Source organism: Sitophilus oryzae, unplaced genomic scaffold, assembly GCF_002938485.1.
Source record: "Sitophilus oryzae breed Bouriz unplaced genomic scaffold, Soryzae_2.0 scaffold_111_pilon_pilon, whole genome shotgun sequence".
NCBI classification, from domain to species: domain Eukaryota; kingdom Metazoa; phylum Arthropoda; class Insecta; order Coleoptera; family Curculionidae; genus Sitophilus; species Sitophilus oryzae.
In genome coordinates, this window is record NW_022145749.1 from 8,099,459 (window position 1) to 8,387,816 (window position 288,358).

Genomic DNA, 288,358 nt, shown 5'->3' on the forward strand with positions numbered 1-288,358 from the left:
TGGAAGTGCTTTAACGCAAAGAAAGAATGAGAGGAAGGTTTGGTACAACAATAACAAGGGTATCTCAATGGGCTCGAGGCCTCCGAGTGAGGGATCAAACATGATCCCAAACCCCAGCAACCTAAGCTAACCTATCCACTGCGAATGGTTGATTAATGGACCTAACTTCCCTCGAATGGTTGATTTTTCGCCCAACGTTTAATATAATAAAGTAACCAAACCATTATTTTTAACAACAAATCACCCCTTCGCATATATTTTAAAATACCCTGTATGTTTATTTGATGGAGATTAAGATCTGGAAAAAAATATCTAACTTCCTATTGTCAAAATCAGAGATAAAAGACTTATAATGTCAAAATGAAAGTGTCATTATCATATCCATATATTTCATTCGGCCCAAAAATTTAAGTTTGCGCATAAATGCTTGTTGAAACATGTATTTATAGAAGTCGATAATGTGTAATGAACTATAAAGCCAAACATCTGCGAGACATCTCTCTATCCCATCTAAAGTGTGGTAGACCGATTAGAATTCTGGTGTGGAAGAATGAAGATTTTTATGGCGACGGACAGGAAATTACTTTAAATCCATTTTATCTGAAAACCTGGAATGCTGTATTATGTAAAAGTTGTTCTGGTGAAAATTTGAAAACGAACAGTATTTAATATTGCCTCTACCGATGATAGTATGAAAATTTGGCGGAGCACGTCAATTTACATATCAATGGGGACAATTTTTGAGGCATGTGTTGTCGTGTTACTTTCAACCCCTTGACTCCCAGGGCACCTACTCCTAAAATGTTAAATAGCAACTTCTATTTCTTTTACCATTTTTGTGTTTCTTATAGAATTCTACATAAACTGCATTATTTCTTCGAGAATTTTATAAGGAACACAAAAATGGTAAAAGAAATAGGGGTTGTCATTTAAAATTTTAGTGGGTAGGTGCCCTGGGGGTCAAAGGGTTGAAAGTAACACGACAACAAATGCCTCAAAAATTGTCCCCCTTGATATGTAAATTGACGTATTTCGCCAAATTTTCACACTATCATCGGTAGAGGTAATATTAAATACTGTTCGTTTTCAAATTGCCACCCTGTATATTGATCAATAAGAAAAACAAACACCTTAACATTTTCATGTAATTTAAATTTGAGTATATTTTGTTCTAGTGGATCGATTTAGATGAATCGTCAAACAATATGTAGCAAAATTATTTGACTTTATAGCTTCCTTTTTAAATTACAAAATTAAGGCCCCATCTGTCTGTTTTACGAGGAAAAACAAAATGTTGTTATTTGGGCGAACACTTTTTTACTTTTAAAGCTAATATCTCCAATAAAAATAAAGCTATAGAGATAAATCAAAAAACAAATTATTGAGAAAAGATGCACTTGCTGATTTAGTGGTTTTTAACTTCCTTTCTTTGTTAAACAATTCCACAAACTTTTGCAAAAAGTTTCAACCTTTCGGCAAAATATTAACATTTTGCTTTTTCTCGTATAATAAACAGATGGGGACTTTTTGATGGGGATTTATAATTTAAGAAGAGACTAAAAAGTCAAATAATTGAGCTAAATATTATTTAAAAAAACATCTAAAACGGCCCTCTAGAATATAATGTACCATGTGTTTCTCAAAAGTGGCACACCTCTATAACTTTTTTACTTTTTTCAGATAAAAAACGAGATTTGATAATAGGACATAAATCAGGGTAGAGTAACGTTTTCAATTATTTTCGATCACTTCTTGTTTCACCGGAAATGACAACAATTTTTAATTTTTAAATGACACCATCGGTATTTTTTTACTTTATATGACAGAAAATGACATTCTGAATAGAATGACATATCATATGTCAAATTTTGACACTTTGAATTAAAAAAAATAGCATTTTAAATTTCACTCTTGTGTGCCATGGTGATAAATGTAACAACGATTTGACTAGAAATACCAAGTATGTGGTACCAAGCTTTTCTTAAAAAAATGCTTTTTCTAAATATGCTAATGAACCACCCTCGTTCCATTTGAGAAAAACGTTACGATTAAAAATACGATTTGGGCATCTTTTAACCGACCATGCTGGAAGAGGCCCTAAAAACATTAGACGATCAAACATATTTTTCCAAAGGTCCCGATTAAAAATTAATAGTTTTAACACAGCCAAGGCAATCTAGATTGAAATTTAAAATATTATTTTTTAACCAAAAATGTCAAAAGTTGACATGTGATATGTCATTCTATCCAGAATGTCATTTTCTATCAAATAAGTAAAAAATACTAAGGGTGTCATTAAAAAATCAAAACTTGTAGTCATTTTCGGTGAAACAGGAAGCGACTGACAGTATTTGAATACGTTAATCAATCCAAATTTATGTCATACACTAACATACGAAATTTCATTTTATTATATGAAAAAATAAAAAAAAGTTATATAGGGATGAAAATATTAAGGTGTATCTCCGTTTTTCACATTTTTATGGCCGTTGGGAATAAGCAAAAATCTTTATATTTATTATTAAATAAATACTTTTGTTATTAACTTATACTCAATGACGAAATTATTTTAGCAGTTGTAATCACAGCATTGTAATAAAATTTATTCTTGTGATACAGGTTATCTGACTGCTACCATTGAAGGCAATTTAGAGGCAATTAGAAAACTTGTTCATTTGAAAACTAGAAAAGTAATACGTTGCTTGGAACATTTAGAACCGATGGAAAAGTATATTGCTGTAGGTACTAAGCGGTTTAAAACCAGAAAAAAGGCGTAAGTATAATATACAGGGTATCAAAAAAATAGTGTACCAAACTTCATCAGTGGGCGATTCAACGGATAAAAATAAATCAAAAAGTTCCTATAAATACACCAGGGTACGAGGGAATTTTTTCCTAAAAATTCAAAGATTTCAAAAATACCAAATTAATTTTATTTTTTTCCAGTGTTTTCTCATATACATATAACTAAATATACTCAGCCTAATCTCTAACAAGTGAAGCCCAAATCGTGAAATAGAAATATTGAATTCTGCATGAGTCTATTTCACGCGGATATTCATCTAACTGCGCATGCCTTACCTGAAGAAATTTTCATTGGTCGGTGTTTTTAAAGGGAAGTGGTTGACTGTCATTTCACCTAACCTTCAATTTCATTTATATTTTTATTATTTATAACACATTAACATAGGAGTTGGAAAAATATCAAAAAATAGTTGGAAACGATAAACTAAACAAAATCACTCTGTTACGCGCACAAATAAAAAGTAATCCAAACAGAACTAAAACAACAATCAATCGGAGTATGGCACAATCGCAGTTCAATCGATATCCGGGTGAAATATACTTATGCAGCATTAATATGGAGCTGAGTTATGTTGTCTTTTTCTTACGGCACGGAAACAGCACACGGGGTTAAATAGAGAACATTGAGTACCTATATGTAGTTATATGTATATAGGTTTTGCACGTAAATGAGAGATAATGAGACTTTTATAAAAATTAAAATATTAAAATGAAAAACAATAAAAATTAATAAAATCATTCTGATGTATAAGCTATATTATTGTAAAGTTTCATTAATATCAATTTAGTAGTTTTTGCGTAAAAGAGTAACAAGCATACATCTATACACAGGGGTGGATGGGCCATATGGGAAAACGGGAAATTTTCCGGTGGGCCTGTAGGAAGATGGGCCGGTGGGCCGGCCCCTATAAGAGCTCAAAAAAAGATTGATTTAGCAAAAACTAAATAGTAAATCTTCTAACTAAAGTTACGTAAGATTCTTAGTGACTGCCTAACTAACTAATCGATTAGATCAATATAATCGTCAGTTGCTTTTAAACATACACACCAATTTGTAAAATAACTCTTGTTAGATGTCTTTCTGTGAGACACGTATAATTTTAATAAACATCTGTTTGTTGTTCCGTTTGAAATGTTTTATTATACAAGGTGAGTCTATAAGTGCACTTTATTTGTGCTGCTTTGTGCAAATATTTTCAGGGCTGGCAGATATGAATAAAAGAAACATAATATATTCTGACAAGACAATTTCAAAATTTTGGAAAATCGGAGGCAAAAGAGATTTTTTCGCCCGAGCGTACAAAATAACCGAGTTATTTTATTTTGAAAATTTAAACAAAAAATGCTTTTTTGCTTAAATTTTGAGAACCTCTGGATGTTTTCTGGATTTTCTTTCATGTAAATTTAACCTACTACTTATGTTGCCATATTATCAAGAAATGTTTTTTAACTTAAAAATAAAAAAAATTCCAAAATTTTTTTCATAAAAATTCCAAATTTTTGCAAAAAAAACTCAGAGGTTGTTTCTGAGGCCGAAATATACTACCAGTTAAAATACTTGCACTTATTTCTGGGACACCCTGTATATTAGTAAATAAAATATGTTTCTTCGTTATGGTCATTTTGTTTTTGTGGATTCGGGCCGGTTGCCTGTTATTCCCGGGCCGGTTTCCACTTCCCCATCCCCACTGTCTATACATACATTCATCCAAACAAACTTTTGCGTTTATATTAGCGCAGATATTAGTAAGGATTGCCAAACAATTAAAATATACACAAATTATAAAAATTATTATTTAAGTGCCAAACAATTATACACAAATTATACAGTGAAAGTCGGAAATTCAGTGATTGTTAACGTTCACTAGCAATTACGCACTGGACCAGTGAATGTGGTATCTGTAGACTTTTCCTAGTAATTTTTAACATTCACTAGTAAAGGTAACAGTTACTAAAGGTTGCCAGTAAAAGTTATTCCATTGTACAGGGCGAGCGTGGTGAGAAAGAATGTTGGTGGAAGTTAGAAAAAATAAAATTTTTAAGAGTATTGGATCAACTCAATATTCAAGCTAATCCACATATCTTAAAATTACAATTTACTTCTTTAGTTAATTTATTAAAAATTATAAAAAATAACGACATAACCTTCTAAACATATTAAAAGGGAAAACATAGTAAATATTTTGAAGTGTACAAAACAATTTAAAAAAACATTCATAAACATAAGATTGCTTATTAGTACAAAGTTTTTTTAATAAAGGTCTTCATCGTGGATAAAGTAAAGTATGCCCGAAATTTCTTCAACGGGAGTTATTCGTTTTTTGAAACCCGCTACTTCAAGCATATCAAAACGTTTCATAGTCACTAGGTTAACTAATTTATTTTTCTCTTGCTTGCTTAACTTTTCCTATGACTTCATTATATCGCAAAAAATGAAAAACAAGCGCTATTACATTTTTGCGAGTGCCTAGTTTACCTTAAATTTTCACAGAAAATTTCTTCCATAGGGAAAATACCGCACTGTCCTTTTTACAACGATAACAAAACAATTATACACAACCACAAAAAACAAAGCGAATTTACGCCAGATGTTTGTCAACGTTGCCAACGTTTAGCTCAATTTAATGTTATCCTGATATTGCCTATTATTCAACTTATCCTTATTTATCTTTATATTTTACAACATGTGGCAACCGCGCTAACTGAATCTTTCAAACTCAGTGCTATCGTCCAGGGAACGCTAACAGCTAGCATTCACTAGTAAAAGTTGGTTTCAAAAATAGCTGTTGAACTTTTACTGGCGTAGTCTTAGCAAATCAGTGAATGTAAGCTTTTACTAGTAATAAAATTGTTAACAATCACTGATTTCCAACTTTTACTGTAACATATACAATCATCTAACAAAATTAGTTATACGTTTGTCAAACGTTAAGAATAAAATTAATCTTGTTTATTATACGAACCACTCTCTACTAAGAAACGACCTCCTCTAGTAAGGTTCGGGAGACCTCTAGACCCAATAAGCGACAGACGTTGCCGTTTCGTCTACCCGGCCTGGGTCAACCAGGCGGGCTAGACAATCCTCTGAGAGTAGGTCTTAGCGGAGCAGAAGCACGGAGATACCTCCGACTGCTCCACGAAGGACTTGCTCCAGACGAAGCAAAAGCGAAAACACTCCTCCGAAAAGGAGAGAGTAATGAAACCAAGAAACAACCTGACTCACCTCCATTAAAGGACAAGAGAGGGAGCGAGAACCTCTCTCCTCTCCTCCGGCAGGGAGAGAAAAAAGCCAGGATGGAAAGCCGTCCAACACCGGGAGGCAAGCAGGGACTAGCTTTGCCGCTATCATCAGCTTTGCCGCTATTGCTGGACAAGTGAAAATAGCGGTGCTGCCAAAGGATTTCCCAGAGGTTGCTCTGACCACCGACCAGCAAACGTCTCTAGAAGAGGCTATAGTGGACGAAGTACTGACGATAGGATCGCGACACAACGATCTACATAATGTGGGTCAGTTGCGTTTTGCGGGGATAATTTTTCGGGTGGGCATGATCCTCATAGATTGTGTATCTCAAGAATCGGCGAATTGGTTGGTGAAAATCGCACCTAAGCTTAAAAATTGGCAGGGGCCGGAACTGGTTGCAGTGAAGAGAGAAAACAACCCTAAAAGGGCGACCATCACGGTCTTCTTTTTACCGAGGAGCAAGGGGAAAGACACCACCTACCTGCTGAGCCTTTTGCAGGGTCAGAACTTCAATGTAAGGACATCGAGTTGGCGAGTCATCAACTCGAGGGAGGAGGGTCATGGTCAGGTTCTCACAATAGGAATTAACCTCAAATCCAAAGAGGCAATAGAGAAAGAGGGGCATATCTTCTAATACAGACACGGGACAACACCGGTATCAGGTCTAAGAAGAGACCAAGTTAAAGAGGTGGAGAAAATGGAGACCGATCCTGCAGCCTCCACCTCACGGGTACCTCAGCCGGAGGCAAGCTCCTCGACTGTGAAGGGCACGGAGGGCCAAACTCCAACCGTGGAAGGGTGTGTACCCTCGGAGAAAGAACATCTGTTGCCAGAGGAGGATGGGAAATACCCTGCCCCTCTACAACAGAGGTTATTATATTTGACAGTTCTGACAATATGTAATGGTTTTGTCTGTTTATTAATTAATGGCGGTAATCGGTGTGTTACGTCGACGTTCTTGTACAAACCACAAATGCAGGGCCTCTTCCATCTGCTTGTGTTTCCCACTTCTTGTCGTTTGCCTCGATCCTGTCCCAGAATCCGCGATCTTAACAAAAGTTTCTACTTTTTCACGGTTCTTGATTATGGAATAAATGGCGGGCCGAGGAACTTTATACGATTTGGCTATGTCTGTTACTTTTAAGCCGCTGTCTACTATTTACGTAATATTTCCATTTTAATTTTAAGGGTTAACGTTTGATGTTTCCGTTTTGTTGAAGACATAATAAGGCTATAAACAAGCCAAAATTCAAGAAATCACGGAGCAAACGATTTAAATACGTTATATGTACGCAGACGCTAAAAGCCATGTGTTAATTTTACATAAAAATAATCCCAGTAGTCGCAGTAGTATTTCCAATACTAAAAAATTAAAAATTGATCAAATTTATTCTAATAGGTATAGAACACAGGCTGAAAAAAACCATTGGAAAATTAAGAAACAACGCCAGCTATCTGATGATTCTTTAGAGACCAACCTATTTCTTAAAGTTACGAAGAGAAATCGAAGAACTGTCATTTATATGATGGTGTCAGGTCGCACTTGCCAACTTCCTGTGAAAGTTGTGTTGACGGTAATGGACTACTTGAATTGGAACGTGGTTGTGAAGTATTTAGAAAAAATGTTGGATGTGGTCGAAGGGATTAAACAGTAAAGTAAAATTTTAATAATTTGTTAATAATTACTAAGTATATTCAGGGCCGGCGGAAGGGCCGGGCGACCCGGGCGGTAGATGCTAGGGGCGCCACGACAGCAACTAAAATACTTAAAAACAGTAATCTAAACAAATAGTAACGAATAACCAGATCAATAATTAATCGGTGCTATCAATTTTCACATTAAAATATCAGGAGTTACTACACCACATAGGGAAACTATCTGACTATACATTATAAACGCTACTATATCCTTGACCTATCCTATTATAGTTTACTGAAATTATGCTCAAAAATCCTTCGCACGAAAGTTTTGGTATAGTTTTGATTTTTTCTATTTTATATGTTTTTTGGGTGCTCTATCCGAAACTGGGATTTACCAATACATTTTCGTGGAAGAATCATAAACAAAACAAACTAAAAAATATAGCCAGCAAAAAAAGAGCCTGCAAAATTGACAGTTTTAGACTGACTGCTCAAAATCGCACTATTTCTACTACACACACCCTGTATTTGTTAATGGCTAAAATTATATGAGGCAAATATTCATTCGCAAGAAGCTGAAGAGGATTCCGATATCCTTATTATAAAAAAAGCTTATAAGTTTGCCTCATTAATTAAAATAATTTATTAACAGTAAAGAGAAAAAATATCAATCTTTCGGTGGTTTTGATTGTTCCGGATTGAATATGTACTAATACACGGTAAATGGTAGTAGAATCGTAGAATTTTCTCATTGGAGCAAGACAAAGAAATGCATCTCAAACACTGGCTGAACCTCATTTTGAAGCCGACAAAATTGTATCTGATCATATGCTGATTCTGCACGAAATAATTGATTGTGAAAAAGAAAAGAAAATTTTCTTAAATTCTTATAGAAAAATAATAAAAACTGCTTGCAACAAAATTCTAATGTTTTCAAAGATCATTTGTACCAGAACGAGACTGCCGAAGTTGGAATTCTATATCTTATCACTGTATATACCGGGTGCTTCTCAAAAGTGGCGGCACACCCCTATAACTTGTTTATTTTTTTAGATGAAAAAAATCAAAAAATGAGATTTGGTATGTGAGTGTACGACATAAATTAGTATTAATTGACGTATTCAATTGTTTTTGGTCACTTTCTGTTTCACCGGAAATTACTACAACTTTTGATTTTTAAATGGCACCCTCGGTATATTTCTACTTTATGGCATATGTCAATTTTTGACATTTACGCATATGGTTTGTTTGAAATTGTAACATGCGATTTGTAACGACAATTTGACTCGAAATACAAAGTGTGTGGTATCGAATTATTCTTAAAAAAATGCTTTTTCCAAATATGCTGAAGAGCCACCCTTGTTTCATTTGAAAGAATTGAGATACGATTAAAAATACGATTAGGACATCTTTTAACGGGCCAGGACAAGACACGAAAAACATTAGACGATCAAATGTATTTTTCCAAGGCTCCTTATTTAAAAATTGGTGTTTTTAACAGAGTCATTGCACTCTAGTTTGAAATTTAAAATAGATATATTTTTTTTTGACGAAAATGTCAAAAGTTGACAAATGATATGTGGTATGTCATTCTACTCTGAGTGTCATTTTCTATTGAATAAAGTAGAAATATACCGAGGTGCCAGTTAAAAATAAGTTTTAGTTATTTCCGGTGAAACAGGAAGTGACTAAAAACAATTGAATACGTCAATCAATTCTAATTTATCTCATACACTAACATACCAAATCTCGTTTTTTTTTATCTAAAAAAATTAAAAAGTTATAGGGGTGAGTGAGTCACTTTCAAGACGCACCCGTTATAGAAAAAACAACCGCAACTAAAATTGAATGAAGAGAAGAATTTTGAAGTGTGTTTGAAAATTTGGGGGGGGGGGGCGCCAGACAGGGTACTCGCCCGGTCTCAATATTTCCCTTCCGCCGTCCCTGAGTATATTTCATATCAATTAATCTTTATTGCCAACCAAGATAAATGTTTTCATCTGAGAATAATAAATATAACATGTGTATGCATTTAATGGAATCTATTTATGCTGTAAATAATTTTAGTTTAAAAGTAATCTAAATACAATTATTTACTGTCCAGTCGTGCCGATGTTTTTGGTTCAGTGTGACAATAAGGGCCTTGTTGAGTGTACTAGTATTTTTCGACCGTGACTGGGCGAATATCTTAGCTCGCAGAAGGCAACTAAAAACAATAGATATAATATAAAGATATTTCCACCAAACATCCAACTTTAGCTTCGATATCCGAAACCAGGACCTTAGTACCTGCGGGCGGCGACCTGCTAACTAACCAAAATCTCTTCAGTTTTGAATGATATAAATGTGGCATGTTTTGAATGTATGAAACTAAAAACCTTGGTATGAGGACGGTTTCTATATTATTATTATTTCTCTTTTAATACATTTCAGGACAGCATAGTTAGATTCTCTGGAATAGTGATCGGGGTTTTCTCTGTCGTGCTCTGTTACCCGTGAATTCCAGGCAGAGTACGGCACTCCATTCATTTCATTTAATAAAATAAGTAGGGCTATTTACAAATTTAACGTATTATTTACATAACCTATTCTTCTCAAATTTCTTAAAATATTGCTTCTGTGGAGGCGCATCCGAGGTAATCACAAAAAAAATATTTTTAACACAACGTAGGTTCCTTTATTTCATTTAAATTGTTTGTTATATAGTTGGTCAAAATATTATCTCTTCAACTTTGTTGACGAACTTGGGTTGTTACACTACATGTTGTGATTCTTTAAGCTTGAAAATATTTACTAGCAGACCTTGCAGTCGAACATTGTTCTTTTTAAAACCTCCTTTAGTGTGAAGTGTACAAGATAGCTTAATAGCCGTAAAAAACTCATCGCAACTTTATTAGAATATTTTGAACGGGAAAGCGTTAGTAATGGCCCTTTATGTCCCTTAAGTGCTGTTAAGAAAGTGAGTTTTGTTGATGTAAATAATAACAAAAATTATATTTATAATTAAGTTATTTTTGTTTCCTAATATGTTTTGATTAAAGGAAAATATATAAAAGTGTGCAACGCTGTGCCGAGCAAGCTTAACCACGCGACTAAAAGTTTATTTGGTATGAACTGTATGTAATTCTTAAAAAACCCTATCAATCTTTTTGGATCCTCTTGTTCGAGCAAGCTGTCTGGTCGACTTTAACTAGATTTTACGTATTTTTAGTTGTTGGCTTGTGTTATTTATCATTCTTTTTTACAGAAAATCTTGGGAGGCTGGTCTTTTTAACCTATTAAATATGTGATTTGATTGTGTTTTTATTAGTTCTTTGCTGATAAGTAATTAGGATGCAATTTTATTCTTTTGTAATACCGTTTATTCTTTTGTAATACTTCGGACAGCACGGGTAAATTCGGAGAACGGGTCCTTGAAAGAGAAAAATATTGAGGAGGGTAGCGAAATCATCAAAGTGTCCGCGTGTGGACTGGAACGTGTTTAAAACAGTTGTCCTCCGACGTTTCTTAAGTACCAAGTGTTTGGCGGGCCCGGCGTATTTTTTACGTCAATTTTTGTAAGTATGCAATTTTTGTTGTTTTTTTAAAGTGGAAAAAGTAACTGGCGTATAACTAAACCTATTATTCATAACGCGTCGTACTTTTTCCAGTATTCAGTAGGTATATTATCTGAAAATGTTTTATGTAATTTGAAGATTTTTAATAGTTTTGATTTTTTTTCCAGATGGTCGTAAGCAAAAAAATCATATTTTGAAGGATAACTTCGGACATGGTTCGAAGTTACAAAAAAATTATTCACCAGAGAGGTTACAGCAAGCAGTAGCAGATGTCAAAGCCAAGCGAAAAACCTTAAGAGAGGCGGCCGAGTATTATATAGGATTCCCAAATCCACAATTGGGAATAATATTAAGGGGATTCATGATAAGAATCCAGGACGGCAACCAGTGCTGAGTATCGAGGAAGAGGCAAAGTTTTTGACTGATATTTTTTAGAAATAATCAATCTTTTTTAATAAAAATCTCTTAAATAATGTTTGAAGTTATTAATTTTTTGAGTTTTTATTAAAAAATGAACTTGATTTTTTTTTAAAACTTATATTTTTGTCCGAAGTTTCCTTTTAACTGGTATAACATCAAATTTACACATTTTTAAAGGCATGTCCGAAGTTACCCCACCTATGGGGATAACTTCGGACACTTTTCAAATAAAAAATATATACGTTAGAAAAAGAAAGTTTAACATTATTTAGTTAGACATAGGGGAAGGATGTAGTAACCCACACAAAAAATATTGGTTGAATTTGAACACACTTAGGTCAAGAAACTTACAAAAAAACTCAAAAACTGTCCGAAGTAGCCTCGTTTTACGGTACGTCAGCAATGCATTCTTTACTTCTTCCTTAGCATTCTTGATTTTTAGATCATTGTGAAGTTGATTATATTATTTGCCATATAAAATGTGACTCCAGTTATCATGCAAAGAGTTTTGGATTGGAATCGTTGTCAAATTTTTGCTTGAGGTGGATACTGTGGCCCACAATTGCAAGCCGTAGGTTCTGACGGGTTTCAGTATGCATTTATACAACAAGAGTATTTTCTAATGACAGTTGTGATGTTGTGATTTGCATCCAGTAAGCCAGTAAAGTTTTCTTAACTGTTGATCAAGTGCTTCTTCTGTTCCATATATATGCGTTTTCTAAGTCAGTCGTCTGTCCTGTATAATGCTACCTCTGGAAAGGTTTTTCGCCTCAGGGTGAAAGTGGCATGGACTGATTTGATTTCATTGGCCATTTTCCTATAATCTATTAGCAATTTTGATATTTCAGTTAAGTTTATTTGCAACTATGGTGATGGATCAAAGGCGGTTTTATCAAGTGCAAGTACTGCAGTGTCATCGGCAAACGGCAAATTTTCCTGTTATAGTGTGTCTTATGTGTTTCGTAGATCGGAAGTAAATCTAGTAAATCATTAGTAAATATAGCAATAGCAAACATTAGACCAGTGAACCCATAGTGTGTATCCCCTGAACCCATAGTGCTGCAGTTTATTAATTAGGATCTTATGATTTACACTATCGAACGCCTTTCCCGAAAAATCCCAGAAAATTGTTGCTGTAGAATGATGGTTGTTTAGGCTGGAGTAAACTTTATTAAGGAGGGAAAACATAGCGTCATTTGTGGACTTGTTGCTTAGAAATCCAAATTGATATTCAGTAAGTATTTTGTACTTAAAAATAGAAAAGATACCAGCCTTCTTTTAACCAACCTTTCTATGATCTTAGATAGCGTTGGAAGGAGTGCAATTGGGCGATAGTTAGAAGCTTCATCTTTGTCTCCTCCTTTATGCAGAGGAATGATTATTGCCGTCTTAAGACATTTTGGAAAAACACCATTTTGGAACGACATGTTTATTAAAGTTGTTAGGTGACTCAGAGTGCTTCCTGGCAGATTCGAAAACATTTTTAAAGTTAGCCGGTCGCGCGTCGGATTTATTTATTTTTGATGGTATTAATTGTACTGCGAAGCTCTTCTAAAACTACGGACGAAAAAAAGAAACTGTGTAAGTTTCCAATATCATTAGAGAGATAAGAAAGTGGATCATGAAGGGGACATATGGTATTAGTTAAGTTTTTCGCTACATTTACAAAGTAATCGTTAAGGTTCTCAGGTGAGGTAGAGATATTGCTAGACGAAAAAGCTTTGTTTCTCAAATCTCACAATAGACCAAGTTTCTTTAGCAACATCACCAGAATTGACTATTCTCCTATTATAATAAAGGTCCTTACCGGCTCTTATAGTCTTATGATAAATTTTTCTGTATAGTTTTACGTAATTGTGGAAGAAGACATTGTCTGAGAATTTTTTTAAGTGAGATAATGAGCGCATGTTTTTAGAAGATATGCGTAGACCTTTAGTGGTCCAAGGTTTATTATGCTTATCTTTGATAGGCCTAAGAGGAAACGATTTGAACGCTAGACTGGTTAATGTTTTTACGAAAATAGAAAATTCGGTGTCAACATCATAAGAACTAGTATCCCAGTTGGTTGTTTTACATAAGTGGCTGAACTTTTGAGCATTCTTTTCTGAAAAAATACGGCATAATTTACGAGGGGCATTTTTGATTTTGGACTTTATCGAAAATTTAGTTAGAATTGCTTCATGATCAAAGAGATTCGAGCTAAAGATGTTGCAGGCGATGGAATTAGGATCAAAAGATGACACAACATAGTCTATAGTACTAGAACTGGTATTGGATATTCTGATAGGTGAGCCTACATGCATGGCTATTCTAAAAGAATCAAAAATGGACTGAAGAAACTCCTGAGCAGCACATACACTAAGAAAGTCAATATTAAGATCATCACACAAAATTAATTTGTTTATTAAGGGCAGGGACTCAAGCAAGCTTAGTAGATTATGACAGAATAATTGCACGTCAGAGTCAGGTGTTCTATAAATACAAATAATGTAAAGGTCATAAGCATTATGGTGGACAATGAAAAATTCGAATACTTTTTCAGATAACAAATCATTGTACCTAGTTACCTCCGAAAAGTCGTTGTTTAAAGACATTATCATAGTACCTCCATGAGAAAAATTTGTTCTATTAAATCTGGCCACTGTGGTATAATTTTATAATAATATTTAATAACAAACACAGGCTTATCAACAGACGCATCAAAATTTTGTAGTAGTAGTAAAATTTTGTAGTAGTAGAATGTAGAATATTTGGGAAGGAGTTTAATCACCCCGAACTTACAGATTTGTTGTGTGACCCCCTTTATAAAGTTAGTTCTTTGACAAAAGCCAGTATCTTAGACGGCTTCTCAAAGGCTAGTTCTCTATCTCCGATTTATCAGTCGTACCAAACTATACGACACGAATGGTGGTCGCCTCGGCGCACACAGTGATGACGCGTTCTGGTATTTTCCTATTTTTCCTACAGAATCCACATTCGCCGTTGGTTCTTAGCTTCAATCTACTAAGATGTTCGTTGAAGAGTGTGCCCTGGTAAAAAAAACCGTGACAATTCGACGATTGTTCTTAAATCAATTTTTGATTTTTCTCGGTCGTAAGTTGAGAAATTTCTTCGAGTGCCTTAGACCGTTGGAAGATTCCCATTCCAGGTTACCAATGGAGTCTTCCAGGTTCTTAAGTTCTACTTTAAGTAGGTTTCCACTTGGGAAGCAGAACGATTCTGGTCCAGTTAGAGTATTCGCTCCTTTTCTAGCTAGATCGTTTGCTTTTTCATTGACTTCTATCCTTTGGTGAGCTAGCACCGAGCAGGAGGACTTTATTTTCATTGCCTAATTTGTTCAGATTGTCTAGGCATTCTTTGATCAATTTTGAATTGATGATTACTGAGTTGATCACTTTTAGTGCTGCTTGAATATCGGATAAGCTGGATATTTCCTGTTTCTCGTAGTTCCTATCTAAGATAAGTTGGACGCATTTTTCGATAGCATACATTTCTGCCTGAAGGATGCTGGGGTATGTCCATTGGTTGGGAGTGTTTATGGCCGAAATAATGGCGTCTGAAATAAATTATGTATTATTCAGTAATAAAAAAATAATTATGTTTAATGGTAATAACATTTAATCTCTCCAAAAAATCCTCTATGGGTATTTCGCCACTGCAAGAAAATCTACAAAATAAAATAGTTATTTTTTGTAAACACTTCTGCGTTAATCCCAAACGGAAACTACTTATCAGAAGTTAGGTTTACAGTTATACAAATTTGCCTAACAAACAAAAAAATGCTTAACGTTTCGGAAAGTTTATCTCTTTCCGTCGTCGGAAGCAAAAAAATACAAAGAATAAAGAAAAAAACTATTTAAAATATTTAAATTCAACTATTCGAGAACTCTTTAGTTTTTTTAAACAGATACCTACGTCTACAAAAACCGTTGACGTTTCTAAATTTTAATTTTAATTTTAAATTTTTAATTTTTCATTTAATTTTTTTATTTTAACATTTAATGTTTGGAAAACCATATATAAATGTTGCACCCACTTAGTGTAATTGTCCGTTTCATGAAATGGATATCCACTTCGCGAACTGGTTAGGTTAGGTTCGCGAACTAGTTGGTTTCAGTTCGCGAAGTGGATATCCATTCTAAAAACGGACAATTAGTCTAAGTGGGTGCGACATAAATACAAACAGTTATGACTATACCAAGTGCATGCTTTTACACTTAAATTTAAGATTTCTCCAAAAAATGGCGTTAGTTGATTTGGGGACATCATGTCACGGATGTCCAGTAGGGTGTCCGTTATTTCCCAAGTTGATTTTTTTTGCTGCCTCCCCCTGAAATTTTAGTTTTTGCTCTAAAAAAATTATCCAACGTAAACAAGCTTTGAATTTCCGTGCCGGAATCATGATACTTTTCCTATTTAAATAACATGGGGTTTTCTAACCTTTTGCATTTAATTTTTTAGGCTGTACTTAAACTGCCGTTAAACGGTAGCTTACTAAAATGCCGTTAATAGGTATGACGTCGTTGATGTGCTGCACTTGACGGCTTTATGAAATATAGGAATTTTATAAGGACTAACCAACGCTATCGACCCCACCAAATAACCAACTTAACCAAAGCAACTAACCTCGAGACTGATAAAAAAATATAAAAAACAAATATAAATTAGTAAAAACCAACCAACCCCACCAAATAACCAACTAACCAATGAATTAACACCCCCCAAATAACCACGCTAACCAACCCGCCAAATAACTAAACCAATCCAACCAAAAAGAGTGAAACCAATGCAATAAGATCACGCTATAAGCAAAAAAAATATAAAAAAGTTTTGGTCGGCGTGAGATTTGAACCACGGACCATTCGCTCACGAAGCGATAGCCTCAGCCACGGAGCCACAGGTGCTCTTGCAAAATGCTTATAGATAGAGGCATTACTTTCCGCCGACATGAACGACGTCACAATATCTATTAACGGCATTTTAGTAGGCTAGGTACCGTTTAACGGCTGTTTAAGTACATCGATTTTTTTATCTCCAAAACAAATGAATCTACAGCTTCGACAAAGACATATTCTAATAAAAAGAATTTGTGCTCTATCAAAAAGGTCTCTTTGGTTTTTTCCATAAAAACTTTCCTTTAAAAGTTATTCGCGGTCAAAGTTATGCACATAGTTTATAATCTAGATTTTCCACGTCTGCATTCCTTCATCATTCATTGCAAATTTTAATTGCGCCTTTTGATTTTGACTAAAAGGATCTAGAGTCATACTTTTTTCATTAAAACAATATTTCTTTACCTAACCGGCACGGTTTAAATTAAAAATTAAAAGCTTGTTTATGTTGGATAATTTTTTTTAGAGCAAAAACTAAAATTTCAGAGGACGGCAGCAAAAAAAATCAACTTGAGTAATAATGGACACCCGATGATTGTCCAGTGGATATCAATTATTACAAATAAGCTACATATAAGCGCGCGTGACTGGAGCTGTCAATTGCGAAAGACGAAGTTCCAGACCTACTTTATATAAAAATTAACCCTCTGCTTAAACTTTCTTCACGTGATTTTTTCCGATATTTTAATAGTTATTTTGCTATTCGGGGCCGAGTTGAATCCAACAAATCATGCATCTTTCTTTTACTTATTTAGATTATTAATAAATCTCCTGTTTATTTTTTTGTAGCATAACCGATATAAATGGAAACAAAATTGAAGACCCCCATCAATTAAAACATGGAGGCTACTACATAGCAGTTCCATTTGGAGACCGATTCGTGAGAAGGGACTATACGCCGATTTTTGATGATTATACGGGAAAACTGTTAGTTTCCGAATTGCGTATTTACGTTTTCGTGTTCATTTCAACACCGCGCGGTCTTGAAATCAGCACGGAATTGTTGCTCAATATTGCTTTACAAACCGGTGTTGATTTCAACATCGCGTCGGTAGTGAAATCAACACGGAAACGTATCTCAAGCTTGGTTGACAAACCCTTGTTGATTTCAACATACGATCTTCTAATTAAGCATGAAATTCTTAAGTTTGTTTTTCAAAAATCACCAATGATTTTGAGGTTTTGAGTTTGAAGAAATTTAATCAGTTAGTTATACTTCTGAAGTTCAATGTTGGTTGTTCAATTTGTTGCCTGATTACACAAGTTATGATGAGAAATGTGTTGTTACATTATAAACGTCAGAGACAAAAACAAATTGGATAATGAAGAGACGTTTTTCTAAACCACTGCGATACGAATTTCAAAAAGTTTACGTTTTCCAGCGATGAGAGCTTCCAGCAATGAGAAACTTCAATTACGAAGCAAACATAAGCATAACATTTTTAAAAGTGGCGGAACATACTTTAAAACATCATCTTTATTGAAGAGAGGTTTAAATGTCGCTCCTACATATTAATTTTATTCATTCACACAGAGTCAATGTAGCTCAATCTCTAGGACTTTCGCGTTGCTATGAAGATATAAAAGAACAATATATATCCTACTTTGACGCTGGAATGACAGCTGCAGCAGCTAAATCATTTCATGAGTTTGGCATTATGGAAGATTGCGAGGAAGATGTGTATGTGACACTAGCTAATGCCCAAAAAAATTTACTTGATCGTCAAGTAACCCATTTACATATGACTAGTGGCGACTCCAAAACTACGGCAGCAGTGACAGTGACACATTATTGGATATTTAGAACAAAAAAAATAGACCTTCTGGAGTGCGGTGTCAATTTATGTATAGTGAAAAATCTCATAGTTTTAGTTATTATTACCCCAAGCATGCAACAAATTTACGAGGCGGGATTAGCTGATGAAATGTTATTTATCGATACAAGTAGATCGTGCGATCAAACTAATATTTGTGTGACATTTATATTTGTTGGTTTGGTTTGGTAAATGTAAATAAAATCCCTTTCTTTTAATATAGATGTGTAACCTATTTTGTACGAAAATTTGGTTTGGAGATTGAGGCTCTTGAAATCAACACGGGTTTGTCAACCAACATTGGGATACGTTTTCGTGTTGATTTCACTACCTCGCGATGTTGAAATCAACACGGGTTTGTAAAGCCATATTGAACAACAATTCCGTGCTGATTCCATGACCGCGCGGTGTTGAAATGAAACGGAAACGTAAATACGCTTCCGAATTTGATGAATCAATAATCAGCCATACGTTTTTAGGACACAATACGATGAAATCATTCAAGACGACGCAATGTTGGGTAAAAAGGGATCTCTTACAACAAGGAGCGCATCTCAAAGTTTGAAAAGCAGTTTGGCAAGTTTGCCAACTGGAAGAGGTACAATGCAGAGTTTGGGAAGTTTGCGAAGTGGAAAAGGTACAATGCAGAGTTTGGGAAGCTTGCGAAGTGGAAGGGGTACAACGCAAAGTTTCGGAAGTTTGCGAAGTGGGCAAAGTGCGCAGAGTTGCGTTGGTAAAGTATGTGGTATTACATGTGTATGCCCGAATTCTTTATTAGCCCGAAACAAACAAGATAGTAAGTAAACTTTGTTTAGTGTTCGTTTAACGTCACGTCATATATTGCTGAACTCTCACAATCACTTGACAACCTGATGAAAGAGATTGGTAACGTCATTACGGCGTTTCGTAAATTACTGTATATTCTTTTTAGTAATTGTCATGGTCATTTTCAGCCTTAAAAAAAATAAATACAGGAACTGTCTTGAACTATATTAGGTATTTACTTTAAAGGTCTATACTTACTTTGCTATAAACATCGTAATCTTCAATCATACAGGGTGTTCAAAATTCTACGCCAAACTTTCTAAAATATGACATAATTTTTCTTCGTTTTTTTTAAATTGAACACCCTATACATTATTTTTTTATTAGACAGTGTTAGCATCACCAGTCAACACTCGCGCTCCTGGTCGCTCGCATAATAGGGATCGCGAGTATTGGCCGTAGTTCGGCAAGTGACCAGCGACGATCGGTGGGAGGGCGCCACCGTCGACGCACAATGCTCGCTGAAGCCTGTCAGCCGCCGATCATTCACTTGTTCCGCGTGCGCCTGGCCAGTAAATTTTTATCAAAGCCACCCAATGATTTTTCTCTCATATTTTTTACTCGTAAATAATATAGCGAGTGTATGCAAAACCGTTAAAAATTTGAAATACTTTAAATAAAAAAAAAATCATTTTTAATTCTCCATCTACTAAAAAAATAATATACCAGGTGTTCCATTTAAAAAGAGGAAGAACAATTATGTTATATTTTAGAAAGTTTGGCGTCGAATTTTGAACACCCTGTATGATTTAAGATTACGATGTTTATAGCAAAGTAAGTATAGACCTTTAAAGTAAATACCTAATATAGTTCAAGACAGTCCCATTTATAGCAAAATAAGTATGGACCACCAAAAGTAAACAGGTACCTAATGTAATCTTGATTTCAGAAGAGTTCTTGTATTTGTAATATTTTTTTAAAGAAGGCTGAAAATATATATTTTCTATTTATTTATTAAAATCTTTGGAACTATCAAAATATATTTATTCATATCTTAGGATTATGTAAACTGATCTGAAAGGCAGCCATTTAAAGAAAAAAAAGCCTATTAAAAAAATCATTCCGATGCACTCGCACTTTTTTGAGTCACCCTGTAGAACTTAAAATATTTTTCTGAAATACATCCTAGACATAAAAATTCTCAAGTTTTTTTTATTCTAGAAACTAGTGTATACCAACTTTACAGGAGTTATATACAGGGTGGTGCAAACTGTATTCCGAAAACTTCGGCAGCATATTCTGTACATTAAAATAAGAAAAAAAGTTCGTATAAATGTATGTCCTAAAATGCTTAGTTTTGGAGATACAGGGTGTAGAAGTTTCATTTTTATTTCGATTATTTCGAAACAATTTCTGAAGTAACGTCATTATTTGGATGAAAATTTGTGCTTGGGAGTTTTTTGATATGAGAAATTTGATTTTGATGTCAATATGACTCCTACTTGTAGAAGGCGCCACCTACATATTTTTTAATTGTATTAAAGAGTAATAACTTTTTGTCTGTACCTGTATAAAGCTATTGAGAAAAAGAATGTACATTTACGACGTTTTTTACGTCGAAAAGATCTCTTGGTAAAACTCGTTACGAGTAATGGTTCTCGAGATATTTGAAATCGAAATTATCAATACATGTCATCATTGACATAAATTAAATATGTTGACTAAATAGTTATAAGACTGAAATCATAAATTTGAAAAGTATTTCTGTCAAAAGTTCAACAGAAAGTGTTTTATCATGAAAAATTTATGATTAATTTAAAAAAAATCAAATTTTCTCAAATTTATTTTTTCGGTCAAATAGCTATCTACTCAACGTGTTTATTTTTTGTCAATAATGACATGTATTGACTATTATCATTCTAAATATCGTGAGAACGGTTGCTCGTAGCGATTTTTACCAAAATACATTTTTTACGTAAAAAGTCACGGAGATGTATATTTTTTCACTCAGTAGTTTTATACAGGTACGGACGAAAAGTTATTACTCTTCAAAACAGCTAAAACACATGTAGGTGGCGTCCCCTACAAATAGGAGTAGTTTTGACATCAAAATCAGATTTCTCGTGTCAAAAAACCCCCAAATACCAATTTTCATCCAAATATTGACGTTACTTCAGAAATTATTTGGAAAAATCGAAATAAAAATGAAACTTCTACACCCTGTATCTCCGAAACTAAGCATTTTTACGAACTTTTTTAATTATTTTGATCTGTAGAATATGCTGCCGAAGTTTCCGGAATACAGTTCGGACCACCCTGTATATAAATTGTTATTATTTAAATTTCAGTTGCTTCAAAGAGTTCCATTCTACAAGCCGTTGCATCTTCAGACAAAGGAGCTAGAGGTAACTAATAAAGTTGTAAAAATTTGATTATGTTGTAAGTAAAGTCTATCCAAAGTGTAGAGAAAATGTGTGGGATGGGGGGTTAATCACCGACGACCTGAATTATCTATTGTGTCCCCCTTCTCGAGTTATAACTCAACGTACAGTCTATAACTAATATATGGGGATTTTCCTGGGTATTTCTCATCCCTAGTTTATATACAGGAATAATCATAACCGTAATAGATACGAACATGTTTAAATTGGGGCAAAATTGCGCTTTGGGATGTTCACCAAGAGGCCGTCAATAAAGTTTTATGTTAATAAATGAAGTTATATATTAATTTCCAGGATTGCTGAGCTTTTTGGAAAAAACGGTCCTTACTCTTTAGTTATACTTCTCTACCATTTCTAATCCATCTTCCGGGGAAATGATTTGATTGTTTATATTATTTTATTGCATTTGATTTTCCGTATTCAATGTTTTACCCCACGTCATTGTTAAGTTTGAAAGCTTATCTCAATATTGTAACGATGAATAGATTAAATATTAAAAAAAACAGAGCCGGACTTGAAATTACCATAAATAAATTGTGTTCAAATGTCCGCAACAAAAAAAAAATTAAGTGTAACACATCATTGTACTCAGGAAACCCAGTTCTTTCAAAATCTGAAATAAAAAATGCAGGTCCGTATTAAAAAAAATTAAGTTGGCCTCTGTATCTCACAGATTATCAACTAATTTACATATAGTAGATAGTCCTAATAAAGTGGCTATGAGAATGTGCAATTAGTTTTTCGATTTTCTAAAAAGTAACGACAGGAAAAAATAAAATTGATTTTCAAAAAAAATTGTTTTTTCCAAAAAAATCAGCAATCCTTGAAATTTTTAAAACTTTTTTGATGGCATCTTGGTGAACGTCCCAAAGCGCAACTTTGCCCCAATTTAACCATGGTCGTATCTATTACGGTTACCGAGATACCAATGCTCGTACCTCGAATTTGTAGCACCCTGTATACTTACGTGGATAAATCAACGTCATTAGTTTAGCATTAAAAAATATGTCTCCAACATCACGACATGCCATTTCCAAACCTTCTTTATTGCACTTAAGAAACCTTCAATAGGTTTGTCTTTCGAGGACCTTACTTTGCGCCTGCGCATTAAAAGTTGCACGTAGTTCCAAAATAATCACAATTTTATACGGTTAATAAAGTACAAATTATACATTGTTATGGAAACCAACTTTTCATTGTTATTATATTGTCATAATTACAGTTGAGGGTTGGAACCTTTGGTGTTACACAGCAAAATAAAAACACTAAATCACCACAATACACCAAAACACTTCTACTTTTACACTGGACGCGCGTTTCGCTAACCATGTTAGCATCATCAGCAGATGATTATAAACTGATAGAGTTTATAATCATCTGCTGTTCATTGTTATTTTATTGTCATAATCATCACAAAACATCCCCCTTTAGAACTTCGTCTGTCATGTTAAGAAATGAAAATAAATAATAAAGCGCCTCTCGTGTTTGTTCGCACACTAAAAATTTCAATTAATGCCTATATAAATTTTTAGTATATTTTTTAAATTTACATTTTTTTAATTGTAAAGTAATATATTACATTTAAATGGAATATATTACATAACAATTATGTCAATTACAGTATTACAAGCTTGTTTTCTAACATATTTTAAATAAAACGAATTATAAATTTTCCATATACGTATATTTGTCGTAGGTATGAAAAAAGCTTAAACGCTTACTTACATTGCAATAAAAATATTTATATTTATAAATAAAATATATATATATATATATATATATAAATATATATATATATATATATATATATATATATATATATATATATATATATATATATATATATATATATATATATATATATATAACGATATAACACTAAAATCACTGAAACTTCCGCGGCTGACAACGAAAACTGAAAAATATAACGGCACTTTTTGTTTTGGACCTGCATATCAACAGTATGCTGTACTATTATGTGTTTGTTGTTGAAATAATATAAAATATCTAATTATAACTTGTAAATTTTAATATTTTAACATGATTTTAACTACTTTTGATAATAACTAACTTTTTGTTATCCAGATGACATTTTAGACGGCAACTGACATATATGTCATAATATTTGAATCTTAAATATGTATGTAATATAATTTAAATTACTATAATGCAGCTTTATACTAAGAAAACCTTTATACATTCACAAAATACAACAAAGTCTAATAATATAATTTGAAAACAATGAATATTGAATTAAAATTGAAAAAGTTAAGCGCGACCCCTTGTGTCAAAATTAGATGATGAAATTTTCGCAATTTTTACACCATTTGATGACCGGTGGCGCCTCTAGTGTTTGTTCGGGCGGTTGGTCTTTTACTCCCGCTTATGGCCATTAAAGAAAAAGTTCTAAAGGGGGATGTTTTGTGATAATCATATATCATAATCTTATTTCCATTGTGTAACGTCGCTTGTTTTTTGCAATTTTTATTTTAAAAATTGTATTAATTACTCTTTTGTCGACTGCTTTTATATAGCCAAGGATGCAAGTATCTTCAGTGAGAAGTTAATTTTAAGTTTGTGCAATTATATTTCTATTTTTTCCGTTCGACTTTCTAAATACTCGTAAAAATGACTAGAAAGTGTTTGGTGTGTGGAAGTTCTAATATAAAGGTCCCCGAATTATCTTTTCATAAGCAAGTAAAGTATTGAGTTTTATTTATATTAAACCACATGCATACTTTCTGGCTAGATTTCCTAAGAATATTGATATTCGTACGCAGTGGCTAAATGTATTTTTTATATAATTTAATTCTTGTGACAGTAAACAAGCAATTTATTGTTCAAATATATGCATTTTCCAAATTAAATTTTTAAAATTAATGTTCAAATTTGGCGCGTCGATGCTAGGTCCTCGACAAAGATAGACATAGTAGAAGCACCGCGTGTGCAACAAAAAAAGAAGATAAATGGAAGTCGTTGATATGTTTGCGACAGTTTCCATAGTGATTAAATTAGGTATATTAAATATCACCAATCATTTATTTTTTCGTATTAATATACTAATTATAAATAATCTTTAAATAGATGTGGATATTAGCTCCTTAGTACAGAGCTTGCTCGAAGATATGGTTCGTGTTTCTGTGGATGAGGGTGAAGCTGAAGAAAAAAGAGGTAAAGTATTTTGTTTTATAGCTGTTTACTAATAAGATATCTAATAGAGTATTCAGGATAAGATGCGATTAAATGTACCTACGTTTGAAATAAAAATCAGTTTAAAGTTTGCTAAAATACACCAAAACATTTTACTTTTAAAATTAGTAATAATTAATTATGTACTTCTCGCTATCCACGTTATTATCATCATATTTAAACTAAAGTATTATTTACAAATTCAGCTATCCTATCATAGACTTAAAAATACAATATTATTAAGTGTATGTATCATATCCATATACTTTATTTACTAGAGTTAGAGATATATAGTACTGTAGACTAAGATTACATTAGATTTTTGAATTGGCTATCTGGTTGTTCCACTGCGACCTTCTTAGATCTATTGTGGTTGTCTTATGATCCTTAGATTACATTCTCTAGTCCTATCCTTTTCACAAAGTGTAGCAACTTGGAAAAAGGTCTACCAAGTCTACCATGGAAAGATCCAGTGGTTCTCAAAATTTAAGCGAAAAACATGTTTCTTGACTTTTTGCTTTTTTTAATTTTCAAAGTAAAATATTTCGTTTATTTATTTAGTCGACTTATTTGAAAAACAGTAAGTTTATTACCAGCCCTGAAGATATTTGCTGCTATTTAAGACTCACCCTGTCTATATAATTAATACATATAAGTTTTTTTTATAAAAATATCTTAAACTTATTTTCTTCTTTCCAGGTTTCAGAGAAACAGAATCAATATTTAGTAAGAAGAGCGTCTCTTTCCTTCCAGCAAATTTCCAGACGGGAAGCAGTGAGGTAAATCATTATTTGCTTGTGTAAATATTTTATTTATTTTTGATACTGACGTTTGTTTTGTGTAATTCTCTCTCATTTAAAAATAGATTGAGTTTTTCTGGCAATGTTTGAACATTGTCTGTCTAAATCAGAGTTTTTTTTTCTCATAAACAACTTTGAAAATTTTACTAGTTTCGGTGGATCCCCTTGCTGCTACTCTTCTACCATATTCCCAAAACTCGTCAAAAATTTGTGAAGAATAGATCTAACATCTAAAGATGAAAACTTGCGTAGTGCCGGGAAGCATATAAGCACAACGTACATGATTATGGCAAACGCATTGCGATAGAGTTATCTCATTGGCTGATGCCAAATAACAGTACATATTGCTATACAGGCGCCAAAAAAATGTACATTCTGCCACAGAGTTTTTCTTCGCCAAATAACAAGTGAAAGTTTGATATCTGCTGAACAAAAGCACGAAATATTTTAACGAATAATATACGTGTAGTATAAAAGTAAATGACATAATTTGGTTTTGGAATAGAATGTATAAGCACTTGTAAATATTTTGTTTTCGTATGACCTCTGCCTTGCTGAGCAGAAAACGACCTTTAGTTGATAAAAATGTATCGAAACACATACAAAAAATATATATAACCAAAAAATAATTGATGCATTTTTATATCTATTGGAATGCCTACTATTAATTCATCAGTACACATTTTTTGGCTTATTTCTAACAAAACGGTTTTGTCCCACTAGAATTACCGTCCGCCGCACTGTGCGCAAGGTGAAAATATACTATAACCACAGACTTAACTATGGCCACCGTCTAAAAATATTCTAATTAAAAATTTTTAGACGGTGCATTGGCTATAACCACATATAATTCTTCTGGGGGTGTGGTGCTAGCTCTATAAGTTAGGTGCTAGATAGTGCTAGGTGGGTGCAATACAGTGCTAAAGTTTTAATGGAAATAAAAATAAAGCGAAATAATAAATACACTATAACTCTCTTGGGGGTGTGGTGCTAGCTCTGCAAATTGGGTGCTAGGTAGTGCTAGGTGGGTGCAATAGAGTGCTAAAGTTTTAAGGCAAATATTCAACCGGGGGGGGGGGGGCTAGCGTTACATTAGCCCCTCCCGGTAAAAATGTCCTATAACTCGCTAGGGGTTGTGGTGCTAGTAAGTTGGGTGCTAGGTGGGTGTAATACAGTGCTAAAGTTTTAAGGGAACTATTCAACCGGGGGGGAGGGGAGCTAGCGTTACATTAGCCCCTCCCGGTAAAAATGTCCTGTAACTCGCTAGGGGTTGTGGTGCTAGCTCTGTAAGTTGGGTGCTAGGTAGTGCTAGGTGGGTGCAATACAGTGCTAAAGTTTTAAGGGAAAAATTCAACCGGGGGGGGGGGGAGCTAGCGTTACATTAGCCCCCCCCCCGGTAAAAATGTCCTGTAATTCAATAGGTGTCGTGGTGCTAGCTCTGTAACTTGGGTGCTAGGTAGTGCTAGGTGGATGCAATACAGAGCTAAAATATTAAAGAGTGTAGACAACCGGGGGGGAGGCTACTGTAACGGACTCATTAGACAACCCGGTTAAAATGTTCTGTAATTCGCTAGGGGTTGTGGTGCTAGCTCTGTAACTTGGGTGCTAGGTAGTACTAGGTGGGTGCAATACAGTGCTAAAATATTAAAGAGTTTGGACAACTGGGGGGGGGCTACCGTAACGGATCCATTAGACACCCCGGTTAAAAAGTGTTCTGTAATTCGCTAGGGGTTGTGGTGCTAGGTAGTGCTAGGTGGGTGCAATAGATTGCTAAAGTTTTAAGGGAAATATTCAACCGGAGGGGGGGGGGGGCTAGCGTTACATTACCCCCCCCCCCGGTAAAAATGTCCTGTAATTCACTAGGGGTTGTAGTGCTAGCTCTGTAAGTTGGGTGCTAGGTAGTGCTAGGTGGGTGTATTGCTGTATTTCATAAACTAAAAGAAATTTGGCAACACTGTACCTTGAATGGGCATAAAGAGGCAACTTTTCTCTGATTTAACCGACCTTGTAGCACTTACCGTTTCAGAGATAGCAATAGTGGTATCACTTAAGACGGACACACAGTATATTTTATATATTTTACAGAAAGAAATATGTATGCCATAACAGCTCATTTAAAAAGAGAACCAACATTGCACATGCACACGCATATGCACATGCAAAATCACACGGTAGTGGGCACTAGTAACTAAAAAAATATGTTTAATATTTAATATTTAAATATGTTTACTAAAAAAATCTGTTAATAAATGTGCTTAGTTTTTGTAGTATTTGTATTGCATTATACTCTCAGTTAACTTCGCCAATAAAATATTGTATACAGGGTGCGGCAATAGTGAGTCGGGCTTCTGTAGTTCCCTGAATAAAAAACTTAAAGTATAGTATAGTACCTAAAGTATGTACCAGGATGTATTTCAGGAAAATATTTGAACTTCTATAGAGTGGCTCAAAAGAGTGTGAGTGGATCTGGATGATTTTTTTAAATGGAACGCCCTGTATATTTTTGCATTTTTGACTTCCTTTCAGATCACTTTACATAATCTTAAGACATGAGTAAATATATTTCGATAGAATTCAATTCAGAGAAATTAAAAAATAAATTAAAAATATTCATATATTTTTCACCCCTTCTTTAAAAAAATATGAAATATACAAGAACTGTTCTAAAATCACAACTATATTAGGTATTTACTTTAGATGGTCTGTTCTTACTTTGCTGTAAATATGGTAATCGTAAATCATACAGGATGTTCAATATTTTACGCCAAACTTTCTAAAATATAAAATACTTTTTCTTTGTTTTTCTAAATGGAACACCCTGTATATTATTTTTTTTATTAGATGGAGAGTTAAAAAATGAACATTTTTTGTATTTAAAGTACATATTTCAAAATTTTTAATAGTTCTGCAGATACACGCAGTATTATTTCATATGGCGCTTTCAAATACGAGAGAAAAATCATTGGGTGGCTTTGATAAAAATTTACTGTGGAAAATGCCATATGAAATATAAAACCGCGAATATCTGCGAAATCGTTAAAAATTTTGAAATACTCTAAATACAAAAAATGTACATTTTTTAATTCTCCATCTATTGAAAAAAAATAATAGTTCCGTTTAGAAAAACAAAGAAAAAGTATTTTATATTTTAGTAAGTTTGGCGTAGAATATTGAACATCCTGTATGATTTACTATTAATATATTTATAGCAAAGTAAGAATAGTCCATCTAAAGTAAATATCTAATATAGTTTTGATTTTAGGATAGTTCTTGTATTATTAATATTTTTTTAAGAAAGGCTGAAAAATATTTAATTTTTATTTATTTATTAATATCTCTGAAATTAACGAAATATATACTCATACCATAGGATTATTTAAAGTGATCTGAAAGGAAGCCAAAGATGCAATAATATATAGGATGTTCCATTTAAAAAAAATCATCCCGATCCAGTGTGTTAAATATTAGCCTTTTGTGTTAAAAATGGCACCCTAAAAAGCATATTCTACATTACTTTTTATTCGGGCCCTCCCTAAAATAAATTCCTGTATCCGCCCCTGTCCCGATCCACTCACACTTCTTTGAGCCACCTTATAGAAGTTAAAATATTTTCCTGAAATACATCCTAGTACATACTCAGGTTTGCGTTTGCACTTAAACAAAATTCTCAAGTTTTTTATTCTAGGAGCTATAGATGCCCGACGCACTATTGCCTGGACCCTGCATAAAGTTTAAACAGAAATCGTTATAGTCGGGTCGACATTGATTTTGAAAATAAAATTTTCACAATCTTTTACTTAAGGCAATCAAATATACATCTAAATATATAAAATTTAAGGTTACATTGTACTATTAAATATAGTATATAAGGTTAAAAAAGAAGCAGCAAGTTAAAAACTAATAAAGAAATAACTTAATATTTCTTTTTGGATTATATAATTTTTCGGACAATAGATAGTATATAGGGTGGCGCACCTCATTCGCCTCGGTTGATTATACGAAAACGGAAAGATGTAGAAACAAAATATTTTATAGGGATATGTGGGGAGGCAATGTGCACAATTTAAAATTATTTTGAAATATACAGGGTGTCTCAGAACTAAGATCCATATCAAACTTATATTTTTTCTGTTGTAATAGTGGTTTAGTTTTTTTGTTTTGTGAAATATATATTTTTTTAATTTTATAGGTACTTTAGGTTTATATTAGTATTGTTTAAACTTTCTTTTAAGTATGGAAATCACTTGATTTACAAAATAAAACTTTTTTACAAACATAATTAAATTATAAACACTTCTTCGTCTGCACGCATATAATATATTTTTTGTATCCCATTGTTAAATTAGTATCTTGTTATTTTATTTTTTCACGGGGGAACTTGAATTTTTTTATTAAGAAAGGTCTAAACCAACAGCTAGTGATACAAGAAGTGATTTTTAAAGAATTTATAAACTTATGTCTTTCACCTTTCACTTGCTCACCCAATCCAAACATTTCCCAAAACCGATCCCCCAAGTTCACCCTTTAAACAAGGGGGCGTGGGGCTGTTAATGTAAGAAAAACATTGTTTGGAGTTCACCAGAAATCATTACTAAGCAATAACGGTAAATCTACAGGTGTGTACCTCTACCGATATTATTAAATGACACGCTTTACAAAAAATAATTTAGACCGGCCGGCGTTTTGCTAAAATTCAATTAAAATTATAAAAATATATAGATATTGTTCTTTTCACCATAAATAAAGCAGCTGGGCTACAAATTACTTATTAAAGTATTTTTTTCTATTTATGACCGCTATATCCCTATACCTCGATCCACTGTGCGACGGAAAATACTATGAGACTATGATATATATATATATATATATATATATATATATATATATATATATATATATATATATATATATATATATATATATATATATATATATATATATATATATATATATATATATATATATAAAATATGCACTTTTGTATATAGGTAAATTGTGTCAAATGAACTTATTTTGATTCGAAAAATACATAGTAGTTCTATGTCCACGGAATATTGCATTTTGAATATTGACACCCTGTATATCAGACAGATATTGTTTCTTTCTATAAAGTTTCACTTGCAATACATTATTGAAAATACTATTTATTTAACGACTTTCTATGTAGAAAGTACTTTTAGTAAAATCTATTAAAAATATTAAAAAAGTGCAGGACTTGCAAGACTCTTGCAGCAAAACCAAGACCACGACCGGGCCATGCAGGGTCAAGATTAGTTATAGCATTACAAAATTATTGATAAAACAGTATCAAAATAACCGTCATATGATTTCGACAAACAAGAAGTTACAGACACATACAGGGTCCGGCAATAGTGCGTCGGGCATCTGTAGCTCCTAGAATAAAAAATTTGGAAATTTTGTTTAAGTGCAAACCTAAAGTATGTACCAGAATGTATTTCAGGAAAATATTTTAACTTCTATAGGGTGGCTCAAAAAAGTGTGAGTGGATCTGGATGATTTTTTTTAAATGGAACACCCTGTATATTATTGCATTTTTAGATTCCTTTCAGATCACTTTACATAATCCTAAGATATGAGTAAATATATTTCGATAGTTTCAGCGATATTTAAAATAAATCAAAAATATATATTTTTCAACCCTTCTTAAAAAAATTAATAAAAATACAAGAACTCTGTTCTGAAATCAAAACTATATTAGGTATTTACTTTAGATGGTCTGTTCTTACTTTGCTATAAATATGGTAATTGTAAATTATACAGGATGTTCAATATTCTACGCCAAACTTTTTAAAATATAAAATATTTTTTCTTTGTTTTTTAGAACACCATGTATATTATTTTTTTGTTATATGGAGAGTTAAAAAATTAACATTTTTTGTACTTAAAGTATTTCAAAATTTTTAATAGTTCTGCAGATACACGCAGTATTATTTCATATGGCGCATTCAACGGTAAAATACGAGAGAAAAGTCATTGGGTGGGGCTTTGACAAAAATTTACTGTGGAAAATGCCATATGAAATATAAAACCGCGAATATCTGCGAAACCGTTAAAAATTTTGAAATACTCTAAATAGAAAAAATGGTTAATTTTTTAATTCTCCGTCTATTAGAAAAATAATATACAGGGTGTTCCATTTGAAAAAACGAAGAAAAATTATTTTATATTTTAGAAAGTTTGACGTTCAATTTGGAACATCTTGTATGATTTACGATTTCCATAACTATAGCAAAGTAAGTATAGACCATCTAAAGTAAATACCTAATATAGTTTTGGTTTTAGGACAGTTCTTGAATTATTAATAATTTTTTTAAGAAAGGCTGAAAAATGTATAATTTTTATTTATTTATTAATATCTCTGAAACTATCAAAATACATTTACTCATGTCTTAGGACTATGTAAAGTGATCTGAAAGGAAGCCAAAAATGCAATAATATACAGGGTGTTCCATTTAAAAAAACTCATCCCAATCCACTCACACTTTCTTGAGTCACCCTATAGAAGTTAAAATATTTTCCTGAAATACATGCTCGTACATACTTTAGATTTACACTTTAACAAAATTCCTAAGTTTCTTATTCTAGGAGCTACAGATGCCCGACGCACTATTGCCGGATCCTGTATATCAATCTATTTTTAATTAATATGACAAACAATAGTTAGAGTCGTATATTCTTTCGCTGGACAGGCTATATATTTCTTCACTATTACAATACGTTGTTTATTGCAGGCTTCAGAAATTGCAATGAAAAGATCAACATCATCATCTTCAAGTTCTATTCTGAATGAAGATTCAAGGCAGTCAAGGGGGTTAAGAATGACGAGAGATAGTATATTTCTACCAAGATTTCAAAGTCTCAAATTATCTAAAAGCATAGAACCATTCCAGAATCTGGACAGAGACAGTTTAGAAGAATTTATTATCAGGAAATCTAATAGCGAACTACCAACTATAGATGAGGACAATAGTGATGTCCCGAGCAGCAAAGCTAGCATTTATAAAAATTATGAGAGAAGAAGTTTCGGAAGCAGACTAGATAGAGAAGATAGTTCAGCAAGGCATGCCAGTTCCATCTATGAAACACCACCCAAAAAGAAAAGCGCACCAATATTAAAAACAACCTCTCTGGGAGTAAATCCTTCGGTTCCTGATTGTTGTGCACAGAAACAATATATACCAGAACCACCCAAAAAAGTAAGCTTACCAAAATTGCAAGCAAGTTGTTGTGAAGGAATGAATCAAAATAATCTAGAAGATAGTTTAGCAAGGCTTGCCAGTTACATCTATGAAACACCACCCAAAAAGATAAGCGTACCAATATTAAAAACAAGCTCTGTGGCAATAAATCCTTCGGTTCTAGATTGTTGTGCACAAAAACAAGATATACCACAATTACCCAAAAAAGTAAGCTTACCAAAATTACAACAAAGCTGTTGCGAAGGAGTTAATCAAAATACAACAGATTTTAGCCCAGTAACGCGCCCCAGCTACAATGAATATCGTATTAGTGAACCAAAATTAAAAACAAGCTGTTGTGCAGGAGTAAATCAAAATAAAGTAGAAACTAGCTCAGCAACGTATGCCAGTTACAATGAAAATCCTATCGATCAAATAGATGATGAAGATGACATTGATTATTCATTAAGTGGCTCAGTTACTGCAGGTATTATGAAAAAATCTTCTGCTTGTTGTTCGGGAAAACATCAAAATGTAAAAGAATACATTCCCATAATACCACCACAAGCACGTGCGCCATGTTGTGAAGAAAAAACAGCAACTGATACTAGTAATTATGTAAGCCCTATAGTTAAAAACGTAGAAAAAGATGAGGAGGATCTTAGTGAAGAGTTGGAAAGCTCGGAAAGTTCAGAAAAATCAAATAATTCCTACGTGAATAGAGAACGACGCGATTCAAATCAATCTTCTGAGTCCAGTAAAAAGTCGGAAAGTACGAAATCAAGTACGGATAATGCAGAAGAAGATTTAAAACAATCTTCGGAATCCAATAAAAAGTCAGAAAATTCGGAATCGAGAATAGATAGTGCAGAAAAAGATTTAAAACAATCTTCCGAGTCCAGTATATTGTTAGAAAGTAAAAAATTAAATATTGATAATGCAGAAAAGGATTTAAAACGATCTTCTGAGTCCAGTAAAAAGTCAGAATCTACGAAATCAAGTATAGATAGCGTAGAAAAAGGCTCAAAGCGGTCATCTGAGTCCAGTAGAAAGTCAGAAACTTCGAAATTAAGTATCGATAATGGAGAGAAAGGTTCAAACCGGTCATCTGAGTCCAGTAGAAAGTCAGAAACTTCGAAATTAAGTATTAATGCAGAGAGAGGTTCAAACCGGTCATCTGAGTCCAGTAGAAAGTCAAAAACTCCAAAATTAAGTATCGATAATGCAGAGAAAGGTTCAAACCGGTCATCTGTGTCCAGTAGAAAGTCAGAAACTCCAAAATCTAGTATGGATAGTGTAGGAAAAGGTTCAACCCGATCATCTGAGTCGAGTAAAAAGTCTGATGAGGCTGGTATAGATAAGTCGACTAGTAATGATTCTGCTTCTAAAAACAAATCAAAGCATAGCCACACTAATATAGATGATGGAAATAAGAATGGTATTGAAAATGAGGATGATAGAAAACCTAAAAGGTTTTCAAAAATATTTTGCGGGGCTGTTGAAGGCGATGCGGAAACTGACGATCTGTGTAAAGAGGGTTGCAGTTCATACGAACAACTAGAAGGGGGAACATCGAAGACGCCTTGCTGTAGGGAGAACTGTTTATCATTTGCGTGTAGCGAGATTGCGCTTAAGAATCGCAAGATGTAATTTTTGGGCTAATAAAAATATATCTGTAGAACTCTCTTCTGTATATATTATGCTTTCTATACCGGGTGCGTCTCGAAAGTGGCTCACCTCTATAATTTTTTTACGTTTTCAGATAAAAAAACGAGATTTGGTGTGTTAGTATATGACATAAATTAGGATTGATTGACATATTCAATTGTTTTTGGTTACTTCCTGTTTCACCGGAAATGACTGCCTACAATTTTTGATTTTTAAATGGCACCCTCGGTATTTTTTTACTTTATTCGATAGAAAATGACATTCTGAATAGAATGAAATATCATATGTCAACTTTTAACATTCTCGCTTTATAAAAAATCGTATTTTAAATTTCAATCCAGAGTGCCTATGTTAAAAACACTAATTCGTAATCAAGGAGCCTTGGAAAAATATATTTGATCGTCTAATGTTTTTAGTGTCTTGTTCTGGCCAGTTAAAAAATGCCAAAATCATATTTTTAATAATTTCTTAATTTTTTTAAATGGAACGAGAGTGGCTCATTAGCATATTTGGAAAAAGCATTTTTTTACGAATAATTTGATACACACATTGTATTTCGAGTCAAATTGTCGTTATAAACCGCATCTTACAACTTCAAATAAACCATATGCTAAAATGTCAAAAGTTGACATATGATATGTCATTCTATACAGAGTGTTATTTTCTATCGAATAAAGTAGAAAAATACCGAGGGTGCTATTTGAAAATCAAAAGTTGTAGCCATTTCCTGTGAAACAGGAAGTGACCGAAAACAATAATTGAATACGTCAAACAATCCTAATTTATGTCATATACTAACATCCTTCAACTTTGTAGATTATAGATAATATCTTTGTAATTATAGATAAATTAGATCCTAAAAACTATTAGTTCATTAATAGTTTTTAGTTGCATAAAAAACCGTATACTCTCGTATACTCTGGCATATTTTATTTTGTTTATTTTGTTTTGGACCGCCAATTTTTCTGTAGAAAATTGGATTCAGGATGAAATGCATAAACATTTTTATCTAGCTTCCTTTGATATTAAGTGTCAAATCAGACAATTTATTTCTTTCTCTCAGAAACTTGCTGTATCTTAAAAACAGCAAGTGTTGCTGGGATGAAATTTAGAGCAGGATGCAACAGTATACCCCTGTAAGCAAGCAGGAAACAGTTTTAGCGATCTTGCTTCTCATGTGTTGCCAACTGGGAAGTCAGCAACCAAAATAAAAGTATCTATTGCTCAAAATTTGAAGGTGTGGCTGGGTTGGGATTTGAAGCAGGATAAAGCATCAGGATTGTAGCAGCCCAAGCAGGATCGTATTTTATAATTCCTGCTTTCAATGAGTTGCCAACTTCCCCGATCTAAAAATTTTAATTTTTTTTTTCTCAAAAAACGGTTAATGGTGATATAGTGTTTGATATCAAAATTCATAAAATTTCATTGTAACATATGTAAAAAATGGGTATGCCCATTTAAAATAAGAAAGTTGCTGTCAACTTACGGTACTTCCGGAAGTACCGCCATGTTGAAAATAGTTTTATCGATAGATCTCGTTGTGAAACAATGATATACAAAAAATCTCCGGTCTAGATATTGTAGTTTTCTAGAAACTTCTAATGTACGCTCAGACTGAGACCTGGGTGTTGTATACAGGGTGCTACAAATTCGAGGTACGAGCATTGGTATCTCGGTAACCGTAATAGATACGAAGATGGTTAAATTGGGGCAAAGTTGCCCGCCTTGGGATGTTCACCAAAATGCCACCAAAAAAGTTTTAAAAATTTCAAGGATTGCTGAGTTTTTTTGGAAAAAACGGATTTTTTTGAAAATCAATTTAATTTTTTCCTGTCGTTAGTTTTTAAAAAATCAGAAAACTAATTGCGCATTCTCATAGCCACTTTATTAGGGCTATCTGATAATATTTTTAGATTTTTAAATTAGCTGATAATTTGTGAGATACAGAGGCCAACTTAATTTTTTTAAATACGGACCTGCATTTTTATTTCAGATTTTGAAAGAACTCGATCTCCTGAGTACAATGATATGCCACACTTTATACTTTATTTTTGTTTCGGACATTTGAACTCAAAATTTATTTAAACTAATTTCAAGTCCGGCTCTGTTTTATAAATATTTAAATTATTCATCGTTACAATATTGATAAGCCTTAAAACTTAACTATGACGTGGGGTAAAACATTGAATACGAAAAATTAAATTCAATAAAAAAAATAATTGCATTACTTGACGTCATTTGTAAAAGTGAAATCAATGTTTTTCAACATTTACCAAAAAGAGTACAAAATGCATTCGGAAATATAAGAAGAAGATATTATGTTCAAAGAGCTATAAATAAAATTGAAAGAATAATAAATATGTGCAATAGGCAAGGTGGTAACCCTTTCGAACATGTAGAGCGTTAGAAACTTAGTTTGTAGAAGGTGATTTATTTATAATATCTACGATTAATATTATGCATATTGTTAGATCGTACCAAATCGTACACTGAGAAATTCAAATTCACAATAAAAAAAGTTAAAAATAATATCTTTAAATTGCTGAGCTGGATATTATTTATTTGAATCCTTCAGTTGGCTCGATTTTCCTTATTCAATGTTAATTAGCGCTGATCAATATTGTTGCAATGAATATAATCAGATTAAATATTTTAAGAAACCAGGATCGGACTTAAAAATATTTTAAATAATAATTAAATAGTTTTGTTGTTATTAAGGAACCCAAAACAAAAAAAGTATAAAGTGTGGCATATCATTGTACTCAGGAGACCGAGTTCTTTTAAAAACTGAAATAAAAAATGCAGGTCAGTATTTTAAAAAATTAAGTCGGCCTCTGTATCTCTCAAATTATCAGCTAATTTGAAAATCTAAAAATACTATCAGATATCCCTAATAAAGTGGCTATGAGAATGTGTAATTAGTTTTTTGATTTTCTAAAAACTAACGACAGGAAAAAATAAAATTGATTTTCAAAAAAATCCGTTTTTTTTTCAAAAAACTCAGCAATCCTTGAAATTTTAAAAACTTTCTTGATAGCAAATTGGTGAACATCCCAAGGCGCAACTTTGCCCCAATTTAACCATCTTCGTATCTATTACGGTTTCCGAGATACCAATGCTCATACCTCGAATTTGTAGCACCCTGTATAATCTCAGTAGTTGTAGTTTTAGAATTTAGATTAGTTTACACCATAGAGAATGATAGTAAAAAGAGAGTGGCAGATTAAATTAGGACGAATGGCATCGCATTTTGTTTTCCAGTCGCGCAACTCAGATCTCCTAAATTTGTAAATGTGAATGTATGTTGTAAAAATGTTAGTTAATTGATTTTTTCTTAAACTAAAGGCCCTTTAAAACATTTAGCGCTTCCAATGGTACCTACTTCCTTCGGCCTTTTTAGCCTGATGTTCCTTTTGATACAAAATGATTTGTATTTGTGTTAAATTTAACATTTTTTTACAAAACTGTGATTAATAAACTGCCATTCTTCACACCGTCACTGTCATGTGTTCACTGTCATTCATTGACTCTTTGGCATTATTGTTAGTTTTCCCTATAGGAAAAACTATAAATTATAATTTTCGTTTGAAATCTATCAGATGTTCGTTCGAAACTTATGTTGAAGCATTTTAATTAATTTATCTTCGAAAGTTGAATTTGCCAATTATTTACCATTTAAAAATTTTAGTTATCTATAGTCCTTCTAGAAAGTATCCGGAATTTTATATTTTTCCTAATTTTAATGTATTTTTTTTCTGCAACACTCTAAGACAATAGTAATCCATCATGTAGGTTGTGCCGATAGTAGGCTATCATGGTACAAAGAAAACAAGGTATGATCGATAGCGGCTCCAATTTCGTTAAGTTTGCGCATACCACCTGTGACGTCATACGCCATACAAAAAAATATCCATATTGTTCAATTGCCACTTATAAAAAAAGACCTAAAATGGGGAAGAATTAGGACATAACCCCAAAAGTTATGTTTTGACATCGAGCTTGACATTTGAAAAATTATTTTCATATTTTGACACAATCAAATTTCACAGATGACACAATCTGTTTGACAATTTGAAATTGGCGCGCAGAGCTTGCCGACCAATAGTGCCGTTTATCACCTGTGACGTAGTGACCAACCTGCGCAATATCATACCTTGTATTCTTTGTATCATGGTAGGCTATAACATAACCAAAATCGCATGGCAACGCCATCTGTCAAATATTGTTAATTGTAAACCAGCTTAAGATTTGAGAAATAATGTCGCAAGTAAAAAAATGAGAAAGGGTGGAATATTTGTATAGAAAAGGTGTTCGAAAGGTTAAAAAATTAGTGCAATTGACCGAACTCGGAAAAAGTGCAGTATATGAGACAATAAAGAGGATAAAAAATGGCACAGATATGAAGCATGGACCATAGACTTAAAATATTATCTAAAGAAGCGCCTTTCTACAACAACGCCACTGACTCCTAATGGGTAAATTGAGAGTTGCCTACCGGACAAAAGTCGTTTCAAGATAAATGGATTATTTAAGTCAAATTTCTTGCAAATTTGACACTGGCGAACCATATTTTATAGTTCTTGAACAGAAAAAGTCAATAAAATAAACACTTAAGGACTACAAGCTAAGAAAATGCGTTAATCCAGCCGGGGAGATAGCGGCAACAAAGCTTTACCGCACACGTGCGACACGTACTACAAGGTAACAAATGATTGAATAGGCTCCCTTGCCTCTAATCGGTGTTGTCATATTGTAAAGAACTTATCCTTTTTAAACAGTATCCGACTTATAATTTAGTAGTATAAGGACTATTTAATACATCTATGGAATATTAAAACCTACTTTATTAAACTGTAGTATTAATATCTCAATATATGTGTATAACAAGAAAAAAAATATTGATAATATTAAAGACGTGACAACATAGGCTGGATGAGGAAGGCTCGGTCGACTGTATCCAGAAGTAAACATGTATACAAAAAAGATTGTTTGTCCGCGTTGAGATGTAAATAGTGTAGTCTATATTTTATTTTAAGTCTATGGAGCATGGACCAGTTTCAGGAAGACCGCGAAAGAGCCTCGAAAACAATTTAAACGCTTTAGTGGCATTAGGACGACAGAATTCGCGCCTAGGGTTTCGCAAATTGGCTAACAGATTTGAAAGTCAGTAAAAATTAAAAGTGTGTCCAGAAACTGTCCGCATATCATTGAAAAGACAAGGCTACATATCAAGAAACCCCAAAAAAATAATAAACTGCAATAACACCGCTACAAAGGCAGCGAAGAATGGATTTTTGTCAACGTTTTCAAGATGATAATTTTAATAATGTTTTTATTTCTGAAGAAAGTTGTTTCTAGCCTTGGTGGAAACTACCTAAAAATCCTATCAAAAGGAAATGTTACCGTTCAAGTTTCAAAATTTCGCACTAAAATAATGGTTTGGGGAGCAATATCTCAGCGTGGTGCTACACCTTTGTGTATAATTGATAGAACTGTTAATAGTGCAAAATATTATGATATTTTAAATGGTTTTCTTCTTGAAAGGGCTCGTCTTTTATATCCAGAGGGGTGGTTTTCAGCAGGATAATGCAAGATGCCATACGTTTGCCTATACTCAAGCATGGATCCAAGAACACCATCTGGCAAATTCCATGGCCAGCAGCTTCACCAGACCTTAGTCCCATTGAAAACATATGGGGGCTAATGAAGATTGAAGTGGAACGAGCAGCTCTACGAAATAAGCAAGATTTGATTCGCTCAGTTTTACAGGCCTGGACTACCACCACTGAACATTATGGTGTGGACCTAGTTTCGGGTGTACCTGGACGTTTAGTTAAGTGTTTGGAGTTAAATGGAGGTTGTATAAGTAAACAAAATTAATAATTTGTTATAATTTTTTTAACTCAAGTCCTAAAAATATATATCGATAATTGTAATTTTGCTTTCTTTTTTCCGGATACTTCCTAGACGGACTATATTTGATAATAGGTATAATAATAATATGTTTTAAAATATTTAATTATACCCACTTAAATAATAACATATTCAACATTCGTCGATGGATTAGTTGAAAGTTGAAGTTCAATTTTTTTTTTAAATTTGTCTTTTTATCACAGCAGCGCTAGTGAATGCGATTCCAATTTTTACTATGCAATCTGCATCTCTCTTTTTATTACTTTCTCTATGGTTGTTTACACTTGATCACGCTCATTGAAACATTCTATGGATACATCTAATCGAAACGTTAAAATATTATTCAGTTATTATGTTATTATTCGGACTTAATTATAATAATAAAGACCGAAAATCTTCTTTTAGTATCAGTACTGAATCATTATGTATCACCAACGGTATCACATTGAAAGAAATATCTAATATACACTATACACTAAAAATTAAAATAATAAATCAAATAAATCAGATACTGTTATAATGTCTATGTATTCTGGCTAAAAAATAAGTTATTCTTTATTAGGTACATAGATACAGGAAAATGTAGGTATATTATAATATTGTATTATTTCACAACCATCACAAATTAGGTCGATCCTGATTTATTCTTATCGCTGTGTCATGCAGTGACTCTTCATGGCTGAGGTAACGGACAGCAAACACCGGCAAATCTGTAAATACCAGAGAATATATAAAATTATATCTTCTGACAAGTGTTTAAAAAGTAATTCTAAAACCTCATTCAGAAACTCGAACTTAGTGGTTTCAATTATACAAGGTGTCCCAGAAATAAGTGCATGAATTTTAAAAGTCCGAAATTCTTTTAGTTTCAATACTAAATCATTGTAAACGTTGGAAATAAAATATCAGAAATTGACTTTAGAAATCCTATAATGTAAGTTTGAAATGAAATCTAAATATAATAAAGAATTTTTACCCTTTAATTTCACAAAAATGTTGTTTGTATGTTGCAAAATCTGTCAAATAACTTTGGATAACTTTACATTCGTGCAACAACGTGCACTGTCCATTAGTGGTGTTCACAGAATTCGTGCAAGTATCACCAAGTCCAAGTGTTTCATTCTGGCCCAATGGATACGTTGCTGGAATATAAAAAAAATAAATATTGTAATCGCAAAACATTTTCCGATGCACGTCATCAAACGTATCGACATTGACAATAAAGTCTATAAACCTGTTTGAATGAAATTTTGGCAAAAATGTTTAAATTTGTTGTATAATTTAAGATACCGAGCAGCTCCTCATTTGACCTTATAGAGCAAATGATTGTAACAGATATTTTATATAGATTAAAGCTGCAAAAGTTTAAACCGAATTTTATTATCGCTATGTTGGTCACATTGCGCCGTTTTCAGCAAGGTTGTCGTTTACGTTTATTATTTGACAATTAGGTCTGGCGTCAGTCATTATTTTGTATAATATCGTGTTGTTGAATCTTTGTGAGTAACTCTCGTTTTTGCCTATTTTCATAGTCTTTTTTTAAAAATTGTACTTTTAAGCACAAACAGTTTTTTTTTAAAACTAAATTTTCGAGTTTTTGTATTGCATTTCTTGAAATTTGTGTGCTGAAAATATGCCGAAGCATTTAAACAGTCCCGCAAAGATCGTGTAGCTTCCCTGAAAAACTATTTTGAACGAGAACGTGACAATAAAAGTCCTTTATTACCCTTGACTGCAGTCAAAGAAGTAAGTTTGAATGATAAGCATATTACACCACACATCTTACTTGTTATTACCACTTATGATGTTTAAGATATACATCAATAAATAAATAAATAACCCATAATAACGCTTAAAATAATCTTCATAATGGACTAGTTAATAAGTTATAAGTAAAATAAGCAAATAAATCAATTAATTACTAAAATATTAAGTATTAAATTAAAAATAAAACGTAAAAATCTTTAAAAAATTATATAATAAATATATTGTTTGTCACTTTTAAATTAAGATTCATCTTATAAATCTATCACAATCTGGCAGCGCTGTCGCCATTGCTTGTCATTCAAAGTTGATCACGTGCATCGGAAATTGTTTTGTGATTACCATAAGTAGCCGAATTTCTGACTTTACCTAAAGTCACCCCTACACAAAACGTTTTACTATACGTTTTGCTAGTCAGCTGAAATGGTTAAAATTTCGAATTTACCTTCATTAATAGTGATAGTTCCATTTTCATTCAATACATCCTTAAGCCAGGGAAGTGAACTGCTTTCAGCTAGCGTTGTAGTGGGAGAAATATCGGTAATATCAAAATTTTCTTGAACAAAAAATATATGATAAATTATACGTCATATTACAATGCGTCGAGTAATCAAACGAAAATGACGTCACGGTTGAGCGTAAAAACAATAGTTTATTTCCACATGTCTAAGTATATCTATCACCTAAAGTTATTGACAACTGTTTATTGTCTAGTTAATAAACTGCATTAGATAATCTTAATGAAACTTAGCCTGGGTGCTAGGGCACGAGGGTCACAAGGTTAACGAAAACGCAGATGAAATGGCCAAACAAGGCAACAAATCTCTATAGAATGGTGGAGAAATTTACAAGGGCAAGGTTGTTATATTTACCTTCCTCAGTACGAATACCAACTCCAGAATCTAAAACAAACAGTATACATATTATATATTAGATATCAGGTAGGTATTTTTATTTTTGCTATTTAGAATTTATTTTCTTTAAATCCTTCCTTATTCTCTTAAGTTATGAACACTGATAGTGTTAAGCTTCATTCAGAACCTCCCAATTTGTGGAAATCAAATTAGTGGTTTCAATTATACATTATACTTTTTAGTTTACGATTATTCACAATGTTTAAAAGCACAATTAAAATTAATAGTATATCCTAGCAACAGCTTGCGGTAGTCTGTTGTATCCATAGAGAAAGAATAATATTTAGCTTATAAAACAAGAAACTTTCGATTTCTAACCAAAATTTTTCTTGACGGATGATAATCAAAGGCCAAAATGACATTCCTCGCAAATTTTGAAGTATAATCAGTGGAAAAGTCAAAAGTTTGTTAACTTTTTCCGATAATTGAAAATTACTACCACTAATTATGACGTTCTGAATGCTTACATTAAAATTAGGTGAACAAACTTCTACGGCTAATTGAAGCTACTAATTTATTCCACTGATTTCGAGGTTCTCAATGAAGCTTTGCTCATCAAGTGACTATTATTTTTATTATTTTCCTAGAATTTTTTTGTCTTTAGAAGAAATGAGGTGATTATTTTCCTCTAATTTATTAATCTAATTTTAAGATGATAATCAAATGTAAGTCAGATCGATACTAAAGCTTCATTCAGAACCCCGCAATTAGTGGAATAAATTAGTGGTTTCAATTATACATTATACTTTTTAGTTTACGATTATTCACAATGTTTAAAAGCACAATTAAAATTAATAGTATATCCTAGCAACAGCTTGCGGTAGTCTGTTGTATCCATAGAGAAAGCCTAATATTTAGCTTATAAAACAATCAACTTTTGATTGCTAACCAGAATTTCTCTTGGCGGTAGATAATCAAACGCCAAAATGACATTTCTGGCAAATTTTGAAGTATAGTTAGTGGAAAAGTTAAAAGTTTGATAACTTTTTCTAGTAATTGAAAATGTCTACCACTAATTTTAACATTCTGAAATTAAAGGAACAAACTTCTACGCTAACTGAAACCACTAATTTATTCTACTAAATGCGAGGTTCTCAATGAAGCTTAACGTAATACAACGCCGAAAAGCTTTGACGTAAAAATGAAAATACGTCATCGATCAGCGTCATTTAGTCTATGCGGGACAAGGGCTTGACAAACGTTTCTATTACAAATTAAATAAAAATGTGAAATTTAAGCATGCAAAAAACTTTTATACTAGAAAATTAAAATAAAAAAATACAAAAATATAAGAAATTACATACCAATTTGTAAAGTAGGGGAGGGTGTACTGGCGTATTGTGGTGGCGCTATAAATAAATTATCCAGTAAACAATCGAGCAACGATAACAATAATATCTTAATTAAAATACCGTAGTCCGTAAATTGATATACTCAGAATTTGTGCTAATAATGGATATAAAGGCGGATTTTCATGCATCCGTTATCCGTTGATACTATCATCCGAAGGCGCTGTGATTGGTCATAGTATTTTCGCGCCATTTTTGGTCATAATTTTACATTTAAAAAAATGGTAAAAAATTAAGAATGATTGATAAGTAAAACTTAAAGGCTGTAAAAAAAGTATACGGCCCAACCAAGAAGGTAAGCTGCCCAATCATTGCACAAAATGAAACCGCTGGAAACAGCCATATCCTTAACCAAAAAAAACAACCCCAATATGGAAGCACTATACAGAATACCTCAGTATAACAGCCTCGATTTATTAGATACCTCAATAACAGAACAGGAAATAATGGCATCCATAAAACAGCTTAAAAACAACAAATCAGCTGGCTGTGACGCGATCCCGGCGGAAATCTATAGTGTGCAAGTAAAGAACTTATTGGTCACCTTAAGGCTCTCTTCGATGTCATATGGGAAAGCGAAGAGGTACCTCAGGACTTTTGCAACGCGAATATAGTGAATATATTTCAGAACAAAGGAAGTGCATCAGACTGCGGAAATTACCGGGGAATGTCACTATTCCCTATCGGAGGAAAAATTCTTACAAAAATTATGTCAAATCGCCTGCACCCACATATAGAAAAAATCCTTTCAGAATCGCAAACGGGTTTTCGCATCAACCGTAGCACCGTCGATTCCATATTTTCCATCCGCCAACTACAGGAAAAAATAAAAGAGCAGCAGTCTAAACTTTATGTTGCATTCATCGATCTAACAAAAGCCTTAGACTCTGTGAACAGAGATGCACTTTGGGCAATTATGAAAAATTCGGAGTACCCAACAGATTTCTTACAGTGTGTAAAAGCCTCCATAACAACAACCATCAAGAGTGTCACATCATGGACTACTGAGCGATCCCTTCCTGACAAATACAGGAGTTAGGCAGGGATGTGTCTTAGCGCCTCTCCTATTCAACATATTCATGGCAGCGCTCTGCATTATAGTGGACAACAAACTGCAGGAGAGAGGATAGGGCATTAGATACAGATATGACGGCGGTCTGTTCAACATAAAAAGACTCAGGGCAAAAACACGTACAAAATCACAGAACTTCAATACGCTGATGACTGCGCTCTAGTTGCAAACACGTTACAACAATTACAAGAAATGTTGAACACATATCTGGAAATACGAGGCTTTGGGCCTTAAGCTAAACAACCATAAAACCAAAATCATGTGCACTCCCCGGAAGATCATAACAATGCTACAAAAATCGAAGAAGAATGTGAATAATTGTGGTGATTGTCATACATTTTTGAACGCATTGTCCGATGAAAGGAGGCATGATTAGATTAGATTCTTCGAGGGAGCTATCGGCCTGTTCCCCTTGGGCCTGTGCCACTTCGACCTGTTCAGATCTATTGCGGCCTTCTTCTAATCGTTAGTTTACATTCTCCAATCTTATTCTTTTTACAAAGTCGAGCAACTTGGAGACTGAAACCTCCATATATCTCTTTGTCAATGGCTTAACATTGCCTAGTACAAGGAATCGCACATTTGCCAGGCTGTCTCACCGACATAAAATATGTTCTGTCGTTTCTTCTTCAGATTGACAGAACCTACACATGGCGTCGTCTGTCAATACCGCCAGCTCCAGATGCCTATTCGGCTTACACTGCCTTGTTAGTAGACCCCCAAAAGCTTTGACTGTATTTCTGTTTTTTCTTATTAGGTCAATATTCAACCAATAAAATTAATATCGTATCATGGTATCGTCGGATATCGAAGGCATGAAAATTCGTCTTAATATTAAAATAGCAGAAAACTTGTGTAGCATTAACAAATATGTATCATGTGCGTATACCTCATTAAATATAGGACGATAGGTCACATTTTTTAATGCAATTCTCACAACTAGAAAGAAACGTGTAAAATGCCAACATTAAAAAAATGTCAGTCTATGAAGATATTATATTTTAAAATTCACCAGTGAAAAAGCAAAATCTAATGTCTAATAAACAATAATGACAAATAAAAAAAATATCTTAAATTGATTTACAGCTTAGATATTTAACAGCGTTTTTATTAATGAAGCATTTCTATAAAATTCCATTAGAATTATTATTCTAATTAATAATTAATAAACATATTTATTATTTCAATTAAAAAAAAATAACAAATATTTATTTGAATTATTTAAAAAAAAAATAATTAAAACTATTAAATTTATTTAAATTCAATTAAAAAACAGAAATAACCAAGTTTACTTATTATTATTATTATTATTTTTATTTTTTTGTTCTTTGACATTGTAAACATTTATAAATGTTTATTATTTATGTATTATCTTTTGTTTGTTTGTTTGTGTACCTTGTTTTTTACTTTGTTTGTTAGTTTACCTTTGTCTACAAATTGAAAAATTTTTTGACAATAAAGGCATTTATTTATTTATTTATTTAGTTATCTTACTTATTAGTAAGATAAGTAAACTTGGTTATTTTTGTTTTTAATTGGTTTTTTAATTTAGTGAAAAATTTGTTATTTTTTTTTAATTGAAATAATAAATATGTACCTCTAGGATATAAAGGTGTTGTCCTGTAACCTGTAAAATGAAAATACTATGTTAAAGATTCATTCAGAACGTCGAAATTAGTGGAATAAATTAGTGGTTTCAATTAGCACAGAAGTTTGTTCCTCTTATTTGAAGCTAAATATTAGTCTTTCTCTATGGATATACAACTGACTACCCTAAGCTGTTGCTAGGATATTCTATTAATTTTAATTGCGTTTTTTAGATATTATGAATGATCGTAAACTAAAAATATAAAGTGTAATTGAAACCACTAATTTATTCCACTAATTGCGAGGTTCTGAATGAAGATTAAATATTCTGTTCTATAACCCGTGTTAATTTGACTGATTAACACACACACCATTTTGTGTGTTTCAGTATTTGTAACATATACAAGATACCAGAAATTAACATACCTGCCAGACCTGGCAAGCCAGCGGACGATGTACCTGACAAACCATTTATAAAATATTTAGTAAAAAACAATTAACATCAAAAAGTGTACTTACCGCCAAATCCACTAGCATGTATCGATTGTGGAGCTGTAATAACAAAAAAACATTGTACTATACCGGGTGCGTCTCAAATGTGGTTCACCCCCTATAACTTTTTTATTTTTTCAGATAAAAAAAAAACGAGATTTGATATGTCACTATATGACATAAATTAGGATTGATTGAAGTATTCAACATTGTTTTTGGTCACTTCCTGTTTCACCGGAAATGACAACAATTATTGATTTTTAAATGGCACCCCGCTATTTTTTCACTTAATTCGATAGAAAATGACGCTCTGAGTAGAATGACATATCATATGTCAACTTTTGACATTTTCTCATATGGTTTATTTGAAATTATAACATGCGGATCATAACGACAATTTGACTCCAAATACCAAGTGTGTGGTACCGAATGATTCGTAAAAAAATACTTTTTCCAAATATAGTAATGAGCCACCCTCATTCCATTTGAAAAAAAAATGAGATATTATTTAAAATACGATTTGGGCATCTTTTAACTGGACAAGATGAAGAGGACAAGACACGAAAAACACTAGATCAAACTTTTTCCAAGGCTCAGGGTCTATTTTTCATCAGGTCGGGCCCTAAGGCCCAAGCAAAAATTCGGGCCCTCTTTTCGAATAAAATTCAAAACTCAACCCTTCAGACCACCGGGCCCAAGGCCAGGACCTTATGGGTCTTATGGTAAAATCGGCCCTGCCAAGGCTCCATGATTAAAAATTAGTGTTTTTAACCATAGCGAAAGCCATGGCACTCTAGATTGAAATTTCAAATGCATTTTTAAAGCGAAAATGCTAAAAAAAAATGTGATGTCATTTTATTCAGAGTGACATTTTCTATCGAATAAAGTAAAAAATACCGGGGTATCATTTAAAAATCAAAAGTTGTAGTAAGTGACCAAAAACAATTGAATACGTCAATCAATCCTAATTTATGTCGTATACTTACATACGTAACCAAATCTCGTTTTTTATCTGAAAAAATAAAAAAGTTATAGGGGGTGAGCCACTTTTGAGACGCACCCGGTATAAGCAGTCTTAAATTTATCCAAAATTTAGTGTTTCTAAAATTTACAACAATACAGAATATAACATACCTGCAAATTGGTACATGGGCATTCCCGAAAAACCTGTAACAAATAATTCATTAAATCTTTAATAAAATGAAGCAACTACAGCGAGAAACATTATACCAGAAGGTCCCAATGCGGCAAATCGACCTGTAATCCCTGATCGCGCTGTAATAAAAAAATAATACTGTACATTATTCGACGCCAAGATCCACCAGACGCAAACAAATGCATGAGGTATACACGTATAATATACAGGGCGGTCACAATGAAAGTAGTTATGTTTAGTGATTGTTAGGATTAGTGATTGAGACTACGAGACAGACACACATGCACAGTTCATACCAAATAAACTTTCAGTTTTAGTCACGTGAGTAAGCTTGACTGGCACAGCTTTGCCTACTTTTATATATTTTCTTTTAATCAAAATATTTTAGGAAACAAAAATAAATTTATTATAAATACAGGGTGGCGCACTTCATTCGCCTCGGTTGATTATACGAAAACGGAAAGATGTAGAAACAAAATATTTGATGGGTATATGCGGGGAGGCAATGTGCACAATTTAAAATTATTTTGAAATATACAGGGTATCTCAGAACTAAGATTCATACCAAAGTTATATTTTTTCTTATGGAACACCCGGTATTTTATTTCATTTTTGAATTCTTGGGCCTAAAAAAGGCATTTATTATAAGGGTTAAATATGTTTAAAATCATTGGTTTTTGAGATATTTAAAGATATTTAAATATGCATGTTAAAAGAGAATTGAGTATCAACACCCTATACATTACTTTTCAGAATTAATTCTTGTGCTGAGTTTAAAGGTAAAGAAATAAACTTTACTAAAAAATATTAGTGTTTCCTTAAATTTATACAGGGGTACCAAAAATTAGTGATCTGTTTTACGGATTTATTTTACATAAAAACTTTGTCATTTCAAATGCAACACCCTGTATTCTTTTAAATAAATCGAAGCAGATTCAAATGATCTTTTAAACTATATTAGGGTTTCCTATACCCATCTATCTCAGATTTTGAATAAAAAGCTATTTTTAAATAAAATGGCAATCAAGATGGCTGGTATCGCCATGGCAATTTTCTAGTGACAGTTAGTAACTATTTTCAAAATCGACATTAGTGTATGGACATTATTATTTAAACAGTTTACTAAAATTTACTCACAATAGTTTAATAAGTAAGTATTCTTTATTTTATGAAGAAAAAGCCATATCTGCTGGTGGAACGAATGGATATGTTACTAGTAATTTTGTTTTGTGAGGAAAATTATTTCTTGGCATCAAGAGTTAATGCTCAAAGATATCCAAATAGGAAACTTCCTGATAAGCTTTCCTTTGAAAAACTACTTGTCCTATTTCCTATTTCGCAGAATTGGTAGTGTAGTTTATAAAAAAATATTAGGCAGAAACCTGTCGTTGGAAGTGAAGAAATTGAATTTGCAGTAATTGGCTCTTTTATAAAAAAATCATATATCTACAAGTTATCGTAAAATAAAACAAAGAACTACTTCTTCGTTTTTCTTGATAGAATAATAAATACATATTAATAAATATTATTTATTAAACTATTGTAGGTCAATTAAATAAAAGTAAACTGGTATAGATTTAAATAAAGTCTATAAACTAATGTCGATTTTGAAAATAGTTACTAACTGTCACTATAAAATTGCCATGGCGATATCATCCATCTTGATTACAATTTTATTTAAAAATCGCTTTTTATTCAAAATCTGAGATAGATAGGTATAGAAAACCCTATTATAGTTTGAAAGAGATTTTGAATGTGCTTTGATTTATTTAAAAAAATACAGGGTGTTGTATTTGAAATAACAAAGTTTTTATGTAAAATAAATCCTTAAAATAAATAAGTAATTTTTGGTACCCCTGTATAAATTTGAGGAAGCAATAACATTTTTCAGTCTTTGCCTTTAAACTCAGCACAAGAATTAATTCTGAAAAGTAATGTACAGGGTATTGATAATAATCAATTCTCTTGTAGCGTGCATATTTAAATATCTTTAAATATCTCAAAAACCAATGATTTTAAACATATTTAACCCTTGTAATAAATGTTTTTTTTGGACCCAAAAATCCAAAAATTAAATAAAATACCGGGTGTTCCATAAGAAAAAATATAACTTTGGTATGGATTTTAGTTCTGAGACACCCTGTATATTTCAAAATAATTTTAAATTGTGCACAGTGACTCCCCACATATACCCATAAAATATTTTGTTTTTACATCTTTCCGTTTTCGTATAATCAACCGAGGCAAATGAGGTGCGCCACCCAAATATAGGCAGTTATTATTTACATCAACAAAACTCACCTACTTAACAGCACTTAGTGGAGACACAAAGGGCCATTACTACCGCGATGAGTATTTTACGGCTATTAAGCTATCTTGTACACTTCGCACTAAAAGAGGTTCTAAAAAGCACGAATGGCAATGTCAGGAAATAAATAAATAAATACGACAACTTGACATTTTTTTAAAGCAGAGCTACCACCTGAATCCCTAGCGCCAAATTTAACTTCCAGATAGTCAGCCCGGCGCGGAATATATCCATGGTTGGCAACAATGAATTTAAAAATCGCGCCCTCGATTGCGTAACTAAAAGTTTAATTGATATCAAATATATTAATATTATTTTTATGATTAGTTTGCAACTGAAATACCATGACCATGCATTAGATAGAAATGAAAAAATATATAGAGTTATTTTTTAATAAAGGGTTACAATATTGTTAATATAATATTTAAAGTATAATAGTTATTAGAACTAAGCCCAAACAGATTAGAACTGCGTAAAAAGTAAGTATTTACCAGAATATAAAGAAGAAACGGGATATGAATTTGGACTACCAGCTTTCAAAGCTACGCCACTTTTGGGTAAGTTCACTGAAAATATATATAAGTCTGTTTTGTAAGTATTGTATTCTTAAGATTTTATTATGTAGATATAATAAGAATATAAACATAAATTTTCAACAAAGTTTGTTAATTAAATCAACCTAAAACTATTTTTTACCAGTTTAAACAGACTCCTAAAAAGTATGACCTCACTTATGAACATTTACGTGGGATAAGCAACAGAGGGTCACTATAGAATAATATTCTGAGTGATTTTAGAGTAAGAGAGAGTTACAGATCCCACAGTTATCTCGGCAAAATAAAATTGACCGGCTAAATTGATGCCTTCAACATCAAAACTGGACAACTGAGAATTGACAAAATGTTCTTTTTTCGGATGAGACCAGAATTGGCCTAAGATCAGATAACCATCGAATTCGGGTTCTCAGAGCTCCAGGAAGTCGAGCGAGGTCGGAGCTATGTTGATTTGGTACTAGAATCAATCGTTAGTCTTTGGAGAGCTGCAATTGGGGATAATTTTAACTTCTTGTACGATAGTGCACCTCCCCATACCAACAGAGTGACTAGAGAATGTCTTGAAACGGAAGGTGTGTGAAATGGATAGTTTTGGACTGGCCTGCATGTTCACCAGATCTAAACCCTATTGAACACTAGCTCAAAAGAAGGGTTAGAGCTCGTCAAAACAATCCAGGAAATCTTGCATAGCTTATTGATGCAGCATTAGCAGAATGGGAAAAAATACCCCTAGACAACATTGATAATTTAATAAGAAGTATGCCAGCGCGGATAGAAGCTTGCATAAGGGCTAGAGGTGGCAACAAGGAATATTAAAATTATCAATTTTCTTTTTGTTTTTGCTTTTTCGCCATTAAAAATTTAAATCTTAATTTCGTTTTAGAAAACAAAAAAATACCATTTTGTTTCTTTTGGCAACTGATTATTTTTTTATTGCTATATGGATTATTTTTCATTAAAAGTAGGTAGTAATGACTGAGTTTTATTCATAAACACAACATTTTCATACGTCTCAAAAATTAAGAAAATTAATAGATGATTCCGTATAAGTTTGGTTGTGGTATATTGATATATAATTGAAATAAAATAAAAAATATGTAGGTACATAGATATCATATAAGTTCATAAATGGCAAAATAAAATAATTAATAAAAGTAGCAATAAAAATATGCTACAACACCGGATTTTTTAAATAATCACTTTTCAATCAGCATGTAATTATTTAAAATAACCTATAAACTTAAGAAAACCTAGTTGCACAGCTTATTCACTAGCCAGCTGGCCATTTTCGCTAGTTTTTGCAACAACAATACAAGATCAACGAGTATCCAGGTAGGTACATGTAAATGAAAGTCGACTGGCTGTCTAATGAATAGGCTGTGACACAATGAACCAATTTTTATTTTTTTCTATAGCTGTGGAATTTTTAAAGCTTACTTGAATATGGATATCTAGAGGTGTCTTTTGCAGCATCTTCGGTGTTAACTGCAGAAGTTTCGTTGGGTTTAACAACCACTAAAGACGTCACGTCAGTCACGAATGAATATTTTAGAGCTAATCTGCAAAAAAGAAAACTCTTTTATAGAGGTTTTAAAAAGTTATTGTACCAAACTTCGACAAAAAAGTGTTTATGAACTTATGCTTTAAGATGCTTTCTGATAAAGTTGGGATGTCCATTACTTTTGTGAGGGGGGCAGAGGAGCGAGGGGGTCAAGATGCGCCTCCCTAAAGGGTGTCCCAGGCTGAGCGTGCATTAACATTTTCTCGAGAACTACACCATCTAAATCGGAGATTTTTTGCACATCATTGTTGTACAACGAGATCTATTGATTAAAGATATTTTAATGTGGCGGCACTTCCGGAATTATCGGAAGTTGACAACAACTTTCTTAATTTAAATGGGTGCTTCCATTTTTATTACATACTTAAACTCTCTGTAATTTTTTTATGAATTTTGATATTAAACACTCTATACCTAACATTAACAGTTTTTGAGAGAAAAAAAATATTTAAAATTTTTGGACGAAAAAACTGTATATCGAAAAAAATTGTATAGCTTAAACGTCAAATTTTTTGATTGTCACAGCCACTATGACATAAAGAGAAGACATGTGGCTACCTACTTCAAAAATTAAATTGTTCGAATGCCATATAATAATGGCGGTAGCTGTCATGGAATTGAGCGATTAAAAATTATTATAAATATTTTTTTCTCAAACGGAAATCCACTTTTTTATTTCACTAGTGAAAAGGTTTTTAAATTCGTTACTTTTTGCCTATACATATTCCTATACCTAAAATAAATCGTTTTTAAGTTATTTAAGATTTAATTTTAAAACGTATATTTTCCTTAATTTTATCTAGCTTCCTTCGACATTAAGTGTCAAACAATCAGACAATTTATTTCTGTGTTCTTATATCTGTCAGGAAACTAACTATTTAAATTTTCTATATTATAAATACTACCTGCTTAAGAGTTTAAAAAGTGTATTGATAAAAATATATGTCGTGATATCTAATAGTTGATATTATATTATTAATATCCAGTATGATCGAAAAAAAAACGGCGCAAACTTGGCTTGAAAATAGTGATTGATGTGAAAAAATATCACAATATGACATGGCTAGATCTATTGTTTTACACTCTCAGTTTTACATTTTTTTTACTAGTCAAATAAAAAAAGTGGGTTTCAATTTGAAAAAAAAAATTTATGATAATTTTTTAATCGCTCAATTGGCCATGACAGCTACCGATAGCAACAATGATAGCTATACTCTGTTTTTTTTCTCAGGTAAGATTTCGATAGACGATGACAGAAGAAAAGCAGATGACGTCCCATACCAATCTATTTATTTTACTAAAAAAAGTTTCTAATAATTTTTAAGTTATCTATGGATGGGTTTAAATATAAATCCGTCATGCGTCGTGTCTTGTTGTTTTTAACCAGTTTTATTGGTTTATTTAAAAAAGGACAGATCGTATTTCAATTTTATTGGTTTGACGGAACGATGAACGACAAACGGACGCCGATGCGTATGAACTCGCCTTTAGATTTTTGTCATTTTTGACGCTTGTCAAAGTCTTGCCAAATTATAGGTTATAATTTTGTGTCAACTTTTGTTAAATACCCTGCGTTTTTGAAGATGATGCATTTTGATTCGTATTATTACGTGTGTTTTGTGTCTTTTGAAGTCAAGTGGAGGAAAAATCGAGTGAAAATTAACTGTAGACCCAGAGCACAGTTTATGGTTAATACTCGCTGCCCAGGCAGAAAGTCTTATACACCAATGAAGTTGCCATCGATAAAGTTTGTACACCATTTCGTCGTAGATAAGTGCATCTCGTATATGGTAGAAGGATCAAACTAAACACATACTAAAAACTGGAGTAGCTGTAAAATATCGACATCACACGATAGGTAAATAATGGATTTTAGTACTGCAGAAAAATAATGTCAAAAGGTACTGGTTTAAAAAAATTATGATTAAAGTTAATTAATCAACCTTTAAGGTATAAAATTTGGTAGGTGTTATTATTAATAAAATAGTTTGTTTTATTTACCTATGTTGTTTTATTTATTCCTGTGGAATATTACAAATTTGTATTTGTACATAAGTTATATTGATAAATATAATCATAAATGCGGGTAGTTTCATAAAGCTTGAAAGTAATAATAGTTCTTTTTTATATTTTTTTGGTATGTAGTGTCTTGTTCTTGTTTGTTTTGTATTAACACATACCGTTTTTATTAAATAAAATAACTCGATTACATTTTTTCAGTTTTATACAGTTTTTTTCACAATATTTTGAAATAATCACTTGTCATCTTGTCAATCAAATTTTAAATATATCCTGCTATGCGTTCCAGTTGTACCAACTTATTTCTTTGTAAAATAAAATAAGCTACTTTGAAATTAAAATGACAGACACATATATCACTGTCAAGGATCTTCTCGTTGGACAGACTATACCGACATTATTATATCACATTCGAAAAATTTAATTTTGGAAGTAGATAGCTACATGTCTTCTCTTTATGTCATAGTGGCTGTGGTAATCAATAAATTTGACCTTTAGGCTATACAATCTTTTTTGACAGGCAGTTTTTTTCGTCTAAAAATTTTAAATATTTTTTTTCGATAACGGTTAATGTTAGGTATAAAGTCTAATCAAAATTGATACAATTTTTCAGAGAATTTAAGTAGGTATGTAATAAAAAATACCCAAACCAAACCCATTTAAAATAAGAAAGTTGTCATAAGAGCTGTCAACTTCCGGTATTTCCGGAAGTTCCGCCATATTGAAAATATATTTAATCGATAGATCTCGTTGTGAAACAATGATGTGCAAAACATTTCCGATCTAGATATTGTAGTTCTCTAGAAACTTCTAATGCACGCTCAGCCTGGGACACTCTGTATATTAAAATCCATGAATTTAGATGTAAAGTTAGTTAGTATTGATATACCGAAAATTTGGTCCCCGGTTTGTTGGTTGGACTGAATTAGTACTGAATTGGAATGAATGTTCCCTATTAATGTTAGTAGTTCCTATTTAAGTATTATTTACTGCATATCTGGCTGATAACGATCTAAATAATCTCAAATACAAGTCTACTAGTTTTCATAATAATAATAAAGCAAATTGTGTTTTTTTTTAATAAATTCAACGCATTTATACTCAAAATACAAATTTTGAAAGATTAGGGGCGGAGTCAAAACAAATCTCACATCTCACCAGCGGGGGATGGGGGTCAAAAAATCCGAAAAAAACGCTTCATATAATTAACGGAAGCCCCCTCACAGGGTTGATTATATATTCTACGTACTTCAATACAGCTTGGGTGGCTGGTTCCTTATCCTTATCAACTTCGCGTTGCTGTAACAGTTGTCTTACTGTCATGTAAGCCCATAGTCGTTCTAAATTTCCAGTTGCTTGATAGACTTTCGGTTTAAGAATAATTGGCCCATTAATGCCCCAGGCTTCAACGCCAGGTGGTAGAAAATCAGAACCATCTAAAAATAACCATAATAAATAACCTAAGAACCATAATAAATAAACTAAAATGTTTAAATGTAAAAAAACGCAACGGAAAAAAAATCATCAAATTTAAACTAAATATAAATATATCAACATTAATTCATAAACTCAGTTTTTTGTATAAATTTTAGTACTTAACTTATTATGCAGGGTTAATCGAAGGGTTGTTTTTTACCTTAAAGCTTCATTCAGAACCTTGCAATTAGTAGAATAAATTAGGGTTTCAAATAGCATAGAACTGTGTTCCTTTAATTTCAATGTAAGCATTCAGAACGCTAAAATTAGTGGTAGACCGTTTCAATTAGTAGAAAAAGTTATCAAACTTTTGACTTTTCCACTAATTATACTTCAAAATTTGCTAGAAATGTCATTTTGGCCTTCGATTATCTTCCGTCAAGAGAAATCGAAGGGGTGGCTGCAATAACCACAGGCAGCTCCATTTTAATAAATTTGTAGGAAATCGAAAAAAAGCTGCTCGGTTCTTGCTGCAAACCCAGAGCAAGCTCTAACTAACGTCGCCATTTATCGTCATTATTTATATTGGGAGAACTGATTGTTGCAGAAAACGATCGGCCAATTTTTTAAAGGGTAATTCATTAAAAATCTAGTTTTCGAAAAATAGTGGAGCTGCCTGGTTGTGGTTAAAAATCAAAAGTTGCTTGTTTTATAAGCTAAATATTAGATATTAGGCTTTCTCTATGGATACAACTGACCAACGCAAGCTGTTTCTAGGATATTCTATTAATTTTAATTGTGTTTTTTAAATATTATGGAATGATCCTAAACTAAAAAGCTTATTCATTAACTTATTCCACTAATTGCGAGGTTCTGAATGAAGCTTAACTTTAAAACGCCCTGTGCACTAATTTCGTGAGCAAATTTTCATAAAACATTATTTTTCGGTCACAACCCAGGTGTTTCCTGAACATTTTGTTTTTTGAATCATGTCAGTACGTGCCTTGGTTACAAGTTTGTGACACGTTCATTTCGCTCTTAAAAATTAACCAAGGTATGTATTGACATTATCCAAAAAATAAAACGCTCAGGAGACATGGTTTTGACCTTGTTTTGACCGAACAAAAATGTTTTAGAAAAAATTGCTGACGAAATTATTGCACAGGGTGTTTTAAAGTTAGAGTCAAAAACAACAATTCAATAAACCCTGTATAATAAAGCCCAATACTTAAGAGTCCATTTCACTAGTCCGAAAAAATAGCAAAATAAGCGTTCGGCATTTACCGTTTGATGTAAAACTGACTAGGTATTTTTACACAAATGAAGAGGGAAATTAAAGATAAAGGATTATAATATATATCCGTACCTAACTACACATTTTTAGACAATTTCTTTATTTTTAAGATTTTGATGGTCAAACATCAACAAAATATTTTCTTTACATCAACATATACCAGTTTGCCAAAAAAAAATAAAAAATTGGGCTAAAAATAAAAAAATATAATACTTTAAATTTGAGGAAAAAAATTTCCGTTGCATTTTTTTGCATCTGAGTGTATATTGATTTTAAATTAAAGCAATGATAAATAGTTAGTACATACCATAAATTCCAGTGGTATACAATTCACTCCCAGCAAAGAAAATTGGGAATTTCTGTTTAGATATATTATATACGTTATTGTTGTCCACATACTTAAAGGTGACGTTAGTTAATAATGGAGAAGATATTTGTTTGTAAAAGTTTTCCAGCTGCAAGTTGGCATCGGCAGCTTCGTAAATGTGTCTTGCGAAACCTTCATTTTTCAGAGATAGTTTCTGTAAAAATGCCCTGTCTGCTCCGTCTCCAAATGAGAGAGAGAATATTGGAACTTGCCCTGAATTGAGTTCGGTTATCTAAAAAAATACATAATATTGGACAAGTACCACATTTTCGATATTTAGGAAGCTGGCTAAATAGTGAAAATACATGTGACGAAGAAGTAAAGGCAAGAATTGAAATGGCACGTAGAACATTTAAAAAATGGAATACCGCGCTCACTAATAGAAACCTGTCACTGCCAACCCGATTACGAACACTACGTTGTTACATATGGTCAACTCTTCTTTACGGATGCGAGACATGGACGCTAAAGTCGAGAATATAAATAAAATAGAAGCCTTTGAAACGTGGTGCTACTGGAGAATCCTTAAGATTTCTTGGACCGAACATACAAGCAACGAAGAAGTTCTTGAACAGCTAAATAAAGATCGGGAACTCTTAACCACCATCAAGGCCAGAAAGGTTAGCTACTTCGGACACATAATGTGTGGCACCAAATATTATATTCCTCGTTTGAGCATTCAAGAAAAAGTCGAAGGTAGAAGATAGGTAGGTCGAAAGAAACTGTCATGGCTGAGAAATAGACGGAACTGGACCGGTCTGGGTGTGGAGAGGCTGTTTCATGCTGCAGAAGATGGAGAACTCTTCAACGAAATAGTCATGGAGATAGCCAACGCCTGAAGCACCGGCACCGCAAGAAGAGAAAATCTAAAAAAATACATTTTTTTGCATATTTAAAATATTTATTTTGTTTACTTAAAATCATTTTGCACAATCAAAATATTACATATATATCTTTAAATGTTCGAATTAATAATATTAAGAATATTATTTAATTAAAATAAATAATAATTTTTTTAATATGGGCGTTTGTCGCAAATCTAAGATTTGTCAGCATTTATGGAACACAGGGTACAGAGTAGATTTTAAATGCAAAAATGATAAAGAAAGAACTGATAGTCTCTAAACGAAAATTAAAAGAGGCTTTTTAATCCATTCTAATATAAATAAATGTACTACTCAGGCATCTGTAGAATGTATGGCTATCGCTTCTTTAATTTTAATAAACATACCACAAATCAACAGATGGTTTAAGTTTTTTTGGTTTTAACAGAACGCCAACAGTTTATAACAGACGTATCTGCTAAAACTAAAGTGTTTTTGAATACTTGTATTTAGATATTTTAAATAGTTCTTCTTTGGTACCTCTGTGATTTTTGTTTTTTTTTTGCTGACAGTAGTAGGAACAGAAGTAGGAACGACTTTGTACAGGTTCGGCAATAGTGCGTCGGGCATCTGTAGCTTCTATAATAAAAAAAAATATTACACTATTGCCAGACCTGAATGAAATCGTTCCTACTACTGTTTGAAGTAGGCAAAGGACTACGACAGGGAGATGCGATATCCCCAAAGCTGTTTACAGCAACACTATAACAAATCTTCCGTCAACTAGACTGGACCAACAAAGGATTAAAAGTAGATGGAGCCAATATCTAAGCCATCTAAGATTCGCTTATGACATAGTCCTAATTGCCAATAGTTCTGTGTTCTCTGAAGAACTACAAGCACAAATTAACGAACTAAATACAGCCAGCAATGAAGTAAGTAAATTTTGCAAAATCTGAGCAAAACCTAAAGTAATGTACAACGAACTAGCAGACAGAAAAGACATTCTAATAAATAACATTAGAAATATGTAGTAGACAAAAAAAATACATCTATATTTGGGACAACTAATATCTAATATTATCTATCGGGATCTCTACTACCAGAAATCAACAGAAGAATTAAATTAGCCTGGAGTATTTATGGAATCAATAATATTCAAACTTAGAATGCCACTTTATCTAAAAAAGAAAACATTTGACCAATGTGTACTACCAGTCATGACCCATGAATGCAAAATTTGGACACTTAAAACGAACATTATAAGGAAACTGTAGGTCGCACAGGTCAATAGCACGAAATATGCTGAGAATAAACAAGAAAGACCATAAAAGAATAGAATGGATATGATAAAAGATCCAGGTAATAGATGTCATCCATAGAATCAAATCCCGTAAGTGGCACAGGGCAGGAAACCTGGCAAAAGGACGGACAACTGATGGACAACAAAAATTACAGCATGGTACCCACGAGGAATTAAGAGACCTAGAAGGAGACCAAACTTGTGATAGAACCATGATACTATAAAATTAGCAGGCATAATTTGGGCCCGCATAGCCACCAGTAGACAACAATGGGTCCAATTATAAAGAGCATATTTAAATATGTGAGGGAGGCTACACCATAAGTGGAAATAGTTGAATAAGCTGAAAATGATAATGATAATGGTACCTCAAGATCAAATTTAAAAAACTTATTTTTTAGAAGACTTTAGACTTATTTAAAAAAAAACTTATATTTTAATTTAAATATTTTGAAATTCTATCAAATATAAGTACTTACTGTAGAAATAATTTTCTCAGTTGAAACCTCTCCAACTGTCGGTTCACCATCAGTAAGGAACACTATGATTGGATGGTTTTGTTGTGGGTTCTTATTGGTACCCACTACCTTCAAGCCGACTTTCAAAGCTGTCAGAATATCGGTACCACCGAAGGCATCAAGTTTGTTGACTACTTCTGTGGCCTTTTTAATATTTTCAGGAGATGCTACCACTGATTCGGGAAGAATGTCCAGCTAGAAAAAAGTTTTTGTTTTATTAAATATTCAGTTTTTTATTTATAATATAGGTTATATAAATAGGAGTTAAACAGTTGAGTCCCAAAGCTGTTTTTACAGTAACACTAGAAGAAATCTTTCCTCAACTGGACTGGACCAACAATGAATTAAAAATAGATGGGAAATATCTTAACCATCTAAGATTCGCTGGATGACATACCTAGTCCTAATTGCCAATAGTCCTGAAGAACTACAAGCACAAATTAACGAACTAAATACAGCCAGCAATAAAGTAGGACTCAAAATGAATTTAGTAAAAACTAAAGTAATGTACAACAAACTAGTACGAGTAGACAAAAAAGACATTCTAATAAATAACACACCACTGAAAGAGAAGTAAGAAGAATATATTTGTATTTTTTTTTATAAGATATGGTATATTTGGGACAACTAACACACATCTCGGGACCTCTGCTACTAGAAATAAACCGAAGAATTAAGTTAACATGGAGTACTTATGGAAGAAATTCAATTATATTCAAATCTAGAATGCCGCTTGAGATGAACCGCCTATATTTAAAAATAGACATATTTCTTTATATTCAAAACATTCAGTTTTTAAGACACTCTGTATACATAAATAAAATTAAATGAACAAAAATACGAGTAGCGGAAAAAGGGGCCAAAAAACAGAAATGTCTAGCCCTAGCAGTCAACTTTTAAGCTTGACCAATCGGGTTGGTTAGCGTGGTTATTTGAAGGGTGTTAATTCATTTGTGTTTGTCAAAAACTCTAACGTGATTGGTCGGGCTTAATAGTTGCTTGCTAGGGCTAGACACAAGTGAAATAGTGTCTAGCGCCAGCAGGCAACTATTAAGCTTGACCAATGAGGTTGGTTAGCGTGGTTATTTGGAGGGTGTTAATTCATTGGTTTTTGTCAAAAACTCTAACATGATTGGCCGGGCTTAATAGTTGCCTGCTGGGGCTCGACACAAGTGGGAAGTCAGGCGACGAACAGAGATAATAGTTGTTAAATAATAGCTTAGAGACTACGATTCGAGACGCATTGATGTTACTTTTGGTTGTAGTATTTGAGTTTTGTAACAATGTTATTAAAGATAAAGTAAATGTTTTCTCATTATTTAACTAATGTTAACTAGAGCATATATTTCATTTTTTCTGTTGCAATTATTATTTTATTCTGTATTGAAGCTTTTTTTTATTTTATTCTGTATTTAAGCTTTTCCTTATTTATTTCATCTGAGAATATATAAATAAAGCATGTGTATGCATTTAATGGACTCTATTTATGCTGTAAATAATTTCAGTTTAAAAGTAATCTATATACAATCATTTTCTGTCCAGTCGTGCCGATGTTTTTGGTTTAGTGTGACAATAAGGGCCTTGTTGAATGTACTAATATTTTTTGACCGTGACTGGGCGAATATCTTAGCTCGCAGAGGGCAACTAAAAACAATACATGTAATATAAAGATATGTGCACCAAACATCTAACTTTAGCTTCGAGATCTGAAACCAGGGCCTTAGTACCTGCGGGCGGTAACCTGTTAGCTAACCAAAAACTCTTCAGTTTTGAATGATATAAATGTGGCATGTTTTGAATGTATGAAACTACAAACCTTGGTATGAGGACCCAGTTTTTATATTATTATTATTTCTCTTTTATTAAAGTTCAGGACAGCATAGTTAGATTCTCTGGAATAGGTTTTCTCTGCCGTGCTCCATTCATTTCATTTAATAAAATAAGTAAGGCTATTTAAATATTTAGCGTTTCATTTACATGACCTATTCTCCTCCAATTTCCCAAAATATTGCTTCTGTCGAAGCGCATCCGAGGTAATCACAATAGAAAAAATATTTAACACAACGTAGGTTCTTTTCTTTCATTTAAATTTCTTGTTATACAGTTGGTCAAAATATTACCTCTTCAACTTGATTGACAAACTTGGGTTGTTAGGTGTTCTTCAAATCGTAAAAGATAAGAGTGGGTACGACAAAAGACCTAGGTAATCGATGTCATCCACAGAATCAAATCCCACAAGTGGCAATGGGCAGGACACCTGATAAAAAGGACGGACAACAGATGGATCACAAAAATTACAGCATGATTTGGAATGCAGCCATAAGTGGAACACCGTTGCCGTTCGCGAGCCGCTTGGTTCGCCGATTATTTCCGGGCATTGACCAGCGAATACTCGTTTTTTGCTAACATTACAAATCTCGGCTCAAGTCAATATCCTCCTTTAGACTTGATTTAGTGATTTTGAAGATGCAGTAATCTAATTCTACTTACTTTTATCCCTTACCTTTTCGACTGGAGGTTTATTATAACCACCCCAAAAGGGAGATTCGCCTTCCTTGTAGGTCACTCGCTCTGTCTCAATATTCCATACTTTAATTTCTGAACTAAACTCAACAATGCTCAAGGTGTCTTCCGGGTGAAGTTCTCCCAAGATACTTTTCATTGCGTCCTTTAATTGAGATATTCTTGTGCCTATATTATTAAAATGAAAAATAATTGGATTGAAGAAAATTTCTTTATTATATTAATTTTGAGTGTATTATTGTACCTGACATGCTACCGCTGGTGTCCAAAACAAATATGATTTGTTTTTTGATTGGCGTCAACTCTTCAGGAGCGAAAAAGTGCACAAAATATCCTCCATCGACCAAAACCTAATTTTTCATTTAAGATATCAGAAGATTTTAATGTACAGGATGTCCCATTTTTGTGTGTTTTTCATGGTTTCTCGTTTATGAGTAGAACTACAAAGTTGCGGTTGTCATATCTTTCTATCTCTACTCATAAATGAGGAACCCCATAAAACAAAGGAAAATGGGATAAAATGGACACAATTATTGGATGAAATAGTGTAGCAAATACTGTATGATCGAAAAAAACGGCGTTAAAGACGGCTGCGGAATGGCAATCGATAATAATTTTGGCGAAATGCTAAATAATGATGCTAATGCGATTTAGTAAATGACGTCTGGAGATCGCTTGGAAAAATTGACATAAAATTTGTCAAAAATGAACGCTAATTACAGAAAGATTAAAATAAGATTGGAAGTTTCCAGGCACACAAATCAATATCCAAAAAAATATGTTTTCTCGAGTTTTAAACTACACCATTTAAAAATCATTTTTACTCAATATAAAAAAATTACAGCCTTCTTAAGGCCAGCTGGTAGTAAGCCCCATTAGAAAATAAAGAAGAGTATAGGCCAAATAGGGTGCCAAGCCACAGCAATGTGGTGGGCAACCAGGAAGTGGACACACTCGCCATAGATGTGGCCAGGAGAGAAACCATGGCAGACGACCCAACACTTGCGACAATCAACACACTGAAGGAAGCTATAGGAACTATCATCAAGGCTAAGCAGCAAGAGACGTGGCAACACCGTCAGGACTGCGGTACAAAGACTGCGCTCGAAGACTGTGGCTAGTGGTAGATAGCAAAAAGACAAAACAACTACTAGAGCACAAAAAAACCTAGTACGCACAATTGTACTAAACAAACCTAGTACGTCACTGTAAATTGCTCCACGGGAGTAAACCTCGTGAGATGGAAGATTTTCAACAACGGCTCCTGCAGAGAATGCGGAGAGGAAGACGAAACCATACAGCGCCTGCTCTGCTGCTGTGCCACTGTCCGACACTGGAAAACCACGCTTTAAAACTTTAGTTTACGGTTTTTTGGAGGGAAATAGAGGAAGCAACAGAAGCCAACATCAGCGACATCGGGAACTTTGCAAAGAGCTGGAAGTGCTTTAACGCAAATAAAGAATGAGAGGAAGGTTTGGTATACAATAATACAGGAGTATCGCAATGGGTCCAAAGCCTACGAAACCCCATCAACCTCACCTAACCGTGGGCCAAGTAATGATGTCTAGGGCTTGACCTCGCCAAAATTATCACCGATTTTCATTCCCTAGCCGTCTATGACGCCGTTATTTTTCAGTCTTATGATATTTTGTCTTATTTTTATGTTACCTCTCCTCCTTGAGGATCCCTGACCACATCGTACTCCACAACAAACTGACCGCTAAGTCCATTCTTTTCTTCCCCACCCAGACCGCTGGCCAGTAGTTTTTGTTTGGCAATGTCCGGCTTGAAAGTGACCACGGCTGCAGTCTCGTTGACAGTTTTAATGTCAGCTTCCGGATCGATTTTGGAGTCGTTCTTGGAAATCTCGTTCCCGGATCGCAGAGACGGCACTTTTACGAATTTCAGCGGACGGGATTCAGCAATATTGACCTAAAAATATTAAATTTCTATGAATATTTCGAAAAAATACAAATTAAGGTTTCATTCTTCGGGTATAACATCATCCAAGTACACTGTCAACCGGGCTTATATTTCCATTAAACAGTTATGAAAAGAACGTGAATTCAGTTGAAAAGTCGAATTCAAATCGTGCTGATACTTACCACAACATCTAAGTCTTTAACAGGCTGTCCTGGTTGAATGTTAAGAACTAGCTCGTATTTGTTGCTAGTCCTCAGTAGAAGCTCTTCGTAGGTAAGATAAAATGTAGCTTTACTTTGTGGCTCCACATTTACAGATACCGTGAATCTGTTGGAATCTCTCGCGCTTACTGCTACATGAGCGGCACCAAATCCACTAGATACAGCCTAAAAATATTAGAAACTTAGTAAACTCTCGATTATTTTATTTAAAGTAACCAGATTTCAAGTAAACCAATAATGGCCTCTGGCTGAGGGGATTTTAACTTCCTTACCTCGTCGTAAGTCTTCTTGGCTTCCTCTTTCTCTTTTACATAGGCTTCGTATTTCTTTCCATCAATTTCCATGACAAATCCAGAAATAAAGGCTTTATCTGGCGTCACGATTGAGAACGTAGCCTCTTGTGATTTCGGACTTAAGTTCTTCACTTTACTGGTTATAAGTGTTTTAGCATAGCGATTTGATATGTTCGTGTCTACTCTCATCTGGTATATCTTAGGAAGCACAGGACCTTCATCCTTGAAGATATAAAAACATTTTTGAATATTTTAGACAATGATTAAGTATTGAAAATAAAAGAATTTCGGATTTTCATTGGTTTTTACTTTTTTTTCAACTTAAACAACATTTTGTTTAGATTTATCAAGTGTAAACTAATCTAAATTCTGAAACTACTGAGCTTAATGTACTAAGACAAAGCATTCACTCGTAAAAATATTAGGTGCAGTCTCATACTTGAATGCTTTGATGCGTTTTAAAATTTCTTTATAATTTGGAATGAAACCGATAGGACAGATTGGACTCTATTCTCACCACCTCAATTCACAAAACCCCGTCAAAATGGTTTAGGGGACAAAGATGAAGTTGTTGAAACTCTGTTGAGAGCCATAGGCAAGTGGCAGCCGTCACTAAACTCAGCTCGAAGTACCATTGGTCGTTTATAGCAACGTTTAGGGAGACCGGTGAAGTGTGTGAATGACATCTTGCGCATTTCCAACAGTAGTACAACTGAGCTTGTACATGACAGATTCATCCGGATTGAAGCACTTCGGAACTCAAAACTTACAGCTACTCAAATCAGAAATCAGCTGCAAAATTTTCACAAAGTAAATGTCAGTGCCCAAACTATTCGGAACAGATTGCATAAAGATAGACTGCGTGCTCGCCGTCCCGTTAGAGTTTCTGTGTTGACAAGTGGAAATGGCGGAAGATGTTATAATAAGCCAAAGATAATGTTAATTGGGAAGAACAAGGCTGGGCTCGTGTAACCTTCACTGATGAATCCAGGTTTGGTTTGAGACCACATTCCAGAAGAACAAGGGTATGGAGAAGGCCAGAAAACACTGCTCGTCTGAAAAGTATCTATGAGGTGGATCGGTACCAGGGCAAAACAATTATGGTTTGAGCCTGGAGTGGGTATTGGCCGACGGTCTTATTTCTTTTTGACGAGGGGTTTCTAACGGCTGTTGCTAGTTTTGCTAGTTTCTTTTAGTATCACAAAATATAAGTTTTAGTTAATATAATTATGTATGAACCATTTATTTCAAATGTTTGGATATAAAGAGAATTATATTCAAACAGATGATGCAGAAAGTGTTGCATAGGAAAAAAGAACCTTATGACAAATTACTCACATTATGAAGTAATTAAACTGTAAGAACTTCAAAAAATACTCTAATTATACCTTTTCATTTTCACCGCCCACTTCATTTTGAGCAGAGACAGCAGATTCTTGTGTTGATATAACTAAAGATGCCGGTTCTTCAGTGGTTGTTGATCTCGCAGACACGCTGCTTTGAACTGTTAAAAATAATATTAGCCCCAAGAGGGCATACTTCTTCTTCATATTTCTGAAATTAAAATTAAAGAGAAAATATTATAATCCTATTGTTAAATATATGATCACAGAAGACTCAGGTTGGGAAACTATGAGTATAACAGCGCGTTTAGACGAGTCAAGTCAACTGATCAAGTTGCTTGAATTCATTTCGCATGAATGTATTAGGGTACGTCCATAGTGCACTGGTTTCCCGGTTCTCGCTTTACCGCGGAAGACTAACGGTGAAAAATAGAGGAACAACCCTAGATTATATATACTTACGTAATCTAATAAATCTTGCCTTTTCCGAGGACTTTACGCCATGCGCTTTAAAAGTTAGGTTTGGTTTCGTATTCCCAAAATAATCACAATTTTATACGGTTTAAAAATGATTCACAGTACACCGGACCGTGCCTGAGCCGGGCACGTTCCGTGAAGTTGACACCGAGCCACGTCCGATCCTTCTGTATATGCACACCGAGTTGATAACGGGGTTCGTATTAGTTCCGAGTATATTAGAAAACACTAGTAGTGGGAACTATCGAATGAATACTATCGAAACATTCGATAGTTGCAATTCATTCGAATAATCCGATAGCTAGTAAGAAAACATTCGTCGAAAACTATTCGAATAAAAATATCGAATAGATGCGTCATTTGCCTTGAAATATATTAATTCGGCAGCAAAAACCATTCATTTATAAAATTCATTCATTTGTAAAATTTATTTATTCGTCAGGATCGATTATAATAAAATATAAACTGGATTTTAGTTGTCGCCCGGCGACGTAGGTTTCTTTCCTAGAAACGCGACAGCGGTCGGTGGCAATGGTATGAAAAAAGCCGTCATCTTTGATTTTGAGTCAGATAAAGATAAGGACACATTATTTTTTTATTGAGGTGCTAGTATTTACACAGAAAATACATTATGAACGGCGCTGTTGCCGTATATTCGTATTAGTAGGTATTAGCAAAGAATATTCTGTGAACTGTGAACTGCAAAAACCATGCAAAAACCATCGTGGATCATGGTATAACGTCGGTTTCCAATGTTTCATAGGTATTTCATACATGCGTCATTATATAAAATAAAGTTTCTTGTATGCAACACACTGTATTTTATTTATAAAATTAAACGAAAATAATAATAAATTTGAATAAAAAATATTTGGCGATATAATTCCAGAAAAAGCCGAACCGCTCCGAAATATTCAAAAGTTTTGGGTCGCGACCGTTGCAAGAATAGCGCCAAATAGTGTTCACATTGTCCTTATGGGCACTTTCCAATCTAAACTTGTTTCATCTTTGGTTGTAATATAAAGGTCCTCGAATTATCTTTTCATAGGCAAGTAAAGTATTCAGTTCTTTTATTTATATTAAACCACATGCATACTTTCTGGTTAAATATCATGATTGATGATTTGATTGTACGGATTGATTGGTACGGAGTGGCTAACTGTATTTTTTATATAATTTAATTTTTGTGACAATAAACATTCAATTTATTGTTCAAATATATGCATTTTACAAATTAAAAAAAAATTAATACTCAAATTTGGCGCGTGGACGATAGGTCCTCGACAAAGATAGGTAGAGTAGAAGCACCGCGTGAGCAACAAAAGCAAGAAGATAAATGGAAGTCTTTGATATGTTTGCGACAGTTTCCATAGTGATTTACTTATCCACGTAAGTATATATGATCTGGGGGAACAACTGTATGGCGCGTGGCCATTAGCTGATTTTATCCGCTTCTACCGGAATGAATTATTGTTTCTTTTTGTGGCTTGCCCGCTTCATCCGCTCAACAGTTTTATCATCGCCACCCCTTTTGAAACCAATTCAACTCCCTTGCTTTAAGTCCAAACTTAATCTACCCTGCTCAGCTCATATTTAAACTTCCAATAAGGATTATGCTTTGGCATAATTCAAGCTATTAGCGGTTTTAAACTCTTATCAATTTTTTTTTATAAATATACTTCGAAGTTTATTTCTCCATGCGAAAATATTCCGAAAATTTTTGATGGCAAGCCAGCCCCGGATCTAAGGGGGGGGGGGGGGCAAACCGGGGCGACTGTGTCAGGGGGCTTTTGGTGCCCCCTGTATAATATAATATGGTGCCATAATATAATATGGTTAAAAATCAAAAAAATTGCTCCACAAAGCGCCTACTATGCACCTTACGTTCTTTTATCAAGTATTCATTTTTTAAAACGTCCAGTTAGTCTAAACTGTCCCGTTTACGAAAAATGCCTACCTATATTTCATATCAATTAAACTTTTAGTTACGTAATCGAGAGCGCGATTTTTAAATTCATTGTTGCCAACCATGGACATATTCGACGCCGTGCTGACTAACTGGAATTTAAATTTCGCGCTGGGAATTCAGGTGTGAGAGATTTATTTATTTATTTCCTGACATTGTCATTTGTTTTAACACTTTAGTTTTGTATTACGAGTTTTTCGTTTAAATAAATAGTGTTTTGATACTTTAAGCTCGGAAATGCTTACTAGCAGACCTTGCAGTCGTAACATTGTTCTTTTTAGAACCTCTTTTAGTGCGAAGTGTAGAAGTAGCTTAATAGCTGTAACAAACTCATCGCAAATTTATTAGAACATTTTGAATGGGAAAGCAGCTGTAATGGCCCTTTATGTCCCTTAAGTGCTGTTAAGAAGGTGAGTTCTGTTGATGTAAATAATAACCGTTTATATATTTATAATTAATTTATTTTTGTTACGTAAAATATTTTGATTAAAAGAAAATATATAAAAGTGGACAACGCTGTGCCAGTCAAGCTTAATCAGGTGACTAAAAGTTTATTTGATATGAACTGTATATCTAGATTTCTAGATATTTGTAAGTTTTTTAAATTAATTTATTTCAAACGCTGGAGAGAGGGGGGGCTACTATCAATTTTTTGCCCCGGTTCAAAAAAATTGTAGATCCGGAGCTGCTGGCAAGCTGTGCTGTGTGTAGACGTAACTTTATGACGGGAATACTCAGAACTAATTCCAATAAATTCACTTTCATAAATCACTTCATGCATTAAATTTATGCAGCTCCTATTGTTAAATATTATTATTAAGTTGTACTTGTATTTTTGTATTTGCCAAGGTTAATCATAAAAATATAAACGTTATTTTTAGATATAGACAACTATGAATGGAAACAATAATTATTCTTATGTATTAATGTGTTGTTATTTATAAAATCATTGCGTTTTTTAGAGGCTAAAAATAGATTTCCTGAAAAAAACCTGGGTATTTCCATCACTGAATGAATGAAAAATTTAAAAAATAAAATAAGTATTTTTTTAAACACCATTTCATTTTGAAGTCGTCAGAAGCAAAAAAAAAGAGACAAAAAAAGCTATTTAAAATGTTTAAAATAAATTTAACGAGACGTCTGTTAAAAACAGTTGACGTTCTTCTATTCCTTCCCTGTATTTTCTTTTTTACCGCAACTACCGCCGCCACTGCTAGCAAATTGTTTCTCAAATCCATCGTCAAAATGAAAGTGTGTGGAGGTTGCTTGCCCATGGTAAAAATACCAGCACGGTTTTAACTGCACGGTTAAAATCGAGCAAAATAACCGCAGTATATGGGGGTCTTTATACAATTTATGAGTATCTTATCCACTTCAGTAAGAACCTGGCTACAGTTTTAATAATATTAGGAGAAATATTAATGGCAAAGTACAATTGTTTAAATTAAAATTATGAAAAGACTATTACTACAAAATATAATTTTTTTAAATTAAAATATTATAAAATGTATTATTGCAAACAAGTGTTTTTTAAATTACATAGGAAAACTAAGTTAGATATAGGTACATAATGTTACAAAAAATTATAGATATTTACCTAGAACTTAAATATAAGATCAAAAATAGTATGTTATGTTTCAAACAATCTACTTATGTTACATTCCACACACTTTTTGAGTCACTCTGTATAAGTACTAAAAACAATTTTAAATTGTGCAGTTTGATCATTAAGTACATAATATAGAAGTATGAGAAAAAAATTCTTACAATATTCTATTTAACATTTTCATAACTAGTCAGATAATAAAATTTACTCTATCGTTTTGACCATAGTTCTGACCATGTATACAGGGTATTTCAAAACACATGTGCCATCCCTTGTAGGGAGATTCCTCACGTAAAAATAAGATTTTTTTTTATATCAACATTGGCTCGATTCTGCTTTGTTTCTTATTCCAGTGATGACCCATGCCATCTGCACGTCCCTGGTGAATATGTCGACACTTTTTTAGCTTTAAAATATGTCGCATTTATAGTAACTTTTACCCTTAAAATTTCATTCGAAACGCTAAAAGTACTTGGAAGAAAAGTATAATAAATCGAAAGATTATTAAAATTTTAACACCCTGTAGCTACGAACCAAAGCAGGATCGGACCTATGTTGATAGGAAAAATAAATCTTATTTTTACGTGAGGAATCTCCGAGAGATGGCACATGTTTTTTGAAATCACCCTGTATATTTTAACAATCAGCATAGTATCAAATAATCAACTAGGTAATTAGTCACTACTTTGAATAAAATCGAAACAGTGCTTAAAAACTTACCTAAATATATTACTTCTTCCTGTTAAGTTATTTCTGATATAAACTTTATAACATTTATGCTCAACTAAAGTAATTTTAAAATAATGTAGCATTTATATCGCAAAAGTAAGAAGATTAAGAATAATTGTTGAATTGTTTTCGGCGAAAATTATCTACATAACAAAATTACCAAAGGAATTTTCATAAACAAATACTATTAGTTCTCGGTATTTAAAATCAAGTTATTATTTTCTTCACTAGGCAATTCCATTTGGCAATTTTCTCGCATGCGACTCTCATTTTGCTTAGTATTATTACTTATTATTATTATTATATATAATAATTATTACTTAGAGTAATCACAAAACATTTTCCGATGCACGTCATCAATCATATCGACATTAACACTGAAGTCTATAAACTTGACTAAATGAAATTTTAGCAAAAATGTTTAAATTTGTTGTATAATTTAAGATATCGAGCAGCTCTTCATTTTACTTTATAGAGCAAATGATTGTAACAGATATTTTATTTAGATTAAAGCTGCAAAAATTACTTTAAACCGAATTTTATTATCGTAATGTTGGTCACATTGCGCCGCTTTCAGCAAGGTTGTTGTTTATTTTTTGACAATTATCCTAATGTCAGTCATTTATTTTGTATAATATCGTGTTGTTGAATTTTTGTAAGTAATTCTCGTTTTTTTTTTGCCCATTTTCATAGCCTTTTTTTAAAAATTGTACTTCTAATCACAAACGGTTCTTTTAAGAACTAAATCTTCGAGTTTTTGTATTGTATTTCTTGAAATTGTGTGTTGAAAATATGCCGAAGCATTTAAACAGTCGAAGCAAAGAGCTTGTAGCTTCCCTGATAAACTATTTTGAACGAGAACGTGACATTAGAGAACAACGGCATACGGTCGAGTCGGCTGCTGCTGGCACGTATACGTAGACGTAAAGAATCTTTTACGTGTATAAAAAATAAAAAATATAAGAAATGCGCATGCGTACGTAAACGTTTACGTGTTTGTAGGCCGACTCGACCGTATGCCGTTGTTCTCTAATAGCTTTTTTCGTTTTCCTGTTATTACCGATTCTGAACCGTCTTAGAATTGTGATGCGTATGCGCAGAAGGAAATATGAAGACATTATTTCATTTGCGTATGCGCTGGAGAGTTCTAGGACGATTCAGAATCGATAATAACAGGAAAACGAACAGACCTAATAAAGGTCCTTTATTACCCTTGACTACAGTCAGAGAAGTAAGTTTAGTGATTGCTAAACACATTACACCACTTTCAAAGTTATTTCTACGTTAGCTTTTATTAAATTCTGTGATTATTAGTTTGTTCATTAATAGCACTCTCTTACCTCTCCAAAAAAATCCTTTATGGGTATTTCACCACTGCATTGCAAGAAAAATCTACAAAATAAAATAGTTATTTTTTGTAAACACTTCTGCGTTAAACCTAAACGGACGCTGCTTGTCAGAAGTTATGTTTACAGTTATAAAAATTTGCCTAACAAAGAAAAAAATGCTTAACGTTTAGGAAAGTTTTCTCTTACCGTCGTCGGAAGCAAAAAAATATAAAGAGTAAAGAAAAAAACTATTTAAAATATTTAAATTGAACTATTCGAGAACACTTTACTTTTTAAAACAGATACGTCTACAAGAAACCGTTGACGTTCTGTTAAAATGACATTATATTAAGTTAAACTTCAAAATTAACAATTACTACCTGATAACAATTACTTAATAAGGTAAAACCAAAAAGCCCAAACTTTCTGTATGATTATTTTTAAATTTTACGTATGTTATGTTTATGTTATGTTCTTTAAAATCAAAGAAGCGATTGCCATACATTACTAACATCTACAGATGCATGAGCAATACATTTATTTTTATTAGATTGAATTAAGAAAGTCTCTTTTATTTTTCTTTTAGAGGCTATCGCTTCTTTCATTATAATTTTGGCGTTATTAAAATTTATTCTGTGCCCTGTGTCCCATGAATGCTGACAAATCTTAGATTTGTGAAAATCTCCCTTTCTTAAATAATCTTTATGTTCTTTAATTCTAACATTTAAGGGTCTAGATGTTTCACCAATGTAAAATTTATCGCATTCACAGGGTATTTTGTATATTACATTTTTTTGTTTGTTGTTCTGTATTCATTGGTTTAGTATGTGATAAAATGGATCTAAGTGTATTTTCTGTTTTGAAAAATGTTCGTATGTTATATTGTTTTCCTATCCTTCTTATTTTTTCCGAAACGCCTCGTATGTATGGAATTGTAAGTTATATATATTGCGTATTGTTATCATTGTGTCTATGATTTGGGGTTTGTATTTCGTTTAATGTTTTGTCAATAAAATATGGTGGATAGTCGTTTTTTATTAATGTATTTTTTATGTGGTTTATATCTCTGTTTAGTGAAATGTCGTCTCAACATATTATTTTTGCCCTATCATATAAACTTTTCATAACACCTTTTTTTACACTTAATTACTGTCAAAAAATATGGTCAACTAAAAATACCAATCGACTTGATCGAGTATTTTTTCGAACAAGCTCACATTTTATTCCATTTTTCTGGTACACACTGTAGAATAAATCGGTAATTAGGGTTTTTAAGCTTTTTACAGATAAAAAAACTAAATAGAAAAAACCGAATATGCATATTAATATACTGTATATTTAATAGACAAAAAACAACACCGAGAACAACACATTCCACAAAAAAATTCTTCTTATAGTTAGTACTTAGTACTGTAACTGAATATCGATAAGTTCCGATATAATCCCAATGAATTAATTTCAATTTATAATAGCAAGACCAGATAAAATACCAATTATAAACATTGTTTACTAACTCAGTCTTGGTAAGCTATTTGTGATTAGAAGATGAACATAACAAATTTATTATGAAATTGAAGTATCTGGGGTTATAGGAAAGTATAATGTCGAATCTACAAATAAATATCTGCATCAAAACACACCAAATAAAAAGAATAAATATTTTTTCTTCTTAACTTGTTCTTAGATTATTATTAGATTATGATTATATTATAATCTAATATTATATTAGATTATACATATTTGATATCAATAAATAAAAAATAATATATATATATTTTTCAAACGTCACAAAAATATTAATTTTTGCGACGTGATTGACAATATAAAAAAAATATTTTAACGCCTAAGCATAAAAGTGAAGCCCTTTTACGCTTAAGCATAAAAGTACGAAAATACATAGCGAAAATAATACTCGTATTATTAAACTGACAAAAAATGTCAAATTCAACGAATGTAACCATAGTTTCTCGATATATAATTATATAGAAGGTATGACATTTAAATATTTTTTATATTATTTGGAGCGTTTAAAATTGTTTAAAAAATTATTTGTGGCGTTTGAAAAAAATAGCATGTTTTATTCGGAGTAAAAATTAGTTTTTGTGTCACGGTTGTGTGTCAAACGTACAGCTTCGCCCGAAAAGAGTCGCTTTTACTCCTAATCAGGGTTCGGAAATAGTTAATTAAGACGTTATTTACCTGATTAACTACGTGTAGTTTTTCTTCAAAAACTACGTCTTTTCCCGTTCATTAACTACATGAAAACTACGTTAATAAACTATGTATTGATATTATGAATCATTTTCATTTGTATGAGGTATAATAGAGATAATATGATGTAAATATTATATTTAAAGCCATATTTCTTCTGTTTTCTTAAATACATTATGTGTTTTAAAGCTTCAACTTATTATAACCTCACCTCAAACCTTTGATATTTGAAAGTTACATACATAGTTTATATAAACTACACCCTCTACATAAACTACATTAACTACATGTAATGTAGTTTATGTAGTTTTTAAAAGTAACATGGAGTTTTCCGAACCCTGCTCCTAATAAAACTGTTTAATATTCATTCAGTGTTTTATTGTTTTCTGTTTTCCTATTTTTATGTGTAAAGTTGCCTTTGGTTATTGTACAGTCAATGTAGTTTATGTAGTTTTTAAAAGTAACATGGAGTTTTCCGAACCCTGCTCCTAATAAAACTGTTTAATATTCATTCAGTGTTTTATTGTTTTCTGTTTTCCTAAAATAAATACTGTTTAATATTCATTCAGTGTTTTATTGTTTTCTGTTTTCCTATTTTTATGTGTAAAGTTGCCTTTGGTTATTGTACAGTCAATGTAGTTTATGTAGTTTTTAAAAGTGACATGTAGTTTTCCGAACCCTGCTCCTAATAAAACTGTTTAACATTCATTCAGTGTTTTATTGTTTTCTGTTTTCCTATTTTTATGTGTAAAGTTGCCTTTGGTTATTGTACGTGTGGGACGACCTTAAAAGTCTGTCTGTCAAAAAAAAAAAGAGGAAAGAAGATGGCGGAACAATAAAGTTGTCAGTAATACGTCCGCTGTTTTAATACAAGTTTTTAATTGCAATAGTAATACCTCTGAGTAATACTATCAACAACGAAAAAGTTCAACAAAAACAATATACTATTTTTTCAAACGCCACAAAAGTATTAATTTTTGCGATGTGATTGATAATACAGGGTGTCATTGAAATGGTGTAAAAAAATCGGGGGGTGATAGTACTCCTAAAAATAGTAAAAAAAAGTTCCTATAAGTATAGGGCGGAAAATGCATATTGAGGGAGTTAGGGGCACTGAAAGGGTGAATTTAAAAAACGGTTGTTTTGAAATTGTAGACTTAAAAAACGAGATAAAATTTTGAAAAAAAATCCTCTGCCATAAATTTTGACCCTAAATCAAATGGTGATACTGAAAAGTTATTTGGAAAAGCGGAAAGGGTAGATTTTGCAAAGGTAGGGGGTTGTTTCACGAATAACTTTTTTGAGTTCATTTTTATGGGTTCATTTTTTGAAAACTACATACTTTTTCCTACAAAAAAGGTACTCTTGTTGCACAACGCCCAGAATGATGGTTTTCGAGAAAATTGAAGGCAAAGAGTTTGCTCTGATGGGTTGCTAACTGGTTAATCAACATAAACTTATGAAAGTTATGGCAGTTCAAAAGTAACCAATTAGCTATCAAATAATTAATTGAAAAATCAAAATTTCATTATTTTTAAAACATCTTATTGCTTTAAAAAACGAAATAACCCACTAGATTTCTACTTCTGGGACCACTTGAAAGCTTTGGTTTACTCAGTACCGATTAATACTGAAGAGCAACTACGGCAACGCATTATTGACTGTTCCAATCAAATTCGGACAATACCAAGGATATTCCACAAGGTACGCAAATTTTGAAGAAAAGCAGATGTCTGCATTGAAATGAATGGTGGTCACTTTGAACATTTACTATGAATGAATTAAGGAATGCATTATTTTAATAAGGAATTTTGGTAATTAGTTTATTTCGTTTTTAAAGCAAAAAAGATGTTTTAAAAATCATGAAATTTAGATTTTCCAATTAATTATTTAATAACTACTTGGTTACTTTTGAACCGCCATAACTTTCATAAATTTATGTTGATTAACCAGTTAGCAACCTATCAGAGCAAACTCTTTGCCTTCAATTTTCTCGAAAACCATCACTCTGAGCCATGTGCAAGAAGAGTATGTAAAGTTATATTTAAATATTTGGTTATATAAATGTTTGGGTATATTGGTTATAAATAAAAATATCATTTAAATGGATTTTTATTTATAACCACTGAGTGAAAAAATATACATTTCCGTGACTTTATGTAAAAAATGTCTCTTGGTAAAAATCGCTACAAGCAACCATTCTCAACATATTTAGAATAGAAATAGTCAATATATGTTATTATTGACAAAAAAAAGTAAACACGTTGAGTAGATAAGTTATATGACTGAAATAATAAATTTGTGATTTTTTTTAAAATTAATCATAAATTTTTCTGCAAAAAAATGACAAAAGAATTTTTGTTGAACTTTTGGCACAAAAACATTTCAAATTTATGATTTCAGTATGATAACAATTTTGTCAACATGTTTAATTTATTGTATCAATGATGACAGGTATTGATAATTTCGATTCCAAATATCTCGAGAACCATTACTCATAGCGATTTTTACGTAAAAGTTCGTTTCGTTACTCAAGAGTTCTTTTTTACGTAAAAAATGTCGAAAATGTAATGTATTATGTATTTTGTACTCAGTAGTTTTATACAGGTGCGGACGAAAAGTTATTATACCTAACTTAACCTAACCTAACCAGTTAAAGAATATATAGGCCGCGCCCTCTACAAGTAGGAGTCATATTGGCATCAAAATCAAATTTCTTATGTCAAAAAACTCCCAGACACCAATTTTCATCTAAATATTGACGTTACTTCAGAAATTATTTGGAAAAAATCGAAATAAAAATGAAACTTCTACGCCCTGTATCTCTGAAACTAAGTATTTTAAGATATACATTTATATGAACTTTTTTACTTATTTTTATTTGCAGAATATGCTGTTTCTGCAGAAAAGCCGATGTTTCCGGAATACAGTTCGGACCACCCTATATATTTTTTACTTATTTATTTATACAGGGTGGCGCACCTCATTCGCCTCGGTTGATGTTGATTATACGAAAACGGAAAGATGTAGAAACAAAATATTTTATGGGTATATGTGGGGAGATAATGTGCACAATTTAAAATTATTTTGAAATGTACAGGGTGTTTCAGAACTAAGATCCATACCAAAGTTATATTTTTTCTTATGGAACACCCGGTATTTTATTTCATTTTTGCATTCTTGGGCCCAAAAAAGGCATTTATTATAAGGGTTAAATATGTTTAAAATCTTTAGTTTTTGCGATATTTAAAGATATTTAAATTTGCATGCTACAATAGAATAGACTATTAACACCCTGTACATTACTTTTCAGAATTAATTTTTATGCTGAGTTTAAAGGTAGAGGTAAATTTATACAAGGCTATCAAAAGTTGCTGATCTATTTTAAGAATACATTTTATATAAAAACTTCGTTATATCAAATACAACACCCTGTATTTTTTAAAATAAATCGAAGCAGATTCAAATGCTATTTCAAACTATATTAGGGTTACCTGTACCTATCTAGCTCAGATTTTGAATAAAAAGCGATTTTTAAATAAAATTGCAATCAAGATGGCTGGTGTCGCCATGGCAATTTTCTAGTGACAGTTAGTGGCTATTTTCAAACTCGACATTAGTTTATGGACACTATTATTTATAATTTATAACAGTTTACTTAAATTTATCTACAATAGTTTAATAAGTAAGTATTCATTATTTTATCAAGAAAAATAAAGCAGTATCTGCTCGTGGAACGAATAGATATGTTACTATAGTGATATTATTTTGTTAGGAAAATTGCTTCTGGGCCTCAATGGCTTATGTTCAAAGATATCCAAATAGGAATCTTCCTGATAAGCGTTTCTTTGAAAAACTTTTTGTCCTATTTCGCAGAGCTGGTAGTGTGGTTTGCAATATACACATATTTAATAAATATTATTTATTAAACTATTGTAGGTAAATTAAATAAAAGTAAACTGGTATAAATTTAAATAAGTTCATAATCTAATTTCGATTTTGAAAATAGCTACTGTCACTAGAAACTTGCCATGACAACACTAGCCATCTTGATTACAATTTTATTGAAAAATCGCTTTTTATTCAAAATCTGAGCCAGATGGGTATAGAAAACCCTAATATAGTTTGAAAGAGCATTTAAATCTGCTTCGACTTATTTAAAAAAATACATAGTGTTGCATTTGAAATAACGAAGTTATTATGTAAAATAAATATTTAAAATAGACCAGCAATTTAGATACCCCTGTATACATTTAAGGAAGGAATAATATTTTTCTGTAAAGTTTATTTCCCTACCTTTAAACTCAGCAGAAGAACTAATTCTGAAAAGTAATGTACAGGGTGTCAATAAGCTATTCTACTGTAGCATGCAAATTTAAATATCTCGAAAACCAAAGGTTTTAAACATATTTAACCCTTATAATAAATACCTTTTCTTGGGCCCAAGAATCCAAAAATGAAATAAAATACCGGATGTTCCAGAAGAAAAAATATAACTTTGGTATGGATCTTAGGTCGGAAACACCATGTACATTTCAAAATAATTTTAAATTGTGCACATTACCTCCCCACATATACCCATAAAATATTTTGTTTCTACATCTTTCCGTTTTCGTATAATAAACCGAGGCGAATGAGGTGCGCCACCCTGTATAATATCTTAGAACTGTGTTAGGTGAATGATTAAAAAAAAAGGCAATAATATACAGGGTGTTCAATTAAAAAATAATAATCCCGATCCGCTCATGCTTTTTTGAACAGCCCTGTAGAAGTTAAAAAGGAATCCTGCAACATTCTACAGATGCCCGACGCACTGTTGCATGACGCTTTATATAAAAATCCAAAAAAACTTACATTGTCAAGTAGAATTTATTTTCCTAAATAGACACAAACCAGAGGATCAACTAACTAACAGCGTTCGCCGGCCGGTCATCTCGTGCTTAGTGATTCCCCCCCTTCTCGGGATACTTACGGCTGACCTCTGGGTTATCCCAAGCGATCCGATTTAACCAATTTAAATAAGTATCTTTATTTACCAACAAACGCAGTTTCGAAATGATCGTTACGAGGAAACGAAAGCATCTTAAACTCTTCATTTTTATTCACAAAAATTCATAGAATTAATTTTAGTGTAGTTAGAATTTAATAAACGCAAAAGAAAGAATTGTGTGTGCACTATGTGCGCATATTTGAAGTGAAACTTCTTACAGCTATTAAATTGAAGAATTTGAAGGACACGTTTGAAAAGTGTACAGGGTGGGTCAAATTGGACGCTTTTAAAGGGAAACACCCTTTTCTATAGGAGATAGACGAAAACTAATATCGGTGTCTGGTGTTCAATTTTTATCAAAAACATGATGGTGAAAACCGCACATCGATATCTGCTACCGTTTCGGAGTTACGGGGTGTTTTTAAAAAATGTGCATTTTTAACAAATCGTTGTAACTTTTTTGCTATGGAAAATTTTGTATTTTCGGGAAAACATTTCTAAAGTACCTTTTTTATTAGAATTTAATGGTTTAAGTATAATTTTTTTAAAATTAATAATTTAAGAGTTATCAACAGAAAAATTGATTTTTATTTGGGACACCCTATATATTTTTAATTAAGGGAAAAGAACTTAAAATTACATTTCCAAAAATATAACACACTTGATAATTTGTTATAGTCCCCTTCGAAATACAGAATTTTTATAAGTTCGCCACTTTTAACTAGTAGGCTTTGGACCCCTTATTGATGATCTGCCCCTAATGGAACTCAAAAACATATTTTTCCAGCAAGACGAGGCACCGCCACAGAACGCTGAAGTTATCAACAAATTTTTGCTGCCAATTTCGAGAATAATTGAACCAAGATTCCAGCCGTTGGCCAACGACGCAGCCGGACTTAGTGCCTGTTATCCTTAGTGGATTTTTATCTTTGAGAAGGAATAAAGGTTCTTATTTTTAAATTGCCCGTATAATCTAGACAAGAATTACAAGTATTTAGCTGTTATGCGAGGGTATCTGTTTCCCATCTGAGTTAATTAATTCCGCGAGAAATGTTCAAAAACGGTCCCGTCTGTCCATAACGGACGGTCGTCAATTTAAAGTCGTGAAACTTCCTGGGGTATTTAGCATATAGTTAATTAATTAAATAAAGCCTTAATGTTATGTTATAGTTGACTGTGTGTTTTATTTCTTTTCATTTCAACACTCCCTGGTATCTCCACTGTATAAAAGCTACCCGTATTGGCGAAACGTGGTCCTCTTCCACTATAAATAACAGAGGTGGCGCCCGAGAGATTTAAATTTCCTACTGTACGCCAGTAAGGCTATTTATTTTTCACTGAACCAAAGAAAAATAAATTGGGACTCTTACAACATGTCGAACACTTGTAGCAAAATCTCATGTCTTGGTTTGCTATTAATTTTTTATTGTTATTAGATATAGTTTACATGTGTTGATGTTGTTAAATATAGTTTAAATTGATATAAAATTCTGCATACCTCATTGCAAATATTATTTTTGATTAATTGCTGCTCGCACAGCTACAATTTTCTGTACTACAGCCGGCGCCGTTCAAAGCCTACTTATTCAAAGTAGGCGAATTTTTAAGAACTCTATATCTCGAAGAGGAAAATATCAAGTAGGCTACATTTTTGGAAAGGTAAAATTAAATTATTTTCGAAGAATTAATAATATACCAGGTATCCCATATAAAAAAATCAAATTTTCTGTGGATAATTCTTAAATTATTAATTTAAAAAGAATTATACTAAAACCATTAAATTCTACATAAAAAAGTGTTTTGAAAATGTTTTCAAAAAAATACAAAATTTTTCATAGCAAAAAAGTTACAGCGATTTTTTGAAAATGCATATTTTTGAAAAACACCCCCTAACTCCAAAACACCTTGAGCTCCAGACACCGATATTAATTTTCGTCTATCTCCTATAGAAAAGGGTGTTTCCCTTTAAAAGCGTCTAATTTGACTCACCCTGTACTTTGAAATGTTGAAAAAGTAATAAATTAAAAATTAATAAATAATTTGATCACTTTCACAAAATTTCTATTAAAATGACCGTCTGTCTGTCTGAAGATTCCATTCGGGTACCTCTATCCAATGATCACCCTGTACGTGTACCGTGTGTAAAATATTCCAGTTAACAAGAAAGTTATATATGTATATAACACTGTATAATTAAATTATTAAAAAAATTATTATTAAATTAAAATTAAAATTATATTATTTATAATATTATATTAAATTATTATTAAAATAAATTATCACCCAAACAAAATCAATTTGTTACTTAATTGTTCATTTTACTCTTTCAACTCATCTAGTTCATCTTGGGCTAGTCAACCTCTACTACAACAGGTTATATGCTCGTTATATTGTTTCACCAACTTTTTAAATCTAAGCAGTCACACTTATCAACAAAATGTATATAAGCGAGCAGTTTTAAAATAAGTACAACATTTTTGCCGAGAAATGCCTGTTCTGACCCATTGTGGGTCGCGGTGATACTCCCCTCCTAAACATTCTACATTCTACACAGGAGTCCTCTCAAATTTCTATATTCAATAAATCAACACTCCGTATATTACAGTTAGTTACAGTTAGGTACATTTAAGTTAGTTAATAAATAAGTTAAGAAAAATACGTGCCACGGTACTGTTTGGTGGCATGATAACAATTTGCTCTCGGGTGTTACATATTTGTCCTTGGATTCTTTAATCATTGTGTGAATAACCTAGGTCTTTCTTCGTATTCACTCTATATTTTACGGTCTTTCTTTGTTATTCCTTTTTTTATTATGATTTATTAGCAATCAGAATAATTGCAAGGAAATTCTATGGACTAATTTGATGACTTGAAAGCAATGACGCTCCAGTTAACGTGATGAGGTCTTCTCCAGCAAAAAATCCTCCTTAATATTCATTCAAATCAGATGGCTATTGTCTTTTAAGTCTTCTTGTAGGTACTGGTTCAAGTAGAGGCTGAAGTAAGGTATTGGTGTGATCATGTTGTAGTCTATCGAAATGTTTTTTGCTCCGAGTTTGGATGACTTCTTTGACGTACGGAATTTTTAAGTCTTCATGTAGAGTATGATTGGAGACATACCATGGTGCGTCTGTTATCATCCGTAGAATTTTAGATTAGCTCCTTTGTATTATGGCTATATTTGATTTACTAGCGCATCCCCAGAGTTCTGCTCCATATGTTCAAATAGGTATTATTATGGTTTCGTATAAAAAAGTTTATTCTCTAGCGATAATTTCTTCTTCCTATTAACCAATGTCTTTTATTTTTAAATTTATTTGCTTACGTTTCTTTACTATGTGTTCTTTCCAGGTAAGCTTAGTATCCAAGTGCATGCCTAAGTACTTGGTAGAGGAAGACTACGGAATTAGTGTGTTGTTTAAATATACTGGACGGCACTGGTCTCTATTTAAAGGAAAAGTTACTTGGGCCGATTTTGATGGATTAATTTTTATTTTCCAATCACGTAACCATGCCTCTATTACAGTTAGATGTCTTTGTAATATCAAGGAAGCTGTTTCCGGCTTTTTATTGACAGCCATAATTAGTGTTTCATCTGCAAAAGTAGCCGTTGTTGTTTCATTGTTTGTGGAAAAGTCTGCTGTAAAAAGGACATAGAGTAGTGATCCTAGGACACTACCTTGTGGAACACCTGCATTTATGCTATAACTTTCAGATATATCCTCACCTATTCTGACTCTAAACACTCTACCATTTAGGTAGGTTTTCAATATCGGAAAGAAGGACATGGAAAGATAATTTTTAATTTTGTAAAGTATTTTTTGTTATTCCTGGCATATTTTGTTCTATCGAGCGTTGTGTGACTAGCAATTTCCTTTAAGTGTCCAGGTTTCGCAAGCATAGGTCATGACTGATAGTACACAATGATGTTTTCAACGAATGCTTACTTTTTTGTAGTGGTATATGAGTTTCTTCCATATGTACTCCATCCCATACAGGAGTCCCCGTAGGTTGACAACGGGGCCAAGCATAGCCCAGTCGCGGGAAACCAGACTTCGGCGCACCAAGATTGGTCCAAAGCTGGGTAATTCAGGCTTGGCGAATCCTATGTTCACCCTATCTTGGGCCACGGCTGGGAAATCAAGTCTTAGCCATCTCTTAATTCACCCACCTTTAGTCCAACGCTGGGAATCTCAGCTTCGGCCATGCTACGGCGACCCAGCTTTGAATCAGAATTGGTTAACCAAGCCTGGTCCATTTTTTGGTGTTTTAGACTTGGTCCAATACTGGGAAATCGAGTCTTACCCATCTCTTAATTGGGAATCATAGCTCTGGCCATGCTATGGTGACCCAGCCTCGAACCAGAGTTGGTCAACCAAGCCTGGGCCATTTTTTGGTGATTTAGACTTGGCCCAATACTAGTAAATCGAGACTTGCCCATCTCTTAATTCACCCAACTTTGGTCCAACACTAGGGATCTGTTTCTGTTTCTGTTTGGAGCTTACCAATTCGCAATTCGAGGTAGACTACCAAAGTCGTCCTGATGATGGAGTATAAAGGTTGATTCTCACTATACCTTCCATTTCCATTCCATATCGGTTCCGTATTTTTTATTGTATTGACGCCATACGTAAGCTTCAGTTCCGTATCAGTTCCATACTTTTTATTGTACAATTTATATCATTATACGAATGTTTTATTTAAAAAAATGTATCTTGTGAAAAAGGTAATAGATATAATTAAGAGGTGAAAGAATAAATAAATATCAGCAAAATGTTAGCAGAGCTGGCACAAATGTAAGAAATTGACAACGCTGTTTCCGATACCCTTCAGTCCGGCCGCCAAAAAAATGAATCGCAGAAAACGATATGGAACGGAACGGAAACGGAACGGATAGTGTGCATTGTCCTATTCATTTACATGATATAATATTTTATGTAAACGGAAGGGAAACGGAAGGGAGCTGATATGGAAGGTATAGTGAGAATCAACCTTAACTCCAAAACCGGTCAACGAATGGGTGGCCTGGCCTGACCTGGCCAGCCTAATCCTTGGCCTGACCACAAAATAGGAACCAGTTGATTCCTATTTTGTGGCTTGACAAGCTTTAAACAGAAAATTCGCACATAATGCAGGTGTACGGCTGTTAAATGCTTTTCTCAAATGTAATCTAAATATATGAATGTAATTATTTGTGTGTTAACTTTATTCCAAATGCTGGGTTTAAAAACAATTGTTTTTTTGTTGCTGGATTAAACTCGACAATTAAACTCTCGGCGATCAAACATGGCTTGGTCTTGGCATTCAAGGCAGGCCCAGCCCATGTCCCAACGTCCGAACGTCCGATTCAAAGCCTGACCCCAGAAACGTCAAAGACAATTGCCAAAAATAGGAGTTTATGTTCATAATGTCACAGAAGAGAGTAGAATAATGAGTCTGTCCAACGAGTCAGGAAAGCTTTCGACAGCCGACATCCAAAAAAATGACAAAATAATACAATCATAGAATACCTTTTAATTAAAATGACGGACAACAGCTGACACTTGATAATACTGTCAAGTATCCGCAAACTTTACGCAAAACTTATTTTAGAAAAAAAAACAGTGTTTTTCGATAAAATAGTTTTATTTTATTTTGGAGTAGAGTCTATTTTGATAGACATAGGATTACATATGGCATATAGATAATATAATTTTTAGAATATATAATAATACTGTTATATTGAAGCTATTAATATTGTTAAATTCAACATGGTTATAAAATAATACATATCTATAGCAAAACATATACAGGGTTGTTCACCACATACGACACGGAGTATTGTAGCTAAACGATTATATTTTTACAAATTTCAAATTTTGTGTTCGATGAAGGACTATTAGAGGTACAATTTAAAAATAATTTACAAGATACAGAGTGTCCCAAATAAGTAAAAAATATCAAAGTTGTATTTTTTTAAATGGAACACCCTGTATATTATTACATTTTTAGTTTCTACGATTAAAATAAAGGTAAATTTGATTAAGGTTTATTACAGTTAAACCTTACCGTTTTTGAAATATTTTCAATTTCGTGAAATTGCAGTAAAAATTTTAAGGCTTCATTTCTCCAAGGGTATCAAAGTTTATAATACTAAATATTTACTGAAGTTTATTTATTGATCAGTTATTGTGTTGCAATAATAAAAATAATACTACCTTATACAGAGTGTCTAAAAATTTATTTTAAATAATTTATAGCTTTAAACGCCAATAACTTGTTTAATTTAAATAGAACGCCCTGTATATTTTAGGAGAATCAGATGCACAATTTAATTGTCTATCAAATTGTATTATACTATTTTTACCTATCCCTTCAAGTTTTCGTAGAAAATGCATTTTCTTATAATTTAGACCTCATTCATCAATATACCCATGGATTATTGACATTTTATTATTGACACCCATAGAATATTGACATCATATATGACATTCTAGTAATATTATCGTTTGGATAAAAACAATAATGTTGTATGCAAAAGAAAACTATTTAAATCTTTATAAAATAGTATACCATTAATTAAATATAGCACCATTATTTCCGCCCATATACTAATTAATTACATACTTAATTGTATTCGTTAATAAATTATTCTAAATAAATGTGGAATTGAGTCAGAAATCAATATAATAATAAGTTATCAAAATTAAAGTCCCTGTTGTTATAAATAAGCATTTATTAAAAAATGAAATATCATTTTTAAGGTGTTACTTTTTATCACACTGTCTAATACCCATACAAAATTCAGTTTTTTTAGTATTTGGAACAATTATTATTAATCAATGCAGTCAGTTAATGTAGTTTGAATACTGGAATCATATTAATTGGTCCTCTTTAACAAATATTTAAACAGTTTTTTTTTTATTTTTTAATGAAATAAACGAATTATATCCACAATATTAGTATCTGTACTCTTTAAAAATTTGGTACATCTTTAAAAGTAATCTAAAATGTTAATCTTCCATGGGTATATTGATAAATAAATTCTAAATTACAAGAAAATGCATTTTCTACGGAAACTTAAAGAGATAGGTAAAAAATGGTATAATATAATTTGATAGACAATTAAATTGTGCATCTGATTCTCGTAAAATATACAGGGTGTTCCATTTAAATTAAACAAGTTATTGCCGTTTGAAGGTAATAATTATTTAAAATAAATTTTTAGACACTCTGTATAAGGTAGTATTATTTTTATTATTGCAACACAATAACTGATCAATAAATAAACTTCAGTAAATATTTAGTATTAAAAACTTTGGTACCCTTGGAGAAATGGAGCCTTAAAATTTTTACTGCAATTTCACAAAATTGAAAATATTTCAAAAACGGTAAGGTTTAAGTATAATAAACCTTAATCAAATTGACCTTTATTTTAATCGCAGAAACTAAAAATGCAATAATATACAGGGTGTTACATTTAAAAAAATACAACTTTGATATTTTTTATTTATTTGGGACACTCTGTATCTTGTAAAATTATTTTTAAATCGTACCTCTAATAGTCCTTCATCGAACCCAAGACTTAAAATTTGTAAAAATCTCATCGTTTAGCTACAATACTCCGTGTCGTATGTTGTGAACAACCCTGTATAAGCCTTGTATATAAATATATAAACACGGATATAAAATATAAAAAAGTTAACAAAAAAAACAGTGTGTGCACTATATGCGCATATTTGAAGTGAAACTTTTTACTAACAGTTTATTAAATTGAAGGATTTGAAGGACATGTTTGAAAAAGTGACTTATAATGCTGTTTTAATATAAATATTATTTTCAATTTAGTTCTGTAATCTGCATTTTCTGTTTCCGCAACTGCAAATTTTGTGGATACCAAAATACACACTTGTTTATGCATATGCGTAATAATGTTAACATTTAAATTTATTTAAGAAGAGGAAAATCTTTGAACCTAACCATCAATTCGTATTTATAGTGGTTTGCAGGAATTTTGTTAAATTATACGAATATTCTCGTTGATTATTGGTTTGAAATAAATTCGAAAATGTCCTCCAATGAAAATGCGAGTTGCTTAACTCTAATAATTCTAATTCTGAGTTAGCAAATGAGCTAGATATTTTACCTAGATCGTTATTCAGAAACAAGAAACCTATGGATAAAAATATGCATGAAAATTTACTTCCTAGCATACAACCAGAGAATATTGGTACACAGGTACAGTGTCAAGTTTATTATAATTATTTGTTTAGCTTTAAATTAAATGTTTTTTAGTGTTTGCGTGATTCGTAAAGGCCTTGAATTTTTATTGAGTTTCACTTCAATAAAACTAAATAATATAAAAATTATAAAAATAAGTATATAAATTCTAACACTTAAGCATAAGCATTCATAATCACTCTCCACAAATCTAAGGCTTCTTTGATGATTTCCGGATGACTAGCGCTGTTTTATCGGTAATAAACCCATATAAGAGCTCACGTCTAAAATTAAAATAAATAAATATTAAAAGTAAAAATTAGTTTTTGATAACTATTTCTTTTTTCAATTTCAACCTTTTAAAATTAATTTTTTTCTTAAGTTTGATTGATTAAGTAATTTTAAAATAAATTAAGAATTAAGTTAAAAATATATTCCTGTAATATTAAAAAAATAATACGGATGGATATTAATAAATGGTTGTGACTTATAATTTCGGCACTTTTTTTGTGGACGCCATTGTCGGTATTGTCAACCAGACCAATGATTAAAGAATACAAGGACACGTAACGCCCATATAAGGGCTGGAGCAGATCTTGTGTTGTTAGGACCGTTTGACACGGGACTTAAATTTAAGAACTGGAAAGTAGTTTGGGTTATATTTTATAAAATATTGTATGCAAGAAATATGTATGTATGTCACACTACATGATTACAGGTAGTAAATTTAGTACAAGTGCATGCGCAGAAAAGAGCGGGATTTATTGACGTTATTATTAATTTCTTGCTGTTGATTGTTGAATATAAAATAAAAATAAACTATACTATAACTATAGAAAAAGAAAAATTGATATCAATAGCCGGTGCAGTTGGTGTATAATTTCGTTAATATTAATACTAAAAAAGAAGGCGGAAAGGTATTGCGCATGTTCAGCTAATTGCATGCAAGAATTTAGAACATGTTCTATTTTATTGCATGCAATTTGACTAAAAATGCGCGTGCAACAAATTGTATACAATTTAGGCTGGAATATTGTCCCGTGTCAAACGGTCCCTAGACGCCATCTTTTTGGAGACAACGGATGTGTCACTAGCGATAAGTTTAGAGATTTTTAATAGTTTGTTGTGTGTAGTGAACTTTGTATAAACTTTATTACAATGGTGCTGAACAAATAGCTTTCAAGTGTAAAAGCCGCAACGATAAGAAAAAGCCAGGAGTTACGTTTCATAGGTAAATAAACGGTCCATCACTCTACTCCATTTTTTTAGCGTTTTCTTATTGAATTTGATAATTATTTTTCTGATATTATATGTACCTGATATGTGCTATACGTCGATACTAGTTTTGTGGCCTTTGTTAACCTTTTAATTCGTTTTTTTTTATAATTAATTAGTATGCTACAACCTAAATAAGCAGCATACACATAGGTGTAGTAAAAACATTTATCAAAAATATAAATATCTCTTTAAGCAGCTAAGTTAAGAAGAATATGTGGCATGGCACTGTTTGGAGACATGGTAACAATTTGGTCTCGGGTGTTATTGATCCTTGTATTCTTTAGTTATTGGTCTAGACAAATGAATTAAGAGTCCTAGTATTTCCAATTGACTTCGGAAATACTATACTTCCTTTTTGTACTATAATTTCACGGCATGTATATCAAAGCTCTAAAGTTCTATAGGCTCGTTTGTCCACTTACTGCTATAACTGCTTATAACATTTCTAAAGATATCATTCACGTCAGATATTTTTTGATAGTAATACAACTGTAATTTTTTTATAAATAATAACTAGACAAACTTAATATTACTTACTTATTATCGTATGGTAGAAGATAGGCCATTTGCTTGCGGTTGACCATTTCAGCTCTTACTTCGGCATAAATCCGGTGGCGTTCATAACGGGAATATTTTTTTGGCATAAGCTCAGGTAATCCTAAAAATATTATTTAGTACATACGCAAAATAATTTTCTTCCCAGGCAATCGCAATAAAAAAATATATATTACTGATTAACTAAAACTGACTAACTGAAAACAAACAATTATAAATCGCTTGGTCATCTATAGGTATAGCAAATTTGATTTTTCAATAATAATACCATAGTTATACCATTTTTATTTAAAAAAAGAAAAATATACCAATTTTCATCATCTTAAAAATAAAGCAAAATAATAAAAAATAATCCTCTTAAAGAATATTAAATTTATTCTTTATATTACTTATTACTAAAATAACTGGAATTACTATTATAGTGGATAAAAAGGTACATAAAAGAAAATTTGCGAATCTCAGTAACTCTAGTCAAGTGGTGTAAAAGTGAGACAAGACTTGTGGAAAACTTCAAATTGTGGATCAACTCAGTCAGTTTTCTTGTTTAAACATTTAACAATAATTATTGTTAAATGGTTTATGTTAATATATATGTATAAGTATATAAAAACAATGAAGATGATATTATTGTGGGAAATAAAAGAATATAAGATTTTTCTAATTAATGAGTTAATCTTATATATATTACAGTTAAAAAGTCGGATGTCCGAGTTAATACCGACATTAACAGGTTAATGTTGGCTTTGGATATGTTTTTGGCTGTTTTTGTGTGTTATTCTCGAGATTAACTGGGTAATGTCGACATTAACCCGACATCAAAGACTGCAACCACAACATATACAGGTTGTTATTGGACAGTTACTTATAGGGAAACAGAATGGCAACACTGCCTATTGAGAACGCATGCGCCCATAGTGTTTTCTGCCGACTCGTCCCGTCGCGTCGTCTATCGACGAAGCGGGCTCTCTTCAACCATAAGCTCTTACCGCGAGTAATAAACAAATTAAAAACTGCCATACTATATAGGTTACGGTACATAGTCTAAAGCCATGTCCGTTAAAATTCAAGTCCTGTTGGTATGAGAATCTATTTTTTAGGAGCAAATTTTAAAATTTTTGGGTAATAATTGAACAAAAAGTAAATAAGAGACAGTAGGGGCAGGGTCGGACTGGCCATATAGTCAGGGTGGCGATTGCCATCCGGGCACCAGCCTTCGCGGGCCGCCGCTGTCATAGAACCTATATGTAAAATAGTTCATTATTTATTCTTATTTACACGGAAAAAATAAATTGTAATAAACCCTACAATTATAGAAAACCCTGCTGTATTTTGCGTCTAAAATTTTACTAGGCATCACGTTGTAGCTTTAATTTCTATTACAAGATCTTCAAAATAGTTAAATATAGCGATTTTATACGAAAATAGCGAACAATGATGGTAATTCTCACAATTTGTGTCAGAATAGTCAGATTGTATTCGTTGAACTACTATATATTAGTTGGGGAAGAATAATAACTTAGCTAATATAACAATTGTGGGTCATATGTTTACAAAAATCTAAGTACCGGGTGGCCAACTAAGAATGGACGCCGGCTGTATATCAGAAACTACTTATCGTATAGCTTTGGGAAAAAAAATTCTTATAAGTAAATCGACCAAGAGAAATCGCTGGAAATTATTTTCAAGTACGAAAAATGTCCGCTAGGGGGCGTTTCGCTGATAGCCAATCAGAAAACAGGATTTTTCTCAAAAATATGCAGGTGAAAAGGTATTTTAAATATTACTATTGTAATCGTCGAGAAATTTGTAATTTTTTTGATATAGGAGTATTTTGCTCTATCTCATAAAATAAAGTGGTGGGGGAAGGTTAAACTTGCTTTTATTAAAATAAGGATAACTCTGATTAACTAAAACTGACTAACTGAAAACAAACAATTATAAATCGCTTGGTCATCTATAGGTATAGCAAATTTGATTTTTCAATAATAATACCATAGTTATACCATTTTTATTTAAAAAAAGAAAAATATACCAATTTTCATCATCTTAAAAATAAAGCAAAATAATAAAAAAATAATCCTCTTAAAGAATATTAAATTTATTCTTTATATTACTTATTACTAAAATAACTGGAATTACTATTATAGTGGATAAAAAGGTACATAAAAGAAAATTTGCGAATCTCAGTAACTCTAGTCAAGTGGTGTAAAAGTGAGACAAGACTTGTGGAAAACTTCAAATTGTGGATCAACTCAGTCAGTTTTCTTGTTTAAACATTTAACAATAATTATTGTTAAATGGTTATGTTATTATATATGTATAAGTATATAAAAAAACAATGAAGATGATATTATTGTGGGAAATAAAAGAATATAAGATTTTTCTAGTGTGGTTAAATGTATATATTACAGTTAAAGTCGGATGTCCGGTTAATGTCGACATTAACAGGTTAATGTTTGGCTTTGGATATGTTTTTGGCTGTTTTGTTTTGTGTTATTCTCGAGATTAACTGGGTAATGTCGACATTAACCTGACATCAGACTTCGCAACCACAACATATACAGGTTGTTAATTGGACAGTTACTTATAGGGAAACAGAATGGCAACACTGCCTATTGAGAACGCATGCACTTATAGTGTTTTCTGCCGACTCGTCCCGTCGCGTCGTCTATCGACGAGCGGGCCGAGGCTGCCATATTTCAACCATAAAGCTCTTACCGCGAGTAATAAACAAATTAAAAACCTGTATACTATATAGGTTACGGTACATGGTCTAAAAAGGCATGTCCGTTTAAATTAAGTCCTGTTGGTATGAGAATCTATTTTTTTAGGAGCAAATTTAAGACCCACACAGGAGTAATAGTGAGATAAAAGATAAATAAGAGACAGTAGGGGCAGGGTCGGACTGGCCATATAGTCAGGGTGGCGATTGCCATCCGGGCACCAGCCTTCGCGGGCCGCCGCTGTCATAGAACCTATATGTAAAATAGTTCATTATTTATTCTTATTTACACGGAAAAAATAAATTGTAATAAACCCTACAATTATAGAAAACCCTGCTGTATTTTGCGTCTAAAATTTTACTAGGCATCACGTTGTAGCTTTAATTTCTATTACAAGATCTTCAAAATAGTTAAATATGCTTGATTTTATACGAAAATAGCGAACAATGATGGTAATTCTCACAATTTGTGTCAGAATATTCAGATTGCATTCGTTGAACTACTATATATTAGTTGGGGAAGAATAATAACTTAGCTAATATAACAATTGTGGGTCATATGTTTACAAAAATCTAAGTACCGGGTGGCCAACTAAGAATGGACGCCGGCTGTATATCAGAAGCTACTTATCGCATAGCTTTGGGAAAAAAATTCTTATAAGTAAATCGACCAAGAGAAATCGCTGGAAATTATTTTCAAGTACGAAAAATGTCCGCTAGGGGGCGTTTCGCTGATAGCCAATCAGAAAACAGGGTTTTTCTCAAAAATATGCAGGTGAAAAGGTATTTTAAATATTACTATTGTAATCGTCGAGAAATTTGTAATTTTTTTGATATAGGAGTATTTTGCTCTATCTCATAAAATAAAGTGGTGGGGGAAGGTTAAACTTGCTTTTATTAAAATAAGGATAACTCTGGTTTAGGTTAACCGATTTAAATTTATTTTATTTATGAGATAGAGCAAAACACTCTATATCTATATAATAGTAATATTTAAAATACCTGTTCACCTGCATATTTTTGAGAAAAACTCCGTTTTCTGATTGGCTAACAGCGAGACGCCCACTAGCGGACATTTTTCGAATTTGAAAATAATTTCCAGCGATTTCTCTTGATCAATTTACATATTAGAATTTTTTTCCCAAAGTTATACGATAAGTAGTTTCTGAGATACAGCCGGCGTCCATTCTTAATTGGCCACCCGGTACAATCTGTGGTGCAATGTTCTAGTTTTTTCTTCCTAAATGTTATTTTCCGTGTAGAAATGAAATAGAAAAAAGGGACGGTAATATTCTGAGGTTATCCCTGCATTGCATTACGGGTAGTTCCCTGATTTCATTAGGGATTAACAACAAATTAATGGAAGGAAAAATTGATCAAAACGTCAAATGCACAAAAAATTTCCACCCGGGCCCCTCTGGTCCAGTCCGACCCTGCGTATGAGTAAAGGTGAGACATCTTAATAGAGTGTGTATTTTAAAATTTTGGTCACAAATCTAAATGACAAAAAATATGTATAGAATACAAAGAAATATACCGAAAAAGATCTTAAAAAGACTGCAAAGTTAGTCAGCAGCGGACATGTAACGCAGCTAAAGTTTTCTATATGTATAGTTACTGAGATAATGTTTTAAATAAAGATATTATTTTAAAATTACCACCCTCAAGTTTGTAATACAGGATTCTAGTCATGCAGATGTTTGCTCTTTCAATAGATTTTGAGAAGTATCTAGTTGGTTAATTAGTATATTTGTATTTCTTTTTGTTCCAATATGTTGACAATATTAATATTGTAATGCCACTTATTAACTTTTTTTCACTTTTAATTTAATATAATAATAATTATTATAGTGTAAAACAATTATTGTTTTACACTTTTAGTTTACAATTTTGTTTTGCGACGGTGTAATTTTACTGTATTTTTATTTGAATTAATTGCAGATTTTCTTTATTAGTTTGGATTTTTTATTTTAGGTTCTACTATTAAAAAAGTAAATGTCTATGTCTATTTTTTATCCTTCGTTCTAGTCTCATATTAACTCCAGCATTTAATATAAACGAAATAGCAAGGTCTTTAAAAGTGCATTTTGAGATATGTCTTATATTTAACGTAGTATGTTTCATTTTTAGACTTTTTCTGAGTTAAATACGAGCCACTCTTTTTTGCGTACTGACTTTTTAGGAGTACTTTTGGTCTACTTCTACTTTTACATTAGTTTTCGTACCACGTACCACCAATTTTTTTTAATACTGTATTTAAATGGTTGTAACTAAGAAAAGAAACAAAAAGGTGTAAAAAATGTCCACTTGGCCCTATAAAAAAAGTTAAGTAAATCAACTTACCTAAATCATAAATTTCAGAAACTTCCATAAAAGTAACATTTGATGTTAAAGCTTGAGACAACTGAAAGTTGAAATCAGCAAATTGCAACTCAATATCGATAAAATCGTAAATGCGTCTGGCAAATCCGTAATTTTGAAGACAAATTTTATTAAATACATCAGTATCTTCTAAACATCCTTGGACTACTGATACAATGGGAATTTTTCCACCATTCAAAGCCGTAATCTATAAGAAATGGGAATAAAAAATACTTCTTTAATATTTTGTTCAAGTCGTTTTGTTCTTTGTTCTTGCACAGTGGAACGGCTATATGAGGATAGAGAGATATTGAGATATTTAAAAAAAAAACTTATATTAGAATTCATGATAATAAAAAGCTAGGGTTGCCACCTGTCCTTTTTTGAAAATGACAGTCCTTTTTTGAAACAAATTGTCCTTTTGACTTTTTTGTCCTAAAATGTCCTTTTTATTTACGCATTTTCCCTGAGAGAATTATACAGCAACCATTAATAAATTATTATCCAAATTTAATTAGTAATCCAAATTTAATTAGACATGTTATAAAACTTATTAATAAATGTTTTTTTTTTCAAGTCAGAAAAGTATTAATTTTTGAGACGTGCGTCGCCGCGTGTCGATTGCAATATAAAAAAGTTCTTTTAACGCCTAGGCATAAAAGTAAAGCATTTTTACGCCTAAGCACAAAAGTACGAAAGTATATTATTAAACTGACATAAAGTGTATTACTTTTAAATATTTTTATATTATTTTCAACGTTTGAAATTGTTTGAAAAATTATATGTGATGTTTGAAAAAAAATATCATGTTCGTCAGCCTAGCCACAAAATGTATCATTTTTACTCATAATAAAACAATATACTATTGTTTAGAATCGGCAACATTATTTAGAACTCCCCGTTTAATCTCAAATGATAGTTTAGGATTTATTATTAACTAATTTGATCTTAAAATTAGTTTTTCAAAATTTTAAAGTAGCGAATTATAATCGGCGGTTCGCAATCAACAGCTTACCCCCCCACCCCCCCCTTGGTCCTTTTTCATAGTCCAATGTCCTTTTTTTACTACTTCTTTTACTTTGCAAAAAGGTGGCAACCCTAATAAAAACAGATATTTATTCTTCAAAACATAGTAATTTATATATTTATTTATTTCTGTTTACAAAATTAGTTTTTCGAAACGGCCAAACAACTTCAAATCTCAATTCTCCAGCATGTTAATGCATTTTTGATAAAGTTTACTTAAAATAAATATAAATAAAACATGTACTTGAATATGTTTTTCACAAATTAAAGTTTTTCTACACATTAGGGTGTGGCATAAAATAAACGTGGCGGATTCATCTCTCCAAAAAAGTCCTATATGGATTATTATTATTTGATTTTCTTGCAGTGGCGAAATATCCATATAGGATTTTTCTGTAGAGATAAACATATATAGTACAAATATAGTATATCTTCAACATCTTAATTATTGAGATACATGGTGGTACATTTTTCAAAAAAAAACTTTTATTGTAACTCTGTTATTATAGAGGTCTTTATGAAATCTGATACACGTTTTCTACGTATCAAAGTACCGTTTTTGGTGTACAAAGAATTTTATTTATTTCAACCAGTCTGTTCATACTGGGTTATACATTGAACATTTTTGGAGAAAAAAGTGGTACACCACTGACTTGTTTTAAAATAAAAATTGTTATTGAAAAACATAAATTATTAATAAAAATATTGTGGAGTACAAATATGCCTGTAAGCGAAAAATATCTCTACTTGACTGATATTAATTACCTTTCTTATTAATATTATAGCCAAACTATCTTCCGTATTTTTGAAAAAAACAATAGCTTGTTTGTATAATTGATCCGTACGTATAGACGCATTTTTTAAAGCAACTTCCAAAGCCAACTCTATGTTTGATTCCTTAGAAGTACCAAAATTATCAATTATAGTTTGTGCCTTTCTTATATTTTCTTGTGATGCTTCAATTGGTACAGGGATTTCCTGAAATAGTTAATAAACATAAAACATAGTTTCTAAATCAATGGCTGATGGTTGGATGGTAGAATGTGATCAATGTATAAATTAATGAATTTATGGAATATTTTATGGTTGTACAGGTCAAATAAACCAGCAGACAAGGACTACACTCAAATTTAAGTTTATTTTTTTTTGTAAAAAAGATGCCATTTTATAAAAATATTATCTGTTAAATGCCGATTGTTTTGCTTCTAGCATGAAGCAATCCCTATGCAACAGTTTTGATGGGATTTAATTGTCTCGACTAACTTTTATTAGTATACCGTGTGGTGCATCCATTGGCGTAACTATAGTGTGACCAACGGATCTGTAGCTACGGGGTATCGGCAGGGGAACGCAGTTGTAAACAAGACACGCCCAATTTCATTCATAAAATAGGCATGGGCGTACGGTGTTTTATGAAAATAATATGTATCATAAATATAATATTCAGATTAATAATTTTTTTTCAAAAAACTTTATCCTGTTTGAATCGTTACTGTTGAGTTAGCAGATAGTCACACTAAAAGCTTTTATTAAAGCTCCCTTAAATATTTTGAATAATTTTATTATTATGTGTTGTTAATATAATAGAAGAAATAATTACAGCCGGGGATTGGGACCTTTGGTGTTACACAGTAAAATAAAACACTAAATCAGCACAATACACCAAAACACTTTTACTTTTACACTGGGCGCACGTTTCGCTAACCATGTTAACATTATCAGCATCAAGACTGAGTCTTGAGGTATATTTATTTATATATCTGTACTAACTATATTTTTTTCTACAATACATAATTTTAGATATAACTATTTCCAGCAAAAAAAATCTTGAAAATAGTTAACTTTGGAAGCGCAAACAAAACATAATTTTACTCACCAGTAGATCCAATATTGCCTATTACACGAGATATGGTATCGCTCCGCCAGCACTTTTTAAAGGTTAGGTCATTGTCTACCCATGTTTCATCCAAATAGATAATACTTGGCGATATTTTCGAATTTCGCGTATATATTTATATCTCTCTCTGCAATATAATCGGCCGCTCCATTAATATTTATCTGTTATTTTGACATTTACGCCAAAAAAATCCATTTGATTTTAATAACCCCCTAAGCGTGTCCCTGCCAAAGGAAAATTCGATTCTTCCTGCAATTTTTGCAAAAGCTTTCTAATTGTGGGGACGACTTTGAATTCGAGATAAAATTTATTTATCAAATTCCTGACCACTTGGAAATCAAAGTCGTCGAGCTCACGTTTATCGGGGTTAGTTTCCAGTCTTTTTTTATCTTCTGTGTGAATTTTTTTATAGCCGATACGCTAACTCCGGTATAAAGAGATATCCGCTCAAGTTTACGTTTAAGCGGCAACTTAAGCGAACTCTCTGTAGCTTCTTCGTCGCAAACCCTGTTATGAACACAAGGAAATAAACCAAATGAGATTTCATCCACGTTTATTTACATTTATTTTAGTTTAGCTAAAATATTTAGGTAAAATGTGTGCTTTTCATTTTAGCCAATATTTAATTTTAGTATTCTAATAATTACATTATTATTATTCTACTTACCTATATAAATTAACTATTATTTCTCTTGTGCTGGCTATGTAGCGTCTTACCCGAACAAATTTATTCATTTTAAAACACAAATATACGATCAAACTTAATATTAATAATTAAAAACTACAAACGAAAAACATTATAACAAGATAACAAAACAATAAAACACATTTTAACTATTAAATATACGAAAAATATAGGAATAAAGTTTAGGATAACCGGTATAAAATAATGAAAGAAAGTAATAATGATCAAAAGAATGACACCGCCACTGGATATTTCAATAGTATTCAATATTTCTACTCTTTTCAGAAGTAACCGTGAAGTTGGGGATAAGGCTAGCGAATAGGAAAGGCGTAAAAGCCATGGCAACCGCGTGGTAACAAATCCTCTGACGTACTCTCGCCAATCATGTTCGATGAATAAGCGCGGCGATGCCGGTTTGCCAATGATATCGTTGATATATCTTCACCTTTCGTAATAAGCAGATTATACAGAATGAAAGAAATAAGATATCAAATAAAACATATCCAACAATATGAACTACGTTAAAATTCCTTAGTAATATACGTCAGAATATATGCTAAACACATTATATATAATAAAAATATATTAAATTTATAGTTCATGTCTGGCAATTTTGCAATTTTATAGATAAACGTGGCAATATCGATTTTTTTCAGAGAAATCCTGAATTATGACTATTAGCTACCTATTAATTTTTATTTGCTTGTGCTGCAGTAAAAATGACGTTTTCTAGTTTTGTTTAGTTAATATTATTTTGTTGTGTTCAAAAAATGTGTTAATTTTTATTTTTTTAGAAAATTTGTAGGAATTTGTATGTTACGAGAACACGGTTTGATAACCAAGTCTCTGAAATTTATAGATAGAGAAATTCATGTAAACGTTTTATTCAAAAAATTTGTTTTTTTTTTAATTATTTTTCATTTTTAAAAAAACAAAGGCCCTAGGCGCCCCAGGATAAATTGCTAGTTACGCTAATGGGTGCATCGGAACACAGGACCTAGGAAATACCATGCTAATTTTGAAAAGGTTAAATATTATCTCCCCACATGATTTTATGTAAAAGTTGTATTAGATTTTTTTAAAAGGCGTTAAAGTTGTACTTTTGTGTAGAATTTCGTTTCATTTGGAATAGTCATTTAAAAGTTATTTGCAAAAATCTACCTTCAAATTAGTAAAATTTATAATACGGCCCAGAGAAAACTACAATAATTACAATACAAAATATCAGCAAAAATATAATTTTCAAAATTCGATGTCACATTTTGCTTGTAAAAATTTGAAGGTACCAAACCGAGTAATTTTGTATAAAATAATTATGAATTTCGCAACTTCTCAAAAAAGTTACGACGGTTAAACGGCATTTTGCTGGAAATAGTATTCCCGCTGTGTTAGATAATGTTCGCAGCTCAGTCTCCGGAAAGCCTGTACTGAATAAGTTTACAGTTTATAGAATAAACCGGAGGTTTGAAACTAAAGGCACTAAGGTATTAAGTGTAAAGACAAAAACAATTGAACAGGAAGAAAATAACAATGACTTTAATATTCTTCATGTTAAAGAAAAGAAAAACATTCCCGTTTATTGATGATACAGTAGAAAAAGACCACAGGATCTTTCGCCGAACGACTTCTTCCTGTAGAGAACACTCAAAAACCGTCTTTATGGGCATATTAAATACAGAAATTTAAATGGACTGAAAACGACACCTCTGTGGAATGCTTATTATGAGGCGTGAATTTCACAATCATTTGGTGTATTGTTTGGCTATGAAAGAGGAATTATGTAAACATTTTATTAATTAGTATAGTTTAATAAAGTTCCATGTGTTACAAATATTTCGATTATCTCTTAAATTGTTGTGGATGTATGAGAATGTTGAATGAGCGAGGCCTGCGAGTGATCGAGTAATGAACAGCAAACCAGTCATAAACCGTGAATACTATTCTCAGTTCAATTAATTCTTTTGTAGATGATCATTCCAATTCAGAAAAAAATGAACCACCTTTTACAAACCACAGAAATTCTTGTAAATAAAAAAATGTGACATCGAATTTGACAATGACAAAATCATATTTTTGCTGGTATTTTAATTGCAGCTTTCTCTGGGCCGTATTACAAATTTTTAGTAATTTAAAGTTAGATAGATTTTTGCAGATAACTTTTAGATGCCTATTCCAAATAAAACGAAATTCTAGACGACAGTACAACTTTAATGCCTCTTCAAAAAACGCAAATATCAGTATTCCCTAATAGACTATAAAACTTTTGAACTCGGAAGGTTCGTGCAAAACAAAATAGTTAAATTAAAATTATTCAGGGTTGTTCACCACATACGACACGGAGTGTTGTAGCTAAACGATTAGATTTTTACAAATTGTCAGTTTTGGGTTCGTTGAAGAACTATTAGAGCTATAATTTAAAAAAAAAATTACAAGATAGAGAGTGTCCCAAATAAGTAAAAAATATTATAGTTGTATTTTCTCGAGTATTTTTTTAAATGGAACACCCTGTATATTATTCTATTTTTAGATTCTACGATTGAAATAAAGGTAAATTTGATTAAGGTTCATCACACTTAATCCTTACCGTTTTTGAAATATTTTCAATTATATGAAATTGCAGTAAAAATTTTAAGGCTTCATTTCTCCAAGGGTATCAAAGTTCTTAATACTAAATATTTACTGAAGATTATTTTTTGATGAGATATTGTGTTGCAATAATAAAAATTATACCACCTTATACAGTGTCCAAAAATTTATATTAAATAATGATTAGTTTTAAATGGCAATAACTTGTTTAATTTAAATGGAACACCCCGTATATTTCAGGTAAATCAGATGCACAATTTAATTGTCTATCCAGTAGTGTTATACCATTTTTTATCTATCTCTTCAAATTTTCAGAGAAAATCCATTTTATTATAATTTATACCTCATTTATCACTATACCCATGGAATATTGACATTTTAGATTTTTTTAAAGCAACATATCTAAAAAATTTACCTGTGGTAAAAATAATAATATTGCAAGCCCATTTGTTTCCAAAAAAACTATTTAAATTTTTGTAAAAGAGTATACCAATTAAATATACCACCATTACTTCAGCCCAAAAATTAGTTAATTACATTGGTACTTAATTGTTTTAATTAATAAATTATTCTAAATAAATGTGGATTTGACTGAGAAATCAATATAATTAAAAGTTATGAAAATGACCGCCTCTGTTATAAATAAGCATTCGTCAAAAAAATGAAATAAAATTTATAACTTTTTACCGTACTGTCTCATACACATACAAAATTCAGTTTTATAGTATTTGGGGCAATTATTATAAATCAACGTAAACCGTCAATTAATGTAGTTTGAATACTGGGATCATATTAATTGGTCCTCTTTAACAAAAAAAATAAACAGTTTTTTTTTTATTTTTTAATGAAATGAGCGAACTATATGGACAATATTAGTATCTGTACTCTTTGAAAATGTGTTACATCTTTAAAAATAATCTAAAATGTCAATATTCCATGGGTATAGTAATAAATGCTAAGAAAACTTGAAGAGATAAATAAAGAATGGTATAATACAATTCGATAAACAATTAATTTGTGCATCTGATTCTTGTTAAATATACAGGGTGTTCTATTTAAATTAAAGAAGTTACTACCGGTTAAAACTAATAATTATTTAATATAAATTTTTAGACACTCTGTATAAGGCAGTATTTTGTTTATTATTGCAATACAATATCTGATCAATAAATAAACTTCAGCAAATATTTAGTATCAAAAACTTTGATACCCTTGGAGAAATGAAGCTTAAAATTTTTTACTGCAATTTCATAAAATTGAAAATATTTCAAAAACGGTAGAGTTCAAGTATGATAAACCTTAATCAAATTTACGTTTACTTCAATCGTAGAATCTAAAAATAAAATAATATATAGGGTGTTCCATTTAAAAAAATATAACTATAATATTTTTTGCTTATTTGGGACACTCTGTATCTCGTAAAAATATTTTTAAATTGTAGCTCTAATAGTCCATCAACGAACCCAAAACTTACAATTTGTAAAAATGTAATTGTTTAGCTGCTATACTCCGTGTCGTATGTGGTGAACAACCCTGTAGGTTAGAATGATATAGATCCGGCAGAAGTAGAACCTGGATGTAGGTCCATGAAGCTTGATGTAACTCCGGACCTAAATCTTTTAAAATACCCATCTCTACTTACAGTGTCGTTTGAAGAAATCGCTGATCCCATTAATACAATTTTATTTGAAGTTATGTCCCAAAATGTAACGGTTGTCCCACTGTGAATAAGGCTAAACATATCTCCTGGTTGTAGGTGGCCTAATACTGCCTTCAACGATTCTTTAATTTTATCTGAAAGTAAAGAGCTTTTTAAATTAATACATTTTAAGTTTCTTTGACAAAACTTATACCAGACCTGAGATATTCATGGTATCTACGACAAAATATATAATTTTGTTTTGGTTAGGCATGTCCAAAGATTTAGGCGGAAATAAATAGTGTCCATCGTCCAGTAAAATCTACAAAAAATTTAGTATACAGGGTGTTCCAGACTGAGCGCGCATTAGAAGTTTCTAGAGAACTACAATATCTAGATATATGAATATCGGAATTATTTTGCATATTGTTGTTTCACAACGAGATCTATCGATTAAAAATATTTTCAATATGGCGGCACTTCCGGAAATACCGGAAGTTGACAGCAACTTTCTTATTTTAAGTAGATACCCCCATTTTTTATTACATACTTTAATTCACTGTAAAATTCTATGAATATTGATGTTAAACACTCAATAGCTAACATACTGGGTGATCAACGGATCTGAAGCTACGGGGTACAGTACAGTACCCATGTTTCATCCAAATAGATAATACTTCGGCCCTCTTGGCGATATTTTTGAATTTCGCGTAAGTATATATTTATATCTCCTATCTATATCGCAATTCGATTCTTCATGCAATTTTTGAAAAAGTTTTCTAATTGTAGGGACGATTTTGAATTCGAGAGAAAATCTATTTATCAAATTCCTGACCACTTGAACATCAAAGTCATCGAGGTTTTCAACAGCTGCCTCGCGTGGTCGTTTCTTTCCAGGGCTAGATAACATTTTATCGGGGTTAGTTTCCAGCCTTTTTTATCTTCTGTGTGAATTTTTTTTATATAGCCGATACGCTACCTCCGGTATAAAGAGATATCCGCTCAATTTTACGTTTAAGCGGCAACTTAAGCGAACTCTCTGTAGCTTCTTCGTCGCAAACCCTATTATTAATACAATGAAATAAACCAAATGAGATTTCATCCACGTTCATTTATATTTATTTTAGCTTAGCTAAAATATTTTGGTAAAATGTGTGCTTTTCCTATTAGCCAATATTTAATTTTAACATTCTAAATAATTACATTATTATTATTCTACTTATAAATTAGCTATTATTTCTCTTGTCTGGCTATGTAGCGTCTTAATTAGTCCTAACCCTTAACCAATTTATTCATTTTAAAACACAAATATACGATCAAACTTAATATTAATAATTAAAAATTACGAACGAAAAACAATATAACAAAAGAATAAAACACAACTTAACTATTAAATATACGAAAAATATAGGAATAAAGTTTGGATAACCGGTACAAAATAATGAAAGAAAGTACTAATGATCAAAAAAATCACACCGCCACTGGATATTTCAATAGTAATCAATATTAATTTGTACTCTTTCCAAAAGAGATCGTGAAGCTGGGGATAAAGTAAGTGAATAGGAAAGGCGTAAAGGCCATGGCAACCGCGTGGTAACAAATCCTGTGACGTACCCTCGCCAATCATGTTCGATGAATAGGCGGCAATGTGCGGCGATGCCGGCTTGCCGATGATATCCTTGGAAAATCTTCACCTTTCATAATAAGCAGATTATACAGAATGAAAGAAATAAGTTATTAAATAAAACAGGCCAAACAATATGAACTACGTTAAAAAATATATGCTGAACACATTTATATCTATTAAAAATATATTAAAATTTATAGTTTATGTCTGGCAATTTTGCAATTTTATAGATAAACGTGGCAATATCGATTTTTTTTGCATTCCTTCCGTAGCTTCAGATCTGCTGGTCAAACAGTATATGACATTCGAACAACTTAATTTTTGAAATAGATAGCCACATGTCTTATCTTTATATCACAGTGACTGTGGTAATCACTAAATTTAACGTTTAGGCTATATATACTTATTTGATAGGCAGTTTTCTTCGTCTAAAAATTTTAAATATTGTTTTTCTTAAAAACGGTTAATGTTAGGTATAGAGTCTTTAAATCAAAATGTGAATCAGTGAATTGAAGTATATGTAATAAAAAATTGGGGTACCTATTTAAAATAAGAAAGTTGTTGTCAACTTCCGGTGTTTCCGGAAGTGCCACCATATTGAAAATATTTTTAATCAAGAGATCTCCTTGTGAAACAATGATGTACAAACAATCTCCGGTCTAGATGTTGTAATAAAACTCTAATGCACGCTCAGCCTGGGACACCCTGTACATCAACAGGATGATTTAATGTTAGTTGATATTTAAAACTAGTTTTAAAGTTGAACAGTTTATATTGTTATGAAATTAAGTGTGTAGAAATAACAGAGTACCTACCCAATGAGTAAAAAATACAAGGACTAATAACACCAGAAATCAAATTGTTACCAGTTGGCACCAATGCTATTTGGTCAATGCCGTGCCAGAGGGTTGAGTATAAAATATGCCGAATTAAATAAAAATTGCTATTTTAAATGTTACACAAATCATTTTTTTAAATTATTATTTGTTGGTTTTTAATTTTATTTTTTGCATAGAGGGCCCGAAGTCTGGAACTTCCGATATAAAAACGTTAAGGGCCCCACAGACTTCGTTCTTTTTTGTCATTTTTAATCGCCGCGATTAACAACGACGATTAAAACTGATTAGTCTGTGGCACAATACGAATATCATCACCGTCGGTGAAAATTTCTGCCTTTGCTTGAAATCTTAAGCGTCGGTTCATCCATGTTCGTGAAAACCGATAATGTGTGCGCCAATACTTTTTAACCGGCGGTCTTTTACATTGGTGCACGTGTACATGTTGCATTTATTAGTTGTCGTTGTATCATTTGTATGGCTGATTCTATAAATTTGTAACTTTTTCAAAAAAAGTATTTTAGCCAACATGGACTTACAGTATTTAAATAAAGCGTTTTTAATATAGTTTATAGACGTTGTGTATATGTTCTTGCCTCGTTATGGAAAATTAAGACTGATGATTACAAAAATCGCAACAACAAAAAATAAAGCTCATGAAATTCTACATGAAAAAATGAAGGAGGTGGATATGGAAGCTACTCTACAAAGTGTAAACAATAAAATAGACTCTTTTCGTAGCAATTTCCGCAAGGAATTAAAGAAGATGAGAGATCCTGGTATGTTTTAAATAACCAATAGCCCACTTTTTTCTATTTTTCTTTTTTTTTTTAATTCTAGTGTTTCTATCACTGCCGCCACTGCAAGTAAATCGACGCGTTTGATTTTGTTACCGTTTTACACTAACGTAGTGTGCAAATACAATTTTAATTATCTAGTCCAGCAGTGTTTATCGACGATTAAAGCTTGATTTTCATGCATCCGTTGTCCGACGATACGATGATACGATATTAATTTTGATGGTTGAATTTAAAGACTTCAGTTGGTTAGAAACGGTTAACCAATCGAAGCCTTTAAATACAACCAACGATATTAATATCGTATCAACGTATCGTCGGACAACGAATGCATGAAAATCAAGCTTAAAGCCGGAGTCTCATGCATCCGAAATCCGATGGTACGACATCCGAAATTTGAAGTTATCCTGTGAAATAAAAAAGGCCTGTCACATACATCCGAAAGTTCGTTCCGAAATTTGACACTTTTGACATTTTTCTGCTGCACTGAATAGAGATTCATGTCATGTTTTATTGGAGAAACACTTATAAAAATAACTTCCTCGCCAAATATCCCCAAATTGCCCACTTCCCACTAAACTTGTTTTTAAAAACAAATGTTTTCAAAAAAAGTGAGGTTAAAAAACACACGATATCGTACAAAAGTTAAACAAAATTTAACTTTATACGACGTCGGACGATTAGTTAAAATTATCGGATAAAAATTGGTGTCAAAATATTTCAACCAATAAGAGCACCGTCGGATCGTCGTGTCATCGGATTTCGGATGCATGAGACTCCGGCTTAACACTGCTAAAAAAACAACGAAGTCCGTGGCCGCCTTTACGCTTTCAAAGCGGTAAGCGAAAGTATTCGATTAGCGGAACGCCAAGTCAGTGTCACATATTGACCACATATTGACAGCATCGCAATTTCTCAGGTATCTAATAGTCAAATGTGAATAAATCAATGAAAAATGTCAATGTTACGTGAATTTCATAACCTATTGTTGAGTTATGTCAACCTATTTTTCTATGGATATAGACGCTTCTCAGCGTTTTAGATGTTTGACCAATATTTATAGCTGCAAAGTCGTAAATTATCAATTACTTATTGAGGAATCTATAAAAGAAGAAGTAGTTTTCACTAAAGAGCAAGAGAACGCACAAAATCACAATTTTTTCTATTTTTACTGAAAGATCGATGAGCAAAACGAGCCTAGGTAACGGTTTTCGAATCGCTTAGCGCAATCAGTAAAGACCCTAAGCACGTCAAATGAAAATATCCAAATCGGTAGTTAAGTGGGCGCTAAGCGAAAAAAGCGCTGAGCGTCTAAACGCGCTTAGCGTTTTCTAAGCTACAGAATTCTCTTTTCTAAGCTACAGAATTACAGAATGTAAGATGGTTTTTGAAAAAAACATTTTACGTTCTACTTACCGTATTATTAGACGAATCGTTTTCAATGTCATACTGAATCACAAATTGTGCTCCATCTTGATTTGAGATTACCTTAATTTTGACCAGGTCTTCTTTAAAGAAAACATCTACTACCTTTTCATTGATATTGACAATACTAGCTTCATTTTTCGATGTAGTACGGACAAACTTAAGCGGATAAGGCACATCAATCTTAGCCTAAAATTATAAACACATTGCATAGGACTTTTATTGAATAATAATAGATAGCTTAAGGGAGTGTCCATTAATTACTTGAAGCGTTTTTGAGGAATCTTTGATCCCTCTCCCCCACTAGTGAGGTGTTCAGAGATTTCTCTCGACATTTACATCATTGTTATTACAAAAATGTGGGTACCCAAGCTCATAGTATATAATTCTAATATTCATTTTTTAAATAAACCGTATTGTAAGGAATGGGCGAATTTTCACGATTCTTTGAATGAACGAGCCGTAAAAATGAATGAGTCGCATTGTGATCCGATTCAATTCATACGACTCGTTCGTTCAATTTTTATGGATCGGTGCAGGCCATGATTCAATTGAATGAACGAAGTAATCAATGAATCAATACTCACGATATTTTGAACGAACGAACCGTACAAACGAATGATCGCATTGTGATCCGCTTCAAGTCTTACGAGTCTTTTTTTACAACTCGTTCGTTCAAATTTTACGGATATGTGCTAGCCACGATTCAAGCGAATGAATCGTATTGAAAACGATAAATCAATTCTCACAATTTTTTGAACGAATGAACCGTAGAAACGAATGAGTCGCATTGTGAATCGATTCAATACTTACGACTCGTTCATTCATATTTTATGGACACGTGCAGGCCACGATTCAATTGAACGAATGGTATTGAAAACAATTAATCAATTCTCACGATTTCTTGAACGAACGAGCCGTAGAGACGAATGAGTTGCATTGTGAATCGATTCAATACTTACGACTCGTTCATTCAAATTTTATGGATACGTGCTGGCCACGATACAATTGAACGAATCGTATTAAAAACAACGAATCAATTCTCAAGATTTTTTGAACGCACGAGCCGTAGAAACAACGAGTCGCATTGTGATCCGATTCAATACCTACGACTCGTTCGTTTAAATTTTATCCATCATTCAAATTGAACTAACCGTGTTCTAAGCGGTGAATCGAATCTCACGATTCATTTTTAAAACTCGTATAAATGAACGACTCGCTCAATCTTTGCTCACCTCTATTATCTAATTCTTTACCTGAAAATATATATTTCCATTAACTTCCTCCGGAAATAATGTAGTTATTATTTCATATTTATTGTCGTTTCGAGATAATCGTTCCTCATATACAACAGTAATAACAGCTTCAGCTTTAGGTTTAACATAAAACTGAACTTTATAAGTGTTATAACTATCATGTTTTAATTGTATCATTAGTGCTGGTTCATGAAGGTGACTAATCTAAAAATACAACATGTAATTATTCACAATAGATATACCTGTAGTTTACAGTGTTTCTCAAAAATACATAATACATCATATTTTGACTTTTTTTCATTCATTTATGCATTCATTATGACACTCAAGTACAAAAAACTTTTATTTTCATAAAAGATGCGGAAATAAAAGCATTATCTGGTAACCTAATGGGAAAATCACCAAATCCATTTCGTGAATTGTCTATCTCTCATTTTAACAAAATGGTCTACCGAGAAAATGGGTGAACACTACACTGACTGGACCAGAGCCGTCCTGCTTCCCATATGGAAATCAACGTAAAGCCGAACTCAAGAACCTAGAAGACTCAATCCGTAACCCGAAATGGGAATTCTCCAACGGTTTAAGACACTCGAAGGAATTTCTCAAAACTTACTATCCACAAAAGTTTAAAAAAATCCTTGATTTAAGTAAGAACAATCTTCGGATTGTCATGGGATTTTTAGCAGGATACTCAATAAATACCTCAGTAGATTGACGCTAAGAAACAACGGCGAATGCATATTCTTTGGAGAAAATGGGGGAACACCAGAAGACCTCATCACTGAGTGTACCGAGACGACAACCGTTCGTACCATAAACTTTGTTACGACTGATATCGGCAATGGAGAACTAACCTCTGCAAAGTCGTCTCAGATACTGGCTTTTGTCAAAGCCCTCAGACTGTACAGGGTGTCCCACTAAAAATAGCTCTCGGCTGTATCTCGGAAATTATTAGCCGTAGGCCCTACGGAAAAAAATATTTATAACTAAAGGGGCTATGAGAAATTGCTGAAAATTATTTTCAAGTTTGTAAAACGGCCGCTAGAGGGCACAACTGCTATGGAAAATAAGAAAATTGAATTTTTATAAAATTTTGCCTAGATAATGGGTACTATAAATAATAGCTTTGGAATTTTTTTGTTAGAACCATTTTCCTCTATCTGCTAAAATAAAGTGGTGGGGGAAGGTTAGATCTGTCTTTATTTAAATGTTAATAACTCCGGACTGGATGATCAGAATCCAACAAGCGAGGGCTCGTTTAAAAGAGCGTTTCTTACTCTATATTACACCATAGAAATAATAATAATAATATTTTGAACGTAGACGCTAGGGGGCGCTTTCTTACAATTTAATAAAGCGCGTTTTTTCAAAAAAATTAAATACGGCACTATATGTAATTTTAGCTGATAGTAAAGAGTAGTAAAAGCTTAAAAAGTCAGCGAAAACCGCATCTTGATATCTTCTTTCAAACCGAAGATATTAGCAAAATTATAATAAATACCAAAAAATAAGCCCTTAATTACATTATTTTTACAACACGGTATCAGTTGCCCTCTTGATTATGCCCATTCTAACAAAAAATAAGATAGAAACAGTTGGTTTATTTTAAAATCGATGATATACCAGGATACCATAATACCAGATGCATTAATATCTAATAATTAAGATATTAATAAGAGTGAACAATAAACCTCAGTGAAGTCATGGTAGGCTTTGGAAAAGAGTTGCTTTTGACGTAATAGTATAAACGTCAAATTGTTATTAGATCAACATTTTGAGAGTCTTAGCAGCGTTTTTTATCTTTTAATTGCTTTTTCAAAATGCCTTTATTATTTGAAGTAGTTGAAGTTGTTGGTATTTTGAAAAAGCATATCAAAAGATAAGTCTATCAAAATGTTGATCTAATAACAATTTGACTCTTATACTATTACGTCAAAAGCAACTTTTTTTCAAAGCCTACCATGACTTCACTGAATCATCGTTTCTTCTTCACTGTTACTAATATCTTAATTATTAGATATTAATATATCCGGTATTATAGTATCCTGGTATATCGTCAATTTTAAAATAAACTAACTATTTCTATCTTATTTTTTTGTTAGAATGGGCATAATCAAGAGGGCTACTAATACCGTGTTGTAAAAATAATGTAATTACGGGCTTATTTTTTGGTATTTATTATAATTTTGCTAATATCTTCGGTTTGAAAAAAGACATCAAGATGCGGTTTTAGCTGACTTTTTAAGCTTTTACTACTCTTTACGATCAGCTAAAATTACATATACTATCGTATTTAATTTTTTTGAAAAAACGCGCTATGTTTGTTAAATTGTAAGAAAGCGCCCCCTAGCGTCTACGTTCAAAACCTTGTTATTATTATTATTATGGTATAATATAGAGTAAGAAGCGCTCTTTTAAACGAAACCTCGTTTGTTGGATTCTGATCATCCAGTCCGGAGTTATTAACATTTAAATAAAGAGAGATCTAACCTTCCCCCACCACTTTATTTTAGCAGATAGGGGAAAATGGTTCCAACAAAAAAAATCCAAAATTTACTGAAAATTATGAATCTATTCTGTAAAATTCTGTAAAAATTCTATTTTCTTATTTTCCATAGCAGTTGCGCCCTCTAGCGGCCGTTTTACAAACTTGAAAATAATTTCCAGCAATTTCTCAAAGCTCCTTTAGTTATAAATATTTTTCTCCGTAGGCCCTACGGCTAATACTTTCCGAGATACAGCCGACAGCTATTCTTAGTGGGACACGACCCTGTACAATGACATAACTCAAGAAAGATGGACACAAGAGATCTATAAGGTCGCGGTTATTAACTTCTCTCCCATACAATCTACATCTACAATTACTTACTTTGTCGAAAGTTTGTTTAGCCTTAGAATCCTCTTGAATGTAACCTTGGCATCGTTGTCCATTTATTTCCATAAAAGCCGCGGAAATAAAAGCAGTATCTGGCAACCTAATGGGAAATTCACCAAATCCATTTCGTGTATTATTGTCATTCCTAATTTTTGCAGTTAGTTTAGATTTCGCATAATTATTCTCTACAAAAATATCAAGGCGAAGCTCATACACACCCAGATTTGAACCATCATTTGAATTTTTAATCTTTGTGAATGACGCACCCTTGATGCATCTTTTTTTGACTGCTGAAACAAAAAACAACTAAGTAAATGTATAAAAATAATCCACGTATATAATCCACACGCTTAAGCTTGATTTTCATGCATCCGTTGTCCGACGATACGATGATGCGATATTAATTTTATTGGCTGAATTTGAAAGCTTTAATCGAAGCCTTTAAATTCAACCAATAAAATTAATATCGTATCATCGTATCGTCGGATAACGGATGCATGAAAATCAAGCTTTATTCTCTCTTTTGAGCTGACCCTTTCAATTTTAGTATTATCTCTGTGACGGTTTGATAAAGGTGTATTAAGACTTCATTATGTCTTCAAGTTCCAGCAGCAGTTCAGAGGGAAATTTCCTTATTTTATGTATAATATGCTACTAAAAAAAGGAAATGCGGCACAAAAAGAGAAGATCTTGGATTCATAACATTAATATAAAAAGAAATGCGTATGGAGAATACACCTTCACTCCGATTTGAGGAAGACGAAAGCTGGTAGGCGAAAGAAATTTTTTCAAGTATTATAGAATGACCCTAATAATGAATGAGCTTCAAAATTCTAGATTTCGCTACCCAATTGGCGTTAACAAAAGACTTTCAGTTTGTCTCAGGCAAGTTTTTAATAGTCTACAAATAAAATTAATAGAGAATAATGTATATTATTTTATGTAATGCATGTTTTCTTAAATGGGTAGATCTTTTCGTTATTCTAAATTAAGTAGTCCGTACATCCGTAGAAAATATTTTATTTTACTTGTGATCTAAAAATAGCAATAATCGTTTAATTTCTTCACATATATTGTCTCGTCTCAATTGGTTATGATAATTTGGGTCCCCAACATCATATAATTCTTTGTAGCTCTGTATAATCAAAATGAATGTTTCATCATCCATGATCTCAATAATTAAATTACAAGAAACAAATTCAAACAAAACAAACCGGTACTTAACTAAAGACAACCTTAGAATCATTAATCCGAAGACACCCAAAATAAATTCCGAAAATGAGCGGAAACAAAGAAAGTTTCCGCTGACCACCGCGCACTAGGACACGCGAAGCACGCCGAAGAGAATTTCTTCGCTTTGGATTCCAGGTCTGCAACGAAAGTCGCTTCACCGCCGGCGCAAGCGTAACCATCCTAATAACAAGGCCGGACAGCTGTGACGTAAAAATCTCGTGACGTCACCAACTGGAGGCCCAACTCTATTTAGCAGAGTTGATAATTACCCGATAAAAGTTCAAATTGTGGATCTTTTTTCACTCGCCAGATATATTTCGAAGCTTGAAAGTGTCTTTTCCGAGTTTTTAAAAATATTATAGTATATAAAAATAGTTTTAATAGAATACGGAAAAAATCATACCAGTCAATAAATGATTATCTCTCACTTTTTATCAATCAAATTTAATAAAGGAATATTTTAGGTTCACAATAGTGTATAATATGAGAAAAAAAACAATAAAAAATAGATATTTTTTATAGTATATATTATGTTTTTTATCGATATTTCACGCCCCCTGCTCCGGGGCGATTATTAAAATTATTAACTTCAGTTGAGTAACAGGTTGAGCTTGAAGTAATAAAATATTGTTTTAATAAGTAAAATATGAGGAAGGTTTTACTAGAGAACTTGCAAACTGATCCTCTTGAAAGTAGGTTTGGAAAATATAGACAGTTAGCCGGGAGTCAGTACAGTATTTGTGTTCGACATTTATATGAAGGCGAAGAAACTTAAGATTCAGTCATTAATGTCCCTAAAATTAATTTAACATTTTCAGACAACACTGATATTGAACAAAATTCACTTATAAAAAACCTTACTAAAGGCAGTCTTGGGTTTCCAAAAGATGAAATAACTAATATAGTTTTATTTGAATATATAATTTTTAACAAAGTCTTGCAAAGCCATGAGAAGTTTCTCAAAACTCACAATAAAAAAATATTTTTATTAAAAATATATTTGGATTACATTAAAAGTAATAACACCATTATTAAAATTTCCGCTACCCAAGTAGCATCTATCTGACTTCGAACTAAATCTGACCTGAAGCGACGTCAGACTTTGTGCAAATTTAGGTCGGGTGCTCGTGATACGACCTGTGACGTCGCTTTCCTATTAAAAGCGACGTCGTTGGATCCGAGTCGGTAAATCGAACGATATGTCGACGTACAAAATAACAACGTACCATTTTTATTAATTTCCCAACGTCGTTCCACGTTGGCTTGCACGACGTAAATATACGCTTGAACTAGCCCGACGTCTACCCGTTGTCCGAATAGGATACGTCTCACTGATAATCCCTAAAGTAACGTCCAATTATATTTTGTTGTATTTTATGTTCATATTTATAACCTAATTTACGTATCTCTATTTACGTCAGTAAATACAACCCATTAAGTAGCATTTGCGACCTAATGAACATCATGAACATAACCTAATAAAAAGTTTTTGTAAACAAACTTAATTTTTTTATTATGCCTAAAAAACACTAAAAAGGCATTTAGACATTCATCTACATTTACAGAAAGAGGTCGAGGCTTTTGCAAAATAATAATAGTAGTAGTGATGTCTTGCCTCCACCCGTAAATGCTTTTTATCCGGAAGAGATGCTGCATTACACTGGTGCATCTTAATTTCATTTTTTAGCTTAGGAAACTAGCAGACCCCATCCTCCTCCGACATGTGAGGTTAGGCTTAAAAAAGTGGCTGCCCATTTTTTTAAGGAGAAAACAAAAACTAAAATATAGTTCCACTAATCACTGATACGCAAAGTGAGGTTACGTGGCGTACGTTGGAATTATATAAGTCATAATATGATTGCCGGTCGTCCGGTTTGATGACTTCGGTCGTGTGAGACGACTAATGTTGGAGACCCGGTCGGAATTGGTATATTGGTAGTTCATATTAAGTCGGACACAGAAATCCGCCATTCTTAACACATATCCGATTGTCAGCCATTTTAAAATCGTTTTTTGTTTTTAAAATTTATATTCACATTTCGATTTCTAGTAGAATAATATTGATAAGGTTCAGTTTGGGGGGAACCACAGTACAGTTTTATGATTAAACCAGCTAGAAAATTAAAAAAAAATATTTTGCGAGTTACTTTTTTATAGATATTTTTATTTCATAAATCTACCTAATTTTGAAGGCGCTCGTTGTTTTCCGGAGTATTTTAGTCAGATATATCAAGAAAGTGACTTCCGTTGACAAAACTGATGTCTGGATTAATGATTCAGAATTATTATAATATGAATTAGATAGGCACTTATAGTTATATTCGAGGAGTGATTATGAATCCATTTGTAATTAGGTAGTTTGGTTAGGTTTTTATGTATTCTTGGTAGCGAATATGAAACCAAACGTAACGTAAGTGCTTAGCGACGAATTTTAAGTAACTAAAATCCAACGTGGATGTAGAACAGTCGTCCTGGTCTTGCGGATGTTAAGGACTTCACAATATTGACGTTTTTTAATACCTTGAAACCTTAACTTTGTGCTCCACAAAATCAATTACAAAATGTATCCCTTAACCAAAAAATTACGTCAATAAAATCACATGCGGCACTTTTTCACCATTTGGAACCACTGTGCGACGTTAGATAACGTTCAAATGCTACTTGGGTATGTTCTATTTATAATGCTAAGTTATTGTAAAAATTGTCATAAATTCTATTAGAAATACACGAAAAACTACTGTTGTTAAAAAATAGTGATAGACTTGGAAAAGGAAATAAAAGAAACTTAGACACACTTACAGCATAAATAAATACAATGATGATGGATAATGTAAGATGGGATATCAATCTGATGTTTTTCAAATTTTATGTTTAATTATTATTTATTAAAAAGTCAGTGCAATTAAAGTTTATATCCATTATATACGTATAAAGTGTATCTAATACAATCAAAGTTTAGGCCTCCAGTTGATGACGTCACGAATAAGCTGTCCGGCCTTGTTATTACGGTGGTTACGGCGCAAGCCGTTGCTTCGTTTGAGTCGCGGACGTACAGGGTGTCCCAGGGTGTTTATAATTAAAGAGGCTATGGGAAATTGCTGGAAATTATTTTCAAGTTTGTAGAACGACCGCTAGGGGGCGCAATTGCAACAAAAAATAAGAAAATGGAGTTTTTACACAATTTTACCTAGATAAGGTGTACTATAAGTAACAGCTTCACAATCTTCAGTAAATTTTGAATATTTTTTGTTAGAGCCAGTTTCCCCTATCTACCAAAATAAAGTGGTGGGGAAAGGTTAGATCTGTTTTTATTTGAATATTAATAACTCTGGACTGGATGATCGGAATCCAACAAGCGAGAGGTTGTTTAAAAGAGCATTTCTTACTATATATTGTACCATATAAACAATAATAATAAGCTTTTGAACGTAGACGCTAGGGGGCGTTGTCTTACAATTTAACAAACTTTGCACGTTTTTTCAACAACTTCAACTACTTCAAACAATAGAGGCATTTTGAAAAAGCATTTAAAAGGAAAAAAACGCTGCTAAGACTATCAAAATGTTGATCTAATAACAATTTGATGTTTATACTATTACGCGAAAAGCAACTTTTTTCCAAAGCCTACCATGACTTCACTGAATCATCGTTTCTTGTTCACTATTATTAATATCTTAATTATTCGATATTAATACATCTGGTATTATGGTATTCTGGTATTTCGTCGATTTTTAAATAAACTGTTTCTATCTTATTTTTTTGTTAGAATGGGCCTAATCAAGAGGGCTACTGATACTGTATTGTAAAAATAAGGTAATTAAGGGCTTATTTTTTGGTATTTATTATAATTTTGCTAATATCTTCAGTTCGAAAGAAGATATCAAGATGCGGTTTCTGCTGACTTTTTAAGTTTTTACTACTCTTTACTATCAGCTAAAATAACACATACTATCCTATTTAATTTTTTTGAAAAAAGGCGCTATGTTTGTTAAATTGTAAGAAAGCGCCCCCTAGCGTCTACGTTCAAAACCTTATTATTATTATTATTTTTATGGTATAATATAGAGTAAGAAACGCTCTTTTAAACGAGCGCTGGTTTGTTGAATTCTGATCATCCAGTCCGGAGTTACTAACATTTAAATAAAGATAGATCTAACCTTCCCCCACCACTTTATTTTAGCAGATAGGGGAAATTGGTTCTAACAAAAAAAAATCCAAAATTTACTGAAGATTATGAAGCTATTCGGTAGCTATTCGGAAGCTTATTTATTCGGAAGCGTATCACACGTAGACAAGCATATCACATGCAGAGTCATGATGAACCGCACCTATTAAAGATCCTTATATTAATGTTTTAGTATTTTAATGCATGCGACAGACATAAATATACTACTACTACTGCTATTACTCGCTGACGAGAATTCGACACGCATCAGAAGAATATGGCGTTTTCTTTCATGAGCTTTTCTGTGACTGAAAAGCCTGATACGTGTGATACGATTCGTGTGATACGATACGTGTGATACGATTCGGAAGCTTATTTATAGTACCCATTATCTAGGCAAAATTCTGTAAAAAATATATTTTCTTATTTTATTTTTGATTTGGTTGTGAAAAACTTGAAAATAATTTCCAGCAATTTCTCATAGCCCCTTTAGTTATAAATATTTTTTTCCGTAGGCCCTAGAGCTAATACTTTCCGAGATACAGCCGAGAGCTATTCTTAGTGGGACACCCGGTACATTATATGTATAACATAAAATTAGTCCGTTGCATGGTTTTCCGCCGCGCTTCGCATAAGTGCGCGAATTGTCGCGATAACGCGATAACACGCATCGGTGAGATCTGGAACAGACGAATCGCCCATCACACGTGTGATAGCGTGGGATGGCGTGAGCCCTAGTGTGTAAGCAACACATGTAATTAAATAGAAAAACATATGCACAGATCTTCATGACGTGGTGTGGCGTGGCGTGGCGTGACGTGTTGCCTAGTGGGGTCCCGGCTTTATTCACGTAGAATTCCAGTGGCGTAACGAGCTTTTTAAATAGTTTTAATAGGACAGCCTGTATATTAATTTTTCATTACACGTATTTAAAAAAATTAAGTTGGCCTCTTTATCTCACAAATCATCAGCTAATTTGAAAATCTAAAAATATTATCCAGATAGCCCTAATAAAGTGGCTATGAGAATGCACAATTAGTTTTTTGATTTCCTAAAAAGTAACGACAGAAAAAAATAAAATTGATTGTGAAAAAAATCCGTTTTTTTCCAAAAAACTCAGCAATCCTTGAAATTTTTAAAACTTTTTTGATGGCATATTGATGAACATGCCAAGGAGCAACATTGCTCCAGTTTAACCGTCTTCGTATCAATGACGGTTTCCGAGATACCAATGCTCGTACCGCGAATTTGTAGCACCCTGTATAACTTTTTAAAAATTACCTGTATTGCTATCAGATGAACTTGAAGATGGTGCTGACCGAAAACCCCCAAGTGATTTCATAAATGAACCAAACGAACCTGTTTAAAATACCTATATAAATATTCTACAAAATATGAACAAAAAAAACGGCGTCACCTATGGCTATGATATGAAGGTCCCTGTCATTTTATTTGGAAAATTATATGGAAAATGTCATTGATCGCCACTTCCAAGCCAACTGGACGCCATTTTTTTTTCGATCATGCGGTATTAAATTTCTAAAGTTCATTAACAATAATAATTATTTGTACAGATTCTGAGTAATGCATAGAAATGTGGCATTATTGCTATCAAGCATTATGCTTAAAAATGTTTTCGAACAAATCCATACTAACATATTTTTTACGGTTTCTTTAAACATTATTTTCTGATAAAAAGTACCGCGCAATTTATTACATATGTCTATAGCTAAACAAAAATTACCTTTTTTACCACCAAATAAAGTTGCAGAGTCATGATGAACCGCACCTATTAAAGATCCTTATATTAATGTTTTAGTATTTTAATGCATGCGACAGACATAAATATACTACTACTACTGCTATTACTCGCTGACGAGAATTCGACACGCATCAGAAGAATATGGCGTTTTCTTTCATGAGCTTTTCTGTGACTGAAAAGCCTGATACGTGATGTTATCTGTCTACCGCACTACGGACATTCAAAAATATCATTGTTTTGTCGCCTCTTTACTTTTTGGTTGTTGTTGTTAACTGAGCTTACAATTCTCCTCCATTGCGTTCTATTGTGCGCTGCTTGCTGCATACTTATCCCCTTTAAGTTTTCATGCAAAATATCCTTGTATCTTTTGAGTTGTCTACCCGGTTTCCTTTTACCGTTTATAAGCTCACCGTAAAGAAGAGATTTCGGTAGGCGGTTTTCTTGCATCCTGCATACGTGATCAGCTCATCTTAAGCGGGATATAGTAATCATGACTTCAGAACTCTCGCACCTTGCTTTTTCAAGGACTGATACGTTTGAGACATGATGATACCATTTGATTCTTAACAGTTGTCTAAGGTGTCTCTGTTGCAACTTGTTTAATGCGTTCGTGTGCCGGCGGTACGGCCCCCATGTACATAAATAAAAATGACTGGCTGACAGACAAAGAAACAAAATAAAAAGCGGCATACAGTGTTGTCGGATTTTACGTGTGTAGGAAAATGTGTATAGAAAAAAAAACAATTTTAAAAACTTTCATGGATACTACTGTCCGACTCTGGTTTTTTTTAAATTATTTAAACTGATTATATTCATCGCAACAATATTGATCAGCGCTAATTAACATTGAATAAGGAAAATGGAGCCAATTGGAAGATTCAAATAAATAATTTCCAGGTCAGCAATTTAAAGATATTATTTATAACTTTTTTTATTGAATTTGAAATCTCAGTGTGGTAATCTAATGATATGCATAATATTAATCGTAGTTATTATAAATAAATCAACTTCTATAAGCTAGTTTCTAATGCTCTACATGTTCCAAAGGGTTACCACCCTCCCAATTGCACAAATTTATTTTTCGTTCAATTTTATTTATAGCTGTTTGAACTTTTTTTCTTATACTTCCGAATGCATTTGAACTTTTTATTGTTAATGTTGAGACATATTGATTCCATTTTTACAAATGACGTCAAGTAGTGTCCCCACGCCCCTTTGCGACAGGTCCAGGAACCTCGTTGGCCATTATACTACTCTACCATTTCCAATCTTACTTCCGAGGAAATGATTTAATCGTTTATATTTTATTATACGAGCATTTATATTTTTTTGTCACGCTGTCAGGCTCAATGTTCATTACTCTGCGGACTATGTTCACCGTACCCAAAATAGCTGCTTATGATATTTTCTTGTAGCTTCAGCTCCTTTAAGTTCTTGAGATGAAATGATGAGTGGTATTACTCGGGTTGCTTTTAGATGATACGTTTGCCTCATATCGAGAGCCAAGTCTTGATACTTTTACGAATTTTTTTCCCTTGCAGTTTTGACTACGTTGTGATCCATTGGTACAGCTACGTCGATTAAGTAGGCTTTCTTTTCGTTTTTATCTATCCAAACAATGTCCGACTTATTATGAACTACTGATCTGTCTGTCTGTATTTGCGTATTCCAGTATACTTTATGATGTTCGTTTTCCTCTAATTCTTGTGGTCTGTATTCATAATACTTCCGTTTCTTCTTAATATTTTTTTACGATTCTATCGGTTGGACCATGACGTGTCGCCGGAATATTTCCATAATATTATTTTATTTATATTATTTTTATATTATTTTTATTATTTTATTGCATTTGATTTTCCGTATTCAATGTTTTACACCACGTCTTTGTTAAGTCTGAAAGCTTATATCAATATTCTAACGGTAAAGAGATTAAATATTAAAAAAAAACAGAGCAGGGCTTGAAATTAGTTTAAATAAATTGTGTTTAAATGTCTGAAACAAAAAAAAAAATTAAGTGTAGCATATAATTGTACTCAGGAGACAGAGTTCTTACAAAACGTGAAATAAAAATGCAGGTCCGTATTGTAAAACTTGGAAAATAAGTTGGTTATAATAATGGTTTTATAATTCGGAAACTCTCTATTTATTTATCTAGTAATGCTAAAACACTCTATTTCAAAGTCGATTAGAGAAAATAGTATGATTCATTGGCAAGTAATGTAAACATTTACGATCCGGTAAAATTGTGATGTAAGAGGAGGCTTAGCTTGCCTACGGCGGTTCAGTAGTAGACTGGCCAGCCGGCTGTTGTGTTGTGTTTTGTTATAGAGCTGATATTTGGGGGTTGAGAGTCTTTTGACTATAAACGTTGCAAGTACTGTAAGGCAACGGGTCGTTTGACCGGAAGAAAACCTCTGGTGACGTCTTGCCTTCGAGGTTGGTCTTGAGAGTTTGAGGTCTCCCTTGTCTTCTCGATTGACACGATGCGGCGTTGGGGTAGAGAGACTAGTGAGGTACCCCAATTAGCTTATTCGATTGGGATGCGAATCTGTTTAGCGGCAGAGTTGCGTCCGGGGAAGCCCCCTATACTATTTCAGGTGACACTAGCTAGTTGTTGAAGATTATTAACCAATAGATCCGAATGATATTTGAATTAGATGGAAAATATGGAATGGGATATATTGAATAGAATATATCAGTGGCTAGGGGGCGGAGTACCCCCGGGTGAGTCTTACTATTTAACTATTAATTTTATCCAGATCAGTAAATGTTTGTTTTGCTATTTTCATGTACAATGAGAGAGTGCTTGCCAATGACCAACTAAATGGATATTTGAGGTGAATTTGCATTCTGAGACCCGGTTGAGTAAGCCCCAGAAATAAGCGATTTTACAGTATTTAAAAAAAAATAAGTTGGCATCTGTATCTCACACAAATTATGAGCTAATTTGAAAATCTAAAAATACTATCAGACAGCCCTAATAAAGTGGCTATGAGAATGTGCAACTGATTTTTTAATTTTCTAAAAAGTAACGACATGAAAAAATAAAATTGATTGTCAAAAAAATTCGGTTTTTTTCCAAAAAACTCAGCAATCCTTGTAATTTTTAAAACTTTTTTGATGGCATCTTGGTGAACAGCCAAGGAGCAACTTTGCCCCAGTTTAACCATCTTCGTATCTATTACGGGATTCCGAGATACCAATGCTCGTACCCCGAATTTGTAGCACCCTGTATAACTTTTTAAAAATTACCTGTATTACTAGCAGATGAACTTGAAGATGGTGCTGACCGAAAACCCCCAAGTGATTTCATAAATGAACCAAACGAACCTGTTTAAAAAACCTATATAAATATTCTACAAAATATGAACAAAAAAAACGGCGTCACCCGTGGCTATGATATGAAGGCCCCTGTCATTTTATTTGGAAAATTATATGGAAAATGTCATCGATCGCCATTTCCAAGCCAACTGGACGCCGTTTTTTTTTCGATCATACGACGTTAAATTTCTAAAGTTCATTAACAATTATTTGTAGAGATTCTGAATATTGCATAGAAATGTGCATTATTGCTATCAAGCATTATGCTTAAAAAGGTTTTCGAACAAATAACATATTTCTTACGGTTTCTTTAAACATTATTTTCTGATAAAAAGTACCACGCAATTTATTATATCTGTCTATAGCTATACAAAAATTACCTGTTTTACCACCAAATAAAGTTGCAGAGTGTCCAGACTGATAATGAACCGCACCTGTTAAAGATCCTTATATTAATGTTTTAGTAAATTATTTTAAAATTATATGTACAGGTGCCATCCTGGTCACTTCATCTGCGTGGTCTGTATTTTAATGCATCCGACAGACATAAATATAAATGACTGGTTGGCAAAGAAACAAAATAAAAAGCGGCATACAGTGTTGCCGGCTTTTACGTATGTAGGAAAATGTGTGTAGAAAAAAAAACAATTTTAAAAACTTTCAATGGATACTACCAAAATGAAGATAATATATCTAAACTAAATATAATGTATTACAGCTGTAGTGAAATGAGTAACTATTTGTGAAAAATAAAGTTCCAACCGTAGATGCAACATTTTTCCTAAACGCCTACTGGTGAGGTTTGAAAATATGATGCAAAATCCGGCAATACCACATAGAAGAAATGTATCAACCCAACTTTTATCTCTTTTTAATACATTTGATTTTCCATTAAGCTGTCTACATCGCTGTCTTACACGTTAAAATCCAGACCACGCAGTTTACATGACCAGATCGGTATGTTCAGTTAGTGTTGTTATGGTGCGTCCAGACCTGAGGAGTCGAGTGCGAGACGAGCGCGAGACATTCCAAATTCGCTAAGTGTGGACGGGTCTCGTAAGAGCCTCGCGAGCGGCTCGCGAGACAACCCACCGAGCCTCGTTGCTATCCGTTCCCTGTCGTTTTTTCAACGGTCGAGATCAAAGAAAGCTCGCAGCCAAGTCTGGATGTGTTTTTGGTAGGCTCGCTCGACTGCGAGATATTAGCTCTGATATTATAGTGCATATTGAAATGGAGACTTTCAGGAAGAAGATCAGCTGAAATTAATCGATTTATATAAAGAAAAACCAATATTATGCAATCCAAAAGATAAAGAATATTAAAAAAAAACACGATGCGTGAGTAGATATGTGAATAAAACTTGGGAAAAATATAAAAAAATATTTCTCTACTGGCAACATACAGGAAGGAGATTATTATAGGAAGATTAATTATTATTGAATCTTGTTACCTAGTAAATATACAGAGTGAGCCAACGATAAAGTTCATTATTTTATTTGTTTTGAGAATTATTAAAACGTATTTTAGAATTATTAAAAACATAGAAAAACTGTAGAGAAGGTTAAGATACACATTTTAAAATTAGTATACAGGGTGGTTCAAAATAGTGTTACGGATATAACATGGTTTTCTAAATGTAATACATTATTTTTTTTATACTTTTAGATTCTGCGTAAAATTTTATAACCTTTTTTATGTATAATGCGAGGTATAATGTTATATACCTAAAACTAATAGTTTTTGTAATATTTCAATTTGCTTAAACAAAAAATGTTAGATTTCAGAGTCGTAAAAAATTGTCATGAATGCTATTGTTTCTGCAGTTGGAGTGCTAAAATTTGTTAGTTAGTTTAATTTGATAGTTTTATTTAAGTTAGTTTAATTTGATAGTTTTATAGGGATGAAGAAAGAGATATAGGTAAAGATATTTGAGTTAGATGCTACAGTGTGTTCAACATATATTTATGAATTTCGACTATTTAAAATAGAATTTGTAAATTCTATTAATAGAATTTACAAATTTTGCGTCACTGACACTTTTTACCGTACCGAAATCTAATATTTCTTTAAACAAATTGAATTATTACAAAATCGATTATTTTAGATATGTATATAATATGATATGCAAATAAGTTACCGAATTGCACGTAGAATCTAATAATAAAATAAAAAATAGGGTATTCTCATTAAAACATACCGCGTGTGAGAGAGTCAGAGTGTTATTTTTTCTCGAATAAAGTAAGAAAATATCGAGGAAAATACCATTTAAAAATCACATGTTGTAGTTATTTCCGGTGAAACCGGAAGTGGCCGAAAACAATTGAATATGTCAATCAATCCTAATTTAAGTCATATACTAGCATACCAAATCTCGTTTTTTATCTGAAAAAATAAAAAAGTTATAGGCGTGAGCCACTTTTGAGACGCACCCGGTATATCCGTAACACTTTTTGAAGTACCCTGTGTACTCTACAGTAATTTTCAAATGTGCTTCCTAACCTTTTCTATAACTTTTCCATTAATATTTTGTTCTAAAAAACGGATTTTGTAGAAGACGTCGTGTCTCGAAACAAATGAAGGATAAAAGGGGAAAAAATCGACGATGAATAAAATAGAATGAACCAAATATCATGTTAAAGATACAAAAATTTATTACTTATGCGTTATTATTTGCTGCAGGTTTTTCATCGGACATGTTTACACAAACCGGTCACCTTTCACTACGATCCAACTCGCTTGTCTCGTGGCAGGTTTGCGTCAAAAAATGGATAGAAAATGTCTTGCTCACGTCTCGCACTCGTCTTGCTCTTGCCTCGCTCTTGTCTCGCTCTTGTCTTGCTCTCGTCTCGCACTCGACTCCTCAGGTCTGGACGCACCATTACACGTTAAAATCCAGACCACGCAGTTTAGATGACCAGATCGGTATGTTCAGTTAGTGTTGTTTATAGAAAGAACGTTTTCATTCGTAACAAAGGCGAACGTTCGCGAACATTCAGGATCATTGTGCGGGCATGTTTCCTTAAAAGAGTATATAGAAGCACAAACAAGGATATACAGGATGAGTCTTAAATAAGCGCAAATATTTTTAGGGGTAGTATATTTTGATCCCAGAAACACGATTATGAGGTTTTTTAGGGTGGCGAATCTAATGAGGTTTTTTAGGGTGGCGAATATAATACGACGCAGAGGCTCAGAAGAACGACAGTGCTTATTGACATAAAATCTTGGAAGCATAATATGTAGGTTAATTTAAAGCATTTTTTAAAATTATATACAGTTCTAAGGGTTTCCTAAAAAAGTTACACATTAAAGGTGTGTTTTTTGTAACGGAACTACCTGTATATTAATTGACTTACGGATTCTAGAAAAAAAAATTGAGAAACATATGATTAAAATGTAAGATTTTTGATAAATTTTACATTATCTAAAAACAAAGTATAAATTTTAAATTACAAAATAAGCTACTTAAATTCGAATTTACCTGGTATAGCCCAGTGGCGTGTCCAGCCCTTGAGAAATAGGGAAGCTGTTTGGGAGCGGACGAGCAGGGGGGGGGTCAAGTGTTATATCAAGTTCCAAGTTTTTTTTAATATTTTTTTTTACCTAACAGATTAATAATGAAAATAATATTGTTCCGTATAAATTTATAATATTTAAACACAATAAAAACTTTAAAAATATCAAAATTTATGATTTACTCTACTGAGACTAACCTTATTTGAAACGCAACTCCAATCTTCGGTTTTGCTTTGCAAATTCATCTATAACGTTGTTGTAAAAATTTGGTTCCTCAGAAAGTTCCTGAAGTAGTTCTTGCTCAATGGAAAGCATTGCTAAAGCAGACAGTCTTTCTTGTCCTGTAGAGTTTCTAATAAAAGTTTTAATCCTCTTGAGTGTAGAAAAACTACGTTCTGCTGATGTACTTGTCGCGGGTATGGTAAGTGACAGTTCACAAAGCTTAACGGTTTCCGGACACGCACGATGTAGTCCACATTCTTTAATAGATTTTAATAACTCACTAACACTATGTTTATTTAAACCCTCTGAAGTATTGTATAAAACAAACAGTTCGGAACGCAACGCGGGAAAGTCAAAAAAGTTCGGATAATTTTGTTGTAAAGAATTAAAGGCTTCTTCTGAAAGTGCATTATTTTCTTCGAAATTGACGAGTTCTAGAAATTTTAGGCTCTTAAAATTGTTAAATCTGTCGTCTATATGGCCCAAAATATTGTCAATGATTTCGTAGAACAGTTTACGAGCTTGGGTTTTTGGATCCATTTTCTTATCGTTCACAGTATCTTCCGTCCGTGTTCTTTTTCTTTCCGGCTCTGTAGATAAAATGTCCAAATATTCGAATTTTTGCCAAAATTCATCAAATTGATCCCTTTTTGATGAAACTATTCTCCTAAATTCCTGAATTTTTCTTATACAAAAATTTATATCACTCATTTTACTTTGTAGAACGCTAAAGAGATTATCGCAGAATGGAAATATTTGAGAAAAAACAAGTAACAGAAAATTAAAATCACTTTCTCGTTGTAACATATTTAAATAACCGGTAGAGCACACCACTGTTTCATTATCCCAATCTTGCCTGTTGTCCATTATTTTTGAAAAAGTCAATAAGGGGTAGTCGATATTCAAAAACGGTCTCTACCAGTCTGCCGTTGTAACTCCAACGAGTAGGAGCTACTCTTGGTAACCTTTTATGAACTTCTTGGTCCAATGCCGTCGATCGTTTCGAAGATTTGGAAAAAAATGCTGCGAGGCCGCTTAAGGTTTGAAAAAATATTTTGCATTGTCTTATTTTATTGAGAGATTGTTGCACCACCAAATTTAATCTATGTGCCATACAATGTACAAAAAGGGCTGATGGGTAAGTTTCCTTAAGTTTGGCCTGTAGACCCCCTAATTGGCCTGCCATAACTGCTGCTCCATCGTAGCTTTGCCCTACTAATTTTAAACCGCAATCAAGATCTTCAATAGTTGAAAAAACAATCTCATTGAGAGCCAAAGCGGTTCTTTGCATTGAGACATCAACAAAACCAAGAAATCTTTCTTTTATTTAACCTTGTTTTGTCACATAGCGGACGCTTTTCGATAGTTGACTAGTATTAGATATATCAGTAGTCTCATCCAAAATAAAAGCCACAAATGATGCTTCACTTATTTCTTTTTTAATTGTCTTTAGCATAACTTCTCCCACACTTAAAATAAGGCCATTCTGAATTAAGTTAGATGTTCCTTTAAACCTTGTCGAATTTTCAAAATGAAGTTTCAAAACTGGGTCGTATTTTGATAAAAAACTAATCATATCCACATAATTTCCTCTATTTGTTGAGCTCCCAGATTCACAATGACCCCGAAAAGATAGCTCATGTTTTGCTCATCTCCAAGAAAACAAACTACATCTATCATTCTTTTCAGTAGCTCCCGATTTTTTTTACTTCTTCGTTATGTGCCTGTACCGCTAATTTTTGTTGATTGTCTAACATATGCTCAATTCTTGTTTTTCCAGAAGTTTTTTCTCTTACGGTAGCCTGTATATGCGATTTGCTACTGTGATGCCTTTTAATTAACTTGTGTAAATTGTTTAAATCAGAAAAACCATTCTTATTCCACAAGTTTTTTTCTCTTGAAAATAAAATACACGGCCAGTAGAATAACACAGATTTTTTTTCACAACCAGTCAGCCACTCACACTTATTATAATTTTCCTTTTGAAAATGTCTTAAATAGAGTTTAGTTTGTTTTGTTAAGTTTTTCAAAACTGGAGTTGGCCTACCTTTTAAAATAATCTGACGTTTTTCTTCAAAACTGTAACTGTGGAATCCTCGATTTACTAAAATACATACAATACAGTCACACGCACCCGGAGAAACCGAAACCAATCCCGATGGACCGGCAACATTTGAATTATTGTCAAGCGCGGAAGACGACATAATCTGGAAAACCGCAGCTTACACGCTGTCCTTTGGCCTTTTCTATTTCAGCCTCTTTTTTCGACACGAAAGCCGACAAAGCACTCACAAAACACTGTTATTTTATGTTCAATTTAAAAATACGAATACTAAACGTTATACTAGTGACTACAAAAGTAAAAAATACCGAAAAATGTCCGGATTTTGACTATTTTGCGACCCAATTATTCAGACACGCGGGGAGCCAGCTGATTTTAATGCAAAACTACGCTAAGCCCCGTAAGCTGCATAATAGTAGCGTATCCCGATCAGTGTTGCCAGATATTAGTTTAGCTGGTCGCCACTAGGGGTGGCGAAAGTCGCCAAAATAAAATAAAAGTCGCCAAATATTTTTAAGGTAGGCGGCCACTGCAAGCGAAACTAAACTAAGCGAAGATAAGATTTGTAAAAATCAGCTTCCATACTTTTTAATGCGTCAGCGGCTACTTGACGGAAACAAAACGAAAATATATGAACGAAGATTCGAATCGTAGTTTAGTTTCGCTCGTTTTAGTTCGTGACAGGTTCCAGCGAATTTTTCGCAGCGATTAGTTCTATAATAGCAGAGATACAATACGAAAACTTAGCTGACTACTGAGCGAAAATCGTTCCCAGTGGAGTTCCCATTTAATTACCGTTTGTTTTCATATTCTTAGCTTAGTTTAGTTACGCTCGCAGTGGCCGCCGGCCTTTATAATAAACCTACAAAAATCTCAAGCGACTATTTCATTATACAAGGATTATACCTATCACAATTCAAAATATGACTAATATTTTAAGTGGTTTGATGACGTCACAAAGGGGAAAAATGGCAGACTGGAGAGAGAAACGTGCTGAGGACATACTGCGAACCTTACTGAGAACTAAACTGAAGTCACAAACGCCAGTTGATAGATGAGCAATATAAATCGATATCTTCGAATATTCATCTAAGAATATGTAATTGCGATTCTCGCCGTTTCGGAAATCGATGTCTATAATAATTACAAGAATTAAGTCAATATTGGCAATGCATTGATTGACTGGTGCCATAAGTATCTTAGCCAAAATCGCCCAAATGGCGACTTGCGATTTTCCTAAAAATTCAGGTCGCCAGAGCAATCGAAAAATCGCCCAATTTGTGATAAATCGCCCAATCTGGTAACACTGATCCCGATTCCCCACGTTCGGTCTTCGATCGGCCGCGGTCGTGTGACTGCATAGTTGGTTGCATATTGATGCATATTGATGTATATTGATTCAACGCGCTGGGAACGCTCGGACTCATAAGAAAATAATGGGTATTATGAAAAGCGAATAAGATCACTTTACCAAATGTTTATATTTATTTTTTGAAAATAAAACTATTAAATAAAAAATATAAAATAATATAATTTATTGGTATTCAATACTTTTTATTCGCCATCTTTTCTTCAGACTGAAGAATAACTTTTTATAAGTTTTATATTTTTACCAATAATATTTAGATTTATATTCTTCTGATACACGTTATAATCGTAGAATTTAAATTAAAATACATACATTTGTAAGATAATTATATTTTCTATCTTTTTTCTTAAAATCTGTTTACTTTAGAAATAGTTTAGCTTAAACAATAAAAAGTAACATAATTTGAATCAATATTCGAGATACCTACGTCATATGCTAAATTTCTTTATCTAGGTGTATGTTTTTATCTACGTATATTCCTTATTGGTGGGAAAGTTAGAAGTTACAAAAAATACCACTCCAAAATCGAGTTACTCAAATACCGACGCATCACTACTTCCCACACAATGATCCATAGTTTACAAACGTTCCCTCGTCACGAATGGGAACGTTCTCTCTAATACAACACTGGATATGCTTGACTAAATTATTTTGGTAAGAGTGTTAAGGAAACGTTTAAAAGTTTATGTTTTATTTACATTTTACATTACATTATATTTTTGTCAAAATACATGCCTGTAAACCGTAAAGTTACTTCATTTTAATATAAACTGACATTTACTGCTACCAAATGAACATGCAGCCATAAGCATCTGAGGCATTTGAGGCACTCTTAAGGTAAAACTTAACTCATTGAGGCACCATAAGCATCTGAGGCACTCTTCTAGAGACTCTGATCTACCTGTTAAAAATTCGGTTACACATATTTTCTGTTTCACTTTCGTTGCAAATGAGGGTTATCTCGCTTATCAATAATTCGGTATTCATAAGCGGACTGGTCCGTCCTGACCGGTCCGAATGACCGAACACGTCTGAAGAATCAAAAAGTCAGAATGGAAAAAATATATTTCACATAGATAGCTGAACATTTTTATACTATTGGCACATAGTACAGAGTATAAACAGGAGACAGTCAAGACAAAGCAAATAAATTAGACAAAAACTCCGAGTTAAAGGGACACGATTTAATGTCATTTTAAGAAGATTATATGTTTGCCAAGTTGTTCTGCCAAGTTCTGCTAATAAGCTAATAATACGTGAACACAAAAGAAAAACCAAAAACTTAACATTCATTTTGAAAACAAGTAAAAACAATAATATAGGTACTAACAGCCTTCTCGGTCGCAAATGTTTTTGTTTTTCACCCAATCATTTAGGCATAACAAACACCGTGCAGATTCATTATTAAGGCGATTTCTGTGTTTTCTAATGGTTAACTTAGCACGAGAGAATAACCTTTCCGCCGGGACTGAGGTAGCTGGTATACTCAAGAGATCTCGTGCCATCAAACTTAAAATGGGAAGTTCAGATCCATGAGTTCTCCACCATTGTAATATATCTGTGTCTTTATTACACCGGGGAATTGAATAGTATTTTTGAAGATCCTGCATCCATTCTCCTTCGGCAGGGGTAGGATTTACTACGTACAAGGCATCAAAATCAATTACAAAGTCCGAATTTTCAGGTCCAGGATTTTCTCGTCCTTGTTGCGCCACCGCTGTTTCTGTCGAACGTTGTCCCTCTAATTGATGAAAATGGACTTTACAAATATCTTGAAATTTCTGAATCGAATTATCTTTTAATTCTTGGCCCCATTTTGTCATATCAAACGTTTCTAACTTATGACGTGGATCGAGAATTAAAACTGCAGCATAAATCCAGTTCGTTTTACGATAATGCTTTAGTATTTTGTCTCTCGCAGCCTGAAAACTAACAATAAGCTGCTCTTCGACAGGGGTTCGATTTGTTTTTCTGTCCCATACAAATATTTTGCCCTCAAGATTATCTATTATAAGATATTATTATTATAGATTATTATTATTATTATAGTAAAAATTGATACATACAACCACGGGGGTGACAGTAAACCGGAAAATTGGAAACAGTTGTGGCGCGGTTCTACCCAGGCAGAAAGCATGGCCTTCTGGACTGTCCAAGACAAAAATCTGAATATTTCTATATGATTTCTGTCAATTTCTGCTACGGAACATTTTTATGCACGTCGGCGTCCTGTTCTTTTGTCTTTTGTCTTTTGTCTGTGTGTCAGCGTCAGCTCCCGAGGCCTCTGGCAAGGTCGGGCGCCATTTTAAATTTTGCCGTTTAGATTTGATTGGAAGTTTGTTTCTGATATTTCGGCTGAATTTTATAAGTACAAAGATGTTTTTTGATATAAAGTTCCTTGTTAACACTTTAATAAAGTATATATGATATTAATTACATGAAGAAAATGATGAAATCGACGTTTCTGCGTGTAGTAGGTATGGGCCATATTATATATATATAAAAATAGGTAATATATTAACTGTTTTTATATTTTTTTAGCTTTAAACCCAAGGATCTTGAGATATTCTTTGGCAAGGATTTTTCCGTATCTCTACTTTAAAGACTGATCGGTGATTTTGAGCAATTGAAAGCAAGTTATACAAGGTAAATTATGATTATTGAACTATTATTAGCCTACATTAATTTTCTGCAAGATGAACAGAAATGCGTAATTACATATCACATAGGTACCTATTATGTATTTTCATAGCAATAATGCTATAAATCTATGTATGTAGATTATTTTTAAAATATAAATGAGGTATTAGATGTATATGTATCATATTTTTTATTCATTTTATTTTCATTCAAGTCCTGTTTGATTTAATTCACAAAAGTCTTATGTACTTATATTTATGTTTTTTACATATTTTTTTTGATTCCAGGTTTTGTGTGGGTTCCGGTTGCCTTTTTCCTGCTTCCAGTTATTTAGTTTTATGCCCGTGAAGCTGTGAAAACATTTATTTATCTTCAAGTTTCTGTAAGTCAATGCACTGTTACTTTACTAATTCACTTTAACACAGCATCTCTATTATTTAAATATTTGATATTGATACAGTAGTTTATTGGTTTATAGCTCTTTAATTGTGTTGATTTGCATATTTACATTGTTCTAAATTCCAAATAAATATTTTTGAGTAATTTTGTTGTATTATTTACTACTAGAAAGAGTAAAAAGTATATTAACCCTCATTTAAACCTCCTGAACAGCCCGCCATTAAAAACCGGAAACGGAAATAAATTTCATAAAATTGAAATTGTCATGTCTATGTCATGTCAAATGTCCCAGCCGCCATATCTGAAAATTAGTTACCCAGGCAGCCACGCTGTTTCCATAATTTAACATTGACTTGACACTTCTTCTTGTATTTATTATTTTATGCATACAACCACCATAGGTAAGGTGACGTACTTCCCTCCTCCGAGTTTTTTGGAAAGTATTTGAAAGTTGATTAATAATTTGTGCACTTCTAGCAGTATCCGTTCTTCATCTCTAAGACCATATGGTTTTAAATCAACAACATTTTAACATAATACACCGAGTCCATGTCTGCTTTTAAGAGCTACTTGCAACATATCATCACTGAAATTCCAGCGTGTAGGTACATCCAACATAGGTGTCAGTTGCCGAGAATTACCAGCTGCTTCACACCCACTTCGGAACTTAAGTAAAAGTTGGTTTTTAAGTAAAGGGTTTTCAAGTGTTCACCTGCGAGACTCTCGTACGAGACACGAGAAGTCTCGCACGAGACTCGAGACGAGACCAATAAAAGTCTCGTCTCGTATTGTCCGAGTATCGTCTCGAGTCTCGTCTCGAAAACGAGACGAGACCATACGAGACTCTCGAAAACGAGATTCTCGTGGGAATCACTAGTCTACTTGTCCATCGTCTGGCATTTTTAGATGTTCTGTTTTTGTCATGTTCATTTTCAATCCCCGTTCTGAGTACTGCCCTTTCAATTTTCTGAGCATATAGTCGATATCTTTCGCTAAGAGTGTCCTAAGATTAAGGGAATCCAATCTATGGAACCAGACAAACTACGGTCACTTGAGGATATTGCCGGTGAAAGGGAAAATCATGGCGATCACTAGTCTACATCTGCTAGACCAGAAAACGGATTATATGCTCACCAAACATGATTTTGGAGAAAAGATAAGGATTCGCATCCTGACAAGAGAAGAATGGGAAAGCAACCGAGTAATGAACACTCAAGAGGTAGCAGTCTACACAGATGCTTCCGCAACTTCAGGAGGCACAGGTATAGGCATCTTCTCAGAGGAACTAGACATCCGGCGATCTTTAAGGCTATCGGATGTCTGTAATATTCTGCAACTACTACAACTACCTACTATAGAAGGCAAAAAATGTAAAGAATCATGAAAAAAGTTGGAAATGTGTTTTTATTTGTAATTTCCTAAGTTGTATGATGACATAACTTCCATTTATTTTGCTCATGTATTAGAAATTATGGCAGTGACAAGTACATTAAGTAGAATTATATGGAAAGATACTAAAGAATAAAATAGAAAATGAATATAAATAGATAGAAATAGAAGAACAGGCGGGTTTTAGAGCGGGAAGATCTACTATAGATCATCTGTTTACCATCTGTTACCACAGGTCTTAGAGAAAAAAAACGGCCAAAGATCAAGAGGTACACTTACTATATATAGACCTTCAAAAGGCTTATGACAGCATACCATTAAATAAACTGTGGGAAACGTTGGAAATAACTAATATAAATGTCAACCTACTTAAAGCAGTTAAGAACTTATACCAGAACATCACAGCTAGAAGAAAAATACGAGACTCATTGTCAGAAAACAAAAATTACAAAAGGCCTCAAGCAAGGATGTTGCCTATCTCCTATACTATTCAAAATATACCTGCAACAAGCACTAAAAAAATGGTAGCTTAAGTGTAGAGAAATGGAAAACTCCCTAATAAATGAGGACACCCTACATACCCTATTTTTTGCGGACGACCAGATAGTCCTAGCTCAAGACCACGAAGACCTTGAATGGTAAATATCACAAAAACTGAATGTATGACTGGAGGGGGGCTACAAGAGAACATAGTCTTAGAGGACGGAAGCGTGATAAAAAACTGTGACAAATATAAATATCTTGGATTAAAAATAACTAACGATAGAAAACTCGATGAGGGTATAAAAGATAACTTGACTCGAAATACCAAGTGTGTGGTACTAAATTATTCATAAAAAAATGCTTTTTCCAAATATGCTAATGAGCCACCCTTGTTCCATTTGGAAAAATTGAGATATGATTAAAAATACGATTTGGTCATCTTTTAACCGGCCAGGAAAAGACACGGAAAACATTAGACGACCAAAACTATTTTTCCAAGGCTCCTTGACTGATTGAAATTTAAAATACAATTTTTTATAAAGCGAAAATGTCAAAAGTTGACATATGATATGTCATTCTATTCAGAGTGTCATTTGCTATCGAATAAAGTAAAAAAAAATCTGAGGGTGCCATTTAAAGTAAGTAAATAAAAAGCCGTAAGTGTACATGGCACTGTCTTACATTCCATACTCGCGTATGGCACTCGGAGTTTAATTGGTTTAAAATTCAAATCTGACCAATGGGATTGTGCTAGGTGCCGTATACATGTACGGAACGTATAAATGCACCCGGTATACCTACAAAAAGATAAAAAGCTGAAAATTTGTACCGGGTGGCCACCTAAGAATCGACGCCGGTTGTATCTGAGAAACTAATTATTGTATAACTTTGGGAAATCTTTTACGATAACCTGCAATATATACGTAAAAAAAGTATTCTTGGGAAACTAAATGGTTACCTAATAAAGTTTTAAAGAGCATTTATATCTGCTTCGACGTACTATATTAAAAAATACAGAGTGTTGCATTTGAAATAACAGTTTTTATGTAAAATAAATATTTAAAATAAACCAGCAATTTTTCATACCTCTGTATACATTTAAGGAAGCAATCAAATTTCCTAGTGAAGTCTATTTCTTTGGCTTAAAAGTCAGCTTAAGAATTAGTTCTGTAAAGTAACGTACAAGGTGTTGACAATCTTTTAAATTATAGCATGACATATTTAATCATCTTTAAATATCTCAAAAACTAAAGCTTGTAAACATGTTTAACCTTTATAATAAAGCCTTATTTTATGCCGAAGGATCCAAAAATGAAATAAAATACCGGGTGTTCCATAAGAAAAAATAGAACTTTGGTATACCTGGACCTGACACACCCTGTACAGGGTGGGTTAAATTCGACGCTTTTAAATGGAAACACCCTTTTCTATAGGAGATAGGCGAAAACTAATATCGGTGTCTGGAGCTAAATTTTCATCAAAAACATGATGGTGAAAACCGCACATCAATATCTATTACCGTTTCGAAGTTACGGGGTGTTTTTCAAAAATGTGCATTTTTAACAAATCGCTGTAACTTTTTTGCTATGGAAAATTTTGTATTTCTAAGAAAACATTTCCAAATCACCCTTTTACGTAGAATTTAATGCTTTAAGTATAATTTTTTTAAAATTAATAATTTAAAAGTTATCAACAGAAAAAGTGATTTTTTATTTGGGACACCCTCTATATTTTTAATTAACTGAAAAAAAAAATAAAATTACCTTTCCAAAAATATACCACACTTGATATTTTGTTATAATCCCCTTCGTAATACAGAATTTTTAAAAGTTCGCCACTTTTAACTAGTAGGCTTTGGACCCCTTATTGATGATATATGTATGCTTTTAATGGAAATCGAAAACATATTTTTCCAGCAAGACGACGCACCGCCTCTGAACGCTGAAGTTATCAGTAAATGTTTGCAGCCAATTTCAAGAATAATTGAATAGCTAACCAAGCTTTCAGCCGTTGGCCGTCGAGGCCGCCTGACTTAGTGCCCATGGATCTAATCCTATGGATATATTTGCGAAAGAATTAAGGTTCCTTATTCTTCCGTATAATCTAGACAAGAATTAGAAATACTTAGCAGTTATGAGAGGGTATCTTTCACCCCCACTAGTTAGTGAATTCCGCGAGAAATGTTCAAAAACTGCCCCGTCTGTCCATAACAGAAGACGGTCGATATGTCGAACACCTGTAGCAAAATCTCATGTCTTGGTTTGCTATTTACTTTTATTGTTATTAGATATAGTTTAAATGTATTAATGTTGGTTAAATATTTTTTAAATTGTTATAAAATTCTGCATCTCTCATAGCAAATATTATTTTTGTTTTAATTGATGCTCACAGCTAGAATTTTTTTTGCATTACAGCCGGTGCCGTTCAAAGTTTACTTATTTAAAGCCGGAGAATTTTTATATACTCAATATCTCGAAGAGGAATCGAGCAAAATATTAAGTGTGTTATATTTTCGGAAAGGTAATTTTAAATTCTTTGCAATAAATTAAAAATATACAGGGTGTCCCATATAAAAAATCAAATTTTCTGTTGATAATTCTTAATTATTAATTTTAAAAAAAGTATATTTAAACCATTAAATTCTACGTAAAAAGGTGCGTTGGAAATGTTTTCATAAAAATACAAAATTTTCCATAGCAAAAAAGTTACAGCGATTTGTTAAAAATGCATATTTTTGAAAAACACCCCGTAACTCCGAAACGGTAACAGATATCGATATGCGGTTTTCACCATCATGTTTTTGACAAAAATTGAGCTCCAGACACCGATATTAGTTTTTGTCTATCACCTATAGAAAAGGGTGTTTCCATTTAAAAGCGTCGAATTTGACCCACCCTGTACATTTGAAAATAATTTTAAATTATGCACATTGCCTTCCCACATATACCCACAAAATATTTTGTTTCTACATCTTTCCCTTTTTGTATAATAATTAACCGAAGCAAATGAGGTGCACCACCCTGTATAGTCTGTCCAACGATAGGAGACATGACAGGGAGAGTTGCGTTTGTCATTTAAATTTACTGGTAAATTGTATGTTCTGTCATTTTTTGGATGTCATCTGTCGAAATCTTCCCGAGTCGTTGAACAGATTTTACGTAGTAGTTCTATTGCCACGGAATATTGTATGGATATACCCTGTATAAATGAATAAATAACTATACAAGAACTTACCCATCATTTTTAAACTCCTTGGGTGAACTGAAGTTGGACTGAAGTTTGGTGAACTGGCATAACTAGCTTTAATATTTTATATTATTTTAAGTATAGGTATAAACACAGTATAAATATAATAGTTCAGTCATTGGGGATTTTTGCTTGGAAAAAAGTCCGGAAGTTTTGCAACTTTGCAGGTTTATAGGTTTTGGGGTACCTAACTAAAATCCATAAAATGCACATTTCCAGACTTACCGCCGGCGCCGCCATCTTGCCAAGATGGCGCCCAAAATCGGTATTTTGTGAATATCTCGAAAACTATGCGTTTTTGACGAAAATTTGAGGAGAGCAAAATTAAAGAGAATAAATATATATATTTCCTATAAAAAAGATTTTATAAATATTTTCGCTAAAGTCAACCATTTAGGTACAAAATCCCTGGAAATTTTACAATTTTGCGTAAAATATGATATATTACGTATAGTCGATTTTCCGAAATCAAATGTCGATTAGGGTTTACTAAAACTAATTTTAGTTTAATTTCTTCAATTTTGTCATAAAACAGTGGCGTATCATTAATTCGCTCATTAATTTATGAATAATTAATGTTAATTATTGAAAATGTGTACTTGTTTCCACACCACCCAAGAGGTAATATTCGAGATATTCACAAAATACCGATTTTGGGCGCCATCTTAGCAAGATGGCGGCGCCGGCGGCAAGTCTGGAAATGTGCATTTTATGGATTTTAGTTAGGTACCCCAAAACCTGTAAACCTGCAAAGTTTCAAAACTTCCGGACTTTTTTCCAAGCAGGTTCCTTTTTTGATCCCAATGACTGAACTATAAGATAAAGGAATAGAAATATTAAAAAAATTGAATTTAATAGTATAATGTGTTACCGGCAAAGTTTAAAATCCGAAATTGTATAGAATTCGTATAGTTCGTTATATATTCGTTAGAAATTGTATAGTATTATATAAAATTCTCAAAACTATCAGGCATTGTCTGAAATAAAATTATATTAAACCGGATGCGTCCCAAAAGTGGCTCACCCCTATAACTTTTTTATTTTTTTAAATAAAAAAACGAGATTTGGTATGTTAGTATATGACATAAATTAGGATTGATTAACGGATTCACTTGTTTTTGGTCACTTACTGTTTCACCGGAAACGACTTCTTTGACTCGAAATACCAAGTGTGTGGTATCAATATATTCATAAAAAAATGCGTTTTCCAAATAATATGCTAATGAGTCACCCTTAACCAATTTGAAAAAAATTGAGATATGATTAAAAATACGATTTGGGCATCTTTTAACCGGCCTAGACAAGATACGAAAAACATTAGACAATCAAAACTATTTTTCCAGAGCTTCTTGATTAAAACTAATGTTTTAACACCGCCATGGCACCCTAAATTAAGATTTAAAATACCATTTGTTTTTAAGCGACAATGTCAAAAGTTGACATATGATATGTCATTCTATCCAGAGTGTCATTTTCTACAAATAAAGTAGAAATATTCGAAGTTATAGTCATTTCCGGTGAAATAGGAAGTGACTAAAAACAATTGAATGCGTCAATCAATCCTAATTTATGTCGTATACTAACAGACCAAATCGCGTATTTTTATCTGAAAAAATAAAAAAAGTTATAGGGGTGAGCCACTTTCGAGACGCACCCGGTATACATCTCCTAAGCATTTTATAGAACACCGATTTGATAATTGGCAATGTATGGAATTTCATTCAAAAAATGTATATTTGCAATATATACAGGGTGTCTCAGAAATAAGTGCAAGTGTCTTAAGGGTGGTAGATTCGATAAAAGAAATATATTTTCTCTTTATCGTTTTTCAAATAAGTCCAAAATAACGGAGTTATTTTACTTTGAAAATTTCCAAAAAAAAAAGATTTTTTGCTAAAATTTTGAGAACCACGGGATCTTTTCTGGATTTTCTTTCTTCTAAATTTAATCTAATACCTATGTTGCCATATTATCAAGAAATTATGTTTTTTAACTAAAAATTAAAAAATTTCCAAATTTTTTTTCAAAAAATTGAATTTTAGAATTTTCAATTTTTTTTTTCGCGAAAAAAACCTTATAGGCGTGTTTCTGGGATTGAACTACACTACCAGTTAAAATACTTGCACTTATTTCTGGGACACCCTGTATAATATACAGGGTGGCGCCTCTCATACGCTGCGGAGGCTCCAAGGAGGACGACAGTTTGTATTGATATTAAATTTTGTAAGCGTATATGTAGGTTAATTCAGAGCACTTTTTAAAAATATAGAGAGTTCTACAGGGTGTCCCCAAAAAAAGTACATATCAAAGTTGTGTTTTTTGGGAGAAAAATAAAGGTGAGTTTTATAAAAGAAAGATATGACTAAAATGTAAGGTTTTTAACATATTTAACATTTTCTAGAAATAAAGAACAATTTTTAAATTACAATAAAAGCTACCTAAATTGGAATTTACCCGGTATAGCCTAATATGTAGTTAAATTAACTATTGTACTTTAAATCAAATTAAAGTTGATCCAAAAAGTTATACAGGGTGAGACAAAATTAATATTGAACATTGGTCACCTTTAAAAGCATGTTACTCTATTGTTTTAAATGGAACACCCAGTATATTCCCAGTATATATTCAATGGAGAATTCATGTCTCTTCAAAATACTATTAAGGTTGCCTACCCCCAAACAAAGATTTTCCTAGATATTTTCATTTACACGATTTGATCTGAGTAGATCTTTATTATTTAATAACATCTAGGTGGCTGTTACTGTGGGTGTTAAAATCCGTTACCATCACAAATGTTCAAACTTTATATTAGACTTTACTTGCTAAATTTCTTAAATTGTCATGGTAAAGAAATTCCTGAAATGAAATTATAATAATAGAATTTTATTATTTATAAAATTAAAAAATTTAGGTATATGAACATATAAACTAAGTGAAAAAAGTTAAGGATATTGCGTTTTCGCTAGGAAGAAAATTTTTCAGAAAAAAATGTGTTATAGCTATTAATACCTATGTCGTTTGTGTTTAAAAAAATACTTTTTGTAAATATATAAAATTGTAACCAAACAAATAAAAAACAAATAAAAAGCATTGTCATCCAAAATGTACATTTAATTTTTGTTTAGAATAGAACTTGTGTGCGTGTTGCTAAGCGGCAGTTTGCGATACTGCGGTTATTCTGTCATCGATAATATGAACAGACATCATTTAACAGTAGAGGAAACAAATCAAGCCATTAGGTACTTCTTGGCGGTGCGCGACAGATCGATGTAGCTGATCGATTTAATGTCACCCAAAGTGTAATTTCGAGACCTAAAAACTGGTTTAATGAGACTGGATGTTATGGAGAGGCATAGTGAGGATAGGCTAGGGAGGACCGAAGCTTACTGAAAGGAGCTAGGATGGATCCTGCAAGAAACTGCACGTTGCTCAGCCAGAACCTTTTCGCTGCCAGCAGAGTACGTATTACCCCTCGGACGGTCTTAAATCGATTAAAAAATAGATTTACATTGCTATAGGCCTATAAAACGCCCTCCGTTGACCTCAGGTCATAACGTTTGCTCCGGTGTAATTAAATAGCTAACTGGAATGATGAGTGGCATACTGTGATGTTCAGCGATGAAAGCCGATTTTGTCTTCGTACTGACAGACGTACAGTTCGTGTGTGGAGACCAAGAAATACAAGACTTAACGATCGATATGTTCAAGAATATATGTTCAAGATAGAACCGTAGAAAATTCCACCCCAGACCATTACACCTCCACCTCCAAAGGGATGCAATGCAATTGTATGTCTGTGAAGGTACAATGACAGGTGAAATTTATGCTGACGACCTCATTGATAACATGGTAAATGATTATAGAATGTAATACCACAAGATGTTTCAGGAATACCGAAAATACAATAATATAGAGGGTGTTCCATTTAAAAAAAGTCATCCAGATCCTCTTATACTTTTTTGAGCCACCCTATAGAAGTTAAAATATTTTCCGGAAATACATCCTCATACATACTTTAGGTTTGCACTTAAACAAAATTCTCAAGTTTTTTATTCTAGGAGTTACAGATGCCCGACGCACTATTGTCGGACCCTGTATAGGTATTTTATGGAAACCCCAAGTATTTCATGAAATGTCTAGGTAAAATATATAAAAACATTTAAATTTCACATATTGCCCGAATTCGTTAGTCATTTTATAGAATACCTAGATTTTATACAGGATGTCTTAATTTTGTACTATTTGCCGGTAACATATGCCTAAGGAATCTGAAGCAGTTTTGGTAAAGCCATATTTTAAAAATAAACTTACAATTCCCTGAAGTCGTGGTTGGTTTAGAAGCATCCTCTGTATCTACCGACGAAGACGAATCAGGTTTTACCACTAATAAGGAGCTCACGTCTGTGACAAATGAGTATTTCAGAGCCAATCTGTCAAAAAATATGTTATTAATTAAAACCTTTGAATAAAAAAAAATCTTAGTTTAATATAACTTATATCGAATGAAAAAACAGTGTCCAGTTTTGTTAAGAGGTAGTAAATAACAGAACGATATTGTGTCCGAACCCTGTATAATATAATGGAACACCCTGCATATTATTGCATTCGCAGATATTCGCGGTTTTATATTTCATAATGGCATTTTCCAGAGTAAATTTTTATCAAAGCCACCCAATGATTTTTCTCTAGTATTTTACCGTTCAAAGTAGTGATGTGTCGGTATTTGAGTAACGCGATTTTGGAACGGTATTTTTTTGTAACGCCGTGTCGCCTGTTACTGAAGAACGACGATCATAATGACGACAAAATTATAAATTATTTATAATTTGCAAATAAATTATTTATAATCGTTCTTAAGTTAGCTTGAACCGTAGGCGACGGCGACGTGTTCGCTCCAGCCATGGCGCTCCTAGAGTTGTAGTTCCCTGTCGCGTAACTGCTGTAACTGGGCATCCACAAAACACATACACAAGAAGTGCTAGCGCCTTGCTAAATATTGGAAAGTGAAATTGACGTTTAAATTTGACACTGTTGACAAGTCTACTGCTACTAGCGCCCCCAATATCGCTTGTAGGAACTACGGACTAGATTGTCACGCATGGCGGGAAGTTTAAAAAAATTAAAAAAAGTTATTCTTCATTTATTTTTAATTATGACATACATAAAAACACAAAAAATACACCATTTTTTAAAAATATGTTTAATATCAATATCAAATATACAACAGAAATTAATTTCACCGCCATAAATTAATAAAATTAAAAGAATAATGTTACAAATAGATCAAGAGATAAAATTAATTATATCAAAATTGAAAAAAATGGCGTCATAGATGGCTTAGAAATGAAGATATATATCATAATTTTCAAAGTAAAATTATATGGGAAATGTCATCGATCATCATTTTTAAGCCAACTGGACGATTATTTCAAACATACAAGCTGAGTTCGTTCATAGTGCTCTGATAAATCTAGATAAACAAAGAATAATAAATTAAAAGTATTTCCAGGGGAAAAGAGAGGAAAACCTGTATCGTCTCTGATATCTGTCAGGGTATTGTTGAAAGTGTCATCTTTTTTGCTCGAAGTTTTCAGGTCGATCAAAAGATGACATTTACACCAATACTTTGCCGTAACTTTCACAAATATCAGAGAGAGTACAGGTATTGCCTCTCTTTTCGTCTGGGATGCTTTATATCTGTTCTTTCTTTGTTTTCTATATTTCTCAGAGCATAATGCCGAACACGACTACAGTATATAATAATTTCAATATCCTAAGTGGAAAGAAAAAAGATCACCTTCTGTTTTGTACTATGGTTCCTTTCTTCCGATGGCTCATCTAGTTGATATTTAGGAAGGTATCCATAAAATATATATTTTACTATCGGTCCTATCCCTAAATTATGGGCTACCAAAAATTATTTTGTCTCCTTTCAACGCACACTTTAGAAAGAAAAAAAGAGATGAACTGTAATACTGAAAGAACGTCAAGGTTTTATCTGTCACCTCGTCAATAATTTATCGGTAAGGAAGATTCCTAGAAAAAAGCTTGTAGTGAAGTTTAGAACCATTGCCAGTTCTCCCATAAGAAGTGTCATCCACCTGTGGGCATCGACGCTCGAGCTCGGCGGCGCGGCGGCCTACTTCTGCTCCAGCCGTCGTGCTCCTAGAGTTTTAGTTCCCTGTCGCGTACTGTAGAGATGGGCAAAAGTAACCGGTTTTTGAATAACCGGTATTTTCCTCTAAAATAACCGGTTATTTAAAGGTAGTTTTTTCACCAGTTAACCTAATAACCTTGCATTACGTTCAATAACCTATAGCCGGTTATTTTTTAAAAAATCGTACTTGTTTAAAACAAGTAACAATTAAATATTAGCTGTTTGAATCGTAAATTTCGAAGGAGCGAACGGCACGGATCTTCCAGATATTACGACGATAACGGGAGATCCCGCTCCCGCTCCCAAAACGAAAATATATGACATCAAACATCAAATGTCAAAATTAAATCAGGCATCAGGCGAACCCTGATGATAATAATCAAAACAACGGCCAAATGGCCCTGACAGGTCAGGCCGTAAAACAAAGTACTAATGGCATAGACTACTACTAGCCACCAGCTAGCCAAGTGATACGAACCTAACTTCAAATAGATTCTCTAAATTCTATATTTAAATTTTAACCGACTTTAACGGATTTTCAACGGTTCTTCAAAAGTCTTCCATGGTTTCGCCCAGTTTCACCCACGTTTCACCGTAAATATATTTTATTTGTAGTTTGAAGTCTCTCTTGAAGCTTAGACTAAAGAATACAAAATTGAAGTTCAAATAATGAATGAAGTTAATCTTTCTTTATCTATTCATTCAGTCTCCTTATTTTTCTTTGGTATTTGATTAAAATAACTTGGTTGTAGATTGTAGAACTTGTGAGTTCAATATCATATCCATGTCTACTCAAAAAAGTGAGGTTAGCATTTTTGTTTAAATTCATTTTGTACATATACATACTTACATTGCTACAATCTCTATTTAATCATACGATTTAACTAAGTTTATTATCTAAATTTGAAGTAGACCTATGGAGTGTAGAGGTAAAGTAAACCTATAGGAAAACTAAATATTTAGTTTTGCTAGGTTAGGTTATTTGGATAACCGGTTAATTTGTGTCGGTTAATTTTGTCAAGTTATTATTTTTAAAGATAATTCCGGTTAACCTATAACCGGTTTTTACCAATAACCGCCCATCTCTAGCGTACTGCTGTAATTTACGGCTATCGACGCTCGACCTCGGAGGCGGCTTACTTCGTTCCAGCAGTTGCTGGAGCGCTGCTAGATTCATTCGAGTACCGCGCATCGTTCAGTGAACATCGCAGCTCTCATAGTGTTTTCGCGCTCGGTAAGTGCTTCCCTACATCACAAGCTTGCTCGACTCTTCAGAGCAAGCTCCGCTCAATACGGCCCTCTCCAAGGGTCGTTTCTCCTTCTTCCCAATCGCCTATCATGGCAAGCCTAATCACCTCAGATTAGAAAAAACTACCATAGATTCAGATTCCATATATTCAGATTCCAAACCCATTCTATTCCCTGTCGATCGCAAGATCGCAACCCATCCTGAACCTTTCATCAGGCTTGATCGGTCAAGGGATTACTCCCCTGACGAAATTCAAGACTTAATCTACTCTTATCATTTCTTTAGAGAAAAGAAAAATCTAGTCCGTTCAATTCTTGAGCGCCATAAAATCAGTCACAATGTAATAAACTTCAGTAGAAACGTGATCAGTAAAAAGACGAGTCAGGCCAGTACTGACGAGTCTCTTGCATCATCACCAATCCCAGAGAAAAGTTAGCCTCAAGGGAGGCTTCCCAGCTCGTCCACCATCCTCACCCTGCACAACTTCAGCAGGTGCAAATCCCGATATAAAAGCCCGATTGCCTGGAACGTCAGGTCCCAAAAATCGTAAACCCTCCCGCTGTTGCTCCTCAAACGCAACAGGCGTCCCAACCCAAACCCCTCCCTGCTGTTCTTCAAACACAGCAGGAGCCTCAACCTAAAATTCCCCCTGCTGTTCCTCAAATGCAGCAGGAGCCTCAATCTAAAAAAGCAAAGGGCCCAAAAAGCCTCCCCAAGTCGTACTTCGTGATACTCGTCTCTGGATGAGCATCACAAGAACTTTCAAAGAGCAGAAAATCTGCTTTTCCGAAGCAAAAACTGTGCCTCTCGGCATTAGAATCACTTCCTCTTCTTCCGATGACCATAGGGCCATCGTCGACTATTTCAAAAGCAAGAAAATACCCTTTCATACTTATTTTTCCCCTGATGACAGGGATCTTAATGTTCTAATCAAAGGTGTTGAAGTTTTTGTCGACAACTCGGCAATAATTGAGGACCTTACTTCCCAAAGCTTCGAGGTCAGAGAAATGCATCGTCTCTCACGAGACGGTATTCCTATGGCCATCGTCAAGGTCAGAGTACACAAACACCAAACCCACATCTTCGACACCACGCATGTGTGCTCGCTGAGGGTTCGGGTGGTGACGCCGAGGCGCGGTAATGGGGTACGTCAGTGCCACAATTGCCAGCAATTCGGCCATGCCGCCTCGAACTGCTTTGCGGCCTCGCGTTGCGTAAGGTGCGCCAAATCCCATCACACCAAATCCTGTGATAAAGAGGCTGATGCACCTGCAATTTGTTCAAATTGCGGAGGTCCGCATCCAGCTAGCCACAATTCATGCCCAAAAAATCCGAGAAATCGTAATCCCAATACTAACATCCTTAGTCAGCCGGAACAATACTAGCCTTCAGGCACCAACACTTCCCTTCCCCAACACATAAGCAGGAATAAGAGCTGCCATTCTTCGGCCGCTGATTCCTCGGAGGTATTTCGAATCCCACACTGTCTAGGGGTTATTTCTATGACTGTCTCTCTCGAGATGGTCATGGAAATGATCACTATTCGTCTATAAAAGATTTTTAAACCACTCCCTCACAAAAAAAAGCTTCTAGGGATTCGTTTTCGCCTGTAGCGATTGGGTCGGTTACTATTGGCGTTGGTGCTCCCATCGCCGTCGCTACGTTACTTTTGAAATAGCGATTTTTGGTATGTAAGCATGGTATAAAATAGCGTTGTTTGAAAGATGAAACGTAAAAGCAAATAAAATAAAATGAAAATTTTATTTGCTTTTATATATTTATATAAGTTTTATTGTTTATATCTATTTTTAAGGTCTGATGATGGCTGGAATTGCCGAAACCGGTCACCAATAAATAATTTTTTTTGACAGTGGTTTGTGGGACTAGGTAGGTAGTATAAAATAAAAGTAGGTACCAATGCCAGAAAACTACATAAGCGAGGACCGCGACACTTAGGAAGTTGGACCCTCGATTACAAAATCGCGGTATTTTGTCGCGGTATTTTTCTGGAACGGTCGCTATTGTAACGCGACTCATGTGGAACCGGTATTCCCGTCACTAGTTCAAAAGGCCATATAAAATAATATTGCGTGTATCTACAAAACCATTAAAAATTTTGATATACTTTAAATACAACATTTTTTAACTCTTCATCTAATAAAAAATAATATGCCGGGTGTCCCATTTAAACAAAAAAGAAAAATTATTTTATATTTTAGAAAGTTTAGTGTAGAATTTTGAACACCCTGCATGATTGAAGGTTACGATATTTATAGCAAAGTTAAGTATATACCATCTAAAGTAAATACCTAATATAATAGTTTTGATTTCAAGACAGCTTTTGTATTTGTAATAATTTTTTAAGCAAGGTTGAAAAATATAGTTTTTATTTATTTATTAATATCTTTGACATTATCGAAATATATTTACTCATATCTTAAGATTATGGAAAGTAATCTGAAAGAAAGCCAAAAAAGCAATAATATACAGGGTGTTTTATTTTAAAAAAATCATCCCAATATACTAACACATTTTGAGCCACCTTATTGATGTTAAAATATTTTCCTGAAATACACCCTAGTACATACTTAGGTTTGCACTCAACCAAACCAAAACAAAATTCTAAGTTTTTATTCTAGTATTTACAGATTGCCGAACCATTGCACTATTGCCGAACCCTGTATATTAACAGTGGCATTATTGCAAATCGAGAAAATATACTATAAAATCGTTTGTTGTGCAGCATGCGGTAGATCTCGGTCAAAAATCGGGTTCCTTGGGCTCTACTATTAACGGTATTTTAAAAACTAAATAGTATTTACCTTAAGGCTTCTTTGGTAAGATCTTTGTCGTCTTCAATTTTACGTTGCTCTAGAAGTTTTTTTATAGTCAAATAAGCCCAGAGTCGTTCTAGACTGTTAGCAACTTTAGAAACAACTGGAATAAATGTAACTGGACCTCTGCAACCCATGCCTTCTACAGGTGGTGATTTAAACATGTTTCCTGTAAAAATATTACAACTAATATGACGTAATTATTTAATTTAGATCGAGTGAAAAACTAATTTTTGCATTTTCTCTTAAAAAATTGACATTTTGCGAGTTTGGTGCGCCATTTCTATATGTTAATTTTTCCTTATACTAAGTAACATTGAAAGTATTTGTAAGTTATTGAATTTATTATTAATAAAATATTTTATTTATTCCTGTGCAATATTAAAACTTTTTTATTTGTACATAAGTTATGTTGATAAAATATAATAATAAAAAATGCAGAAAGTATCTTAATGTTTGAAAGTGATAAATGGTTCATTTTTATAGATTTTTATATAGTATTCTCTGATGGTGGCAAAACCGGCGGAGAATGCACCAAGACTATATTGGTTTGGTACACACAACACTTACTTGTCAGTCCACTTGTGTATAGTTCACCACCACCAAACAAGATGGGAAAATGTATTCTGGTGACGTTTGTAACTTCATCGCTGTATTTGAAATTTACGTCAGACAGTAGGGGTGAGGATATTTCCTTGTAAAAATCTTGCAGCTGCATGGCGGCATCTGCAGCCTCGTAAATGTGTTTGGTGAAGCCCTGATTTCTCAAGGAAAGCTTTAGAAGAAACTCTCTATCGGCTCCATCGCCAAAAGACAAACTGAATATTGGAACTTTGTCTGTGTTGAGTTCAGAAATCTGAAGCAAGATATTTATCAGAATTGAATATACAGGATGCCCCAGAAATAAGTGCTGATATTTTAAGGGGTGGTAGATCTGGTCAAAAGAAACATATTTTCCCTTTACCATTTTTAAAATAAATTGATAATAACCGAGTTATTTAACTTAACAAAAAATTTGCGCCGGGAGGCACGTATAGCCGCCCATACTAAAATATGTTAATAAAAAGTTGGTAGGCAATTCTTTTAGTTTCAAAGTAAAGGAGTTTTTCCAATTTTGGTCCGCGGTTATTTCCCCTATCCGCCACCTGGGGTCGCGTCCGATGGGAGTTTGGAGTTCTCCACACGGATTTTCTCAAAAACGAACTACGGAAACACGGAATATATCAAAAACTGCGACTTTGACTGATTTTGATGTTATTACGAATTTTGTTGCAAATATTATACCTAATCTTAAATTGAAAACCGCGTTTCGCTAGCTACTGTAATTTTAGAGTTACGATTTTTTAAAATTTTTAACCCCCTCCCATACCCCCTTACCAACTCCCCACCCCCACCAAAAACTAATAGCCAGATTTTCTGGTGCCACAGTATTTTTGTGCCAAATTTGTTTAAAATCGGTTTAGCGGTTTTTGAGTTATCGTGTATTTGTGAAACACTGATGACACACATCACATGTACATGCGAGAGGTAGCCGACGCTCTGTATAGAGTATGGCACTGTAAAAGAAGAAGAAGAGTTATCGTGTTACAGACGGACAGGCAGACAGCCAGACAGACACCATGAAAATATTTTGTATTTAGATCATTTATGACCCAAATACAAAAAAAAATCACATAAAATCTTCATGGGCGTGTTTCTTGGGTCGAACTAACCAGTTCAAATATCTGCACTTACTTCTGGGACACCCTGTATATTATTAGAACTTTTGGCATCATTTCTATACACCACCTTAAGTACTAGAAGGGACACGAGAAACGGTGAATGGACTTCCCCTAGGAGATGCAAGACCTTGTCGTTGGTGGGGAAGCTCCTTGTCAGGTGCTGGCAGAATCTCCTCTAGCACTTTGGCTCGGTCCAAGAAGCATCTCACTCATTGTCTTGTCTCTGGCTGTAGTGGCCAGGGAATTGCACCAAGACATTTAAACCAGGCACCTTCTACTGTCTGTGGTCATGTCTCGCGGGTAGAGGGTGTGGGGGGGTCTTGGCTTAACCGCCTGGACCAAGAGGAGACAACCTCACCAAAAACCTAAATCCTACGATGGCGGGACCAGGTCAAAGGGATGCGTGGCTAGATAGGGGACTAGCCATTACTGGTCTCAACCTTGGGGCATCAGGGGGCACCCCATTGTATTTACCCCTTACTTCTACATGCGGGGCTCTGTAGAAGTGGACTGACTTTCCCTAGCGACTCGTGGGAACACTATGAGCAGTAATAAAAATAAAAACACCAACACCACCGGAGAAGCTGTGGGGAAACCCCCTAGCGACACTGGGAACAGGAACAATGAAAGTTCCAGGGGGTCAAACCCCCCAAAGAAAACTACAGGAGAGGTGGCTGACACTTGCGCGGGACCGTCCTGCGCTAGTGATACTCAAGCTACCACCTCCTTTAGCAAGGGTCGGGAGCTTACCTCTAAACCCAACAGGCGACACAGACTACCGTTTAGTCTACCTGGCCTGGGTCAACCAGGCGGGTTGGACGATCCGCTGAGAGTGGGTCTTAGCGGAGCAGAAGCACGGAGATACCTCCGACTGCTCCACGCAGGACTTGCTCCAGAGGAAGCAAAAGAGAAAGTACTCTCCATAGAGGGGAGGGTAAAGGAACCAAGAAACAGGCCGGCGCATCTCCACCAAAGGGCAAAAGAGGGAACGAAAACCTTTCACCTCTGCTCCGGCAAGAAGAGAAAAAAGCCAGGATGGAAAGACGTCCAACACCGAGAGGCAAGCAGGGTCATATCACCAGCTTTGCCTCTGTTGCTGGACAAGTGAAAATGGCAGTGCTACCAAAGGATTACCCAGAGGTTGTGACCACCGACCAGCAAACGGCTCTAGAAGAGGCGATACTGGACGAAGTAGTGGCGATTGGAGAGCAACACAACGACGGACAAAATATGGGTCAAATGCGATTTGCGGGGATTCACTTTCGGGTGGGCATGATTGGTTGATAGAAACGGCACCTAAACTTAAGAATTGGCAGGGGCCGGGACTGGTTGCTCTGAAGGGAGAAAACATCCCTAATGAGGCGACCATCACGGTCTTTTTGCCAAGGAGCAAAGGGAAAGACACCACCTACCTGCTGAACCTTTATCCAGGGTCAGAACTCCGATGTAAGGACGTCGTATTGGCGAATCATCAACTCGAGGGAGGAGGGCCACGGCCAAGTCCTCACAATAGGAATTGACCTCAAATCCAAGGAGGCAATAGAGAAAGAGGATACACTCTTTACTATAGATTCGGGACAACACCGGTATCAGGTCTAAGAAGAGACCAAGCTAAACAGGTAGAGAAAATGGAGACAGATCCTCCAGCCTCTACCTCACAGGTACCTCAGCCGAAGACTAGCTCCTCGACTGTGAAGGGCAGGGAGGGCCAAACCCCAACCGTGGAAGCGTGTATATCCTCGGAGAAGGTTGATGGCCACTTCTCGGAGGAGGAACTTCCGTTGTCAGAGGAAGATGAGGAACACCCTATCCCCTCTACAACGGGAGAATTCTCACACACCCCAGTAACCTAAACCAGGTCCAAAGTCCTACTCCAGCCCCTCTTCCCACCCCAAACTTATCCTTTCTCTTCCTTCCCCCCCACATGCATGGGATATCCCAAATAAACCCTGCACCATGCAAAGGGTCTTCCGCCACAATAGCAAGACTCTTGAGAAAAATCATTACGCAATGGTACTAGCCCAGGAACCCTGGGTGTATCAGGGACAAATTAGAGGTTTGTCTGGAAAAAATTCAAAGGTAATATATGATAACAGGCAGGAATTTAGAGCCTGTAGTCTTACTTAAGAAAGGACATTAACTACACATGTGTTTCAGAATTTACAACCCGAGATCTTGTTCCTATCATGGTTCAGCATAATATCGAGGATTGCAGTAAAGACATCGTGATTGCCTCTGCTTACTTTCCGGGTGACGGGGAGGCACCGCCTCCGGAGGTACGGGAGCTCGTGCAATTCTGCAGCCAACGGCGACTACCTCTGCTATTGGGATGCGACTCCAATACACACAATGAGGTATGGGGAAGCACTAACACTAACACTAGAGGTGAGTGTTTACTTGAATTCCTCTTAGCATGCAATCTTGAAGTTCTCAATTATACGTTTGTGACAAAAACCCCCACGTTTGTGACAAAAACGCGGGCAGAAGTGTTAGATTTAACAATCGGGAGTGCTGGTGTAATCAGTTACGTGAAACAATGGAGGGTCTCAACGGAACTCTCCCTATCAGATCACAGAATCATCGAGTTCAAATTAGGAGAAATCACACTCCAAACAGAAACTCGAAGGAATCCAAGAAAAACAGACTGGGACATATATAACACCAATCTCGTAGACAACCTAAACCGTATAGATGCAAGTAGGGCCAGAAACCATCTGCATCTAGAATGGTACGAAAGGGAAGTCAGCGGTGCAATATTGGATGCATACGAATCTAGTTGCCCCGCAAGTAAAGGCATACAAAAAAGTAACAACAAGCCCTGGTGGAACAAGAAGTTGGCCAATCTTAGATCGGAGGTCCGCCGACTCTTTAATAGAGCTAAATCCAGTGCCGAATGGCAGCTCTACAGCGAGAAATTAACTGAGTATAATGAGATAAGAAGAGCAAAGCGGTCTGACTTTAGATCCTTTTGCGAAAACATCACTTCTACTCCTGATGCAGCTAGATTACATAAAGCTATGGCCAAGAGTGGATCTATCCTCAACATGGCACTTAAGAAATCTGACGGAAGCTACACGGAGGGAGAGGAAGAGAGAGCAAATCTCCTACTTTATATACACTTTCCAGGTAGCATACCTATTGATACTCATGTAGCTCCCACTGAACCCCACAATCCTTGCAGGGAAGATTGGGAAGTGGCCAAGCTAGTAATAACAGAACAAAAACTGAAATGGGCGATCGACACCTTTCAGCCCTATAAAGCAGCAGGAGTAGATGGGACCTTTCCTGCCCTTCTAAAGGAAGGTCAGCAAATAGCTACTCACCATCTACTAAGCATTACAAGAAGCAGTCTAGCGATGGGATATATACCAACCACATGGAGAAGAGCAAAAGTAATCTTCATACCCAAAATAGACAAAACTGACTGGACAAATCCCAAGTCATTTAGGCCTATTAGTCTCACATCGTTCATACTAAAAACGCTGGAGAAAGTAGTTGACAACCATATTGGAGAAAATCATATAAAGGTTAAACCACTGCATGATAGTCAGCATGCATATAGAACGGGCAGATCCACAGAAACTGCTCTGTGCCAATTAACGGAGCTAATACAGACAAGTCTGAATAGCAAAGAAATAGCAATTTGTGCCTTCTTGGATATTGCGGGGGCGTTTGACAATATACCACATAAGGTGGTCAGGCGATCTCTAGAAACAAGAGGGGTGAACAGAACTATTATTCGCTGGTTTTGGGAGATGCTGTCAACACGAGAGGCTCAGATGGGTACCAAAACTGTAGCTGTTAAAACAACGCAAGGAACTCCACAAGGTGGAGTAACCTCCCCTTTGCTGTGGAGCTTGGTAGTGGATGAACTACTAGACGAATTAACTCTAGCGGGAATACACTGCATTGGGTATGCAGATGACATAGTCATGATCGCTCGGGGGAAACATGAAGGCACCCTGTGTGATATTATCCAAAGACGACTCCGTATCACTGAGAGATGGTGCAGGACTGTCGGGCTGTGTATCAACTCAGACAAAACCGCGATAGTGCCATTTACCAGAAAGTGAAGTCTGAAAAACTTGAAAAGAATCCAACTAGATGGAAAGGAAATACTGCCATCACAGGAAGTTAAATATCTGGGTATAACCCTGGATAGTAAACTCATTTGGAACAGGCATATTAAGAACACTACCAGCAAAGCCACAAAGGCTCTCATGATATGCAGAAGACTGGCCAGAAATAGATGCGTAGGCTGCTCCCCTAACATTTTGCGCTGGATGTATACCATGATAGTAAGACCCATGATTACTTATGGAGCAGTTGCCTGGTACACAAAGGCTAGAGCAACGGACGGCAAGGCTAAACCTATGCAAAGTCCAGAGACTAGCATGTGTGTGCATCACAGGAGAGCCATGAGAACCTGTCCAACAGCAGCAATGGAGGTCATTCTAGATCTAACACCACTGCACATTGTCATTGGTAGATATGCCAATGCGAAATGATTAGAATGGTCACTAACGGAATTAGTACTGGGAGAATTGTCAGATCAGGGGCTTGGAACACCCTCAAAAAGGAAGTACCACTCCTGCAACTCCCAGTGGACGATATGCCAAGAACGTACAACTTTGACAAACATGTCAATGTAGTATTGAGCAATAAGAAGGATTGGAAGAGCGAAACGCTTGCCCATCAGTTAAAAGACCATACCATAACTTGGTATACTGATGCTTCCAAATCCAATACGGGAACAGGGATCGGAGTGTTTGGGCCGAGAGCTAATTACTCCGAACCAATGGGCCCTAGTATCCTACAGGCAGAAATCTACGCTATCGAGAGATGCGTACAACTTATCTTAGATAGGAACTATCGGACACAAGAAATAGCCATCTTATCTGATAGTCAAGCAGCGTTAAAGGCGATCAACTCAGTATCAATCGATTCGAAATTGGTCAAAGAATGCTTAGAGAAGCTGAATAAATTAGGCAAAGAAAACAAAGTCCTCCTACACTGGGTGCCTGCTCACCAAGGGATAGAAGGCAATGAAAAAAGCAAATAATCTAGCTAGGAAAGGAGCGGAACACTCCACTCAACTGGACCAGAACCGTTCTGATACCAGCTTCCAAGTGGTAACCAACTCAAGGCGGAACTCAAGAACTTGGAAGATTCCATCCGCAACCTGGAATGGAAATCTTGCAATGGTCTAGGACACACTCGAAGAAGTTTCTGAGGGCTTATGATCAAGAAAAATCACAGATCTTCTGGGTCTGAGTAAGAACAATCTTCGGATTGTCACGGGTTTTAACAGGACACTGTCTCATCAATGAACACCTCAGTAGATTGAAACTAAGAAGAAACGGCGAATGCAGATTCTGTGGGGAAGATGGTGAAACACCAGTACACCTCATCACTGAGTGCGCCGAGACGACAACCATTCGTGCCATGAATTTTGGTACGACTGATATTGGAGATGGAGAACTACCCTCTATAAAACCGTCCCAGATACTGGCTTTTGTCAAAGCCCTGGGACTGTATGATGAGTTATGATTCAAGAAAGGGGGACACAATGGATCTGTAAGGTCGAAGTGATTAACCCCCCTCCCACTCATTCTAAATTCTAAAAAAAAATTCTAACGGTGAATGGAAGTGGTGCTCGAAAAAAAGGAGAAATCGTTTTTTTTAAATTTATGTTTGCTTCATTAGATCCTCGCAATTAGTGGAATAAATTAGTGGTTTCAATTACACTTTATACTTTTTACTTTACGATGATTTGCAATGTTTAAAAAACACAATTAAAATTAATAGAATATCTATAGCAACAGCTTCTAGTAGTCAGTTGTATCCATAGAGAAAGCCTAATATTTGGCTTATAAAACAATGAACTTTTGATGTCTAACCAAATTTTGTCTTGACGGATGATAATCAAAGGCCAAAATAACATTTGTCGTAAATTTTGAAGTATAATTAGTGGGAAAGTTAAAAGTTTGTTAACTTTTTCCACTAATTAAAAATCCCTACCACAAATTTTGACGTTCTGAATGCTTACATATAATTTACAGGAACAAACTTCTACGTTAATTAAAACCACTAATTTATTCCACTAATTGGGGGGTTCTGAATGAAGCTTAAAGTTTAAAGCTTCATTCAGATCCTCGCAATTAATGGAATAAATTAGTGGTTTCAATTACGCTTTATACTTTTTAGTTTACGATCATTCACAATGTCTAAAAAACACAATTAAAATTAATAGAATATCTTAGCAACAGCTTGTCGTAGTCAGTCGTGTCCTTAGAGAAAGCGAAATATTTAGCTTATAAAACAATAAACTTTTGATTTGTAACCACAATTTCTCTTAAGGGCTGATACTCAAAGGTCAAAATGACATTCCTCGCATATTTTGAAGTATAATTAGTGGAAAAGTCAAAAATTTGTCAACTTTTTCTACTAATTGAAAATGACTACCACTAATTAAGACGTTCTGAATGCTTACATTGAAATTAAAGGAACAAACTCCTATGCTAATTGAAACCACTAATTTATTCCACTAATTGTGAGGTACTGAATGAAGCTTAATAATAATTAACTAATAAATATAATATATTAATTTGTACCTTTGAAGTGATAATGTTGGTATCAGTTTGTCCCACTGTAGGTTCACCATCAGTCAGGAACACAATGATAGGCTGTTGGCTGTCATTTTTATCACTTTTAGCTATAATTTGAAGACCTAGTTTTAGGGCAGTTTGAATATCGGTCCCACCCATAGCTTCTAATTGCCCTATAATGCGCTTAGCGTTATTGATATTTTCTTCTGTAGCTTTGAAAGCAGGTGGTAAGATATTATCCTAAAAAGTTAATAAAACAAGTTTAGTACCTTTATTCCATTTGGTTAGTTATTTCATAGGCCCCCTCCCTCACTGTGAGCCTATTCAGCCACAATGCCCAGTTGCCAGTAGACCCACTACAGCTTTGACTGTCTTTGTGTCTTTGCTTATCATATCTGTCGTGAATTTTAGCGAATGTTCTACTACAAACTTTTAGTCTGTTTCTGCCCTGGTGAATTTTTCCACCATTCGATTCTAGAGATCTGTTGGTCATCCACCATTTGTTGAAAAAGTGCGATATACAGGGTGGCGCACCTCATTCGCCTCGGTTGATTATACGAACACGGAAAGATGTAGAAACAATTTTTTTTCTAAGTATATGTAAAGAGGCAATGTGCATAATTTAAAATTATTTTGAAATGTACAGGGTGTGTCAGAACTAAGATCCATACTCAAGTTATATTTTTTTTCTTATGGAACACCACGTATTTTATTTCATTTTTGGATTCTTGGACATAAAATAAGGCATTTATTATAAGGGTTTAATATGTTTAAATGCTTTGGTTTTTGAGATATTTAAAGATATTTAAATATGCATGCTATAATAAAAAACTTTGTCAACACCCTGTACATTGCTTTTCAGAGTTAATTCTTCTGCTGACTTTACTAAAAAGAATATTGCTCCCTTAAATGTATACAGGGGTATTAAAAATTAAATTTAAAATTAAATAAAAGTAACCTGTTATAAATTTAAATAAAGTCCATAAACTAATGCCGATTTTGAAAATAGCTGCTAAGTGTCACTAGAAAATTGCCATAGCGACACCAGCCATCTTGATTACAATTTTATTGAAAAATTGATTTTTATTCAAATTCTGAGCCAGATAGGTATAGGAAACCCTAATGTAGTTTGAAAGAGCATTTAAATCTGCTTCGACTTATTTAAAAAAATACATAGTGTTGCATTTGAAATAACGAAGTTTTTATTTTTTTCTTAATATTTAAAATAGACCAGAAATTTTTGATACCCCTGTATACATTTAAGGAAGCAATCAATTTTTTTAATGAAGTCTATTTCTCTGGCTTGAAAGTTAGCACAAGAATTAACTCTGAAAAATAATGTACAGGGTGTTGACAAACTTTTTTATTATAGCATGCATATTTAAATATCTTTAAATATCTCAAAAACTAAAGCTTTTAAACATATTAAACCCTTACAATAAATGCCTTATTTTATATACAAGAATCCAAAAATGAAATAAAATACCGGGTGTTCCATAAGAAAAAATATAACTTTGGTATGGATGTTAGTTCTGTCAAACCCTGTACATTTCAAAATAATTTTAAATTATACACATTGCCTTCCCACATATACCCATAAAATATTTTGTTTCTAGATCTTTTCGTTTTCGTATAATCAACCGAGGAGAATGAGGCGCGTCACCCTGTATATACATACAAAAATGCGGGATATAGGTCGCGTCAAGGTAGCGTAGCCAATTTTAAATATAATTTTAACTTACCCTTTGAATTTCTGGTAAAGGAGGATTCCTTATTGGCTGAAAGATATTTTCTCTTGATTGCTCCTTATAAGTCACTTCTACGGTATGTACATTCCAAACTAAAACATCGGAATTAAACTCAACAATACTGAACGTATCTTCTGGCTTGAGTTCGCCTAAAATACTGTTCATCGCTTCTTTAAGTTGTGTAATTTTTCTTCCTAAAAAATAATAAATGGTCACATGTTAGTGTATATTATATTTTTAAGGTCCTTTGTATCCAAAAAAGGTAGGTTTTCATGTACAAAAGATGAGAGTACTTATTTTCTGTGTAATTAACCCGGAAGTTATTATTATAGTTAAATATTATGTCATAGTATAGAGAAAAAAGTAGTACCACTTTGCCAAATAATTTCCGCCAGTCAAATACAATTCGGCAGATTGTTGGCAGCATGTAGATCGCTTCAGTTGGGATCCGTCATTCGGGACATATTCGGGATGCGAGGTTCTAAAGAATCTTCAGAGCAGGTCGGATTACCGAAAATTACTGTGTTTCTGGGAGCACCTATGGGTGATGCTATGCTATGTTGCATATTTTATATCATAAAATTTTTAAAACATAATCCCATCAAAAAGATAGAATGTAAAACAATGCCAAGTCTCGCAACACAATTCCTCCGCTATAAAAAGTTGTGAGATCTCATGTAAAACCAAGTCAGTGTAATTTATTTAGTCTCTCTTTAAGCACCTATTCAACAATTTTGTTATAAATTGTTAGTATCAATATTAGTCATCTTTATTTCTATCTTTTCAGAGTGCCGTCTTCATTGTTCATTGAAGGTTGGCAACTAGGGAATGCAATCCCGCACCAAAATATCAATCCCGCAAACCCGCCGGATTAAAGCAATCAATCCCGCGGATCCGCAAAATTGCGGCACTGTAAACAATAGTCCTAAATGCTACAAAAGGCATTATATATTGATATAGCGTGTATCTTAAACTAGCTGTACAGAAATTTTGACACCGATGTATACAGGGTGTTCAAAAAATATATTTAATATTAAATAAACTTAAAATTTATTATAATTTATCTACTTATTTTATAAATAAAAATATTATTCTGATTGAAGTTTTTTTTTAACTTGTGTTAGTTATCTGCTGTTAGATACACTCTATATCAATAATTTTTTGGCATATGCATTATGTACAAAGCTTTTTGTACCATTTAGGGCCATACGTATGACTAAAAATGCATATTTTTCGAAAAAACCTCGTATTTTCCTTAAAACAAAAAAAAATAAAAAACCGATCCATTATTTTTTTCTAATTTCAATACAGATTCGTCGTACTTGGTAAAAATTTCGATTTTTTAAAAATTGTAAATTTGCGGTAAAAAAGATTCTTGATCAAATTTTCACACTCTTATAAAACACCCTGTATACAAGAATTCGCTAAATATATTTTCGAAAACCACATCAGCATCTTAATCACAATAGATTCATCTAAAACATGGTCCAAACCGCATCCCAAAATCTTTTTTAGTTTAAGAGATATTCAACTTCAAATTTACCCTAAAATTTTGCTTGTTCCAATAAATATGTCCGGCAATTTATTTGACGAAATTGTCCACAAGTACTAGTTAAACGCTTTTCTTCACTTACGCACATACGCCAGAAAGAAATCTAACAACTAGCCTGTTTGTTTCACTTATTTTTAATGGCCAAGCCGTAAGGGGAATCCCCCGGGTTCCGAGCGTCGACGCATCCATCGGCCCGGAACGAAGCGGTTTGATCTTAATCGAGATCGATTCGGTTACCCAGTAGTAATGTGTTGATCCCGCGGATCCCGCACGGTAAATCTCGCAACTTTGATCCCGCGGAATCTCAGAGGGATTTGCGGAATTACATTCCCTATTGGCAACAATCTCGGCGAACATCTGACGATCTTGGGCAGCTCGAAATAACGAGTGTACATCCATACCCGTCCAATCTCTGATGTTTTTCAACCATGAATGCTTCTTCCTACCTATACCCCGCTTGCCCTCAATTTTTCCCTCCATTCTCAATTTTAACAGCTCATCTACTTCCACGCATTATAGGACCCAGATAGACTGTCTTACGTGTCTTGGCTTGTCTTGGCAATGTGCACTAATTCTCTTTCGCATTGGGCTCGCATCAGCACCTCTTCGTTTGTGACATGTGCCGTCCAAGGTATTTTGAGAAGTCTACGAAGAATCCACATCTCAAGGGCTTCTATTCTGTTAATGATGTTAACCTTTAGAGTCCACGATTCACAGCCATACAACAAAACCGAGTGTATATAGCACTTCACAAACCGGTATCTAAGGCTCAGACTTAGGGTGGCATTACACAGTAATGGCCGCATCAGGTTAAAAGTGGCTCTTGCTTGCTCGATTCTGGATCTAATTTCTGTTTCTGGATCTAGGTTGTTGCAAATCCAGGTCCCCAAATATTTTAATTTTTCTACCACTTCTATTTGTTTTCCATATATACTAATATCTATGGGCGCCTCTGGGGTTTTTGATATTATAACTATTTTTCTTTTAGTGGTATTTATTTTAAGGCCGTAACGATCTCCGACTGCAGTGAGTTGATTTATCAAGCGTTGGAAGGCTTCTGGACTATCTGCTAGTACCGCTTGTGGTAGCGCGGTATCATCAGCATATCTGTTGTTAAGTGTTACAAATACGTTCGGAGTATAGATTAAATAACATTGGTGATAAAATGCAACCCTGTCGGACACCTTTTTGTATGTTTGCTGGTTCAGTTGTTATATTGTTATATTTTACTACAGCGGTCTGATTTATTTCTATAATTATTATAATGACTTGGCAATTGCAATGCACGGCACCATAATTATAAAAAAGAATAATCTACTATTTCGATTACTAAGTAAATCTAAACGGTGCACTTAAGAATAAAGTTTTTTAATTACTATAGAATATCATATATCGTGCAATTACCAAGTCATTATAATTATTATAGAAATAAAGATGACTAATATTGATACTAACAACTTAAAACAAAATTGTTGAATAGGTGCTTAAAGGCAGACTAAATAAAATAAACTGACTTGGTTTTACACGAGATTTCACAACTTTTTATAGCGGAGGAATTGTGTTGCGAGAATTGGCATTTTTTTAGATGCAGAAGTAGTATTGCTTGTGGGATCCTATACACGGTTTGTAGGTTTTATCACATTAAAAACATTTTCTTACAAATTATCCTTTCAATAATCTACAGCTATCTCTTTTTATAACTGGCAAAGAAGCTCTTGTTTTAAAATATTGGAAAACCTCGTTCTATGTTTTTTTCTTATTTATTTCCTTTTCTAATAAACACATGTCAAAAAAGATACGGAGCAGAAAGCAAGTATATTTCTTATTTTAAAAAGAGACATTTTTCTTAATACTACCCGTGATTTAATATATAAACAAGGATACTACTAATTTCTTTGTACTATGGCTATAACATACAGTGCAGTGCAGTGGCGAAATACCCATATAGGATTTTTTTGGAGAAATGAATCCACCTCATAGGTATAGACATTTTTTATAAGATACAGTATGTCCCCGGATTTACAAGAGTAAAAACTTTTTTATTATTAACTTTTTAAGAAAAATGTATTCTTGATAAAAAGTTTTGCTTATAAAGAATGCATTTTTCTGTTATTAATAAAAAAAATCCTCTCGTAAAGACAATCCGGGGACATACTGTAGATAATATAAACAAAATGTAAAATTATTTTAAATATCCAAAATAACTCATGCATGTTTACTACAAATCTTTACTTCATATATGTAAAAATTATAATTTTTACTACAGGTATAGTATTTGGTTATAGGTAAAATAGATACTATGTTAAAAACTTACCACCCATGCTGCCACTGACATCTAAGATAAAAATAACTTGTTTGTGCAATGGTGGTAAATTTTCTGGAGCAAAAAAGTGTATAAAATATCCACTTTCATCGACTAATATCTGAAACAAATTAGAAATTAAATTACGCGACACCATTTACAGTTCGAAGAAATTTGAAAAATAAATTTTAAGAAAAAAAACTTTTTTAAAAACAAGCTTTTATTTAAATACACTAAAAAGAAAAATTCACAGATTTTGCAACATGCGCAACCATCATAGGCGTATTGAAAATACCAGACACAAAAGTCGGCGGTGGTCGGCAATCATCTGTTTTTTACATTTTATATTAACCTGTGACGTCATTTGGAAGAGCTCAATAGAAATATGAAAGAACTAAACCTTGTTTGGAAAGCAATTTGAGGCCATTCGTGCCATGAGTATTCTGGCAATCTATTTTTCAAGTTTGTGAAGTGGCCGCTAAAATTCTGCTTAGATAAGGGCTACTATGAATAATAGCTTCATAATCTTAAGAAAATTTCGGACTTTTTTTTGTTAGAACCATTTTTTCCCTATCTGCTAAAATAAAGTGGTGGGGAAGGTTAGATCTTGTTTTATTTAAATATTTAATAACTCTGACTGGATGACCGGAATCTAACAAGTGAGGGCTCGTTGAAAAGAGCGTTTCGTACTCTATATAAACCATATAAATGTGATATAAACAATAATGTCAAGGTGTATTACTGGTTGCATAACTGCATACTGCTAAAAAGTCGGGGCGTGCTCTGAGGAACCTGGCGCATTCGCCAGAAAGTAAAGAAAATTATAGAATTCTTTAGAAAAATCTAGAAACAACCGCCAGGGGGTAGGTAAGGCCCGATTTTCGTGTGTACGAAACGTAAAATAAGATGTACTGAATAAAGACAGAAGGCAAGTATTTTCCCAAGCGCATGGATCTAGCGTCAGATTAAAGTAGATTATGTTGTGTTGTATTTCGTATTTTGGCTCTCAGAGTGAAACAAAATAAATTAAGCGATTCACTCCTATACATGTAAACGCCGACCTAAGGTTTTGTTTGCCAGTAGGGTATATTCGAGATACGTATAGTGAAGAAATTGAACCGTTGGAACAACGTTAAATAATTTTGATATTTTATTTTATCGTGATGGCTTTTTATAAAAATGAACAATTTATTAAAAAAAATATTAATGATGAAGATGGACGTGTGCGGATTCATGAATGGTCACGATCACGGTCACTACACTATAGAAATGTGAGGTATGTATATACATAGAATTAATGGCATTAATTTGCAATAGCACCTGGAACCCACAGTTTCATTATGGAGCCAGATTAAACCAATCAGAATGGTATTATGTTGTCGTAAAAGTTCGAATATTGGTTAAACGTAAGGTTACTCACGTAGGAGCCCGAAATATGCAAAAATGTCAGTTTAGGGTTAAGTATAGATTAGGCCTATATTTTTTTATTAATGCAAAACCAACTAAAACCTAATTCTAATCTAACCTAAACTCACTCCCCTTTTACATATTTTGGGCTATTACCTAGGTATTTCTAGTGTTTAACCAATATTCGAACTTGAAGAGCAATCTGCCGTACAAAAAATAAGTAATAATTACTGTAGATAAAAATAAATTAAAATATAGTTCCAGGATAATTTAGTTTGTAACTTCTTTTCATCTGTACTCTGATCTGGAAAACCGTCACAACCACAAATATACATAGGTGCCCATAATATGAGTAGCGGTAAAGACACCTGGCGTTCAAGGAACAGCGAACCTTAAGGCCCCCGACCTACGATGGACAAACGACATGGACAATGTACCACCGTCAGTTTGAAGCAGCCGCCGCTGCCAATGGATGGACTGACCAAGAGAAATAGAACATTATACCTATGCATGAAAATTTGCTACCATTATATTTTGATAGTTGAGTTTTTGAAATTATTATTTTATAATTATTATTTCTTAAACAAAACAGACCCACAATAATTCAAATCTTTATGATCCAAGACTTCCAAGAATTATAAAGTAATCTCACGTCAATTTTTCACAGTTTTTTTAATTATTGCATGCTTTAAATGTTTGCAAAGTTAACAAAATATTTCTTTTGAATACCTTGCAATTGATATATTTGCTATTTAATATTATCAGTTCCCCCATTAAGCCTATTTAATATTATCAGCTCTGCATCATATCCGAAATTCAGATTGTGTGTGACACAACGAAGAGTCAACGTGCAACGTGAACGACAAGAAAAATGGCAAGTAAAAAACTTGTAAAGTCTTAATTACTAATTACACAGTCCTTCCCTTGAGTTCTCCTGCCTAAAATCTATATTGCCTTTTCCTAAGATTTTAAATATAAATGATTGAAACTCAAGTTTACCACAATTTAAACTTAAGATAATTATTTAATTATTAAATCCATAATTATACTAAAATATAACACTTACGAAGTTTCTAAATATTAACTATTTCTACTTAATCCAGTAGCGTAGCGTAGGCCCTGCAGCACCCGCAATGGGGCCTCGTGATTTTGTTTACTAAATACATATATATGTGAACAGCGTCCCCTACAATTTCCAAAAATATTGTGTTGATTTATTTTTAATGTTTTATTTTTATGTTCTTTATTATTATTTTTTCTAGTTCTAGTTATTATTTTTTCTAGTCTATAAGTTTTTTGTTTTTATATATTTTAAATGACTTGGATATACGTACATAAAAGCGATACCCGATGTTTTTAGTGTCGTTTTTATTTTAATATAAGGGCACCAAGAAAAAAAAACATGTGGGGAACTCACATTTGGAGTTACGCTACTGACTTAATCATTTAATAGTTCTGATAAAACACTCTTGATTATTTATTTTGAAAATCAACAGTGGAAGAACGGATTTTTGTGAAGCAGGCTATAATCATTAATATGACTATATTAACAATACTTACATCAAAATTTATTTGAAGGAATGCCATAAACTATCATTACAATAAATTGTAAAATAATAAGTATGTAATAATAACTCGGAATAATTATTAAAACTGCTCATCGCGTTATAGATGTCGGCGTCTTGTCTCTATTATTGTATTACCCGTTTAGCTATAGTTTGATTTCAGATAATGCAGATTTTAATGTGCCATTTATGTTTTTTATTGGAATTATTATTTTTAGCATATTTTGTATACTCTATGAAGTGATTTTAAGAAGTGCTCCTGTTCATTTTTCATTTTTCAATTATTAAAGTGCCTATTTAGATACATTTAAAATTAATTAATTAATTGGTGTATAGTATTTGTATTATGGGTTTTTGTTTATTTTTTATGAAAATGTATTTTTTCCCATTAAAATAAAACATAGCTTACTAAATCACTAGCCAGCCATTTTTAAATACAGGGTGTTAATTAAGTATCTGGCCTAAACTTCAGGACAATGATGAACTTAGAGTGTTTTTAAGGTAAAAGTTCATATAAACATGTGTCCGGAAATGTATAATTTTAAAGATGTCAATGTGTTTTCTAATAGGCCTTTTTGATTAATATCTCAAAGATCCGTTGGCCGATTTTGTTGAACGGTTTATCCAGAAGACCCTGTCAAACCGATTTATGCACTGCTGTAAAACGGAACAACGCGAAGGTACTGTTATGATAAGGGAGTTTTAAGCTTGGAACCGATGAAAAGTGGACGACGACACAATTGAGGAAAGACCAAATGGAAGATCCAGACATCGGGGCAATACTAACGGCTCGAAGGAAGGTAACGGCGAGAGACCACCGTGGCGGGATATTGCGGACAGAGGGCTCGTTTTCAAAGCCTCTGGGCCAGTGGAATTCACTGGTTATTGAGAATGGATTGTTAAAGCGCACATGTGGGAAAAGGGCAGTTGTGGCAGCACAGTAACAACTCAGTTACTGGTACCAAGGAAGAAAGTTACCCAGGTATTGGAAGAAATTCACGGTGGTAAAACTGGAGCCCATCTTGGGGTAAACAAGACCTTGAGCAAGCTGAGAGATCGCTTTTTACTGGGTGGATTATTGCGAAGATGTCAAGAATGGTGTCGACAATGTGAACTTTGGTAAGTTAGCACTAATTAAATGATAATTATTTACAACAATATTCAAACGATAAAAACTTATCCCGATAAAAAATATTTGGCACCGCCTTGGATTCATTTGTTTTTACGCCTGTTATGGTCGGAAACCATGCAAGCTTTTTCTTTGTCCTAAGTTGTTAATTAAAAAAATAATAATCATATAAAAAAAAATATAGGTCCTAATAGCCTAAATTTTATTCTTGTTTATAATAATATACAAGGATTTTATCAAAATGTATCAGCAGATCCGATGAGACCCGAGTTATTATATGTTTTGGAACTTAATGATTTAATTAATTATTCCCTTTAATGCATCGATTGTGCGCATTATCTTACGCGCCAAGAAAAATATTGCATTAGTCTAAATTTATTATTTATGTTATTCCGCTCTTTCACGTATAATTTGCCTCTTGATTCTCTACGGAAAGAGTTACATTAAAATAGCCCAACTGTACCTAACAACCCATGCCTTGACGCATTTTTATAATAATATCGGCTTTCCCAGACTAAACATCCATATCCATAAAATAGTTGGCCCACACACACCAAGGAAAGAACCTCGAGTTCGGCCCTCGAACGGCCTTTGCGTGATCGACTTACGTATTGACAAGTTGATTAGGCAGCTTTTGAACCTCATGTTGCCTCTGGCATGTCGTTTTTCAAAGATGGGTCCCATATAAACGCGGCCAGAAGTATTTTCAATACTAAAAAGAAATTTTTTTCTTTTAAAACTATTTTATCAACTTATAACGTGCATTCACAACAACCGGACTTTTACCATAAGATTTTATGTCGCGAGATTTGCCTTGTACTTGGGTGTCCACTCACCAGATCGCAGCTGTATCGAACGTAGAAAGTATTGGCGCGTATGAACCTGAGGAAAGCATATTTATAATTCAAGAGGCCATGAGAAATTATATAAGGGCTACTATGAATAATAGCTTCATAATCTTAAGAAAATTTCGGACTTTTTTTGTCAGAACCATTGAAGATATCTGCTAAAATAAAGTACCGGGAAAAGGTTAGATCTGTTTTTATTTAAGTCAGTAATAACTCCGGACTGGATGACCGGAATCTAACAAGTGAGGGCTGGTTTAAAAGAGCGTTTCGTACTCTATATAAAACCATATAAACAATAATAATATGCCTTTAACAGTAGACGCTAGAGGGCGCTGTCTTGCAATTTAACAAACAATGCGGGATTTCACAAAAAAATTAAATACAATGGTATATGTAATTTCAGCTGATTGTAAAGAGAAATAAAGTTTAAGAAGTCAGTGAAAACCGCATCTTGATATATTTTTTCAATCCGAAGATATTAGCAAAAATATAATAAATACGAAAAAATTTGCACTTAACTATCTTTTTTTTATAACACGGTATCAGTAGCCTTTTAGATTATGCCCATTTTAACATAAAAATAAGATATAATCAGTTAGTTTATTTTAATATCAACAAAATACCAGAATACCATAATACCAGATGTATTAATATCTAATAATTAAGATACTAATAACAGTGAACAAGAAACGATGATTCAGTGAAGTCACGGTAGGCTTTGGAAAAAAGTTGCTTTTGACATAATAGTATAAACGTCAGATTGTTATTAGATCAACATTTTGATAGTCTTAGCAGCATTTTTTATCTTTTAATTGCTTTTTCAAAATGCCTTTATTATAGTAGTTGAAGTTGTTGGCATTTTGAAAAAGCAATCAAAAGATAAAAGACTATCAAAATGTTGATCTAATAACAATTTGACGTTTATACTATTACGTCAAAAGCAACTTGTTTCCAAAGCCTACCATGACTTCACTGAATCATCGTTTCTTGTTCACTGTTATTAGTATCTTAATTATTAGATATTAATACATCTGGTATTATGGTATTCTGGTATTTTATTGATATTAAAATAAACTAACTATTTTTATCTTATTTTTTTTTTGTTAAAATGGGCATAATCAAGAGGGCTACTGATACCGTGTTGTAAAAATAAGGTAATTAAGGGCTTATTTTTTGGTATTTACTATAATTTTGTTAATATCTTCGGTTTGAAAGAAGATATCAAGATGCGATTTTCGCTGACTGTATTTAATTTTTTTGAAAAAACGCGCTATGTTTGTTAAATTGTAAGAAAGTGCCCCCTAGCGTCTACGTTCAAAACCTTATTATTATTATTTTTATGGTATAATATAGAGTAAGAAACGCTCTTTTAAACGAGTCCTCGATTGTTGGATTCTGATCATCCAGTCCGGAGTTATTAACATTTAAATAAAGATAGATCTAACCTTCCCCCACCACTTTGTTTTATCAGATAGGGGAAAATGGTTCTAATAAAAAAAATCCAAAATTTACTGAAGATTATGAAGCTATTATTTATAGTACTCATTATCTAGGCAAAATTCTGTAAAAAATCTATTTTCTTATTTTCCATAGCAGTTGCGCCCTCCAGCGGCCATTTTACAAACGTGAAAATAATTTCCAGCAATTTCTCATAGCCCTTTTAGTTATAAATATTTTTTTCCGTAGGCTCTACGGCTAATACTTTCCGAGATACAGCCGAGAGCTATTCTTAGTGGGACACCCTGTACAGTTGCACTTATAAAAATCTGGTACAACTTTATCTTGTAATTCCTGGTATCATAACACAAACTTTCAAAATGAGACAGGGTAGACACAGGTTTTAGTTAATTTAGTTGTTTATCGATGTAGAGAAATCTCGCGACAAGCTTTTATATAATATAAAATTGTGTAATGACGTTATAAGTTCATAAAAAAAGTTTTAAAGAAAAAGTTTTTTTTTCTTTTTAGTGTATTTAAATAAAAGCTTGTTTTTAAAACAGTTTTTTTTTTCTTAAAATTTATTTTTTAGTTTTTAGTTATGCTGGTTTTTCAGTGCCACACACTTAAACTCAATTTTTTTCTTAAATAACTTTCTGTGGGCATCCAATAATATATATATCGATTTTCATTATAAAAGGAGAACTTAAAAAAAACGACAGCTATCAAATTTGACAGTTCAAATGTGAGACAAATAAAATGAAAACCGACTATGGGGTAGATGGGACATCCAATATATCGATTTTTGTCAAAAACGAACAACTTTGAATTTTTTTTGACAACTGTCAAATTTGACAGCTCAATTTTTTTTTTATTTCATTTTAGCCCATGGCCATCCTATATTTCGATTTTTATCAAAATCGGTTGACTTTATGTATGTCATTAAATTGTCATTTTTTCAAGATGGCCGCCCATATTTTTTTTTCATATGTATATTTACCTTGGTATATACCCACAATATACCTAGATAGATAATTTCAGCCTGATCCATTCATAAATAGAATTTTAAAAAATCAAAAATGCCTTCATTTTGGCCGCCATTTTGACAGCTGTCAAAAATTCGGGTCATACCTTGCAAAAAAATGTATTGTCATCGGGACTGAACCTACATGCCAAATTTCAATTTCCTACAATGAAAGGAAGTGGTTCTAATTTAGCTTACATGATTTGCCCCGAACAAACATACATAGACAGTTACATACAAAGCAAGTTAAATAAAAGCTTATAATGACATGATAATGACTGCCTCAAAAAAATTATCGAATTGGCGTAGCTCTACAGAGTTATTTTCTTCCAAAGATCTGAAACAAAATCACAGTATATCTCAATCTCAATTTTTAACAAACACGTCTGCCAGGCGTATCACAAGGTCAATTCTAGTTTTTAATTAGGTATACATTTCTGATATTCGATAAATAATAGTTAAAGGATACCCAAAATTGAGATTCTGTATTGACTAAAAGTTACTTCACCGATTGCGTTCAATTCTAACCTTGTTTTGAACACAGGAATGTAAATAATTCGTGATTATATTATAAGTATTCTTTTTCTACGTTAAACACTATACAGGGTGATTCGGCACACGGTACATGGCACGTTAAACTTATATGGAGAACCGGTGATTTTTGCATAAAGTCACCTGCTCCATCTGTCTAAATTATTTTCAGCATTACAGTGTTGCTGCTTCATACTAAAAGTGGTAACATCTTTGTTATTTTAACAAAATTGGGACACCCTCAAAAAGAAAATTCCATTTCTCCAACTCCCAGTGGATGACATACCAAGAATTTACAACTTTGAGAAAGACCTCACTGTAGTATTGAGTAATAAAAAGGATTGGAAGAAAGAAACGCTTACTCAGCATATAAAAGACCATACCATCACGTGGTATACTGATGCTTCCAAAACCAAAGCAGGGACAGGGATAGGAGTATTTGGGCCGAAAACTGAATACTCCGAACCAATGGGCACCTACCCCAGTATCCTTCAGGCAGAAATTTGCGCTATCGAAAGATGCGTAAATTTATCTTAGATAGGAACTATCGAAAACAGGAAATTGCCATCCTATCCGATAGTCAGGCAGCACTTAACGCGATCAACTCAGTAACCATCAATTCGAAGTTGGTCAAAGAATGCCTAGAGAAGCTCAACAAATTAGGCAAAGAAAATAAAGTCCTCCTACTCTGGGTGCCTGCTCATCAAGGGATAGAAGGCAATGAACAAGCAAATGATCTAGCTAGAAAAGGAGCGAACACTCCACTAACAGGACCAGAACCGTTCTGTTTTCCAAACGGGAACCAACTGAAAGCGGAACTGAAGAATCTGGAAGACTCCATCCGTAACTTGGACTGGGTGTCCTCCAACGGTCTAAGACACTCGAAAAGTTCCTCAGAACTTATGACCAAGAAAAATCAAAGGTTTTCCTTGATTTAAGTAAAAACATTCTTCGGATTGTCACGGGGTTTCTAACAGGACACTGTCTCCTCAACGAACACCTCAGTAGGCTGAAACTGAGAAACAACGGCGAATGCAGATTTTGTGGGGAAAATGGGGAAACACCAGAACACTTTATCACTGAGTGCGCCGAGACGACGACCATTCGTGCCATGAACCTTGGTACGTCTGATGTCGAGGATGGAGAGCTGGCCTCTGTGGAGCCGTCTCAGATACTGGCTTTTCTTAAAGCCCTGAGACTGTATGATGAGTTATAACTCGTTATAACTCAAGAAAGGGGAACACACAATAGATCTATAAGGTCGCGGTGATTAATCCCCTCCTAAACATTCTACATTCTACATTGTTATTTTAAATGTAACACGCGGTATATTATTACATTTTTGAAAACTACATACTTTGATATCTCATAATTTTTATATTATACTAACCTATACGTATCCCTGATAGTTTTCGAGATAAAAAGTAAAACATGTGTAAAATTGACAAAAACATGATCGTGAATAAGCATTGGTTAAATCATAAATTCTGCATATTAAAAGCTGAAATTTCGTTTATAAGTTAAGGAAAGTCGGCATATCCAATCTATCTAAATCAACTGATTGGATATCAAACAGGGAGGTCAGAAAATGAATATTATTTAAAAAATCAAAACCCAAATAAAATTGCTTTTCAACGATATATCATGTTCCTATACCCAAACCTTCTGGTTTCTTCACTAAAGCTATTTAAAAGATAATAATTCTATTATAATAATTGTTTCGTGTAAAGAAAATCGTTTCCATGACAAATATTCAAACTTTATTAAGTATCAATACGTGCTAAATTTCTAAAATTGTCATGGTAATGAAATTTTTAAAATGAAACTATAATAATAGAATTATTAATTTTTAAATAGCTCTATTTAAGAAACCGGCAGGTTTAAGTATAGGAACATGTTATAGCGTTGAAAAGCAATTTTATTTAGTCTTTTGAATTTTTGAATAATATTCATAGGATTGAATTTAAAATAATAAAGATTTGAGTAACTTTATAACAAACGAAAATATATATTTTTGCTCGCTCTCTCTGTGTAATATCCAATGAGGAAGATGCATATATTTTATTTTTCGCCAGAAACTGTTCAATTTATTAGAATAAATATGCATAAATGCAAAAAAAAACTTTTTTCTTGAAAGCAGTACCACAATTTTATAAAACGGGCCATTAAAATACTATAGATAACGCAAACGACGCCTCGCGAATTGAAACGATATTCTATTGGTCTGACGTCACCCGCCGTTCTCGTCGACACGCGATCGCCAGCAGCAGCCAGACGTGTTCCGTTTATGTACGTATTTAGGTGGCGTACTAAGACATTTTTGTTGCTTTTAGCATTGATTGAAGGAGCTTTTTATGCTTTTTTGTGCAGTTATTATTTGTATGTGTTGTGTGTTCTGAGAATTTTTTAAATAATGACAGATTCCGGGTTTGTAAACGCACAATCAGATAACTTGCCAAAAGTCGATGCTTTTATGTTGGCTGCTTTTATAAATACAAATTCCCAATTTATTGGTGCTGAATTATGAGGAAAAAAACAGAGAGGTATGTAACATTTATTCTTTGTAGTACTGAGGCATATTTAAGTATAAGTAGGTACCTATACTGTCACGAATTTTTATATAGTTATAAATTAATGTTATAAACTTATTTTTCAGATCAGGCAGGGAGACATATGGAGATAATGGTGTAGGTTATGTAGAAGTAAAAAGAGACAAAAATATTTGTTTAGTACGTGGAAAAATAACTCCAGAGCATAGCGTGAAAAAGATTTTTTTTTATATATTGACTCCCCCTTACCCTTGTTATTTTTAAAGATTGTTTTTTTTACGAAATTATAGGAAATAAATTGTTTATCAGTAATGAAAATATTATACAAGGTGTCCCATAAGCAAAATTAAAAAACAACGCCAAAATTAAGTTACTTTTTTAAGTGAAACACCCTATATATTTTTGGATTCTTCGGAAATTTCTAGATACTCTAGATATATTTCATGTATAATATCCTATACCTATCTTCAAATGTTTACGAAATATTGACAGTTGAAAAGCGTAAAATACCTACAATTTTCTGGACCACCTTTTTTGAGACACCCTGTATAACTAGAATTAATTTTAAAAGAGAGTATATGAAAAACCATGCAACTTTTTTATTTAATGTTTTCTTCTAAAACTTGCAGTTAAGGCTGTATGTGGGTGTCAAAATATAATGAAAAACCCTGTACATTCAAATTTCATATACCTATGTAAGACAATATACATAAATATATGAACTTACATCAAAATGATCTTCACAACAATAAATCGTAAAAATAGAGGATAATTTAACGTTTTTCTTTGCATCTCTTCTCATGGCCTTGGACCATTTTTTTCTGTTTTCACTCATCCATTACTATTTAAAAATATCACTAATTACTAATTATGTATTAATTAACACAAATAACTAAAATTTTGACTCGGATTCAACAGCGTTTAAAAGCAAACTGTGTAAAATAAACACGCGTCTGGCTCCACTCAACCAGAAGAACGGCGGGTGACGTCACAGCGGCAAGGCGCGGTAGAGAGCGTTTGCCCGGCCATTTAAATTAACAATATTTAATTATTTTATATTAGAGGCATTTCTTAACCGATATCAACGATTTTTTTTGTTCAATTTGTAATTATATGAACTATTTTTTAAAACCATTATTTAAAAACATGCATTTTCCTCCGTTAACTTATAACGGAAATTTCAACTTTGAAAATGTTTAGTTTACGATTTTACCAATGCTTATTGACGATCATGTTTTTGTCAATTTTACACGTTTTATTTTTTATCTTAAAAGCTATTAGAGATAGGTAGGTTAGTATAATAAAAAAAAATTGAGATATGAAAGTAGTTTCCCAAAATTTAATAATATACTGGGTGTTCCATTTAAAATAAGAAAGATGCTACCACTTTTCGAATGATGCGGCAACACTGTAACGCTGAAAATATTTTAGAAAGATGGAGCAGGCGCCTTTATGTAAAAATCACCGGTTCTCCATAATTGTCTAACGTGCCATCGCCGTGAATCACCCTATAGATGTATTGAGAAACAGTAAAAATAACAGTCAAAACACGTAAATTTTCAATAAGTTGAAGGAAAGCCCAAACAAATAGATCGCTAAAGTTTTTCGATCGGTAATTTGCTCCGTATATAAATACGCATCAATTTAAATATAAATGATTTATTGGAATTACCTCTCCACCTTGTGGATCTCGGACCACATCATACTGTACCACAAATTGGCCAACGAGTCCATTTCCTTCTTTACCGTGCAAGCTTCGTGATAAAGATTTCTGTTTGGAAATACTAGGCTTAAAGTTGATGGCGCTGCCATTTTCATTGACAGACGTCACGCCAGCTTCTGGGTCTAGATCGGGGCTATCCTTTACAACTTCATTACCCGATCTCAAATAGGGCACTTTCACAAACTTCATAGGCCGTGATTCATTTATGTTAACCTGCAATGATCAGAAATATAGTAACATACCGGGTGCTTCTCAAAAGTGGCTCACCCCAATAACTTTTTTATTTTTTCAGTTAAAAAAACGAAATTTGGTATGTTAGTATATGGCATAAATTAGGATTTATTGACGTATTCAATTGTTTTCTGCAATTCTTATTTCACCGGAAATGACTACAACTTTTGATTTTTAAATGGCATTCTAGGATTTTTTTTTATTTTATTCGATAGAAAATGACACTCTGAATAGAATGACATATCATCTACTGGCATTTTCAAATATGGTTTATTTGAAATTGTAACAAGTGGTTCATAACGACAATTTGAGTCTAACTACCAAGTGTGTGGTATCAAATTATTCGTAAAAAAATACTCTTTCCAAATATGCTAATGAGTCACCCTCGTTCCATTTGAAAAAATTGAGATATGATTAAAAGTATGATTTGGGTATCTTTTAATCGGATGAGACACTAAAAACGTTAGACAATCCCAAGGCTCCTTTTGCAATTTAAAAATCAAAAGTTGTAGTAATTTCCGGTGAAACAGGAAGTGACCGAAAACAACGAAATACGTCAGTCAATCCTAATTTAAGTCATATGCTAACATACCAAATCTCGTTTTTTTATCTGAAAAAATAAAAAAGTTATAGGGGGTGAGCCACTTTTGAGACGCACCCGGTATAGATATTAGATTTTTGAGAGATGGGCGACGCGATGGCGAAAATGCATATTATATATATTAATATAAATATATCGACTCCAAACTGCATTCTGTGAAGCCAAGCCGGTGAATTGGAAATATAAATATTCTGAAGGAATTTGCATAAGTCGCCCAGTTAGCTGTGCTCAAGCGTAGTGCGCAAGCCTGGATTTTGAATTATCGATCCGCCAACCAGACCAATAAGAGACTAGAGTTAGCACCAGCTGTTGATTCGTACGGCTCCGGCCAACTTGGCTAATCCTCAGAGTAAGGGCTAATCGATATTCGGAATTTGGAGTTGCGCTGTTGCGCCAGTATCTGCCTAACAGACGAACTTCTGTGAAATATACATGGACCGATTATCTAGTTGCCTCTAACTCAGCTTCACAAACCACAAACATTCATTCTCGGCTTCAACTCCAACACATTGTAGGGATAGGCGATAATCCGTATATATTTGATATGTATATGCGAAAATGTCATGTTGTGGCTAAAACCAATGACATCGAAATAAATTAGACCTGGCGACTCATTTTGGCGAAATCCATCATTGCCTTAGAAAATTGCATGTATGCTAAATTTCCACTTCGACCGCATTTAAAAGGAAATCTTACCTACGTATACGTACGGGGATAGCTAACCCACATTGTAAACCAGGAATTCCAAATATAGATTACGTCGTAGAATACTTTAAACCGATAATAATTAAAGGTAGCCTACTATCACGAACTATGTACTCCCAATCAGCATTAGCCGTTATTTAAATCTTCTGTAATTATAATTTTTAGATTTTAAGAAATTTAACATAAAACAATCGACAACGTCGCAACGCCAGCTGATACTGAAAACGTACGAATTTTACTATCTTTACTCCTAAATTCAGGCAGCCAACAAAACATCCAGTTCGAATTCGTTCATAAATTGCTTTACGGCGTTGCCAATGTGTGGTTTTTCGAAATGTTTTATGAGGTGATTTCCAGATATTTTAGTGTTTTGTGGTATTATTTTTAGTGATTTTATTCAGAAACAATAAGACAATGGTGCGACTCTTGCTTAATTTCGTATAGAAGTGATTGGAGTATAGAAGTAGTCATTTTCAAAATTTGAAGAGCCATCTAGCACAACAATATATCGTATCCAAAAATCATATTTACGAGAATATAATATTAAATTATATATTACAATCAAAGTAACTACGCCACTGGCACACATTCTCAAGATCTCTGAACAGCGTTGCCATTCTCTCGGGAATTCTTCATGACTGCGATCAGCCCGTCTTGTTCCCACTCGCATAGAACAAGAAACGAATGTCTGATTCTAATCTTTTTCTTTTTATGAATGAAATGCCGGGTCTACTTTATTTAGAGGTCATTGGCTAAAACCGAAGTCCGTCTGGCCCTTTCGGGACGGAGGCTTCCCCGAAAAAAAATTGCCGTAAGTCCAGGGCGAGTTTCTGTAATGTCCATAAGAAAGCATTGAGTTGATGTCGTGTATACACGACAGCCATCCCCAACGCACTTTTTTTCCTGCGAATGTAGTAACTCGAGCGATAACTCGAGCGAATTTTCCATCACTATTCATAGCATATTAAAATATTCAATTATGTTTAGTGTATTATGTCGGATCTACATCAAACCAACAGACAGAATAGATAGGGCTGCGTCACTAACATTTTGCGCTGGCTGTATACCATGATAATAAGATCCATGATTACTTCTGAAGCAGTTTCTTGGTATACAAAACTAGAGCAACGTACAGCAAGGCAAAGTCTGTGTAACCTGTAGAGACTGGAATGCCTCAGAATTACAGGAGCCATGAAGATGCCCAATAGCAACAATGGAGGTCATTATAGACCTAACACCACAGCTTATTGTCATCGGTAGATATTCCAGTGCGACAATGATTAGAATGGTCATTGACGAAAACAGTAGGGGAGAACGGGAACAAAGAGACAGATTGAATAGCTTAAACACTATTGGCGCCAAACCAACATCACCAAGCCAACAGCAGCAATGGAGGTCATTCTAGACCTAACACCACTACTTATTGTCATCGGTAGTTATTCCAATGCGACAATGATTAGAATGTCCATTGACGGAAACAGTACTGGGAGAATTATCAGCTCTGAAGCTTGGAACATCCCCAAAAGGAAAATTCCAGTCCTCCAACTCCCAGTGGATGACATACCAAGAATGTACAACTTTAAAAAACACCTCATTGTAGTATTGCACAATAATAAAAAGGATTGGAATAGAGAAACGTTCGCTCAGCAGATAAACGACCATACTATAACGTATGAGTGTGCTTATGCTTTCAAAACCAAAGCAGGAACAAGGAACAAGGATATGAATATTTGATCCGAAAACTAAATATTCCGAACTATTGGTCACCTACCCCAGCATTCTTCAGGCAAAAATATACGGTATCAAAAGATGCATACAACATATCTCAGATGGTAACTACCGGAAACAAGAAGTTACCATCCAATCTGATAGTCAAGCAGCATTAAACGCGAACAACTCAGTAACCATCAATTCGAAGTTGGTAAAAAATGGTTAGAGAAGCTAGATAAATTAGGCAAAGATAATAAAGTCCTACTCTGGGTGCCAGCTCATCAAGGGATAGAAGGCAATGAAAAAGCAAACGATCTAGCTAGAAAAAGAGCGAACACATCAGTCAACTGGACCAGAACCGTTCTGCTTCCCAAGTGGAATCAACTTAAAAATCGAGAACATGGAAATCTTCTAACGGTCCCGAAGAAGACACTTGAAGAAATTTTTCAGAACTTACGACCTAGAAAAACCAAAGAGTTTCCTAGATTTAAGAAAGAACAACCTTCGGATTGTCACGGGGTTTTTAACAGGACACTCACAGGTCTCCTCAACGAACACCTCAGTAGACTGATGTGAAGAAACAACGGCGAATGCAGATTCTGTGTGGAAAATGGGGAAACACCTAATCACTGAGTGCGCCGAGACCATTCGTACCATGAACTTTGGTAATAGTGATATCGGGGATATAAAACCGTCTCAGATATTGGCTTTTGTCAAGTCTTGAGACTGTATGATAAGTTATAGCTTTATATCCGATCCGGTATATTATTCGACCCGGCAGCATAGGCCGGCAGATACAATATAATTTAATACAATTACTGGAACGTATGAAAAGCTGCAGGTCACCAGCGCCGGTACGGGTTTTGCCGGTGTGCAAAGGCTCTTATCAATAAAGGCAGAAAACGCAGAAAACTGCTGCGTTTTTTTGTAGTACCTCCTATATACTTTACTTACCACAACTTCAAAATCTTCCACATACTGTCCAGGATTCATGTTTAGTACAATTTCGTATTTGTCGTTTTTCCTTACTAACAATTCTTCATATCTTAAATGAAAGGCGGCTTTACTTTGAGGATCAATATTAACAGATACTGTAAATCGATTTGAATCTCTGGCACTTGTAGCAACATGAGCTGCTCCTCTGCCTCTAAACACTTCCTAGAAGTATCAAAGAGATTACTAGATTATTAAACTATACAGTATGTTCCAAGATTGTCTTTACAAGAGGAAAAACTTTTTTATTATTGATATTTTGCATTTTGATTAGGCAGTTAATATTACCAAGTCGTAAGTTTTTTTAGCTTCCTCCTTCTCTTTAACAACCGACTCGTACGATTTTCCATTAATTTCCAAAGTAAATCCAGAAATAAACGCTTGATCGGGCGTGACAATGGAAAATGTTGCTTCTTGGGCCTTGGAGCTAACATTCTGCATTCGGCTGGAAATTAGCGTTTGGGCGTAACGATTGGCCACGTTTGTAACTATACGGGTTGAAAGCAGCTTCGGCGGATGGTCCAACATCTCCCATTCGTCATCTTCGTGGCGTGCTTTATTTTCCATTTCCATGTTTGTTATGTTACTATAATGTAATATATACAGGGTAGTCCATTAGTTCAAAGAACTCTAATATCGTCGTTGTTGTCGAAGATATAAAAAAAATATACAGATGTTACATAGTTTATAAAGGTACACACAAAAAGTGATGATGAAATTGTGATTTTATTTTTAACTAGTTGAAGCCTGGCGCATCCGCGACGACGCGACATCAGGAAAAAAAAATACTTTTTATTTTTTTTTTTAATTAAATGAAAAACAAAAAATCCGGCGACGACAGTTTTTAGAAGAGCCAATTAGCTATCTTTTAGTAAAAAAAGCAACTTTCTAGAGCAAGTCGTTACTTCAGTAGAGACGACACAGATAAACATTAGCATATTACAAACACCATTTTTTGTACGGAATTGTATTCAGCATAAAATTCTGCATAATACACTATTTTTATTTAAAGGAATATGCAGTGTTGTCGTGCTATTTCTTATTTAGTAGATCTTTGGTGAGAGACAGTAGATGTGCCGATGTAGATGTAGATGTCGAAAAGTGGTAAAAACCCGAAGTAAAAAACACCAAGGATAAATCCGTGATGGGATTTTTTATGACCTGGTCAACATTGCTATATTTATAATGCTATATCTATTTTTTTTAAATATAACATCCTGTATATTATTTTTATTTTAGATGCAGAATTAAAAAACGAACATTTTTTGTATCTAAAGTGTTCAGTGTTCCTATATTTTTAACTTAACCGTTTCGCAGAAATGTGTAGTATTATATTACATATAATGCATATGGCTCTTTCAGTAGTAAAATATGAAGACCATCCAAAGAAGACTAAGGGAAGCAGGATTATTTAGCAGAAAAGCAGCCAAAAAACGACTCATTAGTAAGAAGAACCAGAAGGTCCTACTTACCTTTGCAAAAAAATATTTGCATTGGTCGATGAATGACTGGAAAAAGGTCCCGTTTTCAGATGAAAGCAAATTCAATATATTTGGATCCGATGGCATATCGTGGATACATCGCCCAGAAGAGAAAAGATTTGATCCAAAGTATACCAAGGCTACTGTAAAGGATGGTGGTGGATCTTGCATAGTGGGGTATGCTTCTCGGGCTATGGCATAGGACAACTGCATGTAATAGAAGGAACAATGAGTCGATTTATGTATTTGGACATCTTAAAGAAAGTGATGATTCCGTTTGCTGATGATAATTTGCCTTTAACCTGGATATTTCAGCAAGATAATGATCCAAAGCATAAATCGAAAGTCTTACAAGAATGGGTTTTGTCTGAACAAATTAGGGTTATGGAATTTCCTGCCCAAAGTCCAGACCCAGACCTTAAATCCATTGAAAACCTGTGGTTTTCAATGGAAGGATCGCCATAGGAACTAGAATAGGAACTAGATCGCCGGGTAAGACGAAGTCACATTAGCAATAAAAAAGATTTGATAAGAATTTTGAAAGACCCCTGGAATTCCATTCAACCAGATACCATAAGAAAACTATTGGACTCCATGCCAAAGCGATGTCGTGAAGTTATAGCTAATCACGGTTACTCTACCCATATTATTAATTTTATTAGGTTAGCAACAACTATATATGTACTTGTAATTTTTGTATTCATTTTTTGTTTCTCTATTTTTGTTCTTATAGTTTTTTTATTTGTCGGAATAAAATCTTAAGTTTTCGTGAGACGTGTAATTATTTCATTTGCATAAGAACTATTAAGTATCTTTAATTTTAACAATGCATAAAATGGCCTCAGTCCTTGCGTTAACAAAAAAGACACAATTTTAAAAAGTTTCTCTACTTTTGTCCGATAGTGTATACTGTATACCATAAGTATTGCAATGCTATAAAAAATATGGTGTACCTATAAGATATAATGTAAGTTTTTCTGCAAGAATTTATTCTGTCGATAGCATTCAAATTTATTCTGTCTAGGATCCTCATCCTCAGTGTTTAAGAAAGTATACTGGGTGCGTCTCAAAAGTGGCTTACCCCTATAACTTTATTATTTTTTCAGATAAAAAAAAGATTTGGTATGTTAGTATATGACATAAATTAGGATTGATTGACGTATTCAATTGTTTTCTGTCGCTTCCTGTTTCACCAGAAATGACTACAACTTTTGATTTTTAAATTGCACCCTCGGTATTTTTTTACATTTATCGATAGAAAATAACTTTCTGGACAGAATGACATATCATATGTCAACTTTTGACATTTTCGCTTAAAACAAAATTGAATTTTAAATTTCAATCTAGAGTGCCATGGCTGTGTTAAAAACACTAATTTTTAATGAAGGAGCATTGGAAAAATACATTTGATCGTCTAATTTTATTCGTGTCTTGTCCAGGCCGGTTAAAAGATATCCATTTTTTTCAAATGGAACGAGGGTAGCTCATTAGCATATTTGGAAAAAACATTTTTTTACGAATAATTTGGTACCATACACTTGGTATTTCGAGTCAAATTGTCGTTATGAATTGCATGTTGCAATTTCAAATAAACCATATTTGTAAATCTCAAAAGTTGACATATGATATGTCATTCTATTCAGAGTGTCATTTTCTATCGAATAAAGCAACAACTATCATATAATGTAATAAAATACCGAGGGTACAATTTAAAAATCAAAAATTGTAGTCATTTCCGGTGAAACAGGAAGTGACAGAAAACAATTGAATACGTCAATCAATCCTAATTTATGTCATATACTAACATACCAAATCTCCTTTTTTTATCTGAAAAAAATAAAAAAGTTATAGGGGTGAGCCACTTTTGAGACGCACCCGGTATATATAGGTAAGTATTAATAAAATTCACTTCGGGTTTTACCGCCTTTCAGATATAGGTACTGTTTTTATCCATAGTTTTAGTAAATATGAAATAGCATATTCCTTTAAATAAAAATAGTGTACTATAATGCAGAATTTTATACCGAATCCAGTTCTGGGCAGAAAAATGGGGATTGCAATTTAAAAAAAAACCTACAACTCTACATTACTTTTTATCTGTATTAAAAATATTTTTGGGATATGCGCCGTTACAAAATATTCATATTTATTAAACTTTTTATTCATATGTATATCTTTATTTCGTCAACTTAATTACGATATTTGACTTCCTCACTTCCTCGTACTAATGGCCACTGTATCTAGTAAAACACAGATTGTTGTTAAGTTTTACATTGGAAGTTTCTGCAATATTTACCTAAATGTAGTTATTTAGTAAAATATAGATGTTTTTATTTTCACTCTTTTCTCACTGTCCGGCAGAATTTCACAATAAATTAAATCAGTTAAAAACAATCACTACTTTTAAGTTTTAACTCTATAATTACTACTGTGATAAAATTAAAGAAATAGGTACTCTCGTAAAAAATGTTTACGACAATATATTTTTATTTAAAAAATCTATAGGTAATAAGTATATTCATATATCGATGTACGACTTAAAGATAACAATAACTCATCTGTATAAACTTCAGTATGTTATCATGTAATCTGACAAATTTTCAAGATAAATAGACTGTAAGTGTATTTACTGTTTTTCAAAGATTAATTATTTTCCGGGAACTATTTATTAGAACATAGCCCGAAATGAAATCAATACCTCTATCCTATGATACCAAGGCAACACCCTTCTTTAAGTCCAACTGACGTGACGTCCAAGGAATGTACGTATTTTTGTCGTTTTTTACCGTAGTTGCAATGGCAGTAGGTAAACATTAAGTACAGTGCCACAATTTACTTGACAAAATTGTTGCTCAACAAAACTGGGCTGTGATTGCCATTTTTTTTAAAGCCACAGCGACGCCGTTTTTTAGATCGCATGGTTTTTAATCGCTTGATGAAAAACCAAAAGCTCATCAGAAAACAATGCATTTAGGATATGTGCTATACAAGGTGGGTCTTTTTAGGGGGCAAATATTTTTAGGTGTATTTCAACCCCAGAAACACGTCTATGAGGTTTTTTTCGCGAAAAAAACTTTGGAAACATTTTGAATTTTTTAAAAAAAAATTTGGAAATTTTTTCAAAAAACATATTTTTTTGATAATATGATAGTAGATTAAATTTACAAAAAAAAACAAAGAAGATCCAGTGGTTCTCAAAATTTAAGCAAAATATCATTTTTTTAATTCTCTAGACTTAATTTTGTTTGGTGGGCTACCAGCCCTGGAAATATTTGCACTTATTTAAGACTCACCACCCTGTATAGTTGCAACTGCAACTTGCAGATTTATTTAATGATATATCTAGCCGCACTCACATGCAATCAAATAGTCACTTTTGCAACTAAATAGTCGGCCGACTAAAAATTCTCTGTCAGCACGTAGCATTATTTTCGTTAATATGATGGTTTATCAATGTTCTTAAAAAAAAAAAATATATATATATATATATATATATATATATATATATATATTATATATATATATATATATATATATATATATATATATATATACATACATACATACATACAGCCGTTACTCGCTGACGAGTATTCGACACACATAAAGAAAATGGTCACGCAAGGCGTTTTCTTTCATGAGCTTTTCTGTGACTGAAAAGCCCGATACGTGATGTTATCTGCCTACCGCACTCCGGACATTCAAAAATCTCATTGCTTTGTTGCCTCTCTACTTTTTGGTTGCCGCTGTTAACTGAGTTTACAACCCTTCTCCATTGAGTTCTATTGTGAGCTGCTTTTTCCCACTCATTCTGCATGTTAATTCCCTTTAAATTTTCGTGGAAAATGTCCTTGTATCTTTTCAGTTGTCCACCCGGCCTCCTCTTACCGTCCACAAGCTCACCGTAAAGCAGAGATTTTGGTATGCGGTTTTCTTGCATTCTGCATACGTGACCAGCCCATCTTAAGCGGGATTTTGTGACCATGACTTCAATACTCTCGCAGTTAGATTTTTCAAGGACCGATACGTTTGAGACATGATGGAACCACCGGACTCTTAAGAGTTGTCTAAGGTGTCTCTGTTGCAACTTGTTCAATGCGTTCATGTGTCGGCGGTAAGGCACCCAGGTTTCGCTCCCATATATCATGGTGGGGATTATAATTGCTCGGTATACTGCAAGTTTTGTTTTTGTACTCAAGTCATGATTGTAGAAAACCCTGTCTTTTAATTTCCAGAATGCTCTTGAGGCGCTACTAATCCTGTGCTGAATTTCAGAGTCAATATTGGCCTTTTCCGAAATCAAACTGCCAAGGTAATTGAATTCCGCCACATATTCGAATAGTTCTTCTCCGATTTTTATAGCATTGTTGTGATCTTCCGGGGGAGTGCACATGATTTTAGTTTTGCCGATGTTCAGCTTAAGGCCCAAAGCCTCGTATGCCCAGGTATATGTGTTCAACATTTCTTGTAATTGTTGTACCGTGTTTGCAACTAGAGCGCAGTCGTCAGCGTATTGAAGTTCTGTGATAAATTTTGTACGTGTTTTTGCCCTGAGTCTTTTTATGTTGAACAGACGCCGTCATATCTGTATCTAATGCCCAATCCTCTCCTGCAGTTTGCTGTCCACTATAATGGAGAGCGCTGCCATGAATATGTTGAATAGGAGAGGCGCTAAGACACATCCCTGCCTAACTCCTGTATTTGTTAGGAATGGGTCGCTCAGTGATCCATGATGTGACACTCTTGACTTGTTGTTGATATGGAGGCTTTTACACACTGTAAGAAATTTGTTGGGTACTCCGAACTTTTCCATAATTGCCCAAAGCGCATCTCTGTTCACAGAGTCGAAGGCTTTTGTTAGATCGATGAATGCAACATAAAGTTTAGACTGCTGTCTATATATATATATATATATGTCTATATATATATATATATATATATATATATATATATATATATATATATATATATATATATATATATATATAGGATTGTTTGGATTCTTTTTTTCAGGTTGGCGGTCAGTGACTCAAAAACTTATTTGTTTATGTCTCAATATTTCGTAAATCTTTATTTACTTCATCAGGAGATATAAAAACTAAAAGTCAGTCGTATCTTTCAATATACACATTCATTACACCAATAATCTACTTTCAGTTATAAAATTTGACGAACAAAACAGACCTACACTGCATGGTGTTTAAGTTACAATGAAAACTCAGTATACTGTAATGTCACCGAAATGCGGTAAAACCAAATGCGACGATCGAAGACTCCATAATTTTACATATCAATTGACAAAAATCGCCAGCTACAGTACATCTGCTGGATCTGTGTCTATGAAAGGAATGCGGACAAAAAACATTTAAATAAACAGCAATATATTTTATACGTCGACTTGACGAGTACGTCACCGCAAATCGCTCCGCCCACTCATTTTATTGGCTACATGCGAATTTGTCGAATTTTTATTGATGAGACGCGTCGTCTAATTTTTTACGAAAAACATGGAGAGAATATCGTTTCCCCTCTCACGGATACGCCGTAGTTACAGAACGGACAGATGTACTGTACCTACTTGTGCCAAACATTAAGAAAATACTAGTGCAAATCTCTTAAAACAAAACTTTAAACTTATGTGAAAAAATATAGATACCTAAATAAAAAATGAAATGACGCGTAAGTTAGAGGACATTTAAAAATGAGTACCGTAAAACGGGGCTACTTCGGACAGTTTTTGAGGTTTTTTGTAAGTTACTTGACCTAAGTGTGTTCAAATTCAACCAATATTTTTTGTGTGGGTTACTACATTCTTCCCTTATGTCTAACTAAAAAAAAATGTTAAACTTTCTTTTTCTAACGTATATATTTTTATGTTTGAAAAGTGTCCGAAGTTATCCCCATAGGTGGGGTAACTTCGGACATGCCTTTAAAAATGTGTAAATTTGATGTTATACCAGTTAAAAGGAAACTTCGGACAAAAATATAAGTTTAAAAAAAATCAAGTTCATTTTTTAATAAAAACTCAAAAAATTAATAACTTCAAACATTATTTAAGACATTTTTATTAAAAAAGATTTGATTATTTCTAAAAATATCAGTCAAAAACTATGCCTCTTCCTCGATACTCATCACTGGTTGCCGTACTGGATTCTTATCATGAATCCACTTAACTTTATCCCCAATTGTGGATTTGGGAATCCTATAATACTCAGCCGCCTCTCTTAAGGTTTTTCGCTTGGCTTTTACATCTACTACTGCTTGCTGTAACCTCTCTGGTGAATAATTTTGGTAGGGGCGACTCCCCAGTTGCTTTTTGTAACTTCGAACCATGTCCGAAGTTAGCCTTCAAAATATGATTTTTTTGCTTACGACCATCTGGAAAAAAAATTAAATGATTAAAAATCTTCAAATTACATAAAACACTTTCAGATAATATACCTACTGAATACTAAAAAAAGTACGACTTTATGAACAATAGGTTTAGTTGTATGCCAGTTACTTTTTCCACTTTAAAAAAACAACAAAAATTGCATACTTACAAAAATTGACGTAAAAAATACGCCGGGCCCGAAAAACACTCATTACTTAAGAAACGTCTGAGGGCAACTGTTTTAAACACGTTCCAGTCCACACGCGGCTGCTTTGATGATTTTGCTACCCCCTTCATATTTTTTCTTTTTTAAGGACCCGTTGTCCGAATTTATCCTTGCTGTCCGAAGTAGCCCCGGTTTTACGGTATGTAATTTTTAAAAAAATCAGTACTTCCTGCTTAATGGCAACCTATTAATTGTATAATAAAATGTTACCTACTTTATTTTGATACAAAAGCTATATTAATGAGAATTTGGTCATAAAAATGGATAAAAAATATTATAGTAAATATATCTAGATAGTAGTTGTTTTTCACTGCTTTTAAAATAACCAAAGATATTTTAAAAATAATGCAGGAAACAAGTCTAGTATTTTCCGAGAAATATATTATGAGTTACCTATATATGCATGAAAATCGCTGTACTTGCCAGTTAATGTATGTTTTTAATAAGCTGTGATTGGCACCAATTGGCACTGTTATTATCGCACAAGACTATCAGCAGAAAATAAAGTTTTACTCTGCTTAATATTTACGAATATAGATTTTCAATATAAACGTTATTCGGGGAAATCCAACTAAACTAATATAACAGAGACGTAGAGACTAGAGACTGTTTGTTTACGTATCATGTTTTCTTTACCATTGGTATTTTCAAGTTCAAGGCTAGTATCTGGCTAGTAAAATGCAATTCTATTTTAAAGTACAGTTTTTTACCTTCTGGTAAAACTTCAGTTAATGAGTTTAAATAGAGACATTAAAATAAATAAAAAAACGCTGTGCTATGCGATGACTTCATTTGAAAAAAATGATGGCTGGAACTGGAAACTATAGTTCTAGCCGTGGTTCTAGCCAGTAGCTTCTAGCCATTCTTTACATTTATTTTATGGTTCTAGTTTTTTTACTCCTTTATCTATGGCACTAGCGATAGCGTAGCGAAATAGTAGAGAGAGAGAGTAGAGGTTTATTAAAATCTTAGATTAAAATATTCTAATAAAAAGGAAACAATACCCTGAAAATTCTAAATTTTTCAACAAGCTTTTCTACATGTTATTAAATCAAAATTAATTGAAATGATAATATGTATAAACAGATTAACTAAACAACTAATAGTTAAATGATAATAAACCATCGTTCCAAGTAAAAATTTTATATTATTTTAAGTATTCCCGCTTTTTATCTTAGTTCGAATTTAAACTTTTGTTTGCAGTTTACCGCAACCCGTAAAACAACCGACTTCAAGAGAAAATCTGTTGGAAAATCTGAAAATTTCATGATATTCCATAGATTAATTTATCTCACAATTAACGGCTTGTAAAACTGGCCTTTAGTACTACACCTACAGAACAAAAATGTACTGAGTTAAAAATATATGATATTTGAAATTATATATGATTTAAATGACATAAATGTCAGAATATATTTTATCTCTGGTTGCAGGGTTGCCAACCGTACGAGGTTCCTCGTACAAAGTACAAATACGAGATTTTTGACTTGCTGTACGTGGTACAGGACTTCCCTCGTACAATTATGTACGAGATTTTGATAAAAGATGATTTGATACTTTAACGTGACTTTTTACTTCGGCTTGGGTAATATTTTATAGCCACATTTATAGCATTAATTAGGATTTTCCAAAGGAGATACTTCACATATAGCCTTATAAACCTTAAATACATGTAAACTACACATGTAATTTTATAGACTAACTAATAAATGATTACCTATTTTTTAAATCTCGTCGTCAAATTATTTATTAACATGTCTTCTCATTTAATATGTTTAGTGCAAATTTTTGTCTTTATTGCGGTTATTTTAAATGTACGAGGTTTTTACCCTTTTTATAGCGAAATACGAGGTTTTTAGCTGTCTATGTACGAGGGAAAAAGTTCTACGGTTGGCAACCCTGTCTGGTTGTCTCTTGTCTCTGGTGTTGTGTAATCAAAATCAAATTTGAGTTATTGGGGTTAGATAGGAAAGTACTTATTTAAATTTTCTAAAATTTAAGAAAGGTAATGGCTTCAGCGAATGCAGGTAAAGGTCTAGTTGGATTATTTAAGCGTGGATGGCACGAGTTTCCAGAAGGCGTGGCTAGTGGTGTTGTAGGTATTTTAGGTAAGAATTTCAGGTGTTAGGAAACCTTTTTTATTAATCTATTATTCTGTTTGTAGGAATTGCATTAATAATAAACGCAGTACGTATGTACAGTGCCAATGACGGAGACAACAGAAAGTACAAAGCAAAATACACTGTATATCGTCACGATGACCCCAGAGTTGCGAAAATAAAGCAATAGAAATGTATAACAAATTTTTTGTTTTTGCAACTTTATTCACTTATAGTATATAATATATACATTTTTTGTTAAATATGTAGTAGTACTAAATAAATTGTAATTTTATTATTATAAATTACTATAAAAAAGATATACCACATATTCTCCAATAAAATATCACTTTTGAATTATAGCAAAATTAAAATATAAACCTATTTATTTTTAGCATATAGATGAAAAAGAAAGGTAACTATTTTAAAAATTTTCTCTTCAGACATTTGAAGAATTTATGAAAAAAACTATCACAATTATAAAAGCCTAAATAATGAAACCTTAAAAATATAAAAAGTATATATAATCGACATTTAAACTTAAATTATACATTAGTAAATATAGTCTGTCCAACGAGAGAATACATGGCAGTGACAGTTTTGTCTGTCATTTTAACTTGCAGGTAAATTGTACCATATGATAGAAAAAATATGGCGTCCAGTTGGCTTAGAAATGATAATCGAGGACATTCCCCATATATTATTACATAAAAAATAACTTCAATATTCATTTCCAAGCAACCACTCACGCGGTTATTTTTTTCGATCGGATGGTATTTTCTGTCATTTTTGGGATGTCATCTGTCGAAATCTTCCCCGGCTCGTTGGATAGACTTTAGACATAAAAAATCATTAATATTGAAGGTAAAAATATTTTTTTCCATTGAGATTTACCAAGAAAAAATACAATACAGAGTGTTCCTTATTAATGATATGCTAATATTTAAGGGGATCATTCTTCAACCTATTCTATGAAAAAAACTTTGTATGGATGTATGTCCTAAATATCATAACTTCTGAGATACATAGGGTGGGAAAATTTAAAAATGATATTTTTTTTTATAATCTGATGTTATAAATATTTTTTTGAAACTTGATACATGCATCATCAACATATGCAGCAAAGTGCCTTTTTCGTTATAGAAACAATTTTATTTATTTCAACCAGTGGCGTCTATACTCGTCTTGTACACTGAATATTTTTGAAAAAAATACCTATCTAAAAAGTTAGGATGTTTAGGACATTCATGTGAGGTTTTTTTTCTTACTATAGGTCCAAGAATCACCCACTACTTAAATATTAGCATGTCATTAGGGAATACCCTGTATAGTTACAGTAGTAAGAAAATCTATAGACTGAAAAATGTCTTCTAAATTCCAAATTTAACTCAATAATATAAATAACTAAGAATATAATGCATTATATAATTCATGTATAGAATGATAAAGATAAGCTAAGACAAAAATAAATTTTAAATCATTTTATGTTAACACCACGAAAAGAATGGACTCTTATCTTGGAAGCGTTGGGTGAAATTAAAAAACCGGTGATGGTGACCTTGCGATCTGAAAAAAAAATGGCATTGAAAATATATACTCTCCGCCACGAAAAACGGACCCCTTAAAATGTTAATGTATTTTAAAGTTTTATATTTTATACTGTGTTCTAGTAGACCGATTTTGATTATTTTTAAGCAATTTGTAGCTAAAATATTTGACTTTTTAGTATGTCTTTCGAGGGAAAACAAAATGTTCATATTTTGGTGGAAGTTTGGAATATCCTGTGGAGTACGCTAACAAAGCAAGAAATGTAAATATTATTTTATCATCTAGGTTTATGCAGAGTAAGTAAAGCCACTGTTACCATTTATCAAATATCTCTATATACTCTATTTCAAATATGCCTCAGGCAACGAATCATTTTTTTAATTATTTATTAACTGTAAGATATTTTATACCTTCAAATTTAGAAATAAGGATTAAACAAGACAAAAAAAAATATGTATAAAACTTTATAATTAATTCCACTTCAAATTATGAGCGGTTTATATCATGCTAATAGGACCACTTCATAAGTTGAGCAGTTAAATAAGTAGTCTATCCGTCAAAAACGTCAAAAGACAGAAAAAGAAAATGTGGTCCCACCCTTGTCCCACCACATCTTTGAATAAGAAGACTAAGGAAGGAGCATAATGCTATCCATGTATTCATGCATGGTGGGCGGTAAAAGCTCCTCTCTACGGTGGGGATCCTTGACAGTTCTGTTTGACGATTCATTTGACACATTTGAATTTGATTTGAAATTTTGTGGATTTGTCAGTCTTTACGGAGCTTATTTTATGTTATTTATTATTTATTCTACTACTGATAGTAGTATAAAGGTAGTAAATCTAGATGGAAATTGTGGCAGAACTTAAATTAACAGTGACATTATCGCGATTTATCGAGACTCTAAAATAGTTGGTTGTGTAGCGTGCGGTAGATCTCGGCAAAAATTGAGTGAAATAATGGAACAACTTTTCGCTAGTAAGTGACTATATAATATACATACGTGTAGTAAACCGATCATTTATGAAATTCACTTAAATTAACTAAATTATATATTTTCTTGCATTTTAGCTTTTATTTACTACTTGTCAAAGATCAGATGTCAAAGAATTTTGATACGTTAATTTGACTTACCTGCTTCAGTAGCGTATCGGATGTTTGTGTTAATAAATACTTATTATAACTTATCTATTTTTATTAGAATTATATATTTTTATAACAATTTTAATAACTACCAACATTTATTCACAACGTAAAATAAAATAACAAATTATTGAGTCTACCCCACGTCTACCCTACATCATAGTTTTACATTTTTTAAATAAAATTAGAACGGCACTGAGAAACCGGAATTTAAGTCGGCCATATTTGAGGCCCATCGCGGTGTACCTAAGATTTTTGATATGCTCCTTCCTTAGTCTTCTTATTCAAAGGTCCCACCACATCTTTGAATAAGAAGACTAAGGAAGGAGCATAATGCTATCCATGTATTCATGCATGGTGGGCGGAAAAAGCTCTCTACGGTGGGGATCCTTGACAGTTCTGTTTGACGATTCATTTGACACATTTGAATTTGATTTGAAATTTTGTGGATTTGTCAGTCTTTACGGAGCTTATTTTATGTTATTTATTATTTATTCTACTACTGATAGTTGTATAAAGGTGGTAAATCTAGATGGAAATTGTGGCAGAACTTAAATTAACAGTGACATTATCGCGATTTATCGAAAAAGACTCTAAAATAGAGGTGGCGAAGAAGTACCAGCTTCATTAAATAAACTTTGCTTGGTCCATAAAGAAGAATGGGAAAACATAACGCAATATGATATATGCAGCCTCACTGACAGTATGAACGGACGTATACAGGTTTTAATAAAAAATTCGTACCACGAATTAGAGACAAGATTTTTATCTGTATACTTATAGAATACCTAATCTGTGATAAAATGATCTTTAAATTCCTTGCAATGCTAACATATTCCACAGGGTGTTTCAAAAATTTTCAAACTTGTTTTAAACATTTTTTCCTCGTTTCCCCCGTATAATTGACAGACGGGAAGTATTATTTTTAATTTAGAAAGAGACACTAAAAAGCCAAATAATTTAGCTACAAATTGCTTAAAAATCATCAAAATCGGCGCATTAGAACAAAATATATTAAACTTTAAAATACATGAAAATTTTAAGGCGCCCGTTTTTCGTGTAGGTGAGTGTAGAAAGATATTCTTTGTTTGGCGATCGTTCAACGTCACCTCATATTGTAGAACTCCCTCTTTTACCAGGCAACCATGAAAGAGATTGGTAACGTCATTAGCGCTCCATACACCAGCGGATAACTTAACCAATTTGATATGGCACGAGCCAAATACGCGGATAAAACTTCGTGTGTATGTGGCGAACCGAGCCGAATCGGGCCGTGCACTATCGCCCACAGATGAAATCACAGGTTTAAACCTGTCAAATTATATTTGGCTCTGTTTTGCGACGCGTATCAAGTCTTCAAACATAGTACTTAGCATGTGACCTAGTTCATCTCTACGACAAATCCATTTTTTCACCCACTTGCTTCGTTTTTTTACTTTGTTTATTGGCGATAAATACATACCCCATGGCACAAGCTATAGCGCGTCTTCTACGATTGTTATTCATTTTTACACCTCACTAAGTACAAATATGCCGAGTAAATCTAAGACCACTCGTTAAATCTTTCAGGACTTCCAAAAGATCGCAAGCCAGATCAAATCTGTTATAAAACGTCGAATTTTGTCCCATTAACAACACAATTTAATCAGGCAAATCTAATTGGGCTATAAAGTCGGGGAGCCAAATTCGAGCTCAAAAATGACGAGAGTTTTGGTATGTGCCGAGCCTAGTTCGCCGACAAAATTCGGACGGATAAAATCGGTCCAACTTATATGTTAATGTATGGGGTGCTATTAGGGCATTTAGTAAATTACGGCACATTGTTTCTGGTAATTGTCATTTGATTTGAGGTTATAGTTTTATTGACGGATATGTTACGATCAATATAATTTTTGACATTTCGTCAATTTCTGTACATTGTTTTTAGTAATCGTCATTTGTTTTGACGTTATAATTTTATTGACAGATAGCTGAAGAGCAGAAGATCCGGCCTGCGGATCTGGCCTTCGGATGAAATATTTGCGTTTGTGGGCCAGACCGAGTCTTTGGCAGGCCAAGTCTTTAGCGGACAAAGTCTATCACAGGCCAAGTCCGCTGACTTGGCTATGAGATTAGATTTGCCTAAAAATACGAAGGATAACGTCGGCGGATTTGTAACGCTCTTTCTTTCTCAACGGCAGTTTTTATTCCGATAAACATTTATCTATATAAAAACTGCTATAAAAAGTCAAATTTTGTCCCAAACGAGAATATTTAACCGGGCAAAGATCTAATGGGCAGGCCAGATCCACAGGCTGGATCCGCAGGCCGGGCCTTCTGGTGTATGGAGGCTATTAGCACATTACATTAATAAATTTCTTCTAAGTACAGGGTGTCTCATTTAGGAGGATATTTATTTTAAAACTAATCACAGCTACTTAAATATCAAATTACCTAATAAAACTCAAGTAATACTTTATCCGCACATGCCCATTTAAGCAATTCTTAAACGTTATTTAGAAATAGCGCTTGGTGTAATTGATCAGCAAATTAGGTCAGGCGGTAACGTTATTAGCGGGCGTTAGGTTAGGTTAGTCGACTCGCGCATATCGTAACTGTCAAAATAAGGTACGCGTAAATCCTGCATGACGCTATTCGGTTTACCGATATCTCTCTAATAACCTGATAACCACCAGCCGTCCATGGCTCTCCTGCAAAATTAGAAGATGGCGCTTATCATGTTTTTCCCTTGGACCGTTCAATTGAAATTGATACTAACCAAACTTGAGTAATTAATAATTTAGGAACCATACGAACTGATCAAAAACACATCCTAAAACGCATATTTGACAAATGATTAAGTAACGTTGAATGATCGCTGAACAATCCTTATGAAAACTTACTTTTCGACGACTACAGCGGGCATTTGTACCAATTGTACAGGCGATTTGCCATCTTTGAGAGCCTGCGTGAGGTTCAGAATTTGGCCACGCATAACTGACATTTGTCGTTCGTAAAGGTTTCTGTCGAAACCTTTGTCTTGTTTGAAGAGAAGGTATAAATCATCACATAAATCCTAAAGAAAAAGAAAATAAAGTCATACAGTATTCGCCAATAATTTTTTAAAATAACAAAGTGCCTTTAATTTTAACATAGAAAACAAATTTCTTGAAGTAGAGGTATATAATAAAATTATATAAGGATTCTTGCCACTTAACTGCTAATATAGAAATTTAATTCTACGCTGTGTTTGTCATAATGTGGATCAACCTGCTCTCACTACCGGTTTCGGAGCACTACTCCATCATCAGGTGGGCTTGATCCACAAAATGACAACCACATCCTTTTACTATCGATAGTTGCGCCTCGGTGGTACGAAAGTACTACCATTGCACGCAGGCCGCTATCTCCCTTTCGGGACTTAATATCTAACCGATACTTTCCGACAAGTCGGAATTAACTATCTCTGCGCTGCGGTTGTCATTTTGTGGATCTCCCAAGCTCACCTGATGATGGAGTAGGGCTTCGAAACCGGTAGTGAGAGCAGGTTAATCCACATTATGTCTAAATCTTCGTATACACGTAACGTTTTAACTGTTCAGTCGAAACGTATCAAGTGAAACCTTGTGTGTAGACGAATAAAAAGGGAGATGTTTTACCTGAAGTGGCATTGACGGAAGACAGTCTAGAGAACTGACAGGATCATTTCAAAAATGACAGCGTCGTACGTAATTTTTTCACTCCAATCATAATGAAGTATGATCTGTCACTTTTGAAATAAGCCAATAAAATTACGTAAAAACGACGACGGATGCATGTAAACTAGACATGAGCAAAACTGCGATTCTCCAATCGCAATTGAAACTGAGATTGCAATTTTTAAATCTCTGCGACTGTAACCTCCGATTGCGGTTTTAATGTTTAAATATTGTACTAGATACATGGTGGCGCTCAGATCAGTGCTATACATTTTGATGCTCAGCATTGGCTTCTCAGAAACTACGAGAGATACAAATTCGGTTAAATGGGACAAAAGTTGCGTAATTAGAAGTTTGACAAACACCTATGAAGAAAACCCCGGTATCGTGATACGTTTCGGATTTATGTCAAAAAAAATGAAAATAATACGATTATTTTAAATGACAATATCTTCAGAACTATTGTATCTATTGCAACGTAAGTTGGTAGTTTTATATTTTTGACCTCTGCCAATCAAATGCAGTTTTCAGAAAATTTCTAAGCCTTCTAGATTTCGCAGAACAACAGTCAAGTTTTTGTTTTCTTATGGCCGCTATTTTGAGTTTTAATCGTATTAGAAAGAGCAAAAAAATAATCTATACGGTGGTATCTAATTTTTATTCATTATTATGCAAATTCACTAAAAAAATTAGATTTTTTAAAAATTAGCTCAAAAGATCAAGTCTGCCTTGAAAGTCCACTTGACACTTTATATGACAGCAAGTTATTTTTTTATTCTATCAAATGTCAAATCTGGACGCACAAAAATTGTATATTAGAGTCAATACAGGCCAATACAGAACCTAAAATTTTATTGTCAAGAACACGTTCAAAGAATATCTTATTTGTGGTCTGGTTTCTCTAATCAAATGAAGATTTTCTTTTGCATAATAATGTGATTTTTTTCTGTTAAATGTATCGGAATTTGTAAATAAAGAAAAAAATGTAAATAATAAAAAATTCATCGGTCTAGAATATTTCTCTAGAAAAATGGGAGTTCTCTTGAACACATTACTAAAACCATCTGCAAAATTTTAATCTCTCTTGATCACCAGCATGTAAAAAAATGTAAATTTGGTACACATTTAAATTTAAAGTTGTGATATTTATGTTTTTTTGATAATTTTCCCTACATAAGAATCACTTATACAACACTCGCGACTTATTTTACGGCTAGAAGTTTCCGGATTAATTTCAGTCTGAGCTGGCACATTAATATCATTAAGCCTTTTAAAATATCGCTCTCTTGTTTTTAAAGCTACCAGCAATTGCTAAATTTCTTTAAATCCTAGCGAAAATAGTACGATATGAGGTATGTACGATATGAGGCTGTGTCCTTTCAGGATACAATGTTCTATAACTTGCGCATGCCATATTGGAATTTCTATTATTTTTTTAAGTAAACATTATACATATCACGTGTTTCCTCACTTGTAAACATATTTTTGACTGTTAATACACTTTACACTATCTACTATAAATTTTTGTGTCCAGATTTGACACTTAATAGAGTAAACAAAAATTAACTTGCTGTCATATAAAGTGTCAATTGGATTTCCAAGGTAGACTTGATCTTTTGAGCGAATTTTTAAAAAATCTATTTTTTTAGTGAATTTACATAATGAAAATCTAGAAGGCTTAGAAAATTTTCTGAAAACGGCATTTAATTGGCAGAGGTCAAAAATATAAAACTACCAACTTACGTTGCAATACATACAAATAGTTCTGAAGATATTGTCATTTAAAATAAACGTATTACTTTCATTTTCTTGGCATAAATCCGAAACTAATCAAGATACCGGGGTTTTCTTCATAGGTGTTTGTCAGAATTCTAATTACGCAACTTTTGTCCCATTTAACTGGATTCGTATCTCTCGTAGTTTCTGAGATGGCAATGTTGAGCATCGAAATTGCCACCACCCTATATAATTGTTTGTGTATGTACCTATAGCTCAACAGTTAAAAAAAGTTAATAAAAATCAGTTGTTTAGTTTTTAAGATTTTTTTTTAACACATGCAACACATAGGTATAAAAACTTTATAATATGCTGCAACTGCTTCAAATAGATATACCAATATGTACCTACTTTGTCGACCAGGACAACACACGAAAAACAATAGATAATAAAATATTTTTTTCCGAGGATGCTTCATTAAAAATTAGTGTTTTTAATACAGCCATGGCACACTAGATTGAAATTTAAAATACAAGATTTTTTAAGCGCAAATGTCAAAAGTTTATATATGATATGCCATTCTATTCAGAGTGTCATTTTCTATACAATAAAGTAAAACAAATGCCCAGGGTGCTATTTAAAAATCAAAAGTTGTAGTCATTTCCGGTGAAACAGGAAGTTATCGAAACGAATTGAATACGTTAATCAATCCTAATTTATGTCAAAATACCAAACCTCGTTTTTTTAATCAGAAAAAATAAAAAATTTATAGGGGTGAACCACTCTTGAGAAACACCCGGTATATTATGATCTTGGCCTTAGAAAATATTACCTTCTTTATAAATAAATAAAATTAGAGAAAAAAAATCGATCGCAGTTTACTATAAAATGCTGCAATGGACCACAAAATTACATTCGCAACAAAATCGCAAATCGCAACTCCTAAAAATTCAAACTCGCAGATAGAAGGTTATCACGGTCCTAGTTTACAAAATCACAATCGCAGCAAAATCCCAACTCGCAGCTATAGTAATATTGGTTATGTAAATTGAAACTCGCCAATAGAAGAAATCACAGTCGCAGTTTCCTATGAGAGTCAATAGCAGGTTGCGACTGCGATTGAATCGCAGTGTGCGATTTGTTGCTCATCTCTCATGTAAACCCACGCTAACGGATGCTAACTAAACTAACTAACCTGTACAAAGTTCATATCACTTAACAAAGGCAAAACTAATTCCTTAATTTCCTTTCCGAAGGGTATTTTTGCTTGCGGCAGCCACGCCCAATGATAAGGATACGCCCTCCAACTGTCAGGGTGCTTATAAGGAAATGCCAACCCGTTATCGATTGCGGCTATTTTAATTTCTGGCATATTCACTAGATTCCAGTCTGACGTATCTGTTAAGTCCACTTGAGCACTCACTGTTTTGCCGTTTATAATTGATGGTTGGTCGTATCTAAAACAAATGTACAGGTTGTCTCATTTTCTTGTGTTATGAGTAGAGATACAAAGATGCAGTTTTCAGATTTATATTAAAAAGTTAAAGAATGCATTTTTTGACCTTGTTTATGAAAATAAGTATAAAATATATTATATTTTAGAAAGCTTATAAAAAGGCAAACAAAAATAAAAAAAATGTGTGAAGTGAAACTTGTTACTAACAGCTATTAAATTGAAGGATTTGAAGGATATCTTTTTTTGAAGGCCTTTTATAAACTTTAAAAAAGTTAATATAAAACCGTATACTATTCTACCTTTATAATTTAATATTGTTTTTTTAATTTTTATTAAAAAACGATAATAATTCTATCACTCGGCCGGATAGTCTGGCAGCCATTAAACCAAAATACTACTACATCTATATCTCTGATTGCTAATAACTTCTACTAACCAACAATATGTTTTGTGTGATCTGTGGTCTGTTTTTGTTTAAATGCTTTGTTCATTATGCTGCCCTGATCGTGATCGTGATCGCGCCAATGTGCGTACAGCTTAAATCGTTGTCTTTTTTAGACAGATGTCACTTGTCTTGTCATTATGTTATTATTCAATTCTAGTGATGGGCAAAACTGTTATTTTTAGATAACAGTTGAAACTGTTATAGTTATTTATAAAAAACAGCTTAAAATAACAGCTTAAAAATAACAGGTTTCTTTATTTTATTGCTAAATATCTGAAAGAGTATGAGGCGGTCACCGCCAGGCGTATTAACGCAGTTGCAAGTTGCAACAATGACATGCTCGGTGGTAGTATTTCCAAGGTGTCAAAACAATTCTAAATATCGATTGTTATCTAAAATACCTCTCTAAAACGGTGGTTGTTTACAAATAAGCAGTTTACAAATTGCGATATAAAAAAGCCAAAATTCCGCCACTCTTCTATACCTATACATTCCGATCTACCTACGCCTTGCCCCTCGATCCGCGTAGATCCTGAATTGCGTAGCAGTGTACAGGGTGCATCTCACTCGACGGGCGAGAAGCTCTTAGTTATAATTTTACCATTTGCGGTCAAAAAATAGCAATATAAGAAAATGTGTAGTATATTCTTCATAAGTAAACCAACTACACACTAGAGTTAGAATTAATTTTACACTTAAACTAGCGTGTACCCGCGAATTCGTTAGCGTCGAATTAATAATTTGTAATGGTGATGATAATGCAAAGCAAGAATTTCTATTAACATACAAACTGGATAAAATTTTCTCACATTTGCCAAAAATAAGCTTTAAACGTCGAGCAGTTTAAGCAGAATCGTGGTTAATGAATTACTCAACTTTTTGGAACATCCTGTATGATCTTTTAAAAAATTTCAAAATATGTAAAAAAACAATTTTTGGACACGCATAATTTATTATGCGTGTCCAAGCGTTTTCCCGAAAGACTAACCGTTTTTTAAAGTAGTTTTCACCCTCTTGGAATTTGAGATTCGAGAAACCCCTCCTTATCGAACCTCAACCCCACAGTCAATCCGTTTGCCAAAAATCAGCTTTAAACGTCAAGCAGTTTAAGCAGAATCGTGATTACTCAATGGTCATATTTTATGAAAAAAATCTTAAAATATGTAAAACAACTAAAAACAAAATAAAATAACTAACAAAATAAAATATACGTGTTTAAGAGTTTTTCCGAAAACTCACCGGTTTTTAAATAAAAAATATTCTAATATTTGAGGGTGGTTTCACCCCCTTAGAATTCGAGTTTCGAAAAATTCCTTTTTATCGAACCTCTACACCCTAAAGTTAATCCGTTTTCCAAAAATCAGCTTTTTACGTCAAGGGCTTTAAGCAGGATCGTGATTAATCAATGACCAGATTTTTCAAAACACCCTGTATACATTTTTAAAAAATCTTAAAATAATATTCTGAAAATTTTTCAGAATAAATAAACACCTAAATAAAACAAACTTAATAACGTACTGCAACATACAGCGCCATAATATCTCGACCTCCGCCCGTTATGCTCGTAACAGGTTGAAAAACAATGTATCTAAAACAACTGATGCGTTATTCTCCAACCTGTTTCGAACCTCCATAGGCAATCGACCGATGCAGCAGCGTTCCTTTCCAACTCCGATTATCTCGACCGTTGCCCTGTTATGCTCGTAACAGGTTGTATCTAAAATGACTGCTTCTCCAACCCGTTGCGAGCCTCCATCGACAATCGACCGATGCAGCAGCGTTCCTTTCCCACTCCTGTTATCTCGACCGCCAGGCGTTATGCCCGCAACTGTTTCAAAAGACCTGCTTCTTTTATATCCTATTATTTTTACCAAATACGTTTAAAATAAAGTATACAGAGGGTACCGCTTAAATTCCTGTCCCGATATTGAAGGACGGCTATAGAATTTCAATGCATTTCCTACATAAGTCTATCCTTGTATTGTAGGAGGTTTGACTAAACAAGGATGAACCTATGTCTTGAAACCATTCGACTCGATTTTCTGTCCTCCTTCAATACTGGGACGTAAATCCTCTCATTGCTCTTATGGGGAGGCCGTCGTATATTTTATTTAAACGTATTTGATTTTTAAGCTGTTGCAAACCCAATACGACCACCGACGGCGTCGACCGAAGCAGCTACGTTCGCCGCGCCGCGCCGTAGCGCATTCCCCACTCCGTTGTCTCGCCGCCTGTATCGATGGTTGACGAAATAACATGTTTTCCATCCATACTAGTTGTTTTTTGGAATTGCTTCGAGCAGCATAGAATTTCGCGGCGGTGCAGAGCGCCGACTTCGTTTTTCGTTTCACGAGTGGCCGATCTCTACGTGTCGTTATTTTATATGTTATTTTTTAAAAGTAGTAACGGTTGCGTTATGTTATTTCTAAATAATTGTTATAAAATAACAGATAGTTAAATAACAACCCATCACTATTCAATTCATTATTTGAATTCTCAGAATGTTGTTAAGAAATCATCTTAAAATAAATATTTAATTAATCACAATTGTTTTTCTCCATCATTTACCGGATTAATAATACAGAAATTACAGTTCAATTACAAACAATTCATTATTTATAGTGATTTACAGTAATTTTATTAAATTATACGAATATTCTCGTTAATTATTGGTTTGAAATAAATATGACACTGTCCTCCAATGAAAATGCGAGTTAGTAACTCTAAATTTTAATTCTGAGCTGACAAATGAGCTAGATGGTTTACCTAGATCGTTATTCAGAAGCTACAAACCTATCGATAAAAATTTACTTCCTACCACACAGGTTGGTACATATCAAGTTTATTATAGTGATTTTCTTAGCAGCGTATGGCACAGATCGTTACCCAGTGCTGCCACAAGCTTATTTTTCATCGGGGTAGATTATCACGATATAGCGGGGTTAAATTGTTTTACAAAGGGGTAGATCTACCCTCAATGAGGTAGCTGTGGCAACACTGCAGCTATCACTTTTCCTCTCGCTAGTTTGCGAAAGGGTCGCGCATCATGGCCGTCTCGCAGCCGTTCTTCAAGGCCGAGTGTTACGGCGTTGATTTTTAAACCCAACGCGCATAACAGCGCTTTCAGATGGAACGGAGCGTTTTTTGAACAATTTCACATGGGGCGCGTATGTTCCGTCCGGATGATTTTATCCGACGGCTATCTTGAAAAAACACGACGGACGGTCCGCTCCATCTGAAAGCGCTGTAAAGAAGTTTCACCTCAAAAACTGATATACAGGGTATCCCATTAAAAAAAAACTAAGTTTGAGTCATATTTTTGTAATAACAGCTCCCAGCTAAACACCAGTTACGATACTGATTCTACGTGAAAAAGTCTATGGGACTCAGTTTTCACCCTATCGATAAGTTATAAGATATCCGAAAGGGGTCGAGAAATGCAACAATTTCAAATTCGCCCTGTATATAGGAATAGTGTACTAGGACAAATCTGTGTGTAGCATCTTTAGTTTCATAAAAAAGTAGCATAGTAATGTGAAAACCGAATCTTTGTACCTCTCATAAACGCGAAACCCTGTAAAACATAGTTATATATTAGCTTACCTTATAAGCCAATTATCGTTACCCCTGTCCGTGTTTCTAATAATATAATCTAAGACAACTAATCTTTCGAACTGAAGTTGAAATTTTTTGGCTATGGGTGGTGACAGGGGCTCCATTTCAAACTTGGACAGCCAGTAATGAGCATCTTTATAATTATCTACAAATAATTGAAAGGAACCCACCTTCCAATAAAAAGTTATTAGTATTCAATACAATTTTAAAGTAAAAAAATATATATAAGGATAGAAAAATCAATAAAAGTTGGCGTACACGTCAGCAAATTATCTGATGAATGCATGTAGCAATGTTGCCACGGTTACTTTTTATTCTGTTGACATTTGACATTGAAGTATCAAATAACATTTGTAGTTTTCTCAGTTCAACTTTAGACACAATACATACAGACCGGACCATCGTAGTAGTAACATAGGCATAACCGGACGAATTAGCGTATACCCGTCCGCCGGATAAAAAGCAGGCGATAAAACAAAAATAGGTAAAATGCGATAAAATAAGAATAGGTAGATATATGATAAGAATGTTTCAGAATTTGTATTTATTCGTGTTTTAATAGCCAAAACGAATACGTAGATTCTCGCAACAGCTCTCGTGTAAAATGTATTTTTTTTAAGTAAAATAATGGATGTTTACGAAGTTCGTTAGAAAATTCAAATTGTAAAATGGTATTTCCAAAATAGGTCTTTACCGTTTTAGTCAAACCGTTTAATTAGTGGACATGGAACTATTTTGTGGCCCGCTAGATCACCAGATCTTTCTCCCAATGATTTCTTTTTGTGGGGTTATGTAAAATCCAAAGTGTATGGTCATAATAGGGCTAATAATCTGGATGAGCTTCAAGTAAAAATACGAGAGGCTTTCCAAACTCTTAGCCCTAATATGTTAGCCAATGTCAGACGGGGATTTTAGACGGAAATTTTGGAAATGAGTTTTGGGTTTATAATGTTATAAAAATAATAAATACTCGGCACTCTTCGCGTCGTATTCCTAGTCTGTCACGACCGACCCGTCTAAGCACAATTGCAACTGCGTACTGCCTGACCAGCCGACTAGCCGGCAGTGAATCTCGAGTACGAACGCAAATCGGGTAAACGCAAATTCGTCCGGCAACTTGCTATGTTACTAGTAGCCTGGTCTTCTCTGTATATGCTTGGTGCATTCTCTGCCGGTGCTGCCACCATCGGAGAATATCGTAAAAAACTAGTACTTACAAATACATGGGTTTAAATAGCGAGAATACGAAAAATTTATTATTTAATTATTCTAAAAGTATTGGGAAGTATAATTTGTGAAGATTCTAAAAATAAAAATAAAAAAGTTAATATTTTGATATGTTCAGAAAGTTTAACTTGTATTATAATTTATTATTCCAGTTAAAAAAACTTTTTAGATGAGTTTAACTACGGTAGCGAGTATAGTTTTAATCACCGGTTTTGCTAGTGGGGCATAATTGGGGCTGTTTCGCTATTAATGAAATTTTTTAAAGGTACATAATTATAATTTTAGATGTTCATAAAACATTTAATCACTAGTTGATTAAAAAAGGTATACCATTAATATTGTAAATTATACCGGGTGTTGCATCATCGGACGGGACATAGGAAATCCCATGTAAATTTTAATGGGGTCAATTATTGGCTTCCCTAATTATTTTAGAGAATAATTCTATTTAGGTTTATTGAAGAGCATTAAAACCCACATTCAAAAGATTAACTTTAGATATTTTTGATTAGCTCGTTTACGAGTTATCGCCGATTTCTTTTTAAATATTTCTCCTTTCTTATAAAAAAAAAGAACAATGCCTTCGATACCACCTGCCTAGGGAGAGTCTTAAAAGTCTTCAAACTGTTGCAGATGAAGAAGGACGCAACCAACAACTGCTACGAAGATAAAGATTAACAATATAATTGAATTGTATATTTTTTTAAACAGTTGTATATATTTTAATTAATAAACGGTTTATATGCGTAAAAAAAAAGAAATCGGCGATAATTCGTAAACGAGCTAATCAAAAATATCTAAAGTTATTCTTTTGAATGTGGGTTTTAGTGCTCTTCAATAAACCTAAATAGAATTATTCTCTAAAATAATTAGGGAAGCCAATAATTGACCCCATTAAAATTTACATGGGATTTCCTATGTCCCGCTAGACGATGCAACACCCGGTGTAGTTTTATATAAAAAAATTTTCAAAAAAAACCCTGAATAAAATTACAAAGGTCAGATTAGAAAAAATAATAAAATCAAACATGACTACAAATATCAGATTTGCAAAGAAAAATTTCATGACAACCATTTTCCATGACTACCAACATAAATCCTTATTTATCGCCCAATTTGATTACACGATGCGACGACAGCGTGTTGTCTTTTTTTCAACCAGGATTTAAGATTATAAGAAAAAGAAAAAAGTGCGCTCTAAGTTTCAAACGTATTCATTCTTATTTATTAGAAATTTAATTTGGTAACAGTTTCGACGTCTCTGATAACGTGCATACCAAGTTCTATCGATTTCTCTGTATTTCTTACTTTGGGAGGTAGACCAATTCGATTAAACCTTAAACCTACGTTTGGGAATTGTTCCGTGATTGCTCTTTTAACCCTAGCTTTTTCCCTGTCTATCCTTAAATAATTAAATGTTTCTGATACCAACTTAACAACCTAAAAAGGATCAAAATTTTATATTTGCAAATTATTGTTTGTTTATAACAAACTGGCTAAATTACTGCCGGCGCGCGGCGGTATAGACAATTGAGGGATAAAAAACTGCCGTTAGACGGTTTTACATATTTATTAACATGGATACCACCCAACAACGAGCTAAATTTTACGGCGGTAGTTGGTAAATATATAAAAATACCGTCGGTATAAAATTTAACAAATAGAAATACCGCCCTTATTTAACCAAATTTTGTGTTATTGTTTTCCCAGCGTAAGTTCCGCGATTAGGTACTGTTGTCAAAATAAGACTACATTTTATTGCATACAAAAATAAACATTTTTGACATGTTAGATGCAAAATATGAAAGCAACTTTTATATCACCTTGAAAGTTCAAAAATAAGTTTATGATATCATTTCAAAATGAGTTCGTCAGAATGCAGGGACTCAAAACAGTAACGATTTGGCAAAATATGCTAGCAACGAACACACTAAACTTTTATATCACCTAATCGAAGTTCAAAAATAAAAGTTATGTCATCATTTCAAAATGAGTTCGTCAGATGGTGGATCTTAAGTTAGGTTAATGCTAACTGGCCTAGCTATAGGCTATATGGTTCGTACAATCAATTGATTGCTTTGAATATTTTTTTACAATTATTTTTTAATTAATTTTTACAATTATGAAATATCAAGGACAGCTCAATTCAAGCAAAAAAATAAAAATGCAAAGATATTAGGTTATGCTATCATTTCGGCGGTATTTGAGGTTTAAAATACACTATACCGCCGTTGGACGGTTTTTTCTGATAGGTTAAGTGTATACCGCCGCAATGACAAACTAATTCAATTTTATACCGGCATTTATAGAAATACCGGGTGCGTCTCAAAAGTGGCTCACCCCTATAACTTTTTTATTTTTTCAGATAAAAAACCGAGATTTGGTATGTTAGTATATGACATATATTAGGATTGATTGACGTATTCAATTTTTTTCTGTCACTTCCTGTTGTTGATTTTTAAATGGCCTCCTCAGTATTTTGTTACTTTATTCAATAGAAAATTACACTCTCAATAGAATGACATATCATATGTCAACTTTGGACATTTTTGAATATGGTTTGTTTGAAATTAAAACATGCGATTCACAACTACAATTTGACTAGAAATACCAAGTGTGTGGTACTAAATTATACTTAAAAAAATGCTTTTTCCAAATATGGTAATCAGCCATCCTCGTTCCATTTGAAAAAATTAAGATATGATTAAAAATACGATTTGGACATCTTTTAACTGGCCAGGTCAAGACACTAAAAACATTAGATGATCAAATATAATTTCCATGGCTTAAACATTAATAACAATAATAATAATATCTTTATTGCCCAACAGTTACAAACCAATTATAGGACAATTTTACAATATATATATCTATAAATTAGTAATACACTAACCTCTAAATAAAAAATAAATGAAAAAAAAACATATCAATGTAAATTAAATCTTAAAAATTAACAGAAGTAAAAAGCACTGAAAGGTGAATATAAACAAAAAAAAAAAAACTCAAATACACCGCTGTGCAGCATATTATTAGCTAAAGCAATTATGTGACTTAAGTTATCAAAGAAAATATCACATTTATCAGATATTACGTTATAATTGCTACACATGACATAAACTGGAGATTTAAGCAACAAATTAGTTCTGGCTCTAGCACAATAAAATGTTCTATGCGATCTAGTCGATATAGAAGGAACCAAATAATCTATATGTGCAACAAGCTCAGAACTATCTATCGCATTATGCAACAGCTTATACAGGAAGACTATTGATGCGCACTTTCTTCTCAAATCGAGAGTTTGCAACTGAAAGGTGCTAATTAAATTAATGTAGGGAATACCCCTTTCAGGATACACTCCGCTAACTTTATATGAAACAAATTTCAAAAATCTTCTCTGTACTCTCTCAATAAGCTGCCTGTAACAGGTATACACAGGGTACCAAATCAATGAAGCATATTCCAGTTTAGATCGAATGTATGCTGAGTATAATATTAAAAATGCATTTGAGTCAGTAAAAGACGCACAGTTGCGAACTATAAAGCCGTAAAATTTAAGAGCCTCTCGTACCTTGGTTATAATATGATCACTAAATGAAAAAGACGAATCAAAATAAACTCCAAGATCTTTGATTACACTAAGTCGTTCCAATTCGGTATTATTTATATTATAATTAAAATACTGTACATTCTTTTTTCTGGAAAATGTCACTATCTTACACTTATCAACATTTAACTTTAGTTTATTCCCATCACACCATTCTACAACGCGATCAATCTGTGTCTGCAAGAAACTACAATCCGCTCTATCCGATATACGCAAGAAAATTTTTAAATCATCAGCAAAAAATAGTCTAAAACACTTAAGGATATTATCTAGATCATTAAAAATAATAGAAATAAAAGTGGGCCCAGGTTTGATCCCTGAGGAACTCCTGACGTAGCAATATAGTCAGTCGAACAGTAGCCACTATATGAGACAAATTGCTTTCTTTGAGAGAGATAAGATTTTAAAAATAATAAAGATGGTCTAGTAAAACCCATAGAGTTAAGTTTGTCCAGTAATATAGAATGATTTAGTTTGTCAAATGCTTTGGCAAGGTCCGTATATATAACATCCACCTGCCCATTACTATCAATGCATTCAGATACATATTGCGTAAAACATGCTAAATTCGTAACGGTAGATCTACCCGTCATAAAACCATGTTGGTTACTAGATATTACACCACGTACTGAACTATATATTCGATTATACATAATTATTTCTAGCAGTTTAGCAAAATTTGATAAGATTGAGATGGGACGATAGTTTTCCACGTTATTTTGATTTCCTGATTTCAGAATTGGACATACTCTTGCCTGTTTCCACACCTCTGGAAAGGTGTTTGAATTGACAGCTAAATTAAATATTTTACCTAGTGGGGTTGCTAAAATGCCAATGCAATCCTTCACCAGAAATGCTGGAATTTTGTCAGGACCCGATGTCATCTTATTTTTTAATTTTTTTGCAGCTATGAGTATTTCCTCTTCCGTGATATTAAGAAATGTTATATTAAACTCATTGCTAACCACACACCGATTCCATTTAACATTGTCTTTATCGGGCGGGGTGAAAAACACTCTGAAAAAACTTAGCAAAACTATTCACTATTTCGTTTGGACAATCATGTACCTCATCATTAAATTTCATTTGACCGGGTATTCTAGAAGATTTATTCCTCGCGTGGATAAAGCCCCAAAAATGTTGTGGATTTGAAGACACAGAGGTTTCGACTCCGCGAATATAATTTTCGTAGTTAGCTTTGATTAAGCTTTTAATAAGTGCTCTCAACTCTCTAAACCTCTGCAAAAATAAATCGCTCTTATATTTCTTATACTTGTTATGATAGACAGCTTTTAATTTAATATTTTATTAGTGTTTTTAATACAGCCATGGCACTCTAGATTGAAATTTAAAATACAATTGAAGGGGTGGCTACAATAACCAGGCAGCTCCATTTTAACAATTTTGCTAGCCAAATCAAACAGCCGTCCGGTTTTTGTTGCAAACCGAAAGCAAGGCAGCACAACGTAGCCGGGTATAGAGTAGGGTACAATTGGTCTATTTTTAAAAGGTAACTAACTAACAATCTCATTTTCTTAAAAAAGTGGTGCTGCCTGCTTATTGCAGCCACCCTTTCAATTTTGTTTTAAGCAAAAATGTCAAAAGTTGAAATATTATGTCATTCTATTCAGAATTCCATTATCTATCATATAATGTAATAAAATACCGAGGGTTCCTTTAAAAATCAAAAATTGCAGTCATTTCCGGTGAACGAGGAAGTGATCGAAAACAAATACTGAATAAGTCAATCAATCCTAATTTATGTCATATACTAACATACCAAATCTCGATTTTTTATCTGAAAAATAAAAGTTATAGGGATGGGCCACTTTTAAGATGCACCCGGTAGAAGTGTATACACTAACAATACCGCTGGCGGTTGTTTAGCCTGTGTGTTTTTTATATTTACCCTAGTCTTCGGTACAATATTTAACCCTAGCTTATTATCTACAAGGTAGGCTGCGGCTTCCGACAGATACCCCTGGTTTGGTATCAGACACGATCTGCCAAAACAACAAGGACAACATAATTTATGCATCCATTTTGTCCATTTCGGATTCAACCTACCATAAGGCTCTTCATCTTTTGGTTTAAAAACTGCTATAATTTTCTATAAAAAAAAACAGATAATGTAACAATAAAGCTTTCCTTAATAAATCTAAAAAACTGTATTTTTTCAAATATTTTTTCCCTATTAGAACACCGTCAACACTGGGGTTTAAAACTGGGAAATGCTAAAAATGCCGCTCCTAGTTAGACTGACAGGTAAAATGTTACATGTAGAAGAGACTTAAGAGACTATATGAACTACACCAAAGAAAACATTTTAAACTTAACAATGTTATCTCCCATTTCATAATTCAATATTGCTTTAGGCTTTAATAAAACATTTTTAAGTATGGGACTTTTCTTAAAATAATTTATTAAATGCCAATGTAATAAACCATTTTTTATTATAGCACCTAATTTTAGTAAAAAACTTACTCCCGCTTGGTTTTTTACAAAATATGAACCACTAGATCCTTGTGTTATCCTTTCCGGAAATATCCCATTATCAATAGCCGTTTCCGTTTGCCATACCAGTTCACTAAACTCGGCATCATCTAAAATTATAAAATACATTAAATAGATAATTGATTTAAGAAAGAGTTATGTCACTTTGACAACAAAATGTATAAATACTTATATCTAGATTTATCTATTTTTTAAATCCCATTCAAAATTATTTCTGTTTGTTGAGCCAGCTTATATTTATGTAAACAATGACTAAGAAAATAATCTTTATATAGATATTAGTAAACATGTTAAACCTGTACCTTCTAGGTTGTTAATATACCATCTGTATTTACTTAATACAAAAGTGAAATTTACTATACCTGGAAATTGATTGTAAGAGACCTCTAGCCCTCCTAGCAAGGGCTGAGACTCCCTATTAATTCCTGGAGAATCCAAGTTGCCGTCGAAGGCTACTTCGGGAACTAAAGGAATGTCTTCGGAATCACTGCACACCACGGTCAAGGCACTTCGGGGCTCAGTATCTTCAGTATTAACTAGAATACCAACTGCTTCATTCGCAATCATTACCCACCAAGAACTATCTTTTACACATGGGGTATCAAATTTAACATATCACTAGCGTTGTAATTGTAATTGGTAACTGTTTAAACTGAATTTGAAACTGGTATGTACACTGTATGTTAGGTAGTTATAAATATTACGCTAATTTAGATTCAGGTTTTTCTCCTGTTTACATTTAGTTTTTGTTAATCTAGTGATGAAATAACCTAAAAAACATACTTTTCATTTAAAAAAAGGCAATTAATTAATTATAATCTAAAAGTTGTAATTATTACATTCCGATTTTGTTAAAAATTTTTAATAAAAAAATGACATTTTTTGGACACAAAACAACAGCTGGAAGTTGTCAAATTGATAATAAATAGATTATTATTTTCTACCACAGATTATTTAAAATTCTATCATATATAAATCATCATATATAATTGTTTTATTACGGATTATTAATTTTAACCATCAATTTATATGGCTTTGAAAACGTTGCATTATTGCAATCAAAGTTCCTGTCTAATTACCATAATAATGGTGTGATATCTACAGTATGTATTGTTTTTGTTGCGACGGATATTTTTTATCATATATGAACTGTACTGGCTGCGGTAAAAGGAGGATCCTGGTAAAAGGTTCTATTATGGCCTACCAGAGTGGCCTACGAAAAAAAAAGAAGAGATTTATTTTGACATTTACTAAAGTGTCAAAATATGTCAAAATGTTGGCAAATTTTTGAAATTGATTTTCTTTGGCTTTTTGATTAATAACACGTCACTTTTTAATATATAACAAAGTAGATAATAGGCATATATTGAGTTTATTTGAATAAATTAGTGGGTGTATCATACCTTTATATTTCTTCGTAATGAAACAGAGTATAATTAAATTTTTGCATGTTTACTTATTTCTTCAACTTTTTGGAAAGCTTACCGGTACGTATTCTCTATGTGTTCTCTATTTAATTCACCAGTTTTATTGAAACTTCATGATTTGTAGCAATCACGAAATTAGGCTTGTTTATTTTACTGTTATAAATTCAAGTGTCTTTTTTAGTAAATGCCAGACAACAATTTGTAACATGTGGATCGGTAACCAAGTTAATGAATACAGACTATCGGGTAAGATTACATTCACATGACGTTAAATATGGGACTGGAAGTGGACAACAATCTGTAACTGCTACAGAAGTACAAGAAGATATTAACAGTCATTGGCTCATTAAAGGAGCTGCAGGAAAAGTGTGTCTTCGAGGGGATCCAATTGCATGTGGATCAATTATTAGGTAAATAAAACATAATTAGGTCAATAATAAACGTTTATTTAAATTATTTTATAGGCTGGAACATGTAGAAACTAAGAAAAATTTACATTCTCACTTATTTTCAAGCCCTTTAAGTGGTAATCAAGAAATAAGTGCGTACGGTGATGAAAAGGGCGAAGGAGATTCTGGAGATAATTGGACAGTTATTTGTACAGGTAGTTATAGTTAATTTTTACCATATAAAAATTAAGCTATTGATATTTTTTAATATTCGAAGGTGATTCTTGGAGACGAGATGATAGTATTATGTTGAGGCATGTAGATACACAGATGTACTTGGCTATATCTGGAAGAACATTTGGCAGACCTATAAATGGTCAGATGGAAGTAGTGGGAATAAAAAGCTCCACGGGTGCAGTGCATTGGCAGTCTATGGAAGGCGTATTCCTTCATGCACCAGATGTCAAGCAACATGCTCATGTGCATACCGAGTTATGAAATAGTTAGTAGTTAATTTATATTGAAAAATAAACTCTTATAGAGCAATGAATTATCTTATTTATTTATTATTTGTTACATGTGTTAGTTAATAATTAAAGGAATATCCGTCCTTTTTTATAACCTGTTTTTAATTATTACTTGAAGATTATTTGTTCTTAAAAACATTGTGTTTAGCTTTGTATATCGATAGAAATAATAATCTTCGATTTGTATGATAATTTTTCTATAATTGAGGCGTCAAGTTGCATAACCCATCTTATCCCAAAAACGTTGTTTTAGCAAATGTTGGAAGCGTTATTTTACAAAAAACGTGTCCATTGAGTAGAATCATTGTTTTATATCTCATTTTTCTAGAAATACCAATTAATATTTAATTTTTAAAGAGAAAAAACAAAAATAATTTGGATAAAGCAGGTTTTGTTGCAGTAAGATGCATATTGCGGATTTCCATATAGTAAGATATTTGCATCCTAACTTGATTTATTCGATATGCAAATGTTATAATTAATAAATCAATAATAATTCCTTAAAATTAGGTAGGGATTTAGGATTGATAAGACCATCAGTAGTAATATTAAACTTGTGTAAAAATAAGCCTATGACTGAAATAATGTCGGATTTGCAACAATAATGACAATTAAAAGCAAACAATATAAGTGGATAAGACGGATTTTGCTGCAGTAACGGATATTGTAATAATATAGAAATAGGCGACTTTTGCTGCAATTTTGGGACTATGTTTTGTAGATTTCAGGGATCATTATTAATATATATGTCATTAGTAGGGTTTCCATAAAGGCTTTTGAAAATTCCGGATAAATGAACTCTGAAATCCGCACAAAATCCGGACGTCGCAAAAAAGAAACTATAAATCTATTTAAACTTTTATAGGACGCAAATAATAGCCCTGGAATCAACAAAATATAAACCAAAAAAACATTCACTTTCCAGGAGTGTACCAAAAGCGAAAAATTTGAGCGCCGAAGTATAGAAATGGGTACATTCGAACATGCGTGGATTAGAAATTATTTCTCAGTTACTTTGTTGAATATTTTATTAGTTTTTACGATGCTACAGCTCTACTTAACTTAGTAAAATATTTTACAGTTACAGTTGAATTAATTATTAATTCAACTGTAACTGTAAAATATTTATTGGCTCAACTTTCGTTTAGCCGAAATCTGCTATATAAAAAATGACTTTATATATGCGTTCTAGGAGGCGTTAAGCGTACAAATATACAAAAATTTTCCTGCGGAAATGCGTCATTTTCATTTTTTGGACTTTAGTATAGCCGAAATCTGTTACATTAAAACTACTAGTTTTCGGGGTGTGTTTTAGACATTTTTCTAAACATAAAAACACAAAAAAGTGTGCTGCAGAAATTTTTTTATTTTTATTTTACATAAAAAAATGCTTTGACTTTAGAGTAGCCGAAATCAGTTACATGAGAAATGAACTTATATTTTGTTTTATACGAGCCTTTATGAACATAGAAAAACAAAAAAAAATCCTGCGGAAATATGTCAATGTCATTTTGTTTTTCATACATTTTTCAGTTTAGAAGCTTATGGGACCCGGGAGCGAATAGGGGTGCTGGGTGGGGTTAGGTTTGGTTTGGTTTGGTTGGTTTGGTTTGGTTTGACCACTTTAGTTCCGCTGGTAGTCGAACCCAGATCGCGGAGGTCAACAGTCTGCAGCACTAACGCAATACAAACTGAGCCAACTTCCCCGTCTATTCCGCACATTTCTTTTGGTGTTTTTATAGTGGAAAATATGTCTAAAATTCAACAGAACAATTAGGGTAAATGTAACTGATTTCGGCTATTTTAAAGTCAGAACATTTTTTTTATATAAAATGAAAATAAAAAGTTTCCGCACAGTTTTTTTTGTGTTTTTATAATCGAAAAAATGTCTAAAATTTAATACAAACATTGATATAAATGTAACAGATTTCGGCTATTCTAAAGTCAGAGCATTTTTTATATAAAATGAAAATCAAAATTTCCGCAGACAATTTTTTGTGTTCTTATGTCCAGAAAAATGACTAAAACACATCCCAGGAGCTAGTTTTAATGTAACAGATTTCGGCTTTTCTAAAGTCCGGAAAATGAAAATTACGCATTTCCGCAGGAAAATTTTTGTATATTTGTACTCCTAACGCCTTCTAGAACGCATTATATAAAGTAATTTTTTATATAACCGATTTCGGCTAAACCAAAGTTCACCCAAATATTTTACTGATTTAATTTGTTTTGCGGTCAGGTTTCTCGGACGCTTTTCCAAATCCGGTCCTGACCGCCCCGGACACTTTAAAAATCCGGACATATCCGGGTAAATCCGGACGTATGGAAACCCTAGTCATTAGGAATTTTTTTAAATGGATAGGGCGGGTTTTGCAACTTGAGGCCTCAATTCTATTATTAATATACAGGGTGGCGCACTTCGTTCGCCTCGGTTAATTATACAAAAACGCAAAGATGTACGAGCAAAATATTTTATGAGTATATGTGGCAAGACAATGTTCATAATTTGAAATGATTTTGAAATGAATGCTTTACCCGCTTTGAACAGGGTATGTCCGAACTAACATCCATACCAAAGTTATATACTTTATTATGGAATACCCGGTATTTTATTTTATTTTTGGATTCTACGACATAAAATAAGACATTTATAATAAGGATTTAATATGTCTAAAAGCTTTGGTTTTTGAGATATTTATATATAGATATTTAAATATGCATACTATAATAAAAACGGTTGTTTTTTTTAAATTGTAATTTTATAAAAAGTTCTATGAGAGCTTTAAATATGGAAAAAAAATTCTAAAAATGGTGAAATTTTAAAATAAACTAAATGGAAATTTTATAGCAAATCGACATAGGTAAAAAATATACATATCTGGATATTTATGAAAATAATTCTAAAATGTGCGTTACTATAATTCATATATTATATAAAAAGTTTGGAGTGTAAATCTAAAATCCAAATTATGATTTGAAGCTTTTTTGGAACATACTTGACCACCTTGTATTGTATAATAATATTAAACTTGATTTTATTGTAAAATAGATACCGTTATAAAAAAAATATGAGATGTGTTGGTTTGTTATCGTTATTCGATAGATTATGAAAACATTTTTCACAATTTTGCTGTATATGAAGTACATTTGTTTGGGCCAAGTTTTATCACAGTTATTTTTATATGCCAGATATACCTATATAATATAAATCTGTGGTAAAATACTTTTTATTTGTTTTTAAAACACAAATTATAGTAATAAGAAACAAAATATAAAAAAAAATCTTGATGCAAATCAAGCAGTTGTGACTACCGCATGTATACGTATGTATTTTGCTTCGTATATACATCTTGTGCTAGATGAAACTACTTCTTATGAACGAATTTAGGAAATAATACAAGTTTTTATAACTTTTCGTTCTTTTTAAGAATTATTTATTCAATGATCCAAATTATATCTTTTTAGAACGAAAATTAGGAAGACAAAGCTTTGTATTTTCCAAAAGAAAACACTGTAAAAGAACAGAATTTGTATCAAAATGTATTAAAAATATAAGTATCTAGTATAACAACATACACTAAAATGGTAAACACTGGTATATCGCCACGATTTGGTGGACCTCGTTTAGTCATTTTTTCTCCTCTTTTCCTTCCAAGCAGTTGGTTTGTTAGCATACTCATTCATCGAGCACTCTGTTGGACTTTGTTGTATTTTATTTCCAGATTAACAATCTCACCCTTAAATTTTATATGAAACTGATTATTGAATATTAAACATATCTGTATATTGATCCATCAATAACTTACCGAATATCAGTGTAAGAAGTTCTTTGAAGTGTTTAAATCTTTCTTTCTCTGGTCCATTTAGATTTTTATTATTTCCAAATTTAAAAAAAAATATATTGCAGAGCTAATCTCTCTATCATTATACGAGAATATTTGGAGTTTTCATTCATTGGAGTCAAAATTTGGTAAATTGGGTATCGAGTACGGGAAGAGTCGCTACTATAATATTAATAATATACTTAGGAAGGTGTAACAAGGTAATTAAAAACTTGTGCTTACCTTTAAATCTCTTTTAAACTACAGACAAACAGAACATTTATATAGAGCTTCTAGAGAATGATAAAACAATAATGGCTGCCAACACATACCACTGCTAAAAAGGAGAAAGGAGAGAGGACACATAAGATACACTTGGTCGGTGTGTCTACGCTGAGGCTATCTGCGCGTGCGCACACCTTCATTTCATGCTAGAATGTAGACACAACACTACATTATTACAAAGTGTCTATATAGATATTTATATTATGTGTATACGTCACATTTTTACAAGGTGTGTACTATAAGCACAACTATGATACGAAGTATCACACATACATATGACTTATACTTTGTATGTCTCATATACCGACGTTAGATTTCATCATTTTAATAATTATTTGTTACGTTACAAAAAACTCTTTAGAATCCTGTGTGCACACGGTATACAACTAGTAAACACTGTATCACACAATTCTATCAATATAAAACTAGATGAACACTTAGGTTCACTTTAACATATTTTGTTTTTCATGTATCTCCCTTGTAGAAACGTAATTTCATTTGGACGTGCTGCATGGGGGTATGTTAGTAAATTACATAAAATAGGGATGACTGACGTATTCAGGTCAAACACAATACTTCGTATTGTGTTTGACCAATTCCTGAATCACCGGAAATTACTACAACTTTTGATTTTTAAATGACACCATTTTTTTACTTTATTTGAAAGAAAATGGCAGTCTGAATAGAATGATACATCATACGTAAAATTTTGACATTTTTGCATATTTATGGTTTATTTGGAATTGTAACGTGCGTTCATAACGACAATTTGACTCGAAATACCAAGTGTGGTACCAAATTTTTCGTAAAAAATGCTTTTTCTAAATATGCTAATGAGCCACCCTTGTTCCATTTGACAAAATTGGGATATGATTACAAATACGATTTGCGCATCTTTTAACCGGCCAGAACAAGACACGAAAAACATTAGACGATTAAACCTTTTTTTTAGGCTCCTTGACTAAAAATTTTTGTTTTTAACACAGCCACTTTAGATTGAAATTTAAAATACGATTTATTTTTAAGCAAAAATGTCAAAAATTGACATATGACGTCATTCTATCCAGAGTTTCATTTTTTATCGAATAAAGTAAAAATATACCTAACATTATAAAGTAATAATATTTTCCGTGAAACAGGAAGTGATAAAAAAATTGAATACGTCAATCAATCCTAATTTATGTGATACACTAACATACCAAATCTCGTTTTTTATCTGAAAAAATAAAAAAGTTGTAGGTGTGATCAACTTTTCAGACGCAGCCGGTATAGTCTCGTAATCTAAGAGCGTCCGCACACGTGTCGTCTGGCTTTCGAAGCGGAAGCGTCTGGTACTCCGAGCGAATCTCGCTCCACTCTACCTCTACCTTCCTACGTAAATAATAGTATCGCTCCGCGTCGACCGCCAAACGACCCTTTCGTGGACCTACTATTATTTACATGGGAAGTAGAGTGAAGGGAGATACGTTCCAACTTTGAGAGGCGTCCGCTTCGAGACGATCCGTGTGACCGTGTGTGCTCGGTCAAAATCCAGTGAGCAAAGTTTTGTCACATTTAGGGAACAGTTACGTATCTGCATTTTATTGCTTCACATGAGGCAAAAGATGGGCCTGGTAACGAGTCACCTAGAACACATTTCCCTTGATGAAATAAAATGCTCACTGGGAAGCTTCATTCACCTCGCAATTAGTGGAATAAATTAGTAGTTTCAATTAAGCCTCATTCAGAACCTCCCAGTTAGTGGAATAAATTAGTGGTTTCAATTGCACTTTATACTTTTTAATTTACGATCATTCACAACGTCTAAAAAACACAATTAAAATTAATAGAATATCCTAGCAACAGCTTGCGACAGTCAATTGTATCCATAGAGAACGCCTAATATTTAGCTTATAAAACATCAACTTTTGATTTCTAACCACTCTTTCTCTTGACGGATGATCAAAGGCTAAAATGACATTCCTCGCAAATTTTGAGGTATAATTGTGGAAAAGTTAAAAGTTTGTTAACTTTTTCTACTAATTGTAAATGACAACCACTAATTTGGACGTTCTGAATGCTGACATTGAAATTAAAGGAACAAACTTCTACGCTAATTGAAATCACTAATTTATCCCACTAATTGCGAGGATCTGAATGAAGCTTTAAGCTATATTCAGAATCTCGCAATTAGTGGAACAAATTAATGGTTTCAATTACACTTTATACATTTAGTTTACGATCATTCACAATATATAAAACATACAATTAAAATTAATAGTATATCCTAGCAATACTATTATATAATATATACTATTATTATATACTATTTAGCTTATAAAACAATAAACTTTTGGTTTCTAACAACATTTTCTCTTGACGGATGATAATCAAAGGCCAAAATGACATTCCTCGCAAATTTTGAAGTATAATTAGTGGAAAAGTCAAAAGTTTGTTAACTTTTTCCACTAACTGAAAATTTCTACCACTAATTTTGACGTTCTGAATGCTTACATTCAAATTAGAGGAACACACTTCTACGCTAATTGAAACCACTAATTTATCCCACTAATTGCGATTAGATTAAGCTTAAGTGTTTTTTCGCAATTCTGCGGTATACGAGGTACACTTGTTTCCAAATTGCACAAACGCATGGAAATACTTTTCTGCCCTTGGCTGTTCATTTAAGCAATAAGTGGCATACACTAACAATACCGCCGGCGATAGTTTAGCAAGTGTTTTTTATACAAGACAATGAACGTTTTTAACTAAAACTCTTACTGTGTGCGTTCAGCCTAAGTAGTTTTTTTTCATAATTCTGCGGTATGCGAGATGCACTTTTTCCAATCGCACAAGCGCATGCAGAGACTTTCCTGCACTTGACCGTCTATTTAAGCGAAGAGCGGCATACGGCGTCTTCAGTAGGACGCGCGTCGCGACGGTGCCTGTTTCCTAGTGACGCACGTTAAAACCAGTTGCGAAATTCCTCTCCGATTGCGTAGACGATGATTTGTTGGATCGGCGTGACCACTGATGACCATTCTATGTGACGGTCTTCAGGACGAATCCGTCTAAACGTATGTCTATTTTTATATTTTTTTATATTAAATATTGAGTAAACATATAATAAGTTTGAAAAAAGTAGTTTATTTCATTTATTTTATGCAGATAAATAATTTTGATAATAATGTATACTTAATTAGTTATAGAAAGGGTGGCTCTTAATTAAGTGCCAATATTTTTTGGGGTGGTATACTTCGACATCAGAAACACGTCTGTAAGATTTTTTCGCGAAATTTTTCATTTTGGAAATTTGGTAGATATTTTTCGAAATTTTTTTTTGGATTTCTTTTCAATTTTTTTTTAAATCATAATATCTTGATAGTATGGAAATATAGACAGTAGGTTAAATTTACAAGACCTGGCCTCGAAAAAAATCCAGTCGAGCAAAGCCGTACGAAGCCTTTCTCGAAGGTATTAGAGGCACTTTTGACCACCCTGTAACTTAGTTGTGAATAAAGCAAGAATATTATACTACACAGGAAAACCTACTATAGCTGGCTAGGTTATCAAAATATCTAGTAATTATACCTCATAGTTTATGAATTATCGCTTGTCAAATTTCTTTAATTTCGACATTGACTCACTGACAGATCATCAAAATTCTAAGGTATTTTAAATGTGTCACAAACTTCAAATTTCGAATTTTAGGTAACTTTAAGCTTATAATGGAAGGAAAAAATGAAAAATCTTGAAATAGCCTTATGAACTGAAAGTTAGTTGTCTAGCGGCTAGACAATAATTAACTTTCAATCCATAAGGCCAAACCAAACCAAACCGGTAAGTGACTTTCCAGTCGAGAAAAAGGTAGAAAACTTCAATTAATCGAAGCTGATTTTAATTGTATATGAATGTATGAACAATAATTCAAGGATTATGAATTTTTTCTAGTCAATTTCGTCACTGACTCACTCACCGTCATCAAAATTCTAATGTAATTCTAGAAGTGTCACAAACTTCAAATTTTGAATTTTAGGTAGCATTACGCTTATAATAGAAGGAAAAAATGAAAAATCCCGAAATAGTGATCTAGCCGCCAGCGGTAACTGACTTTCCGGCGATGGTAATAGGAGGACCGGTAATAAGATTTGGATTTTTATATACAGGGTGTCCCAGAAATAAGTGCAAGTATTTTAACTGGTAGTATATTTCAGCCCCAGAAACAGGCCTATGAGGTTTTTTTCGCGAAAAAAAAATAAATTCAAAATGTTTTGAAATTTTTTTTGTTTTTTTTTTCAGTTTTTAGCTAAAAAACATAATTTCTTGATAATATGGCAAAATAGGTATTAGATTAAATTTTCAAGAAAGAAGATCCAGAAAAGATCCAGTGGTTCTCAAAATTTTAGCAAAAAATCATTTATTTTTTGGAAATTTTCACTAGTAATACCACTAGAGGTCAAATTATTTCCGGAAATTTTTTCGAGCTCATGAATATTTTGAAAATTATCCCGAGTCGAAGACGAGGGATAATTTTCTAAAAATATTCATGAGCGAGAAAAAATGTCCGGATTTAATTTGTCCTCGTGTGGTATTCGGTAAGAAAATTCCACACCAAATTGTGTTTGAAAATAAAATAATTAAAATGTATTTTTCGATTTTGGTCGAATTGATTATTTAGTTACTATGACAACTAAGTGACACCCAAACCTAAAAACTATTTCAGTTTTGCAGATGTCAAGCGGCACGGCTTAAAAAATGTTTTGCTTCGGTCATGAAAGCAAAGAAAATATTCACCAGGAGATTAAGCAGTTGACACCCGCGAATACTAGGAAATCGAAGTCAAGCGTATGGAAGCAGTTTAAAAACTTTCATCTCAGCTTTGTAGTTGAAATGTATCAAAAAAGTAAACAAATTAAAAACCAGACTCTCAAAAAGATATTCTGTCATTATAAACGTCAAAAAATTTCCAGTATAATTCGCTGTTGGGTGCCCACAAGGAAAAAATTTTCACTTATAATATCACAGAGCTTAAATTATTTTCTGAAATTTTTTTGAGGGCACGAATATTTTGAAAATTATCCCGAGTCGAAGACGAGGGATAATTTTCCTAAAATATTCGTGCCCAAAAGAAAATTTCCAGGAATAATTTAAGCTTGCGTGGTATTCGGTAAGAAAATTTCACACCTAAATTTGAAAAAAAAAAATATTAATCCAACATGACATTTTAAAATAATTTCAATTTGTTAAGTTGGCCAAGGTATTGATGTTTTTGACATATTATGTATTTTGTCATTTTTGTTTGCGATTCTGTCATTAAGCTATTACTAGTTTTAAAACGTCTGTACGTAGAGTAAGAAGTGTATAGCGAAATGTCGCGATTTGGAAAAGTAAACCAACAAGTCATTAAAGAAGAAATTGAAAATATAAAACCAGATAACACCCGAAAATCAAAATCAAGTGTATATCCATCATATTTCGTTAAATAGAAAAATACCAGCTTTAGTTAAATAAAGGCGGCAGAACTATATTTTTTAGAATATGGCAATTTCGAAGAAATTCATATGTAGGTATATCTAACATATTTCCTTAAATAAAAAATATTACCAACCTTAGTTACATCAAATGCTAAAACTCAAATGGGTAATATTTCAATATATAGACATTGTAGTTCATTCACATTATGATTGTAGATCTTATGTTTACCTTTTCAATTGTCAAAAAATTTCCACTAAAGTTTCGTGGCGCCTCGAAAAAATTTCCGGAAATTTTTTCAGTTGCCATGGTAACTAGTCAACATTAAAGCATGTTATTGGTTGAAAAGTAGAGGTGTGAAATTTTCACTAAAATTTATCCGTTGCCATGGTGATTTGTCAAAAATACACGTTTTGATTGGTTAAAAATTACAGGTGTGGAATGTTCAAAGTAAAATAACTCCGTTATTTTGGACTTATTTAAAAAACGATAAAGAGATGTTTCTTTTATCGAGATCTACCACCCCTTAAAATACTTGCACTTATTTCTGGTACACCCTGTATAAAGGCCCCTGTTCCATCTATCTAAAATATTATCAGCGTTACAGTGTTGCCGTATCATTTGAAAAGTGGTAGCATCTTTGTTATTTTAAATGGAACATCTCATATCTCATAAATTTTATTTCTCCTATAGTTTTCGATATAAAAAATAAAGTATATGTAAAATTGACAAAAACTTAATTTTGAATAAGTATTGGTAAAATCATGAATAATTAAACATTTGTAAAGTTGAAATTTGGGTTATAACGAAAGTCGGAAACACAAGTAGTTAGAAAACTAGAATAATTAATCCATTTGATATTATCTGACTTTATACGATAATTCAAAGTTGATGAATTATTGCTAGTCAAACTTCTTTAATATTATTTTGAATTATATATTACCCAAGAAAAAATAGGAAGATAACCTACATATTAGGGAGTAGGAGGATACCTACTAATAGGAGGATGATAGTATAATCGAGATGGTAGATTATTCTTTTATAATTATGGCGCTGTGTAATTGCCAAGTCATTATAATTATTACAGAAATGAAGATGACTAATATTGATACTAATAATTTATAACAAAATTGTTGAATAGGTGCTTAAAGAGAGACTATATAAAATAAACTGACTTGGTTTAACATGAGATCTCGCAACTTTTTATAGTGGAAGAATTGTGTTGCGAGACTAGCATTTTTTTACATTCTATGTTTTTGATAGGATCTATTTTTCAAAAGAAACAAATACCATGCCAATGTGTGAGCGCTACATAAAATGTCGATTATCTGCAATCGTAATTACGCATACCATCGAAGACTGTTCACTAAAACTCTAATTTTCTACCGCCACCCTTCATTGATTATTCAAATTTGGAAAAGGCAATAAATGGACGAAAAATGCAAAAAGCTCTTTCGATGCGGCCCGTCGCTACCGTAATTACCAGATCGAGGCCGGGTAAGAGGAATGTCAGAATTCGTTTAAGTTGCGGGCAAAAAACTGAGAAAATCAAGCAAGAAGGTGATTAAATCCGAATTGATATTCAAGGTGGGGTTTTATCAAATTCCGTGGAATAAAACCTTTCGAACAGGTTTGCAATTAAAATTAAGTTTTTAGGAACTTTTCTAATGTATGAGAATCAAGAATGACTTCACCATTGGCTCGTTGAAAACTATAGGAGATACGAGGATGGTTAAATTATGGCAAAGTTGTGCATTAATTTTCCAATAATTAGCCCTTTGTAAATTGTAGATTGTGTGGGAGGGGGGAAGTTAATAACTGCATCCTTATAGATTTGTTGTATCTCCCTTCCTTGAGTTATAACTCATCATACTGTCTCAGGGTTTTGCGTAACCTAACCAAATTTATGGCACGAATGGTTGTTATCTCGGCGCATTCAGTGATGGTGTTTCCCCATTTTCCCCACAGAATTTGCATTCGTTGATGTTTCTTAGCTTCAATCTACTGAGGTATTCATTGAGCAGAGAGTGTATTGTTAAAACCCCCGTGACAACTCGAAGATTATTCTTACTTAAATCAAGGAAAATCTTTAATTGTTCTCGATCGTAAGTCCTGAGAAATTTCTTCCAGTGCCTTAGACTGTTGGAGAATTCCCATTCTAGCTTACTGGAGTCTTCCAGGTTCTTCAGTTCCGCTTGGTCAGTCCAAGTTGGTTTTCAAATAGGCAGTAGAACGGTTTTGGTCCAGTTAATGGGAGGAGTGTTCTTTCCTTTTTTATCTAGATTGTTTGCTTTTTTATTACCTTCATTCTATCCCTTGGCGGGTTGGCACCCAGAGTAGGAGGACTTTGTTTTTTTTGCCTAATTTGTTCAGCTCTCTGTTGTTCTCTCTAGAACTTCGAATTGATGATTACTGAGTTGATCGCTCTTAAGTCTGCTTGATTATCAGATAGGATGTCTATTTCTTGTTTCAGATAGGTCCTTTTTTAAGATCAGTTGCATGCAGTCGATATGGGAGTATTTAGTTTTGGTCTTAAATCTATTAGAGCTACAATTAAAAATATTTTTACAAGATACAGAGTGTCCTAAACATATAGAAAATATCAAAGTTGTATTTTTTTAAATGGAACACCCTGTATATCATTACATTTTTAATTTCTACGATTAAAATAAAGGTAAAAGGTTGATTAAGATTTATCACACTTAAACTTTACCGTTTTTGATATATTTTCAATTTTGTGAAATTGCAGTAAAAATTTAAATTTTTTTTTCTCCAAGGGTATCAAAGTTTTTAATACTAAATATTTACTGAAGTTTATTTATTGATCAGTTATTTTGTTGCAATAATAAAAATAATACTACCTTATACAGAGTATCCGAAAATGTATTTAAAATAATTTCTAGCAATAACTTGTTTAATTTAAATGGAACACCTTGTATATTTTACGTGAATTAGATGCACAATTTAATTTTGTATCAAATTGTTTTATATCATTTTTTACCTATCCCTTCAAGTTTTCGTAAATGCATTTTCTTATAATTTAGACCTCATTTATCAACATACCCATGGAATATTGACATTTTAGATTAAAAACTTTTTTAAAGCAACAAATGTATAAAATGTGCAGGTGCTAAAAATTATAATATTTCTAGCCCATTTGTATACAAAAAGAAAACTATTTAAATCCTTATAAAAGAGTATACCATTAATTAAATATACCACCATTATTTCCGCCAAAATATTAATTAATTACATACTTAATTGTGTTAGTTAATAAATTATTCTAAATAAATGTGAATTTGAATCAGGAATCAATATAATAATAAGTTATAAAAATGAACGTCTCTGTTGTTATAAATAAGCATTCGTCAAAAATGAAATTCTATCTGTGTTCCTGTTATTATAGTATGGTCTTTTAACTTTTGACTGAATTCTTGATTTAATACTAAAACGATATTTTTCCAATTCTGTTTATTGCTCAATACTACAGTGAGGTGTTTCTCAAAGTTCTGGATGGAGGAGCATCGACGTTTTCTTGGGTGGCTGCCGTTGTAGGACCTGTCCTTGGATCGTCACTAAGACTAATCCGTCCACGTTTAAATTCTCCATACCAACGAAAAATTGTCGTGGTTAGTTAATGTGGTGTTTCATTGGTGAAAACAGAAACCAACACGGCAAGGCATTCTTGGCAAGACAACTGTCTTCGGAAATTGTAAAAAATTATTGGGCGAAAATTTTCTCGGCTTAATTCCATTTTTCGACTGACTCGTCAACTTCAAAAATACAGTTTCCGTACGGCTTTAAACGAAGCGGCATACAACTTTGCTGTTAAGTTAACTAAAAATGATAGTTAATTTTGACATTTGATATATGTTGATAAGTACCTACTATGTTTCTACAGGGTCCAGCAATAGTGCGTCGGGCATCTGCAGCTCCTAGAATAAAAAACTTGAGAATTTTGTTGAAAATGCAAACCTAAAGTATGTACCAGGATGTATTTCAGGAAAATATTTTAACTTCTATAGGGTGGCTCAAAAAAGTGTGAGTGGACCTGGATGATTTTTTTAAAATGAAACACCCTGTATATTATTGCATTTTTGGCTTTCTTTCAGATCACTTTACATAACCCTAAGATATGAATAAATAAATTTAGATAGTTCCAGAGATATTAAAAAATAAATCAAAAATATATATTTTACAGACCTTATTATAAAAAAATATTAAAAATACAAGAACTGTTCTGAAATCAAGACTATTTTAGGTATTTACTTTAGATGGTCTGTACTTACTTTGTTATAAATATGAAAATCGTAAATCATACAGGACGTTCAAAATTCTACGCCAAACTTTCTAAAATATAAAATAATTTTTCTTCATTTTTTTAAATAAAACCAAACACCCTGTATATTATTTTTTCAATAGACGGAGAATTAAAAAATGAACATTTTTTGTATTTAGAGTATTTAAAAATTTTTAACGGTTTCGCAGATATTTGCGGTTTTATATTTCATATCGCATTTTCCACAGTAAATTTTTATCAAAGCCAACCAATGATTTTTCTCTTGTATTTTACCACTGACAGCGCCATATGAAATAATACTGCGTGTATCTGCGAAACCGTTAAAAATTTTGAAATACTCTAAATACAAAAAATGTTCATTTTTTAACTCTCGGATCTAATAAAAAAATAATATACAGGGTGTTCCATTTAAAAAAAACAAAGAAAAAATATTTTATATTTTAGAAAGTTTGGCGTAGAATATTGAACATCCTGTATGATTTACGATTACCATATTTATAGCAAAGTAAGAACAGACAATCTAAAGTAAATACCTAATATACTTTTGATTTCAGAACAGTTCCTGTATTTTTAATAATTTTTTTAAGAATGGCTGAAAAATATATATTTTTGATTTATTTTTTAATATCTCTGAAACTAATCGAAATATATTTATTCATATTTTAGGGTTATGTAAAGTGATCTGAAAGGAAGCCAAAAATGCAATAATATACAAGGTGTTCTATTTAAAAAAAATCATCCAGGTCCACTGACACTTTTTTGAGCCACCCTATAGAAGTTTACATATTTTCCTGAAATACATCCTGGTACATACTTTAGGTTTGCACTTAAACAAAATTCTCAAGTTTTTTGTTCTAGGAGCTACAGATGCCCGACGCACTATTGCCGGACCGTGTATATGCAAAATATAAAAGTGAACCCTCGTACAATTTAAGAAAACCTTTAATGAAACCATCGATACTCGTTTATTTCTTGAACAACATCTAATTATTGATTCAGTAAGCTCGGAAAACACTACCTAGTCGAGTAAATTGCAGTTTTAAGGGGCAATAATAGTGCACATGCATGGGCCATAAACTTCATCCAGATTAAGTGGGTCGTCGTCGACATAAACCCTTCAAGAAAAGGGCTGGAAATAAAGTCAGATTGGACTGGTGCTGCTGCGACACAGAAAAAATATTTCCTCCGAGAAAACAAGATGCCGCACCGCGCTGAAATGTGTTTTTATTGCCCTGCAATATGTTGTCGAGGAAACTTCCATAACCGGATTAATTTATTGTTGTAAATAATAAATGTGACGATTTGTATTGTGTCAGGCAAAATAATAACATGCGAGAATAAAGGAGATTTTGTTTTGATTTTTTTTTCATGAATAAGCAAAAAGATAATAAAACTACAGTTTTAGTTCTAACGGCGACGGATCGGTCAGCGCAATCGTAGCCCGATGCTAGGCAGGAGCGGGGAGTGCCAGCCGTATGTTATCGGTACCGGACCTAAAAGACAGCAGAGGAACTAGACTAGTTTACGTACGGAATCTGAAAAGACTAGTTTACGTACGGATCGGCAGGCGCGATCGTAGCCAGATGCTAGGCAGGAGTGGAGCGTTTATGTGACCGGAGCCGTATACCGACAATACCGGTCCTGGACCGAAAAACTGAGAAGTACTAGAGGAACTACTTAAAAGATTAGTTTAAGGGAATCTATTCAGTCCGCAGATCCGAGATAAGACAACGACGGTGGATTCGTCCGGGTCTTTTGCCAGATTGTCGTGGGTACTCTTTAGTTTTTAGTTTGTTCTTTGAATACTTATTTTATGAGAGTGTTTCACTTTAGGTCCCTAAAATTAAGAAATATCTTATAAAACGAAGTCGATATTTTGACTTTCTAGACAAAAACAAAAAGTGAGGAAAAAAAATTGTTCGTAAAATAAGAAAGAAAACTTTACCTTCATATTTATCATTTAGCTTCACCTACATATATGTATATATGTAGGTGATAGAATATAACCCAACCAATATTAAGTATATTATTATTTGCTCCAATTGATTTGCACTATAATATTAATAATAATAATAAGAATAGATGGAGGAAGAGGTTTGCTAGACCTCGAGGAAGCATTTGAAACTGCAATCATGGGACTGAGTGAGTACATAAAAGAGGAAAAAGATCAATTAGTAAAGATTATCAAGAAGCAAGACGGAGCAAGAGCAAAATACTCAATTACGAAGGAAGCAGCACGAATCAGAATGAAATATAACACAAATGAAGAAACATCCAGGAACATGAAACTGAAAATAAGAGAAGAAATAGAAAAGCGAAGAATAGAAAGATTAAAAGAAAAACCACTATACGGACAATTTATGAGACATTTAGATAAGAACTTCGTCAATAAAAAGAGTAGCATACAATGGTTAAATGGTGTAGGATTGGAATGAGAGACAGAAAGCCTAATAATGGCTGCACAAAATCAAGCCCTAAGTACAAGATATAGACAAAAAAAGATCTTCAAACAAAATGTGGATAGTAGATGTAGATTATTTCATGGATTAGAGGAACACGTTAGTCATATCATCGCTGGCTGTACAAACTTGGCCGCTACTGAGTACACACATAGGCATAATAATTTTTTTTTACCCATCATAACAGATCGACAAATAAATGCGCATAGACCAGACATCGTGGTACATGACAAAAAAAATAAAACTTGCCAACTTATAGATATATCAGTACCAGACGATTCCAACGTACAATTAAAAGAAAACGAGAAGATAATGAAATATAAGAACCTAGAAATAGAAATCAGCAGAATGTGAAATGCAAAGCCTTGTACTACACCGGTTATTGTGGGCGCCTTGGGAACCATATCCAAAGGAGCAGAAGTACATCTGAACCGCATCCCAGGAAAATCATCTATCCAAGAAGCCCAAAAGGTCGCGTTGCTCAGCACGGCTCACATCCTTCGCAAAGCGTTGAACTAAGTTGCTTTGATCCCAGGCCGGGAACTGGACTTAGTCAATAATTACCGGAGAACTTCAACCGCCATCTCCGTGGAATATGTTAAATAATAATAACAGTTTATCTCTATATGACAATCGTAACAAATGCTTTAAACATTAAGGACAAAAGAATCGTACAGAAACAAACATTTCCCCACAAAAGTTTTCTTGCTCGTATGTTTATCCGTCCCTGCACGAATAATTCTGACCCGTGTTTGACCTTTGTTTGCTAGCCTAATTTAATCCGTATATCCGTAACAAAAAAAAAATAAATAAATAAAATAACCCAAGAACCTATAGATATAATGTTGCTATTAATGAATTTCCTAGACTATGACTAAACTAAAACAAATAAGAAACAGAAACAAAAATCTGAATCTCAGATTTGGATGTGCTTTGCAGCCATTGGTTAAGCCCAGCCTTGAATTGCCGTAAAGTGTCAACGATTTTTAGATTTTCTGGTAAATGATTGAATACTCGTGGTGCAATAAATGGACAGCATCGCTGACCAATAACTTTTTGTTTTCTTGGTACCGGTAGTTTATTTCTGTGTCGTGTATTGTATTGTATGTTATGTCTGTTTTCTTGGTTTAAGTTGTTAGTTTTGTACCATAGGATTGACAGTTGCTTGTAAAACAATTGTCTAGTGTCCAAAATTTGGCTTTCTCTAAACAATAAAGTGCTTGAATAAAGAAAAGGTTTATTGAAAATTATCTTTAATATCCATTTCTGAGTTTTTTCCAAAATTCCCAAATGACTCTTTAAGACCTCTCTCCAAGCAATTATACCGTAGTTAATATGTGGTTCTACGAGAGCTAAGTATAATGATTTTAATTTGGAATGATTTACAAGTTTTCTATAAACTTTGAATTTAAAAACTTTGTAGCTTTTTGTTAATGTGGCAAATATGTTTGTCCCATTTTAAATGAGAATCCAAAATTACTCCCAAATATTTTGTAGTAAAAACGACGTTGATATATTCGTCGTCTATTAATAGTTTGTTGAAAGTAGGCATAGTAGATTTATTTGCAGCGAAAGGGATAAAAACTGTTTTTTCCCAATTAACGGTTAACACACAAAACTTTTTAAAATCTGTCTCAGCTTTATTTTTGATGTCTACCCAGTTCTCTCCCACATCGTCCCGTATCATCATTAGCATCTAACGTAATGTTAAGACGTAATTACACGTCTCGTTATATTTCGTACATTTCATACGGTGAATAGTTCTGACTTACAACGAACCTCATGAGCAAGCAACGGGGATGTCAATGTTAGTCGGGAACTAATGTGAGCTAAAGACCTAGTTCAACGAACTATTCCTCTTGAGGAACTAGAACCAAGGAACTAGAATTTCCACCTTTAGCGTGCATCCAGCCTTAAAGTTAACCCAACAAATAGATTAAATTCTAAAGGAAACGCTACATCTGGACACATCACTATCAAACGCTTTTCGTTTTTGGAATAGCCGCACAAACAGCATCAAACATGTAATTTCTTCCTTAATTAATCGGAAGTATAATTCAATTTGGGCCATTCTCTCCTACCTACGGGTCCAGCAATTGAGTTAGAAGGGTCAAACAAAGCAATTAAGGGCGAGATTCTGCGGTAGGGATACCAGTACGCCTTGACGAGACAAACTTTTAAAAGCATTTTGATATTATCAAAGTTTTAGCAACGAAGGGACAAAGCAAACGAACGTTACACAGTATTTGTCTCATTGGCTGATATCAGTCGAAAATACTTTTTTCTTTGTGAAAGATAGTATAAGGGAAAAATTTGGAGTTTTTTATTAAATTAATTTTGTTTTCATAATTAGGAACAGAAAATAAGATTAAAAGCTTCTTTACTTTTGAAATTACAATCAAGAACGTTTTAGAAATTAGATAAAGCTCTGCTGAAGAAAATCCTAACAGTTTATAATTTTATAACAGGATTAGACTAATAATCTTAATTTTATTCTGAAATTTTCGGATCAATCTTTATTTTTTAATTTATCTATTTATCTAGACAGAGTGAATCTTAAATAACTGCAAATACTTTTAGGGTTAGTATATTTCGACCCTAGAAAAACGTCTATGAGGTGTTTTTCGAGAAAAAAAAATTGAAAATTTGGAATTTTTTGAAAAAAAAAATTTAGTTAAAATGCATAATATCTTCATAATATGGGTAGTAGATTAAATTTACAAAAAAAAAACCAGAAAAGATGCAGTGGTTCTCAAAATTTAAGCAAAAAATCATTTTTTTTTAATTTTTAAAGTAAAATATCTCGTACTGAAGCTGTGGTTGGTTCCTTGTGAAACATAGTTGAAATATTAGTATTTTAATAAAGCACGCTTTTAGATGTTTCAAAAAACTTTTAATAAGAGTAACTTTAACTCAACATATATGTTTCGGCTTGTTAGGCCTTTTTCAAGAGTTTTTTAAGAACTAATCGTCTAACTACACTGTAACTATATATATATTTACTATGGGGGTGGGTTCAGAGAGTTTACAATAGGGGTAATAAAAATGTGTTTAGAAATCCTTGTTGGTCGTTAACATTATTTTCGTTTTTAACAGATTTTAGTATTTCTAACTGTTCAATGTAATTTAAACGTCTACCTTTTGTTTCTCTGTGTAGTAACTTAATTGAGTTTTCATTAATTTTGTGATTATTTACTATACAATGAGTTGCAAGACCAGAACTATGCTGGAGATTATTAATATACTTTACATGTTCTTTAATCCTTATATCTAAATTTCTACCTGTTTGGCCTATGTACACGGCATCACAGTATTGCAATCCACCCTATATACACCCGACTTATTTTTGACATTAGTTTTGTCTTTATTATTTAATAAAATTTGACCTAAATTTCTTTTATTTACGTTAATAGTTTTACATCCTATTTTATTGAGATTATTTGATATTTTGTTAGTTAAATTAGGAATGTAGTTTAAAGGTTGATAATTGTTATTGTCTTTAGAATTAGCGGATTAAAAATTTTTCATTAATATTTTGTTTTGTTTTTTCTTTAGCATATTATCAATAAGGGAACACTTATATCCATTGTTGATGGCGATCTGTTTAATAATATTTAACTCTTTTTTAAAATTCTCTGGGCTCAGTGGAAACATTACTAATCTATGAATTAAACTATGAAAGGGTGACATTTTGATTTGCCAGGATTGGTGTGATTGACTATGTATTACAGTGTCTGTGGTAGTGGGTTTCCTGTAAATATCAAATTGTAATCTATTAGACTGTTTTATAATTGTAACATCAAGAAAATTGATGGTATTAATACCTTTTTCAATAGTAAATTGTATTCTGGGTTAATTGAATTTAATAATGTTAAAAAACTGTTTAAATTTCTCTCGGTGCCTGACCAAATACAAAAAATGTCATCTACATATCTTGCCCAATAATTTATTTTTGATATTAAACTACTCTTGTTTTTAAATAGCTTCTTTTCAAAATCTGCCATAAATATTTCTGCGAATAACGGTGAAATTAATAACAATAACGGTGATTTAATAACAATAATTGAAACATGTTTAGAACAAAACTATTTTCAGTATAACAATGAAATATTTAAACAGAAAGATGGGTTACCGATGGGTTCCCCAATTTCACCGTTATTCGCAGAAATATTTATGGCAGATTTTGAAAAGAAGCTATTTAAAAACAAGAGTAGTTTAATATCAAAAATAAATTATTGGGCAAGATATGTAGATGACATTTTTGTATTTGGTCAGGCACCGAGAGAAATTTAAATAGTTTTTTAACATTATTAAATTCAATTAACCCGAGAATACAATTTACTATTGAAAAAGGTATTAATACCATCAATTTTCTTGATGTTACAATTATAAAACAGTCTAATAGATTACAATTTGATATTTACAGAAAACCCACTACCACAGACACTGTAATACATAGTCAATCACACCAATCCTGGCAAATCAAAATGTCACCCTTTCATAGTTTAATTCATAGATTAGTAATGTTTCCACTGAGCCCAGAGAATTTTAAAAAAGAGTTAAATATTATTAAACAGATCGCCATCAACAATGGATATAAGTGTTCCCTTATTGATAATATGCTAAAGAAAAAACAAAACAAAATATTAATGAAAAATTTTTAATCCGCTAATTCTAAAGACAATAACAATTATCAACCTTTAAACTACATTCCTAATTTAACTAACAAAATATCAAATAATCTCAATAAAATAGGATGTAAAACTATTAACGTAAATAAAAGAAATTTAGGTCAAATTTTATTAAATAATAAAGACAAAACTAATGTCAAAAATAAGTCGGGTGTATATAGGGTGGATTGCAATACTGTGATGCCGTGTACATAGGCCAAACAGGTAGAAATTTAGATATAAGGATTAAAGAACATGTAAAGTATATTAATAATCTCCAGCATAGTTCTGGTCTTGCAACTCATTGTATAGTAAATAATCACAAAATTAATGAAAACTCAATTAAGTTACTACACAGAGAAACAAAAGGTAGACGTTTAAATTACATTGAACAGTTAGAAATACTAAAATCTGTTAAAAACGAAAATAATGTAACGACCAACAAGGATTTCTAAACACATTTTTTATTACCCCTATTGTAAACTCTCTGAACCCACCCCCATAGTAAATATATATATAGTTACAGTGTAGTTAGACGATTAGTTCTTAAAAAACTCTTGAAAAAGGCCTAACAAGCCGAAACATATATGTTGAGTTAAAGTTACTCTTATTAAAAGTTTTTTGAAACATCTAAAAGCGTGCTTTATTAAAATACTAATATAAAATATCTCGGTTATTTTGGATTTATTTTGAAAAACGGTAAAGAGAAAATATGTTTCTTTTATCGAGATCTACTAGCCTTGAAAATATTCTCATTTATTTGAGACTCACTCTGTAGATCTAAACTACAAATATTTGTTTAACATGAAAATTTCTAAACCACATTTAGTCAATCCCTTTGCCCGTGGATGTTAAAGGGTGCTTGTATTAATATTTTATTTTTCACGTTAAATGTTGGTAATGTTAAAAATTTTTCAAATTTCTCATGTAAAAAAACAGACCCCAATTATGAAAAAAATTGAAGTAAAAATAAATCTTCTACACTCTGTATCTCCGAAAAGAAGCATTTTAGGATATAAACTTGTACGATTTTTTTTACCTATTTTTGTCGGTAGAATATCCTGCGAAGTTTTCCGAATACATTTCAGACCCCCTGTATGTTGAATACCCTCTAACAAGCATTTTTTGGAATAAAACTAGTTTATGATACCTTAATTTGCGTTTTATTATCAAAATCGTTTATTTTTAGTTAATTCATATTTTTTAGTTATCTTGAGCTACTTATTAAAAAATTAAATTATCTATAACAAGATTTACCGATGACAAGTAAAATAACGAAATTGAAAGCAACATATTCTTTTGGTTCTCTGTCTATAGTTTCTTTGCCTTGGATAATCCAAATTTCTAATCCTATCTTGTAATTCGTTGTCGCAAAGTGAAAAACTGCACAAATTAAGACCAGTTACAACGTGCAATATCTTACGAGAAAGATTAATACTTTTCGTAGATTGCGGTTTTAGGAAAAATACTGCACGTGCACAAGCCATAAACTTCGCCTGGGCTAAAAGAAGGACGGTTCACGAATGGAATAAAAATTTAAAACTACTCGTATAACACAATTTAATTATTCTATTTCATAAAGGGAATTTATAAATTTTAAAGAATAATGAATAATAAAAATATTTTTAATAACGCACATCCAGTGCAAAAGTAAAATGTTTTGGGTGTATTGTGGTGAATTAGTATTTTATTTTGCTGTTGTAACACCAAAGATTTTGACTCCCAACTGTAATCTCTAATAGATATCTATTATATGCTATATAATAGCATTGTAAGCATCTAAATATATCTATCTATATGCTATATAATAGCATTTGAACTGAAACGCTAACTTAGTATAGGTAAATGCCAATCCTATTATTCTAAATTATGAGAAGGACGACAACAAATCTTATTAGTATTTAATGTATCTATGCGAAATCTTTGTAGTCAGAAGAATATTAGAACCTTTGAAAAAAATGCCATTTCATCAAAATACTCTATTTTTAATAAATGGTACTGAGTCTGGGGTTGGTCCTTTGTGAACGACATCTTTGAAATATTACTATTTTACTAAAACACGCGTTTAGATGTATCAAATTTAAATTTTAATATATCTAAAAGCCGTGTTTTGTTAAAATACTAATATACTCTATTTTGGCTATTAAATCGCCAGCCTACGGCTGCAAATTAAAGAATCCTTGCAATGAGGAAAATGTAGGTAACTAAAAAAATAATGAAATAAAGTTAAATTCACTCTAGGATTTTACGATTTTTCCGATATACTGTTTTTAATCAAAGTTTCAGTAAATAGTAAATAGCATGGCAATACCGCATATTCCTTCAAATAAAAATAGCTATATGCGGAATTTTATACTGATTCCAATTCTGTACAGAAAAAATGAGGTTTGAAATTTAATAAAACTTACTTCATGATTACTTTTATTTAATCACCCTGTATAACAAAAAATTTTTAAAATGTTCATTTTGATAAACCATGCAGCATCAATATTAAACTTTTTTTCATATTTTTGTTAACAACGATGTTCAAATAAGTCCAAACAGTGCCCTCTCTAATTAGCATAGGGGCGGACTTTTGTTTACTTGATTAGCTGTTCATACTTAGATGTTTAGCCAGATTTCGTATTCGCATTTTGCCGGTTGATTTTGGGCATTATTTATTACTGTAGTGCAAAAAACTTAGTAATTTGGTGCTTAAATGACATAAATCACTACCATATAACATATGGTCACTATCTGTTTCTCATAAAAAACATGAAAAATTACATGTTTTGTAAGTGCTTTAACCTAAAAGTGCCTAGAAGCTTTTTATTTATCATGATTTTTGTGTGTGTTTCTTAAAACTTTAACAATTCATTAGAGATGAGCAAAACTGCGATTTTCCAATCGCAGTTGAAACTGCGATTGTGATTTATAAATCGCTGTGACTGTAACCTGCGATTGCGATTTTGATATTTTTAAATTGGTACGCTGTAAGCTGGGAAGCTCAACCCCAAAATTTTTAATAAAAAACAGAATAAATAGCGGAATAATTTTTTTTAATAAAAACTTACAAAGAAACTGTTTGGTGTTTCGATGCCATGTGCCTTTTAAAATTTGTAGTGCGTGTTTTTTATGATATTTTTGCTGCACACATTGCACTTAAAATTTTAAAAATTCAATACCAAAAAAAAATCTACAAATAACTTAGTTTCCTTTATTTAAACATTTTTGATTAGAACAGACCGAATAAATTTAAAAGGGAAATTAAAAATACATAAAATGTTCAAAATATTCGAATGTGCTTTTAGACAGTCTGTAGGTATACTAACGAAAAATTTATTATAAAAAAGGTTGCCGCCAACCTTAATTCAGATAACTAGACAAAAAACTGTTTATTTTATCTTTTTTTCTTTTAAAAACATTTTCTTTATATGTAACTCAAAAGAAGCCGACGCCGATGGCTTTGATACGGCCCGTCCAGTGCAAGTGCAAACTTTCGAACTTTTAGATAAATAAAAGGACAATATCACATTTTATTATATTTGAAATTTCTCTAAAATGAAAAAACTGATTGTAAAGAATGTATTTAAATTAACATAGCAGCCGATCCACAACTGTGAGTATATTCAGAAAATTATATTATATTATGGATTGTTATAAAAATGTTTATAATAATATAGTATATAACAAAATATAATAAATAAAAAGGGCTGTTTCTTTTCCGTGCTCTATATCTTCTAGTAAATAAAGGGTAAAAATAGATAACTTTTTGTAATTTGAATCCAAAACAAAAACAAAAAAAAAACAAATCAAAAAAAATTTGAATCATTACCTGGGAGCAACTGTAACTATAATTAGTCATAACCGAAAACAAGAATTTTTTAACCTTCTCAATCCATAATTATATTATAAATCTAAAACTATTAACAAAATTTAAAACTAATAAATTATATATATTATGCGGTATACAAACATATATAAGCTTATTTTCCAACGCTTCATAAAAATTACGGGGCCCTGATTGCGAATGTGATTTTGCGATCTAGTCTAGGCCGATGTGTTGGGAGCTGCGAACGAAAATCGCAATCGCCGCTCTTCGTTGGCGTGCCCACTCCCGATGCCGCGCCGCGCCGGTGCCAACGAAAATCGCAATCGCAATGCTGGGATGAGCTGCGATTTTCGTTCAGCTCCTCGTTCGCCTGCCCACTGCCGTGTTGATGACGCGCCGCCGCCGGCCGGTGCGTACGAGAATCGCAATATTGCGATTTTCGTTCCCAGCTCATCGTTCGGCTTCACAGTGCCGTGTCGATGCACCGCCGCGCCGGTGCGAAGGAAAATCGCAATGCTGTGATTTTCGTTCGCAGCTCTTCGTTCGCGTGCCCACTGCGATTGCAAATCGCAACTGGTGTAATATTGGTTGCCTAAAAATCCAAAATCAAAAAATATAATCCAAAATCGGCAAATATATATTTCAATCGCAAGTCGCAGTTTGCTATGGAAAGGAATCACAGGTTGCAATTGCGAATTTACAATCGCTGCGATTAAATCGCAGTTTGCGATTTTCTGCTCATCTCTACAATTCATCAACAAAGCTTAAGCGGTGTTTGTTTTTGGTGATATGCCATCTTTATTGTGTCCATGGTTGCAAGTTTAAAAGAAGAACGTGTTTTTGTTTGATATTATAATATGTTCGGAAATTTCTAATGGATAGTTGATTAATAATAAGTGATGGCTGAATACAATATTAATAAATTATGTAAACCCTGCAAATACAATAAAATTGGTATATTTCCAATACAAAATTAAGTTTTAAGGATAAAGATGTACCATAGACTTAGATTCTAAGTCTATGTGTTGTACTAAAAATACAAAGAAATTCATATTTATTTGTTTTAATTTATCTAATGTTATTTACATTTTATGTGAAAATTATACCGTATCTGACCGTATGATCGAAAAAAGACGGCGTCTAGTTGGCTTGGAAATCAACATCGATGACATTCCCCATATAATTTTACATATAAAATGACAGCAATCTTCATTTCATAGACATTGCTGACCCTGATGATTTTTCGATGATATTGTTTAATTTGCAAATATAATGTTTCTAACACTGATAATAAATTGATTTTTACTCCTAATAAAACAATAGTATATTATATTGTATATAGGAGTAAATTTTTTTTTTCATTTTACTTCGAACAAGCTATTGTTTTCAAACGTCACAAACAATTTTAAACATTCCAAATAATATAAAAAGATCTAAAAGTAATATCTTGTAAATAATTATATATCATGAAACTATGGTTACGTTTGTCGAATTTGACACTTCATGTTGGTTTAATAATATATTTTCGTACTTTTATGCTTAGGCGTAAAAGTGCTTTACTTTTATGCCTAGGCATGAAAATGACTTTTTATATTATCAATCACGTTGCAAAAATTAATTATTTTGGGACGTTTGAAAAAAATGTACTATCTTCTATTCAAAAGGTTTATTCTTTATTTATTTCTCTAAACGTTTTAAACGCTTTTGTCGTTTTTCACCTCCAAGTAAAATAGTTTCTCTTCCAGCTCGTTTAATTTATTGCCCTTTTTACCCTTTTTATTCACACTCAACTAACCGTGAAAAATAATCAACTCTAATTAACGTAATATGGAGGAAGAAAGGCGCGGGGCGACACAAAGTGCAAGCCTTAATGAGGGTCGTTTCAATCCCTTCAAAAGCAAGACGTGGCTTTGACATAGTCCTGGGCTCGGCTCGTCGTTCAAGGGCGGAGGAGGCAGGGCTGTATTAAGAAAATGTTACTTAGGTATTAGGTATGGGAACATCTTCAAAGGAACCTCTGGTAATATTGTAGATTAGGTGGAGACGAGTTTGTAACCACATATTATTATACATTATACAGGGTTATTCATCTCATTTGATACTTGGGGTATTGTAGTATTGTAGCCAAATGATTCGATTTTTAGAAATTTTTAGTGATGGGATCGTTGTTGGTCCACCAAAGCTACAATCAGAGCTACAACAAGCCAGTTTTAAAAAGACTTAAGTTTTAAGTTATTTCTAAAATTAAGATGATTTAAGTCTTAAGTCTTTGAATTAAGTCATTTTATTTCAAGTCAAGTCATTTTTGAAAAGACTTAAATCAATATAACGTTATTTAAGTCATTTTTATGACTTAAGTTTATATTTTTGACATAAATCATGATCTGCAAGTTAAGTCAGTAATAGATATTTACGATACAAGTGAGTTAACAGCATCGTTAAGATACGCGTGTGAAAGTTGCACGAGTTGTGTAACCATACAAGTAGGTATCTTAATGGAGTTAACTCGCGTGTATTGTACAATATTTTATCTACGTCTAACTATAAAAACACACAATGAATTTTAAAAAGTATTGTACTTAACTATATACCTATCCTAAAAATCAATTACCTTAATACCGTTGTTCAAATAATACCATGCATGGCAATGTCAATATGACAGTAAATAATATTGATGTCACTAGTTTAAAAAATGAGCGATTCGGAAAGTTTCCCTCTGACATTGAAGAAGAGACATTCAGAGCCATTTCTGGATTGCTTCCAGCAAGTTCGAAACAGAAGTATGAATATACATACTCTAAGCATGAAAAATGGTGCACCGAAGAAAAAGAACACAACTATGGAAATGAAAAGGTACTCATAACATATTTTTCCAATTTATCCGCTACTTATAAGCTTTCGTCTCTTTGGGCTTTCTATTCAATGATACGTACTATGATATCTATTAAAATGAATATATATGCTTCATCAGGCATTTACTTGAAAGATTGTTCAAACTGTATCATTAACATTTATAATAAATAAGTTTTCATGTTTTTATAATTATTATCAATAGAACAGTTTATTTGTATTTAGTAGGTATTTAGTGCAAAAGAAATGTTTTACAAAATATTTTTATCTCTTTGGTAGTCATCTAAACAGTGAGTGCGGTAATGAAAATGCGTGAAACTGACGTAGATAATAGATATTTACAATACAAGTGAGTTCACAGCATCATTAAGATACGCGTGTGAAAGTTGCACGAGTGCGTAGCACGAGTTGTGTAACCACACAAATATCTTAATGTATGCTCTTATACAGGGTGGCACCTCTCATACGCCGCGGAAGCTCCAAAGAGAACGGTAATTTATATCGAAATGAAATTTTGGCAGTATATGTAGGTTAACTGAAAGCATTTTATAAAAATATATAGAATTATACAGGGTGTCCCCAAAAAAAGTTGCACATCAAAGTTGTGTTTTTTCTAATGGAATACCCTATATATTAATTGATTTTTAGATTTTAGGAAAATAATAAAGGTGAGTTTTATTAAAGAAGCATATCCCTAAAATCTAAGGATTTTGACATATTTCACATTTTGAGAAAATGAAGAGTAAATTTTAAATTTCGATAACAGCTACCTAAATTTTTGTTGACCTTGTATAGCCTGATATTTAATTACAGTAACCATTGTATGTTAAACCTAATTGAAATTTCACCCGAAAAGTTATACAGGGTGAGACAAAATTAATATTGAACATTAGTCACTTTTAAAAGCAAGTTACTTCTTTATTTTAAAGGGAACACCCAGTATATTTTTCCGGTGTTCAATGGGAAACTTATATCTTCAAAATATTATTGAGGTTGCCTACCCCTCAGACAAAGATTTTCCGAGATATCTTAATTTTTATGATTTTGCGTCAGTAAATCTTTGACTACCATTTGAAAAAATCTAGGTAGCTGTGTGATACTTTTTCTTAATTTAACAAAAATTAAAGATTATAGAGTAAAATACTCAAGGGTAATACAAAGATACACGTTTAAAACATATTTTAATTATTACAGAATTAAAACTAGATATAAACCTATAATTAGGCGACAAAAATTAGCTAACTGAAATCAAATGCTCAAAATGCTTCCTTTCCTGTTAACTGCATAAAATGATTCTTTTCAAAAGGATCTTTTCATTTTAAAAGGCATAATGTGGAGTTCTACCTTGAAAAGCAGCTACAATAATTTCTCTCATGTTGTCGACACTAGTTAGTCGATTTTTGTAAACACTGTCTTTAACATATCCCTATAGAAAACCCTAGACTAGATAAAATCAGAAGCATTTAAGTATTCGATTAATTGGTGAATGCACACTGCATTCACCAACTAATAGTATTATATCAATTCTCTGTGATGTAGGATAAGTTTGCATTTTCGGCAAATTTCTGAGAATTTTTTTTGTTTTAACTGACACAAAATGATAACTAGTTGTTAAAGTTGGACTATTTAGACAACTATGTTGAAGTAACGTCAGACATATCACAGCCACCTAGATTTTATCAAATAATAAAGATCTACTCAGATCAAATCATGCAAATGAAAATATCTAGGAAAATCTTTGTTTGAGGGGTAGGCAACCTTAATAGTATTTTGAAGAGACATGAATTCTCCATTGAATATCGGAATAATGTACTGGGTGTTCCATTTAAAATAAGAGTGCTTTTAAAGGTGACCGATGTTCAATATTAATTTTGTCTCACCGTGTATAACTTTTTGGATGAAGTTTTAATTTGATTTAAAGTACAATAGTTAATTTAACTACATATTAGGCTATACCAGGTAAATTCCAATTTAGGTAGCTTTTATTGTAATTTAAAAATTGTTCTATATTTCTAGAAAATGTTAAATATGTCAAAAACCTTACATTTTTGTCATAAAATTTTCTTATAAAACTCACCTTTATTTTTCTCCCAGAATCCGAAAATCAAGTAATATATAGGGTGTTCCATTAAAAAAAACACAACTTTGATATGTAACTTTTTTTGGGGACACCCTGTAGAACTCTCTATATTTTTAAAAAGTGCTCTGAATTAACCTACATATGCTCACAAAATTTCATCTCAATACAAACTGTCGTTCTCCTTGGAGCCTCCGTGGCGTATGAGAGGCGCCACCCTGTATACTCTTACATAAAATAGATGCATAATATATTATTTTTTATTCAATAAGATCATCTCAAAATATTTTCTTAGTCAAAGCACGCAGAAGAATCCAAGGATTTCGAAAAGGTAGGCCATGACCGGCATTTGCACTAGTTCATGTGTCAACCGGCACGCCAGTCATTTTTTTTTGTTTGCGTTGACAATCAACAAATTATCTGGAATTGTACAATAAGAATAAAACATTTTTAGTGTTTTCGCGATGTGTTTTAATTGAACTAGTGTGCCGAATTATACCTGTGTTAAGTGTTTTACCTGTGGTTTTACCTGTGATGAGCAGGTTATTGAGGTAAGTCAATTAGATTTTATAATTTTTTGGTGATATTTCTAACAGTATTCTGGAAATTTCAGGATTTAGATATTTTTATTCATCTTTTAAAGGGGATAGGTCATTCTAATACTAAAATAGAGTTATTTTATTTTCATTTTTATATCTTTTTGATAATGCATTTAAAAAATACGGGTTGTTTTACCAACGGTTTTACATAGGTAATAGTTCTTTTACCAGTTCTTTAACCAATCGAACAGATATTTTAATATTAAGGTTTTCATAGATATTTTCTAGTAATTTTAATGAAATTTTAGGATTTAAATGTTTTTGTTATATATTAAAGGGGATGGAACAATTTAATATTATAATATAGGTGGTTATTTTATACTGTTCTTGGAAATTGTGATGTTTATTAATCATAATTATATATATTTTTGTCTAATGATATTGGATAATCTATAAAAAGCATAAAAAACGATTTCTTCATGTGACTGACAATATAAAAAAGTCATTTTAACGCCTAGGCATAAAAGTAAAGCACTTTTACGCCTAAGCACAAAAGTACGAAACGAAAATATATTATTACACTGGCATAAAGTGTCAAATTCAACGAGCGTAACCATAGTTTCTCGATATATAATTACATACGGTAAATCTTCATTTAGAACCCCGCAATTAGTGGTATTAATTAGCGTAGAAGTTTGTTCCTTTAATTTCAATGTAAGCATTCCGAATGTCAAAATTAGTGGTAAAAATTTTCAATTAGTAGAAAAAGTTATCAAACTTTTAACTTTTTCACTAAATTATACTTCAAAATTTGCGAGAAATGTCATTTTGGCCTTTGATTATCTTCCGTCGAGAGAAATTGTCGTTATAAATCAGAAGATAATTGTTTTATAAGCTAAATATTAGGCTTTCTCTAAGGATACAGGGCAACGACCCAGCTACGTCGTAACACCGGTTCCCATTAGAACACCGAAGTTAAGCGACGTAAGGCGATACTGGTGGATGGACGGGTGACCGGTTCGAAACTCTGTATCGTGCTGTTATCCAAGGGAAAAGTGTAAAATCTATTGATACACACTGCTCATTCACGCCGGTTCGAGGCCGGATGAGATCGGATATCTCGTGAGTATGGAGGGCTTTAAAAAGGAGATTGATCGACAATGGGCATATTTGAAATTTCTGTCCCTACTTTAAAGCAAGTTTCTCGGTTTGACACCAGAGGCACTGTAAGCGTGTGAGATTGATCATTTTCATTGTTAGTATACGATTTAACTGTGTTTTTACTAGTTTTTTTTTTTAAATTTAGAGTTAATTTATTGAACTATTAGGAATTTACCAATGAGTATGATTAAAAAAATCCTAAAGGATAGATCTTGCTTCGTACCTGGCTGTATAAGTGGAACTTACAGTGGAAAAAAGACAAATAAAGAACGGGGTGAAAGAAACCCAAGCCTTTTCAAAGGTCCTAATGTAAGTGGTATACCTAATTAATTAAAAAAATATGGATAGATGTTAAGAAAAACATTCAAATTATATACTGTCAGTGCACAGATTAATTTTAACTTAACTCTTTTGAGATAAATTGAGTTCACTATTTATTTATTAATATTTTATTTACGAAAATTTACCTTTACAATTATTAGGTGACATTGAATATAATACATCTTGAATTTCTTGTCTACGAAACAGTGACAATTTGCAAAACTTTGCTAATGACATTAAAACTTAAATTCAGAAAATCTAAAGAAAAAACACTATTGGACACAGGAAACATTTCAGCTTAATGTGCATATTCTCTGGTTTCAGCTATAAAAAGTTATGGGATAGAAAGGACGCAACAGTAGTGTTCATCTTCACTTTACATTGAAGTTATTCCTGATAAAATACTTTTAATTTTCGTGATTCAGTTTCTGTCAATTGCCGTAAAACCACTACTAGTTTGTTACGAAAGTTTTTAATGTTTTCAAAATGGTATCACACTGAACTGCATGTAAACATATCAATTTTAAATGTTTTTATGAAAAACTATTAATAAATCACTAACACAAACACACCATAAACTATTTAATTCGCATTTGTAATCAAGAAACAACTCTGGAAACAATTACTGTTTACATCAAATCAAAGGTTGAACTGGTGATATTTGTTGCTAGAACTTCTACCTTTTTTGTACAACAGTTCTCGGGAAGATTTATTTTAGCAGCTTATATTTTTCTTCGGCCGTGTGTGCACTAAAAAGAACCATATAATGAAACAATTTTATAATAACAATTTAGAAAAAGAATATCTAAAACCGGCATCTGATATAACCTAACTTCTAACTTACTTTTCAAGCTCAAATTTAAGGTTTTGTATTCACAATTTTAGCCACGCACATTGTTCAATTAGAAAAAACACGTTTGTAAAAGCTAAATCTGGTAAAAATATGCCCAAATATTAACTGAACTCTATAATTTATAACAAAATAGTAATTCTTGCCATAAGAAGCTGTGTATTTTTCAATCTCTTTGATCACATGCGCCCCTAACGGCGATTTTCGAACTTCATTTAGATCATGAAATCTGGGCCCAAAATTTTTGCGTTCGATTCGCCTCCTCCTTTTAGACTCCATACTCGTGAGTAAGAGTCGATTTAGACACTTGCCAAGTCGGTAGGCCATTGACGATGATATGGCCGAGGACCGCGGTTCGGATTCCGCGTAAACAAAGTAGGCCCCGTCCAGATTAGCGCTGGCAGCAAAAAGGAGACGTTAACTGAAATCTTTACTTTACTTTTCTAAGGATACAACTGACTAACCCAAGCTGTTGCTAGGATATTCTATTAATTTTAAATGTGTATTTTAAACATTGTGAATGATCGTAAACTAAAAAGTATAAAGTGTAAAGCTTTATTCAGAACCTTGCTATTAGTCGAATTAATTAGTAGTTTCAATTAGCGTAGAAGTTTGTTTCGTTAATTTCAATGTAAGCATTCAGAACGTTAAAGTTAGTGGTAGACATTTTCAATCAGTAGAAAAATTTATCAAACTTTTCTACTAATTATACTTCAAAATTTACGAGAAATGTTATTTTGGCGTTATCTTCCGTCAAGAGAAAATGTGGTTAGAAATCAAAAATTGATTGTTTTATAAACTAAATATTAGGCTTTCTCTATGGATACAACTGACTAACCCAAGCTGTTGCTAGGATATTCTATTAATTTTAATTGTGTTTATTAAACATTGTGAATGATCGTAAATTAAAAAGTAGTAAGTAAAGCTTCATTAGTAAAGTAAAGCTTCATTCAGAACCTCGCTATTAGTCGAATAAATTAGTAGTTTCAATTAGCGTAGAAGTTTGTTCCTCTAATAACAATGTAAGCATTCACAACGTCAAAATTAGTGGTAGGTAGTAATCTTCAATTAGTGGACTCTCGCTATTAGTTGAATAAATTAGTAGTTTCAATTATCGGAGAAGTTTGTTCCTCTAATAACAATGTAAGCATTCACAACGTCAAAATTAGTGGTAGGTAGTAATCTTCAATTAGTGGACAACTAAAAAGTATAAAGTGTAATTGAAACCACTAATTTATTCCACTATTTATGAGGTTCTGAATGAAGCTTAACTGAAACCACTAATTTATTCCACTAATTGCGAGGTTCTGAATGAAGCTTAAAGGTATTAGATAGTTTTGAATTTTTTTATATTATTTGGAATGTTTGAAATTGCCTAAAAAATTATTTCTGGCGTTTGACAAAAAATAGCATGTTCTATTTGGACTAAAAATGACTTTTTGTGACTTGCTTGTAATGTAAACAGTACAGCTTCGCCACAAAAAGTGTCATTTTTACTTCTAATAAAACAATAATATACTATTACTACATAAAAACAATCTAAAATAGTTACGACTGTAAAGTAAATCTTCTTGTTTCACTTATATGAAGAGAAATTGTAACTCAGTTTGAGAATGACTTCTAATATACTTCCAATACAATTTTCTTAAAGGAAACAAAATGTGCACAGTTCGAAAGAAAGACGTAAAAACATCGAACTCTTTACATGGATTGTCTAAATTAAATTTAGCAGGTGTGCTAAGCAACTACCATCTTTTTCAATTCTATGCCATTCGGAGTTGGAAAAGTTTAATTTTGTTTCTTATCTGACTGTGTTGTGATATGAATATATTTTGTATGAATCTTTTCAACAGGTAAATATTATACAAAAAATGGAAAGAATCTACTTTTAAGTGTACAGGGTGTCCTAAATCCGAGCCTTTATTATTGAGATGCCAGAGGGAAACAAGGTCTCATTATTATTTATCTCATTTTACTGCCTTAATTGTATTTTCTGTCATTCTTTGGTTGCGATCTGTCGAAATCTTTTCTGACGCGTTTGACAGACAAGAACAATCCAATTGTAGTCAAATACACTGGCAGAACTATGAAAACATTAAATTACTAAACGAACTAAATAACTACGATTATGATGAAATTGAAACAAAATATATTATTATAAGATATTAACTGACTTGTTCGATATATCAGAAATTTTTCATACTAGACTTTTTCTTTAATAGGTTTTGTTAAACTCCATTTTGTTTAAGAAAACAAAGTAGCCGTGAAGTAACAACATTGAGCACTTTAAGGTGGCCGCCCAAATTAAATTTAGTAGATGTTTTAAGAATCATGCCTTTTTCAATTTTATCGATGGCATACCTACTTAAAAGCTCTGTTTTAAATTTAATCGTTTTAAGTTAAAAGGCAAAAATAAGATGTGAATTTTACAGGAGATACAGGAAGTTCAAGCATCTCAGGCTCACTCCTATAACTTTTTTTATTTATCTTTAATAAAAAAATTAGATTTTGTATGTTAATATATGACATAAATCATGATTAATTGACATTTTAATTAGTTTTGGTCACTTCCTTTTTCCCCGGAAATGACTACAACTTCTTTTATTTTTAGTTGGTACCCTCGATCGGTACCATATTTCGATATTTATTTATTATAGAAAACAAATTTCTTGCAGTATAGGTATATAATATAATTATATAAGGATTCTTGCCACTTAACTGCTGATATAGAAATTTAATTCTACGCTGTGTTTGTCATAATGTGGACGCTGTGTTCAACCTGCTCTCACTACCGGTTTCGGAGCCCTACTCCATTATCAGGTGAGCTTGGGCAGATCCACAAAATGACAACCACAGCGCTCATTATGACAAACACAGCGTAGAATTAAATTTCTATATCAGCAGTTAAGTGGCAAGAATTCCTATATAATTTTATTATTATACCTATACTGCAAGAAATTTGTTTTCTATTTTATAATTTGGCTTGCCTGAAAGAAAGCCTTTTACCATCCTTTTTCTATCGATAGTTGGGTCTCGGTGCGGTGGTATGAAAGTACTATCATTGCACGCAGGCCGCTATCTCCCGTTCGGGACTTAATATCTAACCGGTACTTTCCGACAAGTCGGAACTAACTACTCTGCGCTGTGGTTGTCAATTTGTGGATCTGCCCAAGCTCACCTGATGATGGAGTAGGGCTCCGAAACCGGTAGTAAGAGCAGGTTGATCCACATTATGACTACATTATTAAACCAGTACCTTTTGACATTATTTTTCTGCAGTAAAATCTAAAATCCCTTATTTACCTATCGTGTGATGTCGATATTTTACAGCTACTCCAGTTTTTAGTATATGTCTAGTACGATACTTGTACCATATATGAGATGCACTTATCTACGACGAGATGGTATACAAACTTTATTGATGGTAACTTTATAGGTGTATAAGAGTTTCTACCTGGGCAGCGAGTATTAACTATAAACTGTGCTCTGGGTCTACAGTTAATTTTCCCTCGATTTTTCCTCCACTTGACTTCAAAAGACAAAAAACACGCGTAATAACACGAATCAAAATACATCATCTTCCAAAACGCCGGGTATTTGACATAAGTTGACATAAAATTATAACCTATAATTTAGCAAGACTTTGACAAGCCCCAAAAATCTAAAGGCGAGTTCATACGCATCGGCGTCCGTTTGTCGTTCATCGTTCCGTCAAACCAATAAAATTGAAATATGATCTGTCATTTTTGAAATAAACCCATAAAATTTGTTAAAAAGAACAAGAGACGACGCATGACGGATTCATATTTAAACCCATCCAGAGTTAACTTAAAAAATATTAGAAACTTTTTGGTATGGGACGTCATCTGCTTTGTTTCTGTCATCGTCTGTGGAAATCTTACCTGAGAAAAAAACACAGAGTATAGTTTCTTATTTTGCTGTTGTAACACTAAAGGTTGCAACTCCTAACTATAGTTAGTACATATTTTAAAACTAAAACGTTCTATGTTTTTGTGATTGATTGCACGGTTTGATGCAAAACTCATCATCTCCGGATCCAGAGTTGAATCTGGACTTTTCGTATATCTCGCAGCTCTTATTGTCTATTTTAAATGCACCCTTCTTTCACTGCTAACGAGAGGAGAGGGTCGTTGATGTTTAAATTAAGGCAGCAACGGTTATACGAGGCACAGAGAGGGGAACGAACAGACGTAACGAACGGATGATTGAAAATGGAAAAAGGAAAATTGGAAAAGTTTTCGTTATCTTTATGTTAAGGCATGTAAACTTTCTTGCGCATATTATTTTTTCGCGTGTACACCGAGCGCTTAAAATGATTCTCGTTAAAGATCCGAAGAAAGGGAAATTTCCGTCTAAAAAGTTTCGTTAAAAAAAGTAATGAAGATGTAATATGTATACTGAATGTTTCTCAAAAGTGACTCACACCCATTTTTATTTTTTCAGATAAATAAACGAGACTTGTTATTTATGTTAGTATATGAAATAAATTAGGATTGATTGACGTACTCAATTGTTTTCGGTCACTTCCTGTTTCACCGGAAATAACACTTACAACTTTTGATTTTTAAATGACTGCCTCGATTTTTTTATTCATTTGATAGAAAATGACATTCTCAATTGAATGACATATCATTTGTTAACTTTTGACATTTTCAATTAAAAAATAGAATTTCAATTTAGAGTTCTATGGTCATAAATGTATCGAAAATTTGACTCGAAATACAAAATTATTCGTCGGAAAATGTTTTTTTCCAAATATCGTCCAGTATAAGCCAGTCTCGTTTCATTTGAAAAAATTGAGTTATCATTAAAAATACGGTTTGGGCATCTTTTAACCGACCAGGACAAGAGCTACCATTAGAGGCATTTACGCTCTTTATTTAAAAACTAGTGTTTTTAACACAGCCATGGCACTCTAGATTGAAATTTAAAATAAGAATCTTTTTAAGCGAGAATGTCAAAAGTTGACATGTGATATGTCATTCTATTCAGAGCTGCATTTTCTATCGAATAAAGTAAAAAAATACCGAGGGTGTCATTTACAAATCAAAAGTTGTAGTCTTTTCCGGTGAAATAGGAAGTGACCGAAAACAATTGAATACGTCAATCAATCCCTGATTTATGACAAATATTATTAGAGTCCATTTCACAAGTCCGAAAAAGTAGCAAAATAAGCATTCGGCATTTAACGTTTTATGTAAAACTGGCTAGGTATTTGAAAGAAGTAAATTATAGAAAGTAAAGTAAAGATTTCAGTTAACGGTCTCCTTTTTGCTACCCGGGCTAATCTGGACGGGGCCTACTTTGTTTACGCGGAATCCGAACCGCTGTCCTCGGCCATAGCATGGTCAATGGCCTACCGACTTGGAAAGTGTCTAAATCGACTCTTACTCACGAGATATCCGATCTCATCCGGCCTCGAACCGGCGTGAATGAGCAGTGTGTGTCAATAGATTTTACACTTTTGCCTTTTTTTGGACAACAGCAGGATACATAGTTTCGAACCGGTCACCCGTCCATTCACTAGTATCGCCTTACGTCGCTTAACTTCGGTGTTGTTATACTATATCCGGATTAAATAAGATAAGGATTATACTATATCCACATTATAGCACATTTTTAGACAATTTCTTTATTTTTAAGATTTTGATGGTCAAACATCAACAAAATATTCCTTATGTCTGGACTAAATTTTCTCGAAAATAAAGACGTAATTCAAAATTCCGTTACAATACGGATATAGATTGAAGTTTTGTGATTACAGTGATATATAATTTATATGGTTTTGTAACAAATTGCTCCCTATTTTTTGGCAAATGCTAAAGCTCTGCAAACCTTAATCAAAGGACGTGTGTTTTGATTTTTAGGTGTGGCTTAACACGACAGGATCGAGCTAAGCCTTAGTCAGATTTTTGAAATATAATATACAGGGTGTTATATACCTATGCCCATGTTTATAGGAACTTTTTTCATATTTTTTGATGAGGAATCAGTGAATACTTCAAGAGACAACTTTTAATCAGCATTAAACTGCTTACACTATTTCGCTAACAAAAGCAAAAAGTCAGTGGCGTACATGCTATTTTTTAGAAAAATATTCCAATGATAACCCATACGCACGTCACTGGTGAATATGGCGACACTTATTTAGCTTTAAAATATGTTGCATTTATAGTAACTTTTACCCTCAACATTTCATTCGAAACGCTTAAAGTACTTTGAAGAAAAATAAAATAAATCGAAAGAATATTATGATTTTAACACCCTGTAGCTAGGAAACAAAGTAGAATCGGACTTATGTTCATATGAAAATTAAATCTTATATTTACGTGAGGTATCACCCCACGAGAGATGGCACATGTTTTTTGAAACACCCTGTATATTTCCTTCGACCACACAATCTGCTTTACGACCCGAAAGTACAGCGTAATAGACTCTTAACGTACCAAATCACGTTTATTTATCTGAAAAAATAAAAAGTTATAGGGGTGAGTTATTTTTGAGAGACACCCGGTATACAGGGTGATTTACGGCGATTTTGGATTTTTACATAAAGACCTGCTTCATCGAACTAAATTATTTTTAGCATTACTGTCCCATCGTACCTTTTCAAGAAGTGTACAAGTCTAGTAACTTATGGAGAATTAATTCCTTATTAAAAACATACAGGTTATCGCATTGACAGAATTTATTTTGCTGTTGCTTCTTTCGATTGATAAAATCTGCACGTGGCTTTCTTCATCAATCCTATTATGCCTGCTGAGCTTGCAGTGTTCTGTTAGGAGCCCTTCTACAGGTTTGACAGTTTTTGTATATTTGCCTATCAAGTCTGTTTTTCTACTGTGAACTGTTCGCATGTTTCAATTCTGGTGAAATGTTCCACCATTCTCTAGACATTTGTTATGTTTAGTGGTCGTTTTTATAATTGCTTTGCAGCACCGCAGGACCTATACAGGCAATAGTGCGTCGGGCATCTCTAGCTCTTATAATAAAAAACTAAAAAACTTGGGAATTTTGTTTAAGTGCAAACCTAAACTATGTACGAGTATATATTTCAGGAAAATCTTTTAACTTCTATAGGATGGCTCAAAAAAGTGTGAGTGGACCTGGATGATTTTTTTTAAATGGAACACCCTGTATATTATTGCATTTTTGGCTTCCTTTCAGATCACTTTACATACTCCTAAAATATGAGTAAATATATTTCGATAGTTTCAGAGGTATTAAAAAATAAATCAAAAATATATATTTTTCGGCCTTTCTTAAAAAAAATATTAAAAATACAAGAACTGTTCTGAGATCAAAACTCTATTAGGTACTTACTTTAAATGGTCTATTCTTACTTTTCTATAAATATGGTAATCGTAAATCATACAATTCAATATTCTACGCTAAACTTTCTATAATATAAAATATTTTTTCTTTGTTTTTTTAAATGGAACACTCTGTATATTATTTTTTTAATAGATGGAGAGTTAAAAAATTAACTTTTTTGTATTTAAAGTATTTCTAAATTTTTAATAGTTTTGCAGATACACGCTGTGTTATTTCATATGGCGCTTTCAATGGTAAAATACGAGAGAAAAATCATTGAGCGGCTTTGATAAAAATTTACTGTGGAAAATGCCATATGAAATATAAACCCGCGAATATCTGCGAAACCGTTAAAAATTTTGAAATACTCTAAATACAAAAAATGTTAATTTTTTAATTTTCCATCTAATAAAAAATTAATATACAGAGTGTTCCATCTAAAAAAATCAAGAAAAAATATTTTATATTTTAGAAAGTTTGGCGTAGAATTTTGAACATCCTGTATGGTTTACGAATTCCATATTTGTAGCAAAGTAAGTACAGACCATCTAAAGTAAATACTTAATAGAGTTTTGATTTCAGGACAGTTGTTGTAGTTGTTGTATTATTAATAATTTTTTTTAAGAAAGGCTGAAAAATATATAATTTTTATTTATTTATTAATCTCTGAAATTATCGAAATGTATTTACTTATGTCTTAGGATTATGTAAAGGTGATCTGAAAGGAAGCCAAAAATGCAATAATATACAGGGTGTTCCGTTTAAAAAAAATCATCCCGATCCACTCACACTTCTTTGAGCCACCCTATAGAAGTTAAAATATTTTCCTGAAATACATTCTAGTATATATTTTTGCACTTAAACATAATTCCCAATTTTTTTAATCTTACAGATGCCCGACGTACTATTGCCGGACCCTTTATATGAGTGGCATTGATGACTCTCTTTTGCCATTTCATCTGCCTTTTGTAATTTTTGTCGTTTGATCTCGCAAGACATGGTCATTGAAGGCAAAATTGAGGACAGGAGATCAGTGGGAAGAAGGCAAAACTACTGGCTTAAAGACCTCGTTGTGTTGGTTCGGAAGAACATCGATTGACATTTTCAGAGGTGCGGTTTCACGCACCATCATAGCCAGTTTGATTGCCAACCTCAGAAGGGAGACGGCGACGTAAGAAGAAGAAGAAGAAGATTTCGCAAGATATTTCCAAATTTTGACATTTCTATACAAAATTGAATATTAGATGTAAAATAAATTTGTTATTTATCGTTTATTATTATTATTAGAATTTAGCATTAGAATTAGAATGAGTGGGATGGGGGTTAATCACACTGCGACCTTACAGATCTATTGTGTCCCCCTTTCTTGAGTTATAACTCATCATACAGTCCCAGGGCTTTGACAAAAGCCAGTATCTGGGACGGTTTTATAGAGGGTAGTTCTCCATCTCCAATATCAGTCGTACCAAAGTTCATGGCACGAATGGTTGTCGTCTCGGCGCACTCAGTGATGAGGTGTACTGATGTTTCCCCATTTTCCCCACAGAATCTGCATTCGCCGTTTCTTGTTAGTTTCAATCTACTGAGGTATTCATTGAGAAGGCAGTATCCTGTTAAAAACCCCGTGACAATCCGAAGATTGTTCTTACTTAACTCCAGGAAGATTTTTAATTTTATAAGTAGTTATTCAGTTCTTCAAGTATCTTAGATCGTTGGAGAACTCCCACTCCATATTGCGGATGGAGTCTTCCAAATTCTTCAGTTCCGCCTTTAGTTGGTTACCACTTGGGAAGCCCAGAGTAGGAGGACTTTGTTTTCTTTGCCTAATTTAGTCAGCTTCTCTATGCATTCTTTGACCAATTTCGAATTGATTGATACTGAATTGATCTCTTTTAACACAAATAGGTATCGTTTCACTATGCAACATGACTGATATAATATCTTTTAGAACTCCTTTAATAATAATCATGTTCAAACTAAACCACAAACTGGTTCACCTACCAAACTAAAAACTTTCCAATCTTCTCCCAAACACACCTATGGGAAAAACCGGCCCTTTCAAGGGCAAATTCTCACAGAACTGGAATGTAAAAATGCGAAGGGATAATCCTGCGATAGGAAACGAAAGAAAAGGGAATCGAGAAAAAAGTAGACGATACGCGTCTCCGAGGAATAGCGGAAAGAGACGCGTTGCAGGCCGATATTGCGTGAAATTTATGTAAAAAAATGTAGGATGGCCGTTCCGCTTTGTTATGGCAGCGACAAAATATTTGGGGGGAGCGTGCACCGAATAGCTGAGACCGGCGGAAAAAATATCTGACGGATATATTAAGCGAAACTAGAGAAAAGTTTGGGCAGGAAATGGAATTGAGAAAGATTTCTAGGAGATCTGTTACTAATATACACACATGACCAAAATTATTGCATATATCGTTTAAAAATAGACGGAAAGGAACTTAAAGAATCTTTTTTTATATATAGCTTTGATAATCTGTTAAAATGGATATGGTAAACAATGTTTATCGTTCAGACCCAATATTATTACAAATTCTTGTACATTTCGATTTGTGGTCTCTTGGGTTTCAGAATAAATTTGACCATTGTTTTGGCCTTAAAATGCCTAGAAACATTATTTCACAGTTTAATAGAACCAGAATAGTAACACTGTCTCAACAGGGCTACCGGCAGTTGCAATAGCTGAAATTGTAGGAGTTAACCAAAGCGATGTTTCGCGAATATTAAAAAATTCAGGGAGACAAACGATGTTACAGACCGGCCCGGAAGAGATAAAAAGAGAGTTACTACTGCTGTGCAAGACCGTCAAATATCCAAATAATTGCACGACGCAATCCCCTGGTTTCTAGTACCTACTTCTATTAAAAATGAGTTAGCTCGCCTTGCAGGAGTAAATGTTTCAAGAAAGACCATAGCAAGAAGACTCCATGACAGAGGATTACATTTAAGGAAGCCTCTACGTGTTCCGAAGCTTAATTTACAGCACAAAATTACGTGACTACAATGGGCTGAGGAGATGAGAGCAAATGGACCTAAATGGAATTTCGTCATGTTTAGTGATGAAACAAGAATAGGCCTAGTGTTAGACTCGCGACGAACTTTGGTCTGGAGAGCATCTGGAAGACGAGCACGAGAGAGTGCAGCTCAACCCCGTGTCCCGTTTGAAGCATTATGGTATGTACAGGTATAACGAACGGAGCTCGAACTCCTTTTGTTTTTATTGATGGCACAATGACAGTTGCCTCATATCTTAGAGACGTTTAAGAGCCTATTGTGCGTCCATTTCGAGGGGCAGTGGGGGATGAATTTGTTTATATGGACGATAATGCTCCTCCCGATCACACTTTAGCGGTTCGCAAATTTTGTGAGGAGGAGGGTATTAGGAAAACTGTGGTGGCCACGGATGTCTCCAGATATGAATGTTATCGAGCATGCTTGAGACATGCTAGGCTAATAATACAGACTAATAGTTGTGAGAAATAATTAAAATTCTCTCCAAAAAAATCCATTATGGGTATTTAGCCACTGCATTTTTTTTTGATTTTAACAGAACGTCAACGGTTTCTTGTAGACGTGTCTGTTTTAAAAAAAGTAAAGTGTTCTCGAATAGTTGAATTTAAATATTTTAAATAGTTTTTTTCTTTATTCTTTGTATTTTTTTTGCTTCCGACGACGGAAAGAGACAATCTTTCCGAAACGTTAAGCATTTTTTTCTTTGTTAGGCAAATTTGTATAACTGTAAACATAACTTCTGACAAGCAGTGTCCGTTTAGGTTTAACGCAGAAGTGTTTACAAAAAATAACTATTTTATTTTGCAGATTTTCTTGCAGTGCAGTGGCGAAATACCCATGAAGGATTTTTTGGAGACATGAATCCGCCACATAGGTATATACATTTTTTATAATTAAAATTGTTTTCAATATTTTCTGTTTAAAACGAAATTTATTTTTGTTGATTTTCACTCATTATGAAATAAAATTATAATAACAGCCTAGTTGCACTTAGCTTTTTAATTTTATATTAGTTAGTCGTGTAGTAAGCCAATATGTCCAAAAATATAAAAAGAATCATATTAGGTCCCAAATAAAATAAAAATATCGTTATATGCAATAATTTTGGCCATGTGTATACTTACTACAAGGTATCATAAATTTGCATTTAGTAATATTTTTGGGTTCAAAAAATTGAAAAAGACTTTGAAATAAAATTGATGGCCACTTCTTTACAATTTAGACTTCGATATTTTACGTGGTTATTAGCCATCTGATCTTCGTCATGCGATCTTTAAAGTCTAATAGTGACCATAGTTTTGATCATTAGGTTACGTTCCTCAGTCAATCCTTTTTAAAGTACAAAATAACTTAGACAGCTTGCCCTTCTGTAGTTCTGCCACAGTTTGTTCGTCTGTTGCCTAATTACAAAAAATAACAGTAGTTGCCTTAGACGTTTATTTACATTTTCTGTTTCACTTCTATCATTCAAGCAGTAGTTCTGGTCGTTGGCGGTCGTTGCCTAGCGCACTGCAGCACATGGTGTTCTGGAACTATTGATGATGAGTTTGCTTAGGTCCTTTTTTGGTTGATCGACTTCATATTGTTTGTCGGTCAATCCGACCAGCTTCTGGTTATGCCAACATAAACATTATGCTCTTTTACTGGCATTACTACAAGCGTCGAGATCAGTAAATAGCCATGTTTATTTTGCGTATCAAATCAGTAGTAAATTTTGACGGTTATTCTACTATGGAAAGCTATTCTTGTCTGTTCAACTATTTTCCATCATTAATAAAGAGATTTCATCGTTGAATTGTCATATCTATACTTTAGTAATCGTTTTCATCACACATTATTACTTTTTGCTGCACCGCCTCAATTGAAGATTCTGGAGTTCTTAAATTGTATTGACCTTATTGAAAGATCAATTTTTTTTTTTTGGGTCCTTTATTTTCGCGGAGACACCGATTTCACTTTTTGCTCGACATTTCTCTGACTTACTTCGGTACTTTGCATCGTAGCGTTTAATGTCATTGTCTGAAAAAGTATTAGTACAACATGGAAATTTCTATTTTTTGTCTTCTACTAATTATTTTGATGTTTTATGTAGTCTTTAGGCATGGCGCCCAGAACTATGCTCGTTAATAATATATCATGGATAAGCATGGAGACATAATGGCCAGCTTTATTGCAGAACACTGTGCTATCACAGCTTTCACGTTATATTCATAGATCACAGCAATCACCATAGAATGATGTTAAAATTTGCAGCCAACACGTCTTTCTATATCATTTTTCGAACTTTCGTAATTTCAATCAGAAAATGCAATTTTTCAGTTGAATTGCTTCCTATAATTTCACGTATCATGTCATTAGCGATCTGCAGTGGTCATCACAATTACGATAATTAAGCTATCGAAGCGTGCGTGATGTTAACTGTTAATTGCAGAAGATGGCGTTGTTTAATCGCCAGCTAAAGATCGAATGCCGGTTTAAGCAGTCAATTTTTTTTTTTTTTTGAAACGAGGGGGTTAGGCTGGGGAATGTTTATGTATTTTATATCAATAGGCTGACGATGATCGACCCCTAGGTGTCAGCTACTTCGTACTCTTTACTTCCCATATAAATTTATTAGTAAATGACAGCATCTGCCATTTCGGTCAGTTGACGATCATGCGGTATTAAGCAACGCAGCAGCGAGATAATCTGCGGTTCTACAACACCAGGTTTTTTAATAGCAGTTAACTGCCATGTACGTCGATTCTATTTGCAGTTTATCATAATATATCATGAGAAATGCCGCGAATTACGGGTGCCGAAAATGTTCATAGTAATTATTCATTTTGTCAACAGATTTTAGTTGTTTGAAAACGGCTTCTTTAAATTAATCCTTCACAATTCCGAGCTTCATTTTTGATAAGTCTTTATGTAATTTTTTTTAAATCTTTTTGCATGTTAAATTTGAAGTCGTTAAAATTTATCGATGGATAGTCATCTAGATATTAATACAGACTGTTTTCTGGTGAAAAACACATTAGCTAATACATATTTAAAAAATTCATTGAAGTCATACATATTTATAGCTCGAGTTCTAGATTGGCGCTTATCACCAACCTATAGACCATACCTTACGATTTAAAACTCGCCACAACTTTCGCAGCAACTTTTTCGACTATAGAATTTTGCGGTAAAGCTTCTAATCAGCAAACAATAAAGCCGAACCGTGCCGCCTCCATATTTCTCATTGTTTAACTTTTTCACAATTTATATTTTTACTTTTTCAATGCAGCTCCCATGCGGATATCAGTGCTTGTTGGCTCGAGGCACGCATGCAATTTTATTCCCCATTTTTGGAAAGGCCTCCTAGCAGAAATTTTTGATAGGGTCATTTTTTAAATTCGGCGAACATTTATGCGGCCGGCAATTATTGGTAAACATTTGCAGACGTAATCATTCTAATTATTGATTATAGCCTTTAGTTTTATCTATTTCTCCCGTTTAGACATTTTATTGAAAATAACACACTACATTACACATAGTTAAATACATTATACCATGACAATTTCGTCCTGAATATATTTTTGGGTTTTATATTGCTATTAGTTACATCATCACATTTGCTTTTCTTCCTAAACGACGTAAAATGTTTTAGAAAAAATGTTTATTCGTGTCACTATCAATAATATATTTATACAGTATGATCGATAAAAATGGCGTCCAGTTGGCTGAAATAAATGACGATCGATGACAACATTCATAATGAAATACAGCATAGTACATAAATGACAGCGATCTTCATTCGATGGCAATCGTTGACGGACACAAAGTTCATTATTCCATATTAATAGCAACGTACAGTGAAAAGATTAATCTGTGAATTTAATAACAATATTCGGGTTACCACTATTCACAATACAGTTCACAGAATTTAGTCAAACATAGTATCAAGCCTAAATTTACATATTCATTTTGTAGCAGCATTTATTATTGCTTTCCTATAAAAAACCTGAAAATAAAGCAGCAGCTTTTCCCATGTTACTATAAGGCCCATCCCGGCCTTGGGCCCACTGGTCTATTGGGCTGTTATAGTAACATACCCTGGCTACTGCTGGTACTTTTTTGTTTTTTATTTTCTATGTTTTCTTCTGAATCAGCCAAAAGTACCCTTTAAGAGGAATGGTCTCTAGAATATACGAGTCAGAAATATTATTAGGTTGCTCTCCAGTTGTGATATTTTCTATTGAACTTTAATGCAGATATATTTGAAGATTTTATCGTCATATCTTTTGATGATCTGATACGTTGTTTTGTTTTTTTTACATTTGGGAAATGGTGTTGACTCTAATTGTGATATATTTTTAGGATTATTTTAATTTAGAATTTCTATAACAATTATTTTCTTTCTTTTGGTGGAACAGCAACACGATCGGGTTCTTTAATTGAGTCAGTAGGTATCTAAAATTTCATATTCTTGATTTATATCAAATGGGATAACCAAACTGTGTCCGTCTAAAATAATTCCATCGATATTAGACATATCTGCATTCTCCAGCACTTTTAAAACATATTATATATGCTCTATGATGGTGACGAATTTGCAATTGGTAAATGTTTGGTTAATATTTTCTATTAAAATACTGTAAAATAACAATTTCCGTACAGTTGTGTTTCCAATCTATTATATTGACCGACTGGTCAATAGGTAAAATCCTTTAGATCCAATTACTGACCAAAGGAAAGCTAACAATGACCGATGCTTAACCCTAATAGTGACGAATATATTTATTTTAAGCATATTAATTATAGTCAAAATATTAGACATCATAAGGGTATATTTTGCCTATGTGTAATGTAGTGTAAATATTAGTTTATTTTTCAATAAATAATTATGGTCAACACTATTAAAATAGATAAAATAAAAATCTAATTATAATCAATAATTAGATTTTCTGTGGTTAAACGCACCCAAATATTGACCAATAATTATTTTACATAAATGTTATAAAATATTTAATTTAAAGTATGCATTTATCAAAAATATACCCTTATTAATGTCTACAAACTAAAATATAGATATAATATGCTTACCTTAATTGTATTCGCCTCGAACTAACAAAGCACGCTGTTAACACCTTCGACACCTAATAACGGCTAAACGGGCTGATCTCCCGCGCCCCTACGCTTTAAATAAATTGGAGGCTGATTTAAAAAAGTAAATATAAAAATTATGTGAAAAAAATTAACCTTAAATATGTCTAAATGAAATGGAGGCGTTGAATTGTTTATAAATGTTTTAAAATTCTTATTTAAGAAGTATAAAGACAAAATCGGTCAATAATTGGCGATCGGTCACTAATTGGCTACTTACCATATTGCATTATTTTCGTTTAGGAATTGTGGATAAACATATCAAACTATATACAGTGGAGACTCGCTAGTTCGAACGCCAATAGTCAAGAGAGAGAGACTATTTCATATGTAAAAGGAATGACAGAAAAGATCAGGTAAATATCCAAAAAGCATAACATTAAAACTGTCTTCAAATCTGGATCGGCTCTAAGGGAGAACTAAAACAAGAGAAAGAGTGCATCTACCAGGTACCTTGTGAATGCGGTGAGTCGTATATTGGAGAGACTAAACGTCTTCTAAATGTACGACTTAGCGAGTACAGAAAACATGTACAAAAAGATGAAACAATGAAGTCAGGTGTTGCGGACCATGTTTGGTCAAAACAGCACAATATAAAGTGGCCGGAAGCTCGGGTTGTCCACAGGGAACCTCATTGGAAAAAGCGTAAATTTAAAGAAGCCGTTTTTATAGAAAGCAATAATAACATTTGACAAAATGAATAAGTAAATTTACTATGATACACATTTTTTAAATAAATTCGCGAAGAATATTGGTGAATATGAGGATATAACATATTTACATATTATACATGCTATAAATTAGCATACATCGATTTTACAAACGAGTTGTATACAATAATCTGTGGCAAGAAATAACCCTGAATATTGTTATTAAATTCACAGATTAATCTTTTCACTGTACGTTGCTAATAATACCGTATGATCGAGAAAAAACGGCGTCAACGATTGCTATGAAATGAAGATCGCTGTCATTTTATATGTAAATTTATATGGGAAATGTCATCGATCGTCATTTCCCAGCCAACTGGACGCCATATTTTTTCGATCATATGGTATAAATATATTATTGATAAAAAATACATAAACATTTTTCCTAAAACATTTTACGTCGTTTAGGAATAAAGCCGTATTTGTAACTATAGCAATATTAAACCCAGCATTCGACGAAAACGAACATTAAACGGCAGGTATATTTTCGGCAAATATAAGTTTAAACGGAGAAATCGGTACCACTCGATGGCTATTTTAATATACCGAATCGATACGTCTGGAGTTTACAAATTGCCGGCCGCATAATGCTTCGCCGAATCGGAAAATGACTCTAATAAAATTTCTAGGAGGCCTTTCCCCCAAAGGGGGAATGCACGTGATGCATTGGAAATGGGAATTTTAAGGAAGCTGGGAACAATGGCCGTTGCCGGCACGGTTCGGCTTTATTGTTTTCTGATTGAGCTTTTTACGAGAAAATTCTATAGTCGAAAAAGTTGTCTTGGAAAGTTGTGGCGAGTTTTAAATCGTAAGGTATGGTCTATAGGTTGGTGATAACCTATGAATCTACCGAGCTATAAATATGTATGCTCTGAATTTTTTTAACTATGTATTAGCCAATGTGTTTTTCAACCAATAAAACAGTCTTATTAATATCTCCATGCTATCCATGATAATTTTAACGAGTTAAATTTCTAGACGCCATTTACTAAAAAATTACATAAAACTTATCAAAAATTAACACTAATTGTAGAAAGATTAAAAAATGATAGAACGTTTCCAAACACACAAATCTATTTCCAAAAAATATTATTTTTTTCTCGAATATTAGCCATTTAAAAATCAATTTTTCTCAATATAAAAATAAACTGCAACATTCTGACCAAATGGCAGTAAACGCCATTAAAAAATAAAAAAGAGTACGAAGTAAAAGAGTACGAAGTAATGACACCTAGGGGTCGACCTCGTCAAAATTTTCATCGATTGTCATTCCCCCAGCCTTCCCTTTTTCAAAAAAAAAATAAAAAATTGATCTTTAAATAAATTATTAAATTTAGAACTCCGCCATCTTCTGCAATTGACAGTTCACATCACGCACGCTTATATAGCTTAATTATAGTAATTGTGATGACCACTGCAAATCAATGACATACTAGAAATTATAGAATAGCAATTCAACGAAAAATTGCATATTGAAATCTAGAAAGTTATTAAAATATATAGAAAATAGTTGAACCCAATTGTCAACCTAGCATTGACATCGTGAACATGGTGAAAGCTCCCTATTAACAGCCTGAAAGAGTTGGCGTTACAGTGATTTTGTCATATGCTATATTATTAAACATAGTTTACTGATCTCGACTAGCATTTAATAAGTAATACTTAGTAATTAATAATAATGTTTATGTTGTACTAATATTAGATCACTTTTTTTCAGTTCTACACCACTTTCCACTTCCAGTAAGTCAGAGAAATGTCAAAATTCGGAAATACTCCGCGAAAATAAAGGACCTAAACTACAATAGGCTCATCAATATCAATACAATTCATAAACCCAGAACACCTCTGCGGTGCAGCAAAAGTAATAATAAAAACGACCACTAAACAGTATATGACCAACAAATCTCTTGAATGATGGAAAATTTCACCAGGACAAGAATAGGTCATAGTAGAATAATCGTCAAAATTTACTACTGATTTGATACGCAAAAATAAGAAAACTGAAAAAACTGTAGAAGGCTCCTAAAAGAGCATTGCTCAATAGGCATTCAAAGCTGGTAGGATTGACGGACAAAACAATATGCAGTTTTTGTCAACCAAAAGAAGGAAAGGCATTCTATGTTAATGCAATAGCCTGGCAAATGTGTTATTTTTTGTACTAGGCAATGATTAGCTATTGCCAAAGAACTACATGAAGGGCCTAGTGTCTAAGTTATTATACTTTTTAAAAAGGATATGACTGAGGAACGTAACCTAAAGATCAAAAGATGGTCACTATAGATCTGTAAAGATCGCAATAGAGGTAGGCTAATAACCACGTAAAATATCGAAGTCTAAATAAATTGTAAAGAAGTGGCCATCCAATTTTATTTCAAAGTCTTTTTCAATTTTTTGAACCCAAAAATATTACTAAATGCAAATTTATGATACCTTGTAGTAAGTATACACATGGCCAAAATTATTGCATATAACGATATTTTTATTTTATTTGGGACCTAATATGATTCTTTTTATATTTTTGGACATATTGGCTTACTACACGACTAACTAATATAAAATTGGCCCGGGCCTTGGGCCCGGTGGTCTGGGGGGCCCGTTAAAGGTTGTAAAATATTCATAATTTATTGAATTTTTGAATTTTATTGGAAAAGAGGGCCAGAATTTTTGCTTGGACCTGAGACCCCGACCAGATGAAAAATAGGCCCTGGCAGTAGCATCATCGGAAGAGTGGCAACAATATCATAAAAGAAAAGAAGAGATTAGGAGTAAACAAGTAGAAGAAAAAATATTCGAAAACAGGAACGTTTAAATAAAAAAGAGTGTAAAATGAATAAGAGATAAACCAAACTGAAACACACTTAAACAATAATTTGAGAAAAAAAATTGTCGGCAATTTCTGTAAAAATAAAGTTTTAATTAAACTTTTGTTGTTTTATATCCAAAAGTATAGCAATAAGTAAATATAATGCACATAATCAATTTAACTGTGGCCGGTCAATAATTGGGTATGCGTATGGTCACTAATTAGATATCTTCAACTTTACACTGGTCAATAATTGGTTAAACTTGCTTTTTTCAGAATATCTGTTAATATTTAAGTTATAATGCAAAATTATAACAAAATTGCATGTTTTTATGAAAGACAATACTTCAAAGTACCCTAAAGAAATATATGTTGAATTTTAACCAGCTCCAGAAAAAAACAGTACTGAAATAAAGTTTGAGTATCTGCTTAAGCGGACAGTAAATGGCTAGTTTACCTTAGGTAAATAATTAACAAACTTTTTCTATCCATAAAACAAAAGCAATTTAATCATGCATGGGTATTAATACATCAATCATATGAAAATAATTAATGTTTGCTTTCATAAAATCCCCTAGTGCCACTATAAATAAAAGAATGAGAGTAAAAAATGGTTCTGACGAGGCTCTGGCAGAACGCGAAAGGTGTTAGTGCATACTTGCATGCAAATTGAAATTCCCATACATCAAGGGATTAAGTCGAGACAGTGAAGGGGTGAGGTCAAAGAACTATAAGGGCTGTTATTAATATCAAACAATTTTAATATTTATTACTTTTTATTAAGTAGATTGTCCTTAAAATTATTTATTTATTACTGAATATAAGTTTATATCGTCTTGGTTACGCTAACTATAAAAAGAGTTAAAGTCAAACTCTCTATGGGGACATTATTAACGGTGAGATGACCCGCCTATTTAGAAATAAACATATTTTTTAAAATTCAAAACAATCAGTTTTAAGACACTCTGTATACATAAATAAAATTATTGATTTTTTAAATATTTGATATTTATTTGAACAAAATAAACAAAAAAAAGCAAATTGTAAACTTAGGGTAACTTAATATATATTTACATTATAAGTACGGTAGATTTGGTCACATTTATTACATTCAAAACGGAAGAGGTTTTTGTTAGTTCAGCAGGTCGCCACCCGCAGGTACTAAGGCTCTGGTTGCAAAACGCGAAGCTAAAGTTGAAGGTTTGGTGCAAATATCTTTAGATAATGAGTTATTCTATGATTTATACTATTTACTTTTTTGTTTGCTATTTTGTGAGCTATTCGCCCAGTAACGGTCAAAAAGTGTTAGTACATTTAAGGCTTTTATTGTCACACCGAACCAAAAATAGCAGCATGAATGGACAGTAAACGATTGAATTTAGATTGTTTTAAACTGAAATCATTCACAGCATAAATCGAATCCATTAAAAAGATACATATGTTATATATTATCTTTTTCAGATTAAATAAATAAGAAAAACCTTTAGAACAGAATATTACAACAGGAAATCAAAATAATATGCTTTAGTTAACACTAGTTAAATAGCGAGGAAACATTTACTTTACGTTTAATAACATTCTTAGTCACAAAACTTATAAACCAAGAAAACATCAATGCGTCTCGAACGGTAGTCTCAAAGAGCAGCTATTACTTAACACCTATTATCACTGTTCGTCGTTTGATTTCCGTCTCCCTGGTTTTGCGAATAATATTTTAAAAATCAATAATAAATAATAACTTTATAACTTATAATATAGAAAATTATTATCAAAACCTTTGAACTATTATTTATTATTAATAATATATATAATTAATATTTGAGATATATATTAAAAGAGATAAATGTTATGAAACGAAAAACAAGTAGTTATAGAAACTCTTAAACTAACTGCTGTAATCAACTGCTAATTAACTTTCAGCTTAAGAACTTAACCAATATATAAGCTAAAAGGCGAGGTTTAAGCAAACCACTAACTTATAGTAGTACAGTTGGTATTTTAATTAAATTGTTATTAGAGATAATAAATGTAATATCACTGAATTCAACAGATTATGTTGTATAAAAGCTTCAATGTTTTTAAAATTATTATAAAACGTAAATCACATATTTATATATTATGAAAATTTTATTGTATGATTGAAAATAAACAGTTTCAAAGACGGCTAGGAATGACAATCAATTATAATTTAGCAAGGTTAATCTCTAGATTTTATTTACTAAAAATTGACATAAAACTTGTCCAAAGTTACTGCTAAAAATAGACAGATTAAAAAAAGATAGAATGTTGCCAGACACACAAATCTATTTATAATATATTATTACATATATTATAATATATTACAACATATTTTTTAATCATTCTTTTTGTCTGTAGATCACCATTAATCGATTACGTATTAATTTTTTAAAATTTGTTTCATGTAGAAACTTTTAGACTCATATTCCTTCATCCTATGTATTAATATTTCAGGAAATATTTCTAAAAATATATTTTCGAAAATTTTACAACATTAGTTAGGATGCGCTTGCGGTGACGGCTAGCAGGATTAGCGGCAGACCGCTAATTATGGCCGCTTTTCGCGCTTTGAAACGTAATTCGGGAAATTGGATACGACCGAGGTCCAATGTTCGGAAACTACCTACGTCCTGGAATATATTATTTATCAGATACGATTAAAATTAAGCTGGGAGCTCGAACTACACTGCCGGATATTAAATTGAATTTTCCTGGAAAAAAGCGTTGAATGGTTGCCATAAATCTGCTGATTTAATTCACTATTCCATATTTTTTTAATTTATAAAACGGAAAGATCAGTTTAGTTAGAATTTTCTGATAAAACGATACTTAATGTTTTTTTTGAATGTGGTAGAAATCTTTTGACGATTCCATATAATAAAAGACTGTTTTAAAGTCTGAAACTACGCTAAGAAACTCCAAAAATTTTATATATTTTTTACTCTAAAAGAGTATACAGAGTATAGATATTGTAGTTCTCTAGAAACTGTTATTGCACACTCAGTCTGGGACACACTGTATATTATGAAATTGTTGAAAACTGCGTTCCGAAATATGAAATTATTTTAGTATCAATACTTGATGTAGGTACTGTTGGTGAGCTCGATTTAAGATTTTTGTAAAAAAAGAATTTCCAGCGCCTTTTTCATTTCCTGGTTCTTGACATAATATATTTTCGGAAGCAAACAATAGATTATAGCAGAAATAAAACCGATTTCATATATTTAAGAATTCCGCCCACGTCGTGCCTGTAGCCGAGGCGGTGATTATCCCCAGTTGTGTGTGTACGGTGGTGTTAAATTAGAGTCGGTATTTATATGCATATAAGGATAATTCCGGTTTGTCTAATTGGGAACGGGCGTACGTGATAATCAGACACGGTGATGAGAGCGAACATTTTTGACAAACGCACTCGCGGAATACGGAGTTTTTACACAAATATTCATTTAAAGTTTTTTGGGAGATAATTTAGATTTTTTGGGTATATTCTTTGATTTAGCAGACAGTAGTATCGACTGACTAGTGAGAAAGATAATCTAGGAACTAGTGAGGTTGCAGTCGGAAAAGCAACCGACTGCAACCCCAGTAGTTCCTAGCTTTTCTTTCTTTGATTTATTAGATAGAAATATGAATAATTGAAGTTAAGGATATTTCCAGGTTTACATTACAAACAAATATGACATATCATATGTCAACTTTTGACATTTTCCCTTAAGAAAAAATCGTATTTAATTTTCAATCTAGCATGCCAGGGCTGTGTTAAAATACTAATTTTTAATCAGGAGCCTGCGAAAAATAGATTTCATCGTCTACTTACTAATTAATAGTTTAATACTTAGTAATTCGAGTCAAATTCTCCTTATGAACCGGATGTTACAATTTCAAATAAACCATAATATGCGAAAATGTCAAAAGTTAACATATGATATGTCATTCTATTCAGAGTGTCATTTTCTAATAAATATCGACTGTCTCATTTAAAAAGTTGTAGTCATTTAATGTGAAACAGGAAGTGACCGAAAATAATAAATAAATAAATCCTGATTGATGTTATACAGGGTGGTCCGAAAATAATAAATAAATAAATCCTGATTGATGTTATACAGGGTGGTTCGAACGGTATTCCGAAAACTTCGGCAGCATATTCTACAGCTAAAAATAATTAAAAGAGTTCGTATAAATGTATGTCCTAAAATGCTTAGTTTCGGAGATAAAGGGTGTAGAAGTTTTATTTTTATGTCGATTTTTAACAAATAATTCCTGAAGTAACATCAATATTTGGATGAAAATTGGTGTCTGAGAGTTTTTTGGCACGGGAAATTTTTTTGATGCCAATATGACCCCTAATTGTAGAGGGCGCTACCTACATATTTTTTACTGGTTTGAAGAGTAATAACTTTTCGTCCGTACCTGTATGAAACTCTTGAGTAAAAAATATACTTTGACGACGTTTTTTATGTAAAAAAGGTCTATTGAATAAAAATCCCGAGCAATGATTATCGAGATATTTAGAATCGAAATTATTAAAACCTATCAGCATTGACATAAATTAAACATGTTGACTAAATCGTTATTAGACTGAAATAAAAAAATTTAAATATTTTTATGCCAAAAGCACAAACTATTTTATCATCATTTTTTCGAAGAAAAATTTATAATTAATTTAAAAAAAAAATACTTTCATCACAACATGTTTATTTTTTGTCACCAAGAGACATTTTTTACGTAAAAAATCACGGAAGACAGACGAAAAGTTATTACTTTTCAAAACAGTAAAAACACATGTAAATAGCCCCCCTCCAAACAGGAGTCATATTGACATAAAAATTAAATTTCTCATGTCAACAAACTCCCAGACACCAATTTTCATCCAAATATTGAAGTTACATCACAAATTATTTGGATAAAATCGAAATAAAAATGAAACTTCTACACCCTGTATCTCGCATTTTAGGACATACCTACATTTATACGAACTTTTTTACTAATTTTTATCTGCAGAATATGCTGCCGAAGTTTCCGGAATATAGTTCGGACCACCCTGTATACTAACGTAGCAAATCTCGTGTTTTTTATCTGAAGAAACAAAAAAGTTATAGGGGTGAGGGACTTTTGAGAAACTCTCGGTAAACCGTATCGCTTTTTGGTTAATGCATAAATCATTCTTTCTAAGCTCTACAGACGTCATAAATTTGAAATGCTTCAGAATCCAGACGATCTAGAAAAGATAGTTTTATTCTTTACAGGCTATAAGGTTCTATAGCTGAATAACTATTTTTCATTATTTATCAGTTAATTTAAATTCAAAGAATATATTTGGAAAATAAAACTTTAGCTTTAAATATACTACCTGTAAAATCAATATAATGAATATTAAAATATCCTCAATGCGATCTAGTAAATTTTAATTGAGGAAGTCGGCGATTGCTGCATACGAATTGAATTTTATTCTTTTATAGTTTTTTAAAAAACTTTGCTCTAAGATCTTAATAAAACTGGTTTGTTTAGAGGGCGTCTATAAATTTCCTTATTCATTTTTGAGGATATTTTGACCTCCCACCCCCTCCTCCGTAGGATGTCTTCAAATTTGTCTTGATCTCCTTCTTCTCCCTTAATCTCACTTGAGATCTTTCAAAATTCGTATTTTGTGCATAAATACGTTGCATTGGATCTATTTAAAAAACACAAATTGCTTTATTATTTCTATTAAGATTAGTATTTGAGGTTGTTTAGTTTGTAATCGAAAATACACAGTGATAACATTAAATAATACTTAAGCGGCCCTTACACGATCAATAATATTGTCAATGTTTTTTATTGTCTAATACAGGTAGTATACTAAAGCAAGATTGCCTAATTTAGTCATCCTAGAGTCTAGCTTGTGCCGCCCTCTATATTCTAAATAAACGAGGGAGTGGATCGTGGAGTGGATGAAGTATCGCTAATATGTCAATGTATATTTAAATTTAGTTTTATATGTACCTTTCTTATGTCCCATTTTAATTAAGTTTGTTTGTTTTTTTATAAAAACAAAAACAGCACTGAACTGTCTGACCGAACAGAACAATGAAGTGAAAATTTATGATTAAGGTTATGGTTCAATACAGTTGCAAAAAGGTAGTGGCTCGACGTCCTACCAACTAAGAATAAGGAAATCTAAACAACGTTGGAATTAGTAAAACAGACGACGTTAGCATAACGTTGGAATAGCTCCTGAAAGTGACGTCGGAAAACTCTTTATTGCCCAACATTGTAACTACGTTGTCCGAATCACCTAAAGATCACTTAAGCAAAAAAGGTTAGAAGACAACGTTTATTCGACGTCGCAGAAGCTTTTACTTTGTTGTAGTACTAATTCAACGTCGGCACAACGTTACAACAACGTTTACATTTATTTTAATACCCAAGGTACGGAGCTAAGTATTTTTTGTAACTAATCCAACGTTGTGTTTAGTAAACATTTGGTCGCAAGTCGTGAAAATGCTACTTGGGATGTCTTGTCCTGACCAGTTGTTAGAAAATGCTAAAATCGTATTTTTAATCATATCTCAACTTTTTCAAATAGAACGAGGGTGGTTCATTAGCATATTTGGAAAAATAATTTTTTTACGAATAATTTGAACCACACACTTGATATTTCGAGTGAAATTTTCGTTACGAACCGCAAGTTATAATTTCAAATAAACCATATGGGAAAATATCAAAAGTTCACCTGTGATATGTCATTCTATTCAGAGTGTTATTTTCTATCGAACAAAGTAAAAAAATACTGAGTGTGCCATTTAAAAATCAAAAGTTGTAGTCATTTCCGGTGAATCAGGAAGTGACCGAAAACAACTGAATACGTCAATGAATTCTAATTTATGTAATATACTAACACTCCAAATGTCGTTTTTTTTAACTGAAAAAATAAAAAAAATATAGGGGTGAGCCACTTTTGAGATGCACCCGGTATAGAAACATGTTTTACTTTAAATTAATCTGATTTTTTTACATATTTACCTTATTTTTATTACGCAATATTTGTCGAAATCCCCACGTGAAAGTTATTAAGATTCGGCTTGACCCCTTTCCCCTTGATTCACTCAAGCAATTAATGGACACCCCTTAATGTAAAATGTTATGTGTAAACGGGGCTTAAATTAATTTTTTATCTGCTGCATTTTACCTAACTATTTTATGCCTAAAAACCCACGCCAGTTTTTTACTGGCTTAATGCATGGCCGGTTTATATCAGCGAAACAAGCCCATAGCTCCGGTCGTATTTTTTCTCATTTTAAAGTAAAATGCCTATTAGCGCGCCGAATGGCCAAAGTTTGTTTTTATAATATTAAAGGGATGGGTTGAAGGGCACCTATAAAACATTTCCGAAATAGCCTGTTAAGCTGCGACCTATTTTATCTTTCTCTCCCTGTTTTATGGGGAAGAAATTTAAAAAATGCTCTACTTATAATTTTTATATTCCGTTTTTATTATATCTTTCCTTTTTTTATAATAAAGAGCACTTTGCTTATCATTTTTATATCTGTTTCCTTTATTATACTACCTATTTAAGCAAATTCGTTTTAAAAGTCTCGCTAACCATGTTAGTATCATCAGCAGATGATTAAAACTAAACTAATATCTACAAATTGAGCATTTATATATTGTAATCGCAGAAAATTTTCCGATGCACATCATCAATCATATGACATTGACACTAAAGTCTATAAACCTGACTAAATGAAATTTTGGCAAAAATGTTTAAATTTGTTGTATAATTTAAGATACCGAGCAGCTCTTCATTTTTTTTTCTTCTTTATAGAGCAAATGGTTGTAACAGATATTTTATTTAGATTAAAGCTGAACTAACAAAAATTAGTTTAAACTGAATTTTATTATCGCTATATTGGTCACATTGCGCCGTTTTCAGCAAGGTTGTCGTTTATTATTTGACAATTATCCTAATATCAGTCATTATTTTGTATAATATAGTATTGTATTGTTGTTGAATCTTTGTGAGTAATTCTGGTTTTTTGTCTATTTTCATAGTCTTTTTTTTTAAATTGTATTTTTAAGCACAAACAGTTCTTTTAAGAACTAAATTTTCGAGTCTTCTTGAAATTGTGTGTTGAAAATATGCCGAAGCATTTAAACAGTCGAGGCAAAGGGCTTCTAGCTTCCCTGATAAACTATTTTGAACGAGAATATGACAATAAAGGTCCTTTATTACTCTTGACTGCAGTCAAAGAAGTAAGTTTGATCGATAAGCACATTACACCACTTTCAAAGTTATTTCTACGTCAGTTTTTATTAAATTCTGTGATTATTAGTTCGTGCATTAATAGCACCCTCTTACTTGTTGTTACCACTTATGGTCTTGTAAGATGTACATCAATAAATAAATAAATAACCCATAATAACGCTTAGAATAATCTTCATAATGGACTAGTTTTTGCCAATATGTAATAAGTAAAATAAGCTATAAAACAAATAAATCAATTAATTACTAAAATATTAGTTATTAAATTAAAAATAAAACGTAAAACTCTTTAAAAAATTATATAAGAAATATATTGTTTGTCACTCTTAAATTAAGACTCATCTCATAAATCCATCACAATCTGGCAGCGCTGTCGCCATCGCTTGTCACTCAAAGTTGATCACGTGCATCGGAAATTGTTTTGCGATTACCATAGGCGCTCAGTTGATGAGATACGGGACAATATTTAAATTCTCAGTCGAACCATTCTGAAGCAACCAAAAGAGGTGTAGTTATAACATTATGTCATAGAGCAATCACTTTATGCAGTGACTAAGAATCTCTGAATTCTGAACTTAGTAATATTGAAACTGATTTGCGTCAGAAATCTCTGCAAAATCTCCAGACAATATTATATCCAATTGCAAGTCTGATTTATTGGTGCGCCAGCCTGAGGAAAATGCTTTCTCTCTTTTTTTTTATGATTCCATATGTGAAAGGAACATCGGAGAAGATAAGGCGAATAGCTAAGCAGCATAAAATTAAAACTTTTTTTAAGCCAAGAAAAAAGTGCATCTACCAGGTACCTTGAGAGTGCGTTGAGTCGTATATTGGAGATACAAAACGTCGCAAAGCTGAGTAAAGGCTGACACAAAGTCAGTGTCGCAAAGCTGACACATAGGTACGCAAAGAGGTGAAACAATGAAGTCGGGCATTGCACATCATGTTTGGTCAAAGCACAACAACATAAAATGGTCGGAAACCAGGGTTGCTAAAAAGAAACCCATTGAAAAAAGCGCAATTTTAAAGAGACCGTATTCATTTCTAACAATAATAAAATCTTTAGCAATCCAAGTATGGAAATTTCATATGGCAACCACTCATTAAACACTCCAATGCAGGGATTCTTAGTAGAGAATCTCATGCTTGACTGTACCCAACTAATTTACGAGTGAATGCTCGGCTCTAGTATACAGATTGTTAATTTGTTTATTACTCGCGGCAAGAGCTTTATGGTTGAAATATGGGAACCTCGGCCCGCTCGTCGATAGACGACGCGACGGGACGAGTCAGCAGAAAACCCTATAAGTGCATGCGTTCTCAATAGGCAGTGTTGCCATTCTTTTCCCCTATAAGTAACTGTCCAGTTAACAACCTGTATAAGCTCAGTAGTTTTAGGGTTTACTTCACACTTGAAACGGTCAGTGATACTTCTGACCGAAACGTTGTGTAAGCAAAATAAATAAAAGCAATAGAAGTACGAAATTCTTTTAATTTCTTAAAAATATATATGTCTTAAAAATCAAAACGTATTTCGATGGAAATATAATTTCGTTTTTATTGCTTGATAAATTGTTATTGGTGGAATTTTTATTAGTCATATTTTTTGCTGTTTTAAAATATTAAGAAAGCACAACATTTATTTAGTTCAATGCTAAGGATAGGATGATAATAGTTATCGCAAAATGTAATACCAACAAATATATTAACCAACAGTAAAACATATGACGTTAATCAAAATTCATAATATCCATATCCATCTATCAAAGAATAATATCGAAATTATATTATCATAGAAACGCCTTTAGGATTTTTAGGAATTTTAAAAACTTAGGCTGTATATTCAGTTGCAAAACCAGGCGAACCAGACCGGTAAACTACGGTAAAGAGCGGTTCCTGAAAAACATCGGTTTGATACGGAACGGTTTGGTAAAATACTGAAAACGCCAAATGTTGACGTTTTCTAAATTTCAATACCTCTATTATAAAATTTATCTTTTATGCATTTTTAATGTACCTATTCTCTGCTTTTACGTTTGCTTCTTCTTTTCAATGGAGTTTAATATTGAAAAATACTTTAATAAACTGTTAAACTTGTCAGGCAGCTCAAGTGAAGATTTGCAGGTCCAATATTAAAACAGGTCAATAATAAACAAACAAATATAATCAATGTTTATATTTTTATAGCTTACAAAACATTGACGATTACTTGTTGTCTTGTTTTTCATGTTTTCTTTAAATGTTCCTAACTTTATGAAACAATGGCTGCATGATAAGTTTAAATGGTCCTAAAAAGTCATTCTATTTAGTTAATGAAATTTATTTACCTTTACTGCCTACCTCCATTGCTTTTGGATGTAAATACAAAATATTATTACAAATTTTAGAAATTAAATAAGAATTTCACTCGAACTTCCAATATTGTCATTTATGTCTGTCACATAAATGACATTGATTGACAAACAAAACTAGAAAAACCAGCCTTCTCGCGCTGGTTAATTTGGTGACAGTTATAACCGAATTTTTCAGGAACTTTGTTCCGTAATAAGAAAACTTTCAGGAAACCGATAGAAACGGAACATAAAACCATAACCAAGGTAAGCAACGGAATACACCCTTAGTAAATTCAAGTATAATTTCAATTTTTTTTAAATTTTCTCTAAAACGTCATGTACATTTTTTGTAAAAGTATAAACGGGATTAACCATTTTAGAACAAGCAAGCATTTTTATGAAGCATCCATTTTCCTCAAAATGTCAATAATAAAAAAGTTTTTCCTCTTCTAAAGACTACAATCCGTGGACATATTATAGAACATTTTCAGACACGCAAACAAGGCCTGTATCAAATATTAAAAATAAATTAGAATATAATTTTCCTTGTACTGGCATCCATCTGACGTTGGTATTAAAAGCGAAATTTCTGGCAAAGAGAGAAACAGGAAATGGCTAGGTATTAAAATCCGTATCTCGGGGCGTCTTAAAATCACAGCGAAATTCCTTTTACCCGAAAATTAGCAGTCTTCGCGACATCGTAAAGTGGGAACCCCATGCATATAAATAAGCTCGAGAAGGCTATATAGCAAAAATTAGAAATTTGATTTTAAAAGTCTTTCGAAATAAGGTCTCGCTATTGTATTTTTAAGCGATTTGAACGGTGGTAAGAAAAACTGACTGATTTTTAATAATTACCAGATGTATAATCCCTATAAAGAATAAAAGTTTTATTTAACATTTTACTAAAATATTAGTGGTATTCGGTTGTTTCGGTCTTATTGGCTATTTGTATTTTGGTATCTAATATAAATAAATAAAACAAAATTGGGTTAGTGGGGCAGACTATAAGTTGTCATTTAATATGACGGTTGAAAAAAATCTATCTTGCTAAAAAATTCCTAAATATACAAGGCGAGTCTTAAGTAAGTGCAAATATTTTCAGGGATGGTAGATTTCGATAAAATTAGAGATGGGTTATTATTTATCTATCTATTATTTTATAACAGTTACTTAGAAATATCATAACGCAACCATTGCTACTTCTAAAAAATAACACGGCACAAATCTACATCGCCTCGAAATTCTATGCGGCTCGAAGCAATTCCAAAAAATAACTATATTATGAATAATATGATTAAATTTTGAGAACCAGTGGATTTTTCTGGATTTTCGTTTTTCTAAATCTAACTACTATCTATGTTGCCATATTATCAAAATCTTATGTTTTTAATTCAAAATTTTAAAAAATCCAAAATATTTTTCGAAAAATTTTGTAAATCTTTTTTTTGCAAAAAAAACTCTGTTTCTGGGGTAGAAATACATCGCATCTTTTAAAAAATTAGTTGCACTTATTTAAGACTCACCCTGTATGAATACCATTTGCCACATAATCTGATCAGAGGAAAACATGTTTGTATTTATGTACAACAGAAATATTCTTTAAGCGCCCGAAAACTTTGCATAGTTGGAAAACAAGGCGAAATAAAATAATCTTCTTTTTCGCATTCGGAGAATACATTAAAGGAATTTCAGATTTTCAAAGTTTGAGATCTGCCCAACAGTTTTAGACGGCATAACGTCCAATAGCACTGTGGAAACTTAGCGCGGAGCAATATGCGGATTATCTCAAATAAAATCTCAGCCTTTCTTGGAAACAACGCAGAACTATGAAAGTCGTCTTTTATTTTAACACTCCGGGCCCTAAAGGTCTTAAAGTATGCATTTTATATTTTCTGCAGTTTGAATACGCAAATAAAAACGGTAGGAATTCCTTATCACTTTTATAATGTGACACACTGACATAAAATATATGTTTTGCCCTTTATTCTCCTGATAGACAAAATCTGCAAATAGTTTCGTCTGTTATATGGCGGCTCGTGATTATTATTGTAGGGAGGTCAATATCTAAAAATATTGCGTCGATTTTTTTAAGACGCGACCAAATTTAATTGGTTTCTTACAAGGTACTTGTACCTTTAGTTACAGGAAAATAAATCTAAAATTAAATACAAATTATGTTAAAATGAAACCTACCCTTACATTTTTAAACAGGTGTTCTAGTGCTATTTCACTAAAAATCCAGTCAATGTACTTTACACAAATTTTCCACGGTAGGATTTAAAAGACACTTAAATAATAATGTCACAAAAATATAAATATATGCCGGGTGCGTCTCAAAAATGGCTCACCCCTATATTTTTTTTTTATTTTTTTAGTTAAAAAAACGAGACTTGGTGTGTTAGTATATGACATAAATTAGGATTGATTGACGTATACAATTGTATTTGGGCACTTCCTTTTTCACTGGAAATGACTACAACTTTTGATTTTTAAATGGCACCCTCGGTATATTTTTACTTTATTCGATTCTTTTTATTCGAAAATTACACTCTGAATAGAATGACGTATCATATGTCAACTTTTGACATTTTCGTTTAAAAAAAATCGTATTTTTAATCGTAACTCAATTTTTTCAAATGGAACAATGGTGGCCCATTAGCATATTTCGAAAAAGCATTTTTTACGAATAACTTGACATCACACACTTGTTATTTTGAGCCAAATTGTCGTTATGAACCTCATGTTATTTCAAATAAACCATATGTTAAAAGTTAATAATAATAGCTCCCGTATATAGCGTTTAACGCCTTGGGAGTAGCAAGGTACAGCTTGCCATACTAGAGCCGTTCGGTGTACTAGGAAGGTAATGTGGCTAGCACTACGCTTCAACCTAGTAGTGGGAACTATCGAATGAATACTATCGAAACATTCGATAGTTGCAATTCATTCGAATAATTCGATAGCTAGTAAGAAAACATTCGTTGAAAACTATTCGAATAAAAATTATCGAATAGACGCGTCATCTGCCTTGAAATATTGTATTCTAGTAATTCGGCAGCAAAAACCATTCATTTATAAAATTCATTCATTTATGAAATTCATTTATTCGTCAGGATCGATTATAATAAAATATTAACTGGATTTTAGTTGTCGCCCGGCGACGTAGGTTTGTTTCCCAGAAACCCGATAGCGGTCGGTGGCAATGCTATGATAGAAGGCGGCATCTTTGATTTTTTGCGGAGTAGATAAAAATAAGGACTCATTATTTTTTTTATTGAGGTGCTAGTATTTACACAAAAACTACATTATGAAAGGCGCTGTTGCCATATATTGGTATTAGTTGATATTAGCAAAGAATATTATTGTCTGGCTTTAGTTAGTTAGGGATAGTATGTCTATATATTTTGCATTTTTTTATTAATATTCTGTTGTTACACTGCAATAATACTTGTTTTTGGATGTAGGAAAATTATTTCTAATGCTTTTAAGCAAAGACTGGTTTAATAAATAATAATAACAGTAATAATTTGTTATACCTATTACCGACAAAATTTAAAATCGTTTAATATCAACATTTTTTTAAGTAGTGGCAAAATATAAACAACAAATTAAATGTCAAAATTATTTATATTAGATCCTATTTAAAAATAATATAGACTCTAAATTTTTTGGCAGCGGTTGTTTTTTAAATAATAATAATTACAGAACTAATTTGTTATATTAACAACAAATTTTAAAATCATGAAATATCAACATTTATTAATTTTCTAAGCATGCAGTGTAATGGAAGAAAAATATAAATAAAAAATTAAAAATCAAAATTATTTATATTAGGTGCTTTATATTACTGTTTAAAAATAATATTATTTACTTTTACTGGCATTTACTTTAAAAAATAAATGAAATATTTCTTCGCAAAAAACTACATGTAAGAGAATTAGCATAAACAAAATACAAATATCGTTAACTTTTTTTAAAATTGGCACGTGTAAAACTTTCAATTTAATTTTCTCACCCCATAGTTTGAGTTCGATAACCCCCCATTTACTTAACCACATTACTTAAATATGATTATTAAGTTCAACTAATTCATATTATTAAAACATCTAAAATACAAATATCTATTTTTAAAATTAATTGTAAGTTCATCTCATCTCTCTTAAAAATTGCTACTTCTCAAAATTTTCCATTAAAAAATAGACCATATACCATATAAAATTAAATAATTGAAAGATCGGGCTACGGAAAATCACAAAAATTTTCGTAAAAATGTGGACCACCTGCACACGCACACAATCGTCAATTAAAAAAAACTACTATTTTAGTATTTTAAATATTTTAATAAACGCAAAAATAGCACAGTATTTAGACGGCGAAGTTATAAAAATTTGGAAGAACTAATAATGCACTGACGCACACAAAAATCAAACGGATACTAAATTTCATTTATCAAAAGCATTCGATAGTCGTGGCTCAACGATAGCCATTCAGTGGCACGGCGAGGTTGTCGCGTATGCTCTAGTATACAAATGAATGAATGATTTTATTCGAATAAAACCATTCGATAGTTGAAATCATTCATTCAGTAACCATTCGATAGTCTAATTCATTCGATAGTTCCCATCGCTACTTCAACCGCCTATTATTACCTCAGGATTGTGAATCCCAAGTACTCATTTAAGGCTAAGTCGACCTACGTACCCAAACTATTTTTATTTTAATAAAAATAGTCGGCTGATGCAATGTCGGGTGTGGGAATCGAACCCACTACCTTGAGATTGGTAGGCGAGAGCCTGTACCTCTACGCCACCGGGCACCTTTCAAATGTCAAAAGTTGACATATAAAATGTCATTCTATTCTATGTACTGCTAATAATGTACCGTATGATCGAAAAAAAAACGGCGTCCAGTTGGCTTAGAAATGACCATCGATGACATTTCCCATATAATTTTACATATAAAATGACAGCGATCTTCATTTCATAGCCATCGCTGACGCCGTTTTTATTCGATCATACGGTATTAACCTGAGAGTGATAGCTCTGGCTTTGCCTGGTATTGTTGAGATTTAGCTTTGGCGGTATTTGCTAGGTTCACTTAAGCCTAGGCCAATAAATATGGGAAACAATTTTGGGAAATGCCAAGACTAGATTTAGAGTATGCTGGATCCTTACAGAAACATGGCGGTGCTGATTGGCTACCTGACGTATTCACTGACTAACTTAACAACTGACTATCGATGCTTATGAACTCCTGACTGTCTCTTCAGCTTATAAACTCCTCGCGCGGCTGTCTTCAGCATACTTCTTTATATTAGTCCGCTTGTTACAAACGACGCGTCGCCGCGGCGGGTGCGTCATCAAAGAGTTTTTCGAAGAGTCACCAATGTTTTGCAACGAACTTCATTTGGAAATGCCACGTTACATCGACCTGGTTTTAATTATTTTAATTAATAATGTTTATTACAAGAACATGTCTAGGGCACCGTATACGTAAACGATTCCCTTGGGTTTATATCAAACTATTGCTTACTGAAATATATTTTTTCCAAATTGATAAAAACCCAGGTTGGCTCATATTTAAGTTATGACAATATGAAAATCTGGTGGTGGTAGATTCAAGAAGACTAATTTTATTTATAGTAGTAGTTTTTATGGTCTCTGTTGCAAAGAGGCAAGCAAGCTTTTATTTGGAACTTAACAGCCCTATTGCTCCAACTTTCTGAGTCTAAAGCCGAGGACAGACTTGACGAATGTTGCCACTCGTTCGCGTTTTAGCCATTCGCACCATTGCTACCGGTTCGCATCGTGTGGTATCACACATTTTAACTTCATGCATGTTTACCGATACGTCTACACTGTAACGCTTCATCATTCGTGGTGTGGTATCGTTTGTTAGGAATCTTCAAGGCTTAAAGGAACAGTTCCTAATAACTTTTCCTAAGTGTACTTTTTCCTATATCAATTGGACTAGTTCGCGGTATTACACCCTCTATACAAGTATTAACAAGATCCGTGTTTTCAGAGACTTGTTTATTTTATTTTATGACTTTCAGATCCCTCGACGCAATAAAATATAAAACACGGGAACACCCAGACAGTTAAAATATCGTAATCTATAGGGAAACTTTGAAATGAATTCCGTTTTATTGTCTAAGCTAGCTTGCCTCCTTTCGGAAAATAAGACTTTTAATTTCGCGAAATATAACATGACAGTGAAGTAATTTATGTTTTACGTAGCTTTCACAGGGTTGGGAATTATATATTTAAAACTTTGAATAAAAAGAATTGGGACGGAGCATATTAGTCAATTTTAGTAGAAAGAGATGGGGATGAATAAGGCTGACTTAAGTTTCGGTTTATGAGTGCACAACTAACTGTTTTACAGTCTCTTTTTGGAAGTTGCAATGATGTCATTGTTAATTTAAGTTCTGTACTGATATCTCTCTAGATTTACTGCCTCTAAACAAAACCAATTGTAGACTAAGTAATAAATTTAGCTCACAAAAGCACAACAAATTTGCAACATTTCAAATCAAATACAAATGTGTCAATTAAAACGTCAAACCGAACTGTTAAAAATGGTGGTTTATTATGAAAATTTCACCTCTAATAGCCTAATAGCCTATACAAAGTATAAGTGCCGCCAATATTTCTTCTTATAGGGTTTCCAGTTAGAACCACCAAAATTAAACTGAATGCGCAACTATTTTTCTTCACAGATCTTGTGCCTTCATCTTCGAATTCGTCTATTCCGCCATTATCAAATCAATCTGAAATTAAGGAGCGTTTCAATGGCGAGCTGAAGTGAGAAGAAAAAATATTTTTTCTTCTATATTCCCAAAAAACAACAAAAACTATAAAATTTGTCATAAAGTCACTTTGTTTTACGGTAACCAAACCAAAAAAGGAGATGGATTATTGGAGAAGGGCTGCCGGTAAGTTAAAAATGGAAAGGATCACCAACTGTAGAATCCGGGAAATCATATAAGTATAGAGGATATCATAGAAAACCAGCTAAGATTAGAGAGCTAAGAGAGATTAGAAGAAGCAACCTATCTGCAACCTATGGCTAAACAGAGACTGGAAATCAGAAAACATCGAATGATGTTAAAAACCGGTATGTAGCAGACCACAGGATAGAACACATTTTATGTAAATGCAATATTCAATCATCTCGTTGGTATAAAGCTACATGGGAACTTTTTTATCAAATTTTAGATTATCACTCTTTTTTTTGTTATCTATATTTTCAGATGTTTTGGGAATCATTATATTCATGTTTCTCTCAGAATGTAGTAAATACAGTAAAATAGGAAAAGAATACAGCACACCCATCCCTGAGCTACGGCTCATGACTGGAAGCGACCGAATGCGAGACGTATAACTTTATAGCAATTTAGAAGTTTTCGAAATGATTTAGAGCGCCAATAAATAATAGGCCATACGGCTAGATAAGACGGGCCTTAACTATTTCAGCTTTAACGCTTCACCTTTGTCGATGAGCTCTGTGCCGGGAAATTGTGGCTTTTGCCAGGCGAAAATGAACCGACGCGCCTCCAAAAAGGATTATGAAGACCGAGAAGTGGTAGGATATAGGTCTCATGCAGCTGTATTATGCTAAGTAGCATTTTAAGAATGCTAATGATGCTAAGTAGCATTTTTAGACACAAAATTGAAACAAAATCTCTGCTGAGAAACATTGCGAAACATGCGAAACATTTTTGATACATATATGTTTCGTAACATAAATCGCTTTTTGTTTCGAAACATTTTACCAAAATATGGTTTTGCTACATAGGCTATAACAATTAAGATCTTAATGTCACACATTTTTCGAAACTTTTAAGAAACAGATGTGACTCACATTTACAGATTTGGTACCTGTTTTGTGCCTGAAAACTTTCCATAATTTATTTGATATTCTATCAAATATGAGAACATAACCTTACTTTATTGTTTGGATTTTGTACTGCAGTTTTTGCATTGAAGTATTCTTCAAGTTTTTATAGTACTATAATTAAAAAAGCAGAAGGAAATATGCTGCTATCAGTGTGTATTAACAGATTTTTACTCTTGCCTAGTAACAACAGTACGTCAGAGTTCCAGACGGTTACACGTCTATCTATTTGCATCTTCTAACGTCGGTTAACTTTGGTGATCTAACGGGAACCAGTGTTTTGAAGTAGCTGAGCTGTTGCCTTATAAAAGAAAAGCAGCGCTATGTAGGTGATTTTCCTCTAGGAGATGTTCTTGTTGTTGGTGGGGAAGCTCCTAGTCAGGTGCTAGGGAAAATTCCCTCTTGCACTTTGGCTGAGTCATAGACACATGGTCTTGTACCTGGCTGTAGTGTCGAGGCCAGGGAATAACACCAAATTACATTCTCCAAATCCTTTTCAAAAAGACTAACAACTTGGAGAATAAACCCTCCATATAACTCTTTGTCGATAACCTATAATTGTCTAGTACAATGAACCACACATTTGCAAGGCTGTCACATCGGCATAAAATGTGTTCTGTCGTTTCTTTCTTTTTTCAGATTAATAGAACCTGCACATGGCTGCGTCCTTCAATCTCATTAGCTTTATATGCCTATTCAGCTTACAATGTCCTGTTAGAAGACCCCCTACAACTTTTTTTGACTTTGCTTATCAAGTCTGCTGTAAATTTTAGCGAATGTTCTATTATGAACTTTTTTACCGTCTCTGCCTTGGTGATTTCTCCAGCTGGTGACTTGAGCACTTAAAACCACATGCAGAATGAATGGGAAGAAGCAGCGCATTGCAATAGAATGCAATTGAGAAGAATTGTAAACTTAGTTAACAGCGACAACCAAAAAGTAAAGAGGCAACAAAGCAATGAGATTTTTGAATGTCGGGAGTGCGGTAGAGAGATAACATCGCGTATCGGGATTTTCAATTGCAGAAGAAGCTCATGAAATAAAACGCCTTACGTAACCATCTTCTGATGCGTGTTAAATACTCGTCAGTAACAACAGTATGTATATGTATGATTTCTCCACCATTTTAAAGATTTGTTAACCATCCACCGTTTGTTTTGTGGCCATTCGTGTAAGTGTTTTTGTAGCGCTTCAGAAGGATTTTGGGCCTATGAATCGCATTGATGAGCCTTGTTTGGCCATTTCCAGCCCCGGATCTAAGGGGGGGGCAAACCAATGTCAGGGGGCACTAAAATCATAATACAATATGGTTGAAAATAAAAAAAATTGCTCCACAAAGCGCAAAAATTTCTTCTATCAAGTATTCATTTAATTTTAAAACGTCCAGTTAGTTTTTGGACATATCCTAAAGGCTTATTCTGTCCCGTTTACGAAAAATGCCTACCTATATTTCACATTAATTAAACTTTTAGTTACGTCATCGAGAGCCCGATTATTAAATTCATTGTTGCCAACAATGGACATATTCGGCGCCGGAAACTGCAATTTAAATTTCGCGCTGGGGATTCAGGTGGTAGCTCTGCTGTAAAAAAATGTCAAGTTGCCGCATTTATTTATTTATTTCCTGACATTGTCATTCGTTTTGACACTTTAGTTTTGTATTACGAGTTTTTGGTTTAAATAAATAGTGTTGTGATCCTTTAAGCTCGAAAATGTTTACTAGCAGACCTTGCAGTCGAACATTGTTCTTTTTAGAATCTATTTTAGTGCGAAGTGTACAAGACAGTTTAATAGCTGTAACAAACTCATCGCAAATTTATTAGAATATTTTGAATGGGAAAGCAGTGATAATGGTCCTTTATGTCCCTTAAGTGCTCTTAAGAAGGTGAGTTTTGTTGATATATATAATAACTGTTTATATATTTATAATTAATTTATTTTTGTTACCTAAAATATTTTGATTAAAAGAAAATATATAAAAGTGGACAACGCCGCGCCGTGACGGTCAATCTTAATCACGCGGCTAAAAGTTTATTTCGTATGAACTGTATATCTAGATATTTGTCAGTTTTTTAAATTAATTTATTTCAAACGCTGGAGAGAAGGGGGGCTACTATCAATTTTTTGCCCCGGTTCAAAAAAATTGTAGATCCGGGGCTGGCCATTTCATCTGCTTTGTCGTTATCCTTGTGATCCCCGTATCTAGACTAACGTAGCGTAGCTGCGCTTACTCAATATCTTTAGAGCACACACACTACAATAGAGTAATACATTTTTTACAATGGAGGTAAAAATTTTATTACTAAAATATGTCGTAAAATAAAAGAAAAGTTTGCACTGGCATTCGAAAATGATTCCGGACGTATAATAGATCCGCCGTCTGATTTATTTGAACAAAAAGACTCATACAACGTATTCCAGGACGTTTTAAAATTCCGCAAGAATAATATATGTCCGACTATTCTATTCGAAAACCGCCATGCAAACGACTTTGCAATGACATTGAAAGTATTATTTTCCCTCGGCTCTGTACCGTTCGTTCTCTTAAGCCCCCCATACACTCCGGGTATTTTGGCCGGTTTTAACCGAAACGGTTGGAGTTTTCAGTTAAAAAACCTCAGTGTATGAGTGTGTTCTGTAGAGGGTGTCCTATTTTAGTTGAAATCATACGGTATCTCCGTTATTCGTGAAGATAGAAGGGTGCGGTTTGCACAAACCTGTTCCACTTTTTTGTCAAACGAATGATGCCGTAAACAAAATTATTATAGTATTACCGTATTGCAGTAAATAGTGAAAATAAATATAGAGTGGTATATATTTATGAGAAACTCATAGCAAGACGGATCATATGATTTATAAATATACAAGGTGTTCCATTTGAAAAAACAAACTTCGCCACTGTATTTTACGTAAAAAGTTCTGGGAGAATCAGTTTTCACCTTCTTGGTATCATCCACAATAACGGAGATACCAGGGTTGTCCCAAATTGCAAAGTTTTCGAAAAGACCCTCTGTAGCTCAGAAATGAAAAGGGCTATAAAATTTTGTTGGGAGCATCTTTCGTTTGACAAATTTTAGTTTAAAAATAAACGTATTTCAATTTCATTCAATTTCAGAACATTCAGTTTTAAGTTTAAAGACATTCTGTATACATAAATAAAATTATTATAATAATAGCTCCCGTATATAGCGTTTAATGCCTTGGGAGTAGCAAGGTACAGCATGCCATGCTAGAGCCGTTCGGTATACAAGGAAGGTAATATGGCTAGGACTACGCTTCAACCGCCTATTATTACCTCAGAATTGTGAATCCCAAGTACTCATTTAAGGCTGAGTCGACCTAGGTACCCAAACTATTTTTATTTTAATAAAAATAGTCGGCTGATGAAATGCCGGGTGTGGGATTCGAACCAACAACCTTGAGATTGGTAGACGAGAGCCTGTACCTCTACGCGACCGGGCACCTTTTTGTCGAATAGATCAAGTACCAAATTTAACGCTAGCGCACATTAAGATGTATTTAAAAAATTGGCGCCGGGAGGCACGTATAGCCGCCCATACTAAAATATGTTAATAAAAAGTTGGTAGGCAGTTCTTTTAGTTTCAAAGTAAAGGAATTTTTCCAATTTTGTGTATGTATTTAATGGATTCGATTTATGCTGTAAATAATTTTTAGTTTCAGTATGACTTAGTGTGACAATAAGGGCCTTGTTGGGTGTACTAATAATTTCCAACCGTAATATCTTAGTTAGTAGTGGGAACTATCGAATGAATACTATCGAAACATTCGATAGTTGCAATTCATTCGAATAATTCGATAGCTAGTAAGAAAACTATTCGAATAAAAATTATCGAATAGACGCGTCATCTGCCTTGAAATATTGTATTCTAGTAATTCGGCAGCAAAAACCATTCATTTATAAAATTCATTTATTTATGAAATTCATTTATTCGTCATTCGATTATAATAAAATATTAACTGGATTTTAGTTGTCGCCCGGCGACGTAGGTTTGTTTCCCAGAAACCCGACAGCGGTCGGTGGCAATGCTATGAAAGAAGGCGGCATCTTTGATTTTTTGCGGAGTAGATAAAAATAAGGACACATTATTTTTTTATTGAGGTGCTAGTATTTACACAAAAACTACATTATGAAAGGCGCTGTTGCCATATATTGGTATTAGTTGATATTAGCAAAGAATATTATTGTCTGGCTTTAGTTAGTTAGGGATAGTATGTCTATATATTTTGCATTTTTTTATTAATATTCTATTGTTACACTGCAATAATACTTGTTTTTGGATGTAGGAAAATTATTTCTAATGCTTTTAAGCAAAGACTGGTTTAATAAATAATAATAACAGTAATAATTTGTTATACCTATTACCGACAAAATTTAAAATCGTTTAATATCAACATTTTTTTAAGTAGTGGCAAAATATAAACAACAAATTAAATGTCAAAATTATTTATATTAGATCCTATTTAAAAATAATATAGACTCTAAATTTTTTGGCAGCGGTTGTTTTTTAAATAATAATAATTACAGAACTAATTTGTTATATTAACAACAAATTTTAAAATCATGAAATATCAACATTTATTAATTTTCTAAGCATGCAGTGTAATGGAAGAAAAATATAAATAAAAAATTAAAAATCAAAATTATTTATATTAGGTGCTTTATATTACTGTTAAAAATAATATTATTTATTTTTACTGGCATTTACTTTAAAAAATAAATGAAATATTTCTTCGCAAAAAACTACATGTAAGAGAATTAGCATAAACAAAATACAAACATTGTTAACTTTTTTTTAAAATTGGCACGTGTAAAACTTTCAATTTAATTTTCTCACCCCATAGTTTGAGTTCGATAACCATTTATTTAACCACATTACTTAAATATGATTATTAAGTTCAACTAATTCATATTATTAAAACATTTAAAATACAAATATCTTTTTAAAATTAATTGTAAGTTCATCTCATCTCTCTTGAAAATTGCTACTTCTCAAAATTTTCCATTAAAAAATAGACCATATACCATATAAAATTAAATAATTGAAAGATCGGGCTACGGAAAATCACAAAAATTTTCGGAAAAATGTTGACCACCTGCACACGCACACAATCGTCAATTAAAAAAAACTACTATTTTAGTATTTTAAATATTTTAATAAACGCAAAAATAGCACAGTATTTAGACGGCGAAGTTATAAAAATTTGGAAGAACTAATAATGCACTGACGCACACAAAAATCAAACGGATACTAAATTTCATTTATCAAAAGCATTCGATAGTCGTGGCTCAACGATAACCATTCAGTGGCACGGTGACGTTGTCACGTATGCTCTAGTATACAAATGAATGAATGATTTTATTCGAATAAAACCATTCGATAGTTGAAATCATTCATTCAGTAACCATTCGATAGTCTAATTCATTCGATAGTTCCCATCGCTAATCTTAGTAAACAAGTGAGAAGTCAAAGAATGGTATAACTCACAGTCTAAAGATATTGGCACCAAACGTATCAACTATAGCTGAATAGGCTCCGGAATCTGGATGCCTCAGTACCTGCAGGCGGTATCTGCTAACTAACAAAACCTCTTCAGTTGAATGTTTTAAGTATGTTAAACCTCAAAGTTTAGTATGAAGACAGTATTTGTATTGTTATAATTTTCTCTTTTATTGAAGTTCAGAACAAAATAATTGGATTCTTTGGTATGGTGATCAAGGTTTTCTCTGCCATGCTCTTTTACTTGTGAATTCCAGGCAGAGTACGGCACTCCTTTCATTTCGTTTAATAAAATAAGTAGGGCTATTTACAAATTTAGCGTTTGATTTACATAACCTATTCTCATCAAATTTTCCAAAATATTGCTTATGTCGGGCGCATCCGAGGTAAGTCACAATACAAAATATTTTTAACACAACATAGGTTCCTTTATTTATTTTAAATTGTTTGTTGTTGTTATACAGTTGGCCAAAATCCTACCTCTTCAACATAACTACTAGTACTAAATAATTCACCATTGAATTTATTGAGTTTTATAGTTGTCTATGCCTGGAACGGAAAAATGAATCTGCAGACAGAGGAAATGAAAAATGAGGTATTTAGAAAATTGATAGCAAAATGCCAAG

At 33.0% G+C, this 288,358-nt stretch overlaps 5 protein-coding genes and 1 long non-coding RNA gene across 48 annotated transcripts; 3 read left to right on the forward strand and 3 right to left on the reverse strand.

Annotated features, from left to right (window-relative positions):
• Nucleotides 1–346: 346 nt before the first annotated feature.
• On the forward strand, nucleotides 347–34,449 carry LOC115885109. 3 transcript variants are annotated; one of them, XM_030903904.1, is made up of 10 exons: nucleotides 347–625; nucleotides 2,620–2,773; nucleotides 7,446–7,697; nucleotides 17,346–17,483; nucleotides 18,850–18,968; nucleotides 19,008–19,166; nucleotides 21,484–21,540; nucleotides 24,661–24,747; nucleotides 25,465–25,544; nucleotides 32,318–34,449. In XM_030903904.1, exons 1-10 carry the CDS (start codon nucleotides 466–468, stop codon nucleotides 34,412–34,414), a joined length of 3,303 nt encoding a protein of 1,100 aa, XP_030759764.1. In that variant the 5' UTR covers nucleotides 347–465; the 3' UTR covers nucleotides 34,415–34,449. The 3 variants fall into 3 exon arrangements, with proteins under 3 accessions (XP_030759764.1, XP_030759760.1, XP_030759770.1); XM_030903900.1 differs by having other exon boundaries at nucleotides 18,850–19,166; XM_030903910.1 differs by lacking the exons at nucleotides 347–625; nucleotides 2,620–2,773; nucleotides 7,446–7,697; nucleotides 17,346–17,483 and adding an exon at nucleotides 18,393–18,558 and having other exon boundaries at nucleotides 18,850–19,166.
• A 6,405-nt stretch (nucleotides 34,450–40,854) lies between these two features.
• Nucleotides 40,855–80,458, reverse strand: LOC115885126 (inter-alpha-trypsin inhibitor heavy chain H4-like). Of its 25 annotated transcripts, none has more exons than XM_030903973.1 (22): nucleotides 80,318–80,458; nucleotides 67,192–67,357; nucleotides 65,783–66,025; nucleotides 65,472–65,675; nucleotides 65,035–65,298; nucleotides 63,611–63,716; nucleotides 63,347–63,534; nucleotides 60,805–61,038; nucleotides 58,139–58,430; nucleotides 56,371–56,557; nucleotides 52,979–53,100; nucleotides 51,479–51,553; nucleotides 48,754–48,798; nucleotides 48,658–48,690; nucleotides 47,551–47,583; nucleotides 47,458–47,490; nucleotides 47,042–47,071; nucleotides 44,328–44,372; nucleotides 42,982–43,011; nucleotides 42,555–42,665; nucleotides 41,322–41,487; nucleotides 40,855–41,055 (listed from the first exon to the last, which is right to left on the reverse strand). In XM_030903973.1, exons 2-22 carry the CDS (start codon nucleotides 67,351–67,353, stop codon nucleotides 41,019–41,021), a joined length of 2,640 nt encoding a protein of 879 aa, XP_030759833.1. In that variant the 5' UTR covers nucleotides 67,354–67,357; nucleotides 80,318–80,458; the 3' UTR covers nucleotides 40,855–41,018. The 25 variants fall into 25 exon arrangements, with proteins under 25 accessions (XP_030759833.1, XP_030759839.1, XP_030759776.1 ...); XM_030903979.1 differs by lacking the exon at nucleotides 80,318–80,458 and adding an exon at nucleotides 73,265–73,280; XM_030903916.1 differs by lacking the exon at nucleotides 80,318–80,458 and adding an exon at nucleotides 71,916–72,037.
• Nucleotides 80,459–88,205: 7,747 nt separating this feature from the next.
• Nucleotides 88,206–187,459, reverse strand: LOC115885251 (inter-alpha-trypsin inhibitor heavy chain H6-like). 16 transcript variants are annotated; one of them, XM_030904114.1, is made up of 26 exons: nucleotides 187,442–187,459; nucleotides 178,940–179,237; nucleotides 178,613–178,816; nucleotides 174,361–174,624; nucleotides 162,211–162,319; nucleotides 158,339–158,538; nucleotides 156,603–156,836; nucleotides 148,838–149,123; nucleotides 148,256–148,436; nucleotides 142,339–142,457; nucleotides 138,016–138,081; nucleotides 130,749–130,771; nucleotides 130,646–130,691; nucleotides 123,082–123,135; nucleotides 122,633–122,710; nucleotides 119,363–119,407; nucleotides 118,900–118,977; nucleotides 112,215–112,510; nucleotides 109,343–109,546; nucleotides 108,078–108,275; nucleotides 103,621–103,723; nucleotides 103,405–103,556; nucleotides 97,360–97,572; nucleotides 95,551–95,776; nucleotides 90,468–90,588; nucleotides 88,206–88,936 (listed from the first exon to the last, which is right to left on the reverse strand). In XM_030904114.1, exons 2-26 carry the CDS (start codon nucleotides 179,222–179,224, stop codon nucleotides 88,864–88,866), a joined length of 3,858 nt encoding a protein of 1,285 aa, XP_030759974.1. In that variant the 5' UTR covers nucleotides 179,225–179,237; nucleotides 187,442–187,459; the 3' UTR covers nucleotides 88,206–88,863. The 16 variants fall into 16 exon arrangements, with proteins under 16 accessions (XP_030759974.1, XP_030759967.1, XP_030759959.1 ...); XM_030904107.1 differs by lacking the exon at nucleotides 187,442–187,459 and adding an exon at nucleotides 187,125–187,343; XM_030904099.1 differs by lacking the exon at nucleotides 187,442–187,459 and adding an exon at nucleotides 182,429–182,812.
• A 1,114-nt stretch (nucleotides 187,460–188,573) lies between these two features.
• Nucleotides 188,574–189,187, forward strand: LOC115885339. The gene is made up of 2 exons (XR_004050711.1): nucleotides 188,574–188,839; nucleotides 188,896–189,187. It is a non-coding gene; the product is annotated as an uncharacterized LOC115885339 (long non-coding RNA).
• Nucleotides 189,188–189,339: 152 nt separating this feature from the next.
• Nucleotides 189,340–210,689, reverse strand: LOC115885325 (phosphatidylinositol 4-kinase type 2-beta). 2 transcript variants are annotated; one of them, XM_030904210.1, is made up of 9 exons: nucleotides 210,615–210,658; nucleotides 210,138–210,545; nucleotides 209,746–209,864; nucleotides 209,171–209,371; nucleotides 204,966–205,097; nucleotides 202,419–202,600; nucleotides 198,110–198,371; nucleotides 194,404–194,576; nucleotides 189,340–190,396 (listed from the first exon to the last, which is right to left on the reverse strand). In XM_030904210.1, exons 2-9 carry the CDS (start codon nucleotides 210,340–210,342, stop codon nucleotides 190,318–190,320), a joined length of 1,353 nt encoding a protein of 450 aa, XP_030760070.1. In that variant the 5' UTR covers nucleotides 210,343–210,545; nucleotides 210,615–210,658; the 3' UTR covers nucleotides 189,340–190,317. The 2 variants fall into 2 exon arrangements, with proteins under 2 accessions (XP_030760070.1, XP_030760064.1); XM_030904204.1 differs by having other exon boundaries at nucleotides 210,138–210,689.
• Nucleotides 210,690–211,002: 313 nt separating this feature from the next.
• LOC115882946 (stromal cell-derived factor 2) lies at nucleotides 211,003–212,141 on the forward strand. Its single transcript, XM_030901217.1, has 4 exons — nucleotides 211,003–211,262; nucleotides 211,384–211,612; nucleotides 211,667–211,806; nucleotides 211,869–212,141. The coding sequence occupies exons 1-4, from the start codon at nucleotides 211,196–211,198 to the stop codon at nucleotides 212,087–212,089; spliced, it is 657 nt and encodes a 218-aa protein (XP_030757077.1). The 5' UTR covers nucleotides 211,003–211,195; the 3' UTR covers nucleotides 212,090–212,141.
• Nucleotides 212,142–288,358: the final 76,217 nt, after the last annotated feature.

Bases quoted from the DNA above. Each gene is read 5' to 3' on its own strand.
- LOC115885109 (XM_030903900.1), top strand. From the start codon at position 466: ATGAACTATAAAGCCAAACATCTGCGAGACATCTCTCTATCCCATCTA. The intron at 17,484-18,849 runs GTTAGTTTCCGA...ATACGTTTTTAG, and splicing joins GATGATTATACGGGAAAACT to GACACAATACGATGAAATCA. The intron at 19,167-21,483 runs GTAAGTAAACTT...TTTAAATTTCAG, and splicing joins AGCCCGAAACAAACAAGATA to TTGCTTCAAAGAGTTCCATT.
- LOC115885126 (XM_030903916.1), bottom strand. From the start codon at position 72,007: ATGCTACATTATTTTAAAATTACTTTAGTTGAGCATAAATGTTATAAA. The intron at 58,431-60,804 runs GTAAGTACTTAT...GTATTTTTTTAG, and splicing joins CTGAGAAAATTATTTCTACA to ATAACCGAACTCAATTCAGG. The intron at 42,666-42,981 runs GTAAATATAACA...TTTTTGTTCAAG, and splicing joins TGGTATTCGTACTGAGGAAG to AAAATTTTGATATTACCGAT.
- LOC115885251 (XM_030904114.1), bottom strand. From the start codon at position 179,224: ATGGAAATGGAAAATAAAGCACGCCACGAAGATGACGAATGGGAGATG. The intron at 178,817-178,939 runs GTAATATTAACT...TGATACTTCTAG, and splicing joins CTAAAAAAACTTACGACTTG to GAAGTGTTTAGAGGCAGAGG. The intron at 148,437-148,837 runs GTAAGTGTTGTG...ATATTTTTACAG, and splicing joins ATACACAAGTGGACTGACAA to GAAACATGTTTAAATCACCA.
- LOC115885325 (XM_030904204.1), bottom strand. From the start codon at position 210,342: ATGATTGCGAATGAAGCAGTTGGTATTCTAGTTAATACTGAAGATACT. The intron at 205,098-209,170 runs GTAAATATAAAA...GATCCTTTTTAG, and splicing joins ATATTGTACCGAAGACTAGG to GTTGTTAAGTTGGTATCAGA. The intron at 198,372-202,418 runs GTAAGCTAATAT...CATTTGTTTTAG, and splicing joins AACGATAATTGGCTTATAAG to ATACGACCAACCATCAATTA.
- LOC115882946 (XM_030901217.1), top strand. From the start codon at position 211,196: ATGAAACAGAGTATAATTAAATTTTTGCATGTTTACTTATTTCTTCAA. The intron at 211,263-211,383 runs GTACGTATTCTC...TGTCTTTTTTAG, and splicing joins ACTTTTTGGAAAGCTTACCG to TAAATGCCAGACAACAATTT. The intron at 211,613-211,666 runs GTAAATAAAACA...ATTATTTTATAG, and splicing joins GCATGTGGATCAATTATTAG to GCTGGAACATGTAGAAACTA.